The 288,358-nt window shown below is 45.3% G+C and overlaps 4 protein-coding genes and 1 pseudogene across 15 annotated transcripts in view; 3 read left to right on the top strand and 2 right to left on the bottom strand.

Annotated features, from left to right (window-relative positions):
• Window positions 1–264: 264 nt before the first annotated feature.
• SLX4 (SLX4 structure-specific endonuclease subunit) lies at window positions 265–51,306 on the top strand. Its single transcript, XM_056536039.1, has 16 exons — window positions 265–1,068; window positions 11,395–11,761; window positions 15,320–15,475; window positions 15,584–15,761; window positions 15,988–16,191; window positions 16,312–16,499; window positions 18,295–18,611; window positions 18,696–18,918; window positions 19,123–19,214; window positions 19,306–19,452; window positions 20,258–20,427; window positions 23,451–25,016; window positions 25,365–26,218; window positions 41,395–41,497; window positions 42,673–43,020; window positions 50,076–51,306. Exons 2-16 carry the CDS (start codon window positions 11,506–11,508, stop codon window positions 50,401–50,403), a joined length of 5,130 nt encoding a protein of 1,709 aa, XP_056392014.1. The 5' UTR covers window positions 265–1,068; window positions 11,395–11,505; the 3' UTR covers window positions 50,404–51,306.
• A 4,323-nt stretch (window positions 51,307–55,629) lies between these two features.
• LOC130289970 (U2 spliceosomal RNA) lies at window positions 55,630–55,720 on the bottom strand (annotated as a pseudogene).
• Window positions 55,721–70,253: 14,533 nt separating this feature from the next.
• NLRC3 (NLR family CARD domain containing 3) lies at window positions 70,254–110,097 on the top strand. Of its 3 annotated transcripts, none has more exons than XM_056536040.1 (19): window positions 70,254–71,012; window positions 78,903–79,015; window positions 81,911–82,168; window positions 82,254–83,931; window positions 84,022–84,108; window positions 86,105–86,188; window positions 86,273–86,356; window positions 86,934–87,017; window positions 89,848–89,931; window positions 90,021–90,104; window positions 92,617–92,700; window positions 92,880–92,963; window positions 96,722–96,805; window positions 97,102–97,185; window positions 99,246–99,329; window positions 103,726–103,809; window positions 105,111–105,194; window positions 107,607–107,690; window positions 109,558–110,097. In XM_056536040.1, the coding sequence occupies exons 2-19, from the start codon at window positions 79,009–79,011 to the stop codon at window positions 109,646–109,648; spliced, it is 3,213 nt and encodes a 1,070-aa protein (XP_056392015.1). In that variant the 5' UTR covers window positions 70,254–71,012; window positions 78,903–79,008; the 3' UTR covers window positions 109,649–110,097. The 3 variants fall into 3 exon arrangements, with proteins under 3 accessions (XP_056392015.1, XP_056392016.1, XP_056392017.1); XM_056536041.1 differs by lacking the exon at window positions 109,558–110,097 and adding an exon at window positions 108,584–108,912; XM_056536042.1 differs by lacking the exon at window positions 86,934–87,017.
• Window positions 107,575–210,629, bottom strand: CLUAP1 (clusterin associated protein 1). 5 transcript variants are annotated; one of them, XM_056536044.1, is made up of 14 exons: window positions 210,116–210,134; window positions 192,825–192,936; window positions 187,295–187,379; window positions 169,505–169,684; window positions 166,640–166,735; window positions 149,524–149,607; window positions 137,786–137,919; window positions 136,987–137,128; window positions 128,084–128,156; window positions 125,275–125,388; window positions 119,772–119,821; window positions 115,886–115,942; window positions 115,679–115,786; window positions 107,575–107,799 (listed from the first exon to the last, which is right to left on the bottom strand). In XM_056536044.1, exons 2-14 carry the CDS (start codon window positions 192,923–192,925, stop codon window positions 107,701–107,703), a joined length of 1,323 nt encoding a protein of 440 aa, XP_056392019.1. In that variant the 5' UTR covers window positions 192,926–192,936; window positions 210,116–210,134; the 3' UTR covers window positions 107,575–107,700. The 5 variants fall into 5 exon arrangements, with proteins under 5 accessions (XP_056392019.1, XP_056392020.1, XP_056392018.1 ...); XM_056536045.1 differs by lacking the exon at window positions 210,116–210,134 and adding an exon at window positions 210,019–210,102; XM_056536043.1 differs by lacking the exon at window positions 210,116–210,134 and adding an exon at window positions 210,439–210,629 and having other exon boundaries at window positions 107,576–107,799.
• A 27,642-nt stretch (window positions 210,630–238,271) lies between these two features.
• The window catches only part of LOC130284611 (glucagon receptor-like), a 129,858-nt gene continuing 79,771 nt past the window's right edge, over window positions 238,272–288,358 (top strand). The window contains exons 1-2 of one of the 6 annotated variants that reach the window (XM_056535108.1): window positions 264,803–264,847; window positions 266,230–266,307. Coding sequence is in view for 2 of the 6 variants with exons in the window: in XM_056535104.1 (XP_056391079.1) it covers window positions 286,963–287,027 (65 nt within the window). In the remaining 4 variants the exon portion in view is untranslated. Of the gene's footprint in view, window positions 238,297–264,802; window positions 264,848–266,229; window positions 266,308–268,886; window positions 269,729–270,890; window positions 270,993–286,947; window positions 287,028–288,358 lie in introns of those variants that run through there. The other 5 variants (XM_056535111.1, XM_056535105.1, XM_056535110.1 and 2 more) reach the window with 5 other exon arrangements.

Below are 288,358 nucleotides of genomic sequence, written 5' to 3' on the forward strand. Positions count from 1 at the left end.
GCCAGGATGAGGAAAACTGGACTATATGTTTTTTCACCATGCTTTACACTGCAACCTCACTTGACCCCCCCATATGTGAGGAAAATGGACAGACGCCACAACGAGAGCACCAGTAGCCAGAACGTGGCTCCCCACCACTGTGCCTACACTGAATCCGGACATCTTAACAGTTTCCTGGTAAATGAAAGGATCCACCAGGAAGCAAACTGGTCCGGTATTGTACTTTGCATTGTATTCTATATATTTATCATGATGTATAGACCCTAATATCTCCTTCTGCCGCTAATACTGTACTGGGGCAGTTAGTTGAAACATAACTTTGTATTTACCTATTGGGCACAATACCATTGTGGTTATATACATAACAGATAACCAGTGTATTGCATGTACCATTGCTATTCCCCTGAGGAAGCTGTGGAATGCAGCGGAAACACGTTGGGCCAAAACAGTTGGTACAATAGGTTTCATAATTTAATCTGACTTTTAATGGGTCACTTTATTGTCTGTGGTGTATTTTAACTAATAGAATTAAAGGTTATAATTTAGAGCACTTCCCCTGGGCATAATTACCCCCTTTTATTATTTGAAAATGGACAGATGTAGTCAATGGCAGGCAATGTTCGGGATGGGTGTGCCATGGTATATGTCAGTATGTGGATGTATACCACATAAGTTATCATGTGTCCCATAGCTTATTTCCTCATGTTATCTCGGGGGGGTGTACTTATTTATTTTCAGTGTGGTGTGTATATAAGTAGCGCATCACACAAGAAGCCATATAGCTATAATTTACAAATTATTTTGAATACTATAAAGTCAATGGCAAAAAAAAGAATCCAGAGCTATCTGCAAATCAGTCCCTGGCTTCCTTCCACACAGGGCGAAGACATTTACAGATCTGCATTATAACTAGCGGTGGCCATTTTGTTGAAGACTCATTAGCGGTGGCGCCAGTTTCCAGTTTGAATCCGTCGCCATGGAAACGGCCCGGCGCTCCGTGTTGGTCGCTTCGCGCGGTGACGTCATGCGGCGTAACTTCCGGGTCGCTGAACGTACGTACGGCCGGAGGTAAGCGACAGTGGGAGACAATGTTATGAACCGGGGGGAGGGCAATGGCGGATGGAGTTATGTCATGACTCTATCTGCTGTGCATGGCTTGTCATGTGACCAGGGCTGGAGGACTAGAAATCCCAGCATCCCTGATTCTGTTCAATAGAAGTGCAAGTCCAATGAATACAGCTGGGGGTTGTGCTGCATCTGATAGTCTGGTCTGCTCTGCTTCTGGGATCCATTAGTCTTCCTGGACCATTGTTTACATTTCAGTGGCTGCTTGACCATGATGGGAGTTGTAGTTTTTCAACAGCTTGGGTCTATAGAAGACCGCTCCGCCATGCTTTACACTGCAGCTCCAATACTTTGAGGGGATGATGGGAGTTGTAGTGAAGAGATACAGCTTTGGGAACGCTGAGGTCCGCTCTCCCCCATGCTTTACACTGCAGCCCCAATACTTTGAGGGGATGATGGGAGTTGTAGTGAAGAGATGCAGCTTTGGGAACGCTGAGGTCCGCTCTCCCCCATGCTTTACACTGCAGCCCCAGTATTCTAGGGGCAGTGACCCAATCCTGTGTCTCTGTAGTTTTGCAACCGCTGGAGGGCCACAGTTTGGAGACCACTGGTGTAAAAAGGGACCGCTCTCCACCATGCTTTACCCTGCAACCCGAATACTTTAGGACGACATTGTCAGACATGATGGGAGTTGTATCTCTGCATTTTTATTATTTTATTAGCATAACGTATGAGTTTTGCCCCTGCTATAGACTGGTGACAGTCATGTGACCTCTGTATTTCCAAACCATTTTCAGCATCTCTGCAGAATTGTTGGTCACATACTGTATTCCAGTGGTCTGCAAACTGGGGACCTACAGCTGTTGCAAAACTACATCTCCCAGCATGCCTTGAATTTGATTTAGGGCAATGGTCTCCAAATTGAGTCACATACTGTATTCCAATGGTCTCCAAACTGGGGACCTACAGCTAGAGATGAGCGAACTTACAGTAAATTTGATTCGTCACAAACTTCTCGGCTCGGCAGTTGATGACTTTTCCTGCATAAATTAGTTCAGCTTTCCGGTGCTCCGGTGGGCTGGAAAAGGTGGATACAGTCCCAGGAGACTCTTTCCTAGGACTGTATCCACCTTTTCCAGCCCACCGGAGCACCTGAAGGCTGAACTCATTTACGCAGGAGAAGTCATCAACTGCCGAGCCGAGAAGTTCGTGACGAATCGAATTTACTGTAAGTTCGCTCATCTCTACCTACAGCTGTTGCAAAACTACAACTCCCAGCATGCCTTGAATTTCTTGATTTAGGGCAATGGTCTCCAAATTGAGTCACATACTGTATTCCAGTGGTCTCCAAACTGGGGACCTACAGCTGTTGCAAAACTACAACTCCCAGCATGCCTTGAATTTCTTGATTTAGGGCAATGGTCTCCAAATTGAGTCACATACTGTATTCCAGTGTTCTCCAAACTGGGGACCTACAGCTGTTGCAAAACTACAACTCCCAGCATGCCTTGAATTTATTGATTTAGGGCAGTGGTCTCCAAATTGAGGCCCTCCAAATGTTGCAAAACTACAACTCCCAGCATGCCCGGACAGCCAATGGCTGTCCGGGCATGCTGGGAGTTGTAGTTTTGCAACATCTTAAGGTCGACAGTTCGGAGGTCACTGCTGTGTTCATTTCAATCATACATCCCAAGCTAAAACACATTGCGTATGGTGGAGGTCACCTGCATCCATGATCATTACCCGCTGTTATCTCCACCGGATTCTTACGTATTTCTCGGTTGTTCCTCCATTGCACTAATCCTAGTATGAAGGTATCAATATATCCTGTTCTAGAAAAAGCACATTTAGGGCTCATTAAAACTGCAACCATACAGCTGATAGCGGAATGTTCGCCTGCAGCAGGCGCCCCGAATTTATCGTCAGTAGGACCGCACGGACGTGAGCCGTCTCATAGGCGGCAATGCAGTCCGGCGGATTTCCACTCCAATGTATAGACATGTTCATTCTTTGAGCGGACGTCCATTCTGCCTGCTGAATTCCGCTGCAGCAATTCTGCAATGTGCACAGAGCAGCAGAATCTCATTGAAAACTAGGGATGTCGTGATACTGGTATTGGGACCCATACTGGACATTCGCACGAAGGTGCCCAATGCTATGCAGCGCGTGAACTATGCAGCATGCGTCATCGCCAGGACCTGTGGCTAATGCCGAACATCACCGATTGGGGTGATTTCCGGCATTAACTCTTTAGACGCCGCAATCAAAGTTCATTGTGGCGTCTAAAAGTCCTGCAATTAACTGCTGTTTAGCTCAGGGATGCTGATTGGGATCATCGCCGTGTCCCGATTAGCTGAGAGGACGTCCGGAGGTCCCTTACAGTGCTCCATGGTCATGGCATCTATGGTGTTGACAGGGGGAGTGTGCTGTTCACCAACAGAGGTGCCGCTGCCATACGATCGCGGGTCGCCATTGGTTGTTCAATACATGTACGAAGTGTAAAAATAAAAATTGCCCATTTCCCAGTAAAACCTTGTGTTGTCATAAAAAAAAGATCAAAAACACAAATCATATACATAATAGGTATTGCCACATCCGTAATGACGTGTACTATAAAACTATAATGTAAATTATCCCGCACGGTGAATGTTGTAAAAATAAATTAAAAAAAACAACAAAAAAGCGCAACATTTGCCAATTTTGGTACAAATAGCGGAATAAAAAAGATCAAAAGGTAGCACATATCCCAAAAATAATACCAATAAAAAGTACAGCTCATCCCGCAAAAAATAAGCCCTCACTTAATGGCGTCGGATGAAAAATAAAATAGTTACAGCTGTTGGAAAATGAATGGCAGAAAAAGAATTTTGCTCAGAAAAGGAAAAAAAAACAAAACATAGAAAGTTGTATAAAATGGGTATCGCCATAATCGTACCGACCTACAGAATAAATATAACATCACTTTTACCGCACAGTGTACACCATAAAAAAAATAATAATAAAAAAACTCCAGAAATGTTCCAGTTTTTCACAATATTTTGGCGTTTTTCACATAAAAACACTGCATATGTCAACAAAAAGTACAATATGTCACGAAAAAACTCTCAGAATCGCTCCGCTCAGAAAAAGTGTTTGAAAGTTATTACCATTTAAAGAGATACATGTCAAATAAAAAATAAAATAAAAAGAGCCTGGTCATTAAGGGGTTAATAAAAGTATCGATACTTATATTAATAACGCACCTCCAGTTTGTTAAAGGGGTACTCCGCTGCTCAGCGCTTGGAACAAACTGTTCCTAACGCTTTAGCCGACGCGGGTGCTCGTGAAGTTATAGCCCCACCCCCTCATGATGTCACGCCCCGCCCCCTCAATGCAAGTCTATGGGAGGGGGCGTGACAGCTGTCACGCCCCCTCCCATAGACTTGCATTGAGGTGGCGGGGCTATAACTTCACAAGCTCCCGGTGCCGGCTCCAGCGTTCCAGCACTGAGCAGCGGAGTACCCCTTTAAGGTTTTCCTTATGTCTGACTGTCTGGGATGTATAGGGAGTAATATATACCCTAAATTGCAGTCATCCAGATGTTGCAGAACTTCATCTCCCAGAATTCCCGACAGCCATTAGCTGCAGCAAATAAGCTGTCCGGGCATGCTGGGAGTTGAAGTTTTGCAACATCTGGAGGGCCGCCATTTTGAGACCCCTGACTTACACCATGGCCCAGATCTATCAGTGTGACTGATAGTGACCAATCACAGCTTACATTCAGAAACTAAAGAGGAGCTGTGATTGGTCGCTATCCGTCTGAGACAAAAATCAAACAGATTTATTAATTTTTTCCCTTAAATCTGCGCCCATGTCTTGAATTTATTGGTGTCAAAAACCTTTGAGATGTCACATTATATTTTATTATAATTAAACATATTCTTTCTTTCTTTGTCTTTTGCTTACTCATGTAGAGGTTCTGTTTTCAGGGCTCGTTCACACTGTAGACATCCCGCCGTCCCATTGTTTTCAATAGGGATGTCCCAATACCATTTTTTTTTTAACCCCTTAAGGACTCAGGACGTTTGAGTACGTCCTGTCAAATCCCGGCCCCCCACCGCTAGCTGGAGGGGAGCCGGTGCCCGATGCCTGCTGAAATCGTTCAGCAGGCATCGGGGCATATCGCCCAGGGGTGTCATTATGCCCCCCCATGTCGGCGATGGCCGCAGATCGCTGGACAATTCAGTCCAGCGATCTGCGGCAGATTCCGGGTCAATCGGGTCTCCAGTGACCCGGTGACCCGGAATTACAGGCTCTGACGGCCCCGAACAGCCAGAGCCTGCAGGGGTGAGGTGGCACTGGTGCCACCTCACGATCGCCCTGATTCGTCGGCCGGATTACCGGCCGACCAATCAGGGCGCCTGCTGCGGGTGTCACTCCCGCAACCCGCTCCGCCCCTCTTCCGGAGGACGTGAGCGGGTGCGGGACGTGCACCCCGGGTGCTGGGGACCCCGATCCCCGGCGTCAATGTTGGGATCGGGGCCCCAGGAGCGACGGCCGCGGCGGCGACGACGAGGGACGGACCTGATGCGGCGTGGATTGTTGGAGGTGAGTGACAGCCTCCTGCTGTTGCTTAGCAACAGCTCCCAGCATGCAAAAAGGGCATGCTGGGAGCTGTAGTTATGCAACAGCAGAAGGCAGACCACCACAATTCCCAGCATGCCCTTATGGGCATGCTGGGACTTGTAGTTTTGCAACAGCTGGAGGCACATTTTTTCTATGGAAAAGTTTACCTTCAGCTGTTGTGTAACTACAACTCCCAGCTTGCACCAACAGCTAAAGTGCATGCTGGGAGTTGTAGTAGTGCATCTGCTGGTTGCATAACTACAACTCCCAGCATGCCCGTTGGCTGTCGGTGACTGCTGGGAGTTGTAGTTTTGCAACAGCTGAAGGCACACTGAGTTATGTAGCAAACCAGTGTGTCTCCAGCTGTTGCATAACTACAGTCCCCAGCATCCCCAGCCAAAGTAGTATGCCTCCAGCTTTTGCATAACTACAAGACCCAGCATGCCCTTCCGCTGTCCGTACATGCTGGGGGTTGTAGCTTTTGCAACAGCTGAAGGCACACTGGTTGCAAAACACTGAGTTTGTTACCAAACTCTGTGTTTCACAACCAGTGTGCCTCCAGCTGTTGCAAAACTACAACTCCCAGCATGCACTGATAGACCATACATGCTGGGAGTTGTAGTTTTGCAACGGCTGGATGTTTCTCCCCCCCCCCCCCAATGTGAACGTACAGGGTACACTCACATGGGCGGAGGATTACAGCAAGTATCCGGCTGCAAGTTTGAGCTGCGGCAAATTTTCTGCCGCAGCTCAAACTGCCAGCGAGAAACTACTGTGAACCCCCCGCCCGTGCGACTGTACCCTAAAAACACTACACTAACACACAATAAAAAGTAAAAAACACTACATATACACATACCCCTATACAACCCCCCCTCCCCTCCCCAATAAAAATGAAAAACGTCTGGCACGCCACTGTTTCCAAAACGGAGCCTCCAGCGGTTGCAAAACTACAACTCCCAGCATGCACTGATAGACCGTACATGCTGGGAGTTGTAGTTTTGCAACAGCTGGATGTCCCCCCCAATGTGAATGTACAGGGTACACTCACATGGGCGGAGGATTACAGTAAGTATCCGGCTGCAAGTTTGAGCTGCGGCAAATTTTCTGCCGCAGCTCAAACTGCCAGCGTGAAACTACTGTGAACCCCCGTCCATGTGACTGTACCCTAAAAACACTACACTAACACACAATAAAATAAAAAGTAAAAATCACTACATATACACATACCCCTACACAGCCCCCCTCCCCAATAAAAATGAAAAACGTCTGGTACGCCACTGTTTCCAAAACGGAGCCTCCAGCTGTTGCAAAACAACTACTCCCAGTATTGCCAGATAGCCACTGACTGTCCAGGCATGCTGGGAGTATAAATATTTTTTTTACATATGCAAAAGTCGTGAAACACCTGTAGGGTATTAAGGTTCGCTTAACCCCTTGTTACGTTCCCCGAGGGGTCTAGTTTCCAAAATGGTATGCCATGTGTTTTTTTTTTGCTGTCCTGGCACCACAGGGGCTTCCTAAATGCGGCATGCCCCCAGAGCAAAATTTGCTTTCAAAAAGCCAAATGTGACTCCTTCTCTTCTGAGACCTTTAGTGCGCCAGCAGAGCACTTTTCACCCCCATATGGGGCGTTTTCTGAATCGGGAGAAATTGGGCTTCAAATTTTGGGGTGTATTTTCTGCTTTAACCCTTTGTAAAAATGAAATTTTTTTGGGAAACCAAGCATTTTAGGTAAATTTTTTTTTTTTTTACATATGCAAAAGTTGTGAAACCCCTGTGGGGTATTAAGGTTCACTTTACCCCTTGTTACGTTCCCCGAGGGGTCTAGTTTCCAAAATGGTATGCCATGTGGTGTTTTTTGCTGTCCTGGCACCATAGGGGCTTCCTAAAAGTGACATGCCCCCCAAAAACCATTTGTCGCTCCTTCCCTTCTGAGCCCTCTACTGCGCCCGCCGAACAATTAACATAGACATATGAGGTATGTGCTTACTCGAGAGAAATTGGGTTTCAAATACAAGTAAAAATTTTCTCCTTTTTACCCCTTGCAAAAATTCAAAAATTGGGTCTACAAAAACATGCGAGTGTAAAAAATGAAGATTGTGAATTTTCTCCTTCACTTTGCTGCTATTCCTGTGAAACCCGTAAAGGGTTAAAACGCTGACTGAATGTCATTTTGAATACTTTGAGGGGTGCAGTTTTTATAATGGGGTCATTTATGGGGTATTTCTAATATGAAGACCCTTCAAATCCACTTCAAACCTGAACTGGTCCCTGAAAAAAAGTGAGTTTCAAAATTTTGTGAAAAATTGGAAAATTGCTGCTGACCGTTGAAGCCCTCTGATGTCTTCCAAAAGTAAAAACTCATCAATTTTATGATGAAAATATAAAATAGACATATTGTATATGTGAACCAAAAAAAAAAAAATTATTTTGAATATCCATTTTCCTTACAAGCAGAGAGCTTCAAAGTTAGAAAAATGCAAAATTTTCAAATTTTTCATCAAATTTTGGGATTTTTCACCAAGAAAGGATGCAAGTTACCACAACATTTTACCACTATGTTAAAGTAGAATATGTGACGAAAAAACAATCTCGGAATCAGAATGATAACTAAAAGCATCCCAGAGTTATTAATGTTTAAAGTGACAGTGGTCAGATGTGCAAAAAACGTCTGAGTCCTTAAGGTGAAAAAGGGCTAAGTCCTTAAGGGGTTAAAGGGGTATTCAAGGAAAAATTTTTTTTTATATATCAACTGGCTCCAGAAAGTTAAACAGATTTGTAAATGACTTCTATAAAAAAAATCTTAATCCTTTCAGTACTTATGAGCTTCTGAAGTTGAGTTGTTCTTTTCTGTCTAAGTGCTCTCTGATGACACGTTTCTCGGGAACCGCCCAGTTTAGAAGAAAATCCCCATAGCAAACCTCTTCTAAACTGGGCGGTTCCCGGGAAACGTGTCATCAGAGAGCACTTAGACAGAAAAGAACAACTCAACTTCAGAAGCTCATAAGTACTGAAAGGATTAAGATTTTTTTATAGAAGTAATTTACAAATCTGTTTAACTTTCTGGAGCCAGTTGATATATAAACATTTTTTTTTCTGGAATACCCCTTTAAAAAAAAAAAAAAAATGGTATTGGGACATCCCTATTGAAAACAATGGGACGGCGGGATGTCTACAGTGTGAACGAGCCCTGAAAACAGAACCTCTACATGAGTAAGCAAAAGACAAAGAAAGAAAGAATATGTTTAATTATAATAAAATATAATGTGACATCTCAAAGGTTTTTGACACCAATAAATTCAAGACATGGGCGCAGATTTAAGGGAAAAAATAAATAAATCTGTTTGATTTTTGTCTCAGACGGATAGCGACCAATCACAGCTCCTCTTTCGTTTCTGAATGTAAGCTGTGATTGGTCACTATCAGTCACACTGATAGATCTGGGCCATGGTGTAAGTCAGGGGTCTCAAAATGGCGGCCCTCCAGATGTTGCAAAACTTCAACTCCCAGCATGCCCGGACAGCTTATTTGCTGCAGCTAATGGCTGTCGGGAATTCTGGGAGATGAAGATCTGCAACATCTGGATGACTGCAATTTATGGTATATATTACTCCCTATACATCCCAGACTGTCAGACATAAGGAAAACCTTAAAGGGGTACTCCGCTGCTCAGCGCTTGGAACAAACTGTTCCTAACACTTTAGCCGGCGCGGGTGCTCGTGAAGTTATAGCCCCGCCCCCTCATGATGTCACGTCCCACCCCCCTCAATGCAAGTCTATGGGAGGGGGCGTGACGGCCGTCACGCCCCCTCCCATAGACTTGTATTGAGGGGGCGGGGTTATAACTTCACGAGCACCCGCGTCGACTAAAGTGTTAGGAACCGTTTGTTCCAAGCGCTGAGCAGCGGAGTACCCCTTTAACAAACTGGAGGTGCGTTATTAATATGACGCAAGTACATGCACTATATAACACATAGCGTACTCCGCATGGTATATAGGTTTTATTGTGGTGGACCTTTGTATATAAAAACCCACCTGACTGGCAAACCGTGGTCAGCGGGATGCCGGGACACTACGAATTACTGTCATGCGCTCAGGCAGTTTTTAGTACTTGTTATATGCAGAATCAAAAATACATTTAAAGGGGTACTCCGGTGGAAAACTTTGTTTTATAAATCAACTGGTGTGAGAAAGTTAAACAGATTTGTAAATTACTTCTATTAAAAAATCTTAATCCTTCCAGTACTTATTAGCTGCTAAATAGTACAGAGGAAATGATTTTCTTTTTGGAACACAGTACTCTCTGCTGACATCACGAGCACAGTGCTCTCTGCTGACATCTCTGTCCATTTTAAGAACTGTCCAGAGTAGAAGAAAATCCTTATAGCAAACATATGCTGCTCTGGACAGAGATGCCAGCAGAGAGCACTGTGCTCGTGATGTCAGCAGAGAGCTCTGTGTTCCAAAAAGAAAAGTATTCAGCAGCTAATAAGTACTGGAAGGATTAAGATTTTTTTTTTATAGAAGTAATTTACAAATCTGTTTAACTTTCTGGCACCAGTTGATTTAAAAAAAAAAAAGTTTTCCACCGGAGTACCCCTTTAAAATAAAATGCACGTGTGTTGGGCTGGGTTCACACTAGCCATATGCGGATGCAGTTTTACAATTGTATTATGGCTGTAACTCCTGGCCGCACAACCTGATCACAAAGTATTGTTCAGGGATCATGTGTGGGAGAACCTGGCAGTAGGTGTTCAGTTTCCCTATAGCGCCCCCACCGGGGAAATGAAGCATTACACACAGGGGTCAAGTCCTGGGGGAAAAAAAGTGTGGGAACTCGCCCAAGATTTCCACCCAAGGGCTGGTCCTGCATGACTCCTGCTAATGGGAACATGCTTAGGAGAAGGGATGAGAAAATACAGGGGGCGCTGGCTGCTGCGCTCTTACCTGTATCAGATATACCAAATAGGTGTCCGATAGGTGAACAATGGGACTATGAACAGGAAAAAAAAGCGGTTTGGCGAGGCGCTGCTCAGTGTGCGGTCGATAAAAGAGGACTCGAGTGGCACAGGACAATAAAATGCTTTATTGAAGTATTGGGGACAACGCGTTTCGGCATCCACTGATGCCTTCCTCAGGTCCACTTACAGCTCCTGTGTGGTTTCTGTGCCTCTCTGGTCCGGCCAGAGAGGCACAGAAACCACACAGGACTCCGTTCCAGCTACCCAGCGTATAACACACATCATCACTGGGAGCTGTAAGTGGACCTGAGGAAGGCATCAATGAATGCCGAAACGCGTTGTCCCCAATACTGCAATAAAGCATTTTATTGTCCTGTGCCACTCGAGTCCTCTTTTATCGACCGCACACTGAGCAGCGCCTCGCCAAACCACTTTTTTTCCTGTTTATAGTCCCATTGCTTATGGGAACAGTGTTCCTGCTGTGGAAAAAGTTCAGGAACTCAGTTCCCATACATTCCTGCAGGACTTGAGCCCTGATTACACAGCTCCCATTCATGTAAATGTGTTATTGTGTAATACAGGACACATCCCGCAGAATGAGAGACGCTTTGGATCCAGAACAGAGGACCCTTCTGTATTGTCTGTATACTCCACCTACTCATATACCCTAATACGTTGTAAGAAAACGTTTTTTCTATACCGGACCACCCTTATATGGAAGTATTTTGTGACAATGACTTTTTTTCTCCCATTTTCCTAGAAGCAGGTGCGTCTTCTGTATGATGGGCAGGTGACATGAGGACCGTCCCCTTTCACGCCCCAGATTCTCTGATTTTACCGTCTCACCCCCACCCAAGGAACGACATCACTAATGGTTGAGTCAGATGATGACTTTGCTGAACTTTGCTCCAAACTGTTGAAAAGGGTTCGGAAGAACAACAACCCCCAGGAAGGTCAGAATGTCCCCAAAGTCAGCACTGCAGCACGAGGGGCGGCGAAGAAGACCAAAGCAACTGGGACCAAGAAACAGAAAAAGGACGGGGGCGGCAAGGAGGCGGAAGTGGCTGTCGTCCCAAAACCTGATGGTGACAAACCTGATGTTCACACTAATGGGCTCCTACAGAAGGGTGAGAGGAGCCGTGAGGATTTTGTTTACCACAGGAACCGAGACTGTAACCAAAGCAGATTTTAAAGTGAAACTTTGCTTTTGCCTGGGTTACACTGCAACTTTTTGTAGCGCTTCAAATTCTAACTATGGAGCTGCAGCCAAAGCAATACAGTGGTCCCTCAACATACGATGGTAATCCGTTCCAAATGAACCATCGTTTGTTTAAACCATCGCATGTTGAGGGATCCGTGCAATGTAAAGTATAGGACAGTGGTCTACAACCTGCGGACCTCCAGATGTTGCAAAACTACAACACCCAGCATGCCCGGACAGCCTTTGGCTGTCCGGGCATGCTGGGAGTTGTAGTTTTGCAACATCTGGAGGTCCGCAGGTTGAAGACCACTGTTAGAGGAAGTTGTACTCACCTGTCCCCGCCGCTCCGGACCGTCACCGCTCGTCACCGCTGCCCGGGAAGTCGCCGTCCATCGCTGTCGCCGCGTCCCCGGGGTGTCCCCGACGCTCCGGTAAGGCCTCTGCTTCCCCGGCATCCTCGCTTTCCGTCGCCGCCATCACATCACTACGCACGCTGCTCCTTTTGGATGACGGGACGGCGTGCGCAGCGACACGATGACGACGATGGAGAGCGCCGACGATGCAGGGGATCCCGAAGAGGACGCGCCGGAGCCCCGAGGACAGGTAAGTGATCGTCAGCGGACCACACGGGGCACCGTAAATGGCTATCCGATGTCAGCTGAAGCAGACTGCGCTGCCAGATAGCCGTTTATGCGATGGCCCCGACATACAAAAGCATCGTATGTTGATGCTGCCTTCTACATGCGACGGCCTCTGAGAGTGATCATATGCTGATCGTAGGTCGGGGGTCACTGTACATTGGGTTGTATGCAATCTTGTGGACTACCACTGTCAGACAATAGTTAAAGGGGTACATGTTTTTCGAAATCAACTGGTGCCAGAAAGTTAAACAGATTTGTAAATGACTTCTATTTATAAAACATAAAGAGCAACTGTCATCATATTTTGACCCCCAGACCACTATAATGGTGTCCAGATGATTATAAGGTGACTGCAGCCATTTACCTTTATTGTTGTTTGTTCTTACTACACAGTGCATCTACAGCGCATGCGCCCGTCCCGTCGGCTCTAACGTGCGCGCGCCACCGGTCCTGAGTTGACAGAGCGAGCGCTCGCTCCCAACGTCTGTGCGCTCAGTGCGCATGTGCTGTACTAGAGGCAGTGAGCGTCCAAGCATCTGCCTCTAGTACAGCACGTGCACACTAAGCGCACAGACGTCGGGAGCGAGCGCTCACTCTGTCAACTCAGGACCAGTGGCGCGCGCACGTTAGAGCCGACGGGACGGGCACATGCGCTGTTGATGCAATGTGTAGTAAGACACAGCGGTCCCAGAACTGGAAGGCAGGATAGGCATGGCGGCGTCGGCGCTTGGCGAACCCCAAGCCACGCCTATCCAACTGTGCCTGACTTTTGGATGAAAGGTTTTTATTAGAAAGAAAAGAAGGACAAACAACAATAAAGGTAAATGGCTGCAGTCACCTTATAATCATCTGGACACCATTATAGTAGTCTGGGGGGGGGGGTTAAAATATGATGACAGTTGCGGTTTAATCCTCCCAGTACTTATCAGATGCTGTATGCTCCACAGGAAGTTCTTTTCTTTTTGAATTTCCTTTCTGCCTGACCACAGTGCTCTCTGCTGACACCTCTTTCCATTTTAAGAACTGTCCAGAGTAGAAGCAAATCCCCATGGTAAACCTTTCCTGCTCTGGACAGTTCCTGACATGGACAGAGGTGTCAGCAGAGAGCACTGTGGTCAGACAGAAAGGAAATTAAAAAAGAAAAGAACTTCCTGTGGATCATACAGCAGCTGATAAGTACTGGAAGGATTAAGATTTAAAAAAAATGTTTTCTAGTGGAGTACCCCTTTAAAATTAATCTGTAGCATTACAAAAAGTTGCAAGGCCTTAAAGTAGTGTTTCCAACCACAGTGTCTCCAGCTGTTGCAAAAGAACAAATCTCTGCATGCCTGTCCGGGCTTGCTGGGAGTTGTAGTTTTGCAACAGCTGTTGGCACACTGCCTTAAAGGGATACTCCGGTGCTTAGACATCTTATCCCTATCCAAAGGATAGGGGATAAGATGCCTGATCGCGGGAGTCCTGCCGCTGGGGACCCCCGGGATCATGAACGCGGCACCCTGTTTGTAATCTGTCCCCGGAGCGTGTTCGCTCCGGGACTGATTACCGGCGACTACAGGGCGGGCGGCGTGTGATGTCACGCCCCCGACCCCGTGTGATGTCACGCTCCGCCCCTCAATGCAAGCCTACGGGAGGGGGCGTGATAGCTGTCATGCCCCCTCCCGTAGGCTTACATTGAGGGGCGGAGCATGACGTCACACGCCGGCGCAGGCCTGACGTCACACGCCGCCCGCCCTGTAGTCGCCGGTAATCAGTCCCGGAGCGAACATGCTCTGGGGACTGATTACAAACGGGGTGCCGCGTGCAAGATCACGGGGGTCCCCAGCTGCGGGACTCCCGCGACCAGGCATCTTATCCCCTATCCTTTGGATAGGGGATAAGATGTCTAAGCACAGGAGAACCCCTTTAAAGGAGTAGTGCAGTGAAAAATAACTTATCTCTTATCCAAAGGATAGGGAATAAGTTATAGATTACGGGGGGTCCGATCACTGGAACTCCCCACAATCTCCTGAACGGTGCCCCGGTCGTCTGCCAGAAGCAGTCGTTTTGACCCCCGCAGGAAGCCGCGGCCAACACACCACCTCCATGTATTTCTATGGGATACATGGAGCGGGTGTGTCGGCACGACCCCTTCCAGCACACTGCTGTGGCCTCGTTCAGGAGATCGCGGAGAGTCCCAGCGGTCAGACCCCCAGTAATCTATAACTTATCCCCTATCCACAGAATAGGGGATAAATGTCTGATCTCCCTTACGAGGCCCTGGCATTGCTGCACTGTGCGCCGGCTAATGCGCGTGTCCCTGCCTCTCCCATTGGTTGCATCCCCGCCTCTCCCATAGAGATACATGGAGGGAGAGTTTCGACCGTGGCGTCATGCTGCAGCCGGCACCCCTCCTGCACGGGAGAGCCGAGGCCCCGTGCAGATCACAGGGGGGGGTCCCAGCATTCGGACCCCCCATCATCAGACACTTATTCCTTATTCTGCGGATAGGGGATAACTTTATTTCACTGCAGATTTCCTTTAAGGGAACATTCTGGGCAAAACTGATGTAATGTGTTATGTCCGCTGCGACCCCCGGGATCTCTCAGAATGGTGCCTGAATCTCACTGTGCACAGATCGGGATCGACATGCCCCCTCTATGGAAGCTCCAAACACAGGACTCGTGTATCTCTGGTGCTCCCATAGAGAATGCATTGAGGACAGGCAGTAGGTGTCTTATCGATGAGTGTCCGACCTCTGGGACCCCTCCATGATTAGACCCCTATCTCCTGTCCTGTGGATAGGGGATATGTTTTCAAATGCTGGAGTGCCCTTTTAATAATTGTTCTGATCTCTACTGTATCAGATGGGAGCAGAGATGACGGTCAGACCCGAGATGGAGACCCCAGACCCCCCGACCACCTGAGTGTAAAAGACCTTGTCTTGGAACGGATGCAACAATACAAGAGGGCAGCCCCCAGCCGGATGAAGTTGGATTCCACAGAGACCAGTGAAGCACATGGTGGGTGAGAGCGCAGCTCTATCATGTATAGTTTTTTTTTTTTTTTTTTTGTCATCCATCTTGTCACCATATTTCTTCTTCTGTCTCTTTTAATTTTGCCTCCTGCAGTTGGATCCTCTACAACCTCTCCAAGTGTACAGAACGATGGAGCTCTGGCCCTGGCTCTGCACATGGATGTCAAGGAGAAGCCAGCGAGCTTAGAAGATGAAGGACTCTTTTTTTGCCAGCTGTGCCAAAAAGACCTGACAGCCATGGCCGGCCCCCTGAGGGAGCAACATGTGAACAGGTCAGTAAGGGGACATCCCACCTAGTAACACTACATAGACGTCTGCTGGCAAAGTCTACATCAGTGTTTCCCTACCAGGACGCCTCCAATTGTTCAAAAACTACAACTCCCAGCATGCCCGGACAGCCAAAGGCTGTCCGGGCATGCTGGGAGTTGTAGTTTTGCAACAGCTGGAGGCATCCTGGTTGCGAAACGATGGTCTACATTGTTTTCCTATTTTTCCCAGGTGCTTGGACCAAGTTGAGAATTTAGGAGGAGGCTCAGTAACTGTGGTTCCTAGTTGTCCGTTATGCGGGAAACCCTTTAGCACAGAGAAAAGCCGCGCATCTCACCTAAAACGTTGCGCCGCGAAGCTGGATGTTCCTGCTCAGACTTTGCTGCAGGCTGTCCAGAGACAGGCAGCTGAGGCGGGATCAGAGGTGCCACCAGGGTAAGATCAGACATATACCGAAATCTGTAAATAAGAGGGTACTGTGAACTTTTTTCAGTTATGGCCGACACTTCATTGTCAAGAATCCATATTTAAAGTTCCCATACGCCATCTTTACAGGATCATCAATGGGAAGAGGAAGGGGGTACCAAAACAGAAGGGACCAGCCAAGAAGAGGAAAACGGCAGAGACTGGTGCTGAGATGGAGGATTTGATGGTTGCTATGGCGTTATCTCGTTCTATGCAGGAGGACAAGAAGGCACAGAATGCAGCTGGGGGTCATCCCCCTCCGGAATTGCCTGCGCGAGGTACTGAGGCAGGCATGACACTATTGTCTCTTCAGCTCTGATAGTTTGGACGTAACAAAGCTTTTCTAGAAGGAGAAGAGGGGCTATTACTTAGAATAACCATACCTTCTTATCCAATCTTACACCTGCACTCTCAGCTTATTCGATTGTGCATGAGTTTTGAATGGGGAGAGGGGTATAAGCTGCCACCAGACTGACCTGGCAGGGCTTATCTCCCCTGAGAACAAAAGTTTGAGGTTTTGCAACAGCTGGAGGCACCCTGATTGGGAAACACTTGTATAGGGGGTATGATCTGGGATATTGTTTCCCAAACAGGGTGCCTACAGCTGTTGCGCAACTACAACTCCCAGCATGCCCAGAAAGCCTTTGGCTGTCCAGGCATGCGGCGAGTTTTAAGAGATCTAGTTTTTTAACAGCTGGAGGCACACTGGTTAGGAAACGCCTCCTGAGATGGTTAGCCAGCTGACATCAATAGGGTAGACCAACATGAATCTGATGTGTATGGTCACATTAAAGTATCATGAACAAAAACGTATCCCCTATCCGAAGGATAGGGGATAAGTTTTAGATTGCGGGGGGTCTGAGAGCTGGGGGCCCCCTCAATCTCCTGTTTGGAGCCTCGGTTCTATAGCGCAGGAGCACGTCACGACCTCCGCTATATAGTTCTATAAGAGAGCCGAAGATTGCCAAACGGCTCGCCCATAGAGCTATATGGACGGGGTGTGGCATCCCCCGCTTCGGGCGGGGGTCGTGATGCGCCGCTGTGAAGGAGAGCCAGGGCTCCATACAGGAGATTGCGGGGGCCCCAGCGCTCTGACCCTCCCGCTATCTAAAACGTATCCCGTATCCTTCAGATCGGGGATAAGTTTTTGTTCATGATACTTATCCTTCAATAGAGGTTATCCGGTGTGAGGTGCAGGACTGTGTCCTATGCAGTTCTGCGTTCGCTTCTCCCTTCAGCTGTCTGGAGATTGCTGAAGATATAGCGAGGGGAGGGGAAGGCAGGGCAGGACGCATCTCTGCACTTCCCTCAGCCCCGTACACAGCTTCCTCAGCTCCGCTCCTGTCAGCGGTCCGAGGATAGCCGAAGATATAGTGAGGGGAGGGGGGGGGGGGAAGAGCAGGTCAGGACACAACTCTGCACCTCCCTCGGCTCCGCTCCTGTTAGCGGTCCGAGGATAGCTGAAGATATAGTGAGGGGGGGGGGGGGGGGGGAATGGGAAGGAAGAGCAGTTCAGGACACAACTCTGCACCTCCCTCGGCTCCGCTCCTGTCAGCGGTCATCGTGTAGTTCATGTCTGACGAACGTGTATATGAACACTACTGTGCATAGCTACATTCCCCGTCATGAACTACACAATGACCACTGACAGGAGCGGAGCCGAGGGAGGTGCAGAGTTGCGTCCTGACCTGCTCTTCCTCCCCCCCCCCCCCTCACTATATCTTCAGCTATCCTCGGACGGCTGGGGGAGGAGCGAACGCAGAACTGCATAGGATGCAGTTCTGCACCTCACACCGGAATTAGAAACATAGCTGTTATTTTCCAAAAACAGCACCACCTTTATTCTCAGTTTGTGTGTGGTATTGCAGCTCAGTTCCATTAAAGTGAATGGTGCCAAAGTGTAATGCCACACACAGCCTGTTGACAGGGGTCGTGCTTTATTTTATTATTTTTTAATTTTATTTTTTTTATAAAGCAGCCATGTTTTTCTAATCCTGGATAACCCCTTTAATATGGCTCTACTGGCTGCTCCTCTGTTCCATTAAAATTATTATTATATTTTTTTTGCTTTAGAAAAGAAAAGTCGACGAAAGCAGAAGGATAAACCCACCCCGCTACTGCTGGTCCAGGCCCCCGAGGAGACTGGGGAGAAATTACAGAGGAATCTGTCTATGCTACTGACTGAGGAAGCTGTGGAGAACAGGGTCATGACACTGCCCCCAAGCCATTTCTGGTCAGTGGGGGAAGAAGAGCGGGAGAGCTGGAGACTGCGGGAAGGGAAAAGATGCGGGCTGTGGGATATCAGTAATATGATGGAACAGAGAGACACCCTAAGCTATTATACAGCTGAGCTGAACCCCCCAATAACCCCATGGACGTCTCCTGTGAAGGTACGAGCCATACATCCTCATGCAGACCCTATGGATGCAGTTTTAGCACTGGAAAGTATATGTAACCTTTTTGTTTTATTTTAGAAACTGCATAGTTCACAGTCACGTGCGAATACATCAATATTGCATCCAGGTAATCCGAAAATGCAGACTGCTGCAAGGAAGGATCCCCAGCGGGTGTCATGGGAGGATAAACCTCCGCTATCCGACAGTCAGAAGGTATTGCTGGACCTGGCTGAACTGGCAGGAGAGGGCATCACGCTGACTCAATGGAACGGCGGAGCTGGCAGTGTTAGTCACCGGACAGGTAAGAAGTGAAAAATGCCCTTTATTTACCAACTGCAACAGGGTTTCCCAACCAGTGTGCCTCCAGCTGTTGCAAAACTACAACTCCCTGCATGCCCGGACAGCCGTTGGCTGTCCGGGCATGCAGGGAGTTGAAGTTTTGCAACAGCTGGAGGCACACTGGTTGGGAAACATTGGTCTACAAGTATCATTTATCCTCCTGCAGGACGAGAGTCACCAGTCACTATCGCATCCAGCGGATTCATGCCGGCACGAGAGAAAAAGACCACAAATAAGAGCTGTGCACCTGATAACAAGGTACCCAAGGTATTGTATGATATCTTATAGTAACCCTATTGTTACCTATTTATCTTTGTGTTACTTATAGTGCCCAATCTTATTTTTTCAGGTCCCACTGCTTGCCCTATCAGCAGATTTCATGGAGATGGTGAATAACCCCCATCTGAGCGATGCCCAGCTGCAAACTGACTGCGGGGAGGTGTTCAGCGCACATATGTTTGTGCTGTATGCGCGCTGCCCTCTGCTGGTTGAAGCTGTAAGTATGAAAAGGAGTTCGCTTTTTATTTTACAATGATGGCTTATTATACACCTACAAACACCTTGGGCGTACCAACATATAACCTCCACACCAATAATAATACGAAGAATGAAGTTTAAAGGGTACCTTTCATCAAAAAAAACTTTTGATATATTATAGATTAATGTATGCAGAATAACTTTCCAATTGCATGTTATAAAAAAATATGCTTCTTTCTGTTTAATTTACACTTTGAAAAAATGATTACTAGAGGTCTCCCTACCAGCCCTGGCCGTAAGCCCTTTTTATAGATTTCAGGCTCATGCTGGAGTCCTAAATCTCAGACTGCAGCCGGGACACAGACAAGCTCAGCACTGCTCCCTGCCTGTGAATCAGACTGGCAGGAGCCAGCACTGTGCTCATAGCACAGCAGGGCATACTCCTAACTCTACCTTACTGCATGCCCTCATTCATTTTACTATCTGAGCTCCGATCTTTCTTCTCTTTGCACATGCAGCTGTAAACAGAGAGGAGAAGATTCAGAGCTGCCAGCTGAGCTTGTCTGTGTCCCGGCTGCAGTCTGAGATTTAGGACTCCAGCACAAGTCTGAAATCTATAAAAAGGGCTTGCGGCCAGGAGTGGTAGGGAGACCTCTAGTTGTCATTTTTTCAAAGTGGAAAATTAAATAGAAAGAAGCATATTTTTTAATAACAGGCAATTGGAAAGTTTTTTTGCATACATTAATCTCTAATATATCAAAAAAATTTTGGATGAAAGGTATCCTTTAATATAATATTATCATTATTATTTTTTTTTCCCCTAGATCCACTCTGAAGGTTTCTGGGTAGATGAATCTGGCATGGGACGGGTCCGACGTCTCTTACTGAATGATGTGTCTGCCGAGGCTGCCCTGTGTTTTCTCCGATTTTTATATTCTGCCGCGGCTGACATACCAGGTCACTGCCTGACTCATGTTAGTGAGCTGGCCCGCAGGTATGTACGCTGAGTTTATGTGTCATAAAGAAGAGCAGTGGTCTCCAACCTGCAGACCTCCAGATGTTGCAAAACTACTACTCCCAGCATGCCTGGACAGCCGTTTGCTGTCCAGGCATGCTGGGAGTTGTACGTTTTCAACATCTGGAGGTCCGCAGGTTGAAGACCACTGCTGTAGAGGATGCATTCTATTCATATCCTCTTGTGTAAATATTTTGCATCACCAGCCGGTGACATGGGCATATTTTGTAGGGTAAAGCTGGCCATACATAGATAGCTGTTGGCTGAATACTTGTTCAATGCACAACTATTCCTTCCCCCATACACCTGCATGCTTGGTTCTGAAGAGCGTTCGTATGTTCTGAATGGGGAGAGGGCAATAAGCTGCTTATATACATACATCATTTCCTGGTGGAGTCAGGAGTCCGTCATATACATTAGATTACTGTTTTCCAACCAGGACACCTCCAGCTATTGTAAAACTACAACTCCCAGCATGCCCGGACAGCCTTTGGCTGTCCGGGCATGCTGGGAGTTGTAGTTTTGCAACAGCTGGAGGCACCCTGGTTGGGAAACACTGCTTTAGACATTAGTCAAGTGTGTTGGCTGAGACACTTGCTGGATAACGGCTCATTTCAGTGGAGGCAAATAATGCGATATAAGTATTTTTAGATGTTAATGTTGAGAGAACATTGAATACAGTGCAACAAATGGAACTAAGGGTTCTGATCCAGGAACACCCAGTATCTGGCACAGCCTGTCCTCTCTGTTGTGACGGCATCACATACCAAGTCTAAAAAAAAAGACAGTTCTTTCGCCAGAGATGGATCAGCCAATCCTGTCATCTCAAGTTGCAGAATGTAAGGGTAATGAAATTGTCCAATGTTAGCCCCCTTTTATTTACTATGATTATGGGGGGAGATTTATCAAAACCTGTCCAGAGGAAAAGTTGACCAGTTGCCCGTAGCAACCAATCAGATCTCTTCTTTCCTTTCTCAGAGACCTTTTCAAAAATGAAAGAAGTGATCTGATTGGTTGTTAAAGACAACTGGTCAGCTCTTCCTCTGCCCAGGTTTTGATAAATCTTCCCCTATAACTTGATGATCTAACTAAGTACGTTATTTAGGGTTTAACCATTGGAACGTCCAAAATTGACAATCCTGAGGGGATCCAAGTCTTGTCTCAGGCAGAGAGTAAGACAAGCATTTGGTCCTTTCCATAGAGTTAAATGGGTACTCCGTCCCTAGACATCTTATCCCCAATCCAAAGGATAGGGGATAAGATGTCAGATCGCCGCGGTCCTGCTGCTGGGGAGCCCCGGGGTCGCCACTGCGGCACCGTGCCATCATTACTGCACAGAGCGAGTTCGCTCTGTGCATAATGACGGGCGATACAGGGGACGGAGCAGGGTGATGTCATGGCTCCGCCCCTCGTGACATCACGGCCCGTCCGCTTAATGCAAGTCTATGGCAGGGGGCGGGACGACCACCACGCCCCCTCCCATAGACTTGTATTGAGGGGGGGGGGGGCGCCGTGACATCACGAGAGGCGGAGCCATGACGTAACGATGCTCCGGCCGCTGTATTGTCCGTCATTACGCACAGAGCGAACTCGCTCTGTGCTGTAATGATAGTGTGGTGCCGCAGCGGCGATCCCGGGGGTGCCCAGCAGTGGGACCCCGGCAATCTGACATCTTATCCCCTATCCTTTGGATAGGGGATAAGATGTCTAGGGGCGGAGTACCCCTTTAAATGGGGCCTGGGGAACAGCTGAATTCAAGGATATAAATAAGTATTTTATTTTTGTTTTCAATTTATACTAAATGTAGTATATGCATCAATGCTCCCCCTGGTGGTGGCTGTAGGAAGCAGAACAGTATATTGCAATCTTTGTCTTCACTTTAAAAACTTTTTTTTATATATCAACTGGCTCCAGAAAGTTAAACAGATTTGTAAATTACTTATATTAAAAAATCTTAATCCATCCAATAAATATCAGCTGCTCAAGTTGAGTTGTTCTTTTCTATCTGGCAACAGTGCTCTCTGCTGACATCTCTGCTTGTCTCGGGAACTGCACAGAGTAGAAGAGGTTTGCTATGGGGATTTGCTTCTAAACTGGGCGGTTCCCGAGACACGTGTCATCAGAGAGCACTTAGACAGAAAAGAACAACTCAACTTCAGCAGCTCATAAGTACTGAAAGGATTAAGATTTTTTAATGGAAGTAATTTAAAATCTGTTTGACTTTCTGGAGCCAGTTGATATATATATAAAAAAAAAAGTTTTTTCCTAGATAACCCCTTTAATTTTTGTTTTCAATTAATACTAAATGTAGTATATGCTTCTGTGCTCCCCCTGGTGGTGGCTGTAGGAAGCAGAATGGTATATTGTAATCTTTGTCTTCACTTGATTTTCACATTACTGTTGTCTTTTCTCAGCCACATACATATATTGATATCCTGTCAGAATAGAATGCCAACATATCCGTGCACAGGAAGGCCCAATTTACTTCAGTGGGCCAAAATGTAGTAATGACCATGTTTGGGTCAGTTTCCAAAGGTATACAATCAAATTGGGCTTAAGGGACTGTGTAAAAATATACCCAAACCTAGTTACTACTAGCTGGCTCCCTTTGGAACATTGAAGTAAATGGGGCACCTGCCTGTCCGTGCATATTTATATATATATATATATATATATATATAAATTAGCATCCCATTTTGACAGACAACCAACATATCTGTGCACAGTTCTAATGTTAATGCGCCCTGAGTGTATGTTCACACTACGGAATCTCAGCACAAAATTCCGTAGAATTACACTGAAGGAATGAACAAATTAATTCTGACAGTGTATACATTTCCTCTGCTGAAACTCTGCAGTGTTGATGGGTCAGCTGAACACCTATTCACACCTATGTTTAGGTTCATGCAATTAAATCCCATAGAGTGAACGTACACTTCTGATTTTGTGTTATTTCTCTTTTTTTGAGGACGCTTGTTATATAGAGTTTGGCTTTTTTCTAGGTTTGGTGTAAAAAGTCTCATAGACACCTGTGAACTTCTAGTTTCTGGGACACACAGTGGTGAGATATCCACAGAAGAGGAGGGTGATGATGGAGGAGAACGAGCAGAGACTTTCCAGGAGTTACTGAAGTCCATGTGGGTGGATGAAGGTGAGGACATCTGTGAAGACGTACGTGTAGAGGCAGAAGATGAGGACAAGCTGGACGGTGGAGGTGTAGGAGAGGGAGAGCTGGAGGAGATCTATGAATTTGCTTTTACTCAGCGTAAGATATTCGCAGAACAAGACTGTGAAGATGAATGTGAACAGGAGGTTGGACATCAAAACAAATCTGTAGACAATTTTCTCAGATCCAGAAGTCTCAGTTTAGAAGAAAAGGAAGAAATGGATGTTATACAGACGACTCCACCTAAAGTGTCTTCTATCCCAACAGACATGGACTCTTCTCCCACAAAATCACGTGCCTGCCTTCTGTCCAACAGCCCTGAATATTCCCTGTCTCTTCCTGTAGCTTCTTCTGCCCAGCTCAGAAGTCCGCCATCATCTTCTAACTCTATCGCTCCTGTCAAGTCCCCTAAACTTAAGGTTGCAGATGGTTCTCCAGCAAAACAAGTCCTTACATCACATAATACTTCAGCTGCTGAGTCTCCCATCCCTGTTATCTCTCTGATCTCCCCGAACAGAGATGAAGACCCTGAGGCCGATCTGTTTGCTCTCCATAGTCCTCCACCCCTCAATGATAGTTATGACCGCATGTTCTCACAAACTTGTGGTGAATATGGGGAACCTTCAGGTATCAATGAAAGTAAGTCCCAAATTAATCCAGCTAGCCCTCAAGATCAGCAGCCCATACTTACCAGCTCACCCACTGCCATGCCGTGTCCTACTCTTCCTGAACTTGGGTCTACTGACATCCAGCCACAAACACATTCGCTTTTAGAGCGACCATCATACATCTCTGAACATGGAACATCTCTACGTTCCAGCTTCAAAGAATCCAATCACAGTACACCGACTCAGGACAGCAAAGATACTTCTCCCAAAGCCCCAACTCAAGATGGACACATCATTCTGATCTTGTCATCAGATGAAGAGATGGAGTCCAGTGATCAGGCTGCAGCACCAACCAGAAGTCGACACTCCGACAAGTCTGATATATCTAAGGCCATTAAAGAGTCTCCAAGTAGCTTCACTCACAAGAGGAGCAGTGAAGAGTTCTCCCATCTGGAAATAACCAGTGGCTCAGAGATGTCTTGGTTGGTGCCCGCTACACCCTTGCCCCAGTCAACAAGCTCAAAGATTTCCTTTCTACAGACATCATGTTTACCTCAGTCCCCTCAGAAAACATCCCATCCTTCTCCTCCAGACTTACAGAAGACGTTGAATGCAGCTCAGTCACCTCAAAAAGCACAAAAGACCTCCAGTACAACTCTGTCTCCTCCAGACATACAAAAGAAGTCATTCTCAGCTCTATCAACTACAAACTCACAGAAGACATCCCATGCAACTCTGTCTCCTCCAGACTCACACAAGACATGCCATGCATCTATGTCACCTCCAAAGTCACAGATATCCCATTTATATTCGTCACCTCCAAAGTCACCGAAGATGTCCCCTTTATCGCCTGCATATTCAGTGTCACCGAAGATGTCCCATTTATCTTCGTCATCTCCAAAGTCACCGAGGATGACCCCTTTATCGCCTGCATATTCAGTGTCACCGAAGATGTCACATTTATCTTCGTCATCTCCAAAGTCACCGAGGATGACCCCTTTATCGCCTGCATATTCAGTGTCACCGAAGATGTCACATTTATCTTCGTCATCTCCAAAGTCAGCGAGGATGACCCATGCATCTCCTTCACCTCCAAAGTCACCGAAGATGTCCCCTTTATCGCCTGCATATTCAGTGTCACCGAAGATGTCCCATTTATCTTCGTCATCTCCAAAGTCAGCGAGGATGACCCATGCATCTCCTTCACCTCCAAAGTCACCGAAGATGTCCCCTTTATCGCCTGCATATTCAGTGTCACCGAAGATGTCCCATTTATCTTCGTCATCTCCAAAGTCACCGAAGATGACCCATGCATCTCCTTCACTTCCAAAGTCACAGAAGATGTCACATTCATCTCAAACATCCAGAAACCTTGATGTTTCTTTCCAAAGTTTAATGTCCCAGACTCAGGCAAGCCCAGTATCCCTCCCTTCGATGTCTCCAAAGTCACCGAGAACTCCTCAGTCATTGCACCCCTCCACCCAAAAAAAGCTTGAGACAGGACGCAAGACACAGTCTAGTGTATGTAGCAAAGCTCCTTCTTCACCACCAATATCCATTGCTAGTAGCTCGGTGTTTGAGGTAAATGACAGTGAGGATGAGGCCCCTTCAGCGGAGCCCCAGGCCGACATCAGTAATGTTAGCTTTCAGTTTAACTACGACGAACCTCCTATCCCCATGGAAGACGATTTCTGGAGCAACATGGAGAAGACTCCAAAAAGGTCGTATTCCCTATCTGCTCCCAGCACTCCGGTTGGGACTCCGAGCAAATCTTTGTATCGTAAACCTTACAGTCCTTCACCAACAAAAAGCACAACACCCACGAGTATTAAGGATTCTCCGCAAGCCCGAGTCTCCCAGGGAAGTCATCAGAGTTACCTGAGCTCCAGGTTATGGGAGGACTGGGAGGATGATAACCCTGAGCTGCCTGCTGTCCTCCCTCTATCTCAGAGACTGAAGAAAGTCCCAGAGGTGCAGAAAGAGCTGAAGACTCCAGGTAAGTCACTCAATGTATCCACACGGCCGTGCACTTCAGTCATTAGTGGTAAATGGTAATATAATATCCCCTTTATTAAGACTGCACGATTTGGGGGAAAATGTGCAATTGCGATGACGGAACTAAATATTGCTACTGCGATAAAATAAACAATGGTAAAATCCCCCAATTTCATGTTCATTGATTGAACGTAAAATGGAGGGAATTGGATGTGAAATGTGGAGTAATGAGCTTAATTCCTCCTCCGCATTTCCTGTGCCTGGTATAGTATAGTCTGCACACTCTCCTGGCCTGGTATAGTATAGTCTGTACACTCTCCTGGCCTGGTATAGTATAGTCCGCACACTCTCCCGGCCTGGTATAGTATAGTCCGCACACTCTCCTGGCCTGGTATAGTATAGTCTGTACACTCTCCTGGCCTGGTATAGTATAGTCTGCACACTCTCCTGGCCTGGTATAGTATAGTCCGCACACTCTCCCGGCCTGGTATAGTATAGTCCGCACACTCTCCCAGCCTGGTATAGTATAGTCTGCACACTCTCCTGGCCTGGTATAGTATAGTCTGCACACTCTCCTGGCCTGGTATAGTATAGTCTGCACACTCTCCCGGCCTGGTATAGTATAGTCTGCACACTCTCCTGGCCTGGTATAGTATAGTCCGCACACTCTCCTGGCCTGGTATAGTATAGTCTGCACACTCTCCTGGCCTGGTATAGTATAGTCTGCACACTCTCCCGGCCTGGTATAGTATAGTCTGCACACTCTCCTGGCCTGCTATAGTATAGTCTGCACACTCTCCTGGCCTGCTATAGTATAGTCTGCACACTCTCCTGGCCTGGTATAGTATAGTCCGCACACTCTCCCAGCCTGGTATAGTATAGTCTGCACACTCTCCTGGCCTGGTATAGTATAGTCTGCACACTCTCCCGGCCTGGTATAGTATAGTCTGCACACTCTCCTGGCCTGGTATAGTATAGTCCGCACACTCTCCTGGCCTGGTATAGTATAGTCTGCACACTCTCCTGGCCTGGTATAGTATAGTCTGCACACTCTCCTGGCCTGGTATAGTGTAGTCTGCACACTCTCCTGGCCTGGTATAGTATAGTCTGCACACTCTCCTGGCCTGGTATAGTGTAGTCTGCACACTCTCCTGGCCTGGTATAGTATAGTCTGCACACTCTCCTGGCCTGGTATAGTATAGTCTGTACACTCTCCTGGCCTGGTATAGTATAGTCTGCACACTCTCCTGGCCTGGTATAGTATAGTCTGCACACTCTCCTGGCCTGGTATAGTATAGTCTGTACACTCTCCTGGCCTGGTATAGTATAGTCTGTACACTCTCCCGGCCTGGTATAGTATAGTCCGCACACTCTCCCGGCCTGGTATAGTATAGTCTGTACACTCTCCTGGCATGGTATAGTATAGTCTGTACACTCTCCTGGCATGGTATAGTATAGTCTGTACACTCTCCTGGCCTGGTATAGTATAGTCCGCACACTCTCCTGGCCTGGTATAGTATAGTCCGCACACTCTCCTGGCCTGGTATAGTATAGTCTGCACACTCTCCTGGCCTGGTATAGTATAGTCCACACACTCTCCTGGCCTGGTATAGTATAGTCCACACACTCTCCCAGCCTGGTATAGTATAGTCCACACACTCTCCCAGCCTGGTATAGTATAGTCCACACACTCTCCCAGCCTGGTATAGTATAGTCCACACACTCTCCCGGCCTGGTATAGTATAGTCCACACACTCTCCCAGCCTGGTATAGTATAGTCCACACACTCTCCCAGCCTGGTATAGTATAGTCCACACACTCTCCCGGCCTGGTATAGTATAGTCCACACACTCTCCTGGCCTGGTATAGTATAGTCTGCACACTCTCCTGGCCTGGTATAGTATAGTCTGCACACTCTCCTGGCCTGGTATAGTATAGTCTGTACACTCTCCTGGCCTGGTATAGTATAGTCTGCACACTCTCCTGGCCTGGTATAGTATAGTCCGCACACTCTCCCGGCCTGGTATAGTATAGTCCGCACACTCTCCCAGCCTGGTATAGTATAGTCCGCACACTCTCCCAGCCTGGTATAGTATAGTCTGCACACTCTCCTGGCCTGGTATAGTATAGTCCGCACACTCTCCCAGCCTGGTATAGTATAGTCTGTACACTCTCCTGGCCTGGTATAGTATAGTCTGCACACTCTCCTGGCCTGGTATAGTATAGTCTGCACACTCTCCTGGCCTGGTATAGTATAGTCTGCACACTCTCCTGGCCTGGTATAGTATAGTCCGCACACTCTCCTGGCCTGGTATAGTATAGTCTGCACACTCTCCTGGCCTGGTATAGTATAGTCCGCACACTCTCCTGGCCTGGTATAGTATAGTCTGCACACTCTCCTGGCCTGGTATAGTATAGTCTGTACACTCTCCTGGCCTGGTATAGTATAGTCTGCACACTCTCCTGGCATGGTATAGTATAGTCTGCACACTCTCCTGGCCTGGTATAGTATAGTCTGTACACTCTCCTGGCCTGGTATAGTATAGTCTGTACACTCTCCCGACCTGGTATAGTGTAGTCCGCACACTCTCCTGGCATGGTATAGTATAGTCTGCACACTCTCCTGGCCTGGTATAGTATAGTCTGTACACTCTCCCGGCCTGGTATAGTATAGTCCGCACACTCTCCCGGCCTGGTATAGTATAGTCTGTACACTCTCCTGGCATGGTATAGTATAGTCTGTACACTCTCCTGGCATGGTATAGTATAGTCTGTACACTCTCCTGGCCTGGTATAGTATAGTCCACACACTCTCCTGGCCTGGTATAGTATAGTCCACACACTCTCCTGGCCTGGTATAGTATAGTCCACACACTCTCCCGGCCTGGTATAGTATAGTCTGTACACTCTCCTGGCCTGGTATAGTATAGTCTGTACACTCTCCTGGCCTGGTATAGTATAGTCCGCACACTCTCCTGGCCTGGTATAGTATAGTCCGCACACTCTCCCAGCCTGGTATAGTATAGTCCACACACTCTCCTGGCCTGGTATAGTATAGACTGCACACTCTCCCGGCCTGGTATAGTATAGTCTGTACACTCTCCTGGCCTGGTATAGTATAGTCCGCACACTCTCCTGGCCTGGTATAGTATAGTCCGCACACTCTCCCGGCCTGGTATAGTATAGTCCACACACTCTCCTGGCCTGGTATAGTATAGTCTGTACACTCTCCTGGCCTGGTATAGTATAGTCTGCACACTCTCCTGGCCTGGTATAGTATAGTCTGTACACTCTCCTGGCCTGGTATAGTGTAGTCCGCGCACTCTCCAGGCCTGGTATAGTATAGTCCGCACACTCTCCTGGCCTGGTATAGTATAGTCTGTACACTCTCCTGGCTTGGTATAGTATAGACTGCACACTCTCCTGGCCTGGTATAGTATAGTCTGCACACTCTCCTGGCCTGGTATAGTATAGACTGCACACTCTCCCGGCCTGGTATAGTATAGTCCGCACACTCTCCCGGCCTTGTATAGTATAGTCCGTACACTCTCCTGGCCTGGTATAGTATAGTCCGCACACTCTCCTGGCCTGGTATAGTATAGTCTGTACACTCTCCTGGCCTGGTATAGTATAGTCTGCACACTCTACCGGCCTGGTATAGTATAGACTGCACACTCTCCCGGCCTGGTATAGTATAGTCCGCACACTCTCCCGGCCTGGTATAGTATAGTCTGCACACTCTCCTGGCCTGGTATAGTATAGTCTGCACACTCTCCTGGCCTGGTATAGTATAGTCTGCACACTCTCCTGGCCTGGTATAGTATAGTCTGCACACTCTCCCGGCCTGGTATAGTATAGTCCGCACACTCTCCCGGCCTGGTATAGTATAGTCTGCACACTCTCCCGGCCTGGTATAGTATAGTCTGTACACTCTCCTGGCCTGGTATAGTATAGTCTGCACACTCTCCTGGCCTGGTATAGTATAGTCTGCACACTCTCCTGGACTGGTATAGTATAGTCTGTACACTCTCCTGGCCTGGTATAGTATAGTCTGCACACTCTCCTGGCCTGGTATAGTATAGTCCGCACACTCTCCCGGCCTGGTATAGTATAGTCCGCACACTCTCCCGGCCTGGTATAGTATAGTCTGTACACTCTCCTGGCCTGGTATAGTATAGTCTGCACACTCTCCTGGCCTGGTATAGTATAGTCTGCACACTCTCCTGGCCTGGTATAGTATAGTCTGTACACTCTCCTGGCCTGGTATAGTATAGTCTGCACACTCTCCCGGCCTGGTATAGTATAGTCTGCACACTCTCATGGCCTGGTATAGTATAGTCTGCACACTCTCCTGGCCTGGTATAGTATAGTCCGCACACTCTCCTGGCCTGGTATAGTATAGACTGCACACTCTCCTGGCCTGGTATAGTATAGTCTGCACACTCTCCTGGCCTGGTATAGTATAGACTGCACACTCTCCCGGCCTGGTATAGTATAGTCCGCACACTCTCCCGGCCTGGTATAGTATAGTCTGCACACTCTCCTGGCCTGGTATAGTATAGTCTGCACACTCTCCTGGCCTGGTATAGTATAGTCCGCACACTCTCCCGGCCTTGTATAGTATAGTCTGTACACTCTCCTGGCCTGGTATAGTATAGTCCGCACACTCTCCTGGCCTGGTATAGTATAGTCTGTACACTCTCCTGGCCTGGTATAGTATAGTCTGCACACTCTACCGGCCTGGTATAGTATAGTCTGCACACTCTCCTGGCCCGGTATAGTATAGTCTGCACACTCTCCTGGCCTGGTATAGTATAGTCCGCACACTCTCCCGGCCTGGTATAGTATAGTCTGCACACTCTCCTGGCCTGGTATAGTGTAGTCCGCACACTCTCCTGGCCTGGTATAGTATAGTCCGCACACTCTCCTGGCCTGGTATAGTGTAGTCCGCACACTCTCCTGGCCTGGTATAGTATAGTCCGCACACTCTCCTGGCCTGGTATAGTATAGTCCGCACACTCTCCCGGCTTGGTATAGTATAGTCCGCACACTCTCCTGGCCTGGTATAGTATAGTCTAGTCCGCACACTCTCCTGACCTGGTATAGTGTAGTCCGCACACTCTCCTGGCCTTGTATAGTATAGTCTAGTCCGCACACTCTCCTGACCTGGTATAGTATAGTCCGCACACTCTCCTGGCCTGGTATAGTATAGTCCGCACACTCTCCTGGCCTGGTATAGTATAGTCTGCACACTCTCCTGGACTGGTATAGTATAGTCCGCACACTCTCCCAGCCTGGTATAGTATAGTCCGCACACTCTCCCAGCCTGGTATAGTATAGTCTGCACACTCTCCTGGCCTGGTATAGTATAGTCTGCACACTTTCCTGGCCTGGTATAGTATAGTCTGCACTCTCTCCTGGCCTGGTATAGTGTAGTCCGCACACTCTCCCGGCCTGGTATAGTATAGTCCGCACACTCTCCCGGCCTGGTATAGTATAGTCCGCACACTCTCCCGGCCTGGTATAGTATAGTCCGCACACTCTCCTGGCCTGGTATAGTATAGTCTGCACACTCTCCTGGCCTGGTATAGTATAGTCCGCACACTCTCCCAGCCTTGTATAGTATAGTCTGTACACTCTCCTGGCCTGGTATAGTATAGTCCGCACACTCTCCTGGCCTGGTATAGTATAGTCTGTACACTCTCCTGGCCTGGTATAGTATAGTCTGCACACTCTACCGGCCTGGTATAGTATAGTCTGCACACTCTCCTGGCCCGGTATAGTATAGTCTGCACACTCTCCTGGCCTGGTATAGTATAGTCCGCACACTCTCCCGGCCTGGTATAGTATAGTCTGTACACTCTCCCGGCCTGGTATAGTATAGTCCACACACTCTCCTGGCCTGGTATAGTATAGTCTGTACACTCTCCTGGCCTGGTATAGTATAGTCTGCACACTCTCCTGGCCTGGTATAGTATAGTCTGCACACTCTCCCGGCCTGGTATAGTATAGTCTGCACACTCTCCTGGCCTGGTATAGTATAGTCCGCACACTCTCCTGGCCTGGTATAGTATAGTCTGCACACTCTCCTGGCCTGGTCTAGTATAGTCTGCACACTCTCCAGGCCTGGTATAGTATAGTCCGCACACTCTCCTGACCTGGTATAGTATAGTCCGCACACTCTCCTGGCCTGGTATAGTATAGTCTGCACTCTCTCCTGGCCTGGTATAGTGTAGTCCGCACACTCTCCTGGCCTGGTATAGTATAGTCCGCACACTCTCCCGGCCTGGTATAGTATAGTCCGCACACTCTCCTGACCTGGTATAGTATAGTCCGCACACTCTCCTGGCCTGGTATAGTATAGTCCGCACACTCTCCTGGCCTGGTATAGTATAGTCTGTACACTCTCCTTGCCTGGTGTAGTATAGTCCGCACACTCTCCTGGCCTGGTATAGTATAGTCCGCACACTCTCCTGGCCTGGTATAGTATAGTCTGTACACTCTCCTGGCCTGGTATAGTATAGTCCGCACACTCTCCTGGCCTGGTATAGTATAGTCTGTACACTCTCCTGGCCTGGTATAGTATAGTCTGCACACTCTCCTGGCCTGGTATAGTATAGTCTGTACACTCTCCTGGCCTGGTATAGTATAGTCTGTACACTCTCCTGGCCTGGTATAGTATAGTCCGCACACTCTCCTGGCCTGGTATAGTATAGTCCGCACACTCTCCCAGCCTGGTATAGTATAGTCCACACACTCTCCTGGCCTGGTATAGTATAGACTGCACACTCTCCTGGCCTGGTATAGTATAGTCCGCACACTCTCCTGGCCTGGTATAGTATAGTCCGTACACTCTCCTGGCCTGGTATAGTATAGTCTGCACACTCTCCTGGCCTGGTATAGTATAGTCTGTACACTCTCCTGGCCTGGTATAGTATAGACTGCACACTCTCCTGGCCTGGTATAGTATAGTCTGTACACTCTCCTGGCCTGGTATAGTATAGTCTGTACACTCTCCTGGCCTGGTATAGTATAGTCCGCACACTCTCCTGGCCTGGTATAGTATAGTCCGCACACTCTCCTGGCCTGGTCTAGTATAGTCTGCACACTCTCCAGGCCTGGTATAGTATAGTCTGCACACTCTCCAGGCCTGGTATAGTATAGTCCGCACACTCTCCTGGCCTGGTATAGTATAGTCCGCACACTCTCCTGGCCTGGTATAGTATAGTCCGCACACTCTCCTGGCCTGGTATAGTATAGTCCGCACACTCTCCTGGCCTGGTATAGTATAGTCCGCACACTCTCCTGGCCTGGTATAGTATAGTCCGCACACTCTCCCAGCCTAGTGTAGTATAGTCCGCACACTCTCCTGGCCTGGTATAGTATAGTCCGCACACTCTCCTGGCCTGGTATAGTGTAGTCTGCACACTCTCCTGGCCTGGTATAGTGTAGTCCGCGCACTCTCCCGGCCTGGTATAGTATAGTCCGCACACTCTCCTGGCCTGGTATAGTATAGTCTGTACACTCTCCTGGCCTGGTATAGTATAGACTGCACACTCTCCTGGCCTGGTATAGTATAGTCTGTACACTCTCCTGGCCTGGTATAGTATAGTCCGCACACTCTCCTGGCCTGGTATAGTATAGTCCGCACACTCTCCTGGCCTGGTCTAGTATAGTCTGCACACTCTCCAGGCCTGGTATAGTATAGTCTGCACACTCTCCAGGCCTGGTATAGTATAGTCCGCACACTCTCCTGGCCTGGTATAGTATAGTCCGCACACTCTCCTGGCCTGGTATAGTATAGTCCGCACACTCTCCTGGCCTGGTATAGTATAGTCCGCACACTCTCCTGGCCTGGTATAGTATAGTCCGCACACTCTCCTGGCCTGGTATAGTATAGTCCGCACACTCTCCCAGCCTAGTGTAGTATAGTCCGCACACTCTCCTGGCCTGGTATAGTATAGTCCGCACACTCTCCTGGCCTGGTATAGTGTAGTCTGCACACTCTCCTGGCCTGGTATAGTGTAGTCCGCGCACTCTCCCGGCCTGGTATAGTATAGTCCGCACACTCTCCTGGCCTGGTATAGTATAGTCCGCACACTCTCCCGGCCTAGTGTAGTATAGTCTGCACACTCTCCTGGCCTGGTATAGTATAGTCCGCACACTCTCCCGGCCTGGTATAGTATAGTCTGCACACTCTCCTGGCCTGGTATAGTATAGTCCGCACACTCTCCCGGCCTGGTATAGTATAGTCTGCACACTCTCCTGGCCTGGTATAGTATAGTCCGCACACTCTCCCGGCCTGGTATAGTATAGTCCGCACACTCTCCCGGCCTGGTATAGTATAGTCCGCACACTCTCCTGGCCTGGTATAGTATAGTCTGCACACTCTCCTGGCCTGGTATAGTATAGACTGCACACTCTTCCAGCCTGGTATAGTATAGTCTGCACACTCTCCCGGCCTGGTATAGTATAGTCCGCACACTCTCCTGGCCTGGTATAGTATAGTCTGTATAGTCCGCACACTCTCCTGGTCTGGTATAGTATAGTCAGCACACTCTCCCAGCCTGGTATAGTATAGTCCGCACACTCTCCTGACCTGGTATAGTATAGGCTGCACACTCTACCGGCCTGGTATAGTAAAGTCTGCACACTCTACCGGCCTGGTATAGTATAGTCTGCACACTCTACCGGCCTGGTATAGTAAAGTCTGCACACTCTCCTGGCCTGGTATAGTATAGTCCGCACACTCTCCTGGCCTGGTATAGTATAGTCTGCACACTCTCCCGGTCTGGTATAGTATAGTCCGCACACTCTCCAGGCCTGGTATAGTATAGTCCGCACACTCTCCCAGCCTAGTGTAGTATAGTCTGCACACTCTCCTGGTCTGGTATAGTATAGTCCGCACACTCTCCTGGCCTGGTATAGTATAGTCCGCACACTCTCCCAGCCTAGTGTAGTATAGTCTGTACACTCTCCTGGCCTGGTATAGTATAGTCCGCACACTCTCCTGGCCTGGTATAGTATAGTCCGCACACTCTCCTGGCCTGGTATAGTATAGTCCGCACACTCTCCTGGCCTGGTATAGTATAGTCCGCACACTCTCCCGGCCTGGTATAGTATAGTCTGCACACTCTCCTGGCCTGGTATAGTATAGTCCGCACACTCTCCTGGCCTGGTATAGTATAGTCTGCACACTCTCCCGGCCTGGTATAGTATAGTCTGCACACTCTCCTGGCCTGGTATAGTATAGTCCGCACACTCTCCCGGCCTGGTATAGTATAGTCTGTACACTCTCCTGGCCTGGTATAGTATAGTCTGTACACTCTCCCGGCCTGGTATAGTATAGTCCGCATACTCTCCTGGCCTGGTATAGTGTAGTCCGCATACTCTCCTGGCCTAGTATAGTGTAGTCCGCATACTCTCCTGGCCTGGTATAGTGTAGTCCGCATACTCTCCTGGCCTGGTATAGTATAGTCTGCACACTCTCCTGGCCTGGTATAGTATAGTCTGCACACTCTCCTGGCCTGGTATAGTATAGTCCGCACACTCTCCCGGCCTGGTATAGTATAGTCTGCACACTCTCCTGGCCTGGTATAGTATAGTCCGCACACTCTCCCGGCCTGGTATAGTATAGTCTGCACACTCTCCCAGCCTGGTATAGTATAGTCCGCACACTCTCCCGGCCTGGTATAGTATAGTCTGCACACTCTCCTGGCCTGATATAGTATAGTCCGCACACTCTCCTGGCCTGGTATAGTATAGTCTGCACACTCTCCTGGCCTGGTATAGTATAGTCCGCACACTCTCCCGGCCTGGTATAGTATAGTCTGCACACTCTCCCGGCCTGGTATAGTATAGTCCGCACACTCTCCCGGCCTGGTATAGTATAGTCCGCACACTCTCCTGGCCTGGTATAGTATAGTCCGCACACTCTCCCGGCCTGGTATAGTATAGTCTGCACACTCTCCTGGCCTGGTATAGTATAGTCCGCACACTCTCCCGGCCTGGTATAGTATAGTCCGCACACTCTCCCGGCCTGGTATAGTATAGTCTGCACACTCTCCTGGCCTGGTATAGTATAGTCCGCACACTCTCCTGGCCTGGTATAGTATAGTCTGCACACTCTCCCGGCCTGGTATAGTATAGTCTGCACACTCTCCTGGCCTGGTATAGTATAGTCTGTACACTCTCCCGGCCTGGTATAGTATAGTCTGCACACTCTCCCGGCCTGGTATAGTATAGTCCGCACACTCTCCTGGCCTGGTATAGTATAGTCTGTACACTCTCCCGGCCTGGTATAGTATAGTCTGCACACTCTCCCGGCCTGGTATAGTATAGTCTGCACACTCTCCTGGCCTGGTATAGTATAGTCTGCACACTCTCCCGGCCTGGTATAGTATAGTCTGTACACTCTCCCGGCCTGGTATAGTATAGTCTGCACACTCTCCTGGCCTGGTATAGTATAGTCCGCACACTCTCCTGGCCTGGTATAGTATAGTCTGCACACTCTCCCGGCCTGGTATAGTATAGTCTGCACACTCTCCCGGCCTGGTATAGTATAGTCTGTACACTCTCCCGGCCTGGTATAGTATAGTCTGTACACTCTCCTGGCCTGGTATAGTATAGTCCGCACACTCTCCTTGCCTGGTATAGTATAGTCTGTACACTCTCCCGGCCTGGTATAGTATAGTCTGCACACTCTCCTGGCCTGGTATAGTATAGTCCGCACACTCTCCCGGCCTGGTATAGTATAGTCCGCACACTCTCCTGGCCTGGTATAGTATAGTCTGCACACTCTCCTGGCCTGGTATAGTATAGTCCGCACACTCTCCCGGCCTGGTATAGTATAGTCCGCACACTCTCCTGGCCTGGTATAGTATAGTCTGTACACTCTCCCGGCCTGGTATAGTATAGTCTGCACACTCTCCTGGCCTGGTATAGTATAGTCTGCACACTCTCCCGGCCTGGTATAGTATAGTCTGCACACTCTCCCGGCCTGGTATAGTATAGTCTGCACACTCTCCTGGCCTGGTATAGTATAGTCTGTACACTCTCCCGGCCTGGTATAGTATAGTCTGTACACTCTCCCGACCTGGTATAGTGTAGTCCGCACACTCTCCCGGCCTGGTATAGTATAGTCTGCATACTCTCCTGGCCTGGTATAGTATAGTCCGCACACTCTCCTGGCCTGGTATAGTATAGTCTGCACACTCTCCTGGCCTGGTATAGTATAGTCTGCACACTCTCCCGGCCTGGTATAGTATAGTCCGCACACTCTCCTGGCCTGGTATAGTATAGTCTGTACACTCTCCCGGCCTGGTATAGTATAGTCTGCACACTCTCCCGGCCTGGTATAGTATAGTCTGCACACTCTCCTGGCCTGGTATAGTATAGTCTGTACACTCTCCCGGCCTGGTATAGTATAGTCTGCACACTCTCCTGGCCTGGTATAGTATAGTCTGCACACTCTCCTGGCCTGGTATAGTATAGTCCGCACACTCTCCTGGCCTGGTATAGTATAGTCTGCACACTCTCCTGGCCTGGTATAGTATAGTCCGCACACTCTCCTGGCCTGGTATAGTATAGTCTGTACACTCTCCCGGCCTGGTATAGTATAGTCTGCACACTCTCCTGGCCTGGTATAGTATAGTCCGCACACTCTCCTGGCCTGGTATAGTATAGTCTGCACACTCTCCCGGCCTGGTATAGTATAGTCTGCACACTCTCCTGGCCTGGTATAGTGTAGTCCACACACTCTCCTGGCCTGGTATAGTATAGTCTGCACACTCTCCCGGCCTGGTATAGTATAGTCTGCACACTCTCCTGGCCTGGTATAGTATAGACTGCACACTCTCCTGGCCTGGTATAGTATAGTCTGCACACTCTCCCGGCCTGGTATAGTATAGTCTGTACACTCTCCCGGCCTGGTATAGTATAGTCTGTACACTCTCCCGGCCTGGTATAGTATAGTCTGTACACTCTCCCGGCCTGGTATAGTATAGTCTGCACACTCTCCTGGCCTGGTATAGTATAGTCTGCACACTCTCCCGGCCTGGTATAGTATAGTCTGTACACTCTCCCGGCCTGGTATAGTATAGTCCGCACACTCTCCTGGCCTGGTATAGTATAGTCTGTACACTCTCCTGGCCTGGTATAGTGTAGTCCGCACACTCTCCTGGCCTGGTATAGTGTAGTCTGTACACTCTCCCGGCCTGGTATAGTATAGTCTGCACACTCTCCTGGCCTGGTATAGTATAGTCCGCACACTCTCCTGGCCTGGTATAGTATAGTCCGCACACTCTCCTGGCCTGGTATAGTATAGTCTGCACACTCTCCTGGCCTGGTATAGTATAGTCTGTACACTCTCCTGGCCTGGTATAGTATAGTCTGCACACTCTCCCGGCCTGGTATAGTATAGTCCGCACACTCTCCTGGCCTGGTATAGTATAGTCCGCACACTCTCCTGGCCTGGTATAGTATAGTCTGTACACTCTCCCGGCCTGGTATAGTATAGTCTGTATACTCTCCCGGCCTGGTATAGTATAGTCCGCACACTCTCCTGGCCTGGTATAGTATAGTCCGCACACTCTCCTGGCCTGGTATAGTATAGTCTGCACACTCTCCCGGCCTGGTATAGTATAGTCTGTATACTCTCCCGGCCTGGTATAGTATAGTCTGTACACTCTCCTGGCCTGGTATAGTATAGTCTGCACACTCTCCCGGCCTGGTATAGTATAGTCTGTACACTCTCCTGGCCTGGTATAGTATAGTCTGCACACTCTCCCGGCCTGGTATAGTATAGTCCGCACACTCTCCTGGCCTGGTATAGTATAGTCTGCACACTCTCCTGGCCTGGTATAGTATAGTCTGCACACTCTCCTGGCCTGGTATAGTGTAGTCCGCACACTCTCCTGGCCTGGTATAGTATAGTCCGCACACTCTCCCGGCCTGGTATAGTATAGTCTGTACACTCTCCTGGCCTGGTATAGTATAGTCTGCACACTCTCCCGGCCTGGTATAGTATAGTCCGCACACTCTCCTGGCCTGGTATAGTATAGTCCGCACACTCTCCGGTATCGTTGTGTTGCTCTATGGTGCAGTGCAGCCATGTGGGAGAGAGCAATGGCTGGAAGTGACTTCCCTTTAAGGGGTACTCCGTTGCAAACATCTTATCCCCTGTCCAAAGCATAGGGGATTAGTCAGTGTTAGATCGCGGGGGTCCTGCCACTGGGGTCCCCTCCATCTACAAGCCAGTAACGGCAGCGTCCGGAACATGGAAGCTTGCAGCTGTGGCATTCGTGATGTCACGTCACGCCCCCTCCATTCATGTCTATGTCTAGTACATAGCCGTCCCACCTCCTCCAATAGACGTGAATGGAGGGGGCGTGTCAGCCAGTCATCCGGCATGGAGTGGAGTTCGCTCAGTGCACCGAATGGCGGGCTTCACAGCGGAGATAGCTGGGGTCCCCAGTGGCGGTAACCCTACGATCTAACATCTTATCCCCTGTCCCTTATCCTTTAGATACAGTGGAGTTCCCCTTTTAGAAGAAAAAAATAAATAAAAAGCAATTTTTGGGAGAGGGGTTTGATTCTACGCAGTGTGCTTTTCAGTAAAAATACCACGCTATCTATGTTCTGTAGGTCCATACGATTAAAATGATTCCCAATTTTAGTTTTAATTTACTAAAAATCTAAAAATGCCATTTTTTTGGCTTAAAAAACGAGTATGCTTAAAATTGTCCTTTTCTGACTCTTTTAACTTTGTTATTTTTACATATACAGCGATGTTAATGCTCATTTTTTGCGCCGTGATCGGTTTTTATCAGTACCATTTTTTGCTGGACTTTTTGATAGTTTTTTATTCATTTTTTTCTCTGGTATATGAAGTGACCAAAAATTTGCCATACTGGTATTTGGTATTTTTTTTATGTTAATGCCATCGACCATCTTTATAATGTTATATTTCAGTTGTTTGGACATTTTATATAAACTTTTCTTTTTTGACTTTTTTTTTTTTGAACAATTTTTTTGTTCCCATAAGACAGTGTTTTCCACACAGTGTGTCTCCAGTTGTTGGAATACTACAACTCCCAGCATGGCGGGAGTTGTAGTTTTGCAACAGCTGGAGGCACACTGTTAGGAAAACACTGTCTTGGAGACTATTACTTGCAATCTTTTGATTGCAGACTCACAGGCTGTGCTGGAATTTGTAGTTTTTCAACAGCTGGAGGCACCCTGGTCGGGAAACACTGCTCTAGTACAAGAATACCCAAATTGAGGGGCTCCAACTGATGCTAAACTACAGCATTCATTCAGCTGTCAGAGCATGATGGAAGTTGTAGTTCTGCTGGAGATCCGCAGACTGGAGACCACTTATGTTAAGGATCCACATTTCCATCCACTGACAGCAAGCAGAGATTTTGTACATACATAGTATATAAATCTGGCAGCATGTACCATGGACAAGTGTTTCCCAGCGGGGGTGCCGCCAGCTGTAGCAAAACTACAACTCCCAGCTTGCCCGGACAGCCGGAGGCTGTCCGGGCATGCTGGGAGTTGTAGTTTTGCAATAGCTGGAGACACACTAATAGGAAAACACTGCTTGGGGACTATTACTTGCAGGCTGTCCGGGCATGCTGGGAGTTGTAGTTTTGCAATAGCTGGAGACACACTAATAGGAAAACACTGCTTGGGGACTATTACTCGCAGGCTGTCCGGGCATGCTGGGAGTTGTAGTTTTGCAATAGCTGGAGACACACTAATAGGAAAACACTGCTTGGGGACTATTACTCGCAGGCTGTCCGGGCATGCTGGGAGTTGTAGATTTGCATAGCTGGAGGCACCCTGATTGGGAAACACTGCCTTAACGGGAATCTTTCCGCAGTTTTAAGACCTAAAAACTTCTGACCACTTTCTTTATTTAGAAGACAAGAAGAGGAGTGTAATGATGCTTCTGTCAATCAGGTGAATGTTCATTGCCCTTGTGGTTCCCCAAAACTCTCTGTACTGAGCCCTTCCCAGACCCCTCCGCCCAGCTATGATTGACAGCTCTAGCATCACTATAATAAGAGGGACTGATCAGAATACACGTGTAGAGATCCACTGTTCCCGGCCACTTGCTCTGATGAATCGGACTCCTATAGGACACTAACAATCCACCTGCTCTCTCCATAGTTTCCATTGTGCGCAGAAGAGAGCTCGCTCCCGTGGTTCCTATCACCCCCCTACCGGACTATTCTGACATGGACACCCCAATCCTGAAAAAAGAGTTGAGCAAGTAAGTGACATTTATGGAACATTTATGGAACCATTGACGGCTATGCAGTGCTCGCGGACTTCCGCGCAAAGAATGAACATGTTCTTTCTTTGCGCTGAACAATTTCCGCAGTGTGAACGGGTCTCGCGGAAGACCCATTCACACTGTTGCTAACATTCACTGTGCGGAATTCCACTCGCGGAATTCTGCAGTGTGAACATACCCTAAGACGTTTGCCCCTTAGGCTTCTTATTCATCGGGAGGGGGAGGCTGATTCTTCTATCTAGGAGTCGGAAAGGATTTGGAAATCATACAGCTTTCCAATATGGGTGAACATTTCTGAGCAATATTGTGCTCTATAGATAGTGCCAGCTCACCTTAGTCACCTAAGTATCATATTTAGGCTCTGTTCACAGCAGTGCTCTCTGCTGCCACCTCTGTCCATATCAGGAACTGTCCAGAGTAGGAGAAAATCCTCATAGAAAACCTCTCCTGCTCCGGACATTTACTGACACTGGCAGACGTTAGTGATAAATATTTAGAACAGATTTGTAAATTACTTAATTTTAATCCTTCCAGTACTTATCAGCTCCTGTATGCTCTAGAGGAAGTTCTTTCCAGTCTGACCACAGTGCTCTCTGCTGCCACCTCTGTCCATATCAGGAACTGTCCAGAGTAGGAGAAAATCCTCATAGAAAACCTCTCCTGCTCCGGACAGTTACTGACACTGGCAGACGTTAGTGATAAAAATTTAGAACAGATTTGTAAATTACTTCATCTTAATCCTTCCAGTACATATCAGCTGCTGTAGAGGAAGTTCTTTCCAGTCTGACCACAGAGAGGTTTGCTATGGGGATTTGCTCATGATCTGGACAGTTCCTGACATGGACAGAGGTGTCAGCAGAGAGCTGAAAAGAACAGACTAAAAAGAACAATTCAACTTCCTGTGGAGCATACAACAGCTGATAAGTACTGGAAGGATTAAGATTTTTATATAGAAGTAATTTACACATCTATTCAACTTTCTGGCACCAGTTAATTTGAAAATATGTATTGTTTTCTACCGGAGTACCCCTTTAAAGGGGCACTAGGACATTTTCACACAAATGTGAAAAACGCTTTTTCTCCATTTTTTTTTTTTTTTTTTTACTTCTATTGTGTTTTATCACAAACTTAAATTTTATTCTTCTGTCTAGGTTTGGTGTCCGGGCGCTCCCCAAGAAGAAGATGGTGCTAAAGCTGAAAGAGATCTTCCGCTACACCCATCAGGTCATGAGCTCCGACTCTGAGGACGATGTCGCGTCATCCCTGCCCCATCGCAGTAAAGGCAGCAGTGCAGCTCAGGGGCTGCAGAAACCTCCTCAGGATAAGCAGCGGCCTCAGAATGTTACCAAGGGGTCAAGCGGTTCTCACATAGGGAGGAAAGGGACATCGGTGTGCGCAGCACAAGAAGAGGACGCAGGAGACGATCGACCTCTGACAGCATCGCAAGAGTCTTCTACATCCTCCGTGGCTGCCAGCGACACGTCCTCCCTATCCCAAAGGTAATAAGGAGCCGCAGAGCAGGAGCACCCACACTGTTCATACTGTATTACTATTGACTGGCGTCTTGACTACTATTCCTCTTAGGTGTGAGGAAGCAGTAAAAAAGGTTGGGGCGCTCTCTCTTGGGTGATGGGGGGCGTGGTAGGATTGTCAGAAACCACTGCACTCTAAGTGGTGTGATGTCCCGCTGAGGTTATCAATGGTGACAGCACCTCACCTGGCGAGTGTGAAGTAGAAGGTAGTAGCGGCAGTTGTGCTGCTCGAGACCCCCTGTCCGTAACCGCGAGGGGGTATGGAAATAATGAAACCAGGAAAAAGAGAGGAAAAAAACGAGGGTTCTAAATGAGCGCTACCGCTGGAATAAAAGGATTCGGAACGCCAATAAAGCACAGGACAGTTTATTATGGTTTAGAGCAATAGGACAACGCGTTTCGGCACCAGCATGTGCCTTCTTCAGGTCCATAAAACAAATCATTTCGGCGTCCTGAAGCCTGTGTTGTGCTGTTATGGCGTCACAGCACAACACAGGCTTCAGGACGCCGAAATTATTTGTTTTATGGACCTGAAGAAGGCACATGCTGGTGCCGAAACACGTTGTCCTATTGCTCTAAACCATAATAAACTGTCATGTGCTTTATTGGCGTTCCGAATCCTTTTATTCCAGCAGTAGTGCTCGTTTAGAACCCCCATTTTTTCCCCCTCCTTTTCCTTATTCCTCTTAGGTGACACTGCAGTGCTTTATTTGCAGTCAAAAGCAATCCTTATACGCAATACTATCTGTATCGTGTTTTTGGACTTGTTGGAGTATGACCACCGGGTGGCGCTCACAGCCTTTGAGGATTCAGTGATTAAATGCAATGCATGGCTTCCCATGATGCATCTGTGGTCAAATTAAATTCTTATACGTGATAATAATAATTATCCGTGTGGAGTATTTGGACTCGTTGGAGTCTGACCACAGGGTGGCGCTCACAAGCTTTGATGATTCAGTGATTAAATGTAATGCATAGCATTTATTCTCGCCATCTACAGTGCAGCATATGCGGCTGCGGCAGACTAATCCTTCTCTTCACTGCTCCTGCAAGATAACTATAGTGCAAATAAAGAACCAATAGCAGATCATATGTAGCTTACAGGCTAATATTATAGGTTTGCAATTTTCAACCCATGATGCAAAAGTTTAGGGGATCTTTGGGGCACAGCAGGACCATAGTGGGACATACTACAAAAGGCTTGTTCCCTAGCCGTAGGACAGTGGTCTTCAACCTGCGGACCTCCAGATGTTGCAAAACTACAACTCCCAGCATGCCCGGACAGCCAACGGCTGTCCGGGCATGCTGGGAGTTGTAGTTTTGCAACATCTGGAGGTCCGCAGGTTGGAGACCACTGTCGTAGGGGGTTTTCATGTCTAGGCATTTGACATTACTGATCTGGATTCTTTAGTGATAACACATGTTGGGTTATCCCTCCCTATGGGTCTCTTTTAGATAATTGACTCTATTCTACCTGTAGGTGGCAGCATGATATTGTAGTTGTAATTATAAGGGTAGGGTAGCCTGTGGCAGGGCATGCTGATACTTGTAGTTATGTAGAGCCACAGGTTAGCAATCACAATACATTTTTCTCGGTTGCTCTTCATTGTGGGGAAAACCAATACTGATGGGTATATGCTCTTGCCACTAGGTGGCGCTGACACTAGGAAAAAAAAAAGTTGGCTCCTCCCTGGTAGGATGTACCCGCCCACTGGAAGTGAGGTAATCAGTTTTAGCTAGTGTCAGTAGGAGGCAAGACACATGTCTGGGAGCTCCCCAGACCTGGTCTATTATTTTCTAGTTAAGTACGTATATACGGAGTGGCAGCCTCTCTGTACTGGAGCTTCTGTCGCCGCAGTATACAGCGTACTGCAGACGCTGTCAATCAAAAAATTCCAACTCCATATAGGAGTGTTCATTATTGTTCTAGGACTGTGCTGCATTTTTTTATGCACTACATGGGACCTTTTTATAACAGTATTTTCAATAAACGTGACGTTTTAATAATAAACACTAATAAGGCATTTTTCTAAAATAGGGGTTTTATACCCCGTCACCTAGGTAACTTGGTGACTGGGGTTTGGTGTATTTAGTTGTGATATACCCCTCTCCCACCTTGGGCACTTTTGGTTATGTTACTCCTATTGTTGTGGTCTCCTCTGCTGGAACCTGCCAGGTCTGCTGCTGTCGGCCTCTATAGGCATGTCAACCCTCTGCCTTCTGTCCAGAACATCCCTGCGGGCCGTTTTGTGGCCGAGCCAGCCCCTGCCTGGGTTTCTCCCCAGTACCTGACGGTAATGCCGGCCTGGGGCGAGGAGCATGGCACTGCCTGATCTCCCACATGCGCCAACGGGGCACAGTGCATAGAGTATGGGCCGTCAACCACTTACCGCCAATGGCCAGCGCATGGTGGTTGTACCCTGGGTCCGGGTCCCCCACTGCCCCTGCTCGCCTCGCTATGGCAGCCTGGCATGATGCAGCGTGGCCTAATTCTGGCTGAAGACATCGAGGACAGTGTCCGCCTTGGAGCATGCTGCCCTCTTGTTGGCATGTCCAACTGAGTCAGTGAACTCTCCGGTTCCTGTTTCCCCGCAAGCCACACAATCCTCTGCAGGATTCCTAGAAGGAGCCATCTCCTCACTTGGGCGAGTGCGGTCCCCAGAGTGCGCTACTGCTCCCCCTTCCCTGTCCGCCCCAGGTCCCACGTTTCGCCTGCCAGGGCTTCCGGGTGGGATCCTGTTTCCCGGCCACCGGCTCTCATCTGGTTTGCCATGGGACGGGTTCCCGGTGCTTTGCTTGCTCCCCTGGGAGCTATCAGAGTCTAGCTTGACCCACGGATCTGATGTGGAGCAGTCCTCTCGTACAGTTGACATGGTGGATGGCTTGATCATGGTAATCAAGGGCTTCTCACACCTACAGGACCCTGAGACTGTGGACTCCGTTCCAGCAGCCTCCTTCCGCCGCTCTCGTCAGTCTTCTAAGACGTTCAGTCCTCATGCTGAATTGACGGGTTCTGGACGTGGCCTGGAAGCATCCGGAACTCTGTTTCCAGAAGCGTTCGGGACTACAGACACTATACCTGTCTCTTCCTGCCGGGTCTCCAAGTAGACATCTCCCCCTGGGGGATTCTCCGGTGTCCCGTCTGTATAGTCCGCCACTCTACCCCTGGCCTGAGTTGGTCCTACGACAGGGTGACCCTCTCTAATACTGCCTCTAGGCAGCTGGTTCTGCCTTTCCTTTGATTTTCGCCTTGACCTGGGTCACCAAGGCGTCCTCGGCTGAGCCTCTGAACTTCCCCATGGGAAGGTGCCTCACTCTGCAAATGCGGCAGTTTTTGTTTGAACTACATCCTGGGAGTTGTTAAGTTTTTTTGTACGGCAATTGATTTCCGTTAGGGGCACAGGGCTGACCTATCTGTGCTGTGGTCCCCTTTTCGCCGCCGGCCAGCGCCTGCGGGTGTACCCTGTCGACTGTGGTTTGTACGTTTTCCGCCTCAGCCGCTGCCCGATCACTGGCAACTGCGTATACGGCTGGCTTTTCCATCCCGGACTATTAGTGTGGGCATTCCCGAAGTGTGCCTCTTCAGGTACAAGGGACTATGGGCCAGTCAGCCGGCCGTTAGTCTCACACTGCCGGATCGATTGCCGGGTCCTAAGGAGTAAACCTGCGGGTTCAGGAGACCCTTTCCTGGGCAGCCAAACTGTGTTCTGCGCTCCTGTCACGCACTTATTGCGCCACGGCTGGTGTTAAGGTATCCCGCTGGCGGAGTGGAGTTTCACATAGGTGGCCTCTCATGTCCCATGGGCCCTATACTTTCCACCATAGTCTGCGGGGTCTCCTTCTCTGTTAGTTCGCCCATCTCCGGCCTGTCACACCCACCTCTGAGGTTTGATAACCCACTTACAGTGTGAGGGTTGGAAGGATTGGCCCTGTGTGTTCAGTGATCCCTTTAGCCAGTCTATGTCTGCTTGGTTTCTTTATTCTCCAGGTCACCTACCCATACCTGCGGCACAGGCAGCTGTTATCCGGTAATTCAGGTTCCTGAACTGTGGCTCTGTGTGTTTCCTTGACCCTAATGCGGTGTCTGCATGGTTCCCCATGCCCCTTCCATCCTGCAGCTCCTGCATCTGCTCCTGTAGTTTTGGTGCCTTGCGGCATGCCCTTGGTGGCTCCTCTAGGAGATGGGTTAGGGGAATTGTCTACAGATCCTTGTGAGCTCTGCAGCTTCTCTGTGCCCAATGTCTCCGGGTTTCCTACCGAAGTCCCTACTTTTCTATGCTGGGCCCAGTCGACTAGCCGCTGCCTTTAGGCAAGGGCCGGAATGGCTCGGTTGTCACAGCGTCTGCCTTTTATTCCAAGGACCAGGGTTTCGTCCCTTTTTGGGATGTAACTCCTCAACTGTATGTTGATGTGCATGCACCTTATTGGCATTTGTAGTCTTTTGTCTTACCTAGCACAGGTGTCCTGGTTTTATCAGAGGATGTGCACTGCTTCTCCATGCCTTGGTATCTTTTTGCAGGGGTTGCTATTCTCACCCTCTGAGGCTCGGCTACACAGTGTCTGCCTTCTCAACAACTGGCTACTGCCATTGTAGTGCCTTCTCTCTCCCCTTTCGCTGAATTCCTGTTCTGAGCAATCAGGAGGGGGTCCCGCCAGCTATGTCTGTGCTCACTGCTTTCTATTACATCCAGGCACCTCCCTCCTTTCTTAGTTGCCTGCTGTTCCGCCAGCCAAGGCATTTTCCTTTGCTGGAGGGGTGTCTGTGGTCATGGATGGCTCAGCTGCGGTGGTCTGGCCCATCTGTGTTGTGGTTCCTGCCACCACTTTCCTTCTCTCTTGGTGGAGACCTCCTGGATGGTGGGTCCATTCTTCCTTCTTATTTGGTCAGTTGCGCCGCACTTGACCCTACAGTCTGCTGGAGTAGCCTTTCGGTGCCTGGCACCTGGATGTTCCGGCTAGGCTCCCTTTCCCCTCCTCCCTCCGGTTCTGTCCTGTTGGGCCTTTGCCTCTGGGTCTTCGGGTCCGTTCGAACCATTGGGGTCCAAGGCTTGTTCTCCTTGTTCTTCCATCTTAGTTCGTGTTCTCAGGTGCCAGAGAGTTTTCTTGCATTAGGTACACTCCTGGATGCCTGGGGCATCTTTCTCCCTTGAATGGCCTTCCTGTTCTTGGGGCCGTAGTGAGGACTGGAACCTGGGGCATGCGTGGCACTCCTGCCCAGCTCCTTTCCGCCTTCCCTGGGGCGGTCTCACTGTACTACGCTACTTCTAGTCTTGTCTCAGAAGGACATTCCCCGGCCATCGGGTCTTTGGTCTCTGCACAGGATGGTTTCTTCCCTGGCGTCCTCCCTCCTCCATGGGTTGTGGGGGCTTCCAGATGCTCATTCTTGCCCCGGTTGCCTCTCTGCCCAGGGCCTCGCCCACAGGCTTTGCAGCGGTTGTGGTCCAGTCTCTGGACTGACTCCCTCTCTCTCTCTCTCTCTCTCTCTCTTTCTCTGGTGGTTGTTTTTCCCTCCCTAGGGGACTGCTTTGGTGCGTCCCATCAGTAAGGTGTCCCCCAATGAAAAGTAGATTTTTTTGTACTCACCGTAAAATCTCTTTCTCGTAGCCTTCATTGGGATACACAGCACTGGTTTTTTTTTTATCAGAGTTTCCTTTCTAGGGTCCTTCGGACATGTCTTATTGGCTTCTCCTACTGCTTTGTGACAAAACTGATTACCTGACTTCCAGTGGGCGGGTATATCCTGCCAGGGAGGAGCAGACTTTTTTTGCCTAGTGTCAGCGCCTCCTAGTGGCAAGAGCATATACCCATCAGTATAGGTGTCCCCCCAATGAAGGCTACGAGAAAGAGATTTTACGGGGAGTACAAAATTTTTTTTTTTCTGCACCATATATTCTATCCATGCAGCTGTAATTAGGCCAGTGTTTCCTAAACGGGGTGCCTCCAGCTGTTCCAAAACTACAACTCCCAGCATGGCCGGACAGCCGTTTCAACAACTGGAGGCACCCTGCTTGGGAAACACTGTCATATGGGCTCCAGACCATTCCCAGCCTAAGGCCTGAGGCTGTCCGGGCATGCTGGGAGCTAGGGATCGACCGATTATCGGTATGGCCGCCCACCGCACCGTGATCGCCCCCCGACCCGCCGCACCGCGACCGCCCCCCCCCCCCCCCGACCCTCTGCGTTGCACCCCCCACTGTAGTGCTGGGCGTTATACCGATATGGATTTTTGCCCATACCGCTATACCGGTCGGGCCCCTCCCCCACCCTCCTAGTCAATTAAAAAAAATTAATAAATAAACTTACCCGTAATGGGGGTGGTCCGGGCCATCCATCCTTCCTTCCTGTAGTGTCCGGCGCCATTCCGGGTGGAGGGTGAACCGGTCCGGGCTGTCCTTCTTCTCCGGGGGTGCTTTTCTCCACTCCGGGCAGGCTCCGGCCTAGTACGCTGCATAGACGCCGCTACGCCGTGACGTCAGGTGCGTAGCTGCGCACGGGCGTCACTGCGCAGCGTCGTCTATGCAGCGTTACTAGGCCGGAGCCTGCCTGGAGTGGAGAAAAGCACCCCCGGAGAAGAAGGACAGCCCGGACCGGTGCACCCTCCACCCGGAATGCCTCCGGACACTACAGGAAGGAAGGATGGCCCGGACCACCCTGACAGGTAGGGGGAGAGAAGCGGGTGGTGGTGGCGGCGGCGGCGGCCTATGGCCCCGCAAAAGCCACTGCAGTGCATTGATTTAAAGCGCCCGCTTTAAATCAATGATCTGCAGCGGTGTCGAGGGGGGATAAATAGCCGATAACTTATACCGGAATATCGGTATAAGTTATCGGCTATCGGCCCTAACCTCCACCGATTATCGGTATCGGCCCTAAAAAAACGATATCGGTCGATCCCTACTGGGAGCTGTAGTTTTGCAGCAGCTGGAGGCACCCTGCTTGGGAAACACTGCATTAGGCAGAACTCACACATACTTTCAGGCCGCCCCATAGAATGGCTTCATTCTCACTATTTTTTTTTCCCATAGCTCCAACACCAATGAGTTTGAAACGGCGTTCGCAGACGAAGATGACGATGAGCCGGTGGCAGCCTCCCAAGCGGCCAGCAAAGAGGCTCTGACAGCGGATGCCGTGAGGAGGTTCATCGAAGCTCGGCCCGACTTGCACAGGCAAATCTTACTATATCAGCCCCTGGACCTTTCCGCCCTTCATGCAGAGCTCAAGCTTAACGGAATCAAAATCGCCGCCGGAAAGCTGCTTGACTTTCTGGATTCGCACTGCGTCACTTTCACCACCGCCGCCGCCCGCAAGGAAAAGCAGAGCCGCCGGAGGAGGAAAGTGGGGAAGCGCCACTGAGACTATTTCAAGGGTATCTCTATAGGAAGACTGTTGCCTAGCAACTCTGGGACTTTATTTTTCTTTTGACTATTCCTTATGGTAGCCACAGAAAGTTGTCAACTGCTGCTATAATGTTTTGTGACAATGTCATCTGTGGCCCCAGGACTTAGGTCTCCAAACTGTGGCCCTCCAGATGTTGCAAAACTACAACTCTCAGCATGCCCGGACAGCCAATGGCTGTCTGGGCATGCTGGGAGTTGTAGTTTTGCAATATCTGGAGGGCCACAGTTTGGAGACCATTGCCCTAGGAGCTGTAGCTGCTGCCTCCATTAAAGGGGTACTCCGGTGGAAATTCTTTTTTTATTTTTTTTTTAATAATCAACTGGCGCCAGAAAGTTAAACAAATTTGTAAATTACTTCTATAAAAAAAAAAAAATCTTAATCCTTCCAGTACTTATTAGCTGCTGAATACTACAGAGGAAATTCTTTTCTTTTTGGAACACAGAGCTCTCTGCTGACATCATGACCACAGTGCTCTCTGCTGACATCTCTGTCCATTTTAAGAACTGTCCAAAGTAGGAGAAAAACCCCATAGCAAACATATGCTGCTCTGGACAGTTCCTAAAATGGACAGAGATGTCAGCAGAGAGCTCTGTGTTCCAAAAACAAAAGAGTTTCCTCTGTAGTATTCAGCAGCTAATAAGTAATGGAAGGATTAAGATTTTTTAATAGAAGTAATTTACAAATCTGTTTAACTGTTTAAAAAAACAAAGTTTTCCACCGGAGTACCCCCTTTAAAGTGCAGACCAGCTGACCAGGCAACTATGCAACACCAGACCCTAATGAAACCTTTACAGATTTTAGGTGGGAATTTTGTTGCCCAGGGAACTGTACCACTCCCCCCCCCCCCCCCCCCCATCATTCTCACTTTTGCTTCTTTTGCCGCCACTTTTATACTTACAGGGGGAGATTTATCAAAACCTGTCCAGAGGAAAAGTTGCTGAGTTGCCCATAGCAACCAATCAGATCGCTTCTTTCATTTTACAGAGGCCTTTTCAGAAATGAAAGAAGCGATCTGATTGGTTGCTATGGGCAAATGGACAACTTTTCCTCTGCACAGGTTTTGATAAATCTCCCCCTTGGCGTACAATAAAACTACGGATCAGTGGAGTCTGTTACATATGTAAAAATTTTAAACACGCATGAGTTGTAAATTATGTATTTTCAGTTTATTTTCATTTTATTTGTAATAAATATGAAAAAAAATAATGAAATTGTGAGTAACTGGACAAGAAGGGCGCAATGCCTTATTTTCCCCAGGTGGTGGCGATGTAGGGAAACTGAGCACTTACTGCAAGGTTTTCCCACAGATTACAGCTGATCACTGGGGAACCTAACAGCGGGATCGCCTACGATCACCTTAACCTGGGAGAGGGGGTAATCCTTTTTGTATGCAAAATAAATCTATTGTACTATTGAATATTTCAGTAATTTTTCCTGTTTCTGAAAAGTATAAATATTGCAGTTTTTTTATGTTGCAATTTCATATAATCTCAGTCTAATATGTCTGCCCAGAGGGAGTTGTTGCAAAACTACAACTCCCAGCATGCCCGGACAGCCGCTGGAGAGATCCTGTTGATAGGCCCATGTGGTCACATGTCCCCAGGTGTGTGGGTATTGCCTTCCATTGTAGGACATGCCATCGTGCAGGCCCCGCCACGTCGTATTCATACGTAGCAGTGTTGTGACAGCTCCAGACGTTGCAGTGCAGCAGCTCGGTGATCATACACTCATCTACGTCTCCTTCCTCATGTGGTTTGCTACATCCTGACTGTGACCTGTGTCAGCCGCACAGCTATTCTTCTTTCATTATATTTTTATAGATGCAAAACCTCCTACGTGTAACTATGAGTGTAAAGATCGCCATCTAACTGCAGTCTGCAAGGTGTAGATCCTAGATGGGTGTTTCCCAACCAGGGTGCCCCCAGCTGTTGCAAAACTACAGCTTCCAGCTTGCCCAGACAGCCAAAGATTATAGTTTTGCAACAGCTGGAGGCACCCTGGTTGAGAAACACTGTCCTAGATCATACCCCTATACCAGTGTATCCCAAAACTACAACTCCTTGCCTTTGGCTGTCCGGGCATGCTGGGAGTTGTAGTTTAGCAACAGCTGGAGGCACACTGGTTGGGAAAAACTCACCTATACCCTACAGCTGCTTAATGCTGGTCTGTTTTGGTAACATCACTGAATGGTTTAAATTCAGTCATGAAATGTGTACAACACTGTCAAATCTGGATAAAAGCAATGGGTACAACTGTGCAGAGTATTTAAAGGGAACAGTTTTGTTTTTTAACCCCTTAAGGACGTATATTTACGTCCTCCGCGGGGTCATATCGGGTCGGTCCCGTCGGCTATCAAGGCCGGGACCCGCAGCTAATACAGGACATCACCTATCGCGGTGATGCCCTGTATTAACCCTTCAGACGTCGAAAGTGAAAGTATCCCGGCTGTTCAGTCGGGCTGTTCGGGACCACTGCGGTGAAATCGCGGCGTCACGAACAGCTTACAGGACACCGAGAGGGACCTTACCTGCCTCCTCGGTGTCCGATCGGCGAATGACTGCTCCGTGACTGAGATCCAGGCAGGAGCATTCAAGCGCCGATAACACTGATCACAGGCGTGTTAATACACACCAGTGATCAGCATGAGAGATCAGTGTGTGCAGTGTTATAGGTCCCTATGGGATAACAATGATCAGTATAGAAGATCAGTGTGTGCAGTGTTATAGGTCCCTATGGGATAACAATGATCAGTATAAGAGATCAGTGTGTGCAGTGTTATAGGTCCCTATGGGACCTATAACACTGCAAAAAAAGTTTAAAAAAAAGTGTTAATAAAGATCATTTAACCCCTTCCCTAATTTTCCCATTAAAAAAATAAAACATTGTTAATAAAAATAAACATATATCGTATCGCCGCGTGTGGAAATGTCCGAACTATAAAAATATATCATTAATTAAACCGCACGGTCAATGGTGTACACGTAAAAAAAAGTCCAAAAAGCGTATTTTTGGTCACTTTTTATACCATTAAAAAATGAATAAAAAGTGATCAAAAAGTCAGATCAAAACAAATATGGTACCGATAAAAACATCAGATCACGGCGCAAAAAATGAGCCCTCATACCGCCCTGTACGTGGAAAAATAAAAAGTTATAGGGGTCAGAAGATGACATTTTTAAACGTATAAATTTTCCTGCATGTAGTTATTTTTCCAGAAGTGCGACAAAATTAAACCTATATAATTAGGGTATCATTTTAACCGTATGGACCTACAGAATAAAGAGAAGGTTTCATTTTTACCAAAATATGCACTGCGTAGAAACGGAAGCCCCCAAAAGTTACAAAATGGCATTTTTTTTCTTCGATTTTGTCGCATAATGATTTTTTTTCCCGTTTCGCTGTGGATTTTTGGGTAAAATGACTGACGTCATTACAAAGTAGAATTGGTGGCGCAAAAAATAAGCCATCATATGGATTTTTAGGTGGAAAATTGAAAGGGTTATGATTTTTAAAAGGTAAGGAGGAAAAAACAAAAGTGCAAAAACTGAAAAACCCTGAGGCCTTAAGGGGTTAAATCAACTGGTGGCAGAAAGTTAAACAGATTTGTAAATTACTTATATTTAAAAAATCTTAGTCCTTCCAGAACTTATTAGCTGCTGGATAATACAGAGGAAGTGTATTGTGTAGTTCTTTCCAGTCTGACCACAGTTCTCTCTGCTGACACCTCTGTCCGTGTCGGGAACTGTCCAGAGCAGGATAGGTTTTCTATGGGGATTTGCTCCTGCTCTGGATAGTTCCTGAGACAGACAGAGGTGTCAGCAGAGAGCACTGTGGTCAGACAGAAAAGAACTACACAACTTCCTGTGGAGCATACAGCAGCTGATAAGTACTGGAAGGATTAAGATTTTTTTTTATAGAAGTAATTTACAAATCTGTTTAACTTTTTGGCACCAGTTGATTTGAAAACCTTTTTTCGCCCCTGGAGTACTCCTTTAATTAAAGGGGACCTGTCAGCATGAACAGCATGCTACAACTGTCTGCAACCCAGTTTACGGCATTGCAGTGAATGGAGCCAAGTTGTAATACCACACACAACCTGAGGACGGGAGTGGTGCTGTTTTACTATTCCTGGAAAACGCATTTAATGATTCCTACATTGTGTTCATAAAGGCCGTCTAATGTGTACATCTGTAGAAAATAATCTTATATTCCGACATGCGCTGTGTGTACTGTGTACATTAGGGGTAATTAGTCACGGGGGGGGGGGGGGGGCAGGTGTCCTCAGGCATCTAGTAGCCGTCTCATGTGATAAAATGCAGCAAGTGTGAGTGACAAGCCAGACGGCATCTTCATCATCCTCTCACATGTGCCCAGATGTCCCAGAGTTTGCATCTATATTGCGCTGCCCCTTTAGCAGAAGAAGGTGGGAACCTCTGAAAGGATTGAATCAACTTGGGAGACTTATTTTATCTAAGAACCGAGGAACGTGCTCTCAAATCACCTACGGTGCAAGAAAAAGTGCAAACGTGTTACACTAAAAAAACGTGCACAGAGGATGCGATTCTATCTGCAAGGTTCCAGGTTCGATGTCCCTTTCTGCCGAAGCTACTAAGGGACCACAAATGCTCCCGGCATCCCCCTTGGCATTAGCCAAGGTATCTGCCCACAGAGCCGATAAAGGTAGGTACCCTGCCCATACAGGAGTTCCCGGGGTTTTTGCAGGGAGGATCAGAACCTAATGGCCACACACATCTCCCCTAGACCGCCAGGAGGACACACAGAAGGGCTACCACATCCTAACAATGCTGTGAACACACAACACGCAAAAAGTGACAAAAAAGAAATAAATAAGTGAATGTGTGAAGATATATTGTCTGGACATCCGGCCGGATCTATAAAAAATGTCTCAGATCCTAACCAGAAGGCCGGGAATCATGAGGTGAGTGCCACAAGGTGCAGAGATCATGGTGCCCGTGCTTCCACTCAGTGAGCCAGTACTCCCAGTTAGTTTCACCACCTCGGTGTCACCGCTCCCAGAGGCACTAAAGTACCTCGGCTCTACACCCTCTCAGCGAGACCCAGAGGAAACAGGTCACATCGGGGCAGGCGTTGAACTGATTCCTCAGAGCCAGCCCCGGAATGCCCCGTACACCTGCTCCGTACCATGCAGCACCCATCCCCTTCAGCTCCACACCGGCATCGCCTGCCACCAGCATGAAACTGATAAGAACAGATACTACACTTGATCTGAGCCAAAAGGCCGAGAAGCGATGGGAGACTTTTTTAGCATCTGGATCGTTGTTGCTTGAGATTTTGTTAGAGAAGAGGACTCCATTGGCTTGTCAGTCACGCCTGTTGAGATGTGGTCACTAGTTGCCCTTCCCAATGACTAGTTTGCCCTAATTCATGTAGTGTGGGCTGGAATAAGTGTCTCCAGACTGCGGGAGCTCTCGTTTTGCATGAATCCAGGGTTGGGAAGAGATCCCCATCCTCTGTCCTATCAGGAGCATGCCCAGACATTATGGGTGGTGCACACACCAAATGGGGACCACACAGGCCACCGAGTCACATAAAGAGGCGCAGTGAGAAAATTTTACCCATCTGTGATTTTTTTTTCCTTTGATTTTCAGCTCATAATTTGTTGATGTCTTTGGATTTCAGTTACGATTGACAAGTCATTTTGTCCTCAATAAGGTGACCTGGCCTGGCTGAGAAGGCATGCAGCTGTCTTAGGGCCCCTACCTACCTGCACTATATACCTACCTATCTGCCTGCACTATATACCTACCTATCTGCCTGCACTATCTACCTACCTATCTGCCTGCACTATATACCTACCTACCTATCTGCCTGCACTATCTACCTACCTACCTATCTGCCTGCACTATATACCTACCTGCCTGCACTTAGTACCTTCTTGTCTACACTATGTTTACCCTAGTTTTGTGGTGTACATTTGTCTCACAGTTTGTCTCAGTTGCTGTTTTATCAAAACCGAAAGACCAGGGAGTCAGGAGTTTGTCTGGCGCAGAGAGGAACCATCAGGCAGCCAAGTAAAATCAATGGATTTATTAGATGCAACGCGTTTCGCTGCGCATGCGCAGCTTCATCAGGCATGACAAGAGAAGGCTGGTAACAGATATATATACCTCCAGGAATTAACCATTAGAGTACTTTTTGAAAGGGTTGTTACATAAAATTACAAATCCACATAAAAATGTGACAATGTGTAAAAAATATATAAATAGATAAGACGGGGGCGTGGTCTGGCTGCCGAGGCGGATGGTCGCGGGCTAAAGGAGCTCCGCTTACTGCCCTGCTAAAGCGACTAATACCCAGCGTTCTGCCGTGAACTGCGATCACCCACTGAGCCCTAAAGCACCCAAGACAATGCCGGTGAGACGCCGCAAGCCTGGACGGGACGGGGCGCTGAAAAAATTCAGCTTTGTGCCGCGCGCCTCCCGTTCTCAAGATGGCGCTTGTCCGCCCTCCACACCTACCCGCTCTCCGGGATCCCTAGCCGCACTCAATCAACGGCCGCAGCTCCGCAACACACCACTACCTGCACGGAGCCGCAGGTCCTCCTCTGACCCGGAGCTCAGATCCATCCCGGCGGCTGCTGAGGACGTCGGCAACACGGGTAAGACCGCTTCTCCCCGGTCCTGGGCAGCTGAGGAAGCTGAGGGCCCGGACCACCATTGTGCTGACACATTGCTAGAAGAAACGACAAGGGGGGCGGTCCCTTCACCCAAAGCTCCTTCAGGTCGGCCATTTACAGACCCTGCTTATACACCCACTAAAGACAACAGTAAGGACAGCAGTACCCTGAATCAAGATGTCCAGGCAGATCCCCTAGCTGATCTCCTTGTCACGGGCCAGCAACTCACAGATGTGACTATGAAAGACATGCTGTTACTGTTGAGAACCACCTTCCTCCAGGATGTCCAAAGAGTGGTTAACCCTTTACAGTCTGAAATCACTGACCTGGGTAACAGAGTGGATCACCTAGAAACAAAGTTTGGGGAATTTGCAGAGTCTCACAACTCTTTAATAGATTCTCAAAACAATATGGAAGATGAAATCGCCGCTCTTAAATCCAAGGTAGCGGATCTAGAAGACAGGAGCCGCCGCAACAACATAAAGTTGCGCGGTATCCCAGAAACGGTGTCTCCTGCAGAGATCCCAGATTACGTACGATCTCTACTGAAGGCGGTTCTTCCTACATCTACCCCCAGAGATCTGGAGGTTGACAGGGCGCACCGCATTCCTCGACCCAAGCACTTTGAGGACTCTGTTCCACGGGATGTACTAGCACGTATTCATTTTTTTGGGATCAAAGAACGGCTCCTGGAGTTCACCAGGCGCAACAATGGACTTCCTGCACCATTTCATCATGTTTCTGTCTACGCGGATTTATCCGCCCCCACTCTCCAAGCACGACGAGCACTGGCACCGGTTACTACAGCTCTCCGCTCAGCTAACATTCCCTACCGCTGGGGATTCCCGGTGCGCCTCCTAATCAGACGTGACAATTCTCTCCATGTCATACGTTCCATAGAAGAGGGAACAGCTTTACTCCACTCCTGGGATCTCAATGTGGTGCACCGCACCAAACAAGCTCATGTGGACAAACCATGGTCTCCTACCTGAAAATCTCCACGGCAGATCCTTATATCCTGGACAGTTCGGGCTCCGATGCGGTGGCTATGTGCCTTTGGCTTCGGAATGGACTTTCACCCCACAAGGTTAAGGGTGACCTCACACCCTGTGTGTTTTCCTTTCTCTGTGTTTTGTGATGTATTTACCATGTTTTTCTTCTTTACGTGTTTTGTTGTTGCCAATGTAGTGACGTTGCCTTCTATTATTATATTTGATGCTTTGTCCATTTACAATAGACGGGCGCATGCTGGCTGGGAGATGCGCTCTGTCCCCTATATTCATTTCCCTATCCACCATATCATGCATAGCAATGTGTTACTTAGTAAGTCATAGTGATTAACATCTCTAGCATAAATGTGAATGGTTTAAACGCACCCCATAAACGATCATACCTTTGGAAGGAGGCCCAACAATTGGGCTGTGATGTTCTATGCGCCCAAGAGACGCATTTACTGGCTAAAGATGCATTCAGAATGAAACACACGGCTTACCAACATATTTTCCACTCTCATTATAGCTCGAAGTCCAGAGGAGTTATGATCGCAATCAAAAACACTGTCTCCTTTGCATTGAAGGATGTCACCGCTGATCCACAGGGCCGGTACGTAATCTTACGCTGCTCCATCAACGCCAAGCAACTAACAATCCTCTCTGTGTACGCGCCTAATGTGGGCCAACTCCGCTTCATTGGCCGCCTACTCAGACGGGCCCGAAAAAACATTTGGGGTTCACTACTCATATGTGGGGACTTTAACATTACAGCTGACATAGACTCTACTTCACTCTCTCGCTTACATTCTCCCTCCCTCTCTACTTTCCTATGGGAACATGAAATGTACGACATTTGGAGGATTCATCACACTACAGAGAGGGCGTACACTTTTCTCTCCGGTGTTCATAACACCTACTCTAGGATAGATATGTTTCTAGTTGACAGGACCATACTGCCCCACGCTGTGTCTTCTAGTATTGACACTATCAAGTGGTCGGACCACGCCGCTACATCACTCCAACTGACTGACACTATTTCTTCCCCCCCTTCTTACTCGTGGCGAAGCAACCCATTTATATGGTCAAACCCGACGTACGCCACTCAACTAGCAACTGACATATCGGAATACTTTACCCTCAACAAGGTTTCCACAGATGACCATGTCCTACTTTGGAACTGCCACAAGGCAGTGATCAGAGGCTGCTGTATCAAATACGGTGCCCTCCTGAAAAAACAACACTTAGAACAAGTGACAGACACATTAGCTAAACTAAAAAAGGCTGAGGAAATTAACCAAACAACCCCAACTGCCCAACATGCGGAAGAGGTGACAAAACACCGTAGAGATTTACGATGTTTGTTACTATCGGCGTATGAAAAATCTCATCGCAAACTACAAGCGACTTACTATTCTCAAAACAACAAAGCGGGCAAACTGATGGCTAATCGTTTAAAACAACGTCGGATTAAATCTAGAATCCCCTACCTACTCCACCCCATCACAAATGAGAAGCTTTACACCCCTCGAGACATAGCGAACGGATTTAAAACGTTTTACGAACACTTATACAATCTACATACCTCAATCCCTACCCCACCGGACTTATCCACCGCCACTCAAAGATATCTTAACAGGCTACAACTCCCATCGTTGACATCACAACAACTCGAACAACTTAACAGCCCTCTAACTCTCTCCGAAGTACTAGACACCATCACCACTCTCCCCTCTGATAAAGCCCCAGGTCCCGACAGGTTTGTAAACTCCTATTATAAAAAGTTTAAAGATTTACTGGCCCCTTACCTTTTGAAATTTTGTCAGATGGCCATAGATGGTAGCTCACTCCCCGCAGAGAACCTTCAAGCCACTATCATCACACTGCCAAAACCGGGAAAACCCCCCGATACGCCCAAAAACTTCCGCCCAATCTCTCTCCTTAACCAAGATGTTAAAATATTCGCCAAAATAATTGCTACCCGCCTTTCCCTGGTATTACCATCACTAATCAACTTAGATCAAGCTGGTTTTGTAACCGTGCGCCAGGCTTCGGACAACACCAGACGTCTGTTGAACCTCATGTCACACTTGGAGCGTCGTGGCCTGCCCGCTTTGCTGGTGGCACTCGATGCCGAGAAGGCCTTCGATCGCCTTCGATGGTCTTATGCATTCTCTGTCCTAGATAACATGGGTTTTACTGGACCTATAGTTGGGGCTCTTTCCGCGTTATATTCCACTCCTTCTGCCCGAGTTTTTGCTAATGATTCCTTGTCTGACTCATTTCCGGTCTCAAATGGTTCCAGACAGGGATGCCCCCTGTCCCCTCTGCTCTACATACTGTCCATGGAACCGCTAGCACAGGCGATTCGCTCAAACCCTGCTATCACCGGAATTAATACGACCGGTGGGCCACATGTTATTACGCTTTATGCGGATGACGTGATCTTGACCCTTACTGAACCTCTTGTCTCATTGCCGACGGTGATGGACAGTATCAAAGAGTTTGGCTCCCTTTCTTATTATCAGCTTAATGAAACCAAAACTCAGGCCCTCCCGGTTAACTTGCCCCCAGGTACTTTAAAACATCTGAAACGAAATTACCCGTTTGACTGGAGACCTGACCATTTGCAATACCTAGGTATTAAACTCACCTTCCCGCACAAATCATTGTATGCTGCTAACTATGAACCACTACTGGTAGAGTTGACCAAAGAGGTAGACAGGATGTCTAATTTTGACATATCGTGGGTGGGGAGGATAGCGTCCTTCAAGATGTTCTTACTTCCCAAGTTCCTATATTTATTCCGTACCCTTCCCATCTCCCTTCCTTCCACCTTTTTTTCTAAAGCTAATTCTCTTTTAACATCTTTTATATGGGCTGGAGGCCACCCTAGGCTCTCCGCATCTATACTCACAAGAACTAAACCCAAAGGAGGCCTAGGCTCACCTAACCTGCATTATTACTACATTGCCACCCTGGTTTCCATGTTAAGGCGTTGGTGGAGCAGCTCTGATGTACCCCCTTGGGTAGAAATTGAAAATTCTTCTGTGACATCCTTACAGGTTAAAGACCTCCTGTTCGTCCCATTTTGGCAGATTCCTACCCCAAATATTGTTAACCCATTGATTCAGGCCTCTTATGAAGCTTGGGTTACTTATATTACAATCACGTGTTCCTCAGGTCATGCCTTGATGGAGGACATTCCACTGTCTCTCCTGCAGATTACCATCCCTGGACTCGATGTGAGACGTTGGATTTCTCAGGGCATCACCTCACTGAGAGATATGCACACAGATCATACTCTTCAAACATTCCACCAACTATCTACCGCCTTTCATTTACCCAACACTGATTTTTACAAATACTTGCAGATACGCCACTTTATTACTAGCTTACAAATAACTATGACCCCTAGGAATTACGGAGCGATCAAACAATTGATGTCTCCTCCATGCAGGGGACTGAAACTTTGGTACCATGGTCTAATGCACTCACACCAATTTACTAAATCATACCCGATGAAACGATGGGAAAGAGACATGCGGGAAACTTTCTCCACGGAGGAATGGCAACACGCTCTTAAATCAGCACTTGCCGCCTTTCAGTGCTCCACACACTTAGAGTCGGCAATTAAAACCACTTTAAGGTGGTACTACACACCAGACAGATTGTCTCTGATGTACCCCGGGGTTTCACACCTATGTTGGAGGGGATGTGGGTTGAGAGGCTCCCTCTCACATATTTTATGGGAGTGTCACATTATTGCCCCTTTTTGGTCCTCTTGCAAAGAATTATTGAAAGAGATATTGGGAATCGCCCCCCCGTGGACGCAAGAATCTGTACTTCTCTTTTTACGCTTAAAAACACTCCCACGTCCCTTGAGAGACCTCTATTGTATTATCTGCATTCTAGCCAAAATAACTCTAGTTAGCAACTGGAAATCCACAAACGTACCTACCATTGCACAATTAATTGCCAAAATCAACACTACATACTCATATGAAAAGATCATAGCCAGAGGAGCGGGTCGATGTATACCATTTCAAAGGCGTTGGGAATGTTGGGCAGCTTCGGAACACTGCATAGACATATAAACGGAAGTAAATCACAGATAGACTGTCACCTCATTCTTCCTTACCACACATTCACCCTTTAGCTAGGAACCTAGCAAACACTTGTAATCACAGGTTATTTGCTGGATGAGGCATTACGATATATGTTACTTACTTAATCCTGAAGAAGACACAAATCTAGTTGGTCAATCCTGCCTTACGGGCGTTGTTAAAATGCTAGTCACTATTTGGCACTTGTTTTATTGTTCTTTGATGTTTGACACTGTTTGGATTCAAGTATAAGTCACGCGCGCCAGTAGCGGTCTACGTGTAAAAATTTTTTGAATATCGCCTCTTTTGAGGCTTATGTAACTGACTGACCATACTGTATTGCTCATTGAAAATTTTCAATAAAAAGTATTTACAAAAAAAAATAAAAAATAAATAAATAGATAAGACAGACAGAAATCACAACAATAATAATGAAACAATAATAGCACAATGTAATCATATAAACAAATACATATATATATATATATATATATATATATATAATATAATTATCGCATGTGGTGTGAATATACCACCACAAGCGACTCAAACAATCACACCGCCTAGTCTCCGGCGCGGCATTCAACAACGCAAGTTGGATATTATTTTAATATATATAGTATAAAGACCTATAAGGTGCTATGTATATTGGTTGAAAAAAGTTAAAAATAGATTTGTATATCAATGCATTATTAAATGAAAAATAAACGGTGCGGTAAAACAAATCGCAACTGACCACTATTTAGAGAAAAAAATGAACTAGAATAACTAGTGCGGTACTGAATACAGCACCCGGCGAAAACGCAGGGTGTGAATATTCGTAAAGATCCAAATATACAAACATTATATAAATAAAAAATGCGAAAGTTTCTGTATGCAAAAAGCAAGGAAAAGCAAAAGGCAGAACATGAATAATAAAACATAAAAAATAAAAAATGAATACACAGTGGGGCGCTCCAGGGTGAACAGCACAGAAGGAACAACGAAAAAAATATATCAAGATATAATATTTTGGTAATTAGTCCATTGAAAGAAATGGAAAGTTTTTTAGACCCTAATTTATCAGATTATTTAACTGTATCGATACATTCATTAAAACCTTTAGGGTGCAAAGTATGTAGTTTGTGGATCCAGAAGGATTCACGATTATTTAATCTTTGTATTCTGTTAGGTAAATGAATGGAAATAGTTTCTAAAATAATTAATTTCAAAGTTTCGGTATTTTTTTGATGGTGAAGAGTGAAATGTCGGGACAAACTATGTAACAAAAAACCATGTTTTATGTTCCATCTGTGTTTGTTCATCCTGGAGCGCACCGTTTGTGTGGTGCGGCCAACGTATTGGTGGTCGCAACCACAGGTTAATAGATAGATAGCAAAAGTGGTGTCGCAATTTAGTGAGTCTTTTATTTTAAATGTTTGTTGTGTGGAAAAAGAAGAGAAAGTATCAGTTTGGATGATCCATTCGCAACAGAGGCAGCGACTTTTTTTTACAAGGGAAACAATACGGTTTATTGGAACAGGTGTTCTGTGGTGTACAATGTTCAGAAAATCTACTGGGGGCTAATAAATTGCTAAGATTTTTGGAACGTCTATAGGTGACATTAGGAACTGAGGGAATTATTTGATTTAGAATTTTATCATTTTGAATGATGAGCCAGTTTTTAATTAGTATTTTTCTGATGTTAGATGCCTCAATATTGAAATTCGTAACAAAGTTATATCTAAAGGGGTTGTGAGGCTGAATGGAACTAGATTTTTTGGAAATAGATGTAACTAGATCAGATTGTTTTTTATCCTTCACCTTCATGTATGCCTTAGTTATCATATGGTTATGCAGGATTTTTCAAATTTGTGTGATAAATCTGTTATTTTTAAAGAGAATGATAATCTAACTTCTGCTGAGAGAATTGCAATTAAATCCATACAGAACAATAAATCTATTATTGTTCGCCCTGCAGATAAAGGCGGGGGGGTCGCTGTTTTGAATAGGGCTGACTATAAAAATGAAGCCCTCAGAATCCTTTCAGATCTCGAATATTATACTCCGCTTTCCTATGACCCTTCTCCTCATATTTTTTCACAATATTGTTTGCTTATAGGTGGAGCTGTAGAAAATCAATTGTTGGATAAGAGGGAGCACACATTTCTCAATATTAAAAATTATAATTTACCTATTTTTTATTATTTACCCAAATTACACAAATGTTTAACCAATCCCCCTGGTAGACCTATTATTTCTGGTATTGGTTCGATCACTGCAAACCTTTCCCACTTTATAGATTTATTTCTCCAACCTTTTGTTTTACATTTACCATCCTATTTGAGAGATTCAGCTCAGCTCATTTCTGAATTACATGCCCTATCCCTACCCCCCCATTATAGTTTCCTTACCCTGGATGTGTGTTCCCTCTATTCTAACATCTCCACTGATTTAGGTGTTCCTGCAATTAGACATTTCCTACAAGAGGACCCTTCACTAAACCCCAGTCAGTCAGAATTTTTACTGGAGTCTATTAGATTTATTCTTCTCAATAATGTTTTTGAATTTAATCATACCATTTATCGGCAGAACAGGGGCTGTGCCATGGGGACTCGTTTCGCCCCCAGTTACGCAAATTTGTTCATGGGGCGATTCGAGTCCCTAGTTATGGCACAGTCCCTGTATTTTAAATTTGTTTTTTTCTTTCGGCGTTATATAGACGACCTCTTCTTGATCTGGGTAGGTACCAAACATGAAGCTGACCTCTTTGTACATGAGCTGAATACTAATACATGGGACATAAAATTCACTATGCATTATGCAGAAAACTCCATTCAATTTTTAGACCTTGATATCCATAAAACAGTCGATGGCACTATTTCCACAAAGACTTTTTTCAAATCTGTTGATATTAACAGTTTTTTACAGTTCGATAGTGCACATTATCCAAGCTGGCTACGAGGGGTGCCATTTGGCCAGTATTTACAAATTCGCAGAAACTGTACTTCTGATTCAGATTTTATTTCTCAAGCTGAGGTTTTAAAACAACGCTTCATACAGAAGGGCTATCCTAAATCGCTCCTAACTAAGGCATACATGAAGGTGAAGGATAAAAAATAATCTGATCTAGTTACATCTATTTCCAAAAAATCTAGTTCCATTCAGCCTCACAACCCCTTTAGATATAACTTTGTTACGAATTTCAATATTGAGGCATCTAACATCAGAAAAATACTAATTAAAAACTGGCCCATCATTCAAAATGATAAAATTCTAAATCAAATAATTCCCTCAGTTCCTAATGTCACCTACAGACGTTCCAAAAATCTTAGCAATTTATTAGCCCCCAGTAGATTTTCTGAACATTGTACACCACAGAACACCTGTTCCAATAAACCGTATTGTTTCCCTTGTAAAAAAAGTCGCTGCCTTTGTTGCGAATGGATCATCCAAACTGATACTTTCTCTTCTTTTTCCACACAACAAACATTTAAAATAAAAGACTCACTAAATTGCGACACCACTTTTGCTATCTATCTATTAACCTGTGGTTGCGACCACCAATACGTTGGCCGCACCACACAAACGGTGCGCTCCAGGATGAACAAACACAGATGGAACATAAAACATGGTTTTTTGTTACATAGTTTGTCCCGACATTTCACTCTTCACCATCAAAAAAATACCGAAACTTTGAAATTAATTATTTTAGAAACTATTCCCATTCATTTACCTAACAGAATACAAAGATTAAATAATCGTGAATCCTTCTGGATCCACAAACTACATACTTTGCACCCTAAAGGTTTTAATGAATGTATCGATACAGTTAAATAATCTGATAAATTAGGGTCTAAAAAACTTTCCATTTCTTTCAATGGACTAATTACCAAAATATTATATCTTGATATATTTTTTTCGTTGTTCCTTCTGTGCTGTTCACCCTGGAGCGCCCCACTGTGTATTCATTTTTTATTTTTTATGTTTTATTATTCATGTTCTGCCTTTTGCTTTTCCTTGCTTTTTGCATACAGAAACTTTCGCATTTTTTATTTATATAATGTTTGTATATTTGGATCTTTACGAATATTCACACCCTGCGTTTTCGCCGGGTGCTGTATTCAATACCGCACTAGTTATTCTAGTTCATTTTTTTCTCTAAATAGTGGTCAGTTGCGATTTGTTTTACCGCACCGTTTATTTTTCATTTAATAATGCATTGATCTACAAATCTATTTTTAACTTTTTTCAACCAATATACATAGCACCTTATAGGTCTTTATACTATATATATTAAAATAATATCCAACTTGCGTTGTTGAATGCCGCACCGGAGACTAGGCGGTGTGATTGTTTGAGTCGCTTGTGGTGGTATATTCACACCACATGCGATAATTATATATATATATATATATATATATATATATATATATATATATATATATGTATTTGTTTATATGATTACATTGTGCTATTATTGTTTCATTATTATTGTTGTGATTTCTGTCTGTCTTATCTATTTATATATTTTTTACACATTGTCACATTTTTATGTGGATTTGTAATTTTATGTAACAACCCTTTCAAAAAGTACTCTAATGGTTAATTCCTGGAGGTATATATATCTGTTACCAGCCTTCTCTTGACATGCCTGATGAAGCTGCGCATGCGCAGCGAAACGCGTTGCATCTAATAAATCCATTGATTTTACTTGGCTGCCTGATGGTTCCTCTCTGCGCCAGACAAACTCCTGACTCCCTGGTCTTTCGGTTTTGATTTTACTCTTACCCAGGAGGGCTGCAGTGGACCTTCTTCCTTACTCCTTCTGCACTTTACCTTGTTGTGTGTGGGCGCACAACCAACTTTGGTAAGCGGCTTGGGAATTACCGTCCCCTACCCCCACCAACAAGATCTGCTGATCCCGCACATGAGGCGCCTTCCTCCCTCTCTCAGTTGCTGTTTTGAGACTTTTCATTGTGACTTTTGCTTTAGAAAGTTTTTCTAAAAACATGATTTCAGTTGATATCCTGCAGTGGTAAGGAATTTATCATATGTGTGGTGTCCCAGTACAGGACCTGGTCCTGTCCCTTTATCTAAAGTCCCCTCAGCCAGAGTCCCTCCATGTCAATACGGCTCTCCTGTAGGACTAACCCCTAGTCGCCTCATATAAATGGTATTTAATGAATTTATATATACATATATATTTGATATGTTATATAGGAATACCTCTGTATAGGACCTTAGAGGTCACGTGCCTTTAATTAAATTGTACTATGGTTTAAGGACCTTTGGGTCATGTGATACCCAGAGTTCACTGGGTCAGGACTGACAGGTTCTGCTGACCAATGAGCTTTGTCCCACCCCCTTAATATATAAGGGGCTGCTGCCACTAAATTCTCTCTCTTAGTTTCGGACTATCAAGCAGCACTAATCTCATATCTTCATCATCAATTCAAGCTAGGCCTCAAGCCTAATACCTAGCAGCCACAAAACCGTGAGTTTTCCAAGCTCAATCTACCTGTGCTCAATCCTGTGTGAGTACTAGAAAGTCAAATCTCCTAAAAATAGTAGCACAGTGGCTAGCACCAAAGCTCATTGATCCCGGAGTCCCAGCAAACCTGTGAGGAACCTGTATCCCGGTTCTCTCTCTCAAAGGCTGTTATGTTCCATGCCGTTGCATAAAATATACAGTAAAGTTACTTCAAGTTTACTTAATAAAATCTGCTGTGGACATTCCGTTATTTTTCACTGCCGTTTGTGGGGCGGTGGGCGGTAAGACCATTACATTGAGGAAACCTCACCCCGGCGTCACGACATTCAAGGGTTAACACCACCAGACCTTACACCATTACCGCAACACCCAAGACCACCACATATGCGACTTTTCAGTTTGTCGCAACTGACTTGGCTTACAAAACAGATTGTTGACAGTATTATTAAAAAGTCACACATTTTGTCGCACAGGATAAAAAGTCGCAGAGGAATCACCATACAAAGTGTTGTACTGAAGTAAGAAATGTCATCAGCGCCAGATTTATCACTTGTCCTGCACCATGTAATGAATCTGGCGCAGGTACATAGTTTCCACTACATGAATTTATGGGGTAAAAGACGTTCACCTACACCTCTCTTGATGAATTCCCCCCCTATGTACTTATCTACCTTCCTGCACTATGTACCTGTCTTCCTTCCTTCCTACCTACCTACCTACCTGTCTGCACCTGCCTGCCCATAAAAATGCACCTTCTGTGTAGACAAAAATTCTTGCACCGGCCCTAAGTGTTGGAGATCAATGTGGACCCAAAAGAGGATTACTTAATTTTCTAATACCCAGTTTTGGCCTTATACAGATAAAACTATCCCACCAATACAACCCCTTCAAGGTTGCAGTTCAGGAGGAGGGAGAACCTCTATTTTCCTGAACCCCAACTTCAGTATCTTCTTGTACAGCACAGACTCTTGGTTACAGGCATTACAGCTATTAGACTTCCTGGACTTCATTACAGTGCAGTGTCCCAGTACGGCCCCCCAGCTTTTTGGGTGTATAATTGTCGGGTGACTGAGGAGTTAATCTCTCTAAATGTCCGTATCGTGAGTTAAACATGCATAACTTGCTCTTTTCTGCATTACATTTCTACTACTGCATACAAAAAAGTATTATGGATGTGTATGGGTTAATATTTTACTCTTTGCTGTCACCACTGGTGAGTATATGTGTAAGAATGCATGGAACATTGGTCACGTCACTCAGTCAGTTAGTTTCTATGCAGAAACTGCCAGAAAGCCTGAGGGAGGAGACTCCCATGTCCACCTTCTCTGCCCAGAGGGCTGGAACCAGTTGTGTGTCTGGCACTGATAACAGTAGTTTGCAGACATGTCTGTGAGTTCTCTGCTAGGTCAAATAGAAAAAAGTTTAGGCCTAGTCTGGAAGGATCCTGTTCAAGCAAAATCCGGAAAGTAGCCAAACCCTGCCTTTACCAAAACATACAGTTCTAGTTGCTAGAATCTAACCTGTCAGATCCGGGTTAGATTACAGGGATCACGTCACTGTGTGACATTCAGGAGGTTTTATCCAAGACTGTCTAGTCCATGCTTAGAGGAAAATCATCTCCAAAATCCTGTTTCCTGCTCCAAGAAGGAGAATCATCTAGTCAGAAGAGGAAATAGCTGAGCAAAGACTCCTCTGCCAAGAATCAACTCCTTGTGGGCTTCCAGCCATTTTGTGCTGTGTGGAGATCACGTCATCAACTTTAGCTTACACCCTGCGATAGGGAATTGTGCCACACTCAGCCATGAGTAAAGTCTTTCAAGTAACTGCACCACAGTGAACTAACCTGTGTAGGCCAGATCTACAGAAGAGAATTGCCGTATTAGACTCTATCTACTTCATTAGCAACTTTACAAAAGACTCTTGTAGTCAGTATAACTGCTTGAAGAGCAACTTAAAGGGGTACTGCTGCACCCCAGACATCCGCAAACTTCGCTCCGTGCTGGATGACTGTCGATGCGGGGCGGAGGCTCGTGACGTCACGGCCATGCCCCCTGAATGCAAGTCATGCCCCCTCCCTTAGACTTGCATTGTGGGGGTGTGGCTGTCACGTCACGAGCCTCCAGCACTGCACCCGACGCTCTTAACGAAAGCCGAGTACAGCCCAGTGGCTAGTCCTTTGGATAGGGGATAAGATGTCTAATGGCGTAGTACCCCTTTAAAGGAAACTGACCAACATCTATACACATCATTCTGTAACATGCAACCCTGTGTTATGGGTACACCCCCAGACACTATATCGTGCTAGACCCCCCTCCAGATGGCCTGGACAATTCCACCCATCCTTCTCATAGACACCACAACAGAAAATTTACAGTAATACATAATAAAATTCCACTTTTCACTTTCTATTCTCACATACTGTAAACAATTCTTTCTATTCTGTTTTATTGTAAATTGTCTCCCATGAAGGACCTGATCTTTATTTTGTTTTAAACGCAGTTTCAAGATCTATGACAGGAAGTCAGGGAGGGCGAGAAACTGAGCAGGAAGAGGTGAGATCAGTGGACCAGACTGAGGAGCACAGATGCATAGCAGAGCTCAGAAGGTGCATCACCAGACTGAGGAGAACAGACGCATAGCAGAGCTCAGAAGGTGCATCACCAGACTGAGGAGAACAGACGCATAGCAGAGCTCAGAAGGTGCATCACCAGACTGAGGAGCACAGATGCATAGCAGAGCTCAGAAGGTGCATCACCAGACTGAGGAGAACAGACGCATAGCAGAGCTCAGAAGGTGCATCACCAGACTGAGGAGAACAGACGCATAGCAGAGCTCAGAAGGTGCATCACCAGACTGAGGAGAACAGACGCATAGCAGAGCTCAGAAGGTGCATCACCAGACTGAGGAGAACAGACGCATAGCAGAGCTCAGAAGGTGCATCACCAGGCTGAGGAGCACAGATGCATAGCAGAGCTCAGAAGGTGCATCACCAGGCTGAGGAGAACAGACGCACAGCAGAGCTCAGAAGGTGCATCACCAGACTGAGGAGAACAGACGCATAGCAGAGCTCAGAAGGTGCATCACCAGACTGAGGAGAACAGACGCATAGCAGAGCTCAGAAGGTGCATCACCAGACGGTGGATAGAGAGAACCTGATGCCTCGGAAGTTTTCAATGAGGAATAATTAAAATCACAACTGGCAAAGAGGTCTTGGATAGTGAAGAAATGTTGACAGTCTATGGATGATCAGCGGTGAAGATATAAGACCACCAGTCACACAACAGAGAAGACGTCGGCACATCTCAGCTCAAGACAAGTAGTCGGATCATTGCCACCTGGTGAGATTATGTAGAAATAAGAGAGTCCATAGAGGCACTGGGCCCACCATGGGACTGGCACCATCCAATGGGTAGTGTTGACCTTCTCTGCAACAAAAAGGGTTGAACCAGCCCAAGGGTCCCCATGCCGTCCATCTCAAGTGGTGGGACGTGGATATTACTATAAATCGTAGAGGGAATACACAGGAACAATGTTCCTTTTTGAGGGGAACAATCACAGTGATGGCTTCTATTTGTGGGTTCTCATTTGTCAGATCTGATGTATGACACTGCTGTGTGAATCATTATGCTCCAAGGGTGGTGGGGGGTATCTCATGGCAGGCATTGCTATGGGACCCTGGTGAATATACAGGTCACTTATCCCACCTTTTTTCCATGGATGACTGTTACAGAGTACAAAGGAATGACAGAGGGGCATCAGTAGAAGTTAAATTAAAAAAATTGTATGTAGCCTCCGGGTAGTATTAGGTCCATGTATAGCAATGGTCTCCAACCTATGGCTCTAGTAGAGAATGGTGTTCTTGGGGTAATAGTCACTAAACAGCAGGAAACCCACAGGTTGGAGACTGATTTAAAGTCTTGTTATTACATATAGTGGTTTCTCCTTCAGATAGGAACAGGTTCAGGCTGAGACTAGATGAGACTGATGTCCCCCAGATTCAGTTGGGTGTAGGGCCCACTATCATGTCAGCATCTAAATCCATCAGTTGGGTGTAGGGCCCACTATCATGTCAATGTCTGGATCCATCAGTTGGGTGTAGGGCCCGCTATCATGTCAGCGTCTGGATCCATAAGTTAGGTGTAGGGCCTGCTATCATGTCAGCGTCTGGATCCATCAGTTGGGTGTAGAGCCCCCTATCATGTCAGCGTCCTGATCCATCAGTTGGGTGTAGGGCCCGCTATCACGTCAGTGTCTGGATCCATCAGTTGGGTGTAGGGCCCGCTATCATGTCAGAGTCCTGATCCATCAGTTGGGTGTAGGGCCCGCTAGCATGTCAGCGTCTGGATCCATCAGTTGGGTGTAGGGCCCGCTATCATGTCAGCATCTGGATCCATCATTTGGGTGTAAGGCCCGCTATCATGTCAGCGTCTGGATCCATCAGTTGGGTGTAGGGCCCGCTATCATGTCAGCGTCTGGATCCATAAGTTGGGTGTAGGGCCCGCTATCATGTCAGCGTCTGGATCCATAAGTTGGGTGTAGGGCCTGCTATCATGTCAATGTCTGGATCCATCAGTTGGGTGTAGGGCCCGCTATCATGTCAATGTCTGGATCCATAAGTTGGGTGTAGGGCCCGCTATCATGTCAATGTCTGGATCCATCAGTTGGGTGTAGGGCCCGCTATCATGTCAGCGTCTGGATCCATAAGTTAGGTGTAGGGCCTGCTATCATGTCAGCGTCTGGATCCATCAGTTGGGTGTAGAGCCCCCTATCATGTCAGCGTCCTGATCCATCAGTTGGGTGTAGGGCCCGCTATCACGTCAGTGTCTGGATCCATCAGTTGGGTGTAGGGCCCGCTATCATGTCAGAGTCCTGATCCATCAGTTGGGTGTAGGGCCCGCTAGCATGTCAGCGTCTGGATCCATCAGTTGGGTGTAGGGCCCGCTATCATGTCAGCATCTGGATCCATCATTTGGGTGTAAGGCCCGCTATCATGTCAGCGTCTGGATCCATCAGTTGGGTGTAGGGCCCGCTATCATGTCAGCGTCTGGATCCATAAGTTGGGTGTAGGGCCCGCTATCATGTCAGCGTCTGGATCCATAAGTTGGGTGTAGGGCCTGCTATCATGTCAATGTCTGGATCCATCAGTTGGGTGTAGGGCCCGCTATCATGTCAATGTCTGGATCCATAAGTTGGGTGTAGGGCCCGCTATCATGTCAATGTCTGGATCCATCAGTTGGGTGTAGGGCCCACTATCATGTCAGCGTCTGGATCCATCAGTTGGGTGTAGGGCCCGCTATCATGTCAGCGTCTGGATCCAGCAGTTGGGTGTAGGGCCCGCTATCATGTCAGCGTCTGGATCCATAAGTTGGGTGTAGGGCCCGCTAGCATGTCAGCGTCTGGATCCATAAGTTGGGTGTAGGGCCCGCTATCATGTCAGGGTCTGGATCCATCAGTTGGGTGTAGGGCTCACTATCATGTCAGCGTCTGGATCCATCAGTTGGGTGTAGGGCCCGCTATCATGTCAGCGTCTGGATCCATCAGTTGGGTGTAGAGCCCCCTATCATGTCAGCGTCCTGATCCATCAGTTGGGTGTAGGGCCCGCTATCACGTCAGTGTCTGGATCCATCAGTTGGGTGTAGGGCCCGCTATCATGTCAGAGTCCTGATCCATCAGTTGGGTGTAGGGCCCGCTAGCATGTCAGCGTCTGGATCCATCAGTTGGGTGTAGGGCCCGCTATCATGTCAGCATCTGGATTCATCATTTGGGTGTAAGGCCCGCTATCATGTCAGCGTCTGGATCCATAAGTTAGGTGTAGGGCCTGCTATCATGTCAATGTCTGGATCCATCAGTTGGGTGTAGGGCCCGCTATCATGTCAATGTCTGGATCCATAAGTTGGGTGTAGGGCCCGCTATCATGTCAATGTCTGGATCCATCAGTTGGGTGTAGGGCCCGCTATCATGTCAGCGTCTGGAACCTTCAGTTGGGTGTAGGGCCCGCTATCATGTCAGCGTCTGGATCCAGCAGTTGGGTGTAGGGCCCGCTATCATGTCAGCGTCTGGATCCATAAGTTGGGTGTAGGGCCCGCTATCATGTCAGGGTCTGGATCCATCAGTTGGGTGTAGGGCTCGCTATCATGTCAGCGTCTGGATACATCAGTTGGGTGTAGGGCCCACTATCATGTCAGCGTCTGGATCCATCATTTGGGTGTAAGGCCCGCTATCATGTCAGCGTCTGGATCCATCAGTTGGGTGTAGGGCCCGTTATCATGTCAGTATCTGGATCCATAAGTTGGGTGTAGGGCCCGCTATCATGTCAGCGTCTGGATCCATAAGTTGGGTGTAGGGCCTGCTACCATGTCAATGTCTGGATCCATCAGTTGGGTGTAGGGCCCGCTATCATGTCAATGTCTGGATCCATAAGTTGGGTGTAGGGCCCGCTATCATGTCAATGTCTGGATCCATCAGTTGGGTGTAGGGCCCGCTATCATGTCAGCGTCTGGATCCATCAGTTGGGTGTAGGGCCCGCTATCATGTCAGCGTCTGGATCCAGCAGTTGGGTGTAGGGCCCGCTATCATGTCAGGGTCTGGATCCATCAGTTGGGTGTAGGGCTCACTATCATGTCAGCGTCTGGATCCATCAGTTGGGTGTAGGGCTCACTATCATGTCAGCGTCTGGATCCATCAGTTGGGTGTAGGGCCCGCTATCATGTCAGCGTCTGGATCCATCAGTTGGGTGTAGAGCCCCCTATCATGTCAGCGTCCTGATCCATCAATTGGGTGTAGGGCCCGCTATCACGTCAGTGTCTGGATCCATCAGTTGGGTGTAGGGCCCGCTATCATGTCAGCATCTGGATTCATCATTTGGGTGTAAGGCCCGCTATCATGTCAGCGTCTGGATCCATAAGTTAGGTGTAGGGCCTGCTATCATGTCAATGTCTGGATCCATCAGTTGGGTGTAGGGCCCGCTATCATGTCAATGTCTGGATCCATAAGTTGGGTGTAGGGCCCGCTATCATGTCAATGTCTGGATCCATCAGTTGGGTGTAGGGCCCGCTATCATGTCAGCGTCTGGATCCATAAGTTGGGTGTAGGGCCCGCTATCATGTCAGGGTCTGGATCCATCAGTTGGGTGTAGGGCTCACTATCATGTCAGCGTCTGGATCCATCAGTTGGGTGTAGGGCCCACTATCATGTCAGCGTCTGGATCCATCAGTTGGGTGTAGGGCCCGCTATCATGTCAGTGTCTGGATCCATCAGTTGGGTGTAGGGCCCGCTATCATGTCAGCGTCTGGATCCATCAGTTGGGTGTAGGGCCCGCTATCATGTCAGCATCTGGATCCATCAGTTGGGTGTAGGGCCCGCTATCATGTCAGCGTCTGGATCCATCAGTTGGGTGTAGGGCCCGCTATCATGTCAATGTCTGGATCCATCAGTTGGGTGTAGGGCCCGCTATCATGTCAGCGTCTGGATCCATCAGTTGGGTGTAGGGCCCGCTATCATGTCAATGTCTGGATCCATCAGTTGGGTGTAGGGCCCGCTATCATGTCAGCGTCTGGATCCATCAGTTGGGTGTAGGGCCCGCTATCATGTCAGCGTCTGGATCCATCAGTTGGGTGTAGGGCCCGCTATCATGTCAATGTCTGGATCCATCAGTTGGGTGTAGGGCCCGCTATCATGTCAGCGTCTGGATCCATCAGTTGGGTGTAGGGCCCGCTATCATGTCAGGGTCTGGATCCATCAGTTGGGTGTAGGGACCGCTATCATGTCAATGTCTGGATCCACCAATGGAACCTGTATGGGAATTTTGCACCTGGAGTGCCTGTGAGTTTCTGCTATTTTCGGTGTAGGTGTTGAAGAATTACTCTTGTGGTGCTGTTATGTTTGTTCTTTACTAGTTATGGTCAATTACTTATACTGGTACTGATTGAATCCATTATAAAATGGATCTTCTGTGTTTTTTGGATCCTTTAAAACTGGACGCCATGAAGCCTGTGTCAATATCATCATTATAATCTACATACAGGATCAAATAGATTTTTATTTGGATTTCTGCTGTATATAGAACAATAGGCTGGATCCCCCATGACAACACGTCTTACAAAGAATACTTCCTAAGGGTCTATTCACACGTACAGTATTCTGCGCAGACGATGCACAGGATTAGAAGCTGTGTTCAGTCATTCAGTTTACATTGAAATCTGCAGCAGAAAATCTTGTGCATCAAATCTGCGGAGAATACTGTACGTGTGAATAGACCAGAAAGGGTAATGGTTCACCGTAAGGAGATCGTCATAAAGATGTGTAGAGACTTATCGGCCATTTACGCTCCACTGGGAATTTTGTGAAAAAAAGATGCAAAGCCGCTCTCGCAGTACTTTAGGTGGCCATTAGGTTCCTCAGGGTGTGTAGGGTGTCTACTGTATACGGCTCTGCGGGCAGATACCCTGGCTAATGCCTAGGTTGATCCTGAGAGCACTTGTGGTCCCTTATGAGCTTTGGTGTAAAGGGACATTGAACCTTGAACCTCGCAGGTGCCTTCTGGCCCGGAGTAAGGTTTGTTGGGGGCCTCTCTCCTGTAGGAGAAGGGCTTAGCGATAGACCGCATCCTTTGTGCACATTTTTTGTAGTGTTAGACGCTTGCACTTTGGGTGATTCGAGAGCATATTCCTCGGCTCTTAGAAAAAAAAAAAAAAAACAGCTGTCTAGATCTGGAGAGATCTCTGACTTGGCATACATTCCCAGTCAGTTCCCAAGACTCCTAGGTAGAATAAAACCATTTTGGAAATATGTTGTGAGAGTTGTTTTTCCCAGAATGCTTAGTAATACAGAGAATTGTATAAATAGCATTAGGTGGTATCAGAGGGTATAGTAAGTGGTCAGATAAAATGAAAGCATACATGTTACCGGCAGCCACAGACAGCACCAGTGTCGTCCCTTTGTACTAGTTTCTCTTACGCGAGCCTCACTGAGGTTATCAGCTGCTGAGGTTCCTGCGCTCTGTCTATAAACCATCTATGTATTCTGAGCAAACACAGAACCTGTGACTATAGGCGGAAGAGACTGTCGCTGGGATAAAAGTAATTGCCCCCCCCATATAGTACTTTGTACTATTAGACAATGAAAATATAAAAAGTCAATTTCTGAATTATTAAATGCATGGATTTAACCACTTCAGGACCAGGGTATGTTGCCCCGCTAGTGACCAAGTGGTTTCAGTTTATCTTAAATAATTTTTTTTGTTGTTTTTGTTTAACCCACAAGGCTTTATCTTTGCATGAACAGCCCCAAAAAATAGTTTTGAGGTTTCTGAGAATTTCTGGTAATAATAAAGGGGTCATCCCAACATCCCAAGGTTATTGTTATATTTCCTATCCCCCTGTAGATGATCAGTGCTGGGACCCCGACCAATGGAAGAAAATTGTCCCCTGAATGAACTAAGTGCTGAGCTTGTTCAAGGTCAATGTTCCAATTCTTTAAGGGGCGTAAAAAGTTTTTCACCCTTTATAAAGTTACACTACAACTAAGGGTGCATTCACACCACATTTTGGGGATGTGGCAGCCAGACCTGTGCCGGATCCCATTCATTTGAATCAGCCAGACAGAGTCAGATAGTGGCTCTGGTTGGCTTATTTTTTTAACCGTATCCGGTTTTGTTGCCGGACTGAAAACCGTGATCTTACTTTCTACCATCCTGAACGCACATCCACCATCCGTACGCTAGCTGTTGCAAGACTACAACTCTCAAAATGCCCTTACAGCGAGGACATGCTGGGGTTTGTAGTCTTGCAACAGCTAGAAGATGGTAGATGGACAAGTGGGTAGGGGACAAGCTGGGAGATGTGCAGGGTAGCGGGGATGGAGCGAGAGGGAGTGGGAATATTGAAAACTGTGTCCCTGTAGCCAAGGGTGTGCGTGCGCCTAAGCCAATCACTGCCCGGGTCACATTCGGCTACAGAGGCACAGTTTTACACAGGCTAAATTAAAGGGGTAGTCCAGTGCTGAAAAACGTATCCCCTATCCTAAGGATAGGGGATAGGTTTCAGATCACGGGGGGGTCCGACCGCTGGGCCCCCCCGCGATCTCCTGTACGGGGTCCTGGCTCGCTGGCCAGATAGCGGGTGTCGACCACCGCACGAAGCAGCGGCTGACACACCCCCTCAATACAGCGCTATGGCAGAGCCGGAGATTTGTATTGAGGGGGCGTGTCCACCGCCGCTTTGTGCGGTAGTCAACACTCCCCCTTCCCGTGGCCCAGCGGTCGGACCCCCCGCAATCTGAAACTTATCCCCTATCCTTAGGATAGGGGATAGGTTTTTCAGCACTGGACTGCTCTTTTAAATGAATGGGGTACTGCGCATATCCTGCTGCCGTATCCCCAAAACATGGTGTGAATGTACCCTAAACTGGGAATCGGTCACTAGTGTCATAAGTTTGCCAAACCACGGGCCGCATGAAATACTGAGAATGACCCTTAACACTGTGATCTATAATGCACTCTAAGGGTACGTTCCCACACGGCGTATTTTGCTGCGTATTTGCTGCGTATTTGGTGCTGCGTATTTTCCTACCCATTGACTTCAACAGAGAAAATAAAATACGCAGCAGCAAATACGCAGCAAAATACGCCACGTGGGAATGCACCCTAAGGGTACGTTCCCACACGGCGTTTTTGCTGCTGCGTATTTTATTTTCTCTGTTGAAGTCAATGGGTAGGAAAATACGCAGCACCAAATACGCAGCAAAATACGCCGTGTGGGAACGTACCCTAAAGGGATGCGTCATTCCAGAGTAATCCAAGACTGAAAACTGGGCCGAGAGCTGGGCACAAAGCTGTTAGGGTAGTCCCCAACCCTGATTGACTGATCACTCCATATACCACTGTAAGATTGTGCCCCCATAAGAGATTTCATTTTTACATTGCTGATCTCCCATGACAGCGTTTCCCAACCAGGGTGTCTCCTGCTGTTGCAAAACTACAACTCCCAGCATGCCCGGACAGCCATCGGCTGTCCGGGCATGTTGGGAGTTGTAGTTTTGCAACAGCTGGAGGCACCCTGGTTGGGAAACGCTGTCCCATGTAAATGGTGCTGGTGTATCAGGAGGACACAACCTCATTCCCCAGACCCAGCACTTCTCTTCCCTATTGGTTTCCATGTCTTGCATTTACTATATGCTTCTCCGTTCCCGATCCTGACTGACCTAAATAAACTTTTTTTTTTTTACGACAGGGCGATGTCCCAGGTCTTCATTCATACTTCAGTACAGGTGAGGAGATGACATGGACCTGGATCACGTTTGGAATCCTGGAGCTTTGTGGTATTACGAAACAATGATATGGAAGGTGTGTAAATCATTTTCTATGGGGGGGGGGGGGGATTCATGCAAACCTGTCCAGAGGAAAAGTTGCCCAGTTGCCCATAGCAACCAATCAGATCGCTTCTTTCATTTTTGAAAAGGCCTCTGAAAAATGAAAGCACCCATCTGATTGGTTGCTATGGGCAACTGGTCAACCTTGATGAATCATCATTAGTCATTCATGTGGACAGGTCCCTTTCCCACCTCTTTTCAGTTGTAACCCATCATGGCCCTTTTCACCTACTGGTAATAGAGTTATTTAGAAGAGTTTATAGAAGTATATAGAAAGAAGTAAAACAGAGATGACGCTATGTAGTGCCGTTACCCTTGCGGGATGTATGCAAGGGGTGATAGAAATTAAGTGTGGTCTTCTTTATGTGTTGTGCTATCAGGCACAACACTGTATACAGCTCTCGTACCGTCGTACGGTGTATGAGAGCCGCTGGCCGTCGGTGGAGCGGAGTGGAGCTTGGTTAAAGAGATGTGTTTGGGGTGTTCCTGGCAGGGAACCCCATTGGCATTTGACTTAGGCTGGTAGCACAAATGAAGACAGAATCATGTGCAAAAGGTAGCGGTATTTTTTATATATATATATATATATATATATATATATATATACACACACACAAACAGATAGAAGTCCTGCATAGGGAATATGCTGTCTCCATTCTCCCTCCAGGTCAGCAGCGACTGCTCACAAGCATAGCCTTCACTGGTGGTGCTCTGTCCGTACACAAGAGTAAGTGAGATTGCAAAGTCCAGACGGAACAGAAGAGCGGCCACTCACCAGACTCCTTTTCAAAGGCTTTATTGAATGCTAGATCAGGATACAAACAGGTGCACTTAAACAACACAATGTAACTCCAAGTCAATGACACTTCTGTGAAATCCCACTGTCCACTCAGGAAGAACACTGATTGACAATCAATTTCACATGCTGTTGTGCAAATGGAACAGACAACAGGTGGAAATTATAGGCAATTAGCAAGACACACCCAATAAAGGAGTGGTTCTGCAGGTGGTGACCACAGACCACTTCTCAGTTCCTATGCTTCCTGGCTGATGTTTTGGTCACTTTTGAATGCTGGTGGTGCTTTCACTCTAGACGGAGTCTACAACCCACACAAGTGGCTCAGGTAGTGCAGCTCATCCAGGATGGCACAGCAATGCGAGCTGTGGCAAGAAGGTTTGCTGTGTCTGTCAGTGTAGTGTCCAGAGCATGGAGGCGCTACCAGGAGACAAGCCAGTACATCAGGAGATGTGGAGGAGGCCGTAGGAGGCAACAACCCAGCAGCAGGACCGCTACCTCCACCTCTGTGCAAGGAGGAGCAGGAGGAGCACTGCCAGAGCCCTGCAAAATGACCTCCAGCAGGCCACAAATGTGCATGTGTCCACTCAAACGGTCAGAAAGAGACTCCATGAGGGTGGTATGAGGGCCCGACATCCACAGGTGGGGGTTGTGCTTACAGCCCAACACCGTGCAGGACGTTTGGCATTTGCCAGAGAACACCAAGATTCGCAAATTCGCCACTGGCGCCCTGTGCTCTTCACAGATGAAAGCAGGTTCACACTGAGCACGTGACAGACGTGACAGAGTTTGGTGACGCCGAGGAGAACATTCTGCTGCCTGCAACATCCTCCAGCATGACCGGTTTGGCGGTGGGTCAGTAATGGTGTGGGATGGCATTTCTTTGGGGGGCCGCACAGCCCTCCATGTGCTTGCCAGAGGTAGCCTGACTGCCATTAGGTACCAAGATGAGATCCTCAGACCCCTTGTGAGACCATATGCTGGTGCGGTTGGCCCTGGGTTCCTCCTAATACAAGACAATGCTAGACCTCATGTGGCTGGAGTGTGTCAGCAGTTCCTGCTAGAGGAAGGCATTGATGCTATGGACTGGCCCGCCCGTTCCCCAGACCTGAATCCGATTGAGCACATCTGGGACATCATGTCTCGCTCCATCCACCACAGACTGTCCAGGAGTTGGCGGATGCTTTAGTCCAGGTCTGGGAGGACATGCCTCAGGAGACCATCCTCCACCTCATCAGGAGCATGCCCAGGCGTTGTAGGGAGGTCATACGGGCACGTGGAGGCCACACACACTACTGAGCCTCATTGTGACTTGTATTAAGGACATTACATAAAGTTGGATCAGCCTGTAGTGGGGTTTTCCACTGTGATTTTGAGTGTGACTCCATATCCAGACCTCCAGGGGTTGATACATTTGATTTCCATTGATAATTTTTGTCTGATTTTGTTGTCAGCGCATTCAACTATGTAAAGACGAAAGTATTTCATACGATTAGTTAATTCATTCAGATCTAGGATGTGTTATCTTAGTGTTCCCTTTATTTTTTTGAGCAGTATACATATAGTATACACACACAGGTTGGTATAGGACAAGGAATACTCCTTTCTTTGTTAGGTCCTTTAGAAATGTGTTGTCCCATATGAACCTGTGTATAGATATATGAATAAATACTGTTACCTTGTGCACCCTGGTGCATGGTTCAGTCTTCATTTGGTGAAGCGCTACCAGCCGGATCCCAGGAGGGTTCCCTGCCAGGAACACCCCAAACACATCTGTATAACCAAACTTAGAAGAGTTTATGTCTCTTCATGTTTCTGGGAAAGCTGTTGTCATACTGTCATGTCTTTTGTGGGTGATGTATTTCTACTTAGCTAGATAGACTTGTTATTCTGGGATAATAGAAAGCTAGGCAATAGCTTGACAAAGGAGGACATCTTGAAAAAGACAACCCCAGTCCATACACCCATAAAACATACGGGTCTATGGGTTATCTTCCATTTAATGTTTTTGACCTTTTAGGATATATGGTAACATCTTAACCAATAGGAACTATTTCTCTCTACTCTGGATAGGCCTATGGATTCTCCGGTACAGGAGACAGCTGGCATCAAGCGCCTGTCCGGAATCCCTCAAGGAGATAATGACTAAACTGCAAGAACTTCAGATGTTGACTATAGAAGAGGTGAAATGTTTTCAGGAATTACCACTGCCAAAGCGGGCAGAGGCCATTATGGACACTGTAGGTGGGAAGGGCAGGATATCTCTTCAAGCATTCCAACACTGCATCGAGAACAGTCGCACCTGCCTCTACCTGCGCATGTGTCACTACGGTCAGTGATACGGCGTGACATGAGCTCTTGGGTTTAGTTGAAGCATGGATTGCATCTACTTCAACAACTTTTGTTTTCTTTACAGATCCACTGGTTCGGAAACATTTAGACAATGTGGAATATGACGATCACCCTCCTCTGTTGGCACAGCTATGCTCCGTCCTAATGGTGGAAGGTCTCAAGGATGCCCAGCTCCAGGAGCATGATATTGTACAGCTAGAACTAGACCAGGCAGGGCAAGGAGGCTCTAAGATGTTGCCCCTCGAAAAAATGCTATTGCCGTTGTCTCGGGTCAGTCTCCCCCCACGTATCTCCGTAACTGTGGGGGTGGCAGGGGCTGGTAAGAGCACTCTTGTTAGACTGTTTGTGGAAAAGTGGGCTCGTGGTGAGTTGTGTCCAGACATTAAATCTGTATTGTCTCTAAATCTGTGGGAGCTGAATATTTATGATCGTCTCTCTGCAGAGAAGTTGTTACGTATTGCATGCCCAGGCACTACCACGCCACCACCAAGTTCTCTTCTAATTTTGGATGGCTTGGATGAATTACGAGCTCCACTCGAATTTTCAGACTCTATTGGCAGCACAGACCCCCAGAAAGAACTTCCTCCTGAATGTCTCATAACCAATATTATACGTGGGAACCTGCTGCCAGAGGTCAACGTGTGGATCACATCAAGACCAGGAGCAGCAGCAAAGATTCCTGGTGGGCTTGTGGATCGGATGACAGAAGTATCAGGTTTAGGGTCCAATGAAATCAGGGACATTCTAGATCAGCTGATACATGACACCAATGGTACCATGGAGAGGGTCTGGGATCACTTACAATGTCATCGTGCCTTGATGGCCCTATGTTCAGTGCCCACATTGTGCCATATTGTAGGACTTTCTCTAGCATATACCTTGCATGCTCAAGACTCCACATATCAACCTCTACCAGATACACTGTCTGCCATATTTTCCTGGTATTTGAAGGCCCAATTTTGCAACTCAGAAGGGATCGAGCAGACAACTAATGCCCGAAGAACGGTTGGCAATTTAGGGAAACTGGCATTCCAAGGACTTCTTAGGAAACGGACCATGTTTTATGAGTCAGATCTGAAATCTTGTGGGATTGAGATGCCTATTCTACCAGGCAGCCTATGTTCCCGACTGCTGGTTTCCCAAAATTCCCCTTCATGTTTATCTTTCTCCTTCTCCCATCTCTTGCTGCAGGAGTTCCTGGCAGCTGTCCACTACTACTCTGCTGCCAAACGTGCCATCTTTGACCTGTTTGCAGATGGGGGAGTTTCTTGGCCCAAGTTGGGCTTTCTTAATCACTATAAAGGTGCCACCCAGAGAGTTTTACAAGCTGACGGAGTACACTTGTCCATTTTCCTCCGTTTCCTATCCGGACTTCTTTCACCACAAGTCCTGCGTGTCCTAGCTGGGTGTCTTCCAAATAAAGAGGAACCAAGCAACCAACGTGGAGCAGCAATAGATCACCTGCAGAGCTTGTTGAGTGCAGGGAAGACAATTTCCAGTGGGAAGGTGAACTTGGTGTGTTGTCTCTATGAGATGGGGCACACAGAGCTGATCAGTGCCGTGGATGAGGCTCTGAAGGCTGGAACTCTTAAGGGGCACTTGAACCCATTGACATGTTCAGCTCTTGCATATTTGCTACGGGTGTCAGACAGCTGTGCCCAAGAGACCAACCTCAACCAATGCCTGAATTATGGACTAGTCCAGAACTTCCTCCCACAGCTCCAGTACTGCACCAGCCTCCGGTAATGACAATAAGTCCTGCACCCACCCATGACATGCTGTTACACGAGTCATCTGGAAAGCCTGTATCTCATATACCTTTCTTTATACAGAATGGAGAATAACAACTTTAAAGACGATGTTATGGAGCTGTTGGCCACAATTCTGCGCGCTAAAGACTGCGCCATTGAAAAAATCAGGTGACTGATGCTTGAGCAAATATCAATGTGTGTCTGATCATACAGGTAATACTAGTATTATACGTAAATGAGTATTCTGTAAAGATCATAAAAGTGTCATCAGGTCCAACTATTGTATCTCCTGCTGACTTCAATGGAGATTAACTATAGACATGTGGCTGCCTACTCAGGATATCTATCTATTTATTTATCTATCTATCTATCTCATATCTATATCTATCTATCTCATATCTACCTATCTCATATCTATCTATCTATCTATCTCATATATCTCTCTCTCATATCTATCTATCTATCTCATATCTACCTATCTCATATCTATCTATCTCATATCTATCTCTCTCATATCTATCTATCTATCTCATAACTATCTATCTCATATATCTATCTCATATCTATATATCTAGCTATCTCATATCTATCTATCTGTCAGTCTATCTATCTAATATCTATCTATCTATGTAGGAAAACAGCACCTCCAAAAAGTAATATAGACCAAGTATGGTGCCCGCAGAGTCCAGACCTTGGTCAGAGATACATGTATCAACAGAAAAAAGGATTTCCGCAGCACACAATATCCGTGAAAACCAATGTGGATTTATTCCATAAACTTGAAAAAGAGCAGGCGAGCTGGTTGAAACGTTGTTCTTGGACACTCTGTTTATAGAATAAATCCACATTGTTTTTCTTTTATATTGTGGGCTGCGTAAATCCTTTTTTTCTATCTATCCATTGAAAGAAATAGCAGCAGACAAAAAGGATAAAGTGCAAAAAAATTTGGTGTTTTTTCCATCATCTCACAGCGCACAATGCGACGTTTCCACAGCCTCTCGCTGCCTTTTTCAAGCATGACTGGTGAATCACATCAAGATACTTAAACAGTGTTCCATACAATACATCATTAAGTAATCAACAAACTAATTTTTTTGTCTCTGCTTCATAATTACGTTGTAAATTGATCCCAGAGGGTATTTGGAGAAATGAGATTGTTTGTACACTGAAATGAGATGTTTGTACACTGTATTTTTTTTACATATATTGTATATGAATTACACTTTATTGATTACCTAATTATGTATTGTATGGAACACTATTTATTTAAGTATCTTGATGTGATTCACCAGTCATGCTTGAAAAAGGCAGCGAGAGGCTGTGGAAACGTCGCATTGTGCGCTGTGAGATGATGGAAAAAACACCAAATTTTTTTGCACTTTATCCTTTTTGTCTGCTGCTATTTTTTTCGATTGATCTACTTGGGATCCCCTGACCAGGAGTCTAATAGATGGCGTCCACCTAACTACTATCTTCAATTGAGCGGTTGTGCTGTTCCACTTGGATTTCTTTGTATCTATCTCATATCTATCTCATATCTATCTATCTCATATCTATCTCATATCTATCTCATATCTATCTATAAATCTATCTATCTTATATTTATCTATCTATCTCATATCTATCTATCTCATATCTATCTATCTATCTCATATCTATCTATTTCATAGCTATCTATCTATCTCATATCTATCTATCTTATATCTATATTATCTATCTATCTCAACTCTATATTATCTATCTATCTCCTATCTATGTATCTTTCACCTATCTATGTATATCCTATCTATTTATCAATCTAATATCTATCTATCTATCTATCTCAATCTCATATCTATCTATCAATCTAATATCTATCTATCTATCTCATATCTATATTATCTATCTATCTCATATCTTTCTATCTCATATCTATCTTATCTATCTATCTCATATCTATCTATCTATCTATCTCATATCTATCTATCTATCTCATATCTATCTATCTCCTATCTATTTATCTCATATCTATATTATCTATCTATCTATCTATCTCATATCTTTCTATCTATCTCATATCTATCTATCTATCTCATATCTATCTATAACTTATAATTGCATTGTTAGAAAGCTCTGTCCCGTGTCTAAATATAACTTGTCTTATGTTAATATTCTTCATTTCCAGCCTTGCAGAGAACCATTTAGGTAACCGTGGTATTAAAGTGTTGGGAAAAGCTTTAATGGTGAACCATACTCTTTCATCTCTTGAGTAAGTCACCATAATTTGGAGATAAACATTTGTATATCATTGAGGGATGAACATACTATTAACTTCTTGTATTTTATGCCATAGCCTGCACAGCAACATCATTGGACCAAATGGTGCCCGCGCCTTGGCAGAAGCTCTGAGGAACAATCAAGTACTTTTGAGTCTAAAGTAAGTAAACTAAACCTGGTTACACCAGTAGTATTACTATTGTATGTATTGTTAGAGTGCTTTGTATGTCAGACTTTGGCCCAAGAATTGTATGCCCAGAATAAGGAGCCCTATTGCTGTTACTACTCACTAACAACACAAGGCTACTGAGGTCTATTAAAGGGGTACTCCGCGGCGGGAGTCGGGATGTCACAACCACGCCCCCTCAATGCAAGTCTATGGGAGGGGGCGTGGAACTGTCCAGAGTAGGAACAAATCCCCATAGCAAACCTATCCTTCTCTGGACAGTTCTTGACATGGACAGAGGTGTCAGCAGAGAGCACTCTGGACAGACAGAAAATAAATTCAAAAAGAAAAGAACATCCTCTGTATTATACAGCAGCTGATAAGTACCGGAAGGATTAAGAATTTTTAATAAACATAATTTACAAATCGGTTTAACTTTCTGGCACCAGTTGATTTAAAAAAATGTTTCTCACCGGAGTACCCCTTTAAGACATTTGGACTTCCATACTTGGCATGGGCCTACTTGACAGAACCTCACATAACTGGAGTCACATCTCCATTGTTCTTTCAGTCTACATAACAATCGCATCAAATCGGAGGGGGCTCAGCAACTGGCCCTGGCTCTACGGGTGAACCGCAAGCTGAAGGCCCTGAAGTAAGTGGACACTTCCTTATAACTTGAAGCTCCTGCGCCCCCTATTTACCATATGTGAGTGCAACATCTGCACTCACTATAAAAATACAGTGACCCCCCCCGACCTACGATGGCCCCGACATACGATCATTTCAACATACGATGACCTCTCAGAGTCCATCGCATGTTGAAGGCTGCATCAACATACGATGCTTTTGTATGTCGGGGCCATCGCATAAACGGCTATGCGGCAGCGCAGACTGCTTCAGCTGCCACCGGATAGCCGTTTACGGTGCCCCGTAAGCTCCGGTGATGGTCACTCACCTGTCCTCGGGGCTCCAGGACGTCATCTTCGGGATCCCCTGCATCGCTGTCGCTCTCCATCATTGTCATCACATCGCCGCGCACGCCGTCCCGATATCCAATAGGAGTGGCGTGCGTAGTGACGTAATGGCGGCAATGAGGAACGATAATCCCAGGCAACAGAGACATTCCGGAGCGGCAGGGACACCCCGGGGACTTGGCGGCAGCGATGGACGGCAACATCCAGGGCAGCGGTGATGGTCCGGAGCGGCGGGAACAGGTGAGTACAACGTCCTATATTTAACATTGCACGGATCCCTCAACATACGATGGTTTCAACAAACGATGGTCCATTTGGAACAGACTACCATCGTATGTTGTGGGACCACTGTACTCAAAGATGTAGTGGCACTATTGCTACATAGCAATCAGGTTAAAGGGGTACTCCGCCCCTAGACATCTTATCCCCTATCCAAAGGATAGGGGATAAGATGTCAGATCGCCGGGGTCCCGCTGCTGGGGACCCCTGGGATCGTTGCTGCAGCACCCCTCTATCATTACTGCGCAGAGCGAGATCGCTCTGCACGTAATGATGGGCAATACAGGGGCCGGAGCATCGTTACGTCATGGCTCTGCCCCTCGTGACATCACGGCCCGCCCCGTCAATACAAGTCTATGGGAGGGGGCGTGGCGGTCGTCACGCCCCCTGCCATAGACTTGCATCAAGGGGACGGGACGTGATGTCATGAGGGGCGGAGCCATGACGTCACGCTCCTCCGGCCCCTGTATCGCCCGTCATTACGCACAGAGCAAACTCGCTCTGTGCAGTAATGATGGCGGGGTGCCGCAGCGGCGATCCCCGGGGTCCCCAGCAGCGGGACCGCAGCGATCTAACATCTTATCCCCTATCCTTTCGATAGGGGATAAGATGCCAGGGGCGGAGTACCCCTTTTTTCCTATACAGTTTCCTATACACACGTTTTTCCTATACAGTTCCCGTATACGGTTTCAAGTTAAAAACCATATGGAACTGTATAGAAAACCGTATGCATTGACTTAACATTGTAGATTTAGTCCATTTTGCGTCTTATACGGTTTTATCAGTTTTTTTTTTATCTGTACCCAAAACCGTAGTCTACCACGTTTTTCGGTCCGGGTGAAAGAAAAACGTATTAAACCGCATACATTTTTTTTTTTACTTTTGAGTCAAAGGGAACCGTACAGAACCATATGTGCGTACTGTTCCATCCGGTTTTCCCCATACGGTTTTTGACTTTGCACAGTTTTTTTTCTAGGAATTTCAATCAAACAAGTGAAACTTTATTCATAATGGAGTGAAAAGTTAAAAACGTATCCGTTTTTTTTCTTAAAAAACGGATACAACCGGACATCATTTTATAGGGGTGGAAATTTGTACACACGTTTTGATACAGTTTAGTCCGGTTTTGAGGAATCCGTTTTTCATCAAAAACCTGATACGGGAACTGTATTGCAAAAACGTGGTGTGAATGCACCCTAACTGTGCAGCGGCACTTCTATCACTGCGGGAGACCAAGGTCCTAAGTACGCAGGTCCAGTGGTGCTGGGGACCAGAAAAATCCAAGTCACTAATATCATCTAGTATAGGAGAAACACGGTAACCAGCACTCACCGCTAGATTTTAGCCAGCCGACTCCACTTCATCTGCTTCAACGGACGTACCCGGTTCCAGACTCGATGCAGGGCGCTCTGCGCCCTGCATCGAGTCTGGAACCGGGTACGTCCGTTGAAGCAGATGAAGCAGAGTCGGCTGGCCGAAGCCTAGCGGTGAGTGCCACCCACTATACCACTATACTTACACCCCCATTAAGCATTAATTGGGGTTCCCTGTTTATAATCATGGAACTATCAATTCAAGCTAAGATGAGACTATTTTTTTTTTATCATTTTTATATTTAATTTATAATTTTATTTAAAATGTGCACTGTCAGATACAAAAACTTGTGATATGTTGTAAAGCATGTATAACCAATAGGTTTTGCAGTTGCTTCCATTAGAAAATTTTCAGTATTTCATACTGAAAAAGCCAGTCAAACAACTGCCCCCCCTGCCTGCTTGGACACATACTAGTCCTGCTGTGTCCATGCGTCATCACCTACGTCATGGACACACTTCCTTGATTGACAGCTGTGTGGGTCCAGGGCTCACAGCTGGAGGAAAAATCCTCCCACTGTCAGCTTGGGCCCCGCTACTGTCAGTGAGGACAAGCTGGGAGTTGTAGTTTTGCTAATGCTAGGGGAGATGTGAGCAGACAGCATACTGAGGGAGGGGGCGGAGACCTGCACAGTGCGGCCACGCCCCCTCCCTTTGAGCTAAATTAAAAGTGTAATAAAAAAATAAATAAAGGTGCTAGACACACAAAAATTAGATGTACATGGTCAGGATTAGGTACTGAGTGATATGTTAAAAAAAAAGTTTTTTTGTTGGATCTGACGGGTACGCTTTAATTATAATGTTTATATTTTATATAATTTTATATTTTTTTTAAATCATTTTTTTTATCCAACAGTATTAAAAAGAACTGCATAGAAGCTGAAGGAGCTGAGAGCCTGGCGTCCAGTCTAAAGGAGAACCAGGTACTCCAGGAGCTGTGGTGAGTGATCTCTGCTTCTGCTCTGCCTACCGCATGGTCCTGTACTGGGGAAGTTCTCAGGATTTCACATCCTTTTGGGTTTTCTGCAGGTTATCAAGCAACAGCCTGGGTGATCACGGTGCTGCGGCTTTGGCTGAAGCTCTCCCGGTAAACTCAAGTTTAGTCTCCCTCGAGTAAGTCGTGTGTCTACATCTGTGGGTGGTGGAAGGGGGGACAGAGAGGAAGCATGGCCGACCTTCAGACAACCCTTTTGGCGAAAACACGATGCGGTTGCATTGAGGTTTGTCACTGCATCATATCAGTTTTCAGCGGTAAGTAATGGAATAATGTCATTGAAGTCCTGGAACCTGACGTGATGAAGTTACAAACCACAAGGCAATGGAAATGCAAACCGATCGCGTGTTTTCACCTCTCGTGAATCGTCCAGTGTTGCGGTTTCGTGTCTTAGAACTTGTGAATGCAGCCGTATTACAAACCTAGGCTATAGATCCCATACTGTACCTCGGATTTTCTACAGAGGCTTACAGTTTCTGTTATTTTTCACTGACACACACGGAGTGGGAGGACTACAGTAGTCCCTACACATACAATGGCCTCAGGTTACAATATTTTCGGTCTTTTTTGGACCACTGTAACTTGTCATACATCATACAATACTACAGACAGTCCAGATCTGTGATATGTGTCAATGGCTGGAAGAACCGACCAATCCGAATGGGCATTCACTGGTAAAACCCCTGTATTACTGAAGTGCATGCACTTACTGGTGTCTGGTAGCGCCCCCTACAGTACAGGGAGGTATTACATGTTCTGTACTCTTTACCTGTATTACTGAAGTGTATGCACTGACTGGTGTCTGGTAGCGCCCCCTACAGTACAGGGAGGTATTACATGTTCTGTACTACTCTTTACCTGTATTACTGAAGTGTATGCACTGACTGGTGTCTGGTAGTGCCCCCTACAGTACAGGGAGGTATTACATGTTCTGTACTACTCTTTACCTGTATTACTGAAGTGTATGCTCTGACTGGTGTCTGGTAGTGCCCCCTACAGTACAGGGAGGTATTACATGTTCTGTACTCTTTACCTGTATTACTGAAGTGTATGCACTGACTGGTGTCTGGTAGCGCCCCCTACAGTACAGGGAGGTATTACATGTTCTGTACTACTCTTTACCTGTATTACTGAAGTGTATGCACTGACTGGTGTCTGGTAGTGCCCCCTACAGTACAGGGAGGTATTACATGTTCTGTACTACTCTTTACCTGTATTACTGAAGTGTATGCACTGACTGGTGTCTGGTAGCGCCCCCTACAGTACAGGAAGGTATTACATGTTCTGTACTCTTTACCTGTGCCAGGGTTAGGTGCTCCTTTGGACACCAGGTGAGGGCGGCTCCAAGTTACTTTTTTAGGACACTGTGTACTGTACAGGACCCTGAAGAAGCTCCTGTCCTCTACATAGACAGTGATTACAGCTTCCAGCAGATCTTTCTTACTTTTATATGTAAGGATTTGCTTTTTCTATATTAGTTATCTACTTACTTTTCTTTAATCCTCACTTCTTCCTATTTTTGGATGACATTTTGAGGCTTCAGAACCAATTACCAGGTTTCCATAGAGTTACAATGGTCCCAACATACAATGGTCGTCCTGGAACCAATTAATATTGTAACCTGATGGACCACTGTATATGCAAGTAAGAGAGGATCATTCATGGAACGTAGCGAGCAAAAATAGATATCGTCAAGTGCTGACAAAAACTGTATTAAATTACTAAGACTGATATATATATATATATATATATATATATATGGGCTTATAAAACAAAATGAATACAATCAATGCAGACGTGTTTCGAGATATAACCTCTCCCTTCATCAGGTCCTATGACTAAATTCGGGGACTTTCAGTAAGTCTTATATTAGAAATGACCTTCTCTTCTTATTCACATCCTGCATCTAAAAATAGCCATATCTCATCTAGACCGAGTATTCTGAGATACATATTTCTGGAATTGACGCTTCACCGCCTACTGAATAAACTGTACATATATAGTCATTTTTGAAATCTACATTTTTCATCTATTTAAAAAAAAAAATTCGGTGCAGAAAAAAACACTTACTGCGTCATGGAAACCATCCGCAAGCCGATATTAACAGACCTGTGCTTTGTAAAAAAAAAAAAAAAAAAACATTCAGGAAAAAATAAAAATCTGTGTGATTAAATTTTTTTAAATTAAAGCATTTTCTTTTTCATTATGATGAATTATGATTAAAGGGGGCAGCACATCCCTTTTATTGTTTACCAGGCACAGCGCCATTTTTTTTTGATAGTGGTCATATCTGGTATTACAGCTAAGATTAAAAAATCAGTTCCATTCACGTGAATGGGACTGAGATGCAATAGCAGTGTGTGGTTAAATTAATAATCCATCTCAGTGGTCTCCAAACTGTGAACCTCCAGATGTTGCAAAACTACAACTCCCAGCATGCCCGGACAGCCGTTGGCTGTCCGGGCATGCTGGGAGTTGTAGTTTTGCAACATCCGGAGGCCCACTGTTTGGAGACCACTGGCCTAGCCTTAAATATTTACTTTTATTTTACGGAATTACATTCGTGTTGATTTCCTCTTATTGGTTTCCTGTTTCTCATGGATGTTACATGTTATAATCCCCTATGTTCAGCCTGCAGAGTAATTCCATCAGTAACCACGGCCTGAAGTCCCTGACCAGCGGCTTGAGCAGGAACCACAGCCTCAAACACCTCAAGTAAGTCTTCCCATAGACCCGTGTGTCTCCAGCTGTTGCAAAACTACAACACCCAGCAAGTACGGGCAGCGAAGGGTGTTTTAATTTTGCAACAGCTGGAGAACCATGGTGACCACCGCTATAGACAGTGATATATTATTATACCATATATAATTTATGTTTTTCTTCCCGTTCCTCAGCTTGCGGGAGAACTCCATCAGCATTGAGGGCGCTCAGGCCTTGGCGCAGTCTCTCCAAATTAACACCACTCTGACGCACTTGGAGTAAGTATGGTCGACTGTTTAAAGGCATACTGGGGGAGAGTCACCAAAACTTGTGCAGGTGAAAAATCTGACCAGTTGCCCATAGCAACCAATCGGATCGCTTCTTTCATCTTTGAAAAGGCCTCTGAAAAATGAAAGGGACAGTCTGATTGGTTGCTATGGGCAACTGGTCACTTTTCCACAGCACAGGTCTTGATGAATCTCCCCCCACTAACACAGTTTTAGGAAACATTTGGTTCACATTTTTGCTTTGGCATTGAAACTGGCCATTTTATTAGGTATACCTTGCTCGTCCCCTTTTGCCTTCATTCTTGGTGGTATACTTTCTATAAGGTGCTGGACACATTCCTCAAAGATTTCCCTCCATACTGACATGATGACATCACACAGTTCCCCCATATGGACATGATGACATCACACAGTTCCCCCATATGGACATGATGACATCACACAGTTCCCCCATATGGACATGATGACATCACACAGTTCTCCCATATGGACATGATGACATCACACAGTTCCCCCATATGGACATGATGACATCACACAGTTCCCCCATATGGACATGATGACATCACACAGTTCCCCCATATGGACATGATGACATCACACAGTTCCCCCATATGGACATGATGACATCACACAGTTCCTCCATATATACATGATGACATCACACAGTTCCTCCATATAGACATGATGACATCATACAGTTCCCCATATGGACATGATGACATCACACAGTTCCTCCATATGGACATGATGACATCACACAGTCCCTCCATATGGACATGATGACATCACACAGTCCCTCCATACTAACATGATGACATCACACAGTTCCCCCATATGGACATGATGACATCACACAGTTCCCCCATATGGACATGATGACATCACACAGTTCCTCCATATATACATGATGACATCACACAGTTCCTCCATATATACATGATGACATCACACAGTTCCTCCATATAGACATGATGACATCATACAGTTCCTCCATATATACATGATGACATCACACAGTTCCTCCATATATACATGATGACATCACACAGTTCCTCCATATAGACATGATGACATCACGCAGTTCCCCCATATGGACATGATGACATCACACAGTTCCTCCATATGGACATGATGACATCACACAGTTCCTCCATATGGACATGATGACATCACACAGTCCCTCCATACTAACATGATGACATCACACAGTTCCCCCATATGGACATGATGACATCACACAGTTCCTCCATATGGACATGATGACATCACACAGTTCCTCCATATGGACATGATGACATCACACAGTTCCTCCATATAGACATGATGACATCACACAGTTCCTCCATATGGACATGATGACATCACACAGTTCCCCCATATGGACATGATGACATCACACAGTTCCCCCATATGGACATGATGACATCACACAGTTCCTCCATATATACATGATGACATCACACAGTTCCTCCATATAGACATGATGACATCATACAGTTCCCCATATGGACATGATGACATCACACAGTTCCTCCATACGGACATGATGACATCACACAGTTCCTCCATATGGACATGATGACATCACACAGTTCCCCCATATGGACATGATGACATCACACAGTTCCCCCATATGGACATGATGACATCACACAGTTCCTCCATATATACATGATGACATCACACAGTTCCTCCATATAGACATGATGACATCATACAGTTCCCCATATGGACATGATGACATCACACAGTTCCTCCATACGGACATGATGACATCACACAGTTCCTCCATACTGACATGATGACATCACACAGTTCCTCCATATGGACATGATGACATCACACAGTTCCCCCATATGGACATGATGACATCACACAGTTCCCCCATATGGACATGATGACATCACACAGTTCCTCCATATAGACATGATGACATCACACAGTTCCCCATATGGACATGATGACATCACACAGTTCCTCCATATGGACATGATGACATCACACAGTTCCTCCATATGGACATGATGACATCACACAGTTCCTCCATACTGACATGATGACATCACACAGTTCCTCCATATGGACATGATGACATCACACAGTTCCCCCATATGGACATGATGACATCACACAGTTCCTCCATATAGACATGATGACATCACACAGTTCCCCATATGGACATGATGACATCACACAGTTCCTCCATATGGACATGATGATATCACACAGTTCCTCCATATGGACATGATGACATCACACAGTTCCTCCATATGGACATGATGACATCACACAGTTCCTCCATATAGACATGATGACATCACACAGTTCCTCCATATAGACATGATGACATCACACAGTTCCTCCATATAGACATGATGACATCATACAGTTCCCCATATGGACATGATGACATCACACAGTTCCTCCATATGGACATGACGACATCACACAGATCCTCCATATGGACATGATGACATCACACAGTTCCTCCATATAGACATGATGACATCACACAGTCCCTCCATATAGACATGAAGACATCACACAGTTCCTCCATATAGACATGATGACATCACACAGTTCCTCCATATGGACATGATGACATCACACAGTTCCTCCATATAGACATGATGACATCACACAGTTCCTCAATATAGACATGATGACATCACACAGTTCCTCCATATGGACATGATGATATCACACAGTTCCTCTATATGGACACAATGACATCACACAGTTCCTCCATATGGACATGATGACATCACACAGTTCCTCCATATGGACATGATGATATCACACAGTTCCTCTATATGGACACAATGACATCACACAGTTCCTCCATATGGACATGAAGACATCACACAGTTCCTCCATATGGGCATGATGATATCACACAGTACCCCTTTAACACAGGAACAGGGACTCCTGTTTCCCGCTGAACTCCCTGCTCCTGTACAATACTTATTGGCGATCTGTACATTGAACTCACTTAACATTCTTTGGGGCACCATCCCTGAAGCCAATCCTTGACACCATGTGTGAACTGTTCTTTGGCATTCCATTTATCTCTGTACCAGTGTTAAAGGGGTACTCTGCCCCTAGACATCTTATCCCCTATTCAAAGGATGGGGATAAGATGTCAGATCACGGGGGCCCCATAGCAGGGAACCCCGCGATCTCTGTGCAGCAGCCAGCATTTGTTAAGACCACTGGGTGCGGGCGGCAGGGGTCATGACGTCACGGGCACGCCCCTTGGGACATCACGCCACGCCCTCTCAATGTAAGTCTATGGAAGGGGGCGAGGCTCGCATTGAGGGGGTGTGGTGTGACGTCATGACCCCCCTCCACCCGCTCCAAGCATAAGGAACCAAATGTTCCGAACGCTGGGGCAGTGGAGTACCCCTCTAAATGGTTCCCACCATCACTAAAAGAAGCTGCAACAAACATCACACTGTATGCATTTGCGCAATTCAATAGAGTAAGCTAATTTCTTACAGAACCCCCCCCCCCCCCCCCCCCCCCCACATCTAGTGCAGTCACCTCAAGTGTATCCTCTGGTATTGCTTTATGGTGCATTATGCACTTTTTGTTTACATCTCCAATAGGTGGCACTAGAGAGCCAGTTCTTATCTATCTGGAGGAGAGCTGATCTGTTACCCCCCTGTGCCTTATATAAATGTATGATAAAGAAGCAGAAATGATTATGCTATACAGTAAAGTGGTATATTTGTCCCTCCCTACAGTCTGACGGCAAACCTGCTGCACGATGAAGGCGTGGAGGCTCTGTCAGGAGCGATGAGGGAGAATCGGAGTCTGCAGTCTCTACAGTAAGTTGTTACAATGGAAATCAGCTGTAAACATGGAAGAATAAGAAAATAAATCTAGATACCTCAGATTCAAAATGGATTAAGGGTCAAAAACATGAAACGTGTTGTGTCTATGGCCGTTCCCTTAGGATCTTGTTGATTTGTCTTCTCCCCCTCTTGGTCACCCTGCTGTATGATAGTCTATCACCTATATAGATGGGCTCCACTATTACTCTCAAAACTGGAGGGCCGTAGTTCAGAGACCACTGCTCTTAGGAGGAGGACTTATTAACCCCTTGCATCTCTCTTCCTTTTAGTCTCCAATGGAATTTTCTGCGGGTGGGGTCGGCACGGTCACTTGCTGGAGCTCTCCGTGTAAACAAATGTCTACGCTGTTTGGAGTAAGTACGAACAGAAACCAAATGTGGCCACCTTGGGTAAATAGGGGCAAATTACCTCCAAACATATCCCAAAACAGGATGGAGTGGGGGTAATAACATTTCCTACACACTTTGTCTACCACAATTATGTCTGACATACCGGGGCAGAAAAATTTCTTAAAGAGGTACTCTGGCGTTCTGAACATTTTGTCGGAGCCGGAGGCCATGATCGTGATGTCACGGCCATGCCCCCTCCATTCATGTCTATGGGAGGGGGCGTGTCGCCACGCCTCTCCCATAGACATGAATGGAGGGGGCATGGTCGTGATGTCATGAGGGGCGTGGCCATGACGTCACGATCACGGCCTCCGGCTCCGAGCGTAGGGGATAAGATGTTGAGCAGCGGAGTACCCCTTTAATATATGTTTATAGATCTGATTTAGATCTCCCAATAGAATAATCGAATTTTGGCTGCCTGCTACCACCCCTAGCTTATGTCTAATATATAAAAGATATGGAGTTAGCTCCCCTAGTGGTGGCTGCAGGAAGCAGAATTCTTTGTTGAATACAAAATTATATTCAAATTCTTCTTTTTCATCATGCACCAAGAAGAGGAAGAGATTTTATATCGTCAGGTTAATGTCACTCTTTGCTGAATGATACATCCAATTGGGGAAATAAGTATTGGACACATCACCATTTTTCTCACTAAATATATTTCCTAAGGTGTTACTGACATGAGATGTCTTCACCAGATGTTGGTAACAAGTGATCTGTACATAGAAAGAAATCAAAAACATAAACTTAGAAATGAAAGGGGTACTCCACTGCCCCAGCGTTCGGAACTTTTTGTTCCGAACACTGGTTGCAGGCTGCGACGTCATGCCCACGCCTCCACAATGCAAGTCTATGGGAGGGGGTGTGACGTCATGAGGGGGCGTGGCCGTGACATTACAACCCCTGCAGCCTGCACCCAGTGTTCGGAACAAAATGTTCCAAATGCTGGGGCAGTGTAGTACCCCTTTAAGTAATGTGTAAAAATGTGAACACGGTTCCTGATATTTATTTAATACTTTGTACAGAAGCCTTTGTTGGTAATGACAGTTCAAGACGCCTTCTGTATGGAGAAACCAGTCATGCATTGCTCTGGGGGATTTTGTCCCATTCTTCCACACAAACAGTCTTCAAATCTTGAAGGTTCCGCAGGCCTCATCTATGATCATGATCTTCAGTTCTTTCCATAGATTTTTTTATGGAATTTAGGTCAGGTGATTGCCATTCTAGCAGCTTTATTTTCTTTCCGTGAAACCATTTGAGAGTTTCCCACCTTCGACCTTTACTGTTGCTGTTTTTAGGGTGATCGGCAATGTAATTTTTCCTTCAAACATGGAGTATATTATGGCATCCAAACAGTTCAATTTTTCTGTCATCTGACCACACTATATTCTCCCAGTATTTCAATGGTTTTTCCAAATGTTGTGCAGCAGTACCTGCAAATTCCAGGCCTTTTTGAAGCTCTCCACGTGTCCTCGGCTCTTGGACAATTCTTATGATTATTCTTCTCACTTCACTCATCAGAAATCTTGTGAGACAACAGTGCTCACTGGAACATTCAGAAGCTTCTAAATGCACCTGTAACCATTGTTGTTTTGCTACAAATAGGTTGTGAAGGTCTTGCTACAGTATTTTGCTTTTACCCATCATGAGACGCGTCTCGTGAGAAACCTTGGCAAAAAGACCTTTTTGTAGTCATCAGTTGGGACTGATCATTTGCACTGACAAGGGGCTCGTTTGCTTTACAATTACTGATTGATTTCAGCTGTTGTCTTGGCTTTCCATGCCCTTTTGCACCTCCCTTTCTTCATGTGTTCAATACTTGTTCCCTGGGTTATTTCACATTTATACACATAACTTAATTTCTGAGCTTATGTACTTTGGTTTCTTTTATGTATTGATTACTTGGGTTGTTACCAACATCTGGAGAAAAATAAAAGTAAATACCACCTTTGAAAATATATTTTATGAGAAAAATGGTGATGTGTTCAATACTATATACTGTATAACAACTCCAATTTGATTAGTTTGCAGGAAAATGCCATCGGAGATGAGGGTACGTGCGCCCTGGCTGGTGCCCTGCAGGAGAACTCTACACTGTCTGCTCTCTAGTAAGTCTTATGGATAATGTTATCTTAAAGGGGTACTCCACTGCCCCAGCATCTGGAACATTTAGTTCCGAATGCTGGGTGCGGGGGTAGTGATGTAACGACCACGCCCCTCGTGACTTCACACCACACCCTCTCAATGCAAGTCTATGTGAGGGGGCGTGGCAGCTGCCACGTCCCCTCACATAGACTTGCATTGAGGGGGCGTGGTGTGACATCACGAGGGGCATGGCCATGATGTCAAAACCCCCGCAGCCCACACCCAGCGTTCGGAACTAAATGTTCCAGATGCTGGGGCAGTGGAGTACCCCTTTAAGATAGACAGATGAAAAAATAAAAAATGCCACTAAGGATGTGGAGATGTAATGGGTGGTAGGAGATGAAGCGAAATTTACAGATATTGAGCTAGAGAAAAAAAAAAAAGTGACAGCGTGCAGTTATAGACCAGAGAAACTGGAGCTAGAATAAGCCAACAACAAGCTATATATGATTCATAGCAGTAGTAATCAATGGGTGTTAAAGAAGCATTCCGGAAATTATTAATTTTTTTGCTTATATAGTGCAGCATAGGCTATTATTATAGAACAATGTAGAGGTTCTTGCTATCGTCTTGTGCTTACCTGTTTTAGCTGATGTGGCAGGAATGGGTCAAGCTTTATGTTGAATGCATATCCATCACTGAAATAATTTCTTAACGCTGCCTACATTTCCCATAAATCCTCTGGCTGAGGGTGTGGGGTTTGATCACTGCACCTAGTGATCTTATTAAAGGGGTTCTCCGGTGCTTACACATCTTATCCCCAAAGGATAGGGGATAAGATGCCTGATCGCAGGAGTCCCTAAGCTGAGGACGCCCGTGATCATGCACGCGGAACCCCATTTGTAATCAGTCCCCGGAGCGTGTTCGCTCTGGGTCTGATTACGGGCGACTACAAGGCCGGCGGCGTGTGATGTCACGCCTGCGCCCTCGTGTGACGTCACGCTCCGCCCCTCAATGCAACCCTACGGGAGGGGGCTCTCTGACATGCCGCCGGCCCTGCGGTTGACCTTAATCAGACCCAGAGCGAACACGCTCCGGGGACTGATTACAAACGGGGTGCCGCGTGCATGATCACGGGGGTCACCAGCTGCGGGACTCCCACGATCAGGCATCTTATCCCCTATCCTTTGGGGATAAGATGTGTAAGCACCAGAGTACCCCTTTAAGCTGCTAGTGCTGAGATCACCAAAGTGAACTCAGACGTATAAGTGGGTTGAGCCCAGTTCACATTATGTGCAGTTTTGATGGGTTTGTTTTGTAGAGAAATCTTGGAATCAGGAGAAATTGATTTGACCTACAATCACAATTGAGGAGTTTTATGAAGATTTGAAGTCTTGAGGCTGTGTGTGCAGCTATTTTCTAAAATCGTGATAAAAATGACACATTTTACCATGATTTGCTCGATTGTGCTACTATAGTGGCTTATTTTTTTCCTTTTTTACACGATCTTGGAAAAACCACAGTAAAAACTGAATAAGAACGCTCCAAGAAACACAATGTGTGAATACAGCCTCTGGATAGGTATATAACTACTATGTATACTAATGCCATAGAGATAGCAGCAGCAGTATACAGAAAGAGCTGAAGGGGAGGTGTACAACTACCAAATACACTGCTCAAAAAAATAAAGGGAACACTAAGATAACACATCCTAGATCTGAATGAATGAACTAATCGTATGAAATACTTTCGTCTTTACATAGTTGAATGCGCTGATAACAAAATCACAAAAATTATCAATGGAAATCAAATTGATCAACCCATGGAGGTCTGGATATGGAGTCACACTCAAAATCACAGTGGAAAACCGCACTACAGGCTGATCCAACTTTATGTAATGTCCTTAATACAAGTCACAATGAGGCTCAGTAGTGTGTGTGGCCTCCACGTGCCCGTATGACCTCCCTACAACGCCTGGGCATGCTCCTGATGAGGTGGCTCCTGAGGGATGTCCTCCCAGACCTGGACTAAAGCATCCGCCAACTCCTGGACAGTCTGTGGTGGATGGAGCGAGACATGATGTCCCAGATGTGCTCAATCGGATTCAGGTCTGGGGAACGGGCGGCCAGTCCATAGCATCAATGCCTTCCTCTTACAGGAACTGCTGACACACTCCAGCCACATGAGGTCTAGCATTGTCTTGCATTAGGAGGAACCCAGGACCAACCGCACCAGCATATGGTCTCACAAGGGGTCTGAGGATCTCATCTCAGTACCTAATGGCAGTCAGACTACCTCTGGCAAGCACATGGAGAGCTGTGCGGCCCCCCAAAGAAATGCAACCCCACACGATTACTGACCCACCACCAAACCGGTCATGCTGGAGGATGTTGCAGGCAACAGAACGTTCTTCACGGTGTCTCCAGGCTCTGTCACGTCTGTCACATGTGCTCAGTGTGAACCTGCTTTCATCTGTGAAGAGCACAGGGCGCCAGTGGTGAATTTGCCAATCTTGGTGTTCTTTGGCAAATGCCAAACGTCCTGCATGGTTTTGGGCTGTAAGCACAACCCCCACCTGTGGACGTCGGGCCCTCATACCACCCTCATGGAGTCTGTTTCTGACCGTTTGAGTGGACACATGCACATTTGTGGCTGCTGGAGGTCATTTTGCAGGGCTCTGGCAGTTCTCCTCCTGCTTCTCCTTGCACAAAGGTGGAGGTAGCGGTCCTGCTGCTGGGTTGTTGCCCTCCTACGGCCTCCTCCACATCTCCTGATTTACTGGCCTGTCTCCTGGTAGCGCCTCTATGCTCTGGACAATACGCTGACAGACACAGCAAACCTTCTTGCCACAGCTCGCATTGATGTGCCATCCTGGATGAGCTGCACTACCTGAGCCACTTGTGTGGGTTGTAGACTCCGTCTCATGCTACCACTAGAGTGAAAGCACCACCAGCATTCAAAAGTGACCAAAACATCAGCCAGGAATCATAGGAACTGAGAAGTGGTCTGTGGTCACCACCTTCAGAATCACTCCTTTATTGTGAAATTGATTGTCAATTAGTGTTCTTCCTGAGTGGACAGTGTGATTTCACAGAAGTGTCATTGTCTTGGAGTTACATTGTGTTGTTTAAGAGTCCCCTTTATTTTTTTTGAGCAGTGTATATTCTGATCCCATAGAGATGGCAGCAGCAATATACAGATAGAGCTGTAGGGAAGGTGTAAAACTATTAAATATACTGATTCTGTAGAGATAGAAGCAGCAGTATACAGAGAGAGCTGGGAGAAGAAATGTATAACTACTACATATCCTGATCCCATAGATAAAGCAGCAGTATACAGATGGAGCTAGAGGAGAGTTGTATAACTACTATATATCCTGATCCCATAGAGATAACAGCAGTATACAGATAGAGCTGGAGGGGAGGAGTATAACTACTATATATCCTGATCCCATAGAGATAACAGCTGCAGTATATAGTTCTGGGCGGGAGGGTTCTGTAAGCTAGCAGAAGCGATCTAATAGGCATTTATATCATCCTATCATCCTATCATCTGACCCAGGACTGACATCCTCCTTTGACACATTAAGCCATGTTATTTTTTTGTGGGTCAGGCTGGTGATCACATGATCAAGTTACAGTGATGAAGCACAGATGCAGATGTGCTGGAATGGAACAAATGGCGCAGTGGGACTAATGATCAGGAGTGTGCATGATATCAGCAATCCGCCCCCCCCCCCCCCCATAAAATACAGTGTTTTTTTAAAGTCAGAAAGGTGCCCATAGACGGCTACAGTGTTGGAGTACAGCCCCTCCCCCAAATAACAGGGAGCTGCATACAGAACCTTATAGGTTTAGGTTTGCTTGCCTTCCTAATCTAGGCCTTCATCAAAAATATAGAGCTGTCATTTGTCAATAAATCCCCACCTTCTGATGAGATGACTCTGCTGACCCTGCCTCAATCTGCACAGCAAAGCTAAAAAGTAAGCTGCAGAAAAGAGATTGTTAGCCTATTATGTATTCTTCAGTGACCATTGAGAAAACATCAGTTACAAAAATAAGACAAAATATGTGCTAGTAACCGGGAATCCCACTAATCTGTAATGTCCAGTATAAGAGCATAGACGTCACATGCTTCTGCCATGAATCCACTGGTAATAATGCATTATATAATCACAGTTGTTGGTGTAGTAACATATGGCTATATTCACACACAGCAGATCTACTTCTGTAATTCTCCCAATTATTTGAATGGGGCTTGAAGCAAATCGTGCACTGGCCCCACTAAGATGAATGGAAACGGTTTTTAGTGGTAGAAATTTCCGAAAAAAACAAATCTGCATTGTGTGTATATACCCTAAACCTCAGCATGATTTATTTTCTTCTATGTTTGATTATAATTTTATTGATTACATTACAGTCTACAGGGTGCAGCTGTCGGGGCTTCTGGGGCACAGTCGCTAGCAGAGGCGCTAATGGTGAATAAGGGTCTGACCACACTCGAGTGAGTACCTCCAGGGGGCGCATGTCTTGGGAGGGGGTGGCCAATGACTATGGATTTCAATGTAAATATAGTGATTTATTTTTTATCCCTATAACTAACATCCAACCAGGGATGTGAACAGGTTGACTAGAAAGGGGATTGAGCCCCTGCCCTTTTGATGTTCCTTCTATACGTGCCCTGGGCAGTCTGGCAACATTATTTGGGCATTTATATAAATAATAATAAAAAGTGCCCTTTTTTTTTTTTTTTTTTTTTTTTTTTAAAGTTCAGTCCTGCTCCCCCAAAATGTCTGTGCACGTTCCTGCATCCAACTGCACAGATGTAGCAGAGCTGAATTTTCACATCTTCTATATAGAACTGCAGCTATATAACCTGTTTTAGTGCATGTTCACATGGGGGCTGCAGATTTTCCACATCAGATATGAATGCAGAAAATCCGCAGCATATTACCGAAGGAGCAAAATAAATGGGATTTGTACAAATAGTGGCCATAGTGCATTAAAAACTAAAAATCCTTCCATAAATTGATCTACATTATATAAAGTCCACAGCATGTCCATTTTGGCTTCAGATTTATTGACAATTTTCTCCATTGACTTTAATGGAGGTCAAAATCTACAATAAACCATCAGGATTTCAGTGTGCACACATCATTTCCCTCCTGTGTTAATGTGCCCTTATGTTGTAAAAGGGGTACTCCACCGGAAAAAAATGTTTTTTATCAACTGATGCCAGAAAGTTAAACAGATTTGTAAATTACTTCTATATAAAATGTTAATCCTTCCAGTATTTATCAGCTGCTGTATACCACAGAGGAAGTTCTTTTCTTTTAGAATTTCCTCTGTGTCTGCCCACAGTGCTCTCTGCTGACACCTCTGTCCATGTCAGGAACTGTCCAGAGCAGGATAGGTTTTCTATGGGGATTTACTCCTACTCTGGACAGTTCCTGACATGGACAGAGGTGTCAGCAGAGAGCACTGTGATCAGAGAGAAAGGAAGTTCAAAAAGGAAAGAACTTCCTCTGTAGTATACAGCAGCTGATAAGTACTGGGCTCTGATAAGCTCTGAGCGCCATACTTCCTGCGCCGTTGCTGAGATCCAGCTCCCGGTGAACCGGACCCCTACACACTACAGTCTCCGTTGAGCGGCGAGTGCACCTACATTTTGTCTTTTTGTACCTCAAAAAAAATTTAAAAAAATAATTTCCGGTGGAGTAACCCTTTAAAGGAAACAGATGAACAACACGTTTAGCTCTGCTACATCTATATTGTTTAGTAACACACCAATCTGTGTCTTCTTAGTCTACGAGGGAACAGCATTGGTCTTCGAGGGGCAAAGGCCTTGGCAGCTGCACTGAAGGTTAACAGCATCTTGCAGATACTAAAGTAAGTACCACACATGGGAAAGTCTATAGCAGTGTTCCCCAACCAGTGTGCCTCCAGCTGTTGCAAAAATCAAGGCTATCCGGGCATGCTGGGAGTTGTAGTTTTTCAACAGCTGGAGGCACACTGGCTGGGAAACAATGGTCTAGAGCAGGGGTACACCACTATTTTTAGTGAGGGTCCGCTTATTCAAGTCTGCCATCCAGTAAAGGTCCGAGCTGAACACTAAGGCCGGGTTCACACCTAGCAGCCTCCGTGACATGAAGGAAATAGTAAACGAGCGACTGAAGTGTGGAGGATGTATGACCTGAATACTGTCACACACTGCACCCTCTGAATATAATAATGCCACACACTGTGCCCCCTGAATATACTCCTGCCACACACTGTACCCCCTGAATATAATACTGCCACACACTGTACCCCTGAATATAATACTGTCACACACTGCACCCTCTGAATATAATACTGCCACACACTGTGCCCCTGGTACCTTACTGCCACACACTGTGGCCCCTGAATATAATTCTGCCACACACTGCACCTCCTGAATATAATACTGGCACACACTGTACCCCCTGAATATAATACTGCCACACACTGTACCCCCTGAATATAATTCTGCCACACACTGTGCCCCCTGAATATAATTCTGCCACACACTGTGCCCCCTGAATATAATTCTGCCACACACTGCACCTCCTGAATATAATACTGCCACACACTGTACCCCCTGAATATAATACTGCCACACAGTGCACCTCCTGAATATAATACTACCACATACTGCACCCCCTGAATATAATACTGCCACACACTGCACCTCCTGAATATAATACTGCCACACACTGCACCTCCTGAATATAATACTGCCACACACTGCACCTCCTGAATATAATACTGACACACACTGCACCCCCTGAATATAATACTGTCACACACTGGGCCCCTGGTATATTACTGCCACACAGTGTACCCCTGAAAATAATTCTTCCACACACTGTACCCCCTGAATATAATACTGCCACACACTGCACCCCCTGAATATAATACTGACACACACTGCACCTCCTGAATATAATACTGACACACACTGCACCCCCTGAATATAATACTGTGACACACTGGGCCCCTGGTATATTACTGCCACACAGTGTGCCCCCTGAATATAATTCTGCCACACACTGTGCCCCCTGAATATAATTCTGCCACACACTGTGCCCCCTGAATATAATTCTGTCACACACTGTGCCCCCTGAATATAATTCTGCCACACACTGCACCTCCTGAATATAATACTGCCACACACTGTACCCCCTGAATATAATACTGCCACACAGTGCACCTCCTGAATATAATACTACCACATACTGCACCCCCTGAACATAATACTGCCACACACTGCACCTCCTGAATATAATACTGCCACACACTGCACCTCCTGAATATAATACTGCCACACACTGCACCTCCTGAATATAATACTGCCACACACTGCACCCCCTGAATATAATACTGTCACACACTGGGCCCCTGGTATATTACTGCCACACAGTGTACCCCTGAAAATAATTCTTCCACACACTGTACCCCCTGAATATAATACTGCCACACACTGCACCCCCTGAATATAATACTGACACACACTGCACCTCCTGAATATAATACTGACACACACTGCACCCCCTGAATATAATACTGTGACACACTGGGCCCCTGGTATATTACTGCCACACAGTGTACCCCTGAAAATAATTCTTCCACACACTGTACCCCTGAATATAATACTGCCACACACTGGGCCCCTGGTATATTACTGCCACACACTATTCCTCTGCAATATTACTGCCACACACTATGCCCCCAAATAAATTTTACCGACTAATTGTACCTCTGTGTCCTTTAAAACAATGAATTATGCCACTGTGCCCCCAGAATTAATGATGCCACTGTGCTTCCACATGAACTTTGCCACCTGTGACTCTCCAGCTGTTGCAAACTACTACTACATTCATGCACAGACAAAAGGTCATGATGGGAGCTGTAGTTCTACAACAACTGGAGAGTCACAGGTGGGGGAACAAATTTTTACCTGAGAGGTTTGGCTCCCCGTCCCCATCCTCTTCTTGTCAGGCCTGGCCAGAACAGATGATGCAGGCGGCGTTAATCGCGCCGCCTGCATCACAAGAGAAGCGCCGGACAGGCACACAGTGTTCCCTCGCTCTGGGCCGTGGCTATTCATTTGTATCTGTGTCTTAAAGACACCGCTACAAAATAAGGGGAGATCCGGATGCGTGGGGGCCGCAGATCTGGACCGCGGTCCGCCAGTTGAGTACCCCTGGTCTACAGCATAACACAGGCAGATATACATAGCACCTATATACACTTTATTAGTACCTTCCTATCTTTTTCCAGCTTACAAGAAAACTCCATAGGTCTGGATGGCGCCATCTGTCTCGCCAATGCAGTCTCTGGAAACTCTTCTCTCGTCTCCCTCAGGTATGTCTTCTCATAAAGGCCCATTGACTACAACCCCCAACATCATGGGGTTCAACGCCATCACGTTCAGCATCAATGCCCCGCACTGGTTACGTTTTATTGGATGACTCTGGACAAAATGAGGGATAGGATGCTTAATCTAAAGATATACAAGCCATTCTTTCTATATAGAAACTATAACAAATAATACAATCATACCCATACAAAACTATGAAGGGAACCCCCAACACTTACAGTAGATGGGCATTGGGTACTTTTATGGGTGATGACAGTGATAACAATAAGTTACAGTCAGATGGGGCCTATCTTGCCCCTTTAGGTAGTCTTCCCCCTGTATATAGGATACCCCCCCTGAAAGTAGTTTGCCCCAACCGAAGGTAGTTTACCTCTGTAGGTCATTTGCCCCCATGCATGTAGGACGCCCCTGTAGGTAGTTTCTCCATATAGGTAGGTCCCTTGTGTAAGTAGCTTGCCCACTGTAGGTAGTTTGCCCCCATGCATGTAGGACGCCCCTGTAGGTAGTTTGCCCCCTGTATATAGGACGCCCCTGTAGGTAGTTTGCCCCCTGTATATAGGACTTCCCTGTAGGTAGCTTGCCCCCTGTATATAGGACTTCCCTGTAGGTAGCTTGCCCCCTGTATATAGGACGCCCCTGTAGGTAGTTTGCCCCCTGTATATAGGACGCCCCTGTAGGTAGTTTGCCCCCTGTATATAGGACTCCCCTGTAGGTAGTTTGCCCCCTGTATATAGGACTCCCCTGTAGGTAGCTTGCCCCCTGTACATAGGGCCTCCTTCCTGTGGCTTGGTCCCCCTGTAATTAGCTTGACCCTGAGGACCCACCCCTCTTAAAGGTGTACAAAACAAAATACATTCTCACCTTGGCCCCCCTGCAGTCCTCAACATCATCTTCTGTTTTGAGGATGGGAGCGTCTCTACCTTACAGTTTTGACAGAAGTCGTGTGCTTGTGCTGCTCTCCACAATCCCAGTGGACAAGGGTGACAAGGGTGTCCATGAATGGAGTATGTACCAGCAATGTCTTCCACAGGTGTAAGGAAAGGTTTGCATCACTGAACATCACTCTGCTGGACAGTATCTTTTAGCTGCAGCGCCACCACAGGAGAAATGAAATATTACACGGTGCGCATAAAAATCAATGGACTTTCATTCCCTTTGTCTGATATTTCGGTCCACAAGACCGTATTGTGTTAAGTATTTCCTGTATTGGTGTGCCCACCACATCTACCTTAATAAACTTTTTTGTTGAATTGTAAAAAAAAATAAAAATAAAAATCAATGGACTGTCTGTGCATTTATTCTTATGGGCAACGTGTAATATTTCATTTCTCCTGTGGTGGCGCTGCAGCTAAAAGATACTGTCCAGCAGTACACAGAAGATGGCGCTGGTAGAGAGAGAGTAACCTGTCTTTAAAAGGGGTACTCTGCGGAAAACCATCTTATCCCCTATCCAAGATGTCTGATCGCAGGGGTCCTGCTGCTGGGGACCCCCGCGATCTCCGGGCCGGCAGCAGCGGCGTCTGGAGCACAGAAAGTTGGAGCTTCTGTGTTCATGACGTCACGCCATGCCCTCTCCATTCATGTCTATGGGAGGACTACGTAGCCGTCACGCCTCCTCCAATAGACATGAATGGATGGGGCGTGGCGACTGTAGTCGCCAGTCTTCCGGTACGGAACAAAGGTGCTGCGCCGTAGATCCCCAGTGGCCACACCCCACGATCAGACATCTTTTCCCTTATCCTTTGAATAGGGGATAAGATGGTTTTTGGCGGAGTACACTCTTTAAGATAGATTCAAGACAATGTGGAGAACAGGTAAAGATTTGACATGTCTTATGATCTTATCATTCAGTTTGCAGGGAAACCACATCGGTCATTCTGGAGCCAAGGTTATTTCAGATACGCTGAAGAATGATGCTCCGCACTGCACGGTGAACATATGAGGCACCTCCAGCACTGACTGAACTGGACGGACGACTAAGACTGCACTCGTGCCGTGCCCCATTCAATTCAATGAGCCAGACTGAGTCCGTTAGTAAATCCGGTTGGGTCATTTTCCAGCCATTTCAAGCTTATGGACAGACCCAAAAAAAACACATGGTCTGCTGTGGTCACTTGCCGACACTGACCAGCTCATTGAATTCAATGGGGCACAGCACGGGTCCAGCAGAGGTGTGGCGCCAGCAGATTTTTAAATTCTCCCACCAATTCTTACCACTCTAGGCTCAAAACTTGGTGTCGATGCACCCTTGGACATTGGAGACCCCATAAAGACAATGCTATTGAGCAGCTTTCTACAAAAATCACCAATATTGTTAAAGTGGTACTCCGGTGGAAAACATTTCTTTTTAAATCAACTGGTGCCAAAAAGTTAAACAGATTTGTATATTACTTCTATAAAAAAAATCTTAATTCTTTCAGTACTTTTTAGCGGCTGTAAAGTACAGAGAAAATTCTTTTCTTTTTGGATTTATGTTCTGTCTGTCCACAGTGCTCTCTGCTGACACCTCTGTCCATTTTAGGAACTGTCCAGAGCAGCATATGTTTGCTATGGGGATTTTCTCCTGCTCTGGACAGTTCCTGACTAGAGATGAGCGAAATTACAGTAAATTTGATTCGTCACGAACTTCTCGGCTCGGCAGTGGATGACTTTTCCTGCATAAATTAGTTCAGCCTTCAGGTGCTCCGGTGGGCTGGAAAAGGTGGATCCAGTCCTAGGAAAGATTCTCCTAGGACTGTATCCACCTTTTCCAGTCCACGGGAGCACCTGAAAGCTGGACTAATTTATGCAGGATAAGTTATCAACTGCCGAGCCGAGAAGTTTGTGACGAATAGAATTTACTGTAAGTTCGCTTATCTCTATTCCTGACATGGACAGAGGTGTCAGCAGAGAGAACTGTGGACAGACAAAAAAGAAATCGTAAAAGAAAATAATTTTCTCTGTAGTATACAGCCACTAATAAGTACTGGAAGGATAAAGATTTTTTCAATAGAAGTCATTTACAAATCTGGCACCAGTTGATTTAAAAAAAATAAATAAATAAATAAATAAAAAGTTTTCCAACGGAGTACCCCTTACAATTTACACTGAATCTTCAGTTTTTTTTACTTTTCCTTTTTTTTATTATTATTATTCACAGAATTTCCTATTTAAGAAATACATTTTTTTTTTTTTTTACAGATAATTTTTATTTGTGTTATCACAATTTGTTATACAAAGGGCTGTCCTATAGGTCAGATAATGACTTAGGCTGCATTCACGCCACATTTTTACAATACAGTTCCCTTATTAGGCTTTTGATGAAAAACGGATTCCTCAAAACCTGACTGAACTGTATCAAAACGTATGTACAAATTTTAACCCGTTTACGGTTTGAAAAATGATGACCGGTTGCATCCATTTTTTTTTGTTTTGTTTTTTTTAAAGTATATGTTTTTAACTTTTCATTCCATTTGGCGTGCACTGCGCATGTGCAAACTCAAAAACCGTATTGTGCAAACCGGATTTTTTTGGGTACGGGAAAAAAAACAAAAAACTTACAAGACGCAAAAAGTGCACAACCGGATGCACCGTTTGACATGCGGTTTTCAATACAGTTCTGTATGGTTTTCAAATTGGAAACGTACATGGCACTGCAAAAAGGTGGTGTGAATGCAGCCTTAGGGTGCTTTCACACCACGTTTTGTACTTACGGTTCCCGAATACGGCTGGGAGGAGGGGGCGGGGCTTAATCGCGGCGCCCACATTCAACCGCGTTTTTGCCTACGGTCGGGAAACCGCATACGGCCGAAAACGCAGCCGACCGGAGGCTGCGGTTCACTCCGGTTGGCTCATAGACATGCTTTAAATACGGTTCCCCAATACGGCTGAGTGCGGGCGCCGCGATTAAGCCTGCCCCCCCTCCTCCCAGCCGTATTCGGGAACCATAAGTACAAAACGTGGTGTGAATGCAGCCTTACAGGGTAGCTACCTATAGGTGGCAGTAGAGACCGTCTTCATCCTTCTAAATGAGAGCTAATTTGCATTCCGTTTCCAATGAAGCATGTAAAGCACTGGTCTCAAACGGTGGCCCTCCAGATGTTGCAAAACTTCAACTCCCAGCATGCCCGGACAGCCTTTGGCTGTCCGGGCATGCTGGGAGTTGAAGTTTTGCAACATCTGGAGGGCCACAGTTTGAGACCACTGATGTAAAGTGTCCCTCCACCATCTGGATCTCCCCAATGAGAATCAGTATCCCCAGAGTAGCTGAGACTTAATATTCTGATTATTCGGAGTGCTCCCACTCAAACATGGCGGAGTCTTAGCTGCCATTCAGTTTTCCCAACCTTCAAAACCATCATATAAAACCCAAGTATTGTAAGCGATAAATGGATGCAGTAAATATAAATAAAGGATTTTTGTTGTGTTCTTTTGTATTGAAGATACTGTAAATCATTACAATATTTTTTTATTTATTTTTAATAGATTTTCTTTTTTTGTGCAAAAATTGAAAATAATAATAAACACAAAGAGGGGAATAAATACAAAGGTGTTTGGTGGTGGAAGTCAATAAGGAGCGTGATGCAAAGTAAATTCCATTTTTTCAGCTCGATTAAAGAGGAACTCTCCTGACCTGTCTGTTCTAGCAAATGCTTGGATTTCCCATGAATTAACAATTATAGAGCATCTTTTGTTATAACTCGTTGTGATGTCCCTCTGTTATTCCTCCTGAAAATGTAAGTACCGTATATACTCGAGTATAAGCCGACCCGAATATAAGCCGAGGCCCCTAATTTCACCCCAAAATCCCAGGAAAAGTTATTGACTCAACTATAAGACTAGGGTGGGAAATATATCATCCCCCCCCCCATGTAATCATCCAGACCCCCTCATCATCCAGACCCCCGTCATCATCCCCCCCCCTTCATCATCACCGCCTGTCAATCCCTTCAGCCATCGGCTGTCCGGGCACGCTGGGAGTTGTAGTTTTGAAACCTCTGGAGGTCCGCAGGTTGAAGACCACTGCGGCCTTCGTCATCATCCAGACCCCCGTCATCATCATGCACAGCCTCCCTGCGCATGAACGTCCCTGTGCGTCGTCGTCAAGGCAATGTCACTAGTCCGGGGCAGGCCCGGAGCGCAGAGAAGAGCGCCCCCCGGTGAAAATGGACAGCTCGGAATGACTAACCCTCCCCTCCGGATGGTCCCTGCAGCATAGATGGCCCGGACCAGCTCACTTCCACTGAGGTGAGGTGAGTACAAAACTAAAGGGGGGGTCTGGATGATGACGAAACCGCAGTGGTCTTCAACCTGTGGACCTCCAGAGGTTTCAAAACTACAACTCCCAGCATGCCAGGACAGCCGATGGCTGTCCGGCATGCTGGGAGTTGTAGTTTTGCAACATCTGGAGGTCCGCAGGTTGAAGACCACTGAGAAGGGATTGACAGGCGGAGAGTTCACTCGAGTATAAGCCGAGGGGGGCGTTTTCAGCACGAAAAATCATGCTGAAAAACTCGGCTTATACTTGAGTATATACGGTACTGGCTGTTACCGTTCAAAAGGATGTGGACAGTTTGATACTGTCCACACTTATTGGATATTGTCAAAGGTAATACCCAGCTGTCAATTTGGTCATAGATTTCCAGGAGGAACAACAGGAGGACTGACATAACACAGAGTTCTAAAATAAAAATTTGGTCTATAACTGGTATGTTTAGTTTTAGTACATACTTGTATTTCCCATAAAATAACTGTGGAGCATCTGTTATAACTCTGCAAATATCATCCCTCTGATATTCCTCCTGGAAATAAATGCACTGGGTGTAAATATTCAATAGGGTGTGTACAGGTTGACACTTGTAGCACTGATTGGATAGCGTCATAGGTAACACCCAGTTGATAAATAATAAATAAAACGTATTTCCTATCCACAGGAAAGGGGATGAATGTCAGATTGCAGGGGGGTCTGATGGCTGGGACCCCCCGCGATCTCCCGCTTTCTGCATGAACGCAGTGTGTCAACCAGGGCACAAAGCGGTGGCCGACACGTCCCCTCCATGCATCTCTATGGGAGAGTTGGATATACCCAAATGCTGTATCTCTGTCTCTCTCATAGAGATACATGGAGGGGGCATGGCATGTGGTGGTTGTCACGCCTCCATTCATGAGCGGGGCTCTGTACAGGAAATCGCATGGGGTCCCAGTGATCAGATGCCCCACATTCAGACACTTCTCCCCTATCCTGCACATAAGGGATACGTTTGTTTGATACCCTATTGTCCGAACCTTTTGATGCTGTTGTCTCATGAAGCTTGAATAAAGAATACGCTTTTACCGCATGCCGCTGTGCTGGACTCCCCCTTTCTTTCTTCAGTTTTTTTGATACTACATAAGGCTGGGTTCACACCACGTTTTTGCAATACAGTTTCTGTATCAGGTTTTTGATTTTTTTTTTAAACGGATCAAAACCTGACTAAACTGTATGAAAACGTGTGTACAAATTTTAATCTGTATATGGTTCAAAACTGTATACGGTTTGAAAAATGATGACTGGTTGCGTCAGTTTTTTTTAAAGAAAAACCGTATACTTTTTTAACTTTTCACTCCATTATGAATAAAGTTTCACTTGTTTGATTGAAATTCCAAGAAAAAAACTGTGCAAAGTCAAAAACCTCATGGAATCGTACGCACATACAGTTCTGTACGGTTCCCATTGACTCCCATGTTAGGCTGCATTCACACCTCGTTTTCAGCCTATGGTTGCCGGATCCGGCTGGGGGAGGGGAAAACCGGGCACTCCCGTACCCCAGCCGGATCTGGTGCTGAAATTTACTTTAATGAGCAGAGTAAAAGGGTGACTCCGTTCGGCTCATTTTTTTACCCGTATCCGGTTTTCTGACCGGACCTAAAACTGTAGTATAATAAGGTTTTAGGTCCGGTCACAAAACTGGATACGGCTCAAAAATTAGCCGACCGGAGTCACCGTTTTGACTCCGGTCGGCTCATTAAAGTAAATGGATTTCAGCGCCGGTCCGGCTTGGGTACATGGATTTCAGCGCCGGGTTTTCCCCTTCCCCAGCTGGATCCGACAACCGTAGGCTGAAAAGGAGGTGTGAATGCCGCCTTAAAAAAAAAAAAACGTATACGTTTCAATACGGTTTTTCACCCGGACCAAAAACCGTGGTAGGCTACAGTTTTGGGTACGGGGAAAAAAACTGACAAAACCGTACAGGATGCAAAACAGACACAACCTGATGCATCTTTTTTCAATGGAGAGTCAATGCATACGGTTTTCAATACGGTTCCGTACAGTTTTCAAATTGAAAACGTATACGGGAACTGTATTACAAAAACCTGGTGTGAACCCAGCCTAAGACTGCATTCACACCTAGTTTTTACATTACGGGTGCCAGATCCGGCTGGGGGAGGGGCAAACCAGGCTCTCACCCGTACCCCAGCCGGAACAGCGCTGAAATCTATTAATTTTAATGAGCCAATCAGCTCATTTTTGACCCGTACCCGGTTTTGTAAATACTACGGTTTTAGGTCCGGTCAGGAAACAGCATGCGGGTCAGAAATGAGCCGACCGGAGTCACCGTTTGACTCCGGTCGGCTCATTAAAGTAAATGGATTTCAGCGCTGGTCCGGCTGGGGTACGGGAGAGCCCGGTTTGCCCCTCCCCCAGCCGGATCCAGCACCCGTAACGTAAAAACGAGGTGTCAATGCAGCCTAACTCCTTTAATTGAGTCACAGTATTTCCAGGAGGAGCAATAGAGGAACGGCACAACACTGAATTCTAAGAAAAGATGCTACAGAATTGCTATTTCATGGGCAATCCAATAATTTACTAAAACACACAGATGAGGAGAGCCGAGCGTTCCTCTGCTGTGATCGGGATGCGGACATGTTAGAAGTCATTGTCACTCTCCACAAACGAATCATTTTGTCGCAGCTGCCTGCTGGGTTTACCCAAGTCTCTCTTGGGCCCCCTCACCCTCATGATTTCCTCATCATCATCCTCCTCCTCATCATCGTCGTCGTCGTCATCATCATCGTCCTCGTCTTCATCCTCCACGTCTATCTCGCTGTCCTCTAGTGCGTCCTGCGGGAAGGAGCGATTGTGAGATTTTAGTGCGAGTATCTCCCATAATGCAATGGTCTTAGCCCTGACAGCACTGTGAGTAAGGGGGCACATACCAACCTGCTTGTGGCTGCTCAGACCCTCAGTATTAGTTATAATGGCAGGACTGGCTCCCGCCTCCACGTAATGACAGCAAGGAAATAAAAAGAAGACATGAGAAATGAGGAGGAGAGAAAAGGACAGCAAAAAACGAACGAAAAGAAAGGAGGTACTGGAATGGGAAATGGACAGAAATAAGCAGCTACCTGGTGACATCTCACTTGGAAATCCAGACTGTACCTGTATAGTAGTCCTTACTCTATCATAGTGTTACCCAATCTGTGGCAAAACTACAACTCCCACCATACCCTGACAGCCTTCGGCTGTCAGGGCATGGTGGGAGTTGTAGTTTTGCCACAGCTCAAATACTGCTTTACTGTTTTAATGCTGTAAAACCCATTTAATCCAGCAAATAAGGAACACAGTGTATTGCCTAACATTCCAGAGTATTGGACTCTATTCTACATTATTAAGGAGATTACATGAGGAGGAGGTTTGTTACAGTGTATCACCCCAGTAGTAAGGAGATTACATGAGGACGAGGTTTGTTACAGTGTGTCACCCCAGTAGTAAGGAGATTGCATGAGGAGGAGGTTTGTTACAGTGTGTCACCCAAGTAGTAAGGAGATTGCATGAGGAGGAGGTTTGTTACAGTGTATCACCCCAGTAGTACGGAGATTGCATGAGGAGGAGGTTTGTTACAGTGTGTCACCCCAGTAGTAAGGACATTACATGAAGAGGAGGTTTGCTACAGTGTGTCACCCCAGTAGTAAGGAGATTACATGAGGAGGAGGATTGTTACATTGTGTCACCCCAGTAGTAAGGAGATTACATGAGGAGGAGGTTTGTTACAGTGTGTCACCCTATTAGTAAGGAGATTACATGAGGAGGAGGTTTGTTACAGTGTGTCACCTCAGTAGTAAGGAGATTACATGAGGAGGAGGTTTGTTACAGTGCGTCACCCCAGTAGTAAGGAGATTACATGAGGAGGAGGTTTGTTACAGTGTGTCACCCCAGTAGTAAGGTGATTACATGAGGAGGAGGTTTGTTACAGTGTGTCACCCCAGTAGTAAGGTGAGTACATGAGGAGGGGGTTTGTTACAGTGTGTCACCCCAGTAGTAAGGAGATTACATGAGGAGGAGGTTTGTTACAGTGTGTCACCCCAGTAGTGAGGAGATTACATGAGGAGGAGGTTTGTTACAGTGTGTCACCCCAGTATTAAGGAGATTACATGAGGAGGAGGTTTGTTACAGTGTGTCACCCCAGTAGTAAGGAGATTACATGAGGAGGAGGTTTGTTACAGTGTGTCACCTCAGTAGTAAGGAGATTACATGAGGAGGAGGTTTGTTACAGTGTGTCACCCCAGTAGTAAGGAGATTACATGAGGAGGAGGTTTGTTACAGTGTGTCACCCCAGTAGTAAGGAGATTACATGAGGAGGAGGTTTGTTACAGTGTGTCACCCCAGTAGTAAGGAGAATACATGAGGAGGAGGTTTGTTACAGCGTGTCACCCCAGTAGTAAGGAGATTACATGAGGAGGAGGTTTGTTACAGTGTGTCACCCCAGTAGTAAGGAGATTACATGAGGAGGGTTGTTACAGTGTGTCACCCCAGTAGTAAGGTAATTACATGAGGAGGAGGTTTGTTACAGTGTGTCACCCCAGTAGTAAGGAGATTACATGAGGAGGAGGTTTGTTACAGTGTGTCACCCCAGTAGTAAGGAGATTACATGAGGAGGAGGTTTGTTACAGTGTGTCACCCCAGTAGTAAGGAGATTACATGGGGATGTTTGTTACAGTGTGTCACCCCAGTAGTAAGGAGATTACATGAGGAGGAGGGTTGTTACAGTGTGTCACCCCAGTAGTAAGGTAATTACATGAGGAGGAGGGTTGTTACAGTGTGTCACCCCAGTAGTAAGGAGATTACATGAGGAGGAGGTTTGTTACAGTGTGTCACCCCAGTAGTGAGGAGATTACATGAGGAGGAGGTTTGTTACAGTGTGTCACCCCAGTATTAAGGAGATTACATGAGGAGGAGGTTTGTTACAGTGTGTCACCCCAGTAGTAAGGAGATTACATGAGGAGGAGGTTTGTTACAGTGTGTCACCTCAGTAGTAAGGAGATTACATGAGGAGGAGGTTTGTTACAGTGTGTCACCCCAGTAGTAAGGAGATTACATGAGGAGGAGGTTTGTTACAGTGTGTCACCCCAGTAGTAAGGAGATTACATGAGGAGGAGGTTTGTTACAGTGTGTCACCCCAGTAGTAAGGAGAATACATGAGGAGGAGGTTTGTTACAGCGTGTCACCCCAGTAGTAAGGAGATTACATGAGGAGGAGGTTTGTTACAGTGTGTCACCCCAGTAGTAAGGAGATTACATGAGGAGGGTTGTTACAGTGTGTCACCCCAGTAGTAAGGTAATTACATGAGGAGGAGGTTTGTTACAGTGTGTCACCCCAGTAGTAAGGAGATTACATGAGGAGGAGGTTTGTTACAGTGTGTCACCCCAGTAGTAAGGAGATTACATGAGGAGGAGGTTTGTTACAGTGTGTCACCCCAGTAGTAAGGAGATTACATGGGGATGTTTGTTACAGTGTGTCACCCCAGTAGTAAGGAGATTACATGAGGAGGAGGGTTGTTACAGTGTGTCACCCCAGTAGTAAGGTAATTACATGAGGAGGAGGGTTGTTACAGTGTGTCACCCCAGTAGTAAGGTAATTACATGAGGAGGAGGGTTGTTACAGTGTGGGGCGTGTCAAAGAGTGGGGCCAATGGGCGTCAAAATTAGCTTTCACCTAGGGAGGCAAAAATCCTTGCACCAGCCCTGCAGACTCTGTAGGGGACAGAGCAGTTGTTGGACGTCGTCTGATGAGACGATTACATTTTTACAATGCGTCTGTACAGCACTACAGAGGACGATGGAGCTACATAAAGTCATAATAATAAAGCCCTATTTGCAGTGGTTTTCAATATTGTAGTTTCCTAGTTTGGGCATAAGGCGGAAGTAAAGCCACAATTAAGAGTTTTGGCACATTTTCTAAATTTGAAAATGACAATAATTTTAAAATCTTATTAACAAATGGCAAACTGCCCAGTGCACGTCATATCTACCTGGTATATACATATTGGGTTTATTTCTGGATTAAATAGATATACATTTCAGAGTACAGTGGTCGCTCAAGTTACAATATGAACGGGTTCCAGACTTTATGAAGACCTGGTAATTGGCTCTGAAGCCCCAAAATGTAACCGTCCAATAGGAAAAAGTAAGAATTAAACATAAGTAGATAACTAATATAGATAAAGCAAGTCCTTACATATACTGTACTGATACTGTAAATCACTTCTCCAGGGTCCTGTACAGTACACACAGTGGGGCACATTTATCATTGGCTTTACACCACTTTATGTTCTAAATGTCCACCTGTCTACCAGACACCAGTCAGTGCATACACTTCAGTAATACAGGTAAAGAGTAGTACAGAACATGTAATACCTCCCTGTACTGTAGGGGGCACTACCAGACACCAGTCAGTGCATACACTTCAGTAATACAGGTAAAGAGTAGTACAGAACATGTAATACCTCCCTGTACTGTAGGGGGCGCTACCAAACACCAGTCGCTGCATACACTTCAGTAATACAGGGGTTTTACCAGTAATTGCCCATTCTGATTGGTCGGTTCTTCCAGGCATTGACAGGTATCACAGATCTGGACTGTCCGTACATTGTATGTTGTGTCTGGGTGCAAGTTACAATGGTCCAGAAAAGACCTTTGCATGTTGAAAATATTGTATGCTGAGGCCATTGTAAGTTGAGGGATCACTGTATATATATATATTCTGGAATGGTTTTACTGTGTAATGGGAAGCTTCTATTGAGAAACAAACCCATGATGTGGTCACTTACCTCATCGCTGTCGCCTCCCTGCATAGTCCCCACAATGCGTCCTCCCCTCCCTGTAACAACATAAAGACACATGATTGGTCACATGCCACCCGTGCCTATTAAAAAACAACCTCTAAGATGACAACAACCAAATACAGCAGAATATTCTCTCCGGTTGCCCACAGTATGGATACAATATATCGATCAGCTGTAACATTTAAGGGTTTGTCTAATGAAAGACAACGTATCCCCTAAACACCGAATAGGGTCCCCATTTCCATGGGAGAACCAAAGATGCCCGAGTGCTGTATCTGTGGTGCTCCCATAGAAATAAATGGAGCAGGTGCCTCCTGCAGCACACACTCTCTCCAAGAGCCAGGACCCTGTTCTGGATATCGCTGGGGGTCTTAGCGGTCAGACCACCCACGATCAGACACTTATCCCCTATCCTGTGTATGTATAGCGGTTAAGTTGTCTTTCACCAGACAACCCCTTTAACACCACTGACAAGTGCAGTGAATAACATACTCTGCCTTATAACAATGGCGCCTGTAAGGCTGCATTCACACCATGTCTTTACAATACAGTTCCCGTATCAGGTTTTTGATGAAAAACGGATTCCTCAAAACCTGACTTAACTGTATCAAAACGTGTGTACAAATTTTTAACTCTTATACGGTTAAAAAACGTATACGGTTTCAAAAATGATGTCCGGTTGCATAAGTTTTTTAAGAAAAAAAAAACGTATACGTTTTTAATGTTTCACTCCATTATGAATAAAGTTTTACTTGTTTGATTGAAATTCCAAGAAAAAAAATGTGCAAAGTCAAAAACCGTATGGTGAAAACCAGATGGAATCGTATGCACATACAGTTCTGTACGGTTCCCATTGACTCCTATGTTAAAAAAAAAAAAAAAACATACGGTTTAATACGGTTTTTCACCCGGACCTAAAACTGTGGTAGACTACGGTTTTGGGTAAGGGGAAAAAAAATGGACAAAACCGTACAGGATGCAAAACGGACACAAACGGACGCATCTTTTGGCATACGGTTTTCAATGGAGAGTCAATGCATACGGTTTTCTATACGGTTCCGTACGGTTTTCACATTGAAAATGTATACGGGAAGTGTATTACAAAAACGTGGTGTGAACCCAGCCTAAGGGGTCGTCTGTTGGGTCTCACAGAAGAGTTGCTCTAGAACAGTGGTCTTCAAACTGCGGACCTCCAGATGTTGCAAAACTACAACTCCCAGCATGCCCGGACAGCCGTTGGAAATGTATACGGGAACTGTATTGCAAAAACGTGGTGTGAACCCGGCCTAAGGGGTCATCTGTTGGGTCTCACAGAAGAGTTGCTCTAGAACAGTGGACTTCAAACTGCGTACCTCCAGATGTTGCAAAACTACAACTCCCAGCATGCTCCGCATGCTGGGAGTTGTAGTTTTGCAACATCTGGAGGTTCGCAGGTTGAAGACCACTGCTCTAGAGCAAATTGCTAAAAAAAAAAAAAAAGTTCCTGCTTCTTAGGTGTCCGATGGACAAGGAATTACAGTATGCTGTGTATGGGGCTGTGTAGCTGCAGACTGATCAGAGGACCCATGATGACCCCTGTCCACCAAGGTCTACAATGGACAACAAACAAAAAAAAAACGATGGCTTGGTCTGATGAGATACAGACTCCATCATGTGGTTGGCCGGGTGTTTGCAGCACTTACATGGGGATAAGATGCATTATGGGAAGAAGACAAGCTGGCAGGGGCTGTGTGATGCACAGTGTTCAATGGAAAAAGAAGAAATCCCGGCACCAGCGGCTTTGATGCAAATAAAAGGATTTATTTTTAATACAGCATGTATTATACACTTAAAGGGGTTTTCCAGGAAAAAAACTTTTTTATATATATCAACTGGCTCCAGAAAGTTAAACAGATTTGTAAATTACTTCTATTAAAAAATCTTAATCCTTTCAGTACTTATGAGCTTCTGAAGTTAAGGTTGTTCTTTTCTGTCTAAGTGCTCTCTGATGACATGTGTCTCGGGAACCGCCCAGTTTAGAAGAGGTTTGCTATGGGGATTTGCTTCTAAACTGGGCGGTTCCAGAGACACGTGTCATCAGAGAGAACTTAGCTTCTGAAGTTAAGGTTGTTCTTTTCTGTCTAAGTTCTCTCTGATGACACGTGTCTCTGGAACCGCCCAGTTTAGAAGCAAATCCCCATAGCAAACCTCTTCTAAACTGGGCGGTTCCCGAGACACATGTCATCAGAGAGCACTTAGACAGAAAAGAACAACCTTAACTTCAGAAGCTCATAAGTACTGAAAGGATTAAGATTTTTTAATAGAAGTAATTTACAAATCTGTTTAACTTTCTGGAGCCAGTTGAGATTATATAATATATATATATATATATATATATATATATATATATATATATATATATATATATAAAGTTTTTTCCTGGATAACCCCTTTAACAAGACATCAAAGCCACTGGTGCCGGGATTTCTTCTTTTTCCATTGGATTTATACGATCCACAAGCACGGGGCACTATACCCTGGTGCCGTCTTTTCCTACACAGATTCTAATGGACAATGTTCTGCTGGAAATCTTCTGTCCTGGCATCATGTGGATATTACTGTGACACGTACCACCTACCTAACATTGTACAGACAGAGTCCCCCTTCTCATGGCAGTGGGATAACCTAATGGCCTCTTTCAGCAGGATAATGCCCCTGGCCACACTACAGACATCGATTAGGAATGAGAAACATGACAGAGAGACCAAGGGGGTGACTTGGCCTTTAAATTTCGCATATATCTTAATCATCTGTGGGATGTGCTGGAGAAACAAGTCCAATCCATTAAAGGGGTACTCCGCCCTAGACATCTCATCCCCTATCCAAAGGATAGGAGATAAGATGTCTGATCACCGGGGTCCTGCAGCTGGGACTCCCAAGATCTCTGTGCAGCACCCGGCGTTCGTTTACGACACAGCCACACCCCTCGTGACGTCACACCACGCCCCCTCAAAGCGAGTCTATGGGAGGGGGCGTGGCGGCTGCCACGCCCCCTCCCATAGACTTGCATTGAGGGGACGAGGCGTGACATCATGAGGGGCATGTCAGTGACGTCACGACCCCCACCGCCCACTACAAGCATTCCGAACAAAATGTTCTGAACGCTGGGGAAGCGGAATACCCCTTTAAAGGGGTATTCCAGGCTAAACCTTTTTTTTATATATATCAACTAGCTCCGGAAAGTTAAACAGATTTGTAAATTACTTCTATTAAAAAATCTTAATCCTTCCAATAGTTATTAGCTTCTGAAGTTTTCTGTCTAACTGCTCATTGATGATGTCACGTCCCGGGAGCTGTGCATGATGGGAGAATATCCCCATAGGAACTGCACAGCTCCTGGGACGTGAGTCATCAGAGAGCAGTTAGACAGAAAACAACAACTCAACTTCAGAAGCTAATAACTATTGGAAGGATTAAGATTTTTTAATAGAAGTAATTTACAAATTTGTTTAACTTTCCAGAGCCAATTGATATATAAAAAAAAGTTTTGGCCTGGAATACCCCTTTAAGGCCGCTCCTCACAACTTACAGAATCTTCTGACATCTTAGTGCCAAACATTACATGACACTGGGTTTTTGTGGAGTCAGTGCCTCTATGATTCAGCACAAGGGGGGGCGTCACAATAATAGGCAGGTGATCTTAAAGGGGTTATCCAACATAAGGTGACTTTAGTAATTAAGTGCCATACAGGAATGGACATTCTTTCTAAGGATCTGTGCTTGTGTTGGTGGTAAATGGCCGTGTCTTGTGTTCCCCATCATGCTACTTGTTTGTGTGTGTGAACTGGCTGAACTACAATGCTCAGAATTCCTTGTTTCTAGGTGGAAAGTGACTTATTTCCCTCTCACACATCGGTCGCCCCACCCATTGCAGCACAGCCACGCTTCCTTTGATCACATGACTTGCCCGACATCATTTGACACACAAGCTGCGGACCTGCATGATAACGAATGCACGCACATGTGCGCTAGTAACGTCATCAGGGGGCTGGCTTCACACACAACCGACAAAGCAGCCAAGCCACCTTTCAGCACCTGACTTATGATGTAATGTCTCGGGCCGCCCAGCAAGCTGGGAAAGGTCCGAGACAACACTCATTTTGTAGGCTGCGAAAAAAAGGACATAAAAATTTGATTCCAGCCACCAGACACAGGTAAGTGAAGTATATTAGTAACTACACAAACTTTAAAGGGGTACTCCGGTGGAAAACCTATTTTTTTTTTATCAACTGATGCCAGAAAGTTAAACAGATTTGTAAATTACTTCTATTAAAAAATCTTGATCCTTCCAGTACTTAATTATGGCTGTATACTACAGAGGAAATTCTTTCCTTTTGGGATTTCTTTTCTGTCTGACCACAGTGGTCTCTGCTGACACCTCTGTCCATTTTAGGAACTGTCCAGAGCAGGAGATGTTTGCTATGGGGATTTTCTCCTACTCTGGGCAGTTCCTGACATGGACAGAGGTGTCAGCAGAGAGCAATGTGGTCGAGACAAAAGAAATGCCAAAAGAAAATAATTTCCTCTGTAGTATACAGCAGCTAATAAGTACTGGGAGGATTAACATTTTGCAATAGAAGTAATTTACAAATCTGTTTAACTTTCTGGCACCAGTTGATTAAAAAAAAAAAAAAGTTTTCCACCGGAGTACTCCTTTAATGCCCTTGTCTCATAGTCAAAGAACCAAAAATCCCAGAATACCCCTTTAATGGTATGGTTGATCTGTGTATACCTATAGCCTAGGTCTCCAAACTGTGGACCACCAGCTGTTGAAAAACTACAAATACCAGACATGATGGGAGTTGTAGTTTTGCAACATCTGAAGATCCACATAGACCACTATAGGATGCAATATGCCATGTAGCACAAACAGATGTCTAGCAAACACGCTAAAAAAAGAGGGTTAAAGGGGTACTCCGGGGCTAAGACATCCTTATCCCCTATCCAAAGGATAGGGGATAAGATGCCTGATCTAGGGGGTTCCCGCCGCTGGGGACCCCCGTAACCTTGCACACCGCACCCCGTTAAAATCAGTCCCCGGAGTGTGTTCGCTCCGGGTCTGATTACTGTCGATCACAGGGCAGGAGCATTGTGACAGCTGTCACGCCCCCTCCATAGGCTTGCATTGAGGGGGCGGAGCGTGACTTCACACAGGGGCGGAGCCGTGACGTCACTATGCTCTGTCCCCGTGATCGCCAATAATCAGACCCGGAGCGAGCACGCTCCGGGGGCTGATTCTAACGGGGTGCGGCATGGAAGATCAAAGGGATCCCCAGGCGGGACCCCCGCGATAAGGCATCTTATCCCCTATCCTTTGGAAAGGGGATAAGATGTCTTAACGCCGGAGTACCCCTCTAATGTTACTAGAAAACAGTAGTTGGGCCAAGAATCAGATTCCCTGTATTCGTGACGCTATCACTTGGATATCCTATATAATAGAGATCTATACCTTGAATAGGCATGCTGCGCCCCATCTGCATTTTACCAAGTCTCCTGTTCTCATCCTCCATATCATCAGAGCCATCATCATCTTGGATTTCACTGTCTGAATCTTCATTGCTGTCTAGAATGGAAATAAACCAATGAGCGGTTTTCCACATAATATGCATAATGTGTTCTGTATGTACCGGTATATATATTAATAGACTATAACAAATAAATGAGATGTCAGCATCCAGGACATGTATGTGAAGATACGAAAGGAGGTTGGTGGTACTGTAGGGAGTTATGTAGAGCAATTAGATGAACTAGAGGTAGCGGTGGTAGTACATCAGGACGGGTGTGTGAATAAATTAGAGGTAGCGGTGGTAGTAAATCAGGACGGTGTGTGAATAAATTAGAGGTAGCGGTGGTAGTACATCATGACGGGTGTGTGAATAAATTAGAGGTAGCGGTGGTAGTACATCATGACGGGTGTGTGAATAAATTAGAGGTAGCGGTGGTAGTAAATCAGGACGGTGTGTGAATAAATTAGAGGTAGCGGTGGTAGTACATCAGGACGGATGTGTGAATAAATTAGAGGTAGCGGTGGTAGTACATCATGACGGGTGTGTGAATAAATTCGAGGTAGCGGTGGTAGTACATCATGACGGGTGTATGAATAAATTAGAGGTAGCGGTGGTAGTACATCATGACGGGTGTGTGAATAAATTAGAGGTAGCGGTGGTAGTACATCATGACGGGTGTATGAATAAATTAGAGGTAGCGGTGGTAGTACATCATGACAGGTGTGTGAATAAATTAGAGGTAGCGGTGGTAGTACATGATGACGGGTGTGTGAATAAATTAGAGGTAGCGGTGGTAGTACATCATGACAGGTGTGTGAATAAATTAGAGGTAGCGGTGGTAGTACATCATGACAGATGTGTGAATAAATTAGAGGTAGCGGTGGTAGTAAATCAGGACGGGTGTGTGAATAAATTAGAGGTAGCGGTGGTAGTACATCATGACGGGTGTGTGAATAAATTAGAGGTAGCGGTGGTAGTACAGCATGACGGGTGTGTGAATATATTAGAGGTAGCGGTGGTAGTACATGATGACGGGTGTGTGAATAAATTAGAGGTAGCAGTGGTAGTACATCATGACGGGTGTGTGAATAAATTCGAGGTAGCGGTGGTAGTACATCATGACGGGTGTGTGAATAAATTAGAGGTAGCGGTGGTAGTACATCATGACGGGTGTGTGAATAAATTAGAGGTAGCGGTGGTAGTACATCATGACAGGTGTGTGAATAAATTAGAGGTAGCGGTGGTAGTACATCATGACGGGTGTGTGAATAAATTAGAGGTAGCGGTGGTAGTACATCATGACGGGTGTGTGAATAAATTAGAGGTAGTGGGGACAGTATGTGATTACAGGGATGTGACTAAAGCTGGCCATAAACCAGTGTTTCCCAACCAGGGTGCCTCCAGCTTTTGCAAACCTACAACTCCCAGCATGCCCGGACAGCCAAAGGCTGTCCAGGCATGCTGGAAGTTGTAGTTTTGCAACAACGAGGCATACACACATACTTGGCTTGGCGTGAGGGGGATAGGTAACTGTCATAGTTAGCAGAGGTATTATGTAATAACAGGGATGTGACGTACAGGTAGCAGAGGTATTATGTAATAACAGGGATGAGATTACAGATAGCAGAGGTATTATTTAATAACAGGGATGAGCTTACAGATAGCAGAGGTATTATGTAATAACAGGGATGAGATTACAGATAGCAGAGGTATTATGTAATAACAGGGATGAGATTACAGATAGCAGAGGTATTATGTAATAACAGGGATGAGATTACAGATAGCAGAGGCATTATGTAATAACAGGGATGAGATTACAGATAGCAGAGGTATTATGTAATAACAGAGATGAGATTACAGATAGCAGAGGTATTATGTAATAACAGGGATGAGATTACAGATAGCAGAGGCATTATGTAATAACAGGGATGAGACTTACAGGTAGCAGAGGTATTATGTAATAACAGGGATGAGATTACAGATAGCAGAGGTATTATGTAATAACAGGGATGAGATTACAGATAGCAGAGGTATTATGTAATAACAGGGATGAGATTACAGATAGCAGAGGTATTATGTAATAACAGGGATGAGATTACAGATAGCAGAGGTATTATGTAATAAAAGGGATGAGATTACAGGTAGCAGAGGTATTATGTAATAACAGGGATGTGACTTACAGGTAGCAGATGTATTATGTAATAACAGGGATGAGATTACAGATAGCAGAGGTATTATGTAATAAAAGGGATGAGATTACAGGTAGCAGAGGTATTATGTAATAACAGGGATGTGACTTACAGGTAGCAGATGTATTATGTAATAAAAGGGATGAGATTACAGGTAGCAGAGGTATTATGTAATAACAGGGATGAGATTACAGATAGCAGAGGTATTATGTAATAACAGGGATGAGATTACAGGTAGCAGAGGTATTATGTAATAACAGGGATGAGATTACAGATAGCAGAGGTATTATGTAATAACAGGGATGAGATTACAGGTAGCAGAGGTATTATGTAATAACAGGGATGTGAATTAGAGGCACATTGGGGGGGGAGATTAATTAAAACCTGTGCAAAGGAAAAGTTGCCCAGTTGCCCATAGCAACCAATCAGATCGCTTCTTTCATTTTTCACAGTCCTTCCTAAAAATAAAAGCAGCGATCTGATTAGTTGCTATGGCCAACTGGGCACATTTTCCTCTGCACAGGCCTTGATACATCTCCCCGTTGTCCCTGTAAGCACCTACTTGCTGACTTCTGTAGCCGGATCTCCTCTTCTCGTAGTTTGTTCTGCATCAGCCTCAGAGTATTTTCTGCCTCCTAAAAGACACATGACATGTTACTTATTCTGGGCACAATCTTACAAACATCGGGGGGGGACACGAAGGACCCCCCCCCCCCTCCTCTGTCCTTGAGCTGAATTTTTCGTTTTATCACAGAGGAACATTAAAGGGGTACTCCAGTGAAAACTTTTTTTTTTTTTTTTTTTTTAAATCAACTGGTGCCAGAAAGTTAAACAGATTTGTAAATTACTTCTAAAAAATCTTAATCCTTCCTGTACTTATTAGCTGCTGAATACTACAGCGGAAATTCTTTTCTTTTTGAAACACAGAACTGTCTGCTGACATCATGAGCACAGTGCTCTCTGCTGACACCTCTGTCCATTTTAGGAACTGTCCAGAAAAGCATATGTTTGCTATGGGGATTTCCTTTTACCCTGGACAGTTCCTAAAAATGGACAGAGATGTCAGCAGAGAGCACTGTGGTCATGATGTCAGCAGAGAGCTCTGTGTTTCAAATGGAAAAGAATTTCCACTGTAGTATTCAGCAGCTATTAAGTACAGGAAGGATTAAGATTTTTTAATAGAAGTAATTTACAAATCTGTTTAACTTTCTGGCACCAGTTGATTTATAAAAAAAAAAGTTTTTCACCGGAGTACCCCTTTAACAAATGTAGATCTACACTGGATCCAGTAGTTTGGAGCAGAGTTTTTTTATTTTATTTTATTTATTTATTTATTTTTTATCACTAAATTGTATTAATAAAGTTGATTTTGTATATTCTATTACTTTGCTGTGTATTCTGTGGTATGGTTCTCTTTTTGGTGTCATAATTACAATTACATACCTTTATCTACTATATATGTAGGGTTATATATACCTTTGGTGACAGAATTAAATCCCGTAGCGTTTCTTTTTTTTCTGAAGATTTCTGGGAATATATAAGCGACATTCCCCGGAACGCCATGTTATTTCACATTTACTTAGCAAGTCATGAGAAGATGCGTCTAGGATCAAACCCCATAGGCCTGTGACGCTGTTCTGTAGCCATAATAACATGGACAGATGTGTGCAGTATGGGAGTGGATGGTGCTCGGCGGGCCGCTGGGGGATCGGATGAGACAGGTTTATTCATCTGGAGACGATTCCCAGCACTTTACATCTGCCCTGGACAGAAAGCTCAAGCAGCTACATGACGCCTCTGGTCTCAGCGTCTTAGGGTCCCAGCGCTCCTTCCTGTAACCTATATTTAGGTACCCGCTTCTATTTCTGACTGATACAGTAGGTGACAATGTAAACCAAACCGCCCACCTACTAACCACAGGCTGGACCGCCTGATGCATATTTCCTGGACTATTTAAAGGGGTACTTCGCCCCTAGACAAAAGGATAGGGGAGAAGATGTCTGATTGTGGGGGTTCCCTGGAACCCCTGCGATCTCTGTGCAGTTTAGAACTCGTCTAGAATGTTGGGTGCGGGTGGCAGGGGTCGTGACGTCACGGCCACGCCCCTCGTCATGTCACGCCCCCTCAATGCAAGTCTACGGGAGGGGGCGTGGCAGTCGCCACGCCCCCTCCCATAGACTTGCATTGAGGGAGCGTGACTGCATGAGGGGCGTGGCCGTGACATCACGACCTCCACCGCCCGTTCCAAGTGTTCCGAACGCCGTGGCAGGGGAGTACCCCTTTAAAGTGCACGTGTGAAAGCGAGATCTCTCAAACACCAGTGTGTTTCCTTACCAGGGTGCCTCCCAGAATATCCAACAGCGATACTGTAGATAGGGGATAAGTTTAGTTACCTGGACTACCCCTTTAAAAAGATCATGATTTTAGAGATTTTACATAAACAAAAACGAAAAAAAAAATGAAAAAAAAATAAATGAAAAAAAAAAAAATGTCCGCATCCTGAAAGAGTCAGAAGTGGCGAGGACCTGTGGCGGCAAGCCAGAGGGGAGAGTGGCAATGTTCTTTGTCCACGCATGTTTTAAGAAACGAGTCTTAGGCGGGGTTCACACCACCTTTTTGCAATACAGTTCCCGTATCAGGTTTTTGATTAAAAAAAAACTGATTCCTCATAACCTGACTAAACTGTATCAAAACATGTGTAGAAATTTTAATCCGTATACGGTTTGAAATATGATGTCCGGTTGCATCCGTTTTTTTTAAGAAAAAAAAACATATATGTTTTTAACTTTTCACTCCATTATGAATAAAGTTTCACTTGTTAGATTGAAATTCCATTAAAAAAAACTGCAAAAAGTCAAAAACCGTACATACGGATCTGTACGGTTCCCATTGACTCCCATGTTAAAAAAAAAAAAAACGTACACGCTTTCAATACAGTTTTTCTCCCAGACCAAAAACCGTGGTAGGCTATGGTTAAGGGTAAAGGAAAAAAACTGACAAAACCGTACAGGATGCAAATCGGACACAACCTGATGCATCTTTTGGCGTACGGTTTTCAGTGGAGAGTCAATGCATACGGTTATCAATACGGTTCCGTGCGGTTTTCACATTGAAAACGTATACGGGAACAGTATTGCAAAAACGTGGTGTGAACCCAGCCTTAGCTAGGAAACCTTATTCCTTCCACCTGGGACTCATAGTCTCTTAATTAGTATCGGTCCTCAAAAGAACACGCTAAGCAACACTCAGGGTATGTTCACACTGCGGAATCCTTGCGGAATTCCGCGAGTAAAGGTCCGCACAGTGAACATTACCATTAGTGTGAATGGGTCTTCCGCGAGACCCGTTCACACTGTGGAATTTCCGCAACGGACAATTCTGCCGCTGAAATTGTTCCGCGCAAAGAAAGAACATGTTCATGCTTTGCGCAGAAGTCCGTGAGCACTACATAGCCGTCAATGGTGATGGCGCAGTGCCGTGCGGTCCTACCGCCGCCGGCGGCTGCCAGTCTGAATCTCCGCTCGCTGAATTCAGCGAGCGGAGATTCCGTTCACACTCTGTAGTGTGAACATACCCTTACACACTAGGGCAGATTTACTACTGCAAATGCACAAAGAAAAAGGATAAGTGCCTGATCGGGGAGGGTCGGACCTAGGTTACTACCCCCCCCCCCCCCCCCCCCCCCCCACCACCACTATCCAGAGCAGGCAGAGATCTCCAAACCACTCCTGCTCTGGACAATTCCTGATACAGTGATACAGACAGAGATGGCAGCAGATAGCACTGTAATCAGACTGGAAAGAACTACACAACTTCCTGTGGAGCATACAGCAGCTGATAAGTACTGGAAGGATTAAGATTTTTAAATCAAAATAATTTACAAATCTGTTTAACTTTCTGTCCCCAGTGGATTTGAACATTTTTTCCCCTCCAAAGTACCCGCCACACCGCCTCCCACAGACTTGCATTGAGGGAGCGTGACTCCACAAGGGGCGTGGCCATGACGTCACGACCTCCACCGCCCGCTCCAAGTGTTCAGAACAGAATCTTCCAAACGCTGGGGCAGCGTGGTCAAGAACTACAGAACTACACTGGGGCAGCGTGGGAAAGAACTACACAACTTCCTGTGGAGCATACAGGAGCTGATAAGTACTGGAAGGATTAAGATTTTTAAATCAAAATAAATTTACAAATCTGTTTAACTTTCTGTCCCCAGTGGATTTGAAATTTTTTTCCCCTCCAAAGTACCCCTTTAAAGGGGGTTATCCAGGAAAAACCTTTTTTATATATATCAACTGGCTCCAGAAAGTTAAACAGAATTGTAAATGACTTCTATTAAAAAATCTTAATCCTTTCAGTACTTATGAGCTTCTGAAGTTAAGGTTGTTCTTTTCTTTCTAAGTGCTCTCTGATGACACGTGTCTCGGGAACCGCCCAGTTTAGAAGAGGTTTGCTATGGGGATTTGCTTCTAAACTGGGTGGTTCCCGAGACAGGTGTCATCAGAGAGCACTTAGAAAGAAAAGAACAACCTTAACTTCAGAAGCTCATAAGTACTGAAAGGATTACGATTTTTTAATAGAAGTAATCTACAAATCTGTTTAACTTTCTGGAGCCAGTTGAGATTTATATATATATATATTATATATATATATATATAAAACGTTTCTTCCTGCATAACCCCTTTAAGGTCTAGCACAGGACCTGAGGATACAGGGTTTCTCCTTTCGGTGTCATGCTCCAGCCCCTCAGGCCCAGCACTTGGCATAACACAGTGTATCAGTGTTATCTAAAACGTTCCTTTAAAAGACTGTAAAACCCTGTTATAAAGGAGACGGTTGATAGTCTCTCTAGATGTGCCGGCACATAAAAGCTTCTGTCATGTTCCAGCTTTCCTATTTCCCAGAGCAGATGAATACCGGCGCACACATTGATCGGGCCTGACATAATAGGCTCTGTTAGTTATGGGTTTCTCGCAGAGCTGTTACCGCTCGTGTGAAGAGGATAGCAAGACGTGTGTTCCACTAAACTCTATCAATCCAGCAATGGAGACAAGGCTCGAAGACAGATGGACGAGGATGAGGATGGAAAGGAAAAATCTGACTCCGTTCACATGGGATCATTTTTTTCTTAGCCAATCCTCGGCATATGGAAATGCAAATCTGCAAATATAAATCTGTTGTGGGGACACAGCCAATAGAGTTGGGGGTCCCTTCTATGACTGTCCCTTATCTGCATTTATCTATCCAATACACCCACCCGGTTTCATGTACATGAAAATCTTTTAAATAACTGTTTATATATGCGGTTAGATCAGTGTTTCCCCCAACCAGGGTGCCTCCAGCTGTTGCAAACCTTCTCCCAGCATGTCCAAAATCCATAATAGCACGGAGGTGGAGACTGGTGTGGAAGAACTCGACTGGCCTCACAGAGTCCAGAGTGTAGACGGGGTTCCGATACTTTTATCCATACCAGTGTCTCCCAACCAGGGTGCCTCCAGCTGTTGCAAAACTACAACTCCCAGCATGCCCGGACAGCCGTTGGCTGTCCGGGCATGCTGGGAGTTGTAGTTTTGCAACAGCTGGAGGATACCCAGGTTTGGAAATACTGATCCATACAGAGTAGATCATATCTGTATAAGAGGGACCTTATAAAGTCCTAATGAATTAGAATGGGATTTCCTAAAAGCTCCTGTAGGTGTAATGTAATAGGGGGTCCCAATACTTTTATCCATACACTATAGATCATATCTGTATGGGAGGGACCATATTAATCCCTTTAGATTTAGAATGGGATTTCCTAAAAGCTCCTGAGGGTGCAATGTGGGGGGTCCCAATACTTTTATCCATACACTATAGATCATATCTGTATGGGAGGGATTATATTAATTAGAAATCTCGTCAGCATGGCGTAATTCTAATAAATTCCCCTGCTCTATTATTTTCTAGGCACGCAGAGACTCGGCTCTGTAAGGCAGTGTTTCCCAACCAGGGTGCCTGCAGCTGTTGCAAAACTACAACTCCCAGCATCCCCGGACAGCCAAGGTTGACCTGTTCTCCTGGTGTGAAAGGGCAGTATAATTTACCCTAGTGTTCTCTAAACAGTGGGCCTCCAGCTGTTGGCTGTCCAGGCATGCTGGGAGATGTAGTTCTGCAACAGCTGGCAGCATACTACACATTGGAACATCTGTAGCAGTGTTTCCAAACCAGCTGTTGCAAAACTACAACTCCCAGGAATGCTGGGTTGTAGTTTTGCAACAGCTGATGACACACACAGGTTGGGAAACACTGCTAGAGACCATCCCCTGTGTAGTACTGTCCGGATATGCTGGGAGTTGTAGTTTTGCAACCACTGGAGTCACCCTGGTTGGGTAACACTGCGGCAGACCTTCCCATGTGCAGTACTGACTGTCCGGATGTCCGGGCATGCTGGGAGTTGTAGTTTTGCAACAGCTGGAGGCACACTAGTTGGGAAACACTGCTACAGACCTTCCCATGTGTAGTACTCACTGTCAGGATGTCCAGGCATGCTGGGAGTTTTAGTTTTGCAACAGCTGGAGGTCCACTGTTCTCTCTACATGAAAGCAAAGGTAATTCAGCTTCTAGGACAAATATAGAAATGAGCGTTCATGCAGGTAATGACAGGGTCTGCTGCTGCAAATCAACTGTACATATATGATGGAAATTGGGGGGGGGGGGGGGTGGAGGGGGTTGTAATATTTACTAGACATGCTGTAAATAAGAAAAAAAAACGACTTCATAGTTGATCTTCGTTTTTATGTTAATATTGCCTTTTATGTTGTATGTGAATATCAATTGCCTCCCCCATATAATTATAGGGAGACGGGCGGTCTACAATAATCAGAATTCATCCCAGAAGGTGAATGTATATGGTAAATCTTGCATTTTTTTCCACGGAATTATCGGACGCATCCCCACTTCAAAGCACAGCATGAGTGAATACATCATTGCGTGACTGACAGCGCCATGCTGGCAATGTGTACTCAGGTGTCAAGATGAGATTTAGAGCTATTGAAATGTACTTGGCAGAACAACACATCGCTGCCGCACTGTAAGTGACAGACAAAGCAATGGCTGCCGGGGAGGTGGGCAGAGGAGAGGATTTTATCAGCTGTGATATGGAGAGACGGTGTATCATGGAGAAAAATACCAACGGCTGGGATTTATCTAATATCATAAGACAGGACACTTAGGTGTATGCATTCATTCCCAGGAAAGAGGTGCGGCAACTGCCAGGAAAGAGGCGCAGCCACTGTCGGGAAAGAGAAGCAGCCACTCCCGGGAAAGAGGCGCAGCCACTCCCTGGAAAGAGGCGCAGCCACTCCCGGGAAAGAGGCGCAGCCACTCCCGGGAAAGAGGCGCAGCCACTCCCGGGAAAGAGGCGCAGCCACTCCCTGGAAAGAGGCGCAGCCACTCCCGGGAAAGAGGCGCAGCCACTCCCGGGAAAGAGGCGCAGCCACTCCCGGGAAAGAGGCGCAGCCACTCCCGGGAAAGAGGCGCAGCCACTCCCGGGAAAGAGGCGCAGCCACTCCCGGGAAAGAGGCGCAGCCACTCCCGGGAAAGAGGCGCAGCCACTCCCGGGAAAGAGGCGCAGCCACTCCCGGGAAAGAGGCGCAGCCACTCCCGGGAAAGAGGCGCAGCTACTCCCGGGAAAGAGGCGCAGCCACTCCCGGGAAAGAGGCGCAGCCACTGTCGGGAGAGAGGCGCAGCCACTGCCGGGAAAGAGGCGCAGCCACTGCCGGGAAAGAGGCGCAGCCAGTGCCGGGAAAGAGGCGCAGCCACTGCCGGGAAAGAGGCGCAGCGGCTCTCGGTGAGGACAGTAGAGAACACCTCAATGGTACGGTCTGAGCTCTTATCCATAATGGACAGTCCGAATTTCGGATCACATACTGTGAACAGACTGTATAGACCAGTGTTTCCCAACCAGGGTGGCTCCAGCTGTTGCATAACTACAACTACAACACATACGGAGTCGTAGTTTTGCAACAGCTGGAGGCACCCTGGTTGGGAAACACTGGTATAGACAGTGACACATTTCGGATCACATACGGTGGGGAGACTGTATAGACCAGTGTATCCCAACCAGGGTGGCTCCAGCTGTTGCGAAACTACAACTCCCAGCATGCCCGGCCAGCTGGAGGAACCCTGGTTGGGAAACACTGGTATAGACAGTGATAGTGAAAGCCACAGAGGAGTAGTACACCATACAACTTCCTTCAATAGTAGTAGGCAAATATCCGTTCTAATTTCCCCCATACACGTGCACGCTCAGCTCAGCTGAATGTGTAGAAGAGTTTTAACAGGCAGTAAAGAGAATACCACTGCCAGACTACTTTGGCAGCTCATATTTTCTCTCTAGGAAAAACAAAAAGTATCAGGCATAGTTATTCAACTTCAGAGGCCCCCATACACATTAGACCAGAGTTTCCCAACCAAAGTACCTCCAGCTGGTGCAAAACTACAACTCCCAGCATGCCCGGACAGTTATACACATTTATAAATTACTTCTATATAAAAATCTGAATCCTTCCACTACTTATCAGCTGCTGTATACTACAGAGGAAGTTGTGTAGTTCTTTCCAGTCTGACCACAGTGCTCTCTGCCGACACCTCTGTCCATGTCAGGAACTGTCCAGAGCAGGAGCAAATCTTCATAGCAAACCTCTCCTGCTCTAGACAGTCCCTAACATGGACAGAGGTGTCAGCAGAGAGCACTGTGGTCAGACTGGAAAGAACTACACAACTTCCTGTGTAGTGTATAGCAGCTGATAAGTAATGGAAGGATTAAGATTTTTATATAGAAGTGATTTACAAATCTGTTTAACTTTCTGGCACCAGTTGATTGGAATTTTTTTTCTTTCTTTCAGAGTAACCCTTTAAGGGACCATGATATTCTGATGCAGCAGCCTCCTATTGTCTTTAATGGAATTCTGCTGCACCGTGCACACTGCAGAATTTCCGCAGCAGAATTTAAAATTCTGGATTTTGCCAAGAGAATGAACATATTTATTCTTTCAGTGGAATCCGCTTGGAAATGCATTGCCTTCAATGGAGCGCGGTCCTAGTGCCAACTGATTCAGATGGAGCCGCAATGTACACCAGGAATTTCTCTGGGGCAGTGTTTCACACCCAGGGTGGCTCCAGCTGCAACAAAACTACAACTCCCAGCATGCCCGGACAGCCAAAGGCTGTCCGGCCATGCTGGGAGTTGTAGTTTTGCAACAGCTGGAGGCACCCTGGTTGGGAAACACTACTAGAGAATATTGGATCTAAAAATGCCCTGGTGTTAGAGGGTGGCCCTTCATTTTAACATTATTTTTGTAAAATTGCAGCTGATGGACCTGGTCCTTGCAACTCTTGGTGTCAATACAAAACATTGTAAATTCTGTATGTGATGACACTAATGTAAACAAAGTCTTATTCTGCGCAACAAATTTTGGTCCTCACCTCAAAGCGCTCCTGCTCCACCCGGTGATGGTCATCTAGCTGCTGCTCCAGGAAGCAGAGGTTTCGGTACTTGTCCATGTAGATTTCATACTGCTTTTGTAGCTCTTCCTCCAACTTTTCATACTCGTCCATGAAGGCTGGCCTGTAAAAATATGGACATGGAGTTCTAAAGATGCCCAATATTACTAATACAACTGTGAGGGACGTCAGCTTGTTATACGTTTTTATATACATTTTCATGTACTCTTTTATATACTCCTTTTATATTTTATACTCCATCTTGTATATCATCAGCCATGCTGTCTATAATCCGCCATCTTGTTTGTAGTCTTTCATTAGGAACTGATCATGAACTTCATTAGTAATTATAGCCAGGAAAACTTATATTCAAGGTTACAATTGCTGAGCTTACAGGAAAGCTTCAAGGCCATTCAGTTCGAGGCCTCTCGCACACATCCACCTTCCTGCTTAAAGATAAAGCAGCTGTTCGGGATCACGTAAAATCTGAAAGTGTGCCATCCTTTCATGCATGTCTATAATAATCTGATTCCTGAAGTAAAAAGTCAGAAGAGTCTGTATACAGCTTTGGAGTCTGTGTCATTATTCTTCCACCAGGCCTGGTCATTTGTAACTACTGATTGGGAATTAAACAACATACTGAAGGAATCCATTGAATTCCGTATCACAACACTTAATCTACTGACCCATAAACGACCAAAGCAATGAGAAGGTAAGATTATGATCGAGTCGTGGTCACGAAAGGTGTAGATAAAAGTGACTGAACGCGGAAAGGCATTACCTGACGCTCTGGAGGGTCTGAAGTCTTCCTCTGTTCCTCTCCAGCTCCTTTTTGCGTTTTTCAATTTTGGACTCCAGGTTGGCCTCATCTGATGATCCATTAGTAAGAAAGTCTTTCATCTTCTGATACTGATCCTGAAATAAAGGAGATAAAGAGGCCGCACCATCTTTTAATGAAGACCCAAAAATCTTTTCACAAACACACCTATGATATTTGAAACACATTGTAGTTCTTGTCAACAGATTGTGCCCATCTCTCTGATAGCAAATGTCTGATCGCAGAGGTCCCGCTGCTGGGGATCCCCGCGATCTCTGTGCAGCCCCAGTCATTCTCAGAGATGGAGACGTCACGGCCATGCCCCTAATGACGCCACGCCCCTCCATTCAAGTCTACGGAAGGGGGTATGACAGCCGTCACTCCCCCTCCCATAGACATGAATGGAGGGGCATGGCGTGGTATCATCCCTGTCTCGGGTATGCCGGGGGCTGCACCGAGATCGCAGGGGTCCCCAGCATTCATACATCTTATCCCCTATTCTTTGGATAGAGGATAAGATGTATTAAGCTGGAATACCTCTTTAATGTCCTGATATCCATCTTTTTCTCACTGCTGGAAAAAGTATGTGAACCCTTTGGAATTATATGGATTTCTGCACAAATTGGTCCTAAAATGTGATCTGATCATCTAAGTCACAACAATAGACAATCACAGTCTGCTTAAACTAATAACACACAAAGAATTAAATGTAACCCTGTTTTTATTGAACACACCATGTAAACATTCAGAGTGCTGGTGGAAAAAGTATGTGAACCCCCTAGACTAATGACATCTCCAAGGGTTAATTGGAGTGAGGTGTCATTTAACTGGAGTCCAATTAATGAGATAAGATTGGAGGTGTTGGTTACAGCTGCCCTGCCCTATAAAAAAACACCCACCAGTTCTGGGTTTGCTTTTCACAAGAAGCATTGCCTGATGTGAGTAATGCTTCGCCCAAAAGAGCTCTCAGAAGACCTACGATTAAGAATAATACTTGCATAAAGCTGGAAAGGGTTATAAAAGTATCTCCAAAAGCCTTGCTGTTCATCAGTCCACGGTAAGACAAATTGGGGGAGATTTATCAAAGTTGTCTATTTTCCGCATCAATATAGACCAACCTACAGAGCGTTAGGCCCGTCTATTGTGGGCCTAATTTATCAAAAGTCGCACGGCTCTTGATAAATTCTGCGCACAGACTTCGGGATCTATGGTTTAGACTGTATTTAAACCTGCTCCAGCATGGTCTGACATATCGGCGTACTTTCGGTCAAGGCGACTTTTCGCCGAAAAGTCGCTATTGATAAATAAAGCACCAATGCATTTTTCTGTCTAAAATAGACTAGAATGCATCATGTTCTAAAAATCCTCTAAAGCAAGTCGCACATATTTAGACTGCGACTTTCTGTGCAACAAATTTAGATGGGAAAAACTGGTCTAAATCCTTTGATAAAACTCCCCCATTGTCAATAAATGGAGAAAAGTTCAGCACTGCTGCTGTTAGCGAACCTACGATACGTAAAACACCAAACAAAAATGGATTTCATGGGAGAATACCACAGAGGAAGCCAATGCTGTCCAAAAAAATAACATGGCTGCACGTTTACAGTTTGCACAAGAGCACCTGGATGTTCCACAGCAGCACTGGCAAAATATTCTGTGGACAGATGAAACCAAAGTTAAGTTGTTTGGAAGAAACACACAACACTATGTGTGGAGAAAAAGAGGCACAGCACACCAACTTTAAAACATCATCCCAACTGTGTAGTATGGTGGTGGGGGCATCATGGTTTGGGGCTGCTTTGCTGCGTCAAGGCCTGGACGGATTGCTATCATCAAAGTAAAAATGAATTCCCAAGTTTATCAAGACATTTTGCAGAAGAACTTAAGACCATCTGTCCGCCAGCTGAAGCTCAACAGAAGATGGGTGTTGCAACAGGACAAGGACCCAGAGCATAGAAGTAAATCAACAACAGAATGGCTTAAACAGAAGAAAATACGCCTTCTGGATTGGTCCAGTCAACCTGATTGAGATGCTGTGGCATGACCTAAAGAAAGCGATTCACACCAGACATCCCAAGAATATCCCTGTTCTGTAAAGAGGAATGGTTAAAACTTACTCTTGACCGTTGTGCACGTCTGATCTGCAACTACAGGAAACGTTTGGTTGAAGTTATTGCTGCTAAATGAGGTTCAACCAGTTATTAAATCTAAGGGTTCACTTATTTAAATCTGTTGAGTATTTCCTGAGTTCTGTCACTGTAATCTTCAGCTGCATTGCGCTCCAGTACAAAATGGAGGCACAGAGCTGGCTCACCCAGCACCCCTGCCTCCTCCATATTTTCCACCCGTCCTTGTCGTTAATATGCTAATGAATGCTGCGGGTGAGCACACAGAGCAGAATGCTTATCTGCAGCATTCATTAGCATATTAATGAAGGGGGCGTGGCAAATGAAGAATATGAAGGGGTCAGGGGAGCTGGGTGAGTGGACTCCCTGCCTCCATTGTGAGCTGGAGAGCAATGCAGTTGAAGATTACAGTGCCATAACTCAGGAAATAATCAACGGATTTTAGTGACCCCACTTTGTTAAGCTATTCACTCGCACTATAACACAGGGCTTGGTGCTGTGAACAGGGTGTCAGATTCTCTTTAAGGGATTGAGAGTCGTTTTTAATAAAAATTTATTTAACATTGTATCCTTGGAGTATTCCTGTCATTATAGAAAATTGGGTTTAGTGCTAGTAAAGAGGGTGTCAGATTCTCTTAAAGGACACAGCCTATTGTGGCCTTAGAGACACTTTAAAATTTGACTTTTTTATTTTACCATCCTCAGACTCATTGGGGAAGATTTATCAAAACCTGTCTAGAGGAAGAGTGGTGCAGTTGCCCATAGCAACCAATCAGATTGCTTCTTTCATTTTTCCCAGGCCTCTTTCCTAGGATGAAAATACATTGATATCTCTATGTGGTTATCAGATGTTGCATGTCTACTTGTATGTTGGTGAATACTAATTACTGTCCCTGGGGCACACCCACGGATTCTGTCTATATTCTTATATGACACATGTTGATTAACATTTTCCCATTGCGGTCTATATGCAATTAGGTATCATTTGGGAAGTTACTTTATGCAGCTACACTGTACCTGCGCATAAAGCCCTTACCTGTTGTATCTCTATCCTAGCCTAGGGACTCCAAGGAGGTTCCAGAGTAGGCCCAGGTCACAAGGACCGGGGACCTACTATCTATAGGCAGGACATTACAGACTAGGGCAAGAGCAGGTCCGGTCAACCACCCAGTACCACTGGGACTGCTTGGATATTTGTATTTCTGTCAATATTTCACACCCTTAATTGTTCATATATTATCCTCTTTGTATAACTAATAAATAATACAATGGATATGTTTTTTCGTGATTTCTCTGTGTCTAACTAAACATATTCCCTCCACCCTAGACTGGTACTCCTACATTTAGTACCTCTATGCTCCATACAAGAGGATTGCCAGTGCCGGCTGTGGAGCAGATAAGCAGCGCTCTGACCACTATCTTGACTCAATGGACCCCCACAATCTCGCTGTTGGTGGTCCGAAAGTAAGTATTATTTACAGCATGTAAAGGGTTAAGGGCGTACATCAGCATTATTGCTGAAGTCCTCCATTAATGGCAGGTCCCCGGCTGCTGATAGAAGTCAGGACCCGCCGTGTATGAAGCGAGCACAACTTCTGTGGTTGCTTCATGTACATGATGTAAATGTACGTCCTGGTGCGGTAAGTACCCGGGAACCAGGACGTTCATTTACTTTGAATGTGGTTAAAGGGTTTAAGAAGCATTCTGTCATCTAAAGCTGGCCATACAGGGAACATACTTTACTATCTTTCCTGATTCCTCGATACGCATGAATGCTCAGCTTTGCTGAACATTTAGGAAACCTGAATGGAGAAGGGGTAAAAGCTATTGCCAGGAGGTGGTTGCCCAGTCCCACTAATATTGTAGGTTTAACAGATTCTGCAGCACTGTACAGAGTTTAACATCGATTATATTGGTTCCTGTCCCCACAGGAGCTCACAATCTAAATTCTAAACCAACCTCATCAGTACTAATCCGTGTAGGAGGAAACCATAGAAACTGGAGGAAACCCACACAAACACAGGGAGAACATACGAACTCCATGCTGGTAGATTTATACCTAGGACCACAGTACTGCAAGACAACAGTGCCAACATGGAACTACCATACCTCACCCTAGGCCGGTGTTTCCCAACCAGTCTGTCTCCACACTGGTCTTTGTAACAGCTGAAGGCACACATACTGGGAGTTGTAGTTTGTTAACAGCTGGAGGCAGACTGGCTTAGGCTCTTCCTGACGAGGTACTATCTACCCCCAGTGTTTTCCAACCAGGGTGCCTTCAGCTGTTGCAAAACTACAACTTCCAGCATACCTGAACAGCCTAAGGCTGTCCTGGCATGCTGGGAGTTGTAGGTTTGCAACAGCTGGAGGCACCCTGGTTGGGAAACACTGACCCACATAATCACTTCCATTCTTCATGAAAAGCAGGAGTAGTTCAGATGTAGACAGGTTTGCAGGTGTAGTTCAGGCTGGCATTTGTTTTCTAAAATGGGCACTGTCAGATTCAAAAACGTTTTATATGTTGTTCATCTTGGAAAAACATTAAAGGGGTTCTCCGGTGCTTACACATCTTATCCCCTATCCAAAGGATAGGGGATAAGATGCCTGATCGCGGGAGTCCCGCCGCTGGGGACCCCCGGGATCTTGCCCGCGGCACCCCGTTTGTAATCAGTCCCTGGATCGTGTCCGTCACGCCTCCGCCCCGTGTGATGTCACGCTCCGACCCTAAATGCAAGCCTACGGGAGGGGGCGTGATAGCTATCCTTTGGATAGGGGATAAGATGTCTAAGCACCGGAGTGCCCCTTTAACCTTCCTAACATATTTCTTTAAAAAAAATATATCTCCTTTTTATAAAATTCATAGGTAATAAACAGCAGCCTGCAGTGATTGAATGAAGAGACCCAGCACAGCACAGCAGACTCAGGGAGGAAGTGAATTCATGCGTAGTGAGGGCGGGCTCAGTGCTTGCCTTGGACACGCTGCTTCCTGAGCAGTGGATGTCAGAATGAGTGAGCAGCAGAACAGAGGGATTTGTGAGCCAAATACAGAAGCTAGACACATTAAAAAGACATGTAAAGCATCTGCACAGCCTAGTGAGTAACATAGAGAAGCATTTTTTCATATTTCTGTGAGTAACAGGTACGCTTTGAGTCTAATAATTTGCACAAACCAAAGATAAATTCCTTCTATATCTTTTCTACATCTGCTAGACGGATGAAGTGTGTCATTTGTGTCCCCTGAGTTTTAACTATTACAGGCTAAGTCAGTGTTTCCCAACCAGGGGGTCTCCAGCTGTTGCAAAACTACAACACCCAGCATGCCCAGACAGCCTTTTGCTGTCCGGGCATGCAGGGAGTTGTAGTTTTGCAACAGCTGGAGTCACCCTGGTTGAGAAATACTGGGCTAAGTGTAGAAAATATGTCTACCTCTTTATCACTACACTCACATACATCTGTATTAGAACAGTATCTACTTCCAAAAATTAAGTGTAAAACAGTGAAATCCTATAATTTGGAATTTGATAACCCGCAAAAAAATCGGTTAACATTCCACCTATAAAATAATGCTAATTTTTTATTGACCAAAAGAGCAATGGGTGAGCTATATACACTGTTCTATGACTTTGTGTAATCCAGAATGTATCAGTGGCCATTGATGCTGGATTAAAGGACTAACCTGTACTCTATAAAGACCACTGAACATAATCCAATCCCTTGGGAGGTCGCAGATATATTTTGCCATCTAAGTGCATGACCACGAACATATAAATCCACTTTATAGTCACCTTGATGGCAGCCTTTATACATCCTATTGTGCAGCGGCCTGAATTTGGGGCAGCATATATCCACCTACAATCCCCTGGGTGATCACACGATGAGCAATCAATCATCTGATATCAGGACAAGTAGATGAAGAAGATCCTCTCATCCTGTACACCATGAATAATGCTGCAGATAACAAATCCTCGAAGAAATAAGAAGCTTAGAAAGCGCATTTAGAATGTTTTCAGACTCTTTAACCCTTTCAAATTTTGTTATGTTGCAGATCGGAGCCAGAAATCTTGGTTGACTGACAGGCGATCAAATACGTTTTGAATAAAATGAAAATAAATTCATAACTTATTTGAACTGTGAGGGGCAGCATCATGTCTGGAGGAAACCAGGCACTGCCCATCACCTGCCCAATACCATCCCTACAGTGATCATGGTGGGGGCAGCATCATGTCTGGGGGAAACCAGGCACTGCCCATCACCTGCCCAATACCATCCCTACAGTGATCATGGTGGGGGCAGCATCATGTCTGGAGGAAACCAGGCACTGCCCATCACCTGCCCAATACCATCTCTACAGTGATCATGGTGGGGGCAGCATCATGTCTGGAGGAAATCAAGCACTGCCCATCACCTGCCCAATACCATCCCTACAGTGATCATAGTGGGGGTAGAATCATGTCTGGGGGAAACCAGGCACTGCCCATCACCTGCCCAATACCATCCCTACAGTGATCATGGTGGGGGCAGCATCATGTCTGGAGGAAACCAGGCACTGCCCATCACCTGCCCAATACCCTCCCTACAGTGATCATGGTGGGGGCAGCATCATGTCTGGGGGAAACCAGGCACTGCCCATCACCTGCCCAATACCATCCCTACAGTGATCATGGTGGGGGCAGCATCATGTCTGGAGGAAACCAGGCACTGCCCATCACCTGCCCAATACCATCCCTACAGTGATCATGGTGGGGGCAGCATCATGTCTGGAGGAAACCAGGCACTGCCCATCACCTGCCCAATACCATCCCTACAGTGATCATGGTGGGGGCAGCATCATGTCTGGAGGAAACCAGGCACTGCCCATCACCTGCCCAATACCGTCCCTACAGTGATTATGGTGGGGGGCAGCATCATGTCTGGAGGAAACCAGGCACTGCCCATCACCTGCCCAATACCATCCCTACAGTGATCATGGTGGGGGCAGCATCATGTCTGGAGGAAACCAGGCACTGCCCATCACCTGCCCAATACCATCCCTTCAGTGGTCATGGTGGGGGCAGCATCATGTCTGGGGGAAACCAGGCACTGCCCATCCCCTGTCCAATACCATCCCTACAGTGATCATGGTGGGGGCAGCATCATGTTTGGTGGAAATCAGGCACTGCCCATCACCTGCCCAATACCATCCCTACAGTGATCATGGTGGGGGCAGCATCATGTCTGGGGGAAACCAGGTACTACCCATCACCTGCCCAATACCATCCCTACAGTGATCATGGTGGGGGCAGCATCATGTCTGGGGGAAACCAGGCACTGCCCATCACCTGCCCAATACCATCCCTACAGTGATCATGGTGGGGGCAGCATCATGTCTGGAGGAAACCAGGCACTGCCCATCACCTGCCCAATACCATCCCTACAGTGACCATGGTGGGGTCAGCATCATGTCTGGAGGAAACCAGGCACTGCCCATCACCTGCCCAATACCATCCCTACAGTGATTATGGTGGGGGCAGCATCATGTCTGGAGGAAACCAGGCACTGCCCATCATCTGCCCATTACCATCCCTACAGTGATCATGGTGGGGGCAGCATCATGTCTGGAGGAAACCAGGCACTGCCCATCACCTGCCCAATACCATCCCTACAGTGATCATGGTGGGGGCAGCATCATGTCTGGGGGAAACCAGGCACTGCCCATCACCTGCCCAATACCATCCCTACAGTGATCATGGTGGGGGCAGCATCATGTCTGGAGGAAACCAGGCACTGCCCATCACCTGCCCAATACCATCCCTACAGTGATCATGGTGGGGGCAGCATCATGTCTGGGGGAAACCAGGCACTGCCCATCACCTGCCCAATACCATCCCTACAGTGATCATGGTGGGGGCAGCATCATGTCTGGAGGAAACCAGGCACTGCCCATCACCTGCCCAATACCATCCCTACAGTGATCATGGTGGGGGCAGCATCATGTCTGGGGGAAACCAGGCACTGCCCATCACCTGCCCAATACCAACCCTACAGTGATCATGGTGGGGGCAGCATCATGTCTGGGGGAAACCAGGCACTGCCCATCACCTGCCCAATACCATTCCCTACAGTGATCATGGTGGGGGCAGCATCATGTCTGGGGGAAACCAGGCACTGCCCATCACCTGCCCAATACCAACCCTACAGTGATCATGGTGGGGGCAGCATCATGTCTGGGGGAAACCAGGCACTGCCCATCACCTGCCCAATACCATCCCTACAGTGATCATGGTGGGGGCAGCATCATGTCTGGAGGAAACCAGGCACTGCCCATCACCTGCCCAATACCATCCCTACAGTGATCATGGTGGGGGCAGCATCATGTCTGGGGGAAACCAGGCACTGCCCATCACCTGCCCAATACCAACCCTACAGTGATCATGGTGGGGGCAGCATCATGTCTGGGGGAAACCAGGCACTGCCCATCACCTGCCCAATACCATTCCCTACAGTGATCATGGTGGGGGCAGCATCATGTCTGGGGGAAACCAGGCACTGCCCATCCCCTGTCCAATACCATCCCTACAGTGATCATGGTGGGGGCAGCATCATGTCTGGGGGAAACCAGGTACTACCCATCACCTGCCCAATACCATCCCTACAGTGATCATGGTGGGGGCAGCATCATGTCTGGGGGAAACCAGGCACTGCCCATCACCTGCCCAATACCAACCCTACAGTGATCATGGTGGGGGCAGCATCATGTCTGGAGGAAACCAGGCACTGCCTATCACCTGCCCAATACCATCACTACAGTGATCATAGTGGGGGCAGCATCATGTCTGGAGGAAACCAGGCACTGCCCATCACCTGCCCAATACCATTCCTACAGTGATCATGGTGGGGGCAGCATCATGTCTGGGGGAAACCAGGCACTGCCCATCACCTGCCCAATACCATCCCTACAGTGATCATGGTGGGGGCAGCATCATGTCTGGGGGAAACCAGGCTCTGCTCATCACCTGCCCAATACCAACCCTACAGTGATCATGGTGGGGGCAGCATCATATCTGGGGGAAACCAGGCACTGCTCATCACCTGCCCAATACCATCCCTACAGTGATCATGGTGGGGGCAGCATCATGTCTGGAGGAAACCAGGCACTGCCCATCACCTGCCCAATACAATCCCTACAGTGATCATGGTGGGGGCAGCATCATGTGTAGGGGAAACCAGGCACTGCCCATCACCTGCCCAATACCATCCCTACAGTGATCATGGTGGGGGCAGCATCATGTCTGGAGGAAACCAGGCACTGCCCATCACCTGCCCAATACCATCCCTACAGTGATCATGGTGGGGGCAGCATCATGTCTGGGGGAAACCAGGCACTGCCCATCACCTGCCCAATACCAGCCCTACAGTGATCATGGTGGGGGCAGCATCATGTCTGGAGGAAACAAGGCACTGCCCATCACCTGCCCAATACCATCCCTACAGTGATCATGGTGGGGGTAGCATCATGTCTGGGGAAACCAGGCACTGCCCATCACCTGCCCAATACCATCCCCTACAGTGATCATGGTGGGGGTAGCATCATGTCTGGGGAAACCAGGCACTGCCCATCACCTGCCCAATACCATCCCCTACAGTGAAGTATAGTGGGGCAGCATCATACTGTGGGGACAGGTCAAAGTAGAGAGATATTCCTAATGAAAACCTGACTCACAGTGCTCTGGCTTCAGAGTAGGCTGAAGGTTCACCTTCCAACAAGACAATGCCCCTAAGGACACTGCCAAAACAAAACAGGAGCGGCTAAGGGACAACTCTGTAAATGTCCTGAAGTGGCCCAGCCAGAGCCCGAAACAAACAGAAAATGTCTGGAGAGACCTGAAAATGGTTTCACTGACACTCCCCATCCAACCTGACAGAGCATGAAAGGATCTGCAGAGAAGAATGGAAGAAAATCCCCAAATCCAGGTGTGTAAACCTTGTGGCCTCATCCCCAAAAAGACTGGAGGCTGGAATTACTGCCAAAGGGGCTTCAACTAAGGCCTGAGTTAAAGAAGAAGAAGTATAGTGGAAAAAAACGTATCCCCTATCCGCAGAATAGGGGATAAGTTTTAGATGGCGGAGGGGGGTGGTCTGACCATTGGGGCCCCCCGTGATCTCCTGTATGGAGCCCTTGCTCTCCACCACAGCGGTGCGTCACGACCCCCCGCCCGAAGCGGGGCCACCACACCCCCTCCATATAGTTTTATGGGGGAGTCGATCAGCTATCTTCAGCTCTTCCATAGAGCAATATGGAGGAGGCGTGACTGCCCCCACTTCTGGCGGGGGTCGTAACGCGTCGCTGTGGGGGAGAGCTGGGGCCCCATGCGGATAGGGGGATAATTATTATGTTTTAATTTTTTTTTTTTTTTTTTTACACAATACTTCTCCTTTAAGGATATGAATACTGTTTTCACTTTGTCATTATGGGGTATGAAGTACAGAATGATGCGGGAATTTTTTTTTTCCAACACAACAACACAATAAAATGTGATAAAAGTGAAAGGGTCTGAAAACTTTTCAAAAGCATTGTGCACTTTGATGAAGGTGGGTCTCATGTCATCACTTTCAGTAAAAATGGTTCTTTTCATCTGGCTTCCCAGTTTCAATGCTGGTTCAGCCACTTATATGTAAAGGAAACTGTAGCGTAGGATGTGGGTATTCATTAAAGATGCCATTAGTGAACAAAGGAAAGTGTCATGAGGGAGGACAGAGGAGGGGAACACAGGCTTTCGGGTGGATACTTGTGGGTTCGAGCATGTCTTTTAAAAACACATAATGCTTAAAGGGGTACTCCATTGGAAGTTTTTTTTTTTTTTTTAATTAACTGGTGCCAGAAAGTTAAACAGATTTGTCAATTACTTTTATTAAAAAATCTTAATCCTTCCAGTACTTATTAGCTGCTGAATACTACAGAGGAAATTCTTTTCTTTTTGGAACACAGTGCTCTCTGCTGACATCACGAGCACAGTGCTCTCTGCTGACATCTCTGTCCATTTTAGGGACTGTCCAGAGCAGCATATGTTTGCTATGGGGATTTTCTCCTACTCTGGACAGTTATGTCAGCAGACAGCACTGTGTTCCAAAAATAAAAGAATTTCCTCTGTAGTATTCAGCAGCTAATAAGTACTGGAAGGATTAAGATTTTTTAATTGAAGTCATTTACAAATCTTTTTACCTTTCTGGCACCAATTGATTTAAAAAAAAAAAAAAAGTTTTCCACCGGAGTACCTCTATAATATCAGGGTTTCCCAACCTTTTAAGACAATAACAGAAGTGGGTCCAAAACACAAGTTTTGTCTAAAAACGCTAAACAAAAATACTATGTGCGAGCCAGGCCTTATTGATCAGGCAAGGGTGACTGCTTATGTTGTGCAGGAACTCACCACAGTATATAAATCAGTGTTTCCCAACCAGGGTGTCTCCAGAGGCTGCAAAACTACAACTCCCAGCATGCCTGGACAGCCATTGGCTGTCCGGGCATGCTGGGAGTTGTAGTTTTGCAGCCGCTGGAGGCACCCTGGTTGAAAAACACTGATATAGATGAACACTTACTAGGACTTCTTTGATGGACATGCGCAGCACCTTCTCGGTCTCATTGATCTCCAGAGGTCGGGCGATGGCAGCTGATCTCAGATCCTGTGATGACACAAAGAATATGGTTAAATAGGAACTGCCATATGAACAAACTCTGCATAGATCAATAGTACAAGCAAATACAATAAACTTTCTTATTAGACAAAAATGCTTCTTTCACCTGTTGTTATCAAAAAAAATTCCGACACCCCCCCCCCCCCCCCCCTTCCTGCTGCTCAAATGTTCTCTGGAAATAAGCTCAGCTTTTTCCCGTGTCTGCAAGACAGGCAATACAAGTCTATGGAAGAGGGAGGAGGTAGCTAAAAACAAGCAATACAAATCTATGGAGGAGGGAGCTCTAGACAAGCAATACAAGTACATGGAGGAGGGAGCTCAAGACAAGCAATACAAGTCTAAGGAGGAGGGAGGAGAAAACTCAAAACAAGCAATACAAGTCTATGGAGGAGGTAACTCAAGACAAGCAATACAAGTCTATGGAGGAGGGAGCTCAAGACAAGCAATACAGTCTAAGGAGGAGGGAGGAGAAAACTCAAAACAAGCAATACAAGTCTATGGAGGAGGTAACTCAAGACAAGCAATACAAGTCTATGGAGGAGGGAGCTCAAGACAAGCAATACAAGTCTAAGGAGGAGGGAGGAGAAAACTCAAAACAAGCAATACAAGTCTATGGAGGAGGTAACTCAAGACAAGCAATACAAGTCTATGGAGGAGGGAGCTCAAGACAAGCAATACAAGTCTATGGAGGAGGGAGCTCAAGACAAGCAATACAAGTCTATGGAGGAGGGAGCTCAAGACAAGCAATACAAGTCTATGGAGGAGGGAGCTCAAGACAAGCAATACAAGTCTATGGAGGAGGGAGCTCAAGACAAGCAATACAAGTCTATGGAAGAGGGAACTCAAGACAAGCAATACAAGTCAATGGAAGAGGGAGCTCAAGACAAGCAATACAAGTCTATGGGAGAGCTGCAAATTATAGATGAAGCCTGCAGAGCAGAAATCTGCTGAAAAATACCACATGCAAGTTATATAATGGCAAGATATAGTGCTGCTTCTCATGTACACACTGGGCAGCTCATACTGAAAAGGCCAGTTTCAAAACTCAGTTATGTATATGCTGTCTGCAGTTCTCAAAAGGTGACGCGCTCTTGTTAGGAAGAAAAGAAGGCAAATGCTAAAAAGGAATCAAAAATTCTGATCCCCTAAAAAAAAACCGCTAACATCACTTTATACAATAGGTGACAGTCTCTGGCATCATACGACTCCTTCGCTAGAGGGATTGCGGAGGGTTTACAATGGAGAACCCAGGAAACTTCTTCAGCTGATAGACGCCCAGTGGGGGCATACAACAAATGAGTCATTAATACTTGAGTTTCTCTGTTTTGCTAGAAGTCTGATCAGTAATGAGGAGATCTTTACACTTGACTCCTGTCACCTATGTTGAGGAAAAGGTGGTGGTGGTGGTGGTGGGGGTGTTACAGGTCTTTATATACAGTGTAATAAAATGTAATATAATTGGGACACATTTCTGAAAGATCAAGTGATTGCTCTGTATGGGAGCAGGAGAATTGCCACTTCAGCTCTGCTATTTTCTGACGTGCGGATGACGACAATTAAGAAAATAGATGCCATGCACGTCTGTGGGTTGACATGTGTCAGACAACATATGCCCTGCTGATATCTGGATGACACAAGGAGTGTTCAGCGGGTTGTTTTCTTTCATCACAATGATATATACGAATAGCTTTCTGCAATCCATATAGGTCTTGTAAATGAAGCAGATCAACAAAACACTTGAACTGGCCTGCGTGGTCCATCGTCTAAGGTCGGGCGCGTGGTTCTTTCCCTCCACCGCGATTATTTATATGGTATAGTGGGGGGAGTTATTTTCTGTTTGACCATTCTAATAGGTTTGCTGGCAATAGCGGCCGATACATAAATGACTTGTTGTTAATCTGGGGGGTTGGAGTTGCACATTACATGAATAACAATCATTTAAAAGGATGAGGATAAGTGTCTGATCATGGAGATGGGGCGGCGGCTCTCCCCGGGAGGCAGCAGCCGACACACCCCCTCCGTGTATTCCTATGGGAGAGCTGGATATACACGGCGTTCGGCTATCTACGGCTCTCCCATAGAGATACATGGAGGGAGTGTGTTGGCTGCAGTTTCGAGCTCCATTCTAAGGATATGTTCACACCACGGATTTGTATCTGAATCAGCCTGGCAGCCAGCGGCGGCGACAGGACCGTGCGACACTGCGCCGTCACCATTGACTGCTAGAATTTCACTTGATTCTGCAAGAATTCCGCAGTGTGAACATACCCTAAGGGAGAGCCACGGTTTCATGCAGGAGATCACCGGGGGTCCCAGAGGTCGGACCCCCCCCCCCCTAATCTAAAATGTATCCCCTATCTTTTGGAATAGGGGATACATTTTTTCGCACAACAGTTTTCCTTTAATCCTATCCTTTTCTGTACACCATTAATCCAGCAGTAATGTCTTTTTGGACCCGACTTGGCATAATAGGTACTGACAAACTCTTAGGCTGGGTTCACACTGTGGAATTTCTGGGCAGAATTTCTCCCGGGGATGAAGTCGGCGGCACTTGGACCAAGCAGACTGCATTGCTGCCCCCATAGACTGCAATGCATTTCTGGGTGGATCTTTTGGGAGATCTTGTCAGAAATACATTGCCATCTATGGGGACGGCAATGTAGTCCGCACGGTCCTAGTGCCGCCGGCTTCATCTCCGGCAGAAATTCTGCCCAGAAATTCCACAGTGTGAATCTAGCCTTATCGCAAAGATACTGCAGGGAATTCTATTCTGCTTGCACACTCATCCTCCTCATGTGTTGCACAACATACCGCGGGGCGAGTTGGTCAGAGCATGTCGCAAATGTACAAAACTATTTTTTTAATTTTTTTATGAGAATAAATATTGATATTAGCAATAGGCTTATTTAACAGGGGTATTGTTGAGACTTCTTAGATGATAATTATAATTAAATATATTCTTCTTAGATGATAATTATAATTAAATATATTAAATATGAATACATTTAATAATATTAAATATATTAAATATTAAAACAGAGCAGCGTTTCCAAGCAGTGTACCCCCACCTGTTGCAAAACTACAATTCCCAGCATGCCCGGACAGCCATTGGCTGTCCGGGCATGCTGGGAGTTGTAGTTATGCAACAGCTTTGGGCACACTGACTCTTTGCATTACCCTATCCTTTGCAGATGTTTTTGTTATACTTCTTCAAAACGCATTCTTGTATCTACTTGGTTGTGATATTTCCTTATGTCAGGTTGTTCATACGTAACCAGGGTCAGTTGTAGGGGGCTGTGCGCGTGGGTTGCTTCTGCCCACTCTCCCTATTTATATTCAGTATTGGTTATAATTAGATCCAGCCATAATTGCACAAATCGCGTTAAGTTTTCCCTCCTGTATGTGGTTTTATGAACTGTAATAAATCTTTAAAGCAAGTCCAGTCTTTGCTGGACTTTCTTTGTTTACATTACCATAAAAGTTGTCATACCCAGTCCTTGCCAGTAGGTTCCTATTCATCCCCAGGTGAGCTGGGTTTTATACTTACTTTTCTAAACTGGACATCCCCTTTAAAAAAAGTGTTTTTTTAATTTATATAGAGAAGTATTTTACAAACAGTGCGTCTCCAGTTGTTGCAATACTACAACTCCCAGCATGCCCGGACAGCATGCTGGGAGTTGTAGTTTTGCAACAGCTGAAGGGCCACAGTTTGGAGACCACTGGTGTAAGAAAACCATTGCTGGTGTAGGAAAACCATTGTTGAAATGATACCTGTCATTACTAATAATAATGAATATGTTATAGATTAGCCTATTTGAACTACTTTTCTAATATACTTCTTAACACAATTTTCAGCCTTCGGCTGTCTGGCCATGCTGGGAGTTGTAGTTTTGCACACCGTTTGGTAAACACTGATATTGAGACCACGAGGGGAATGCATCATTCTCGTGTGCCGGTTTGCTGTCATACAAAAATTGCTAACTTTTGCACAAGCCCTATTTTGCGCCAAATTCAGTGACTTCATAAAATAGGCGCCACTTACAGCACTTTTGTAAATGTGAGTGGAGTTTCCACGACTAGTGGATTTTCTTTAAAGCATAACTCTACTCATTTTTTTTTTTACATTTATTTATTCATTTATTTAATAAGCGCCATCTGCTTAAATTGGGACAATAGTGATCTGTGTAATTGGGACAATTTCAAAATTTGCGCTCACAATACCTTTTTCGGAGGGGCTGTTAGACTGAGACCCAGAGCCATAGAAATGTAATGGCTCTGGATCTCACTTTAGATACGGTTTCCTACAAGACTAGCCGGAGGCTCCGACACACAGTATGTTTTCACATTTACCAGAAGCGGTGGGAAACAGGATATTATAGATTAAAGGGGTACTCCGGTGAAAACCTTTTTTCTTTTAAATCAACTGGTGCCAGAAAGTTAAACATATTTGTAAATTACTTCTATTAAAAAATCTTAATCCTTCCAGTACTTATTATCTGCTGAATGCTACAGAGGAAATTCCTTTCTTTTTGGAACACTGATGACATCACGAGCACAGTGCTCTCTGCTGACATCTCTGTCCATTTTAGCAACCGTGCATAGCAGATATATGCTAAGGGCAACATGGTGGCTCAGTGGTTAGCACTGCTGCCTTGCAGTGCTGGGGCCTTGGGTTCAAATCCCACTAAGGACAACAATAAATAAAGAGTTGTTATTATTATTATAATGACGTCAGCAAAGAGAACTGTGCTCGTGATGTCATCAGAGAGAATTCCAAAAAGAAAATAATTTCCTGTAGTATTCAGCAGCTAAGAAGTACAGGAAGGATTAAGATTTTTTAATAGAAGTAATTTACAAATCTGTTTAACTTTCTGGCACCAGTTGATTTAAAAGAAAAAAGGTTTTCACCAGAGTATCCCTTTAATGTATGCAGAATAACTTTTCAATAGCATGTTATTAAAAAATATGCTTCTTTCTATTTAATTTTCCACTTTGAAAAAATGACCACTAGGGGTCTCCCTACCAGTCCTGGCCGCAAGCCTTTTTTTTATTTTTTATTTTTTTATAGATTTCAGACTCATGCTGGAGTCCTAAATCTCAGACTGCAGCCGGGACACAGACAAGCTCAGAACTGCTTCCTGCCTGTGAATTAGACAGGCAGAAGCCAGCACTGCTCTCATAGCACAGCAGGGCATACTCCTGACTCTGCCTTACTGCATGCCCTCATTGTTTTTACTATCTGAGCTCCAATCTTTCTTTTCTCTGCACATGCAGTTGCAAACAGAGAGGAGAAGATACAGAGCTTTCAGCTGCTGTGTTCACAGCCACTATGCTGGACCACGCCCCCTTCCTCTCTCACACTAGGACAGCTGAATGAGCAGCCAACACGACAATAAATCAGGTAGAAAGAGGGGGTTTTGAATGAAAAGAAACACAGGGATAGTGTCAGTGAGTCAGGGACATTTTTTTTTGGGGGGGGGGGGGGTGGATTAGGGAGAGTTTAGATCATGATAGGTACTCTTTAACTCAGACCATTGGTAAAAATTGGTGTAAATTACAGCAGAAATCTCTGGCGGGTTATAGCTGGCATAGATTATAGTAATTGGTGCACGGACAGTGGAAGATGGACCAAAATTATTATGAGGCAAGGTTCCCCCTAATAAATATAGTGTATGGTGGGGATCAAAAGTTTGGGCACCCCAGGTAAAGATTTGTATTAATGTGTAAAAAGAAGCCAAGGAAAGGTATCTTTGCCCATTCTTCCTTACAAAAGTCTCCCAGTTCTTTGAGATTTCTGGGCTGTCTGTCACGCACTGCTCTTTTAAGGTCTATCCATAAATTTTCTATTATGTTGAGGTCAGGAGATTGTGAAGGCCATGGCAAAACCTTTAGTTTACACCTCTTGATGTAAACCCCCGTGGATTTCAAGGTGTGTTTAGGATCATTATCCATTTGTAGAAGCCATCCTCTATTTAACTTCAGCTTTTTCACAGATGGCATCAAGTTAGCATCCAAAATTTGCTGAAATTTTATTGAATCTATTTTTCCTTCTACTCGTGAGATGTTCCCTGTGCCACTGGCTGCAATACAACCCCAAAGCATGATTGATCCACCCCCCCCCCCCCTGCTTAACAGTTGGACAGAGGTTCTTTTCATTAAATTCTGTTCCCCTTCTTCTCCAAACGTCCCTTTGCTCATTCCGATCAAAAAGTTCAATTTTAACCTCATCCGTCCACAGAACTGGTTTCCAAAATGCATCAGGCTTGTCTATATGTTAATTTGCAAAGTTCAAACGCTGATTTTTGTGGTGAGGACGTAGAAGAGGTTTTCTTCTGATGACTCTTCCATGAAGACCATATTTGTACAAGTATCTCTTTATAGTGGAATAGTGTACCACAACTCCAGTGTCTGCCAGATCTTTCTGGAGGGATTGTGCAATCAAACGTGGGTTTTGAATTGTTTTTCTCATAATCCTGCAAGCTGTTCTGTGTGATATTTTTCTTGGTCTTCCACTTCCACTGTTTCTGATGACTGCCATTTAATTACATTCCGAACAGAGGATATTGACATCTGAAAACGTTTTGCTATCTTCTTATAGCCTTCTCCAGCTTTTTTCTATTTGTCTATTTCTAGACAACTGCTTAGAAGAACCCATGGTGCTGATTGTTGGGGCAAGGTCAGATGAGCCTGGGCATTTAAAACCTTTGAGATTGACATCACCTGGTCTTCCCAGATGATGATTTACAACAATCCATGACACTGGCAGGTCTCAGCTTTGCAAAGGGGGCAGTGCATGCTATAAATTCTGCAGGGTGCCCAAACTTTTGCAGACGCCATTTTTTTGTTTTCTGTTATTTTGAAAGTGTAAATGATGGAAATAAAATCTAACTTTTGTTGACATATTATAAGAATGTCTAATCTGTAATTTGATGCCTTTTGGAGATTTTTCCATCTTTCCTTGGCTTCTTTATGCACATTAATACAAATTTCTACCTGGGGTGCCCAAACATTTGATCCCCACTGTATCTTAAGCCAGCACAACCTTTTATTAAGACTTATGTACAAAAATGTGGGTCTGGAGACAGTTATACGCACTTTGCAGGGCAAGGTTACCAGTGCGGGGAGCAAATTGATAGGGGAGTTATACAGCCAGTACAGTATTTAGGTCAATGAGCATATATATATATATATATTCAGTTTGCCTTCCTGGTGGCAGTCTGTGCTATGGAAGCGTATTTATATGTACATATAGTAAAATGTAACATGTACAGAACATATATCACATGTGTACAGACCAGGCCGATGAATATAGTCTCATTACGGCACTGTCATTACTTGTTAGGTAGCACTCAGTGAATATATTCAGTTGCAGGACTGTGGGAGAAATGTCTTGAAAGCATGTCAGAGACATGATTCACACAGAGATGCGTCAGCGCTGAAATTAGGTTGTCCCCTGCTATGCACCTGATGCTGTATGTAAAAATAGAGCATATTCCCATATGTAAAGAAATGGAGGTAATGACTGGAGGGACAGTGAAAATAAAATATGACTACACTGAATATACATATAACTATACTCGGTAACCGGGTGTTTTTATGAATAAACAGAATAATGTTGGCGTGTGATAAACAGACGGGGCGCAGATGTAGAGCAAGAGACTGACAGATGGAACAGCAGCACGGGCCTCAGGGAGTGTATGCTCACCATAGGCTCATGTGGGACTCCTTTAGGCACTAGAGTTTATTTCTGTGATCTAATGGAGAACTGGCCTTAAATATAATCTACATTAAGAGTAGAGTCACTGGCCCAGTTTTATCAATCTGTCTCAGACAATAACTGGACGGATTAGCCCCTAGCAACCAGTCCAGTCATCACCTGCAACCAGACGGCCAGAGAGTTGAGCCGGAATCACATGGCCATATCTCGGGTTCAGTGAGGGTCTCAGCACCAAGACCTTGTCTGATCAAAACTTTTGACACCTCCCTGCAACACATCAAATTTTGTATAATGATAGTTCGACTTTGTAGGAGTTGTCCAGAGGAATAAGCAACCTGTGTATGGCGTCTAAAAGTATAATAAACCAACTAATATTATAGTTATAGTATGATAGTAGTTCTATTATTATAATGTATTATGTTATTAGCCATAGTGCACAGATCTCTCCACATCAGCTCTGCTCTCTCCCTTGTAGCCGTGACATGACATTATACTCAGCGCTCTGGTCCCTGCTTGGCCTTTCCTCCTGTCTGCTCAAGACCAGACCAGTGTTGTGAAGAGGGGGAAGCTCATATTACGGCTAATTAGATTTTAAGATAGCGGATAAGGCAGCAGTAAGCCCGATCTGAGAGGAAACTTCCGTAACTGAGAATGACTTCCTACTGCCTTATATAATGGGCAGTAATAGGAGCTCCCCCTCTTCACATCACTGGTCTGGACCTGAGCAGATAAAAGGGGATGGAGAGAAGGAACAGGAGCTTTCAGTGAGAGAGCAAAGCTTATATGGAGAAATATGTGCACTATGGCTAATAACATTAAATTAGTAAGTTGCCTTATTATACTTTTTGACACCATGCACAGGTTGTTTTTTTTCGCCGGATAAACCCTTTAAGCTCCTGTCTCTTGAGATGATAATTTTGGACACAGAGGTTACTGTAAAGAAAATAGTTGGGAAAAATAATAAGAATAAAAAAAGAATAATAATAATGAAATAAACCCCTTAAGGACCAAGCCTATTTTGACCTTAAAAGGGTACTACCGTGCTGACAACTTATCCCCTATCTAAAGAATAGGGGATAAGTTGCCTGATCGCATGGAGTCCCGCCGCTGGGGACCCCCGCGATCTTGCATGCAGCACCCCGCTCTCATCAGGCCCCGGAGCGACATCGCTCCGGGTCTGATGACTGCCAATCACGGGGCCGGAGTATCGTGACGTCACGGCTCCGCCCCCATGTAATGTCACACTCTGCCCCCTCAATCTAAGTCTATGGCAGGGGGCGAGACAGCCCTCGTCATCAGACCCGGAGCGGATGTTCGCTCCGGGGCCTGATGAGAGCGGGGAGCTGTGTGCAAGATCGCGGGGGTCCCTAGTGGCGGGACCCCCGCGCAATCAGGCAACTTATCCCCTATCCTTTAGATAAGATGTCAGCACTTTAGTACCCCTTTAAAGGGTTACAGGGGTACTCCGGTGAAAAAAATTTTTTTTTTTTTTAAATCAACTGGTGCCAGGACGTTCAACAGATTTGTAAATTACTTCTATATAAAAAATCTTAATCCTTCCAGTACTTAGCAGCTGCTGTATACTACAGAGGAAGTTACATACTTTTCTGTCTGACCACTGTGCTCTCTGCTGTCTCTCTGTCCATGTCCGGAACTGTCTATAGTAGAACTGTCCAAACCTCTCCTGCTCTGGACAGTTCCTGAGAGACAGAGGTGTCAGCAGAGAGCACTGTGGTAAGACAGAAAAGTAATTTAAAAAAGAACTTCCTGTGGAGCATACAGCAGCTGATAAGTACTGGAAGGATTAAGATTTTTAAATAGAAGTAATTAACAAATGTGTTTAACTTTCTGGCACCAGTTGCTTTAAAAAAATAAAAAAATTTTAAAGTTTCACCGGAGTACCCCTTTAAGCATATAAATATGGCATCTGTCAAAAGATTCTGTAGGATCATAAAAAATGATGAAAGATATATGCTTTTTATTTTTCCTTTTTAATTAAAGCATCGTCAAACTTGCTGTTACTAGCAATCCCAATGCTTTCAGCTGACCCATAATATACAATTGAGACTGTTTCTCATTCCGAATGACGTAAAGCAAGGCATTACATTTACAAGTGAAATCTCCCGGGAAGCCATCACTTCTAAAAAGTTGGCCATCAGCTAGACGACAATAAAAATGGCCTCCTTAATAATAAATCGGGCTGCAATAAATGGAAGACTCCTGTCAGGGAGAGACTCCTGGGAAGGGAAGACTCATTAGATGTGTTCCCTTTCATCCCTTCATAGGTTTCAGAAGATGTATTGAATTATAAAACAGGACCTCCTAGTAGGTCAACAGCTATTATTCCACCGTCATACAGTGCCATACATGGTGGAGGCATGTGTGTAACAGTCAGTAATCTAGGTCAGGCCTAGGACACCTGTGATCTTATGTATGTACACATACGTATGTACACAGTGACTCCCACCAGCAGAATAGTGAGTACAGCTCTGGAGTATAATACGGGATATAACTCAGGATCAGTACAGGATAAGTAATGTAATGTATGTACACAGTGACCTCACCAGCAGAATAGTGAGTACAGCTCTGGAGTATAATACAGGATATAACTCAGGATCAGTACAGGATAAGTAATGTAATGTATATACATAGTGACCTCACCAACAGAATAGTGAGTACAGCTCTGGAGTATAATACGGGATATAACTCAGGATCAGTACAGGATAAGTAATGTAATGTATGTACACAGTGACCCCACCAGCAGAATAGTGAGTACAGCTCTGGAGTATAATAAACGATATAACTCAGGATCAGTACAGGATAAGTAATGTAATGTATGTACACAGTGACCCCACCAGCAGAATAGTGAGTGCAGCTCTGGAGTATAATAAACGATATAACTCAGGATCAGTACAGGATAAGTAATGTAATGTATGTATATATGTATGTATGTGTGTATGTATGTGTGTGTATGTGTGTATATTCCAGCATCACGTCCAAACGGCTAAAGATATTAACATGAAACTTGGTCACATGTTACTTATATGTCAACAACAAACATAGGATAGGTGATTTAACCCTTACTCACCCCCATTTGCCAGGGTCGGGGTTTTTGTTTAAAGTCCCATACAAGTCTATGGGAAATATATGTTACTGCATAACTTCCAAACGACTGGAGATATTTTGATAATACTTGGTCACATGTTACTTATATGTCCACTTAAAATATAGGATAGTTAATTTAACCCTTAACTACCCCCATTTGTGAGGGTCAGGGTTTTTGTTTAAAGTCCCATGCAAATCAATGGGAAATGTATGTTCCCACATAACTTCCGTACGGCTGGAGATATTTCAATAATACCTGGTACACATATTACTTATATGTCAAATAAAAAGATATGATAGTTAAATTAACCCTTACCTACACCCTTATATAAAAAATGGTTTTTTGTTTCAAGTCCCATGCAAGTATATGGGACTTCCAGTACCTTACTCCACAAGCTCCGCTCTGCATCTCCTGGTGAATGTGTCAATCCGGCTTGTAAGCCACACCCCATCTCACAAAGACACGCCCCCATCTTAAGCCCCACTCCTTTTATTATCTACCCTTTTTGTGCATCGGTCTGGCTTGCAATTCACGCCCAATCCCACAAAGCCACGTCCCCTTCTATTTTCAGCTTACAATATCTTCATCACAAATCAGTCCCACCTGAGGACAGGATATGAGGATGAGACATAAGGACGGGATAGGAGGTCGGGATAGGAGGTCGGGATAGGAGGGCGGGATAGGAGGGCGGGATAGGAGGTCGGGATAGGAGATCGGGATAGGAGATCGAGATATGAAGACGGGATAGGAGGTCAGGATAGGAGGTCGAGATATGAAGACGGGATAGGAGGACAGGATATGAGGACGGGATATGAGGACGGGATATGAGGACGGGATATGACAACAATATATGAGGACAGGATATGAAGTCAAAAGCTTCCTCCTTCATTGATTTTCCTCCCCAACAAGGATTAGGAAGGAAAAACTGGGCAACTAATTTAGTGAGTACAGCTCTGTTTAACCTCACCCTGCTAATGACCCTTATATAATACAACTTAGAGCTGGAGTGTTGCTTTAAGGTCTCTATATTGAGGTTGGCACAATATTATAATGTGAATAATTGTGTTTTAATGTAATTACTGTGCTATAACAGGACAGGATAGCTGCAAGTTGGCACAACTATGTAGAATGCCTGTTGCCCTAGTTTATATCACTTGCTATATGCACAAGCCTAAACACAGGAGTAACTCAGAAATAGAGAAACATAACAAGGCTGCACATCCACAACTTGTTCTATGATCTTATTGTTTCTCAGCATGATTTCTTAAACTAACAGCTTGTTAGCTTTGCTTTTGATGAAAACATGCAAGCCCACTCGCCATGTCAAGGCCACTTGATGAGAGTGGGTTCCTTAACTAACACTGGCATAGAGCTGGGTGGTGACCATCACCCCCACGTTACCAAGCCCTCAGGACCCCACTGCTGCCCAACAAAGCCCTTGGCTGGGGTCTATACCACCCCAGAGACAAAGCACTGTAGCAACAATGGCTGCCGCAGAGCACCACACCAGTGTGAACACCTACCATGTGCCCCCTGCCAGAGGGCTGGGAGAATGCTAGGAGGAAACCCATATGCAGTCTCCTGCTGCTTAAAAACATCTTGGCCGAATGGGTGGAGTGGAGTGCTGGCCATGAAAGAGGGGACTGAATACATATGTAACTCACAAATAGAGAAACAGAACATGGCCGCGTATCCACAACTTCTACTATGATCTAATGGCTTCTCCATTCGGCCCAGGCACTATTAATCAGAAGATACTGCATAAGGGTTTCCTCCTAGAATTGTCCCAGCCTTCTGGCACATCGTAGGTGCTCACATTGGTGTGGTGCTCTGCGCCGGCCATTGTTGCTGTGTTGCTTTGTCTGTGGGGTGGTGTGGCCCAGAGACATGGACTTGGAAGGGCAGCAGTGGGGCTGCCAGGCCACTGGGTTGTTCCCGCTGTAGGTTCGCTTGGCGTCGGTGGTTGTCGTCAAGCACTATGTCAGTGTTAGTTTTGGGATCCGCTCATATTAGGTGGCTTTGACATGGCGAGTGGGCTTGCATGTTTTGATCAAAAGATACGCTAACAACCTGTTAAGTTTTTGAAATGATGCTGAGAAGCAATTAGATGAAGTTGTGGATGTGCGGCTATGTTCTGTTTCCCAATTTGTAGGAACCCACAGGAGTGTTATAAGGTTATAAGGGGTTACTCAGCAGGACGTGGCGGTTGTGAACTATGCCCATTGTGTAGTATTTACAAAAATAAATCTCTGCTCACCTCCAACACTCCCACGGTGTCTCCTGTGAGATCCTCTTCCTGATCTGCAGAGTGATGTAAGGGGCCCGGGAAGCCAATCAATGGCCGAGGTGATTCACTGAGCAGCAGGAAGACACATTGGGCCCATTACTTCATAGTGCAGCTCAGGAAGTAGATCCCACCGAAGATACCGGAACAGGGCATTGTGAGAGTGCTGAAGGATATACTATACCATGGGCATAGTTCACAACCACCAACCCCAGAAAACCCATTTAAAAGGGGTACTCCACCCCTAGACATCTTATCCCCTAGCCAAAGGATAGGGGATAAGATGTCTGATCGCGGGGTCCCATGGCTGAGGAACCCCAGACATCCGATGCACAAAGCGAACTTCACTCCGTGCCGAATGACTGGCGCTGTGGGGCGAAGGCTCGTGACTTCAGCGCTGGAGGCTCGTGACATCATAGCTACGCCCCCTCGATGCAAGTCTAAGGGAGACTCCCATAGACTTGCATTGAAGGGGGCGTGACCATGATGTCACGAGCCTCCAGCGCTGAACCAGACACTCTAAACGAACGTCAGGTGCCGCACGGAGATCGCAGGGGTCCCCAGCGATTGGACCCCGCGATCAGACATCTTATCCCCTATCTTTTGGATAGGGATAAGATGTCTAGGGGCAGAGTACCCCTTTAAGGCTGTCACCAGGCAATCTCTGGGTGTGCAGATATAAGTGCATGAAGTGTAAGGGAAGCTAATGATTGTAAGTTGTTGAGCAGACTGTGATAGTTGGGGAGACCGTTCAAGGAATGTAGTAGACCTGCCTGTAAAGATGTGTTTTTAGGGCTTCCTTAGAACCGTGGACGTTGTGTTCGGGATATTGCAATGCAGAAAAATGGTGCGGTACAGGCAAAGTCAATTCTAATATTTTAATAGAAGTATTGCCCCCTGCATGCTTTGCTTCACATGGTGAAGATCAGCAGCCTGAATATCTTACAGACCTCCAGTGGTTTCTTGACTCTCTTTAGGGCTGTCCAATTACATTCTAAAGAATGGGGGGGGGGGGTGGTGTCTTGATGCTCGGGACTGTGAGCAATGTAATCCATTACAGTTAGGACTGGCTCATTATCTGCACTCAGTAATGAGTTGGTGGTGGCGGCATCATGGCCGTCTGTGTGAGCATCGCGCCTCCTATTACGGGCTCAGAAATCTAATTATACCCACAATTGTCACTAAGGACCGAGGGGTAAATCTGTGTCACCTCCGCAGGTTCCATAAAAAAGGGTGATTATGATTAACCTTTCTCCTGCTGAAATGTGTTCTTTCTAACCCCCCAAAGAAATACAATTATGTTTTATGAGTAAAGGAAAACAGAAGTGTAAATGTACACAGACCTGTTACATTAAATCCATCTGCTTAATATTCTGTAGGTTGAACATAGAATGTGTCATCAGATAAGAACCATTCGGCTATATTCTGTATACTATGAATAGTCCCTGCCCCTATCTTATAGGAAAGATAACCTTATGCCTATCCCTATCTTATATGATGGATAGTCTTATACCTATCCCTATCTTATATGATGGATAGCCTTATACCTATCCCTATCTTATATGATGGATAGCCTTATACCTATCCCTATCCTATATGAAGGATAGCCTTATGCCTATCCCTATCTTATATGAAGGATAGCCTTATGCCTATCCCTATCCTATATGAAGGATAGCCTTATCCCTATCTCTATCTTATATGAAGGATAGCCTTATGCCTATCCCTATCTTATATGAAGGATAGCCTTATGCCTATCCCTATCTTATATGAAGGATAGCCTTATGCCTATTCCTATCTTATATAAAGGATAGCCTTATACCTATCCCTATCTTATATGATGGATAGCCTTATGCCTATCCCTATCCTATATGAAGGATAACCTTATCCCTATCTCTATCTTATATGAAGGATAGTCTTATGCCTCTCCCTATCTTATATGAAGGATAGCCTTATGCCTATCCCTATCCTATATGAAGGATAGCCTTATCCCTATCTCTATCTTATATGAAGGATAGCCTTATGCCTATTCCTATCTTATATAAAGGATAGCCTTATACCTATCTCTATCTTATATGATGGATAGCCTTATACCTATCCCCATCTTATATGAAGGATAGCCTTATGTCTATCCCTATCTTATATGAAGGATAGCCTTATACCTATCCCCATCTTTATATGAACGACAGGGTGGGCTTCTGGTTCAGGAATTGATCGTCGCTGACCGGGATAAGGACACCAACAGGTAGTATACCTTAAAGGAGGGATTTATTGTAGATTATGCAACGCGCTTCACCTCGCATGCGTGGCTTCCTCAGGCAGGAAGGCAAGGAAAGCCTTATGCCTACCCCTATGTTATATGAAGGATAACATTGTGCCTATCTTATTTGAAGAAGGATAGCCTTATCCCTTTCTCTATCTTATATGAAGGATAGCCTTATGCCTATCCCATACATGCTTAAATTCCTTCACTGTATTTGCAGTTATCACTTCTGCAGGAAGGCTATTCCATGCATCCACTACTCTCTCAGTAAAGTAATATTTCCTGATATTACTGCAGAAACCTTTACCCTAATATAAAACTTGTGAGAGTTTTTCTTCTATTAAATCTCCTCTCCTCCTTTACCGTGTTGATTCCCTTTATGTATATAAAAGTTTCTATCATATCCCCTCTCCCTGTCTCTCCTTTCTTCTATACATGTTAAGGTTCTTTAACCTTTCCTGGTAAGTTCTGCTAATACCTCTCCCTATAGACCATTGAGCACGCCCCTCTCTACTGCTAATACCTCTCCCTATACACCCAAGCATTCTGCTAGCATTTCCTGCTGTTCCATTACATTGTCTGCCTACATTTAAATGGGCACTGTCATTAATACTAATTTTTGTTATTGCACTCCTTATGGTAAATAAAAAATCTTTGTACCTTGTTTAAAAAAGTGAAGTTTTCTATGTTTTATTTGTGTTCAAAAAGCTGCCTCTAGATGTCTCCCTACTTGTCCAGAGCCCCCCCCCCCCCCCCATCTCTTGCACAGACTTTGGACTCCTGCTGGCCTGGCAGAAGTCCAAAATCAGGAAATGAAGTCTGGAGTGCTGAGGAGGGTGTGTGCAGCCTTAGTCAATCATAGCTCATCTCACACTGGACTGCTCTGGACTGTGTGTAGCAGAGTGACGGAGGAAGTTCTCCCCTGTATGGCTTCAGATTATGTCACGCCTGCTGGGGAACGCCCCTTCCCAGTCTGTGAATCTGACTGAGACTGAGCAGAAAATACAGAGCAATATCAAGGTAGAAAACTAAAAAAAATTATAAAAATAAAGGCAGGGGGTGGTTTATCATGATGGGGGCAGTGAACTGGGAGGATTATAACATTTAACAAGATCATGACAGGTACTCTTTAAGTAATAATGACCCCTGAATCCCTTTTCACAGATAATGAGGTAAGGACTATCACCGAATTTATATTTTGCCCTTGGGTTTTGAATCCACTCTGGTTTCACCAATATGGGGATTATGTCACCTATTCTGGGTGCTGTGACATGGGGATTCTCCTTTCTCAAGATCCACAACTCTCTGCAGGGGTAAGAGAGTGAATATCAGGGAATCCCTTATAGTTTGCATCCTGATCTACAAAAACAACAAACAGACTCATCTTTCTATGGGGGAGATTTATCAAAACCTGTCCAGGACAAAAGTTGCTGAGTTGCCCATAGCAACCAATCAGATCGCTTCTTTCATTTTTCAGAGGCTTTTCAAAAATGAAAGAAGTGATCTGATTGGTTGCTATGGGCAACTGGTCAACTTTTCCTCTTGACAGGTTTTGATAAATCTCCCCCTATGACTGTAACATAACCAGCTTTTAAATTTCTGACATGTTGATAAATCTGCCCCATGGTCTATATGAAAGGGTTCATTACTTACTCTCAGATCAGCTTCCTTCCCTAAGATATCAAACAACAAAGCTCCCTTTGAGGTGATTTCAGACGCGAGTTGTCTGGCCATCTTCAAGTCAGTAATCTGAAGAAAAAAAAGCAACATGCAGAGAGAAGTGTGACTATAAACGTCTGGAATAAACACCAACAGCGCTTAACATGTGGGCACAATAAGGAGATGGGGGTAACATTAACTGATCACTTGCCGCACAGCCATGTAATGGAGTTTTCCTGTCTTTAAAGGGGTTATCCAGGGGGAAAAAAACTTTTTTTTATATATATATCAACTGGCTCCAGAAAGTTAAACAGATTTGTAAATTTCTTCTATTAAAAAATCTTAACCCTTTCAGTACTTATGAGCTGCTGAAGTTGAGTTGTTATTTTCTGTCTAAGTCCTCTCTGATGACACGTGTCTCGGGAACCGCCCTGTTTAGAAGCAAATCCCCATAGCAAACCTCTTCTACTCTGTGCAGTTCCCGAGACAAGCAGAGATGTCAGCAGAGAGCACTGTTGCCAGACAGAAAACAACAACTCAACTTCAGCAGCTGATAATTATTGAAAGGGTTAAGATTTTTTTAATAGAAGTAATTTACAAATCTGTTTTACTTTCTGGAGCCAGTTGATATATAAAAAAATAAAAAAAATAAAAATAAAGTTTTTTTCCTGGAATACCCCTTTAAGAAATGTCAAAAGTTTTGATCAATCAGGGTCTCAATGCTGAGACCCCCCCCCCCCCCCCCCCCTGATCATTAGAACTAGTGGGAAGAAGCAGCTGGTAGCACACTTCCCCCTCACACACAGCTATGTCCCATTATGTCTATGGCAGTGTTTCCCAACCAGGGTGCCTCCAGCTGTTGCAAAACTACAACTCCCAGCGTGCCAAGTTTGCCGTTGGCTGTTCGGGCATGCTGGGAGTTGTAGTATTGCAACAGCTGGAGCCACCCTGGTTGGGAAACACTGGTCCACTAAAGCTGGATTGAGACTGCTGTGAACCAAGGAGAGAAGTGTGCTATCGGGAGCTTCTCCAAACTCGTTCTAATGATCTCGTGTCTCGGTGCAGGGACCTCAACCGATCAAAAACTTTTTTAACATCTTAACGTCTTAAGTTTTTGTTTTTAACTCAATTACTTTTTTTTATCCTTCTTGCAGAATCTACCCAACTTGGTTTGGTGTACCAGAGGAAACACTGCAGATTTTCCTCTCATAAATCCAGACAGAAAACCTGCAGCATATTTGCCTCATTGGTGAGTCGCAGAATAGGTGATGACTGTTGGATCAACAACTAGGACCGCACCAATCACAAAAACAGTTTTTTTTTTTTGTTGTTGAATGAAGCAGCTACAGCTTCATTATTGGCTATGGGCTTGGTTTTGTTTTTCAACAGCCGCTCCATTCACCAGGGAAGGGTTTCGCAACCAGTGTGTCTCCAGCCAAAGGCTGCCCGGCATGCTGACAAGCAGAGATGTCAGCAGATAGCACTGTTGCCAGACAGAAAACAACAACTCAACTTCAGCAGCTGATAATTATTGAAAGGATTAAGATTTTTTTAATAGAAGTACCGTATTTATCGGCGTATAACACGCACTTTTTAGGCTAAAATTTTTAGCCTAAAGTTTATGTGAGTGTTATACGCCGATACACCCCCAGGAAAGGCAGGGGGAGAGAGGCCGTCGCTGCCCGCTTCTCTCCCCCTGCCTTTCCTGGGGTCTAGAGCTCTGCTGCCGGCCCTTCTCTCCCCCTGGCTATTGGCGCCGCTGCCCGTTCTGTCCCCCTGACTATCGGTGCCGGCGCCCCATTGCCGGTGCCGATAGCCAAGGGGAGAGAAGCGGCACCGACAGCAAGGGGGAGAGAAAGGGCAGCGGCACCCATTGCCGGCGCCGCTGCCCCGTTGCCTCCCCCCATCCCCGGTGGCATAATTACCTGGGTCAGGTCCGCGCTGCTGCAGGCCTCCGGCGTGCGTCCCCGGCGTCGTTGCTATGCGCTGCACGGCGCGGCGCATGACGTCAGTGCCGGCACCGATAGTCAGGGGGACAGAACGGGCAGCGGCGCCGATAGCCAGGGGGAGAGAAGGGCCGGCAGCAGAGCTCTAGACCCCAGGAAAGGCAGGGGGAGAGAAGCGGGCAGCGACGGCCTCTCTCCCCCTGCCTTTCCTGGGGGTATATCGGGGTATACACGCGCACACACGCACCCTCATTTTACCATGGATATTTGGGTAAAAAACTTTTTTTACCCAAATATCCTTGGTAAAATGAGGGTGCGTGTTATAGGCCGGTGCGTGGTATACCCCGATAAATACGGTAAATTACAAATCTGTTTTACTTTCTGGAGCCAGTTGATAGATTATATATATATATATATATATATATATATATATATATATATATATATATATATAAAAGTATTTTTCCTGGAATACCCCTTTAAGAAATGTCAAAAGTTTTGATCAATCAGGGTCTCAATGCTGAGACCCCCCCCTGATCATTAGAACTAGTGGGAAGAAGCCCCTGGTAGCACACTTCCCCCTCACACACAGCTATTTCCATCTGTCCCATTATGTCTATGGCAGTGTTTCCCAACCAGGGTGCCTCCAGCTGTTGCAAAATTACAACTCCCAGCATGCCCGAACAGCCAACGGCTGTTCGGGCATGCTGGGAGTTGTAGTTTTTCAACAGCTGGAGGCACTCTAGTTGGGAAACATTGTACCAAGAGGACATGGGGCTCCTATTCTCATTCATGGTTGGGGTCCCAGTGGTCAGATCTCCACTAGTCAGACTCTCATCACTTATCCTGCTGAAATATGACAATGTTAAAAGGGGTTGTCACCCCCCAAAGTAGACATTTTTCCAATACTCACTTTAGTTCCCAAATCAAACTTAAACGTGGACGTGTCCTCATCCCCAACCTGAACGTTATCAACGCTTTTGGTTTTCATGGCATTGTACAGCACTGTGGTGATTTTCAGCAGCTCCTTTACAGAATAGCCGTCCGCCTGATACAACTTCTTGGTGTTCAGCTTGATGTGAGCTTTAGTGGCCTGGAATAAGGTGAAAAGCAAAGTCAACCTCATTGCAGATTATAGCTACTTCTCTAATTAGGGCTGATGCATGTGGCTGTATCGTGTGTTATGGCACTTACAGAATTTTGAAGGACCCTACTGCAACTCTGCAAGACTCCAATGTTATGCAGGTGACAACTTTTAAGTAGACTATAAAGTAAGCTTCCTCTAGTGGTCTCTGCAGACAGCCTGCATGTCATTTTATTTAACTGTATAGCCAAGCAGGGGATTTGGAGCTTTGTGTCAGGAAAAGAGAGCTCAGACTGCTTTAAAAATCTATTAAGAAATTAGCACATAAAGTTCAAGCTATTTTGGACACTGCACTTTGCATAAGTAGTAAATATAATAAACTTTGTAGTAATATCTCATAGTAAATATATGTTATTTGTAGAGTATCTTAAAAAAAAAAAAAAAAACTTATTTTTCCGCTAACCAGGCTCATTTCCTCCTCCTACCTCCAAAACATATCACTGACACTGCAAACCTGGCTTAAAACAGATCAACTCACTGAGGGATCAGATTACAGCTGTCCAAAGTTTATAGTGGCTGGGAAGAAGAGTCAGCTGGAATGTGAGACATAGAAAAAAAAAAAACACTTAAAGAAGCTGCTGATAAGCTTCAGTTAGTGTTATATCCTACCCCAACACAGGATTCACTGCTTAGGCCTCATTCACACCTGCATTGGAATTGGTTCACTACAGAGAGTCGAACAGTTGCACAACAGATCCCGACGGACCCCATGGACTTTAATGGGGTCCACTGGATTTCCATCTGGCATTTGTTTGTTTGCGCTCAGGGCTTAAAACGTGACTACTTACCCGTCACCACCTTACCATAACACATAAATATCATATACATAATAAGCGGCTGAAGTGCGCCATAACCGCGAACGAGGGCACCCCTATAGAGGGCATAACTTATAGTAGAAATAGAAAAGGGAGGGATGGGTGGGTGCACGAATGCAAGACACGCCCCGAGGAAGGGGATTGTGGGCATTATATAGGCCCACACCCCTCCCACAAACACAGTCCTGCGGGCTTAACCACTTGTGCTTAGGGCTTAAAATGTGACTACTTACCTGTAACCACCTTACCATAACACATAAATACCATATATACATAATAAGCGGCTGAAGTGCGCCATAACCGCGAACGAGGGTTAGTGTATCCTTGAGGAAAAATTCTTACACTACTTGATGGTAGCACTACTCAAACCCTGTGAAGCCATCTAGTCTGTATACCTGAATACTAAACTATGCTAACATGACCAAAGGAAGCCATAGACCAGACATAACTTGTAAAACCATTGTGCCCACAAATGCGACAAGTCTTACGCAACCATCATGCCTGTAGTCATGACAGGACATAGCATAATCATCTTGCCTGTAGTTGTGACAGGACATTGCACAATCATCGTGCCTGTAGTCGTGACAGGACATAGCATAACCATCATGCCTGTAGTTGTGACAGGACAATGCGTAACCATCATGCCTGTAGTCGTGACAGGACATAGCATAAACATCATGCCTGTAGTTGTGACAGGACAATGCGTAACCATCATGCCTGTAGTCGTGACAGGACATAGCATAACCATCTTGCCTGTATTTGTGACAAGACATTGCGTAACCATCATGCCTGTAGTTGTGACAAGACATTGCGTAACCATCATGCCTGTAGTCGTTACAGGACATTGCATACCAATCGTGCCTGTAGTCATGAGAGGACATTGCGTAACCATTGTGCCTGTAGTCGTCACAGGACTTTGTAAGTATCATACCCGTAGTCATGATGGTTGCCTAAATATCATGTAAAGTGCCTATTTACAGCAGTCATATAGTGACCACTCTATCCATGCCAAGCGTGTGTATTTGGAAAATAAAACAGCTAATGCGACAGCTAAAAGACATTACCTGATAATAAGCAGCAAACCGAACTGACTATGGCGACAGCTTGAAAGGCGTGACAAACCTAAAGCGTGCAAAACTTACTAGTGATGATCTTCATGTGAATCTGAAAACACAACCTGAGTACATGAAAAATAGTGGCACCGTACCATAGCAACCTGAAAAAACATGGCCGACCTTAACCCTAAGCCTAAGAAAACACGACAACATGGAATACATGAGGAAACAACTGTAGTAATGACAACAGCCTAAAACCTAGCAACCTAAACATATGAAACGTACCAATGCCACCTGCCCTGTGCTGCTATATAAAATAAATATATAACAACATCTACCCAGCATACATATGATAGGAACGCATACCTTGCACCTGTATGATGGCATGACGCAAATAAATACATACATTAGTGATGACACTGTGTACTTCGCCTGCATGTGATCCAGCAACATGTACGTAGATGGTAGAGAAGCGTATGCATTGTGTCTCTGCTATAGTGACATATGCTTAGTATATGTGCTTATAGTGACGTGTATATGGAATGAAGCTATAGTAAGGGATGCAATGGTATCTATGCCATTGTAAGTATACATCGTGTATGAGCTATGATGACTCCTATGACCAAGCGGTGTACACTCTCCACCCGTAGGCTCGGTAACCCGATTGGGCCAGCAAGAGGTTGCTCCATCAGTAATTAGCTAGCCTCCTTAGCTGTTGCCACAAAAAGAACTCCCCTTCTGCGCAAGTTCTCCACGATTTTAGCAATTGTCCACATGTGCTATGAAGAGACACTGCCTCTGTCCGAAGCCCTTGACGGAGTCTCTGAAATCGCCAAAGCCTCATCAATATCTGAAGCACGAGACATGCTGACCGACAACCTGTTACTGACTTTAGTAAATTCAAAAGCAACGTCACCAAGAGCCATGCCCTGAAAGAAATGAACTGATGATTACTAACATATAACGTATTGTAAACTTATGTATGAATTAAAGTTGCGTAAAGAAACTACCCTCATCAGAAATGAGACTAAAACAGGACCGTGACTGAAGTTGAGAGTTCCATGCTAGGATGGAGTAAAACAAGTAATTTTTGCCTGGAACGAGTGTAGAGTAGAATTTTTTTTTTTTTATTATTATTATTATTATTATTAATTAGTTAATATAATTTTTTATTCTTTATTTAATATCAATGCAAAAGCAATGAACCTGTCGAAATGTATGAGATATTGCTCTGACGATGTGACCGTAAAAATATGATGCAAGTAACTTCCACCTGAAGACGTGTCAGTCATGATGGGCAAGTCACTGATACTACGATTGCGTGAGCGATATTGCTCTGAAGATGTGTAACATAGTAACATAGTTCATAAGGCTGAAAAAAGACCAGAGTCCATCCAGTTCAACCCACATCCCCAATGAGTTGATCCAGGGGAAGGCAAAAAAAAAAAAACACCATACCAGAGGCAAAAATTCCTTCCCTACTCCAATATGGCAGTCATAATAAATCTCTGGATCAACATTCTGTTCCTAAATATCTAGAATCCATAACCATCAATGTTATTATTCTCCAAAAATGCATCCAAACCCCTTTTGAACTCTTTTACAGAGTTCCACATGACCACCTCCTCCGGGAGAGAATTCCACAGTCTCACTGCTCTTACAGTAAAGAACCCCCGTCTGTGCTGGTGTAGAAACCTTCTTTCCTCTAGACGTAGAGGATGCCCCCTTGTTATAGATACAGTCCTGGGTATAAATAGATCATGGAGAGATCTCTGTACTGTCCCCTGATATATTTATACATAGTTATTAGGTCTCCTCTAAGCCTTCTTTTTTCTAAACTAAATAACCCCAATTCTTTCTGGGTACTGTAGTCCTCCCATTCCCCGTATTACCCTGGTTGCCCGTCTTTGAATCCTCTCCAGCTCCACTATATCTTTCTTGTACACTGGTGCCCAGTACTGTATACAGTATTCTATGTGTGGTCTGACCAGTACTGTACACAGTATTCTATGTGTGGTCTGACCAGCACTGTACACAGTATTCTATGTGTGGCCTGACCAGTACTGTACACAGTATTCTATGTGTGGTCTGACTAGTGATTTGTTCAGCAGTAGAATTATTTCCTTGTCGTGGGCATCTATGCCCCCAATGATTTTATTTGCCTTGGCAGCAGCTGCCCAACACTGGTCACTACAGCTAAGTTTGCTATTAACTAAGACCCCTAAGTCCTTTTCCACATCAGTCGTCCCAAGTGTTCTACCATTTAATACATAATCCCAGCCCAGATTTTTCCTTACATTTATCAGTGTTGAACCTCATCTGCCACTTCTCAGCCCAAACCTCCAACCTATCCAGATCCATTTGTAACAGTGCATTGTCCTCTATTGTGTTTACCGCTTTACAGAGTTTAGTATCATCTTCAAAGATTGCTACTTTATTATTCAACCCCTCTACAAGGACATTAATAAATATATTAATAGAACAGGACCATAGACGGACCCCTGTGGTACCCCACTAGTAACACTCACCCAATCAGAATAAGTACCATTAATAACCACCCTCTGTTTCCTATTTCTGAGCCAGTTACTTACCCACTTACACACATTCTTCCCCAGCCCCATCCTTCTAATTTTATGCACCAACCTTTTATGTGGCACCGTATCAAATGCTTTGGAAAAATCCAGATATATATGACATCCAGCGATTGCCCCTGGTCCAGTCTGGAGTGCACCTCCTCATAAAAGCTGTTCAGGTTAGTTTGACAGGACCGATCCCTCATAAAGCCATGCTGATATGGTGTCATAGATTTATTTTTATCAAGATATTCCAAAATAGCATCTCTTAGAAAACCCTAAAACAATTTACAAACAACAGAGGTTAAACTTAACAGGCCTATAATTCCAGGGGTCACCTTTTGTCCCCTTTTTAAATATTGGTACCACATTTGCCATGCGCCAGTCCTGGGGAACAGTCCCTGTTACTATAGAGTCCCTGAATATTAAAAATAGAGGTCTGCCTATTACATTACTTAATTCCTTTAGAACACGGGGGTGAATGCCATCTGGACCTGGTGATATGTCTATTTAGATTTTTTTGTAGGCGGCACTGTACTTCTTCCTGGGTTAGGACAGGTGACCTGTACTTCTTCCCGGGTTAGACACGTGACCTGTACTGGAGAGTTTACCTTATCTCGCTGTATTTCACCTGGCATTTCATTTTCCTCGGTGAATACAGTGGAGAAAAATTTGTTTAATATATTTGCTTTTTCCTGATCCGCGTCTATAATTTCTTCCTCATCATTTTTTTAAAGGGCCTACACTTTCATTTTTGACCTTTTGGCTATTTATATAGTAAGAACATTTTGGAGTTAGTTTTACTTTCTTTGGCAATGAGTCTTTCTGTCTGTATTTTTGCGGCTTTTATCTGTTTTTTACATATTTTACATTTTTCTCTATAGCTTTTTATTGCTTCTTCACTGCCATCCTGTTTTAGTAGTTTAAATGCTTTATTTTTGTCATTTATTGCCCCCTTAGCATTTTTATTCATCCATATTGGTTTTCTTTGATTTCTGACCCTTTTATTCCCATAGGGTATATACATCTTAGTGAGAATTTAAGATATTCCTAAAAGTCTCCTATTTAGTGTCAGTATTCATATTTTTGAGGACATTATCCCATTTTATATTGTTAAAGGGGTACTCCGCCCCTAGACATCTTATCCCCTATCCAAAGGATAGGGGATAAGATGTCAGATCGCCGGGGTCTCGCTGCTGGGGACCCCGGGATCGCTGCTGCAGCACCCCGCTATCATTACTGCGCAGAGCGAGATCGCTCTGCACGTAATGACGGGCAATACAGGGGCCGGAGCATCGCGACGTCACGACTCCGCCCCTCGTGACGTCACGGCCCGCCCCCGTAAATACAGGTCTATGGGAGGGGGCGTGGCGGTCGCCACGCCCCCTGCCATAGACTTGCATTAAGGGGACGGGCCGTGATGTCATGAGGGGCAGAGCCATGACGTCACGCTGCTCCGGCCCCTGTATCGCCCGTCATTACGTGCAGAGCGAACTCGCTCTGTGCAGTAATGATGGCAGGGTGCCACAGTGGCAATCCCCGGGGTCCCCAGCAGCGGGACCCCGGCGATCTAACATCTTATCCCCTATCCTTTGGATAGGGGATAAGATGCCAGGGGCGGAGTACCCCTTTAAGGGCTTCTCTGAGTTGACTGAACTTTGCTTTCTTAAAGTTGATTGTTTTTGTGGCCCCTCGAGAGATTCCCTTATTGAAGAACAAGTTGTAATGTATTATATTATGATCACTATTTCCTAGGTGTCCTTCTACTTGCACATCAGAAAATAAATATATAAATAAAAAAAATACAGAAGCTCTCAATGCTTAGTCACAGTACTTCTTACAGTATTCCCTTAAATTTTAAATCCCTCTAACTTTTATACTTACACTCACTTGTATACTTCCCACTCTTGTATACAAACACACAATCACTAGCTCAGACAATCGCTAGATATACTTGGTTTTATAGTTACCAAATAGCGCCTCTCTCTTCACAGCCTGGAAGTGAATGCATCATATTGTTACTGCATATTGTCAGTAACAATATGATGCAATTAAGTTCCAGCTGAAGATGTGTCAGGTACTTCTACTACAACTAGGTAAACGATATTGCTCTGAAGGCGTGTCAGTAACAAAATGGTGCCAAGGACTCCCTCCTGAATGCGTGTTTGGTATGAAAGTTTGAATAACTTATAGCGTCAATAAGTATGTATTATTGCTCTGAAACTTGTCAGTAACTATGTGACGTAAAAAACAACCACATGGGTGCGTGTTTGATATGATGAGAGATATTAATGCTGCCGATGGAACGATAGATATTGATCGACTGTGGTGAACATTGATAAATGTGATGATACCTGATGACAACTACAGTGATGGACTGCATAGCAACAACACAATAATTATGTATATATATTATAATTTTTTTTTGGACTTCGTGCATAACAACAACACACTAATTGTGACATCATGTGATATGTTATGCAAGTGCAGGCTGACCTGCTATCACAGCGTACCTGTAGCCAGACCCCCACTATGTGCAGGTGCAGGACAGAGGCAGTGAAACCTCCACCTACCGCCTCCGGCCCACACCAAGCTCCAATCCGACTGCAGCTCCAGTCCCGCTGCAACCCAGATTGGAGCGGAGCTGAAAGAGGGCTGACCCGGCGCCACAGTTGAAAGTAGTGCGGCAAACAAACATAACAAGTATAAACGATTATGTAACGTTTGCCAGTGCAGTGGCTAGCCAGCGCTGAATTGCCCGTGTGAGCAGTATTAACCCCCCCCCCGATCACCGCACTTAAACATGACAGAATACAGTAAAGCCACGGCGGGCAGACAAAAGCCATGGCAGGCTAAAATAAACCAAGCAGTTACCCCGTATTATCGGGCTCCTGGCACTCACATATCCTGGCCGACTGGACAATTTTGTTGTACCAAACACAAAGACCTCCTCTCCTCTGAGCTAGTAGCAGTGCTTCTTGTAACAGAGAACAGTATGACTGCAAGAAACGCTCCAAAGAAGGGGATTGTGGGCATTATATAGGCCCACGCTCCTCCCACAGTCCTGCAGGCTTAAAGGGGTATTCCAGGCCAAAACTTTTTTTTTTATATATCAACTGGCTCTGGAAAGTTAAACAGATTTGTAAATTACTTCTATTAAAAAATCTTAATCCTTCCAATAGTTATTAGCTTCTGAAGTTGAATTGTTGTTTTCTGTCTAACTGCTCTCTGATGACTCACGTCCCGGGAGCTGTGCAGTTCCTATGAGGATATTCTCCCATCATGCACAGCTCCCGGGACGTGACATCATTGAGCAGTTAGACAGAAAACTTCAGAAGCTAATAACTATTGGAAGGATTAAGATTTTTTAATAGAAGTAATATACAAATCTGTTTAACTTTCCGGAGCCAGTTGATATATATAAAAAAAGGTTTTGCATGGAATACCCCTTTAACAACTTAGCAGGATTTTAGCAGACGACTGAGAACCCGTGCTCCCAACCACATAATAGGAGATGGAGTTTCCTTCAGAGCCATAGAACCAGACTCCAGTTTGAGACCATAGAATCACATTATGCTGAGTCTTGCGCTGGAGCCGCATGCTATGGTTATGGAGCAGGAAGCTCTGATTGCTAAGAGTTAAATGCAGTGGGAACAGGGATAATTGGCACTCAGTAAACCTATTCTGGCACCAAAATTCGAAATCATGTTCATTTAGAAAAGATTTTCAGAAAAAAAAAAAAAAAAAAAAAGAACAAGACAGTGGAGGTACACTTTAAATGGATTCTGAATGAAGCTCCAATGCAGATATGAACTTAGCATTTAAAAACTCAGTACTGCTCTCTAATGTCCTCCATGCTGCTGCTGCTTCTAAGACTATATTACAGAAGTATAATGGAGCAGGCTTCCATTGTGTGTGTGTGTGCAGTGTATAGGGGACATCACAGTAGCAATGAAAATTAGAGATGGTGAAAACCGCCATATACAAGTAAAATATAGGCCATAAATAGTACTTCTCCTCATACACACATGCACCAGTTTGTTCTGAAAAGTCAACTTGTAGTAACAACTTTCTTATAGCAACTTACAGCTTTTATTTATTATGGAACATTCTTCAGTCAATACTCTAAGCATATCTTAAGTCCAGCACGTTTATGCACACGTTTACATGAACAAGTTGTTTTAGATGTATTTTTGGACTCTGGGGATTCGTCTTGAAAGAGAAAGTATCCCCTGCTGCTAAGAGCATAATGGAGAACTCATACAAAGAGAAGCGAGCGGGGTCACCCTGACCTCCCGATAGAGTCAACCATGGAACAAGGCATCTTGCCAATTACTACAATAATGATTCACATGGCAGGCAGACCGACAGGGCGTCGGGAGACCCCAACCTTCACAACAAATTATCTTACATTTTTTCATAAGTGTACAAAGAACTCTGCTTATTAAGGTAGACATCTAATATGATGGTTGGAGGTGATGCAGGAAGCCTATGCTGAAAATATATATATCGTCTGCAATGGTTACCATAGGAATATATATATATATCCTACCAGTGACAGACTCTTCATTATTTCTCTATGATACACACGTCAATAAACTGCAAAGTTAACACGACAAAGGCCACCAAGAATCGACATCTACTTTAAAGTAATAACATCATTACCTTGCTTCATAATGCACTGCAGAGATGTATAAAAAGACAAAATCTTTAAAAAATAATCCAATTATCTTACAAATTCATATCCTGTTGCTTCACAGCTGTTGCATAACTACAGCTCCCATCATGCCCTGACAGTATAGGATGGGAGTTGTAGTTTTGCAACAACTGGAGAAACGCCGGTTGGAGAACACTGCCCCTGAACAAACTCAATACGAAGAAACGGTGAATGGAAGAAATAAAACCCGCTTCCCAACAATGCATATAGCATCTTTAAATTGATTATCCCGAGATGCAAAGTTATCCCATATTCACAGGCTAGAGCAGTGTTTCCCAACAAAGGTGCCTCCAGCTGTTGCAAAACTAAAACTTTCAGCGTGCCCAGACAGCAAAAGAAAGGCAATAATTTAATAGTTCGGAGGAGTTTATTTTTTATAGTGTTTTATTTAAAACATTAGAAAAAAAAAAGAGGGTATTTTAGTTTTTTATTAAAACTTTTTTTTGTTACATATATGGGTCTATTATAAGCTATCAGTAGATGGCTTTAATATTTGCCAAGTCATGGAAGATGCCGAGGATGAGGTAAAGCTTCAGGCTTCCCCAACAACCCATTGGCACCGATGGGACCACTAGACACAAGGGTTTGCCACCATTTAAATGTCTCGATCGCTATTGATTGTGACATTTAACCATTTAAATGATGGACATCGGAGGGGCAGCTATCTGCTGCTGATAGCAGCAGGCATCTGCACCATATTCCCCTCACCCGACCCATTATGTACCGGTACATCAAGGGTCAGGAAGGGATTAAATTCGTTTTTGTTTCTTGGTGCTATTTTGCTGCATTTGTGGCACACTTCTTAGTATAATTTTTGTGCATTTAAAGGGGTACTCCACTGGAAAACATTTTTTTCTAAATCAACTGGTGCCAAAAAGTTAAACACATTTGTAAATGACTTCTATTTAAAAATCTTAATCTTTCCAGTACTTATCAGCTGTTATATGCTCCACAGGAAGTGCTTTTCTTTTTGAATTTCCTTTCTGTCTGTCCACAGTGCTCTCTGCTGACACCTCTGTCCATTTTAGGAACTGTCCAGAGTAGAAGCAAATCCCCCAAAGCAAACCTCTCCTACTCTGGACAGTTCCTGATATGGACAGAGGTGTCAGCAGAGAGCCCTGCGGTTAGACAGGAAATGCAAAAAGATCCTGTGGATCATACAGCAGCTGATAAGTACTGGAAGGATTCAGATTTTTTAATAGAAGTAATTTACAAATCTGTTTAACTTTCTGGCACCAGTTGATTTTTAAATGTTTTCCAGTGGAGTACCCCTTTAAGCCACACTGCAGTAAATATAAAAAAAAGACCCCAAAAGACAAAGAGCTAGGCTCCCATTCTAGTGATTGCAGGGGGTCCAAACAGTCAGACCCCCGTGATCAGACACTTTTCCCCTATCCCAGTGTTTCCAAACCAAGGTGCCTCCAGCTGTTGCAAAACTACAACTCCCAGCATGCCCGGACAGCCTAAGGCTGTCTGGGCATGCTGGGGGTTGTAGTTTTGCAACAGCTGGAGGCACCCTGGTTGAGAAACAGTGCCCTATCCTGTGGATATGGGATACGTCATAAAGTGCTGGAGTACCCTTTTATTTGTACAGGCTGTATAACTGCTCTAGAATAAGAGATAGATGATGTTGCCTTATGCAAATATAATGCTAAGCTTCAAGGATTCAGAGAAGATCCCATGGTTGGATCCAAACTATCCAATCTGTTACCTCATTCATTTTACTGCCACACAAAGATAAGCAGAGGAAGCAGTGGAAAGATAAAGCAAGGCGTCTGCTGGCCATTAATCACTTCCAAATGACAGATGTGAGATCAGCAGTCAGTCTGAGAGCCTGTGCTATGGATAAGCAGCTTCTTCTTGCTGCATTAAAGGGGTACTCCGGTGGAAAAAATATATATATTTTAAATCAACCGGTGCCAGAAAGTTAAACAGATTTGTAAATTTCTTTTATTTAAAAATCTTAATTCTTCCAGTACTTATCAGCTGCTGTTTACTACAGAGAAAGTTATTTCCTTTCTGTCTGAGCACAGTGCTCTCTGCTGACACCTCTGTCCATGTCAGGAACTGTCCAGAGGAGGATAGGTTTGCTATGGGGATTTGCTCCTACTCTGGACAGTTCCTGACATGGACAGAGGTGTCAGCAGAGAGCACTGCGCTCAGACAGAACGGAAATAACTTTCTCTGTAGCATACAGCTGCTGATAAGTACTGGAAGGATTAAGATTTTTTAATAGAAGTAATTTACAAAGCTGTTTACATTTCTGCCACCAGTTGATTTAAAAAAAAAAAAAAATCCACCGGAGTACCCCTTTAACTCCTTAGGACGCAAATGTACGTCCTGGTGCGGTGGTACTTAACGCACCAGTACGTACATTTACGTCCTGTGCATAACCGCGGGCATCGGAGCGATGCTCGTGTCATGCGCGGCTGATCCCAGCTGCTGATCGCAGCCAGGGACCCGCCGGCAATTGCCGACGCCCGCGATCTCGCGTGCGTCCGCCATTAACCCCTCAGGTGCCCGGATCAATACAGATCCCGGCATCTGCGGCAGTGCGCGATTTAAATGAACGATCGGATCACCCGCAGCGCTGCTGCGGGGATCCGATCATTCAGAACGCCGCACGGAGGTCCCCTCTCCTTCCTCCGTGCGGCTCCCGGCATCTCCTGCTCTGGTCTGTGATCGAGCAGACCAGAGCAGGAGATGACCGATAATACTGATCTGTTCTATGTCCTATACATAGAACAGATCAGTATTAGCAATCATGGTATTGCTATGAATAGTCCCCTATGGGGACTATTCAAGTGTAAAAAAAAAAATGTAAAAAAATCTAAAAGTAAAAAAAAAGTGAAAAATCCCCTCCCCCAATAAAAAAGTAAAACGTCTTTTTTTCCTATTTTAGCCCCAAAAAGCGTAAAAAATAAATTTTATAGACATATTTGGTATCGCCGCGTGCGTAAATGTCCGAACTATTAAAATAAAATGTTAATGATCACGTACAGTGAACGGCGTGAACGTAAAAAAAAAGTCCAAAATTGCTACTTTTTTAATACATTTTATTAAAAAAAAAATTATAAAAAATTTATTAAAAGTTTTTTATATGCAAATGTGGTATCAAAAAAAAGTACAGATCATGGCGCAAAAAATGAGCCCTCATACCGCCACTTATACGGAAAAATAAAAAAAGTTATAGGTCATCAAAATAAAGGGATTATAAACGTACTAATTTGGTTAAAAAGTTTGTGATTTTTTTTAAGCGCAACAATAATATAAAAGTATGTAATAATGGGTATCATTTTAATCGTATTGACCCTCAGAATAAAGAACACATGTCATTTTTACCATAAATTGTACGGCATGAAAACGAAACCTTCCAAAATTAGCAAAATTGCGTTTTTCTTTTTAATTTCCCCACAAAAATAGTGTTTTTTGATTGCGCCATACATTTTATGATATAATGAGTGATGTCATTACAAAGGAAAACTGGTCGCGCAAAAAACAAGCCCTCATAATAGTCTGTGGATGAAAATATAAAAGAGTTTTAGAAGGCGAGGAGGAAAAAATGAAAACGTAAAAATTTAATTGTCTGAGTCCTTAAGGCCAAAATGGGCTGAGTCCTTAAGGGGTTAAATAAATAAAGAAAGAAAGAAAGAAAATAATGAAAGAGGCAATCACCCTCCTCGGTCAGGTGTGGAGTGATAAAAGTAATAATCACCTACACGTAATAATATACTGTTCTCACAAAATCTTATCCTGATAATCCCAGACGTTGTGTTCCCGTGATAATGGCATACATTGCACAGCTTTCTCCCCGGCGTTCTGTACTGCACTTACAAGCACAATGTAGCGTCACATATTGATCTGACATCAGGTGCTGAAGAATATTTAGGAGCACAGCAAATAAATATAGGAAAAACAATGAGGAGGGGAGGTTTATAACTACTGGGCTCAGCTATAAACAGATTTCTGGGACCTCTTCTGTACAGGAGAATGTAAAGACTAAAGTCAATGGGGGTCATATTCACAACTCTTCACATCAAAAATGTTTACACCATTTTTTGCGCGAAATGTAAAATTTTTGATGTGAACAGTTTTAAAGGGGTACTCTGGTGCTTAGACATCTTATCCCTTATCCAAAGGATAGGGGATAGGATGCCTGATCGCGGGAGTCCCACCGCTGGGGACCCCGTGATCTTGCACGCGGCACCCCGTTTATAATTAGTCCCCGGAGCGTGATAGCTGTCACGCCGCCTCCCGTAGGCTTGCATTGAGGGGCGGGGCGTGACATCACACGGGGGTGGAGGCATGACGTCACACACCACCCGCCCTGTGGTCGCCGGTAATCAGACCTGGAAGGAACACGCTCTGTTGACTGATTATAAACGGGGTGCCGCGTGCAAGATCCCGGGGGTCCCCAGCGGCGGGACTCCGACGATCAGGCATCTTATCCCCTATCCTTTGGATAGGGGATAAGATGTCTAAGCACCGGAGTACCCCTTTAAATATGACCCCCGTTGACTTTAGTCTTTAAAGTTCACATCAGGTAGTCAAAGTGTTTTTACATGAGAATTATCCAAGGTTTACACTAATCACACCAGTTTTGCAAAAGTGGGCGTGGCTATGTAAATGTCATGTTTTACATCATATTTTCAAAGGGGTGAGAGTCCATTTTGTATCAAAAATTTCACACCAGCTTTTGGCTAATGTAGAAATCACAGAAATAGTGGTAGGAAAAGGTGTTAATTATCGAACAACCTATTCAAATATAACATTATGTATCCCGTACGGTAAATGTAAAAAAATACCAAACCACAGATTTGCAATTTTTATAATATCCCAGAAAAAAAAGTTAAAAAGCGATTAAAAAGTCAGATCAATACCAAGATGGTACCGATACAAAAAACAGATTATGGCGCAAAAAATGAGCCCTCATACAGCCTGGTATGCGGAAAAAAAATAAAGCTACAGGGGTTAAAAAATGGCAATTAAAAAAATTAGAAAAAGTCCAGAATTAGTAAAACATGACGTAAACGATACAAATCTGGTATCGCTGTAATCAGGCGGCCAAAAGTATAAAATTAACATGTTACCTCAACCACAAGGTAAATGGCGCAGAAAAGAAAACCACCAAATCTGCATAATTATCTTTTACTATTTCAATTTCACTTCCCTAAATATATATATATTTTTGTTCAGAGAATATGTTCTTGAAAAATTAAAAGGTGTCATTATAGTAGGTAGTTATGGCTATTATAGGGCGAGGAGGAAAAAATCAGAGCGTAAAAGCGAAAATTGGCCGGACAAGTGGATCGTCATGAGGGACAATTAAATTTTGCTCCATTTAAGTCCCGTGGACAAGTAGTTTTTTATAAAATTTCCACACCCCTGTAAATGAGTGAAGGCAAATTGTATAGACTCTTCCAAAAAAACCATTAAGATGCCTGCGGCACTCAACAACAGGATCTTGTCAGAAAATCCCATGGTGATGGACGTGGACATTTCGGGTAGTTTCACGCTACTAGAATAGTTTCATCTTGATCCTATGACTGTGCATGCTCAGCTACTTTCCCACAAAAGTAATGAATAATACCACGTTAGCATCAGTCATAACCTTAAAATCACCTGCCTAAAATTGTGTAGGCCCCTTTTATGTTGCCAAAACAGCTATGACTGGTTAAGGCCTTAAAAGGTGTACTCCGCCCATAGACATTTTATCCCCTATCCAAAGGATAGGGGATAATATGTCTGATCACGGGGGTCCGGCTGCTGGGGACCCCTGCGATCTCTCTGCTGCACCTGTTGTTCGTTTAGAGTGGTGGGTTCAGCGCCAGAGGCTCGTGACATCACACCCCCTCCCATAGACTTGCATTGATGGGGCGTGGCCTTGATGTCACGAGCGGGATGCGACTGTAACGTCACGAGCCTCGGCCCCGCATCACCAGTCATCTGGCACGGAGCGAAGTTTGCTCCGTGCACCGGATGTCTGGGGATCCGCAGCAGAGATCGCAGGGGTCCCCAGCAGCCCAACCCCTGCGATCAGACATCTTATCCCCTATACTTTGGATAGGGGATAAGATGTCTAGGGGAGGAGTTCCCCTTTAACAACAAGATCTCTCCATCCAGCTGTGAGTAGCAGATCCTGTAAGTTCTGAGGACTTGTTTCTCAGAACAACCTACAGATGCTCGACTGGAGATCTAGGGACCTGAAAGGACGAGTCACCAACTTCATGTCTTTGTCATGTTTTTTTACACCTGAACAATGTTTGCAGTGTAGTCAGGGCATTATTCTGCTGAAAGATGCCCTTCCATTAAGGAACCCGCTGCCACGAAGGGGGAACTTAGTATGTACATTGTTTAGGCACATGGTACCTGTCACAGTAACAACTACATGATGCCAGGACACAAGGGGGGAGATTTATCAAAACCTGTCCAGAGAAAAGGTTGCCCAGTTGCCCATAGCAACCAATCAGCTTGCCTATTTCATTTTTGAAAAGGCCTCTGAAAAATTAAAGCAGCGATCTGATTGGTTGCTATGGCCAGCTCAGAAACTTTTCCTCTAGACAGGTTTTGATAAATCTCCCCCCCCCCCCCCCAAGGTTTCCAGCAGGACATTGCCCCATCACAATGATCTTGTTTTCTTCCCATAGTGCATCCTGGTGCGATCTCATCCCCAAGTGATGCACATGCATTTGACCTTCCACATGATGTAAAAGAATATGCGATTCATTAAACCAGGTCGCCTTCTTCCATTTTAGCAAATTCCAAAGAAAATCTCGGCACTCACGATTTTTTTCATGGCTTTATCCAAAATGAAGCACAGGCATGTACAAAGTCCAGTAAGTGAGGGTGGGCTAGTACTCCTCTGTGCTCTCTCCTGTCTGATAGCACTCCACTGTGCTCTCTCCTGTCTGATAGCACTCCTCTGTGCTCTCTCCTGTCTGATAGCACTCCTCTGTGCTCTTTCCTGTCTGATAGCACTCCTCTGTGCTCTCTCCTGTCTGATAGCACTCCACTGTGCTCTCTCCTGTCTGATAGCACTCCTCTGTGCTCTCTCCTGTCTGATAGCACTCCTCTGTGCTCTCTCCTGTCTGATAGCACTCCTCTGTGCTCTCTCCTGTCTGATAGCACTCCTCTGTGCCCTCTCCTGTCTGATAGCACTCCTCTGTGCCCTCTCCTGTCTGATAGCACTCCTCTGTGCCCTCTCCTGTCTGATAGCACTCCTCTGTGCCCTCTCCTGTCTGATAGCACTCCTCTGTGCTCTCTCCTGTCTGATAGCACTCCTCTGTGCTCTCTCCTGTCTGATAGCACTCCTCTGTGCTCTCTCCTGTCTGATAGCACTCCTCTGTGCCCTCTCCTGTCTGATAGCACTCCTCTGTGCCCTCTCCTGTCTGATAGCACTCCTCTGTGCCCTCTCCTGTCTGATAGCACTCCTCTGTGCTCTCTCCTGTCTGATAGCACTCCTCTGTGCTCTCTCCTGTCTGATAGCACTCCTCTGTGCTCTCTCCTGCCTGATAGCACTCCTCTGTGCTCTCTCCTGCCTGATAGCACTCCTCTGTGCTCTCTCCTGTCTGATAGCACTCCTCTGTGCTCTCTCCTGTCTGATAGCACTCCTCTGTGCTCTCTCCTGTCTGATAGCACTCCTCTGTGCTCTCTCCTGTCTGATAGCACTCCTCTGTGCTCTCTCCTGTCTGATAGCTATCAGACAGGAGAGAGCACAGAGGAGTGCTATCAGACAGGAGAGAGCACAGAGGAGTGCTATCAGACAGGGGAGAGCACAGAGAAGTGCTATTAGTACTCCTCTGTGCCCTCTCCTGTCTAATAGCACTCCTCTGTACTCTCTCCTGTCTGATTTCTATAAAAAGGAAATAACATTTTCTTATGAAGTATGTTAGAAGGGTTTGTGTTTTGCCAAGATGTACAAGATCGGAATCTGACGCATTACAGTGCATGCTTATTTTGCACACTTATTTTGTTATACGGCAGTCTAATATACATCACCAATTGACAGGTGACTCTCCACCAGCTGATGACCTTATAAGGTTATAGCTGAATAGTATGTGTTTCTATAAAAGTTATACAGTACAGATGATTCCAACTTTATAACTTACTGTCTATATTTATACTATAACTTGATAAGTTCCAGTTCCCTATAGCACCCTGGAAAACCACAGGGGTTGTGAAATATCCCAATACAAGAGTAACATCGGTCTATTTATACAATCAGTGTATGATATGACTAGATAACAGACAACTTTAAGTGACCTGAGAACATTACTTTGTAGAGTTTGTAATTTATAATATATGTGGTCCCTTACAAGAGACAATGCCTGTCTAGGAGATAGGGGCACGAATAAAAGGTCTAACAGTATGTAACCAGAAAACTAGGCCAATAATCTTACCATGAACTGGGCGACTGCCTTAATGAAAAAGACTCTGTCCTGCTCCGTGTCCACATCCACAGGTAATGTCATGCTAGGCTCATACCTAAAGAGAGCAGTGAAAATTAGCTAAAGTTATATAAACACTAATAATAGGTCTTATGGTCATATTTATTAAAGGTTGACTAACATTACAAATACATTGCATATCCTGTACTGATTCTGAGTTACATCCTGTAGAGCTTTTATTTAAAAATATAAAACATTACAATAATAAACAAACAACATAATAATACAAACAATATACACCTGTACAATATATACAAAAATGTGTTCATATAAGTACATTCTGATGTGGGATCACTGTGTACATACATAAAATTACTTATCCTGTACTGATCCTGAGTTATATCCTGTATTATACTCCAGAGCTGTACTCACTATTCTGCTGGTGAGATCACTGTGTACATACATTACATTACTTATCCTGTACTGATCCTGAGTTATATCCTGTATTATACTCCAGAGCTGTACTCACTATTCTGCTGGTGAGATCACTGTGTACAGCCATAACATTACTTATCCTGTACTGATCCTGAGTTATATCCTGTATTATACTCCAGAGCTGTACTCACATAACATTACTTATCCTGTACTGATCCTGAGTTATATCCTGTATTATACTCCAGAGCTGTACTCACATAACATTACTTATCCTGTACTGATCCTGAGTTATATCATATATTATACTCCAGAGCTGTACTCACTATTCTGCTGGTGAGGTCACTGTGTACATACATTACATTACTTATCCTGTACTGATCCTGAGTTATATCCTGTATTATACTCCAGAGCTGTACTCACTATTCTGCTGGTGGGGTCACTGTGTACATACATTACATTACTTATCCTGTACTGATCCTGAGTTATATCATATATTATACTCCAGAGCTGTACTCACTATTCTGCTGGTGAGGTCACTGTGTACATACATTACATTACTTATCCTGTACTGATCCTGAGTTATATCCTGTATTATACTCCAGAGCTGTACTCACTATTCTGCTGGTGAGGTCACTGTGTACATACATTACATTACTTACCCTGTACTGATCCTGAGTTACATCATGTATTATGCTAAAGAGCAGCACTAACTTTAACCCCTAAAAGCAAAGATGAGCTCCCATAATGCTGTGGGATTATTTTCAGACTACAAATAACCTGTACAGAGATTTCAGCTCAAATGGTTACAATTTTGAAAATGCTTTCACTTTCTGAGCATGATATACTGACTTGGTTGTCATTTCCCCTACATGACAATACATTGGAAAGAGGCCATGAAAAGGCATTTACGGTAATGTTTATTGTGGTGACTGCATTCATGTCCAACATGAACAGTAAGAACAGAAGTCTAAAGTCTCATTGTATCTAATAAACAGGGAAAGTAACAAAATAACAAGAAATGAGAAGTAAAAAAAGGGAAATAATTCAGCCTGTTCCAGTTTTCATGAAAACCTTAAGTTCAAATCCATTTATAGAAAACTTCATTACCACTGTGGCAAGAAGTGTTCCAGTTTTTCCTGTTTATTGAATACTTTGTTTAAATTGCAAAAATTATGCTTTAACCCCTTGAGGACGGGGGCCATTTTTAATTTTTGCACTTTCGTTTTCTCCTCCTCCCCATCAAAAAATAATAACGCTTTCCACCTACAGACCCATATGAGGGCTTTTTTTTTGCACTACCAATTTCACTTTGTAATGACATCAATCATTTCACCACAAAATCTACGGCAAAACCCCCCTAAAAATTATTTGTGGAGCAAAATTGAAAAAAAAACGCAATGTTTTTTTACTTTTGGGTGCTTTCAATTCAACACATGCACTTTTTGGTAAAAATTACACCTTATCTTTATGATACCCAAGCTATTTCGATTTGATATTGTTTTACAAAAAAATCATAACTTTTTGTAGGAAAATTAGCATGTTTAAAATGTCTTCTTCTGACCCCTATAACTTAGGGGTTTTTTAGGGTATACAAAGGGACCAAAAATACGCAATTCTGGACTTTGGTATTTTTTTTCCGTATACGCCATTGGCTATGCAGTTAAAGTATATTTACATTTTTATAGTTAAGACATCTACGAACACGGCGATACCACATATGTTTATTATATATATATATATATATATATATATATATATATATATATATATATATATATATATATATATATACATATACATACATACATACAACAACAGGAGAATACAGCAGCACACTGCTAGCACAAAGATATAGATGAAACATGAGTACATAGATAAAACATGAGTATATAGATAGAACATGAAAAGCTATACAGCTGTAATGCAATAAATGAAGATATGAAACTATGAAAATATGAGGTACTTAGCTTGCAAATTTGGCGCCAAATAGCGTGGACCGTCCCACCACGGTAAGGTGACCTCATTCTGGGACGGACCCTACACTGTGTATATGACTCTGTGTGAACAGTACACACTTTGGCGCCAAATTTGCAAGCTAAGTACCTCATATTTTCATAGTTTCATATCTTCATTTATTGCATTACAGCTGTATAGCTTTTCATGTTCTATCTATATACTCAATATTTATCTATATACTCATGTTTCATCTATATCTTTGTGCTAGCAGTGTGCTGCTGTATTCTCCTGTTGCTATATATTTAGCCCAGCAGCCTGCACCCGCAAGCCAGGTTTTTACAATAGTTTGGATCAATAGTGCAGGCCAATTTATCCTTTGGTTATATATTATTATTAATTTATTTTTTTAAGGGGGTGGTTCAAATTTTTTACAGGGAAGGGGTTAAATCACTTTGTTAACTTTTTTTTTTATTTTCCTTTAATACAATATTATAGTCCCCATAGGGGACTATTACATGCAATCTTCAGAGTTCATACACTGTTCAATGCTATGCCATAGCACAGCATTGATCAGAGTTATCGGTGCTCTGCTGCTCCAGCCTGATGAGGCTGACTGGAGCTTCAGACCAACGATCGGATGGCGAGTAGGCAGGTAAGGGCCCTCCCGCCGTCCTCTCAGCTGATCGGGACACCGCGGTCCCGATCAGCACTGCTGGGAAGTGGTTTTTTTTTTTTACATTTTAGATGCTGCAATCAGCTTTGAGTTAATGCCAGGCATCACCGTGATTGGTGATGTCTGTCATTAGCCATGGGTCCCAGTGACAGATAGCTGCCGGGACCACCCCGCTATGACCCATGCTCTGTTCCTGAGCGTGAATCATAGAAGGGGAGCAGGACAGGTAAGTCCTTCTCCCTCAAGAGGTTAAAAAAAATTATATATAAAACATTTTTTTAAAAACTTAAAGGAAATCTGTCATCAGAATCACCCGCACTAAACCTGTTACACAGGCTTGTAGTGCAGGTGATCCTGATTAAAACGCTTCTTACCCGGTTAAAAATGGTTCAGCGGTCCTTCAGATATCTTTATCTTTAGTTTTCTGTTATTCCCTGGCTTGGGACTCAGTGGGAGGTGTTATCATCTCGGACTCGGCTACGCGTCAATCTAGCTGGGCGGAGCGGCCCCCCGGCTCATGAATATTCATGAACTTATCCTCGTAATCTATCTCCTTTTTCTAGGTCTGGTGGGGAGGGCCGCACATGCGCCACGTTCCGTACACCCGGAAGCAGCGTTCTCCCCCCGGCTTCACTCGCGCTGCGGCCCAATACAAGTAAGAAGACGGGCTGCATAAGTGAAAACCCGGGTGGAGAACGCCGCTTCCAGGTGTACGGAACGCGGCGCATGCGCGGCCCTCCCCACCAGACCTAGAAAAAGGAGTTAGATTACGAGGATAAGTTCATGAATATTCATGAGCCGGGGGGCCGCTCCGCTCAGCTAGAATGACGTGTAGCCGAGTCCGAGATGATAAGACCTCCCACTGAGTCCCAAGCCAGGGAATAACAGAAAACTAAAGATAAAGATATCTGAAGAACCGCTGAACCATTTTTAACCAGGTAAGAAGCGTTTTAATCAGGATCACCCGCACTACAAGCCTGTGTAACAGGTTTAGTGCGGGTGATTCTGATGACAGATTTCCTTTAACACACATATGTATATATTATATAAAGAGGACCAGGTGATGAGCAGGATTATACAGTCAGGGGGTGTGTATTAGGCATACATGCCCCTCAATGTACAATATTCACACACCCGACTACATAATCCCACCCCATAAATATTAAGTTCACGCCCATTTGACAGATTCCCACATATTTTGGGAACAGGGGGGCTTATCAAGAAAACTGTCAAAAGGTGTATGATCAGGTCACCCTAAGCTATTTAATCATAGTAAAATATTTTTGGGGGTTGGCCATAGGTCCTCTTTAATTGGGCACTGTCTGAATCAAGAACTTTTTTATGTTGTACATTAACCTTTGTAATATACGTCATAAAAAAAATGTTATCTCCTTTTGATAGAAATCATGGCTTACAAAAAATGACCACTAGGGATCTCCATACCATACAGAACAAAATCCTGTCTGGCTGCAGCATCATCTTTGTCCCAGCTGAAGTACAGGCTGGGACAATGTCCAGGAAGTGAGGGCAGGACAAGCACTCCTCTGTGCTCACTCCTGTCCTATCAGACTGCAGCAATGAAGAGATCTTTGTCAATACCATAGACTATGTATGGGGCAGCAGTGTGGCCACCATTCCATGCAAACACCTTCCCTCTGTGGTCATGCAGTGTGGAGTGGTCTTGATATCCTTATAGTAGTGATCGTGTGCATACGTATGCATACGCCCGTGGGAATTCCGGTCCCCACCGCTAGCCGGTTGGGGACCGGACCGGGATGCCTGCTGAAAGCGATCTTTACTGCTGCCCTTCTAGTGGTTGCCAAACAAACTCCCAGCATACCCAGACAGCCAAAGGCAGTTTGGGCATGCTGGGAGTTGTAGTTTTGCAACATCGGAGGGTCACAGTTTGGAGACCACTATTACAGTGATGCCCAAACGGTGGCCCTCCAGATGCTGCCAAACTACATCTCTCAGCATGCCTAGACTGCCCAGGCATGCTGGGAGTTGTAATTCTGTAACATTTGGCCCTTCAGATTTTGCAATTTTCATGAAAATTTTGAAAATTGCTGCTCTACTTTGAAGCCCTCTAATTTTTTCAAAAAGTAAAAATATGTCCATTTTATGATGCCAACATAAAGTGGACATATTGTATTTGTGAATCAATATAAAAAAAATATCCATTTTCCTTACAAGCAGAGAGCTTCAAAGTTAGAAAAATGCAATTTTCATGACATTTTGGGATTTTTCACCAAGAAAGGATGCAAGTAACAATGAAAATTTACCACCAAAATAAAGTAGAATATGGCACGAAAAAACAATCTCAGAATCAGAATAATTGGTAAAAGCATCTTAGAGTTATTAATGCGTAAAGTGACAGTGGTCAGAATTGAGAAAAAGGGCTCCGTCCTTAAGGTGAAAATGAGCTGCGTCCTTAAGGGGTTAAAAACATTCCCTTTACATAGTAACAGTATACCATACCTTTTCACCAACCATATGAGAACTTCCGAGACCAGGGGAAAGTTGGGGCTGCGAAAATTCTCCATGGAGATGAGGCGGGGGTACCCGAGCGCCCGCATCATTTCCGTGAAATCTGAGGACAGAAAAGGAAAGGTTTAGATGGAAAACCCGGAAAAAAGGTGGGTGACTTATTTTAGAGAAAGCATTTGGTAACAAATGTAAATAGAATGTAACTTTAGTTACAACAAACTTGACCGTGTTCATAAATCAAATAACTTTAGAACATAGAAATCCCTTATAGTGTATATAAAAAAATAAAAATAAATAAACGTATTTCTTTTACAAACAGCACCACACCTGTTGTGTGTGTGGTACTACAATTTGGCTCCATTCACTTCAACGGAACTGAGCTTCAATACCACACACAACCTGCAGACATGTGGTGCTGTTTTTGGAAGAAACTAGCTCTGTCTTGGATAAGGATTACCCATTTAAAGAGGGGTTCTGGAGAAAATTCTACAGATTTGTAAATTACTTCTATTAAAAAATCGTAATCCTTCCAGTACTTATCAGCTGCTGTATGCTCTTCAGTGAGTTTTTTTTCTTTTTGACTGACCACAGTGCTCTCTGCTGACACCGCTGTCCATCTCAGGAACTGTCCAGAGCAGGATAGGTTTGCTTTGGGGATCTTTTCCTGCTTCGGAGAGTTCTTCACACAGACAGAGGTGGCGGCAGAGAGCACTGTGGTCAGACTGGAAAGAGCTACACAACTTCCTCTGGAGCATACAGAAGCTGATAAGTACTGGAAGGATTAAGATTTTTATATTAAAAAGTAATTTACAAATGTAAACAGTATAAAACTTTCTGGCACTAGTTGATTTGAAAACATTTAATTTTCTCCGGAGTACCCCTTTAAATCTAAATAGGGCTCCTTATTGGCAGACTCATAATTCACAACCAAGGTGCCCCAGCTGTTGCAAAACTACAACTCCCAGCATGCCCGGACAGCCGTTGGCTGTCCAGGCATGCTGGGAGTTGTAGTTTTGCAAAAGCTGCAGGCTTCGGCTGCATATTAGGTCCAATTAACCCCTTCCCGCTATTGGACGTATGCATACGTCCAGGCGAATTACATGTTCGCGCAAATGGACGTATGCATACGTCCAAGCAATCTCCTGCTCTGCCGCGGGCAGCGCAGGAGATCGCGGGTGGGACTCAGCTGTCAATCACAGCCGGAGTCCCACCGCAGCTGCCGGGGCCGCGATCGCGCCAGTCCCGGCAGCATTAACCCCATAGATGCCGTGATCAATCTGATCACGGCATCTATGGTGTTTGCAGGGGGAGCGCTCTCCCCCTGCCCATCAACGGCGGCGCCGCAATAAAATAAGGGGGATCGGGGGTGTCCAAGACACCCTCGACCCCCCTTGAAGAGATAGGAGTGAGGTGGCAGGGTTGCCACCCCTCCTATCCCTGCTATTGATCGGCGGAGCGGCCGACCAATAGCAGACTGGGGGCGGGGGGGTTAAAGTTTGGTTCCCCGCGCTATGCCCGCCCATCGGTGTCCGGGCACAGCGGGGGGAACCATCTAGTAGCGGCAGCGGCGGCGATCACTTACCCGGCGGCGGAGCTCCAGATGACGGCGGCGGCTTTGATCATCTCGGCGGTGGAGGTAAGTATGACGCCGCGTGTCCAGGAGTCTGTTGCCTAGCAACATCTGCAGGGCGACAGTTTAGAGAGTGGTCTCTAAACTGTCGCCCTCCAGATGTTGCAAAACTACAACTCCCAGCATGCCTTGACAGCTGTTTGCTGTGTTGGCATGCTGGGAGTTGTAGTTTTGCAAGATTTAGAGGGGTTCAGGCTAGAGATCACTGACAGTGGTCTCTAAACTGTAGCCCTCCAGATATTACAAAACTACAACTCCCAGCATGCTCAGACAGCAGTTTGCTGTCTTAGCATGCTGAGATTTGTAGTTTTGCAACATCTGGAGGGCCACAGTTTAGAGACCACTGTCAGTGATCTCTAGCCTGAACCCCTCTAAATCTTGCAAAACTACAACTCCCAGCATTCAGGAACAGCAAATGGCTGTCTCGGCATGCTGGGAGTTGTACTTGCGTGCCTCCAGCTGTTGCATAACTACATCTCCCAGCATTCCCTTTGGCAATCAGTACATGCTGAGAGTTGTAGTTCTGTAACAGCTGGAGGCACACTGGTTGGGAAATACCAAGTTAGGTAATAGGTTCTATTACCTAACTCAGTATTTTCCAACCAGTGTGCCTCCAGCTGTTGCAAAACTACAACTCCCAGCATGCACGTTCTGTCAGTGCATGCTGGGAGTTGTAGTTTTGCCCCCCCCCCCCCCTCCCATGTGAATGTACAGGTTACATTCACACTGGCGGCGGATTACAGTGAATTCCCTGCTTCAGGTTTGAGCTGCAGCAGCCGCAGCTCAAACTCCTAGCGGGAGACTCAGTGTAATCCGCCGTCAGTGTGAATGTAACCTAAAAACACTACATTACACTAACATAAAATAAAGAGTAAAACACTACATATACACACTTACACTGCCCCCCCCCCCCACCACCCCTTCCCCCCCAATAAAAATGAAAAACGTATCCTACAGCAGTGTTTCCAAAACGGAGCCTCCAGCTGTTGCAAAACAAAAACTCCCAGCTTTTCCGGACAGCCATTGACTGTTCAAGCATGCTGGGAGTTTAGCAACAGCTGGAGGCACCCTGTTTGAGAATCACTGGTGTAAAATACCCCTATGTCCACCCCTATGCAAATCCCTAATTTAGGCCTCAAATGCGAATGCGCTCTCACTTTGGAGCCCTGTCGTATTTCAAGGCAACAGTTTAGGGCCACATATGGGGTATCGCCGTACTCGGGAGAAATTGCCTAACAAATTTTGGGGGGCTTTTTCTCCTTTTACCCCTTATGAAAAGGTAAAGTTGGGGTCTACACCAGCATGTTAGTGTAAAAAAAAAACATTTTTGTACACTAACATACTGGTGTTGCCCCATACTTTAAAATTTCACAAGCGGTAAAAGAAAAAAAGCCTCCAAAATTTGTAACGCAATTTCTCCCAGAGATACCCCATATGTGGGCGCAAAGTGTTCTGGGGGCGCACAACAAGGCCCAGAAGGGAGAGTGCACCATGTAAATTTGAGGTCTAAATAGGTGATTTGCACAGGGGTGGCTGATTTTACAGTGGTTCTGACATAAGTGCAAAACAATAAATACCCACATGTGACCCCATTTTGGAAACTACACCCCTCACGGAATGTAATAAGGGGTACAGTGAGCATTTACGCCCCACAGGTGTCTGACAGATCTTTGAAACAGGGGTCTGTGAAAATGAAAAATAAAATTTTTAATTTGCACAGCCCACTGTTCCAAAGATCCGTCAAATGCCAGTGGGGTGTAAATTCTCCCTGCACCCCTTATTACCTTCCGTGAGGGGTGTAGTTTTAAAAATGGGGTCACATGTGGGGGGTCCACTGTTCTAGCACCACGGCGGGCTTTGGAAATGCACATGGCCAAATTCTCTCTCCAAAAGCTCAATGATGCTCCTTCTCTTCTGAGCATTGTAGTTCACCCCCAGTGCACTTCACGTCCACTTATTGGGTATTTCCATACTCAGAAGAGATGGGGTTACAAATTTTGGGGGGTATTTTCTGCTATTATCCCTTGTAAAATTGTAAAATTTGGGGGAAAACAAGCATTTTAGTGTAAAAAAAATATTTTTTTTTTTACATATGCAAAAGTCGTGAAACACCTGTGGGGTATTAAGGTTCACTTTACCCCTTGTTACGTTCCCCGAGGGGTCTAGTTTCCAAAATGGTATGCCATGTGGGGTTTTTTTTCTGTCCTGGCACCATAGGTGCTTCCTAAATGCGGCATGCCCCCAGAGCAAAATTTGCTTCCAAAAAGCCAAATGTGACTCCTTCTCTTCTGAGACCTGTAGTGCGCCAGCAGAGCACTTTTCATCCCCATATTGGGTGTCTTCTGAATCGGGAGAAATTGGGCTTCAAATGTTGGGGGGTATTTTCTGCTATTACCTTTTTTAAAAATGTAAAATTTTTGCTAAACCAAGCATTTTTGGTAAAAAAAAATCTTTTTTTTTACATATGCAAAAGTCGTGAAACACCTGTGGGGTATTGAGGTTCACTTTATCCCTTGTTACGTTCCTCAAGGAGTCTAGTTTCCAAAATGGTATGCCATGTCGTTTTTTTTTGCTGTCCTGGCACCATAGGGGCTTCCTAAATGCGACATGCCCCCCGAGCAAAATTTGCTCTCAAAAAGCCAAATATGACTCCTTCTCTTCTGAGCATTGTAGTTCGCCCGTAATGCACTTCAGGTCAACTTATGGGGTACCTCCATACTCAGAAGAGATGGGGTTACAAATTTTGGGGGGTATTTTCTGCTATTAACCCTTGCAAAAATGTGAAATTTGGGGGGAAACACACATTTTAGTGAAAAATTTTTTTTTTTTTTTTTTACATATGCAAAAGTCATGAAACACCTGTGGGGTATTAAGGCTCACTTAATTCCTTTTTACGTTCCTCAAGGGGTCTAGTTTCCAAAATGGTATGCCATGTTTTTTTTATTTGCTGTTTTGGCACCATAGGGGCTTCCTAAATGCAACATGCCCCCAAAAACCATTTCAGAAAAACGTACTCTCCAAAATCCCCTTGTCGCTCCTTCGCTTCTGAGCCCTCTACTGCGCCCGCCGAACAATTTACATAGACATATGAGGTATGTGCTTACTCGAGAGAAATTGGGCTACAAATTCAAGTATAAATTTTATCCTTTTACCCCTTGTAAAAATTCAAAAATTGGGTCTACAAGAACGTGCAAGTGTAAAAAATGAAGATTTTGAATTCTCTCCTTCACTTTGCTGCTTTTCCTGTGAAACACCTAAAGGGTTAAAACACTTACTGAATGTCATTTTGAATACTTTGGGGGGTGCAGTTTTTGTAATGGGGTCATTTATGGGGTATTTCTAATATGAAGACCCTTCAAATCCACTTCAAATCTGAACTGGTCCATGAAAAATAGCGAGTTTGAAAATTTTGTGAAAAATTGTAAAATTGCTGCTGAACTTTGAAGCCCTCTGGTGTCTTCCAAAAGTAAACACTTGTCAATTTTATGATGAAAATATAAAGTAGACATATTGTATATGTGAATCCAAAAAAAATAATATTTGGAATATCCATTTTCCTTACAAACAGAGAGCTTCAAAGTTAGAAAAATGCAAAATTTTCAATTTTTTCATCAAATTTTGGGATTTTTCACCAAGAAAGGATGCAAGTTACCACAAAAATTTACCACTATGTTAAAGTAGAATATGTCACGAAAAAACAATCTCGGAATCAGATTGATAAGTAAAAGCATTCCAGAGTTATTAATGTTTAAAGTGACAGTGGTCAGATGTGCAAAAAAGGGCTGCGTCCTAGAGGTGAAAATGGGCTGTGTCCTTAAGGGGTTAAAGGGGTACTCCGGTGAAAACCTTTTTTCTTTTAAATCAACTGGTGGCAGAAAGTTAAACATATTTGTAAATTACTTCTATTAAAAAATCTTAATCCTTCCAGTACTTATTAGCTGCTGAATGCTACAGAGGAAATTCCTTTCTTTTTGGAACACTGATGACATCACGAGCACAGTGCTCTCTGCTGACATCTGTGTCCATTTTAGCAACCGTGCATAGCAGATGTATGCTGAGGGCAGCATGTTGGCTCAGTGGTTAGCACTGCTGCCTTACAGTGCTGGGGACTTGGGTTCAAATCCCACTAAGGACAACAATAAATAAAGAGTTATTATTATTATTATAATAACTAGAGATGAGCGAAATTACAGTAAATTCAATTTGTCACGAACTTCTCGGCTCGGCAGTTGATGACTTTTCCTGCATAAATTAGTTCAGCTTTCAGGTGCTCCGGTGGGCTGGAAAAGATGGATACAGTCCTAGGAGACTCTTTCCTAGGAATGTATCCACCTTTTCCAGCCCACCGGAGCACCTGAAGGCTGAACTAATTTATGCAGGAAAAGTCATCAACTGCCGAGGCGAGAAGTTCGTGACGAATCGAATTTACTGTAAGTTCGCTCATCTCTAATAATAACGTCAACAGAGAGAACTGTGCTCGTGATGTCATCAGAGAGCATTCCAAAAAGAAAAGGATTTCCTCTGTAGTATTCAGCAGCTAATATGTACAGGAAGGATTAAGATTTTTTTAATAGAAGTAATTTACAAATATGTTTAACTTTCTGCCACCAGTTGATTTAAAAGAAAAAAGGTTTTCACCGGAGTACCCCTTTAATGGGAGTTTCAAAACAGCATTAAAATCCACACAGCAAGTCCCACAGCGCTTTTTGATGTGTTTTTGCCCATGTGAACATATCCCAAGAAACTCTGCTATGTTTTATCGGCTCTGAAGGCCAAGCTTTATGCACTCAATCTAATGAATGGAAATGTATTATTTATTGATAGTCAGCGCCGCAGAACATTCTCTCCGCGTGGAAAATGTGTTAAGAGCTTTTAGTCTACATCAGGGGACATCGATTAGATCTTCATCGGTGTGCAGGAAAATAAACTATGCATTAACCACAATGTCACGCTGCAGAATTGTGTGTACATATAACTTCCTCAGTTCAAGGACCCCAGTAAGAACCTGTAAGAGGATTATGTAATGCTGTAACACCGCCATACACTCCTACAATTCTACTAAATACACTTTAAAGGGGTCATTTTTTCTAATTGACTGGTGCCACAAAGTAAACAGATTTGTATATTAATTCTATGTAAAAAATAACCCTTCCAGTACTTATCAGCTGCTGAATACGCCAGAGGAATTTGTACTTCTTTCTGGAGTTATTTTCAGTCTGACCACAGTGCTCTCTGCTGACACCTCTGTCTGTATAAGGAACTGTCCAGACCAGGACAGGTTTGCTATGGGGGATTTGCTTCTACTCTGGAAAGTTCTTGACATGGACAGAGGTGTCAGCAGAGAGCACTGTGGTCAGACAGTGGTCAGACAGAAAAGAACTCCAGGAAGAAAGACCTATTCCAGTGGATCATACAGCAGCTGATAAGTACTGGAAGGATTAAGATTTTTTAATAGAAGTAATTTACAAATATGCTTAACTTTCTGGCACCAGTTGATTTGAAAAAAAAAAAAGGGGTACTCCGGTGGAAACCAATTTTTTTTATTTTTTTTTTCAAATCAACTGCTGCCAGAAAGTTAAACAGATTTGTAAATTACTTCTATTAAAAAATCTTAATCCTTCCAGTACTTATCAGCTGCTTAATACTCCAGAGGAAATTCTTTTCTTTTTGGAACACAGAGCTCTTTGCTGACATCATGACCACAGTGCTCTCTGCTGACATCTCTGTCCATTTTAGGAACTGTCCAGAACAGCATATGTTTGCTATGGGGATTTTCTCCTACTCTGGACAATTCCTAAAATGGACAGAGATGTCAGCAGAGAGCACTGTGCTCGTGATGTCAGCAGTGAGCTCTGTGTTCCAAAAAGAAAATAATTTCCTTTGTAATATTCAGCAACTAATAAGTACTGGAAGGATTAAGATTTTTTTTATAGAAGTAATTTACAAATCTGTTTAATTCTCTGGTACCAGTTGATTTAAAATAAATAAATAAATAAATAAATAAATAAATAAGTTTTCCACCGGAGTACCCCTTTAATAAGAATTATTGAAACAGAAATAGACATAGGCTCCCACTTCTTATAAAGGACTATGATTTACTCTGAAGTGTTGTGGCGTATATCACAGAGATAATAGCTATTGAATCAGCCAGAAGCAGAGATCCCCGTCACCAGCGATTGGAATCTCTCCATGTTTGTGTAACGGAAGAGATCTATGTAGCCGCCGGGGGCCATCCTGGTGACTGGGAGCCCTGTTCCTCAAAAACTAGGATTTTGCATAAACTTCTATGCAGAGAAAAGGTCGGATCTCCTGGTCGGCTGGGGAGCGGATCCCAATGATTGCAGCGGGTTTCAGGAGCAAGACCTGGTGTGATCCACAACGCTTGATAGGTCTGACCAACATGTCAAAAGCTTTTTTTATGATACAAACAATATAAATAACAAGTAAGGTGAAAAAATGTTTTGTATAAATAATGCCCTCCCGCAAAAAACACCAAGAATGTAGCAGGGAAAAAACTCCTGAGGAAGCCGCCATAGCAGACGGCGGAATGCGCGGAGCAAGCTGTCCCCTGTCCCACGGTGGAAACTGTCCTATGTCTGTGTACCTTTATAGTCCTTCCGTGGGTCCAAGTCCTTGAGTATATTTTTTCATTTTTTCTGTTTAGTATTGCACACTCCTTTTCCAGTTAGCAGTATAGTCTATTCATATACACAGATTTTTCGGTGCTTTTAGCACTTTGGTGTTATTTTGTTAAGTAAATAGTGGCACTTTATTTATCTCTGTTTAGGATTATTTTTCCCTGCTACATTCTTGGTGTTTTTTGCGGGAGGGCATTATTTATACAAAACATTTTTTCACCTTACTTGTTATTTATATTGTTTGTATCATCTTTAGTGGACTTGGCAGGGTTTACTTGTATTGATTTTGCGGACAGTTTCCTACCGACACGCTATTTAGCGTTGGTTAGGGGGTTGAGGTAGGGTCACGTCCCTTCTCTCTGTGTATTAATTTGTGTTTTTAAGTGTTTTTAAGATGGTCTCCCCCTTTGTGGTTTTTCTAATAAAGTAATATTTATATTTATTTGTATATGTGTTGGTGTGCATTCTTTGTGGTTGCCAGTCTTTCCCTTTTTTTCATTTGTCTCATATTTGAGCAACCTCTTTGCACCCACGTTTATTATTTCAGCGGTGCCCATCGCCCTCTTTAATATAAAAGCTTTTTTTATGACAGTGAGGGTCTATTCACATGGCAGAATTTCGTGGAATTCCGCCTCAAATGAAAGCAAGCGGAAATTCAGAAGTATGAATGGGAGTGCGGAATCCCATAGAAGTGTATTGCACTTTCATTTAAAGGGGTACTCCGGCACTAAGACATCTTAACCCTTATCCAAAGGATAGGGGATAAGATGCCTAATCGAGGGGGTCCCGCCGCTGGGTACCCCCGTGATCTTCCACGCCGCACCCCGTTAGAATCAGTCCCCGGAGCATGTTCACTCCGGGTCTGATTACTGGCAATCGTGGGGCCGGAGCATTGTGACATCACAGCTCCGCCCCCTCAATGCAAGCCTACGGGAGGGGGCGTGACAGCTGTCACGTCCCCCCCCCCAATTAGACTTGCATTGAGGGGGGTTGAGCGTGACATCACACAGGAGCGGAGCCGTGACGTCACTATGCTCTGTCCTCGTGGTCGAGTTGGACTCAGCCTGAGGACCTCCAGCAGTTCCGGAAGCCGCTAAAGGTGGGTGCTGCATGGTAGATCCCAGGGGTCCCCAGAGGCGGGACCCCAGCGATCTGACATCTTATCCCCTATCCTTTGGATAGGGGATAAGATGTCTTAGCGCCGGAGTACCCCTTTAAGGTGGAATTCCGCTTGCTGAAATTCCGCCATTTGAATAGACCCTAAAGCTTTAACAACTTCCTATATAAATTGCCCCACTTTAGACCAAACTTCTACAGGCCTGCAGGTCAACCAGATCACACTTCAGCTATCTCCCGGCTCACCAGGAGAGGAGTTCCCCTCAGCCTCAAATAAGACCTCTAACTACACTACAGTCTCCTTCTGTTTTAGCATAGTGACATTAAAGGGGTACTCCGGTGGAAAACTTTTTTTAATCAACTGGTGCCAGAAAGTTAATCTATTAAAAAAAAAATCTTTACCCTTCCAGTACATTTTAGTAGCTGTATGCTACAGAGGAAATTCTTTTCTTTTTGAATTTCATTTTTGTCTTGTCCACAGTGCTCTCTGCTGACACCTGATGTCCATATCAGGAACTGTCCAGAGCAGTAGAAACTCCTCATAGCAAACCTATGCGGCTCTGGACAGTTTAAACAGATTTGTAAATTACTTTGATTAAAAAATCTTAATCCTTGCAATAGTTATTAGCTTCTGAAGTTGAGTTGTTGTTTTCTGTGTAACTGTTTTCTGATGACTCACGTCCCGGGAGCTGTGCAGTTCCTATGGGGATATTCTCCCATCATGCACAGCTCCCGGGACGTGACATCATCATTGAGCAGTTAGACAGAAAACTTCAGAAGCTAATAACTATTGGAAGGATTAAGATTTTTTAATAGAAGTAATTTACAAATCTGTTTAACTTTCCGGAGCCAGTTAATATATAAAAAAAAAGTTTTTGCCTGGAATACCCCTTTAACTTTCTGGCACCAGTTGATTTAAAAAAAATAAATAAATAAATAACAAGTTTACCTCACCTCCACAAGTATTCAATGTAAGAGTTTGTCCCAGAGGACTATCCCATAGTCACAGGTTGACAATCCATACACTGACACTGGTTCAGCAGTGCCCCACAAAGACCACTGCAAGCCACTCTCCTCCATAGACCGAGCCACTCTATTAGCTTACCAACTGCTCCATGATAAGCAGGCCCTGGCAGACCACTCTCTTAGGCTGGGTTCACACCACATTTTTTGCAATACAGTTCCCGTATCAGGTTTTTGATTTAAAAAAAAAACTGATTCCTCAAAACCTGACTAAACTGTATCAAAATGTGTGTACAAGTTTTAATTCGTATATGGTTAAAAACCGTATACGGTTTGAAAAATGATGTCCAGTTGTATCAGTTTTTTAAGAAAAAAATGTGTACGTTTTTAACTTCTCATTCCATTATGAATAAAGTTTCACTTATTTGAAATTCCAAGAAAAAAAACTGTGCAAAGTCAAAAACCGTATGGTAAAAACTAGGGATCAACCGATTATCGGTTTGACCGATATTATCGGCCGATATTCACAATTTTGGACTGTATCGTTATCGACAATTACCTTGCCGATAATCCCCCGCACCGCACCCCCACGGCCAGAGACCACCGCCGCCACTGCCCCATTGCCTCCCCCATCCCCGGTTTTATAACTACCTGTTCCCGGGGCTACTTCTGGTTCCTGCGGCGTCCTGTGTGAGGCTGGGTTCACACTACGTTTTGTCCCATACGGGAGCGCATACGGCAGGAGGGAGCTAAAAGCTCGCGCTCCCGTATGTAACCGTATGCGCTCCCGTATGCCCTTCACTTCAATGAGCCGACCGGAGTGAAACGTTCGGTCCGGTCGGCTCATTTTTGCGCCGTATGCGCTTTTACAACCGGACCTAAAACCGTGGTCAACCACGGTTTTAGGTCCGGTTGTAAAAGCGCATACGGCGCAAAAATGAGCCGACCGGACCGAACGTTTCACTCCGGTCGGCTCATTGAAGTGAATGGCATACGGGAGCGCATACGGTCACATACGGGAGCGCGAGGTTTTAGCTCCCTCCTGCCGTATGCGCTCCCGTATGGGACAAAACGTAGTGTGAACCCACCCTTACGCTGTGCGCTGCACAATGATGAGTGATGTCCTCAATGAGACGTCACAGTCAGTGCGCACAGTGACAGCTCAGGAGGACATCGCAGGAGCCAGAAGTAGCGCAGACCGTGGACCCCGGGAACAGGTAATTATAAAACCGGGAATGGGGGAGGCAATGGGGCAGCGGCTGCAGTGGTCTCTGGCCGGGGCGGCACGGTGCGGTGTTGGGGGGGGGGGGGCGGTGGCGGTTATAGGACTCAGGAGGACCCCAGGACAGGCAGGGGGAGAGAAGCGGGCGGTGGTCTCTGCCACCGCAAAAGCCGCTGCAGCTCATTGATTTAAAGCGCCCGCTTTAAATCAATGATCTGCAGTGGTGTTGCCGGGGGGGGGGGGGGGGGGAGGGGGAGGAAACAGCCGATAACTTATACCAATATTCCGGTATAAATTATTGGCTATGGGCCCTAACCTCCACCGAGTATCGGCCCTAAAAAAAAAAATCGATATCGGTCAATCCCTAGTAAAAACCTGATGGAACCGTACGCACAAACAGTTCTGTATGGTTCTCGTTGACTCCTATGTTAAAAAAAAAAACGTATACGTTTCAATACGTTCTTGCACCCGGACCAAAAACCGTGGTAGGTACAGTTTTGGGTACGGGAAAAAAACTGAATAAAATTGTACAGGATGCAAAACGGACACAACCTGATGAATCTTTTCGCATACAGTTTTCATTGGAGAGTCAATGCATATGGTTTTCAATAGGGTTCTGTACGGTTTTCACATTGAAAATGTATACGGGAACTGTATTGCAAAAACCTGGTGTGAACCCGGCCTTATACAGCTTTCTATGGCCCCGTGCCACATCTCTGAGCCTCCAGTCCACCAGCACCTCAGCAACCTCCAGCTCCTCTAACTATCCTGCATAAGGACCAAGGCCTGGCTCACTCTTACTCAACACAGGCCGTACCGCTCTACACTAGCACCTCTTGAGGACGGTCTACACCAGTGGTCTTCAACCTGCGGACCTCCAGATGTTGCAAAACTACAACTCCCAGCATGCTGGGAGTTGTAGTTTTGCAACACCTGGAGGTCCGCAGGTTGGAGACCACTGGTCTACACACTCCATGACTTGCATAAAACCTCAGCCTTTTAACACCTCCCTATGTTCCTTCCACTTAGTTTGGTGGTACAACGCATCATCATCATCATCACCCCATCAGGTAATAATTTACATTTACAATTTACAATTGCTGCCGTGGCGCCGTGTCTGTGGGGAGGCGCGGCCCAGGGACTGGTATGGGCGGCATTGGGGCTGCTCTGCCAGTTGGGTTGTTCCCCCTGTGGGCACTGGTGTTGCGGCGGTGGTGGTCACCACATTTTATGCTAGGGACGTTAGGGACCCGCTCCATACAGGTGGCCGTGACGTGGCTAGTGGGCTTGCGCTTCATGATCATCAAGTACACGAACGACCTGTTAGTTTAATAAATTTAGCTGAGAAGCCTAGGATCACTGTGCATGTTTGAGGATGTGCGATCATGTCTGTTTTTCTCTACTTGAATTCACAAAAATATACAGTTCACCCCCTTCTCTTACAGACAGGTAAGTCAGGCTCCAGGGTGCACAAAAGGCACAGTAGGTAAACTGGGGCACGTAGGGCGGATAGGTATACGGCTTGTTTGTTTTTAAACCTCACAGCTAGAGTTGAGCGAACTTACAGTAAATCGGCTCGTAGCGAACCCTCGCAGCACGGCTGTTGATTACTTTAGTCTGCGTAAATTAGTTCAGCTTTCCAAGGGCTCTGGTTGCCTGGAAAAGTCCGGGATGACAGTCATAAGTCTCCTAGGTTTGTATTAGGGATCGACCGATTATCAGTTTGGCCGATATTCACGATTATTTACGTTATTGGTATCGGCAATTACCTTGCCGATAATCTGATAATGACCCCCCCCCCCACCGGCTAGAGACCGCCTCCGCCGCTGCCCCATTGCCTCCCCATCCCCGGTCTTATAATTACCTGTTCCCGGGGTCCGCGCTATTTCTGGCTCCTGCGCGTCCTGTGTTACGCTGTGCAGCGCAATGACGAGTGACATCCTCAACGCGACGTCACCATCAGTGCACATAGTGACAGCTCAGGACGCCGCAGGAGCCAGAAGAAGCGTGGACCCTGGGACCCGGGAACAGGTAATTATAAAACCGGGGATGGGGGAGGCAATGGGGCAGCGGCGGTGGTCTCTGGCCGGGGCGGTGCAGTGGGGGGTGCGGCGCAGTGCGGTGGGGGGGGTCTCGGTGATAGGACTCAGGACAGGCAGGGGGAGAGAGGCAGGTGGCGGCGGCGGCGGTCTCTGGCACCGCAAAAGCCGCTGCAGTTCATTGATTTAAAGCGCCCGCTTTAAATCAATGCTCTGCAGCGGTGTTGCTGGGGGGGATAAATAGCCGTTAATTTATACCGGAATATTGGTATAAGTAATCGGCTATCGGCCCTAACCTCCACAGAGTATCAGTATCGGCCCTAAAAAAACGATATTGGTTTATCCCTAGTCTGTATCCACCTTTTCCAGGCAACTGGAGCCTTTGAAAAGCTGAACTAATTTATGCAGACTAAATTAACAGCCAAGCTGCGGGGTTCGCTACGAGCCAATTTACTGTAAGTTCGCTCAACTCTACTCACAGCCAATGGGAAAATGTATGGAGAAGTAATGCCTTACGTCTTTATAATTTTAAAGAAGAATTCCACATTTTTATTTCATTTTTTCCCCTTATCATGCATCTCCACTATTCCTATAGTACCATCTGGTTTATTCCAGCACAGCTCTATCCATACTGCAGCTGCATCATGTAACCAGCACTCACAGGAAAACCACAGGAAGTGGTCAGCTGACTTCCTGTGAACTACAGGATGACATTATCACCAATCAGATCCTTCCTGGCAGCTCACAGACCCCTCCCCACCCAGCTCTATCAGTATACTGCTGCTATCTCTATGTGATCAGGATATCTCAGATAGAGCTGCAGTGGAGATGTATAACAGATAGAGCTTATCTGTATACTGCTGCTATCTCTATGTGATCAGGATATCTAGTAGTTATACATCTCCACTGCAGCTCTATCTGTATACTACTGTTTTTTTTCTATGAGATCAGGATATATAGTAGTTATATACCTCCGCCAGCTCTAGCTGTATACTGCTGCTATCTCTAAGATATCAGCATATATAGTAGTTATACACATCCCGTGAAGCAGAGTTCACATGTTGAATTTTTGCTGTGATTTTGCTGTGATTTTCCACGAATCGTGGCAAAAAGGCGCTATTTACTTTGAGAATCGCACCTGAAACAGGGCCGAATTGCTGTAAAAATTAAACGTGTGAACACAGTATAAAGACAACAGACCTTTATAGGTCAAATCACTCACCTCCAGGCAATATTTCTCTAAAAAATGCACTTAGAAATAGAAAATACATCAAAACTGCACAAGGTGTGAACTGACCTTGTCGGCCCGGGCATGCTGGGAGTTGTAGTTTTGCAACATCTGGAGATCCGCAGGTTGGAGACCACTGCTCTACACTATTCTCTAATAAAAGACTACGCTGCACTAAGTAAGCAAAAAAAATCAAACAACCTGGAGTGCTTCAATAAGTTGTCTTTTTTTTCCCAGACATAAGCAGAAACAGGATTTGAATTGCATTCTACAACTTTAATTACAGGGAAAAGATTTCATAGGAAAAAATGTATACAAACAAGCTATGCATTTAAAGGGGTACCCCACCCCAAGACATCCTATCCCCTATCCAAAAGACATAGCCTAAGGCTATGTTCACACAGCGCAGGAATGTGCAGAGTTTGCGGAAAAAAAGGAACAGGTTAATTCTTCCTCCAGACATGGAAAACGGAATTTCCGTGGCAGAAACATCTGGCGCGGAAATTCCGCAGTGTGCACAGCGCAGCAGAATCCCATTGAATACAATGGGACTCTGCTGCTCAGGAATCTCCGGCGGGATTCCGTACGTGTGAACATAACCTTAAAGCACTAAGACTGGGTTCACACTAAGATTTTCAAATACGGTAACCGTTTACGGTTTTCCGCAAAAAAACGTATGCATAGAGAATGCATTGTAAACCGTATTCCAAATGTTGTGTACAGTTGCATCCGTTTTGCCTCGGATACGGTTTTGCCGATTTTTCAACCGTAGGCAAAAACGCTGTCGACCACGTTTTTGCCTCCAGTTGGAAAACCGTATGCGGTTCTTTTAACCTTGTTGTCTATGAGAACCGTACATAGAATTTCAGAATACGGTTGCACACGGTTTTTCTAATCCGTTTTTGGAGTTGACACATGCGCAGATTGGAATTTCAATAGAACAATAGTAACTTTATTAAATTGCTTGAAAACTAGTTCCAACAAAATAGCAAAACCGTTGGCAAAAACGGATGCAATGGATAGAACCGTACGGGGAAAAACCGTATACGTTTTAATTTGGAGTCATACGGTTTTTGCCATAAGTTTTTTAGCGGAAATCCGTATACGGTAAGCGTATTTGAAAAACGTGGTGTGAACCCAGCCTAAGGGTGCATTCACATCACATTTTGCAATACAGTTCCCGTATCAGGTTTTTGATGAAAAACGGATTCCTCAAAACCAGACTAAACTGTATGAAAACGTGTGTACAAAATTCAACCCGTATACAGTTAAAAACTGTATACGGGTTGAAAAAAATGGATGTCCAGTTGCACCTGTTTTGTAAGAAAAAAACGTATATGTTTAAAACTTTTCACTCCATTTTGAATAAAGTTTCACTTTCCCTTTGATTGAAATTCCAAGAAAAAAAACTGTGCAAAGACAAAAACAGTACGTTGAAAACCGGATGGAACCGTATGCACATGCGGTTCTGTACGGTTCCCATTGACTCCCATGTTTAAAAAAAAACCGTATACGGTTTAATACAGTTTTTCACCCGGACAAAAAACGTGGTAGACTACGGTTTTGAGTACGGGAAAAAAAAAACTGACAAAACCGTACAGGATGCAAAACGGACACAACCTGATGCATCTTTTGGCGTACGGTTTTCAGTGGAGAGTCAATGCATACGGTTTTCAATACGGTTCTGTGCGGTTTTCACATTGAAAATGTATACGGGAACTGTATTGCAAAAACGTGGTGTGAACCCGGCTTAACACACACCAGTAAGGCTGGGTTCACACTGCTTCCCCTCCAGTCTTTTTAATTCTGCTGTAAATAAAAATGTAGTCAACTACGCTATTGTGTATATGGGAATACGTTACAACAGATTAAGCTGTATGGCACAGAGCAGCATCCATTTTTAGCTTCTGTAAACGCTTGTTCCTATAAAACGTATATGTGAAACGGACAGCAATTAGAGGGTAACAGTGTTGGTCCCACGCGTTTTACGGACCATCTCGCTGTGTCCCGCGGACTGCATTGCAAGCTAATTAAACGAATTTGGTCACACTACAACCCACAGGTTGTCGCAAATGACGAGCTGACGTAAATCCGTCCGACATAATGTCACAGAACAACCACATTTACCTCACAGGCAGGTGGACCTTGTGATATTAGGCCGCAAAAGCCGGCGTGCGGCCAAAATCGCCATGTAGCCTTTCGCTTCTGGCTTGGTTCGCACTGCGGCAGATTTTGGCTCGTAATTACGTTTTTGAAAATACGCACCAAAAACACAAATTTTCTTTCCAAAGGGAACTAGCAACGTAGTTGACGGTGTAAACCGAGGAATACATTTTTAAGCCTATTTACGTGATAAATCTCGCAGTCCTTGCGGAAATACAGGATGCAGAATATCGCCAGAAAGTACCCTAGAATTTCTGCCCCATAATTCCCTGCTCAGCTGTACCTTACAACACATCATGATCATAATAATAATAGTAGATATGGCTCAATAGCATTAGGATACAACGTCATTACACTATGACGTCACAATCAGCTAATATTTACAACAGTGACGTAAAACAAGCCCTCACAACACTTAACCAGTACAGCCGGTATCAACCAATCAGATTACAGCTTTTATCGACGCAGGTTAAAAAGCATGGATGCGATTGGTCGCTCCAGTGCATCAATGATTCCCCCAGAACGACGTCATAAAGTAATCAGCGGTGACGTCACAGACACTCAGCGCTATACATAAATATAAGAGAGGTAAAGTAGGGCTCTTACTCCTTAGATCCCGGTAAGACATGGTGCCCGCGTCCCGCTCCGCGAATGATGACTGAAGCGGCTACTAGGCCGTTACTAGGTGGAGGCGTTTCGCTACCATGACAACCGCTGCTCGTACGGTGGCTCGCTCAGACCAGAAAAGAGCGGCGCGAAGCTTGGAGCATGCGCATTAAACAAATGTGTCAACCGCTTACAAAAATAAATAAATACATTAATTAATTAATTAATTAATTAATTAATTAAAATAAAAACTGGAGCTTGCCTTGTCTTTTAGGAAAATAAAAATAAAAACTGGAGCTTGCCCTGTCTTTTAGGAAAATAAAAACTGGAGCGTGCTTTGTCTTTTAGGAATCATGTTAGGACAGACAGTTACAGTCAGATTTGGGGAACATTGGTTCATGCCCCCATAACAGTGTCATCTCCAGAGTCCAGCATCAGTCTCTAAACTGTCGACCACCAGCTGCTGCAAAACTACAACTCCCAGCATGCCCGGACAGCAGTTGGCTGTCCGGGCATGCTGGGAGTTGTAGTTTTGCAACAGCTGGAGGTCCGCAGTTTGGAGACCACTGCATTAAAGAGTTTCTGGTGTGTTAACAGTAAGAATTGCGCAGTCAGATGTGCTATTGTTGCAGTAAAAAATTACGGAATACCAAATAAAAGTCACTGGCTCCCCTTGGAACTCGAAAACAGGCTTAAATGTTATGACAGAAGTCCTTAGGTGTTGTTCACACTGCACTGAGCAGTATTGGTTTACCATACGTTTCAGGAAGGTTCCCGCCATGTGTGATGTCCCAGTACGGGATATAGTCCCGTACAGTACTTAGGCCCTGTCAGGTTGAGTCCCTCTGTGTCCTAGGGGCCCTCCTGCAGTGTCTCCCCCATAGTAATATATATTAAGTATAGTGTTATGTGTGTTATGTATAAAGGACCTTTAAGGACCTTTGAGTTAGTCACATGATAATGTGTTCACATGATGTGTTTGTTACCCAGAGAGCACCAGCTAACCAGGTGACTTGTAGCTTGACCTATGGGCTTCCGGCTCAGCCCCCCTTTATAAAAAGGGGGAGTTATTACAATCTCTCTCTTAGATCCTGAGGCACAGTAAAGACCAGACGTCTCAGTGCTAGTGTCCAGCACATCTGGAGGCCTCAAGCCACCTACAGCCACATTCCAGTAGGTCAAGTCATCTATTTCTGCTGTCACTACCTACAGTCATTTCAGGTCTATTAAAGTCAGCGTGGCTGTCCCAAAGTCACTACAAGTCCCAGCAAGCTGTGAGTTCCTTCTGTGTTACTGACCACCTCTCTGGGACCCTGGCCTAGCTGTAAAGATTGTTACCATCTGTCTACCTCAGTAAAGCTACCGTTAACCCTAACCTGGTCTTGGACTATATACTACATACTAGGGCTGCACGATATGGGAAAAATGTGCGATTGCGATTTTGGGCCTAAATATTGCGATTGCGATATGCAATGCGATATAATAAAAACAATTGTGAAATCCCCCCCATTTCATGTCCAATATCCTCCATTTCAAATCTACCTAACCATTTTAGGCCCACCGCCTATTTCACATTCTCCCCCCTTGTCACATTCTCCCCCCGCCACATTCTCCTCCCCCTTCACATTCTCCTCCTGTCACATTCCCTCCTTGTCACACGCCCCCTTTGTCATATTCTCCTCCCCCTTGTCACACACCCCTTGTCACATTCTCCCCCCCTTGTCACACCCCCCTTGTCACATTCTCCCCCCCTTGTCACATTCTCCTCCCCTTGTCACATTCCCCCCCCCCCTTGTCACATTCCCCCCCCCCTTGTCGCATCCCCCCTTGTCACATTCCCCCCTTGTCACATTCCCCCCCTTCTGTCACATCCCCCCCTTCTGTCACATTCCCCCCCCCCTTGTCGCATCCCCCCTTGTCACAATCCCCCCCTTGTCACATTCATTCCCCCACATTCTGTCACATTCCCCCCTTCTGTCACATCCCCCCCTCTGTCACATTCCCCCTTGTCACATTTCCCCCCTTGTCGCATCCCCCCCCCTTCTCACATTCCCCCCCTTGTCACATTCCCCCACCTTCTGTCACATCCCCCCCCTTCTGTCACATCCCCCCCTTCTGTCACATTCCCCCCTTGTCACATTCCCCCACATTCTGTCACATTCCCCCCTTCTGTCACATCCCCCTTGTCACATTTCCCCCTTGTCACATTTCCCCCCTTGTCACATTCCCCCCCTTCTCAACCCCCCCCCCTTGTCACATACCCACCCCCCCTTGTCACATCCTCCCCCCCTTCTGTCACATTCCCCCCCCCCCCCTGTCACATCCTCCCCCCTTCTGTCACATTCCCCCCCCCCTTGTCACATCCTCCCCCTTCTGTCACATTCCCCCAAATCCCCCCCCCCCCCCCCTCCTGTCACTTTCTTGTGCTGCAGCAATACCCTGGGTTTCCCGGGCGGATTTCAAATCTTCCGCGGGACCCAGGAAACCTAGTGTATTACTGCAGTACAAGACCTTTCCCCATCAGCTAATCACTGGCTTGACATGTGACACCACTGCGGCCAGTGATTGGCTGAAAAGGGAAAGGTCCTACTGTACTAAGAAGAGAGGTGACTCCGGAGCACACAGAGACGAATCTGCAGGGCCCGGACATGTGAGCAGAAGTTTTTTTTTTACATTTTTCTCCCTGCGCCCTTAGCTCAGTGTTTTTCTAGCAGGGTGCCTCCAGCTGTTGTGAAACTACTACTCCCAGCATGCCCGAACAGCCTTTGCCGGTCCGGGCATGCTAAGAGTTGTAGTTTTGCAACAACTGGAGGCCCCCTGGTTGGGAAATACAGACTTTTAGTATTTAAATTAGTTTTTACCTGCTCTGGCCGGCCCCCACCATGGGAGCCAGCCCGAGCAGATAATTGCATGTTTCCCGGGGGGCCGTATCGCCATATCGCAAAAATCGCGATTCGATTGCTTTTGCGATATATCGTGCAGCCCTACTACATACTATATTTAAATATATATATACTATATTACACCATATCAGACCCAGCCACAATGCCACCATATCTATTAGACCAACCCAGAATTCTGCTATATTAGACCCAACTACAATTCCGTCATATCAGACCAGCCACAATGCCGCCATAACAAACCCAGCTAAAGTGCCACCATATCAGACCCAGCCACAATGCCACCATATCAGACCAGCCACAATGCCGCCATAACAAACCCAGCTAAAGTGCCACCATATCAGACCCAGCCACAATGCCACCATATCAGACGCAGCCACATTGCCTCTATATTAGACCCAGCCACAATGCTGTGATGCCATATCAGACCAGACCCAGCCACATTGCCACCATATCAGATCCAACTACAATGCCGTCATATCAGACCCAACCACAATGCCACCTTATCATACCGAGCCACTATGCCACCAAATCAGCAACAGCCCCAAAGCCACCTTATCATACCGAGCCACTGTGCCACCAAATCAGATCCAGACCCAATGCCACCTTATCATACTGAGCCACTATGCCACCAAATCAGACCCAGCCCCAATGCCACCATATCAGACCTAGCCACAATGCCATAATATCAGACCTAGCCCCAATGCCACAATATCAGACCTATCCCAAATGGCAGCATATCAGACCTACCCCAATGCTGTCATATCAGACCCAGCCACAATGCCACCATATCAGACCTACCCCAATGCCACCATATCAGACCCAGCCACAATGCCACCATATCAGACCTACCCCCAATGATGCCATATCAGACCTAGCACCAATGCCACCATATCAGACATAGCCACAATGCTGCCATAACAAACCCAGCGAAAGTGCCACCATATCAGACCCAGCCACAATGCCACCATATCAGACCTAGTCACAATACCACCATATCAGACCTAGTCACAATACCACCATATCAGACCTAGTCACAATACCACCATATCAGACCTAGTCACAATACCACCATATCAGACCTAGTCACAATACCACCATATCAGACCTAGTCACAATACCACCATATCAGACCTAGTCACAATACCACCATATCAGACCTAGTCACAATACCACCATATCAGACCTAGTCACAATACCACCATATCAGACCTAGTCACAATACCACCATATCAGACCTAGTCACAATACCACCATATCAGACCTAGTCACAATACCACCATATCAGACCTAGTCACAATACCACCATATCAGACCTAGTCACAATACCTCCATATCAGACCTAGTCACAATACCTCCATATCAGACCTACCCCAATGACGATATATTAGACCTAGCCACAATGCCACCATATTAGACCTGCCCCAATGACGATATATTAGACCTAGCCACAATGCCACCATATTAGACCTGCCCCAATGACGATATATTAGACCTAGCCACAATGCCACCATATTAGACCTGCCCCAATGACGATATATTAGACCTAGCCACAATGCCACCATATCAGACCTAGTCACAATACCACCATATCAGACCTAGTCACAATACCTCCATATCAGACCTAGTCACAATACCTCCATATCAGACCTACCCCAATGACGATATATTAGACCTAGCCACAATGCCACCATATTAGACCTGCCCCAATGACGATATATTAGACCTAGCCACAATGCCACCATATTAGACCTGCCCCAATGACGATATATTAGACCTAGCCACAATGCCACCATATCAGACCTGGCCCCAATGACGATATATCAGACCCAGCCACAATGCCACCATATCAGACCTGCCCCAATGACGATATATTAGACCCAGCCACATTTACGCTATATCCACCCCCAACCGAGACACAGGCAAATTACGTCACCGTGTAGTAACGTTGAGAAGAACAAAACTCCAGCCAAGGCTGTCAGGTATAACAGACTAAATCACTAGGAATGACTGACAGGAGATCCTCCGTATGTTAAACATGCATGATCTCAGCAAACCATTCCTCCACAGAAGGAGGATCAGAAGAACGCCATTGTCTCGGAATAACAGATCTTGCCACTTGAAGAATATATTTGGTCAGGGACTTTTTATATTTGGATTGGGCCATGGGAAACCCTGAGACATCAGCTACACTTTTGAGAACAGATTCCCAAAATGGAATGAAACTAGGGCAGTCCCACCAAATATGCATTTTTGTACCCTTGGCAGATCCTCAACAAACAAGTGCTGTGCACAGAAGGATACCAGCGATGATCAGTCACTCGTACACGGTACCAAAGATACAGGATCTTGGAGCTGGTTTCTTGGACTTTCTTAGTGATTTCGCCTTGTGAGTTAAGCAGAATGGGGTGAATGAGCGCTCTAAGCTGCGCAATAGCTACAGTACTATGAACATCCACAACTCAGCGAATACTCAGGGAATGTGAGTAAACCTTTTTTTTAAAGCTCTTCGCCCGCACTATAACCCAGTATACTAGATGGCAGTTTGAGCACCACCAGCAAGGACATTTTAGAAATGTAAAGGGCGGGAAAGAAAAGATCCAAACACCCCCCGTAGAGGACAAGCCGGCAGATCCATAATTGGCAGGTGAGAACCCCTACGGTCAACCCCCAACGGAAGTATATAAAGAGGCCAAAGTATATATCATGTGGAGAAGGAAAGTGAAAGGATATCACTGACAGAAGGGAACCAGGTCCAGGGGAGAGTAGACAAGGATCCAGAGCAAAGGTCCTGTGCCAGACGAATCCATAATTTAGATTTAGGGTTATAAAACAAGTAGAGTACATGGGCATAGGCCGCAAAATACAATCTGCCATCTGGGAACCCAGCCCCTCCCAAGAGAGTTTGTGTCTGGACAGGGTGTTCTTTATAATTCTAGGACGAGCAGAATACCAAACAAATGTGGTCATAGTCAGGAGCGTCTACAGTGATTACGGCATCAGCGTCATTTTGAGTATATTGATTCTGCTGAACCACAAGACCTCCTATAAGTCCCTGGAGGCCAGGTCGTGCAGAAACAAGCTTATATGGGCTTAAAAGACCCTTGCTGTGAGATCGCAGGAGTCTGTTAAGTGCAGATGGTTGCCGGAGGTCTCATCTCTCTCAAGCGTCAGGATGACCAAGCTGTACAAGAAGAACGCCAATAGTACTGATCAATACTATGTTAACCCCTTAAGGATGCCACCTGTTTTTACCTTAAATGATCACTGTCGTTAAAACAGATTTTTGATATTGCACTCCTTATGGTAAATAAAAAATCTTTCTAATGTACTTTGTTTAAAAAAAAACAATGAAGTTTTCTATGTTTTATTTGTGTTTAGAAAAGCTGCCACTAGGTGTCTCCCTACTTGTCCAGAGCACATTTCCCCCATCTTTTGCACAGACTTTGGACTCCTGCTGGCCTGGCAGAAGTCCAAAATCAGGAAATGCAGTCTGGAGTGCTGAGTGGGTGTGTGTAGCCTTATCCAATCATAGCTCATCTCACACTGAACTGCCCTGGGCTGTGTGGCAGAGTGAGGGAGGAAGTTCTCCCCTGTATGGTTTCAGATGATGTCACGCCTGCTGGGGAACGCCCTTCCCAGTCTGTGAATCTGACTGAGACTGAGCAGAAAATAAGAGCAATATAAAGGTAGAAAACTAAAATATAATAAAAAATAAAGGCAGGGGGTGGTTTATCATGATGGGAGCAGGGAACTTAGAGGATTATAACATTTAACAAGATCATGACAGGTACTCCTTAAAGGGGTTCTCCCTTGTTTATACTGTTTTTTGTTATTATGTTTGTGTGTTATGTGTGTATAAGTATGTGTTTTTTTTATGTGTGTTGTGATTATGTATATATGTATTTTCTTACCTTTTGTGAAGATTCGGAAGCTGGCCCCTTTTTCTTCCAGTTGCTTGCTGTGTACCTCGGCCTCCGCCATGTTGTGTTCGGTAAGTGGGATGTCGGGTGGTGTGTTCTTTCTTCTGTCCTTCCTATCTTCTGACGTCCGAGGCAAATCTTTTCTTCCTGTTTCTTCCGTGGCTCAGCAACGAATCTGCGGCCTCTTCCGGCGCATGCGCAGGTAGTTGTTTTTTTTTTTCCAATAAAGTTTTTTTTGTCTAATTGACAAACTGTCTGCGCTTGCGCGAAGCTACGCTATAAACGTAGACCTAACGTACGCTGTTAGCGTAGCAGTTGCGTACTCGCGCATGCGCAAACAGTTTGTCAATTAGACAAAAAAAACTTTATTGGTGAAAGCTTCTGGATCTTCACAAAAGTTAAGAAAATACATATATACATAATCACAACACACATAAAAAAACACATACTTATACACACATAACACACAAACATAATAACAAAAAACAGTATAAACAAGGGAGAACCCCTTTAATGACCAAGCCCAATTTAAAAAAAAGTTGTAATACCTCTGACATGCTTTTACTTAGTAACGCAATTCTGAGATTGTTTTTTTTTTATGACATATTGTACTTTATATTAGTGGTAAATCTTTGTTGATTCATACAGCATTTTATTTGAAAAACTGCAAAATACTGTAAAAAATTGGAAAATCTTTGGAATAAAAAAAAAATGTATGTTATTTTTATTCTGTGGGTCGGTACAACTATGGCGATACCTAATTTATATAGTTTTTTAATGTTCTTTTTCCCTTTTCTCAATAAAAACCCTTTTTCCCGTTTTTTGTGTTGTCATCTTCTGACAGCCATAACGTTTTTAATTTTTCGTCCAACGCCATTGTGTGGGACAAGCTGTACTACTTATTGGTACCATTTTTGTGATTCATGTTACCTTTTGATTTTTTTTTTATTCCAAGTTTTGGACCAAAATTACGGATGTGGCAATACCCATTAAGTATAGATTTGGGAGTATTTTTTTTTTTTTGGGATGACAATCTATGGTTTTCTTAGGAAAGGAGTATTTATTATTATTTTTTTACACTTTATTAATTAATTTAAAACCTTTTTATTTTTTAACTGTTATACTATACTGTACTGTAGATTTGTACTGCAGCACAGTATAACTGTCAGTGTACACTGACATTCAGCCTGTGTGTTCCAGCCTATAGCTGGACCTCACAGGCTGCCGTACTAGGCAAACCGAAGGTCATCAGCTGGCCTCCTGCTGCCATGGCAACCAACGGGATCCTACGATTGCATCGCGGGATCACTGTTGGTGGACAGGAGGAGCCCCTTCCCCATCAACCCCATAGATACCGTGATCAGGACTGATCATGGCATCTACGGGGTTAATGCTGCCGAGACCGGCACGATCCCGGTCTCGGCAGCTGTGGAGGGACCCCGACTGTGATTGACAGCCAGGTCCCGTCGGTGACCTCCTGCAGCGCATTGCGCAGAGCAGGAGATCGCTAGTAGTGTTGCTCGCGAATATTAGCAATGCGGATTCAATTTGCGAATATCGCATATTCACGAATTCACGAATATTCGCGAATATAGCACTATATATTCGCAATTACGAATATTCATTTTTTTTTCCGTATTTTTTTTTCACAGTACACATCACAGTGATCACCCCTCTCTGCTTCCAGCTTGTGTGGTGTAAAGAAGGCTCTAATACTACTGTGTGAGACTGGAGTGCGAATTTTCGCATATGCAAATTTTTGTATATGCTAATTTTCGCATATGCAAATGTTCACATATGCAAATTTTCGCATATGCAAAAATAAAACGCAAATATTAAGAATATGCAAATGTTGCGAATATATGACGAATATTCACCTATATATTGGCAAAATATCGCGAATTTGAATATGGCCTATGCCGCTCAACACTAATCGCTAGTACGTATGCATATGTCCAGTTGCGCTAACAAGCTAGCAACTTGGAAGTATGTATACGTCCTGGGGCGGGAAGGGGTAACAGAGTACTGAACAGTACATAGCAATTAATTGATTAAAACCCATTTCATATTTCATATTACATAAATGTCAAAACTATTAAAATATAATGTTTATTCTCTCTCATGGTGAACGGCATAAACAAAAAAAATACCAATCACCAAAATTGCTGATTTTTGATCACATCATATGTCAGAAAAAAATATATAAAAAGGGAACAAAAAGTTCCCTTTTTTCTACCCTTGCCCATATAGTGGGATGTTCTGGTTTTTGCCGTCCTATATCTTTATTAAATGTGGATCTTAAGATCTACTACAAATTATTGGCCAGACGTTTAACCCCTTAAAAGGGGTACTCCGGTGGAAAACTTTTTTTTTTTCAAAGGGGTACTCCGCCCCTAGACATCTTATCCCCTATCCAAAGGATAGTGGATAAGATGTCAGATCGCTGGGGTCCCGCCGCTGGGGACCCCCTGGATGTCGGCTGCAGCACCCGCCTGTTGCAGCTTCCGGAAACGCTGGAGGCTTCGGCTCCCGACCATGGTGACGTGAGATTGTGACGTCACGACTCCGCCCCCGTGTGATGTCATGCCCCGCCCCTGCCCTCAATGCACGCCCCGCCCCTCAATGCAAGTCAAATAAAACATAGAAAACTTCATTTTTTTAAACAAAGTGCGTTAGAAATAGTTTTTTATTTACTATAAGGAGTGCAATAACAAAAATTGGTTTCAATGAGAGTGCCCATTTAAGGAATGAGCAAGCTCATTCTTTTGGCAGTGGAGTTTCAGTGGCAGGAACAATGGCCCTCCATTTAGCCTCCACCGGTATAGGTTTCCCCTTTATTTTAGTTCCCAAAAGGTGTGTATATAATGCTTAAATAAAACCCCTTGGCACCTGTGATTTGTAGATCCCCCCCCCCCCCCCCCCAAAAAAAAGGTGGAAACTTAGCCTAAGGCTAATTAGCGAACCCTTATGGAATTCTGCATAAATATTCCACATGGACATTCCGCAGCAGCAGAGGCCCATTGATTTCAATGGGATTCTGCTGCACTGTTCACACGGCAGAATTTCCACATGGAAATTTAGATTCCAGGATCCACAGAATGAATAGTCAGTCCTATTATTTCTGGGGAGTCTGCAAGGAAATGCATTGCCGTCTATGAGACAACGCATTTCCAAGCAGTCCTAATGCTTGTTTTCCGTTCGGATATTCCGCAAATTTTTGACCAGTATGAACCCGGCCTTACTTTTTGCATACACCCATGTTGTGTCCAGAACTGTGGATTTAGGTTGGAAAAAAAATGGAGTAGGGAAGGGTCAAGCCACATAGCCCTATAAAGCATAAAATACCTGAGATGAGACGGCCGTCACTCCCCCTCCCATAGACTTGCATTGAGGGGGCATGGCCGGGATGGCAAGGCCGACCCCGGCAACGTGAAAATAGCATTCGAAACATTTACTTCCGAATGCTGGCCAGTGGAGTACCCCTTTAAATTTAAAGGAATACATTGATTTGTCTGGAATCTTGTGGACTGCTGCTGCTCAATAATTAACCCCTTAAGGACTCAGGGTTTTTCAGTTTATGCACTTTCGTTTTTTCCTCCTTACCTTTTTAAAATCATAACCCTTTCAATTTTCCACCTAAAAATCCATATTATGGCTTATTTTTTGCATCGCCAATTCTACTTTGCAGTGACATTAGTCATTGTACCCAAAAATGCACGGCGAGACGGAAAAAAAAATCATTATGCGACAAAATCGAAAAAAAAACGCCATTTTGTAACTTTTGGGGGCTTCCGTTTCTACGCAGTGCATATTTCGGTAAAAATTACACCTTATCATTATTCTGTAGGTCCATACAGTTAAAATGATCCCCTACTTATATAGGTTTGATTTTGTCGCACTTCTGGAAAAAATAATAACTACATGCAGGAAAATTTATACGTTTAAAAATGTCATCTTCTGACCCCTATAACTTTTTTATTTTTTCACGTACGGGGCGGTATGAGGACTCATTTTTTGCACCGTGATCTGAAGTTGTTATCGGTATGATTTTTGTTTTGATCGGACTTTTTGATCACTTTTTATTCATTTTTTAATGTTATAAAAAGTTATCAAAATACGCTTTTTTGGACTTTGGAATTTTTTTGCGCGTACGCCATTGACCGTACGGCTTAATTAATGATATATTTTTATAGTTCGGACATTTACGCACGCGGCGATACCACATATGTTTATTTATTTTTTTTTTTACACTGTTTTATTTTTTTTATGGGAAAAGGGGGGTGATTCAAACTTTTATTAGGGAAGGGGTTAAATGACCTTTATTAACACTTTTTTTTTACTTTTTTTTTTGCAGTGTTATAGGTCCCATAGGGACCTATAACACTGCACACACTGATCTCTTCCATAGGGACCTATAACACTGCACACACTGATCTCTCATCCTGATCACAGACGTGTATTAACACGCCTGTGATCAGCATTATCGGCGCTTGACTGCTCCTGCCTGGATCTCAGGCACGGAGCAGTCATTCGTCGATCGGACACCGAGGAGGCAGGTAAGGGCCCTCCCGGTGTCCGATCAGCTGTTCGGGACGCCGCGATTTCACCGCGGCGGTCCCGAACAGCCCAACTGAGCAGCCGGGATACTTTCAGTTTCACTTTAGAAGCGGCGGTCAGCTTTGACCGCCGCTTCTAAAGGGCTAATACCGCACATCGCCGCGATCGACGATGTGTGGTATTAGCCGCGGGTCCCGGCCGTTGATTAGCGCCGGGACCGACGCGATATGATGCGGGATCGCGGCGCGATCCCGCTTCATATCGCGGGAGCCAGCGCAGGACGTAAATATACGTCCTGCGTCGTTAAGGGGTTAAAGGGGTTATCCAGGAAAAAAATATGTTTTATATATCAACTGGCTCCAGAAAGTTAAACAGATTTGTAAATTACTTCTATTAAAAAATCTTATTCCTTTCAGTATTTATGAGCTTCTGAAGTTGAGTTGTTCTTTTCTGTCTAAGTGCTCTCTGAAGACATGTGTCTCGGGAACTGTCCAGAGTAGAAGCAAATCCCCATAGCAAACCTCTTTTTCTCTGTGCAGTTTCCGAGACAAGCAGAGATGTCAGCAGAGAGCACTGTTGCCAGACAGAAAAGAACAACTCAACTTCAGCAGCTGTTAATTATTGAAAGGATAAAGATTTTTTAATAGAAGTAATTTACAAATCTGTTTAACTTTCTGGAGCCAGTTGATGGCTACCTGGAATACCCCTTTAGGGTGCATTCACACGGGCGTATTTGTCAGCGGGTCCACTGACAAAGGCCCCTAAAGTGCTGCCCTTCTTTGTGTCTCCTAATAGTGATGTGCGAGTCGCAGTGTATCCGCACATCCCGCACATCGCGGCCGCTCCCCCGGCTCCCTGAGCTACACAGAGAGCGGCCGCGATGTGTGCGAATACACTGCAGGGTAACTCGCACATCGCAGTGTGTCTGCTGGTAGCGGCGGATTGCCCCTATTAGCAGGCACAAAGAGGGCAGCACTTTAGGGGCCTTTGTCAGTGGATCCGCTGACAAATACGCCCGTGTGAATGCACCCTTAAAATCAAACAAAAGCTTCACAGAGAGTCACAGTGTAGCCCATTCCGGGCCTTATTCTGGGGCTGTGAGACTTCAAACTACTCTTTGGAGGTAAGCCCCTGATTTGTAGTCCCCTCAGTAGGTGCAGTAGTGCCCACTATTTAGGAAACATAATACATCTAAAAGCTTTATCTGGAGACACATTTCAATGCAGTTGCCGGTCAATAAGCTCTGTTTACATTGGAATTAGAACGTCACGTTTACTCTAAGTGAAGCGATTAATCTTCATCTGCTCTGGGAAACTAATGAGCATTGATTAGCGGCAATGAAAAACAACCTGCCCCTCCAGAGCAGCGTGCGAGCAGCAGGGGAAGAGCAGATGCAGATGGCTGAAACTCAGCGTTCATGGCGCTCACCATCAAGTACATGACTTTATATGACTTTACCCAGCAGAGTCTGATGTTAATTCCCAGGAGATAAATATCATTTACATCTTTGGAGCTTGTCTTGTAGACTTTTAGGTGGAGATTAAAGGGGTACTCCGCCCCTGGCATCTTATCCCCTTTCCAAAGGATAGGGGATAAGATGTTAGATCGCTGCGGTCCCGCTGCTGGGGACCCCGGGGATTGTCGCTGCGGCACCCCGCTATCATTACTGCACAGAGCGAGTTCGCTCTGTGCGTAATGACGGGCGATACAGGGGCCGGAGCAGCGTGACGTCATGGCTCCGCCCCTCATGACATCACGGCCCTTCCCTTAATGCAAGTCTTTGGCAGGGGGCGTAACGACCGCCACGCCCCCTCCCATAGACTTGTATTGACGGGGGCGGGCCGTGACATCACGAAGGGCGGAGCAGTGACGTTACGATGTTCCGGCCCCTGTATTGCCCGTCATTACGTGCAGAGCGAACTCGCTCTGTGCTGTAATGATAGCGCGTGCTGCAGCAGCGATCCCCGGGGTCCCCAGCAGCGGGACCCTCGCGATCTGACATCTTATCCCCTATCCTTTGGATAGGGGATAAGATGTCTAGGGGCGGAGTACCCCTTTAAGAAGTATCCCAGTACACTTGGGGGTTATGTACTACGTTGGGTGTGTGGTGTCCCGGTACCGCATCTTATACGGTACCTATGTATGTGTGGGTCCCCATAGCCAGAGTCCCTAGGACGTAGGGATCCCTGTTGTGTAGCCTACCCCTTGTCGCCTCTATTCCAACTAATAGCCTAGTAATTTATGTTAGGGTGATGTAAATATAGTAATATATGTAAATAAATGGTTAATTACCGATTCCATAGTGTTGCAGGACCTGCGGGTCACGTGACTAGGTAAACTCTATGATATTCTGCTTAAGGACCTTTGAAGGCCCTGTGACATATGCAATCCCATTACTCTGTGTAATAGTGAAAGACAGATGTTCAGACCAATCAGATTCATCCCGCCCCCTGCCCATATAAGGGAGCGGCGGCCATCTTTTCTCTCTCTTGTTCCTGGGCTGTCAAACGAGAAGGATCTGCACAGCAACTATCGCAGTGAGTTAGGCCCGAGCCTTGCGGCAACGGCTGAGTAATTCAGAATAGAGAGTGTATTAATCCCCAGACACTCTGCAGCATCACCGGACCTAATATAACCCCTAAATCCGGACGGATCTGCAAATATCTACCCTAAATTCAGAGACTTTCCAAATATCTCAAGGTCCGCAACAACTGTAAGTCACTGAGCAATATAAGGACTGTTTGTTTGAGACTGTTACTGTGCCTTGGATGCCTTGCACTTTAAGTAAAGTTGTTCAAGTTCAATCTCCTTGTGGACCTTCAGTCATTTCATGCACCTATCGTTACTGGGAAGGGCGGCGATAGGCCGGAGCATTACCTCAGCATAACAGCCCTCAGCCTGGCATCACGAACTATAGGGTTAACATTAACCCCTCATATACCGATACCATACCACCACTACCATACACCCCCCAAGGGCTACCACAGGTGTCTCACCTGACGGTCATAAAGTGTACCTCTAATCATGGTTCCGGCACCAGGGTATGTGCTTATATTTTGCATCCGCTTCTGATCTTGTGAGTTACTCTAAGGGTACGTTCACACTGACAAATATGTGCGAGGAATTTGCGCTGAACAAATCCGCTCAGAAATGACAGTTTTTTACCGCACGGAATTCAGCACAGAAATCAGTGCGGAGTTCAGCGTGGCATAGGAGACATTGTAAAAAAAAAAATTTTCGCGAATTCCGGGCGGAAGTGTTGCGACATGATAAAAAAATTTACATTGAGTTCTATGGAGTTATGACGCGAATTCCGCATGAAGAAAGAACATGTTCATTCTTCATGAGGAACGGAATTCAGTGACAGAATGGAGTGCGGCCAGCGCGGACTGAATCAGTCGGCGCTAGGACCGTGCGGACACTGCAGTCTCCAATAGACTGCAATGTGTTCCGCGTGGCTTTCCGCCTGAAGAAAGAGCAACCCCATTCTTCAGGCGGAAATTTCCAAGCGGATTTTCTGTTCACAAATTCCGCTTCACAAATTCTGAAGTGTGAATTTGTGAACGGAAACCCATTCGCTATAGAATACATTTTAGCAAGCGGAATTTCCGCCTGCAATTCTGCTTTGAAATTGCAGGCGGAAATTCCATAGTCTGAACCTAGCCTTAAGGTTGATTTAACTCTACTATATTTTAAAGGAAAACCATCATGTAAAAAAGCTTATCCCCTAGCCAAAGGAGTTTTAGATCGTGGGTGGAGGGGGACGAGACCCCGTCTCTCCCTGGGAACGGAGTGTGTCGATCCCCGCAAAAAGCGGCAGCCAGCACACCCCTCCATGTATCTCTATGGGAGAGCCGGAGATAGATGGCTCTGGAATAAAGATAAAGAGTCATGGCTATTAAAAGGCAAGATGCAAAAAACTAAAAATGGCCCAGTCCTTAAGGGGTTAAAGATGATTTTATTTGTTAAGATTGACACCAAAGTATTTATCTTTACCTAAATGCATTTCCTATTCAGAGTTCAGTTATGTGATTATAACATAAATGGTTCTTTTTGAATCAGGGTCAAGAAAGCGAGTTCAGACACAATAAAGGCACGATTTTACATTTAAAGTGATAATGTGGTAGTCACAGGGTGTTAGTAGAAATACCTGATCACTTCGTGACGCCAGGACACCGTTATCCTATACACAGTCCGAGGTTGGAGACAGCTTCTCCTGGGGCAGACACGGGGAGTAAAGGAACACACTGACATCAGGTTACAGATCGACCTGTTGCCCATAGCAACCAGATTGCCTCTTTTATTTTATTTTTTTAAAAGCCTTTGAAAAATAAATGAAGCAATCTGATTGGTTACTATGGGCAACTGGTAAACTTTTTCTCAGCACAGGTCTTCATGAATCTCCCCCACTGTCTTTACTGAGCTGGTGCAGATGGTAATACACGTGCAGCTGGCCTTGGTGTGAGAGAGTGCAGTGTAACCCCTTGGGAGCCCTGCTGCCTTGCTGGGACTTGTGGCGATTTCACCAAACAAATTTATACTGACTTGTAGTGTTGAGCGCGAATATTGGAAATGCAAATTTTTACCGCGAAAATCGGCACCTTGCGATTTTGCAAGAATATAGTGATATATATTCGTAATGACAAATATTTGTGTTTTTTATGCAAATTTTTACGCAAATTTTTACACACATTTTTACGCGAATATCGGCACTTCCAGACTGGACACTGATCCCTCCCTTCTTTTAGGTGAGATATATTTGCGCATGCTCACTATGCGAATTTCATTACGAATTTTGCATGGAAAAGAACAAAGAGCGAATATGCGAATTTCGCGAACATAGGAGGAATATTCGTCCATATATTTACAAAATGTCACAAATTCGACTATGGCCCCTGCCGCTCATCACTACTGACTGGTAAGACGGGTAGATGACTCCTAGTAGGTAGGGTCCTGTCAGGGTACTGAAGCCTTCTCCACAGGGGCATGGACTTGGAGAATCCTTGCAGAATGACCAGTTGAGATTAGATTTGATCCGCGGTGTGAACTTTAACATTAGTGTGAACGGGTTTCCGCGAGACCCGTTCACACTTCGGAATTTGAAAGTGTTCCGCGCAAAGAAAGAACATGTTCATTCTTTGCGCGGATTCCGCGAGCTCTGCATAACCGTCAATGGTGACGGCTCAGTGCCCCGCGGCCCTAGCACAAAAGTACTTTCGGCGGCGGCCGCCAGGTGGAAGCTCCGCTCGTAGAATTCATCCGCGAGAATTCCGAGGTGTGAACTCACCCTTAGGCTTCTCCACACAGCACACCTGAACCACACTCACAAGCCACTCTTGGGTGAACTGGGGTAACTCCTCCCCCACTACACTATATAGGGGAGACTTTAGAGATTCCCATTGGTAGGCAGGGTCACATGGGGTTCACTGCTCACTCTTAAGGGTACAGTAACACATTAATAACATATATACATATGTGGTGGCCCAGTACAGAAGTGGCCCTTCTGTACAATCTATGGTCCTTTTCAGGTGGACTCAGTCCTAGTCCCCTGGCCCCACACTCCTCAGGACTCTAGTTATCTTATTGTACGTACAAATGGTTAATGTATTTGCTTTAGATGTATATGCCTTTAAGTCCTGTTGTTAAGACATATAACCAGGGAAGGTGTCAGTGACCAGGTAACTTGTGTGGTCACCTCTAGGACCCCTCCAAATTGCTCCCATAAATACAAGGGAGGAGCTAGCTTAGTCAGTTCTGAGTCTAGAGTTTGCTGGGGTTCAGTCAAGACCTGAGAGTGTCTGGTGTCCTGAGATAGACCCAAGGCCTAACCACACAGCCACGCTTCCACCACCAAGTGCCCCTTCAGGTGAACGTCAAAGTCTGGTAAGTAGTCACAGGGGTAAAGCCTAGTCAGTCATAGTCAAGTCAGTCAAATCTGCTTAAGTCAGCGTGGGTCTGCATAATTCAGTCAAGTCCACTACAAGTCCCAGCAAGCTTGCAAGTCTCCTTAAGTCATTGGTCATCTCCTTGGGCCTAACTGAGCTGTAAAGACTATTCCATCTGTCTGCCTCAGTAAAGCTGCCGTTGTTCCATAACCTTGCATCAGAGTTATTATTTGCCCCGCGCCTAGACCAGGAACCAGCGGCCATACCTCGGGTGGTGTATAGGATAACCATGCCCTGGCGTCACGAATACAAGGGGCTAATGCCATCTGCTCCTAGGGTAATAACATCTGCCCTTCATCACACCCTCACCACACACATATAACAGTAATATAAATAATTTAGAAAAAATATATTATCTTACATAATTAATATAACAATTAGTCTCTAGTGGGCCCAACACCGTGTACCACCAAGTGGCCCTAAACAGTCCAAAGCCACAGGACAGTTATTGGTGCTGGGACACAACAATAACTTACATTAAGTTTATACCAGCCTGTCTATAACATTATTTACTTAAAGGGGTAAGGACTAAACTTTTTTTTTTTTTATGAACTGATGGCAGAAAGTTAAACAGATTTTTAAATTACTTCTATCCAAAAATCTTTACCCTTTCAGTACTTTTTAGCAGCTGTATGCTACAGAGGAAATTATTTTCTTTTAAAAATTTCTGCTTTGTCTTGTCCACAGTGCTCTCTGCTGACACCTCTGTCCGTATCAGGAACTGTCCAGAGCAGCATAGGTTTGCTATGGGGATTTTCTCCTGCTCTGGACAGTTCCTGATACGGGCATCAGGTGTCAACAGAGAGCACTGTGGTCAACACAAAAAAGAAATTAAAAAAGAAAAGATTTTCCTCTGTAGCATACAGCTGCTAAAAAGTACTGGAAGGGTAAAGATTTTTTTTAATAGAAGTAATTTACAAATCTGTTTAACTTTCTGGCACCAGTTGATTAAAAAAATAAAAAAATAAAATGTTTTCCACCGGAGTACCCCTTTAAAGTTATTCACCTTGAAGGACTGAGTCATGAACAGAAATGCATTAACAATTGTGAAGCCTTCAGAACTGACATCTTCCACCATTCCGTGCTGCTTCAGTGTCTGCGCACAGTTTGCTCTGGTGGTGCATTCTGCGAATGTATTTATTTATTTATTTATTTTATTATTTTACATCAGACTCTATACCAGTGGTCTCCAAACTATGGACCTCCAGCTGTTTTAAAACTACAACTCCCAGCATGCCCGGTGAGCCAATTTTTTCCCACAGGATAAGTGATCAGTGTCTGATAAGTAAAGATTAGAGATGAGCGAACTTACAGTAAATTCGATTCGTCACGAACTTCTCGGCTCGGCAGTTGATGGCTTTTCCTGCATAAATTAGTTAAGCTTTCAGGTGCTCCGGTGGGCTGGAAAAGGTGGATACAGTCCTAGGAGACTCTTTCCTAGGAATGTATCCACCTTTTCCAGCCCACCGGAGCACCGGAAAGCTGAACTAATTTACGCAGGAAAAGTCATCAACTGCCGAGCCGAGAAGTTCGTGACGAATCGAATTTACTGTAAGTTCGCTCATCTCTAGTAAAGATCTGACCACTGGGACCCTACCGTGGATGGTAATAGGGGCCCCGTGTCCCCCCCAGATGCAGTGTTTCCCAAGTAGCGTGCCTCCAGCTGTTGCGAAACTACAACTCCCACCATGCCCGGACAGCCGTTGGCTGTCCGGGCATGGTGGGAGTTGTAGTTTCGCAACAGCTGGAGCCACCATGGTTGGAAAACACAGCCCTATGATCATGGTTCCTTCCAGCATTTGCACCCCCTCCCCATATCAGAATGATCTAATAGGGGGATGTTCAGACCAGACTACTTTTGTATTGCTCTCGTTGACATATAAGCGCTGCTTAAGGAGACATTAGGATTTATGTTAACAATAAGATTCCAGCTTTGTGACGGCTTTGCCTAAGAGATATAGATGAAGCCACAAAGCTTTGCCCCCCGGCATGAAAGCATCAGTCTATTAACATTATACGGAGAATTCTCTATGTAATAGCGATGATCAGTGACATAGCCAGGGGGGGGCGCTGTGCAGTCAGGAGACCCAGTGTGCGCCACTTATCTCGTAGGAACAATAACAAAACTGACAAGAGGCATGGATGAGCTCTAGGGTGTTGTCTTGGCTGCTGTATGAGATTTGCTGTAAAGAACAATAAGCGCTCCATTGACCCCCCCCCTAGCTTTCTGGGGTTTATATTTACGGTGTTTATAGTGCAGTATAAATGTTAGCTTTATTCTACAGGCAAGTACAATTACAGCAACCTCAAACCAATCACAGCAAATCAACCAATCACATGGCAGCAATTCAATGCATTTAGGCATGCAGACGTGGTCAAGACAATTTACTGAAGTTCAATGGGGAAGAAAAGGGATTTAAAAGGGTACTCCGAAGGAATTTTTTTATTTTTTTTTATAAATCAACTGGTGTCAGAAAGTTAAACAGATTTGTAAATTACTTCTATATAAAAATCTTAATCCTTCCAGTACTTATCAGCTACTGTATGCTCCAGAGGAAGTTGTGTAGTTCTTTTCTGTCTGACCACAGTGCTCTCTGCTGACACCTCTGTCAATGTCTGGAACTGTCCGGAGCAGTAGAGGTTTACTTTGGGGATTAATTCCTGCTTTGACTTCCATTAAAAAATCGGATCCATTACACACATCCGATTTGATCCGCATCCGATTTTACACGATTTTTATTCAGGTCTGAAATTGTGGTCAAACCCGATTTCAGAGCCAAACAAAAATCATGTGAAGTCGGATGCGGATCAAATCTGATGTGTGTACTGGATTCAATTTTTTTATGGAAGTCAAAGGATCCGACTTTATATACGATTTCATACAATTTTAAGTTATAAAATCGTGTACTCAAGTCGGATGGAGAAATGGTGATGTTAACGCAGCCTAAGAACATCACTGTATGTGCAGGGAGGGAGAAGGAGGTACAGCTGTTAGGTCTAAGTATATGTGTGAACATGTGTATGCAGCAGGGCTTAAAGTGTGATTGTGTAAATGCAGCAGAGCTGAGTGTGTGATTGTGTAAATGCAGCAGAGATGAGTGTGTGACTGTATATGCAGCAGAGCTGAGTGTGTGACTGTGTGTATATGCAGCAGAGCTGAGTGTGTGAGCATGTGTATGCAGCAGAGCTGAGTGAGTGATCATGTTTATGCAGCGGAGCTGAGTGTGTGATTGTGTAAATGCAGCAGAGCTGAGTGTGTGATTGTGTAAATGTAGCAGAGCTGAGTGTGTGATTGTGTATATGCAGCATAGCTGAGTGTGTGATTGTGTATATGCAGCATAGCTGAGTGTGTGATTGTGTAAATGCAGCAGAGCTGACTGTGTGATTGTGTAAATGCAGCAGAGCTGAGTGTGTGATTGCGTAAAGGCAGCAGAGCTGAGTGTGTGATTGTGTATATGCAGCATAGCTGAGTATGTGATTGTGTAGATGCAGCAGAGCTAAGTGTGTGATTGTGTGTATGCAGTAGAGATTAGTGTGTGATCATGTGTATGCAGAAGAGCTGAGTGTGTGATTGTGTAAATGCAGAAGAGCTGAGTGTGTGATTGTGTAAATGCAGCAGAGCTGAGTGTGTGATTGTGTGTATGCAGTGGAGATGAGTGTGTGATCATGTGTATGCAGCAGAGCTGAGTGTGTGGTTCTGTGTATGTAGCAGAGCTGAGTGAGTGATCATGTGTATGCTGCAGGGCTGAGTGTGTGATTGTGTTTATGTAGCAGAGCTGAGTGTGTGCGTGGTCATACACACAATCATGCATTCAGCACTGCTCCATACACATGACGCACACTAATGTCTGCTACATGTCCATGATCACGCACTCAGCTCTGGTACATTTACACAGTGTTTAACAACCAGGGTGCCTCCAGCTGTTGCAAAACTGCAACTCCCAGCGTGCCAAGTTTTGCAACACTGAGGCACTGAGCTAGAGGTAAGGGGACAGATTGTCTATCAAAATTACATATTTTTGAAACCAGACATTCTGTGTACTAAATTTGCACAAAATGTATCAAAGGATGTGCGCAACTTTTGAGTAAGAGTGTAAATTAGACAGCAGTGTAAAGGGGTAGATCTGTGTCTACAATAGACACCTAATGATAAATGGCCCCACTGAGGGCCATTCCTGTCAGGTCAGAACTGGAAACTGAGGCTACAATTCACACAGGAACCAAAACTGATGGAAGATGAAAGACGATGGAAGAACGTTGTCTGGTCTGATGAGTCTCTATTCCAGGGTCAGAATTTGGCGTAAACAATATGAGAGCCTGGATCCATCCTGCCTTGTATCAACGGTGTATAGTCACTTAAATCCCCTTCCTTCTACATTATAATGCTCGGTTTAAACCTCAAAAAGTTGTCTTGAACATGTGTTATTAATGTGTTATTAAGGCTACTGAGGAATACCACAATAGTGGTGAAACGCGTTTAGCCTCGATTGACTACTATTTGCCATAACCATCTATTGCTAATATCAGCCACCTAATCAGCCGATACCGCCTTGCAAGCGCTGCACTACCCAAATCTGCAGCCCACCAGTGAATAGCGCGCTATTCACACCATGAGGACGCCGGCCTCCAGCTGCTCGCTGTTCTTGAGACCGACGGGCGAACAGTGCCAAGCGCAAGAACATTCACTTACCCTCTGATATCGGATGCCGGCTCTCTATGTTACAGAGATGAACTCCGCATGATCTTGAGCCAGTGTACCAACCTCAGCATTTCTCTGGAGGAACCCCTAAACCCATACAAGGTTGGTGGTTGCCCTTGCTTGAGTCCGTGCAGGCGCTGATCTATCACAGTCACCGGAGTTTGCCGCTCCGGAGCCAGTCAGCTGCCGAGAAACACGGCGAAGACTTCTAATAAGGTACCGCTCTGAATATTGTCACCATCTACATTCATAGTAACCGACTCTCTTCTATCTAAGTGAATGTTACAATTCAAATGATTGTTACAACTGTCACGACTGTATCGCTCATCTGCTACATCTAATAGACATTTTACTTTCCCTTTGCTGCTATTACAGCTCACTAGCTGTACGTGATGAACAGTTCTAATCCTTGTGGCTATTAAATCAGATTTCAATCATCATACTGATTTTGGACATTGGCTGACATTAAAACTATTCATTTACTATTTTTTATGAACAATTTTTTATATAGGTTGGCAATTATTTTTACCTATTTTTTTTTATAAAGCATAAGCATTTAATACCTGGGTAAGGGCCCTGCCCAGGTGTTTCAGTATTTTTCTTATTCAATTAATAAATGTATATCATTGTTTAAGCGATTTATTTTGCAGGTATTTTTCATCTATATTATAATTATTTTAGTAATTATTTTAGACATTATATTTATTGTATTATTATTTTTTATCTGTCAACTACTATTCTCTATTCTTTTTATCTCTAATCTTTTAGATTGCTATTTCTCCTTTTTTTCGTTTCACTATCCTTGAGGACTGGTTATATAATTCCTTTATTATATAATTTTCTATAGATTTCGTGGTCTTGGGGTAATCAGACCATACCAGTTAACCTCAGGCTAGTTATTGATTGAGCTGCACTACCCTTTATTCAATATATTTTTATAGTTCGGACATTTCCGCACGGGGCGATACCACATATGTTTATTTTTATTTGCACTGTTTTTTTTTTATGGGAAAAGGGGGGTGATTCAAACTTTTATTAGGGAAGGGGTTAAATGACCTTTGTTAACTTTTTTTTTTCCACTTTTTTTTTGCAGTGTTCTAGCTCCCATAGGGACCTATAACACTGCACACACTGATCTCTTAGGCTAGGTTCAGACTACGGAATTTCCGCCTGCAATTCCTCTCTGAAATTGCAGGCGGAAATTCCGCTTGCTAAAATGTATAGTGTAGTGAATGGGTTTTCGTTCAAAAATTCACACTTTGGAATTTGTGAACTGAAAATCCGCTTGGAAATTTCCGCCTGAAGAAAAAGGTTGCTCTTTCTTCAGGCGGAAATCCGCGCGGAACACATTGCAGTGTATTGGAGACTGCAGTGTCCGCGCGGTCCTAGCGCCAACTGATTCAGTCAGCGCTGGCCGCACTCGGAATCTCCGGGTGGAAATTTCTGCCCGGAGATTCCGTAGTCTGAACCTAGCCTTATGCTGATCCCTGCAAAGCCATAGCTTTGCCCGGATCAGTGAGATAGGGGCTCGATTGCTCAAGCCTGTAGCTCAGGCTTGGCGCAATCAAACCCCGATCGGACGCCGCGGAGACAGGTAAGGAGACCTCCGCCTGCGTCCCAGCTGATCGGAACATCGTGATTTTATCGCGATGTCCCGATCAGCCCGACTGAGCTGCCAGGAAGCGTTTACTTTCACTTTCAGACGCGGCAGTCAACTTTATACCGCCGCATCTGAAGGGTTAATAGCACGCGGCACAACGATCGGTGCTGGCTGCGCGCTGTTAGCCCAGGGTCCCGGCTATGAATAGCAGCCGAGACCGACCCGGTGTGATGCGGGGTCACTAAGTGACCCCGTTTTAAACACCGGGACCGGGCTCAGGTACGCCCTGATTCCTTAAGGATCGGGGATGCAGGGTGTATGCGTCCCCAAGAGGTTAAAAAATAAATAAATAATATGTTTTCCACTGGAGTACCCCTTTAATATACTGTTTTGCTGCCATGTGATTGGCTGATTAGCTTATTTGTGTAACAAGCAATTGCACAGATGAACCTAATAAAGTGCATAGAATACAATGTATCCACATGACCAGTAACCATTATACTTTTATATGGAAAACTAATTAGGATTTATGCAAATTCTGCAGCTTTTCTATTCCCGCTCCAGCGCATTTCTTTAATTCCTTGGTACTGAGTGAGTTTATTTAGCATTGTTTCACTGGTAAGTATAAACTAAATACACAGTATGTGACGTCCTCAGGTGGAATCTACCATTATCATTGCATTAGTGACCTCCACTGCGGCGTCCCTGGGTTTTATTAAATGCTTATCATCAGAGCTCTCCGTTGCCTGGATACTCTGGCACCTACCTGTGTCTCCTGCACAGTTCACAATGGGTTAAATCAAGCCAGATGAGACGGTGAAATGCCTAGAGAGCCTGATGTTCTTTGAAGACATCATTTAAAGAGGATGTAGAGATTCTGTTAGTAACTATAAATGATTATATACAATGCCCCCATTCTTATTTGGTGTGACAACCACTTACCTCTTAAATAGGTACTCCGACAGCAGGTAAAAAAATGAAATAAAAAAAATGCTGCAGAAGTCTATAGCGTTGCTAATCCATTTGTTTTCTGGGTCTTAACTGTGTACTTCCTGGTCGTATTTCCTGGTTGAGCAGTTGCTCAGTACTACAATTCCCAGAATGCATTGCTTTCCTTAAAGGGGTACTCTGCCCCTAGACATCTTATTCCCTATCCAAAGGGTAGGGGATAAGATGTCTGTTAGCAGGGTCCTGCCACTGGGGACCCCCACGATCTCGGCTGCGGCACCCCAGACATCTGGTGCACAGAACGAACTTCGATGAGTGGCGATGCGGAGGCTCGTGACGTCACGACCACGTCCCTCAATGTAAGTCTATGGGAGGGGGTGTTGCATAGACTTCCATTGAGGGGGGGTGGCCGTGATGTCACAAGCCTCCGGCGCTGCACCCGACGCTCTAAATGAACGCTGAGTGCAGAGAGATTGCAGGGGTCCCCGCAATCAGACATCTTATCTCCTATCCTTTGGATAGGGGATAAGATATCTAGGGGCGGACTACCCCTTTAAGGTCTTTATAATAGTCCTCCCACCTTGCCTACCCCCCTGTCACAGCACTCAGAAAATAGCCTGCAGTACAATATCTTATTTTACATTAGACAATAAGTGAGGTTGCTACACCTGTTGTATTCATTGCCTGTCTGCTCCCCTGCCTGTAACATCATTCATCACAAGGAAGCATGCTAATGTGGTGTCCCGGTACTGTATTTCATACTGTACCTTGTGTGCTGGGTCCCCAAAGTCAGAGTTCCTTAGTACCATTGGGGTCCTCTTGCTGAGATAATCCCTAGTCACCTCTTCATTCCTTAATTTTATGTGTTACATGTATATAATTAGTGTAATGTATTGATTTATATAGTGTCTGCAGGACCTTAGGTCACATGACTAATGTTTCTACTGTGATGGTATGCTAAAGGACCTTTCAGGTCACGTGAGTAGTCACATGTTCTACCATAATCCTTTGTGTAAAGGACTGACAGTGGGGATGAACCAATCAGCTCAAGGCCAGCCCCTGCCCATATAAGAGAGCTGCCAGCCAATCCTTGCGCTCTTGCTACTGATCATCTCTAGAGAAAGCATCACTCTGTACAATTCTGCAAGTCTGCGTGACTGCTGGACCTAAAACCAATCCCCTAAATCCAGCGGAACAGCGAAAATCAATCTCCAGATCTTATACTCACAAGGTCCCAACCAACTGTCAAGATCCTCATAGACTGTACATATGTAAAGACTGTTCATGTTTTACCTCTGCATAAAATCTGCAGTAAAGTCTGCGTGACTGCTGGACCTAAAACCAATCCCCTAAATCCAGCGGAACAGCAAAAATCAATCTCCAGAGCTTATACTCACAAGGTCCCAACCAACTGTCAGGATCCTCATAGACTGTACATATGTAAAGACTGTTCCTGTTTTACCTCTGCATAAAATCTGCAGTAAAGTTTCCTACAGTTTTCTGAATCTCCGGTTGTGGACGATCATTTATTCCTCCCTATCGTTCGTGTGACGGGTGGCGATAGGACAAGTATATATTGAGGAGCCCTCACCCTGGCGTCACGACAGTTAAGGGTTAAACCAGCACCCTTTCATCACTGTACAGCTACACCCCATATACCCTATACCCCCACAAGCTTACCACACTAAATTCCCACCTAATAGTTTTTGGTCCATTATTATTTAACCCTTTTAAAAATTAGTTTCATATTTCTACCGAGAGTGTGGGTGTTTCGACCCCAGCAGAAGAAGATTCCCCTGCATTCCTACACAGCTCCTGGAAGATTCTGGAGGAGGCACTGCACCATAGTCAGGTGAGAAGTACAAGACCACTTGCTTACGGGGATTTGCATTACATAGAAGAAAAAAAAAGACAGTGCTCTCTGCTGACACCTCTGTCTCCGGAACTGTCCAGAATAGGAGAAAATACCCATAGCAACCCTTTCCAGCCCTTGACAGATCCTGAGACAGACAAAGGAGTCAGCAGAGAGCACTGTGGTCAGACATAAAAGACATTTAAAAAGAAAATAACTTCCTGTGAAGCATACAGCAGCTGATAAGTACTGGAAGGATTAAGATTTTTTTTTATAGAAGTCATTTACAAATTTGCTTAACTTTTTGGCACCAGTTGATATAAAAAAAAAATAATAATAATAATAGTTTTTCACCGGAGTACCCCTTCAAGCAGGTTGTTTTATGCATTTCACATAAGTTCCGTTGTTGTGAATGGGAGCAGTGAATAGTGTAGTTTACAGCTACATGTTAAAATAGTGTTTCCCAACCAGTGCGCCTCCAGCTGTTGCAAAACTTTTGCAACAGAGAATAGTGAATAGTGTAGAGAATAGTGAATAGTGTAGCTTATGGTGCTACATGTTAAAACTGTTTTTCCCAACCAGGGTGCCTCCAGCTGTTGCAAAACTACAACTCCCAGTATGTCCGGACAGCCAAAGGCTGTCCGGACATGCTGGGAGTCGTAGTTTTCCAACAGAGAATAGTGTAGAGAATAGTGAATAGTGTAGCTTACCGAGCTACATGTTAAAACAGTGATTCCCAACCAGTGCGCCTCCAGCTGTTGCAAAACTAGAACTCCCAGCATGCCTGGACAGCCCTCGGCTGTTCGGGAATGCTGAGAGTTGTAGTTTTGCAACAGAGAATAGTGAATGGTGTACAGAATAGTAAAAAGTGTAGCTTATGGTGCTACATGTTAAAACAGTTTTTCCCAACCAGGGTGCCTCCAGCTGTTGCAAAACTACAACTCCCAGTATGCTCGGACAGCCAAAGGCTGTCCGGACATGCTGGGAGTCATAGTTTTCCAACAGAGAATAGTGTAGAGAATAGTGAATAGTGTAGCTTACCGTGCTACATGTTAAAACAGTGATTCCCAACCAGTGCGCCTCCAGCTGTTGCAAAACTACAACTACCAGCATGCCAGAACGGGCAATCCAAGCATGCCCGGGCATGCTGGGAGTTGTAGATTTGCAACAGCTGGAGGCGCACTGGTTGGGAAACACTGTGTTGAAAAAAGGAATGGATAAAAAACGTCTACTGCAATAGCACACTTTTTCTACTTTTTTTTTGGCTCATCGGCCTTTATAAAGTTCTTAAGAAATTCATTATTTTTCGAAAAACCACTTGCCTGCTAATTATCACTATTCTTTCCTTTTTTTTTTGGCCGGTATAGCGGACTTTGTAATATTTTTGCCAGCAACATGAAAATAGAAGAAACAAAAAGGTCCCTCTTCCAGAAGGTCAGCATGTTATTCCAATAGCTCTTGGCTCAGCAGGACGCTACATGAAATAAAGTTCTTACAAAATGTATTTAAAAAAAAAAAAAAAAGTTCATACGGTTGCTTGGCGCATTTTGATAAAACAAGATCGGCTCATTAGGTTTGGCAATAAACAGGTTTAGTTCTTTTAGTACAGTTTGTGGCTTTCTAGTTCTGCTTTGTATAAAAACCTATTCTATTCATAGTCAATGGAAATGTCATTTAATTGAACCAAGTTTCCTATTGCCAGGAATGAATCTTCAAAACAAATCGTTCCGAAATTCATGATGACTGTCTAAGAATATAGGGGGAGATTTATCAAAACCTGTCAAGAGGAAAAGTTGCCCAGTTGCCCATAGCAACCAATCAGATCGCTGCTTTCATTTTGCAGAGGCCTTGTTAAAAATGAAAGAAGCGATCTGATTGGTTGCTATGGGCAACTGGCCAACTTGTCCTCTAGACAGGATTTGCAGTGTTAGACACTTATGCCCTATACATAGGATAGGGGATAAGTGTTTGATCATGGGGGGGGGGTCTAACCACTGGAACCCCCCGCGACCTCCTGTACGGGGACCCGGCATTGCGGCGGCCTTGTGCGGCTAATGCGTGTGTCTTCGACCTCACTCGACTACACGCCCCCTCTGTAAACGCCTCTCCCATAGAGATACATGGAGGGGGGGTGTCGGCCACGGCGTCATGCTGCGGCTGACACGCCTCCTGCATGTGAGGGCCGCAGCAGAGCTGGGGCCCCATACAGGAGATCGCAGGGGTCCCAGCGTTCAGACCCCCCTGAGCAGACACTTATCTTCTATCCTGTGGATAGGGGATAAGTGTCTAACACTGCTAATCTCCTTTAAGGACGCAGGCATTCTTTATTTTTACTTTTTCATTTTTTTCCTCCTCGCCTTTAAAAAAAGCTTTATTCAATTTTTCACCAAATTTTTTTCAATGCAGGACCAATTGTTGTTTGTTATAACATCACTTATCAATCATCATAAAATCTATGGTAAAGCAAAAAAATAAAAAAACAATTGTGGGGCAAAATGGGAAAAAAATGGAAAAAAAATAATTTTGGCAATTTTGTAGGGTGCACTTTATGGTTAAATAAGCACTGTCATATCAAAAACTTTTTATATGTTGTACATCTTAACATTAATCTTTCTAATATACTTAATAAAAAATTAGAGATGAGCGAAGTTACATTGATTCGATTCGTCACAAACTTCTCGGCTCGGCAGTTGCTGACTTTATCCTGCATACATTAGTTCAGCTTTCAGGTGCTCCGGTGGGCTGGAGACTATCTCCCATCTCCACCGGAGCACCTGAAAGCTGAACTAATTTATGCAGGATAAAGTCAGCAACTGCCGAGCCGAGAAGTTCATGACAAATCGAATTACTGTAAGTTCGCTCATCTCTATAAAAAATGTGTCTCCTTTTTATAAAAAATTATGGCTTAAAAAAAAAAAATCCCACTAGGGGTCCCCATGCCATCCAGATCATAATCCTGTCCGGCTTAAGCATTATCTTCATCCCAACTGAGGCACAGGCTGGTACAAAGTCTAGGAAGTGGGGACGGGACTAGCATAGCACTCCTCTGTGCTCACTCCTGTCCTATCAGACTGCAGCATGAAAACAGAGTGGAGAGCAATTTGGTTTATTGTCCTACTATCATTTAAATAGTGCCAAGACCCAGGCTTTATCTATAAATCTGTTGCCTGAAGAGGCGCACATCCTTCAGACTACTTATAATTTTGATTGGAGAAAATCTAATATCCAATATTTAGGAGTTCACCTTACATACCCCATATCTGCATTATACAATGCTAACTATATCCCTCTCTTGTCTTCCCTGGCTACTGAGGCTGATGTTATCTCCAAGCACTTAATATCGTGGGTAGGCAGAGTGGCGGCATTCAAGATGCTACTCCTGCCTAAGCTTTTATATGTTTTCCGTACATTACCGATACCAGTACCACATTCTTTTTTTGTTGCTGCACAACGACTTCTATCTAAATTGATTTGGGGAGGAGGGAAACCAAGGTTGTCTCCAGCTCTACTTATTAAAAATAAATTAGCAGGGGGTCTGGGTTCTCCGGACATCAGGGGATATTATATCTCTACCTTGGTGTCTGCCCTCAGGCAGTGGTGGAAAGATGATAGTACCTTCCCCTGGGCGCAAATAGAGAGACAGTCTGTTTACCCTTACTCCCTACATGACGTACTGCACATTCCTATATGGAATCTATCACCTCCGCCAACACATAATCCTGTTGTGAAAGCTTCCTATCAAGCCTGGGAATTCTATTTGAAACACGTAGGTTCACAATCAAGGGGAAGGATCGATGACCTTTCCTTATCATTGTTACAGGCCACCATCCCTGATCTGGATTTGAAACATTGGAGAGAATTAGGAGTGGGTAGCTTGAAACACATATGTAGAGAAGGTAGTCTAATGTCATTTGGGGATATTCGCAGGAAATTTACCATCTCTACTAGGGATTTCTTCAAATACCTGCAAATTCGACACCTGGTTAATTCATTGAGTAAACCTTCTGTAGGCATAGATCCCCTGACTAAAATATACTTATCTGGCACTCAGAAAGGCTTGAAACCAATTTATAGACTATTAATAGGTTCCGATAAATGCACTAGGCAATACCCTCTTAGGCTTTGGGAAAGGGACCTGGGATGTGGGATAGAGGTTTGTACCTGGGAAAAGGCATTTAAAACTATCCATAGGGCCTTCCAGTGCTCATCCCATGTGGAAAGCGCTTTCAAAACTATTTTAAGATGGTATTTCACGCCAGAAAAAATTTCTAAAGCATATCCCACAGCATCTGATAAATGTTGGCGAGGGTGTGGACACAAGGGGACCATTTTTAATATTTTGTGGAACTGCCCTTTAATACAAACCTTCTGAGTTTCCTGAAAACTATTAATACAATCCCTTTTCCCGTGTCAGGTGCCTTGGTCCCCCCAACAAGTATTATTTTTAAATTTAGAAGATGTCCCTCCCCCCCCCTTTTAGAGACCTGTATTGCATAATATGCATAGTAGCCAAAACTGTGCTCTTGAGTGGTTGGAAAACCTTGCATGTCCCAAACATTTCCCATGTAACTAGCAAATTGAATACCACTTACTCGTTTGAGAAAGTAATAGCATTGGGATCGGGCAGGTATCATTCTTTTGCAGATAGATGGTGGAGTTGGTCCTCCTCTCCTCAATGTGTTGATATTTAAACGCTCTAGCGCTCCCTCTTGTCCCTGGTAATTGTTTTGAAAGAGGTGTGGAAAACTTTTCTCCCCACATAAGTTTTCATAGTGGTGATGTATCTGAGGTATGTTACCGCATATAACTTACCCAATATATGGAGCACTTCAGACCAGAGCATACACTGGATAAAAAAGGATAATGTACTCTTTTGCTTAACACCTGACAAGGTAGGCAATGAAATGCAGACCAACAGTGTTGAATCTCCGGGCTTTAATTGTGAACTTTATTGAGATGTCTAGAGATCAAACAATCTTTATTGTTTTTATTTTTCTTTTTGTTTGTTTTTGTTATCTGGCGCTATGTTCAGCGCTAATTGTTCTGTACTGTATTGGTGTTATAAGATAAAACTTCAATAAAAACATTGAACGAGAAAACAGAGAGGAGAGGGTTACAGAGCAGCCTGCAGTGATTGGATGAAGAGACACAGCACAGCACAGCAGACTCAGGGAGGAAGTGAATGCTTGGTGAGTGAGGGCGGGCTCAGTGCTTGCCTCGGACACGCCCCTTCCTGAGCAGTGGATGTCAGAATGAGTGAGCAGCAGAACAAAGGGATTTGGAGCCAAATACAGAAACTAGACACAATAAAAAAAACACTTAAAGGAGTAGTCCAGTGGTGACCCGTGGTGAACAACTTATCCCCTATCCTAAGGATAGGGGATAAGTTGCAGATCGCAGGGGGTCCGACCGCTGGGGTCCCCTGCGATCTCCTGTACGGAGCCCCGGTAGCCCGTGGGAAGGGGGCGTGTTGACCTCCGCACGAAGCGGCGGCCGACACGCCCCCTCAATACAACTGTATGGCAGAGCTGGAGCGCTGCCTTCGGCAATCTGCCATAGAGATGTATTGAGGGGGCGTGTCGGCCGCCGCTTCGTGCGGCGGTCGACACCCGCTATCTGGCTAGTAAAATAAAGAAAAAACAATCTAAACTGGGTATTGTTGTCATTTTAAAGCGTACCTGTCATATCACAGGAAAAAATAATGCTTCTATATGTTACTCACTAGGTCTTGCATATGCTTTAAACGGGTAGTCCAGTGGTGAAAAACTTATCCCCTATCCTAAGGATAGGGGATAAGTTCGCGATTGCGGGGGGTCCGACCGCTGGGGCCCCCCTGCGATCTCTCTGTACGGGGGGTACAGAGAGATCGCAGGGGGCCCCAGCGGTCGGACCCCCCGCGATCTCAAACTTATCCCCTATCTGGGGGTGTTACGCTGAGCGCTCCGGGTCCCTGCTCCTCCCCGGAGCGCTCGCGGCGTTCACCTCTCTGCAGCGCCCCGGTCAGACCCGCTGACCGGGAGTGCTGCACTGACACTGCTGGCGGGGATGCGATTCGCATAGCGGGACGCGCCCGCTCGTGGATCGCATCCCAATCTACTTACCTGTCCCGGTCCCCGGCTGTCACGTCCTGGCGCGCGCGGCTCTGCTCTCTAGGGAGCGCGTGCGCCAGCTCTCTAAGATTTAAAGGTCCAGTGCACCGCTAATTGGTGCCTGGCCCAAGCAGTGTAATTAGCTCCTACCTGCTCCAGGCCTATATTACCTCACTTTCCCTTCCCTGCATTGCCAGATCTTGTTGCCTTGTGCCAGTGAAAGCGTTTCTGTGATTGCCTTACCTGTGTTCCAGACCTTCTGCCGTTACCCTTGACTACGAACCTTGCCGCCTGCCCCGACCTTCTGCTACGTCTGACCTCGCCTCTGCCTAGTCCTTCTGTCCCACGCCTTCTCAGCAGTCAGCGAGGTTGAGCCGTTACCGGTGGATACGACCTGGTTGCTACCGCCGCAGCAAGACCATCCTGCTTTGTGGCGGGCTCTGGTCAATACCAGTAGCAATTTAGAATCGGTCCTCCGGTACGGTCCACGCCAATCCCTCGCTGACACAGAGGATCCACCTCCAGCCTGCCGAATCGTAACAGGGGGATAATTAGAAATTTTATTAGGGGAGAGGCTTATTCCCGTTCATAAACACTTTTTTTGTTCTTTTATCCACAATTTTTAGTCCCCATAGGGGACTATTACAAGCAATGACTCGATTGCTTACACTGAACAATGTTGTGCTATAGTATAGCATCGATCAGTGTAATCAGAGATCTGCTTAAACAGCCTGGTGGAAAACAATTTTTTTCATATCAACTGGTGCCAAAATTCCTTCTATTTAAAAAGTTTAATCCTTTCCAGTGCTTATCAGCTACTGTATGCTCCACAGGAAGTTGTGTAGTTCTTTTCTGCCTGACCACAGTGCTCTCTGCTGACACCTCTGTCCATTTCAGGAACTGTCTGCAGCAGGAAAGGTTTGCTAGGGGATTTGAATTTACTCTGGACAGTTCTTGACATGGACAGAGGTGTCAGCAAAGAGCACTGTGGTCAGACAGAAAAGAACTACACAACTTCCTGTGGAGCATACAATAGCTGATAAGTACTGGAAGGATTAAGATTTTTAATTAGAAGGAATTTACAAATCTGTTTAACTTTTTGGCACAAGTTGATTTAAAAAATAATAATAATAATAATAATGTTTTCCACTGGAGTACCCCTATAAGGTTGATTGTTGATCTTTTAGGTTTTATATGCTGCAACATATAAAGCGTTAATTCCAGACAACAGCATGATCACTGATGATGGGATTACTGGTGAGTCTCGGCTGCTGATAGCGACCGTTACTCAACGTGTATGATGGGCGCTCAGCTTGTAAGCTTCATACACCCGGACCGTGACGTATGTTTATGCCTTGTGTCGATAAGTGGTTAAGTAGAAATGTTTTTTTCCCCCCAAAACCTGTTGAGAAAAGCATTGCAGCTGCTCTCGCCTCTTACCTTGTATCACCGCTGATAGCAAAGAGGAAGAAACCTTTTGAAGATGATTAAGGAGGTAAAAATAAATCTGGAATATTATGCGCATTCAATTCCCTTCGGCTTTCTGCAGTAACAAGATTTGTTAAAGAATTCTGTTTGAAGGCTACGGACGCCTTTACGCTGATATTTTCTTATTGTTCATTTACTTAAAGGGGTTGTGTGCTGCCCTGCAGTTCGGAGCTCTGCTCACAGCGTCTGGAAGTTCATTACTCCGAACGCAGTGTGCGGGCTTCCGTGTTCGCAGCCGCTGGGCATGACATCATGCCCGCCCCCTTGTGACGTCACCCCCGCCCCCCTCTACCAAAGTCTATGGGAAGGGGGCGTGACAGCGGTCGTGCCCCCTTCCCATAGACTTTCGTTGAGGGGGCGGGTGAGACCTCACGAAGGGGCCGGGCGTGACGTCACGCCTAGCGGCTGCGAACACGGAAGCCCGCACACAGCGTTCGGAGTAATGAACTTCCGCACGCTGAGAGCGGAGCTCCGAACTGCAGGGCAGCGCACAACCCCTTTAATTAATTAGTGTTTCTCAAACAGTGTGCCTCCGGGTGTTGCAAACTACAACTTCCAGCATGTCGGCTGTCCAGGCATGCTGAGAGTTGTAATTTTGCTACACCCGGAGGCACACCGATTGGGAAACACTGGTCTAAATAGTCTTCCTTAAAAATTTTCTTTCATTTTGCTTTTGTGCTTTTTTATGTTCACAGATTTTGTCCCAGGATTTTTGGGTCTTAAAATGAATGTTTATTCACTATGGGGGGAGATTTATCAAAACCTGTGGAGAGGCAACGTTGACCAGTTGCCCATAGCAACCAATCAGATCGCTTGTTTCATTCTTAACAAGGCCTGTGAAAAATGAAAGAAGAAATCTGATTGGTTGCTATGGGCAACTGGTCAACGTTGCCTCTCCACAGGTTTTGATAAATCTCCCCCTATGTTCTTTCACTATTCTTGATGTGGTTTCCTTATTGTAAAATATATATATATATATATATATATATATATATATATACATGTATACTGTATATATGTATGTTGTAAGCAAGCAGCTGGTAATCCGGTGGATGGGTGGTATGTATCACAGTGACATAAGACTGGAGTTTTGGGTCCAGGTTTTGGGAATGTAAGGTTCTAAAGACTAGGTCAGGAGAAAGGAATTGCTCTGGAGAAACCAGCGTGTCCATGGAATATTAGTTGCTGATACACTTCACCCAAAAAACTGATCTTTGGGATTGAATTGGCCAATTTTTGGGTGAGTATGCAAGTTATTTTGTTTTAATGTCTCCAAACTGCCAAGTGGTAAAAGCAGCTGTAGCACTGAAAAAGGACACTGCTGTAATGAAGAAACTGTTAAAGGGGTACTCCGGTGGAACACGAATGCTTTTAAACCAACTGGTGCCAGAAAGTTAAACAGATTTGTAAATTACTTCTATTTGAAAATCTTAATCCTTCCAGTACTTATCAGCTGTTGTGTGCTCCAGAGGAAGTTGTGTCATTCTTTCCAGTCTGACCACAGTGCTCTCTTCTGACACCTCTGTCCATGTCAGGAACTGTCCAGAGCAGGAGAGGTTTGCTATGGGGATTTGCTCCTACTCTGGACAGTTCCTGACATGGACAGAGGTGTCAGCAGAGAGCACTGTGGTCAGACAGAAAATAAATTCAAAAAAGAACTTCCTGTGGAGCATACAGCAGCTGATAAGTACTGGAAGGATTACGTTTTTTTAATAGAAGTGAGGTGTCGGAGGAGGTCATGTGTGTATTAACCTCTTCGCGATGCCAGGGCATGGTTATCCTATACAGCACCCAGGTAAACCAGCTTCACCTGTGCCATGCACGGGGCAAATAATCACTCCGACGCAAGGTTACGGTTAACTGGTATGCTTTACTGAGGTAGGCAAGGTGTTACAGTCTTCACAGCTCAGTTCAGCAATGGGGAGATGCAGGGTGAACTTCAGGAAGCTTATCGGCTTGCTGGGACTTATAGTTGCTATTGACTTGACTGATGCAGCCACGCTTGTTAACAGACTTGACTTGAGTGACTTGCTTAGACTGGACTGGACTAGAATCCCCACTGGTGTAGGTGCAGGGGTTTTCTTGCAGTATAAGCTTGCTGGCTGGATTAGGCCTCAGGCCTCCTTCAGGATCACACAGACTCCTCAGCTCCTCACTTCACTGTACCTCAGCTAGATCTGCCTAGGCTAGTTCCTAACAGCTCTATATGAGAGAAATTTAGAGACGTCCCATTGGTCACCAACAAGTCACCTGGTTCACCTTGCGTACCTCCCCTTCACAACAGGGTTACTAAGAACATAATTTAAAGTGACAAAGGCCTCAAGAGATTAACCAACACATGACATGAGATTTGATAGTACTTTGTAGTCCTTAGGAGGGATGTGGACCCAGGGACACTGAAACAGAAGCCACCACACAGGACGGTTGTACAGAATGACAGATTCTGTACTGGATCACCACAGAAGTAATTCACAAATCTGTTTAACTTCCTGGAGCCAGCTGATATGAATGAAATAGTTTTCCACCGGAGTACCCCTTTAAGTTTCTGTTTTACTGTATGCTGCAAATCAAACCTATTGCTGTATGTGAACTTCTACTATTGAACTGTGAACCTGCCTGTTTGGTTCTGCATTGTGGAACGACTGTTTGAAGGGTCGTGTTTTACAAGATATATAGTATGATTTCCATACACTTTATTTCACACAGTTTATATTACGGTATCACACACACATTTTTCTCATATTCTTGTAATTAGACACATATATTCTATCCTCATACATTTGCATTTTATATCTTACTCATCTTACTTTTCTTTTCACAGCATCATACGGGTCACTTTCCCCTTACACACACTTTTCACATACTTGTTTGTATTTAAGCGATCCTTCATTACTTGTTCACACCAGTACATCCAGTCCCAATGGGGATGTTGCGCCTTCATGCGATCTGCTAACATCACTCAAGACTTTTATTTTTTATTTTTTTTTAGCACGATGCACTTTAACTAATTCATTTTTTATTGTGGGTATTTAACTAACACCACATCACTAGCTATATAATTTTATGAACTGTATGTTTATGATTTCTATACAGTGACCCCCTCGACCTACGATGGCCCCGACATACGATCATTTCAACATGCGATGGCCTCTCAGAGGCAGCATCAACATACGATGCTTTTGTATGTCGGGGCCATCGCATAAACGGCTATCCGGCAGCGCAGACCGCTTCAGCTGCCACCGGATAGCCGTTTACGGTGCACCGTGTGGTCCGCTGACGATCACTTACCTGTCCTCGGGGCTCCGGCGCGTCCTCTTTGGGATCCCCTGCATCGTCGGCGCTCTCCATCATCGTCATCACGTCGCTGCGCACGCCATTCTGTCATCCAATAGGAGCGGCGTGCGGAGCGGCGTGCGTAGCGACGTGATGGCGGCGACGGAGAGCGAGGATGCCGGGGAAGCAGAGGCCTTGCCGGAGCGTCGGGGACACCTCGGGGACGCGGCAACAGCGATGGACGGCAACATCCAGGGCAGCGGTGACGGTCAGGAGCGGCGGGGACAGGTGAGTACAACTTCCTCTAACAGTGGTCTTCAACCTGCGGACCTCCAGATGTTGCAAAACTACAACACCCAGCATGCCCGGACAGCCAATGGCTCATAGTATTAGCTCATAGTTATAATGAGATAGCAGTGTATTTATGAATTCGTTAATGTGTGGAATCTCTTTTGATTTCCATTTGGAGGCTAGTAACATTTTATATGACAAACATATGTGTACAATCGGAGTTTGTATGTTTTTTGGGAGATCTTCCAGACCCAGAAGTAATAGAAGTCATTCATCTTTAGGTTGTGAGCAATGAGGGATCAATTTCCAAATCCTACTTTTTACTTCTGAAACAAAGGTAAGTATGGCCGGGCAAGTGAGGAAGATATGTTTTAGGGAGCCTTGTTCCCCACAATCCCTCCAACATAGTGGCGACAGGTGAGGAAAAATCAAAGATAATTTTTTAGGTGTGTAGTACCATCTATTGACAAACTTGCAATGATGTTCCCATAAATTAGCACATACTGTTGCTTTTTTTTTTTTTTATCTTTAAGGATGTATTCAGCCATTTAGATTCAGAGAATGATTGTCCCAAGTCGGATTCCCATCGTACCATCCCCGAATTTTGGTTTAACCATTTGTCTTCATTAAAATAGGAATAAAAGTTTTTAAGTCCTTTTTCTTTTTCCTTTACAGGATCAAGGAACCAAGTATGGAGGCTTTTTGGGAGCGTAGAATAGGATTCAGGGAATTTTTGCAAGTGCTTCTGTAGAATGTTGTAATATTTTTTATCGGATTCGGGTATTTTGTAGTTTGACTGTAATTCATCAAATGATAGCATTTTGTTATTCCTAAGTACATCGTATGTCGAGGGACCACTGTACTTGCTGGGTGTCTTTTCTGTTAGCATTCACATTTTATTTTAAGTATTTGTTCCTCCTGAAATAATTTGTATCATGTACGATGACAGTATATCGAACGTCATCACAGATAACTGCACATTTCAGCTGCAGAGTATTGATTATCTTATTGACCGCCATGTAGGAGTAACACAAGGAATGCTCCTCACCTACACTGTAATAGAAACAAAGAATGATATAACATATAAGTAACTCAGCACGGGCAGAACATGCGTGGAGATGTAAGTCTCCTATGGGAAGTCTTTCTATGTTCTGATGAATCATTTCTGACTTGTCTTGGTCTCTTACATGGGCAACAAATGCTGCGAGACAAATGCCTGCAGCAATCCAGAGGGAGTACAGCAGGGAACAGAGCATGTGGGATGGCTGGGCACAGTAGTGCCACAACTTGACACAGTTATGTATGTGGTGTCCCGGTACCGTATTACATACCGTACCTTGGTAGGGGTCCCCAAAGTCAGAGTTCCTAGGAACTCTGGGGACCTCAGGTCTAGTCCTCCCCTAGTCACACCTTAAATAGTTAATATATTATTCAGATAAATGTATATTAAAAGTGTACTTACCTTGCGCTAGCGTCGCAGGACCTGCGGGTCACGTGACGGTGCTCTAGTCTCTATGGTAGTTAAAAAGGACCTTTGGAGGTTCATGGGACATGTGATACCCACAATGCCTTGTAAAGCTGATTGACAGATGGCGTGGACCAATCCTAAAACGGCCAGCCCCTGCCCATATAAGGGAGCTGCGGCCATTAGTCTCTCTCTTTGGTTGCTGTCACTGAATGAGGTAGGACCTCCGCAACTTTCAACAACAATTACTAGGCCAAAGCCTTGCGGCCTCGGCTGAATCAGTTAGTGAGTTCTTCTAAATTTCCCCGCAAATATCGTCAAGGACCCTAGACCTAAACATAACCCTAAATCCAGCGGATCTGCACATACTAAATCCCTACAAGCTGAGGAACTTACTCAACTTACCAATTGTCAATCTAAGCTGAGCGGTTCATAGACTCTGTTACAAAGACTGTTGCTTATGTTCGCATGTTACAGAAAATCCTCAGTAACGTTTACGCAAGTTTTCAGCAAAGCTCTGGTTTTGGACAATACTTTATTCTGCATCTACCTATCGCTCATGGGAAGGGTGGTGATAGGCCAAGCCATACAGCATTTAACCCTCACCCTGGCATCACGACTGACAAGAGTTAATTATAACCGTAATACACCCCAACTGCCATACATACACCCCCACAAGGCACCACATGTGTTACGCTGAGCGCTCCGGGTCCCCGCTCCTCCCCGGAGCGCTCGCAGCGTTCTCTCATTCGCAGCGCCCCGGTCAGACCTGCTGACCGGGTGCGCTGCGATATTACTCCCAGCCGGGATGCGATTCGCGATGCGGGACGCGCCCGCTCGCGATGCGCATCTCGGCTCCCGTACCTGACCTGTTCCCCGTCTGTGTTGTCCCGGCGCGCGCGGCCCCGCTCCTTAGGGCGCGCGCGCGCCGAGTCTCTGCCATTTAAAGGGCCGCTGCGCCACTGATTGGCGCAGCAGGCCTAATCAGTATTCTCACCTGTGCACTCCCTACTTATACCTCACTTCCCCTGCACTCCCTCGCCGGATCTTGTTGCCATTGTGCCAGTGAAAGCGTTTCCTTGTGTGTTCCTAGCCTGTGTTCCAGACCTCCTGCCGTTGCCCCTGACTACGATCCTTGCTGCCTGCCCTGACCTTCTGCTACGTCCGACCTTGCTCTTGTCTACTCCCTTGTACCGTGCCTATCTTCAGCAGTCAGAGAGGTTGAGCCGTTGCTGGTGGATACGACCTGGTTGCTACCGCCGCTGCAAGACCATCCCGCTTTGCGGCGGGCTCTGGTGAATACCAGTAGCAACTTAGAACCGGTCCACCAGCACGGTCCACGCCAATCCCTCTCTGGCACAGAGGATCCACCTCCTGCCAGCCGAATCGTGACAGTAGATCCGGCCATGGATCCCGCTGAAGTCCCACTGCCAGTTGTCGCCGACCTCACCACGGTGGTCGCCCAGCAGTCGCAACAGATAGCGCAACAAGGTCACCAGCTGTCTCAACTGACCGTGATGCTACAGCAGCTATTACCACAGCTCCAGCAACAATCTCCTCCGCCAGCTCCTGCACCTCCTCCGCAGCGAGTGGCCAATTCCGGCTTACGATTATCCTTGCCGGATAAATTTGATGGGGACTCTAAGTTTTGCCGTGGCTTTCTTTCGCAATGTTCCCTGCACTTGGAGATGATGTCGGACCAGTTTCCAACTGAAAGGTCTAAGGTGGCTTTTGTAGTCAGCCTTCTGTCTGGGAAAGCTCTGTCATGGGCCACACCGCTCTGGGACCGCAATGACCCTGTCACTGCCTCTGTACACTCCTTCTTCACGGAGATCCGAAGTGTCTTTGAGGAACCTGTCCGAGCCTCTTCTGCTGAGACTGCCCTACTGAACCTGGTCCAGGGTAATTCTTCTGTTGGCGAGTACGCCATCCAATTCCGTACTCTTGCCTCCGAATTATCCTGGAATAATGAGGCCCTCTGCGCGACCTTTAAAAAAGGCCTATCCAGCAACATTAAAGATGTGCTGGCCGCACGAGAAATTCCTGCTAACCTGCATGAACTTATTCATCTGGCCACCCGCATTGACATGCGTTTTTCCGAAAGGCGTCAGGAGCTCCGCCAGGATATGGACTTTGTTCGCACGAGGCGGTTTCTCTCCCCGGCTCCTCTCTCCTCTGGTCCTCTGCAATCCGTTCCTGTGCCTCCCGCCGTGGAGGCTATGCAAGTTGACCGGTCTCGCTTGACACCTCAAGAGAGGACACAACGCCGCATGGAGAACCTATGCCTGTACTGTGCCGGTACCGAACACTTCTTGAAAGATTGTCCTATCCGTCCTCCCCGCCTGGAAAGACGTATGCTGACTCCGCACAAAGATGAGACAGTTCTTGATGTCTACTCTGCTTCTCCACGCCTTACTGTGCCTGTGCGGATATCTTCCTCTACCTTCTCCATCTCTGCTATGGCCTTCTTGGATTCCGGATCTGCAGGAAATTTTATTTTGGCCTCCCTCATCAACAGGTTCAACATCCCGGTGACCAGTCTCGCCAGACCCCTCTACATCAATTCTGTTAACAATGAAAGATTGGACTGTACCGTGCGTTACCGCACAGAACCTCTCCTAATGTGCATCGGACCTCATCACGAAAACATTTTTGGTCCTCTCCAACTGCACTTCTGAAATTCTTCTTGGATTACCGTGGCTTCAACGCCATTCCCCAACCCTTGATTGGTCCACAGGAGAAATCAAGAACTGGGGTACTTCTTGTCACAAGGACTGTCTTCAATCGGTTCCCAGTACTCCTTGCCGTGACCCTGTGGTTCCCCCTGTATCCAGTGTTCCTAAGGCTTATATGGACTATTCTGACGTTTTTTGCAAAAAGCAAGCTGAGACTTTGCCTCCTCACAGGCCTTATGACTGTCCTATTGACCTCCTCCCGGGTACTACCCCACCCCGGGGCAGAATCTATCCTCTGTCTGCTCCTGAGACTCTTGCCATGTCGGAGTACATCCAGGAGAATTTAAAAAAGGGGTTTATCCGCAAGTCCTCCTCTCCTGCCGGAGCTGGATTTTTTTTTGTGTCCAAAAAAGATGGCTCCCTACGTCCTTGTATTGATTACCGCGGACTTAATAAAATCACGGTAAAAAACCGCTACCCCTTACCTCTTATCTCGGAACTCTTTGATCGCTTACAAGGTGCCCACATCTTTACCAAACTGGACTTAAGAGGTGCTTATAATCTCATCCACATCAGGGAGGGGGACGAATGGAAGACTGCATTTAACACCAGAGATGGACACTTTGAGTATCTGGTCATGCCCTTTGGCCTGTGCAACGCCCCTGCCGTCTTCCAAGACTTTGTTAATGACATTTTTCGTGATCTCCTATATTCCTGTGTTGTGGTTTATCTGGGCGATATTCTGATTTTTTCTGCCAACTTAGAAGAACACCGCCAGCATGTCAACTTTATGCCAAAATGGAGAAATGTCTCTTTGAATGTCAATCTCTTCCTTTCCTAGGATACTTGGTCTCTGGCCAGGGACTACAAATGGACCCAGATAAACTCTCTGCCGTCTTAGATTGGCCACGCCCCTCCGGACTCCGTGCTATCCAACGTTTTTTGGGGTTCGCCAATTATTACAGACAGTTTATTCCACACTTTTCCACTATTGTGGCTCCTATCGTGGCTTTAACCAAGAAAAATGCCAATCCCAAGTCCTGGTTCCCCCAAGCGGAAGACGCATTTAAACATCTCAAGTCTGCCTTTTCTTCTGCTCCCGTGCTCTCCAGACCTGACCCATCTAAACCCTTCCTATTGGAGGTAGATGCCTCCTCAGTGGGAGCTGGAGCTGTCCTTCTACAAAAAAATTCTTCCGGGCATGCTGTTACTTGTGGTTTTTTTTCTAGGACCTTCTCCCCGGCAGAGAGAAACTATTCCATCGGGGATCGAGAACTACTGGCCATTAAATTGGCGCTTGAGGAATGGAGGCACCTGCTGGAGGGATCAAAATTTCCAGTTATCATATACACTGATCACAAGAATCTCTCCTATCTCCAGTCTGCCCAACGACTGAACCCTCGCCAGGCTAGGTGGTCGTTGTTCTTTGCCCGTTTTAACTTTGAAATCCATTTTCGCCCTGCTGACAAGAACATTAGGGCCGATGCCCTCTCTCGTTCTTCTGATGCCTCTGAAGTAGAGGTCTCTCCGCAACACATCATTCCTCCGGACTGTCTGATCTCCACTTCTCCAGCTTCCATCAGGCAAACTCCTCCAGGGAAGACCTTCGTTTCTCCACGCCAGCGTCTCGGGATTCTCAAATGGGGACACTCCTCCCACCTTGCAGGCCATGTGGGCATCAAAAAATCCTTGCAACTCATCTCTCGATTTTATTGGTGGCCGACTCTGGAGACTGATGTTATTGATTTCGTGCGGGCCTGTACGGTCTGTGCCCGGGATAAGACTCCTCGCCAGAAGCCTGCTGGTCTCCTTCATCCTCTGCCTGTTCCTGAACAGCCTTGGTCACAGATTGGTATGGACTTTATTACGGACTTGCCCTCATCCCGTGGCAACACAGTTGTTTGGGTGGTCGTTGATCGATTTTCCAAGATGGCACATTTTATTCCTCTTCCTGGTCTTCCTTCAGCGCCTCAGTTGGCAAAGCAATTTTTTGTACACAGTTTTCGCCTTCACGGTTTGCCCACACATATCGTCTCAGATAGAGGCGTCCAATTCGTGTCTAAATTCTGGAGGGCCCTCTGTAAACAGCTCAAGATCAAATTAAACTTCTCTTCTTCTTATCATCCCCAATCCAATGGGCAAGTAGAAAGAGTTAATCAGGTCCTGGGTGACTATTTACGGCATTTTGTTTCCTCCCGCCAGGATGACTGGGCAGATCTTCTACCATGGGCCGAATTCTCATACAACTTCAGAATCTCCGAATCTTCTGCTAAGTCCCCATTTTTCGTGGTGTACGGCCGTCACCCTCTTCCCCCCCTCCCTACTCCCTTGCCCTCTGGTTTGCCCGCTGTGGATGAAGTGACTCGTGATCTTTCCACCATATGGAAAGAGACCCAAAATTCTCTTTTACAGGCTTCATCCCGGATGAAAAGATTTGCTGATAAAAAAAGAAGAACTCCCCCCATTTTTGCTCCCGGAGACAAGGTATGGCTCTCCGCTAAATATGTCCGCTTTCGTGTCCCCAGTTATAAACTGGGACCACGCTATCTTGGTCCTTTCAAAATCAAGTGCCAGATCAACCCTGTCTCTTACAAACTCCTTCTTCCTCCTTCTCTCCGTATTCCCAATGCCTTCCATGTCTCTCTCCTTAAACCACTCATCCTTAACCGCTTCTCTCCCAAAGTTGATTCTCCCACTCCAGTTTCCGGATCTTCTGACGTCTTTTCAGTGAAGGAGATTCTAGCATCCAAGACGGTCAGAGGTAAAAGATTCTTCTTGGTCGACTGGGAGAATTGCGGCCCTGAGGAGAGATCCTGGGAACCTGAGGACAACATCCTGGACAAAAGTCTTATCCTCAGGTTCTCAGGCTCCAAAAAGAGGGGGAGACCCAAGGGGGGGGGTACTGTTACGCCGAGCGCTCCGGGTCCCCGCTCCTCCCCGGAGCGCTCGCAGCGTTCTCTCATTCGCAGCGCCCCGGTCAGACCTGCTGACCGGGTGCGCTGCGATATTACTCCCAGCCGGGATGCGATTCGCGATGCGGGCGCGCGCACGCCGGGTCTCTGCCATTTAAAGGGCCGCTGCGCCACTGATTGGCGCAGGAGGCCTGATCAGTATTCTCACCTGTGCACTCCCTACTTATACCTCACTTCCCCTGCACTCCCTCGCCGGATCTTGTTGCCATTGTGCCAGTGAAAGCGTTCCCTTGTGTGTTCCTAGCCTGTGTTCCAGACCTCCTGCCGTTGCCCCTGACTACGATCCTTGCTGCCTGCCCTGACCTTCTGCTACGTCCGACCTTGCTCTTGTCTACTCCCTTGTACCGCGCCTATCTTCAGCAGTCAGAGAGGTTGAGCCGTTGCTGGTGGATACGACCTGGTTGCTACCGCCGCTGCAAGACCATCCCGCTTTGCGGCGGGCTCTGGTGAATACCAGTAGCAACTTAGAACCGGTCCACCAGCACGGTCCACGCCAATCCCTCTCTGGCACAGAGGATCCACCTCCTGCCAGCCGAATCGTGACAACATGTATTTCATACACTGCCGATTTTGCGGTTTTCCTACTTACAAAGCATGTAGAGGTCTGTAATTTTTATCATAGGAACTCTTCAACTGCGAGAGACAAACTCTATAAAAAAAATCCAGAAAATCACATGTATGATTTAACAAAAAAATAATTTGCATTTTATTGCATGACCTAAGTATCTGATTCATTAGAAAAGCATAACTTAATATTTGCTACAGAAACATTTGTTTGCAATTACAGAGTGTCACGATGCCGGCTGGCAGGAGGTGGATCCTCTGTGCCAGAGAGGGATTGGCGTGGACCGTGCTAGTGGACCGGTTCTAAGTCACTACTGGTTTTCACCAGAGCCCGCCGCAAAGCGGGATGGTCTTGCTGCGGCGGTAGTGACCAGGTCGTATCCACTAGCAACGGCTCAACCTCTCTGGCTGCTGAAGATAGGCGCGGTACAAGGGAGTAGACAGAAGCAAGGTCGGACGTAGCAGAAGGTCGGGGCAGGCAGCAAGGTTCGTAGTCAGGGTGGATAGCAGAAGTTCTGGTACACAGGCTTTGGACACACAAAACGCTTTCACTAGGCACAAGGGCAACAAGATCCGGCAAGGGAGTGCATGGGAGGAGGTCAGATATAGTCAGGGACCAGGTGGAAGCCAATTAAGCTAATTGGGCCAGGCACCAATCATTGGTGCACTGGCCCTTTAAGTCTCAGGGAGCTGGCGCGCGCGCGCCCTAGAGAGCGGAGCCGCGCGCGCCAGCACATGACAGCAGGGGACGGGAACGGGTAAGTGACCTGGGATGCGATTCGCGAGCGGGCGCGTCCCGCTGTGCGAATCGCATCCCCGACGGCCATGACAGTGCAGCGCTCCCGGTCAGCGGGACCGACCGGGGCGCTGCGGAGAGAGAGACGCCGTACGCGCTCCGGGGAGGAGCGGGGACCCGGAGCGCTAGGCATAACACAGAGATTACATGTTTCATGTAGTTCTTGACCAGGTTTGCACACACTGCAGCAGGGATTTTGGCGCACTCCTCCATACAGTCCTTCTCCAGATCCTTCAGGTTTTGGGGCTGTCGCTGGGCAATATGGACTTTCAGCTCCCACCAAAGATTTTCTATTGGGTTCAGGTCTGGAGACTGGCTAGGCCACTCCAAGACCTTGAGATGCTTCTTACGGAGCCACTCCTTAGTTGCCCTGGCTGTGTGTTTATGGTCGTTGTCATGCTGGAAGACCCATCCACGACCCAAAGGAGGTTGTTGGACAAGTTCTCGCGATACATGGCCCCATCCATCCTCCCCTCAATATGGTGCAGTCGTCCTGTCCTCTTTGCAGAAAAGCAGCCCTAAAGAATGATGTTTCCACCTCCATGCTTTACAGATGGGATGGTGTTCTTCGGGTTGTGCTTTATCTTCCTCCCAACATGGTGAATGGAGTTTAGACCAAAAAGCTCTATTTTTGTCTCATCGGACCACATGACCTTCTCCCATTCCTCTTCTTGATCATCCAGATGGTCATTGGCAAACTTCAGACGGGCCTGGACATGCGCTGGCTTCAGCAGAGGACCTTGCATGTGCTGTAGGATTTTAATCCTTGATGGCGTAGTGTGTTACTAATGGTTTTCTTGGAGACTGTGATCCCAGCACTCTTCTGGTCATTCACCTGTAATTCTGGGCTAATCCCTTACCTTTCTCATTTTCATTCATGCCCTACGAGGTGAAATCTTGCATGTAGCCCCAGATGGAGGGAGATTGACCGTGATCTTGAACTACTTCCATTTTCTAATAATTGCGCTAACAGTCTTCTCACCAAGCTGCTTGCCTATTGTCCTGTAGCCCATCCCAGCCTTGTACAGGTCAACTATTTTATCCCGGATGCCCTTACACATCTCTCTGGTCTTGGCCATTGTGAAGAGGTTGGAGTCTGTTCGATTAAGTGTGTGGACAGGTGTCTTTCATACAGGTAGCAAGTTCAAACAGGTGCAGGTAATGAGTGGAGAACAGGGGGGCTTCTTAAAGAAAAAAATAACAGGTCTGTGGGAGCTGGAATTCTTACTGGTTGGTAGGTGATCAAATACTTATGTCATGCAATAAAATGCAAATTAATTTAGTGAAAAGCATGCAATGTGATCTTCTGGTTTTTTGTTGTAGATTCTGTCTGTCACGGTTGAGGAGTACCTATTATAAAAATTACAGACCTTTACATGCTTTGTAAGTAGCAAAATCTGCAGTGTATCAAATACTTGTTCTCTCAACTGTATTAATAAATCATTCAGTGTACGGTGGCACAGTTATAGTAGATGTAACAATGACTGGAGCAGGAAAATGACTAAGAGACACTAGCAGGGGCGTAGCTATAGAGGTAGCAGTCGCACCGGGGCCCTGGTGCCTAAGAGGGCCCCAAAGCACATCTGCCCCATAAAAGAGCAGTACAATAATTGGCTTATGGGGCCCTGTTGCAGATTTTGCATCGGGGCCCCGAAGCTACAGTGATCCCTCAACTTACAATGGCCTCAACATACAATAGTTTCAACATACAATGGTCTTATCTGGACCATCATAAGTTGAAACCAGACTCAACATACAATGCTACAGACAGTCCAGATCTGTGATACATGTCAATGGCCGGAAGAACCGACCAATCAGAATGGGCATTCACTGGTAAAACACCTGTATTACTGAAGTGTATGCACTGACTGGTGTCTGGTAGCGCCCCCTACAGTACAGGGAGGTATTACATGTTCTGTACACTTTACCTGTATTACTGAAGTGTATGCATTGGTGTCTGGTAGTGCCCCCTACAGTACAAGGAGGTATTACATGTTCTGTACTCTTTACCTATATTACTGAAGTGCATGCACTGACTGGTGTCTGGTAGCGCCCCCTACAGTACAGGGAGGTATTACATGTTCTGTACTCTGTACCTGTACCAGGGTTAGCTGCTCCTTTGGACACCAGGTGAGGGCGACTCCATGTTACTTTTTTAGGACATTGCCTGTACTGTACAGGACCCTGAAGAAGCTTCTGTCCTCTACATAGACCAGTGTTTCCCAAGCAGGGTGCCCCCAGCTGTTGCAACACTACAACTCCCAGCATGCCCTGAAAGGCTGTCCGGGCATGCTGGGAGTTGTAGTGTTGCAACAGCTGGAGGCTCCCTGCTTGGGAAACACTGACATAGACAGTGATTACAGCTTCCAGCAGATCTTTCTTACTTTTATATGTAAGAATTTGCTTTATCTATATTAGTTATCTACTTATTTTTCTCTAATCATCACATTTTCCTATTTTTGAATGACCTTTTGGTGCCTTTAGAACCAATTACCAGGTTTCCATAGAGTTCTGGTCTCAACATACAATGGTTTCAACATACAATGGTCGTCCCAGAACCAATTAATATTGTAACTTGAGGGACCACTGTACATGCTACGCCTCTGGACACAAGGTAGTGTCTGGGGTCCCAGATCGGTCTATGCTCCAGCCCTTTGGAAGTTGGATGGCTAGAGCAAGCACCGCCCATTAACAGGCATTTTCTGTAATATAATGTAAGGTTCTATTAGTAAATGGGCTCCCTCTCTCACAGCCAGCACAATGGTAGACAACAAAATAACATAGTGCAATTACATAAAAACTGAAAAAAGCAAGATTGTTATGCACAAACAACATATAATAGTGCTGCACCATCAAATTGGAGCGGTAATTCAGAAAATGTATGACAACCAACATTCCCATCTCACATAAACAAACAGTGGGACACTGCATATCAACAGCATCCTTGCCTATTCTTCTGGTCTGTCTGAGAGTACTGAAAAAGGGGGAATTTGTTGAACTTCTGGTAGAACAGCATTGCAGCTGGCACTAGGGGGAGCTTTTTAAACATATTTTTACCGTCAACATGCGTGCAGTGTGCTTCCCCTTGTGGTGGTTCCAAGCAGTCAAAATATGCAACCATATAACTGTGTAAAGGAAAGGAATTGAAGTAGTAGTCTCATGGGGAAAAAAACGTATCCCTTATCTGCAGGATAGGGGATACGTTTTAGATCATGGGGGGTCTGAGTGCTGGGGCCCCAGCGATCTCCTCCATTCAGCTACCTTCGTCTCTCCCATAGAGATATATGGAGGGGGCGTGATGGGGTACAGGAGATCGCAGGGTGTCCCAGCACTCGGACCCCCCGCAATCTAAAACTTATTCCCTATCCTGTGGCTAGGAGAAGTTTTTTTTTCATGAAATATTTTCTTTAAGTCAATTTTCTTACATGCATTTACTTTTACTTACATTCACACACAGCTCTCTACTGCCATCTGGGACATTATTAATTTAGTTAAAGGGCTACTCCACCCCTAGACATCTTATCCCCATCCAATGGATAGGAGATAAATGTCTGATCATGAATGTTCAGAACACTGGTTTTGGGCGGCCAAGGTTGTGACTAGAGATGAGCGAATTTTTTAAAAATTTGATTCGGCCGATTCGCGGAATTTTCGCCCCAAAATGTTTTCAGTCCGAATTTATTTGTGGCGAATTGCTATTAAAAACATCTATTTCTGGCTTACAAAGAGCCACAATAGGGGTGTAGAACACTTTGCCTTGTTGTAACACGCATAGGGAGTGTGCTGGGTTAGTGAAATAATACTGTCATTCAGTATGACATGCAGATTACAGGCATCGCTATTAGAATCACTGACACAGAGCGTCTGGATGTGGCAGTAGGGTCGGGAGACCATATGATGTCACAATTGCAGAGATTAAAGAAATATTTTAATGTAATTTTAATTTAATTTAATTTGAATTTATTTACATTTTTAAAAATAATTTTTTAAGGACCCATTCTGGTAAGCATCGAGCTGGCGGTCCGTCGTGAGGCGAGCTAACACCCGTTCCAGCCCCTGTCTTTCAGCGGAACTGCGAATGTGTCATTTAATCAGTTATGGGTCATTGTTATCGCTCCAACCTGTTTCATTGGATTTTTGTGGTAATTCCACAGGTAATATATGAGTCGATGACCATAGGGCCTCAGTCTTAAAAAGATTACATTGTTTTTTTTTTATTTAAATTTAAGATTTTGATTAGATTCACAAGTTTAATGTCCCGGGTGCTCGAAGCATTTACTTTGAACTAATACTGTATGGCCACAAAACCCAATCTAACAAGGAGTCGCAGGGTGGCACAATAACAGAGCCTAGAGGTGGCAGCAGCCCAACGAGACCATAGGGCCTCACAGTAGAAAAGATTAAAGATATTTTGTAAAATTTTAATTGAAGATTTTAGATAGATTAAAATTTTAAAAGTTTAATTTAAGGTGCCAACAGCATGAGGAGACCATATGGTGGCACAATGACACAGCCTGGAGGTGGCAGCAGCATGAGGAGACCATGATGTGGCTGAATGACACAGCCTGGAATTGGCAGCAGCAAGAGGAGACCATAAAGTGGCAGAACAACCCAGCTTGGAGGTGGCAACAGCCTGACAAGACCATAGGGCCTCATAATCGAATTAAATTTAAATTGAAGATTTCTAATAGATTAACATAATTTTTTTTTATTAATGTGCCAGCAGCATGAGGAGACCAAATGGCCACGGTGTGTCTGTGTCCTCTGTCTCGTCTTCCTCATCACCCTCTTGCTCATCACCCTGTAGCTCCACAGCCTGCTCCTTGTTCTCCTCTTCTGTCAGATAAATGCACAGAAGGCAGGGCTGCCGGCTCGAAGATCGCGGGGATTCCAGTGGCTTGTTGCCCATAGCAACCAATCACAGCACAGCTTTCGTTTTTCAACAGCAGAATTGGAAATGAAAGCTGTGCAGTGATTGGTTGCTATAGGCAACAAAGACGTTTTCATTTAGACCAATGGTCTCAAACTGTGGCCCGCCAGATTTTACAAAACTTCAGCTCCCAGCATGCCCAGACAGCCAACGGAGTTGAAGTTTTGCAACATCTGGAGGGCCACAGTTTGGGAACACTGTTTTAGGTGGTTTAATCAATCTCCCCATTTATGTTTATCATGGAAATGGAAGGAACTGTTCCCTATTTCTCTGCTATTTTGTACAAAGCCGTCACCTTAATGTAACATAGGGACAATAATACTCGAACTGTCACCTGACTGATTGAATTATTATCGTGAACATTGCGTTTTCCCGCTCCAGTGATCCCACACTGGTAACTCAGCGGGCCGGCTCTGCCCTAAGAGATATACTCCACATCCTGACACCTAATGACATCTGTCACAATATACGCGCCCACCTAGCCATCTGACATGGCTGCCTTATTATAAATGACATTATTGTATTCAGCTCTGAGTGCTGTACAGAACGTATCTCAATCTCATCTGACAGGTCACCGATACCTCGACGTCACCCATTCTATTTCCATATGTGTCCCCCGTATGTCTAGTCCTGTCGGATCTCTTGTCCCTCATCTTAGAACACGTCCCTGCTATTCGTATTATTTATAATATCACAAGGCTCCTGTTTTATTTTGGCTCCTAGGACTGACGGCTTCTGTTACAGTGAGAAAAATAATCATGATATCAGGACGAGGAAGTGTATGACCTTTTTAGGGCATCTCTAACCCTCATCCTCAATTCCTTAAAGTGTACCTGTTATTAGGAAAACTTTTGACACATTCTACCGACATGTCAAAAGTTTTGATCGGCGGTGGTCTGAGTGTTCAGATCTCCACCATTTAGGAGAATGAGTTAGGAGAAGTCTGCGCTGCTGCGCACTCCTCTGCCTGGTCATGATCACATGATCGAGACATGCTCCGTAGACTTAAAGGGGTACTCCAGCAAAAAAACATCTTATCAAAGGATAGGGGATAAGATGTCTGATCGTGGGGGTCCCGCCACTGGGGACCCCCGCGATCTCCGGGCCGGCAGCGTTGGAGCTTCCATGTTAGTGACATCACGCCACGCCCCCTCCATTCATGTCTATGGGAAGGGGTGTGATGGCTAGTACATAGGTGACGCACCACACATAGACATGGCTGGAGGGGTTGTGTTGGCTGTAGTTGCCAGTCATCCGGCATGGAGCAACATTTGCGAGTGGTCGCAGTAGTACCCCTTTAAGTGCTTCTCAATCATGTGACACAGAGTAAGGAGAGAACGTGCTGAACCCAAACGTCTCCTGGATTGTTCTCCTAATCGGACCCCATGTCCAAAGTTTTTCAAATGACAGGTCATTTTAAAGAAAAGGAGTAAACAGTAGGTAATACCGGAGTCCTCTCGTAAGCTTTAGGGTGCGTTCCCTCAGGGCGTATACGCAGCGTATTCGACGCTGCGCAAAATTGACGGCAGCAGTGGGAAATACGCTGCGTATCCCTTGCTCACTATACACACAGGGCTTTCCGGCAGCAGTCCTATGTGTGTAGTGAGTTTTGGAGGCGGGACCGTGTGCCGATGTGTCTGTGATGCGCGGCTCCGCCTCCAAAACTCACTACACACATAAGGCTGCCACCGGAAAGCCCTGTGTGTATAGTGAGCAAGGAATACGCAGCGTATTTCCCGCTGCTGCCGTAAATTTTGCGCAGCGTCAAATACGCTGCGTATACGCCCTGTGGGAACGCACCCTTAAAAAAAATTATCCCCTATCTGAAGGATAGGGGATAAGTTTTAGATCGCAGGGGGTCCAAGTGCTGGGGCCCTCCACGATCTCCTGTTTGGAGCCCCGATTCTCTAGCACAGGAGCGCGTCACAACCCCTTCCCAAAGCAGAGGTCGCCATGCTCCCTCCATATAGTTCTATGGGAGAGCCGAAGATTGCCGTGGGGGCCCAGGGGTCACTGTACGGAGGCTGCCTGACAGGGCTGCAAGGGTGCAGGGGTGCCACTCCTGTACTGGGCTATCACAATGTCAGGTCTCGGCCGCATTGCAACCTGGAAAAAATCTGAGACAACAGTCATTTTGTATGCTGTTAAAAATAAATATTGAGGTGAAAATCACATAAGAATTGTGAGAAAACCGTCACACACAGGTACAGACACTATATTATGTACAACACTAACTTTACAGCCCCTGTAGCACAGTCAAATAAAAGAAAATCATGGAATACCCCCTTAATATATTAAAAATGAGCCTATTTGAGTTACTATATAAAATATACTTCTTAATAACATTTTGTAACTTTGTGTGTTAAATTAACCCCTAAAAGTTTAGCCACCAGGGGCCCTCCTAGTCCTGTCTGCAGTCCTGCTTGCAGATTGTGACAGAGACAAAAGTCAGGAAATGCCGGTGGGACCTCAGCTCAGAGTATAGAGTGTATACAGCTGAATATTACAGCTTCTTTGTGCTGAGCTAGACTGTAGAGCAGATTTTACCAACAAGGGTGCTTTCAGCAGGTGCAAAACTACAACTCCAAGCAAGCCTTGATTGGGAAACACTGCTGTCGTGATTCCTTCAGTGCTTAGTGCTAAATATTGTGCTAAACATTGTGCTGGATATTCCTGCTCCCCTTTGCAGCTGCTGGGCAGATCTGAACACACTGTAGAGTTCAGCGCTAAAGGGGTGTGTGTGTGTGTGTGGTCTCAGCCAATCACAGCTCATCACACATTGAACTGCTCTAGGCTGTATGTTCAAAGCAGCATACCGGTAGGAGAGAGAGGGCGGAAGTTCTCCCCTGCAGGGCTTCAGATGACATCATGCCTGCTGGGGAACTGCATTCAGTACTTAAAAGTAAGCCATTCTAGGTGTCAACATATCCTGAGAAATACAGTCCTGGGTTAAAGTCCCCTATAAAATTCTAATAATACAAAGATAATGTAATGATATACTGTATGTTTGAGGGAAACCTAAGCCTTGACGTATATTTATCTACAGTCCCAGTTAAATACAGCTACTTGGGGACTATCTGTTGCAGTCAATAGGACTGCGCATTTTCTACAAGCTAAAAGGCTTTTAGATAAGAGTCATTTTCTCCGGGGCTGAAAGCTATAGTACAAATTTGTATCTTTTGTGTTCACCTAAATAGGCTATAAATCATATGGTTACAGTTCACTGTAAATGGGAACATGACGTCCTCCATACTATAGATTTTGCTTCACATGGACCCAAAGAAAGGGTTTGTCGGGAGACACTAGATTTACATACAGCGATCAATGGCGGTCAAGCTGTTGCTTAGCAACTGGATTTGCAGGAAGCGGGTGACACACCTGACACTGCACACACTTCTGTGAGGATTTTGCAGCATCACCCGCTATATTCGAAGCAAGGCAGGTAGGTAGTATTGTCACTTTTTGGTCCACAGGAGATGGCAAAGTCTCCTTTGCCGAAGACAATATATAGATCGGTGTCCGAACTCTGGACCTCCAGCTGTTGCAAAACTACAACTTCTAGCATGCCTGTCCATGCATGCTGGGAGTTGTAGTTTTGCAACAGCTGGAGGTCCCCTGTTTGCTTAAAGGAGTACTCCAGAGGAAAAATGGAAAAACATTTTTTTAAATCATTTAATTTTAAATCAACTGGTGCCAGAGAGTTAAACAGATTTGTAAATAACTTATATAACTTATAAAAATATTAATCCTTCCAGTACTTATCAGCTCCAGAGGAAGTTGTCTACTTCTTTTCAGTCTGACCAAAGTGCTTTCTGCTGCCACCTCTGTCCATGACAGGAACTCTCCGGAGCAGGAGAGGTTTGTTATAGGGATTTGTTCCTACTCTGGACAGTGCCTGACACGGACAGAGGTGTCAGCAGAGAGCACTGTGGTCAGACAGAAAATAACAACTCGACTTCCTGTGGAGCATACAGCAGCTGATAAGTACTGGGAGGATTAAGATTTTTTTAATAGAAGTAATTTACAAATCTGTTGAACTTTCTGGAAACAGTTGATTTGAAAAAAAATAAATAATAATAATAATGTTTTCCACTGGATTACTCCTTTAATACCTCCTCATTTATTTATTTCTTTTATTTTCATCTTCTTTTTATCGTTCTTGTCTCCCTGCCTCCATTTTTTTCCCCATCAAGATGAGGGCTTGTTTTTTGTTTTCTTTTGTTTTGTTTTTTTGTAATTTTATGTGTTACTACAACTTTCTCTTAATTTGTGTAAATCTGCCAAGAAAGGCTGCCTCAATGAATTTAGGTAGTAAAGGTCCATCATGTTGCTTTATTCCATATTATACAGTAAATGGATGGAGGCCAATAGGTATATTCTGTTGTAAGATTGTTAATAAGTTTCACAAACATCTTTTCTTAAAGAGTACCTGTCATGAGCTTGATACATTTTTTAATCCTCCAAGGTCACTGCCCCCATCATGATAAACTACTGCTGCCTTTATTTTTGTTATTTTTTAGTTTTCTACCTTGATATTATTCTCTGTGTTCAGCTCAGTTTCACTGAGCTCCACAGACTGGGAAGGGGAGTTACTCAGCAAGCATGAGATCATCTGAAGCCATACAAGGGAGAACTTCCTCCCCCACTCTGCTACACACAGCCCAGAGCAGTTCAGTGTGAGATAAGGTGTGATTGGCTGAGGCTGCGCACACACCTTCAGCTCTGCACTGAACTCTACAGTGTGTCAGCTCTGCCCAGCAGACATATTTAGCACAATATTTAATGCAATATTTAGCACAATACTCATTTCCTGACTTTTGTCAGGTTGCTACAGGCGACAGTCTTCTAGCAGGACTGCAGGCAGGACTAGAAGGGGGACCCCTGGTGGCAACACTTTTAGAGGTAAATTTAACACATAAAGTTACAAAATTTTATAAAGAATTATATTATAAAGGAAATTCTAATTACTTAGGCTAATCTATAAAATATCATTTGAACAATGGTTCTCATACACCAGTGATCTCCAAACTGTGGACCTTCAGCTGTTGCAAAACTACAACTCCCAGCATGCCCGGACAGCCGATGGCTGTCCGGGCATGCTGGGAGTTGTAGTTTTGCCACAGCTGGAGGTCCACAATTTGGAGACCACTGTCCTATACAGAGAGGAACCAATCAGTGTTACACAGGCCAACCAGATCCCAGGCTCTGACACAATAATGGACCCCATAGATCCAGCAGGAGACAACCCCATTTGGAGATGACTTTGGATTACTTGTCACTATACCTTGGGATGATTATTAGATCTTATTGATGATATGTCCGTTGTGTGCAATGATGACAAGAAATGCAATTAAAGGCGGGCATGTAGATCACCACAGCTTTACATTTCTTACAGCACCGCAGATATAAATAGTGAGTCTATTATGGCTCAGTCACTATGTTTTACACCGTACTATAATGTATCAACAGCACATACCTATTATTTATTGTTGACTTGAGTAGATATCGTGGAGCACAAAGCAGACAATAGCTCCATTTAACACCTCTCTGCACCTGCCCATTAAGTCAAGTAATTACGGTACCTATGTGGCTCATGATTGCACATATAAATATGCCACCCCCACACTAAATCTGAGCACCCCAGAATGCGTGGGGGTCCCATTGTGGCTCCATAGACCTGACACCACATACTTATGGAATACTTCTGGGTGATGCATTTTCTCTGCTTGTCTCCCAGTACTTTCCATTTTTTATGGTACCTTTAAAGGGGTACTCCCGTGGATAATTATTATTATTATTATTATTTTTTTTTTTAAATCAACTGGTGCCAGAAAGTTAAACAGATTTGTATTTCTATTAAAAATATCTTAATCCTTCAAGTACGTTTTAGGGGCTGTATACTACAGAGGAAATGCTTTCCTTTTTGGATTTATTGTCTGTCATGACCACAGTGCTCTCTGCTGACATCTCTGTCCATTTTAGGAACTGTCCAGAGCAGCATATGTTTGCTATGGGGATTATCCCCTGCTCTGGACAGTTCCTAAAATGGACAGCAGAGGTCAGCAGAGAGCACTGTGGTCATGACAGAAGTGAAATCCAAAAAGAAAAAAAGAAAAAGAACTGGAAGGATTAAGATTTTTTTAATAGTAATTTTCTAATCTGTTTAACTTTCTGGCACCAGTTGATTTAAAGAAAAAAAAAAAACAGTTTTCCATGGGAGTACCCCTTTAAAGAGTACCTCTCATGATCTTGTTTATTTTTTATAGTCCCCCGAGTTCACTGACCCCCATCATGATAAACCACCCCCTGCCTTTATTTTTATTACTTGTTAGTTTTCTACCTTGATTTTGCTCTGTATTTTCTGCTCAGTCTCCGTCTGAAGCCATACAGGGGAGAACTTCGTCCCTCACTCTGCTACACACAGCCCAAAGCAGTTCAGTGTGAGATGAGCTATGATTGGATAAGGCTGCACACACACCCCTCAGCACCCCAGAGTGCATTTCCTGATTTTGGACTTCTGCCAGGCCAGCAGGAGTCCAAAGTCTGTGCAAGAGATGGGGGGAAATGTGCTCTGGACAAGTAGGGAGACACCTAGTGGCAGCTTTTTTAAACACAAATAAAACATAGAAAACTTAATTTTTTTTTAAACAAAGTACATTAGAAAGATTTTTTATTTACCATAAGGAGTGCAATAGCAAAAATTTGTTTTAATGATTTAATGAGTCTCCATTTAAGTGAATCTGTCAGTCAGGGGCATTGTTAGGTCTTCAAAAGATTCAGGGCTAGAGCCCATAGCCCCAGCCTTGCCCCTATTCGTGCTCCAACCACACCCTCAGCCATGCCTCTTAACTACATCTTCAGTCACTACGGCTGGTGTCTTCTAGCAGACATGCCTGAGCACAGCACGTCTGCTACCAGGGGTTACTGCTGTCTTAAAGTGCTGGCAGTCCTGGTGGCAGTATCCTGGATTTGTTAGGCGGCCAGTCAGACTCGTGGTTGTGTGTGACAGATCCAGGGATTTAGCTCCACAACCACCACCAGCTACACCCCTGCTTTTAGCTCTATATAATGCTGAGATGATACATGTCTTTTAGCAGGTGCCTTTTTGCAGAGTTATAAAATGATAAGCTCAAGGGTTATACATACAATGTGCTCTAATAATAAAGTGCTGATCTGCAGCATGCATGCCTCCTCCCTTTCCCACCCCTCCCTGCGTGACTTCCAACAGGGAGGGGTGGGTCAGTAAGGAGGCATGCATGCTGCAACTAAGTACCTCCTTTAAGACTTTTGAGCTTACAAAAAATACATGATTTTATAACTTTGCAAACAGCTATTATTTAATGATCTAAGTATCATTTGTTTTATCATCCTATGAGGTCTCTGCCCATGTCTGCAGCTCTGAGCTTTTATAGAGCTGACAGATCCCCATAATAACAATGAGGTTACACTTTTCCCTTATGCTGCATATATGATCTTTATTATTAGAGCACATTGTATACAAATTATTCTTGGCATCTAGGTTGCTAGCGTTGAGTCATTTCATTCCAGGGACAGGCTTTTCGATACAACAGTGATAACTATGTGTATTTTTTTTAATTGAATCCAATTACTCTTGTCAGCTATGTTGTGGGTTATTTAACGCTGCCAAAAAGATATACATTTAACTGCTATATATTGTGGTTAAGTGCGCTCTTTTTTTTACATACCCTCTTTCGGTTTCGTTTTTTTTGTGTGTATATCTATTTTCTGCCATCATCTTTCCATTTTCTGCCATACATGATTTATACATGAGTCCCTCTGCTTTATCCTTATATAATTGATGTTTTGTATTACACTTAAAAGCATTTTGCTGTTAAACTTTGCAACCTCTACATCTCAAGATGGAGTATAACTACAACTCCCAGCATGAGCACCGTTTTGTAACCTGCAAAGAGACCAAAGTTGAAGACTGACAGTTTCTACCTCTCACTGTAAAATGGAACTACAACTCCCATCAGGTGTTTAACCTAGGTGTAGGTATTTATACCTGAGAAAACCTAAAAAAAAGGTAAAAATCTTGTGGTGACTCTAATCCATAGACAAGGAGATGAGAGGCTGGGAGGAGTGGGCAGAGGAGGGGTTACATGGAGGGATCCATAGAACAGATGGGAATCCTTGCCGGAGGCATCACTAAGAAGGAGTTTGAGAGCAGGGGAGTAAATATATCTGTGTAGAAGGAACATATAGAGGTCTGTATGTGGAACTAGCGGCACATCAGTGGGCACCAGCCGGGGATGACCTGGGCACAGATTTGGCTACATTTGCACATTCCTCTCTATAGCAGGTAAGTCACTTACTTATTCTGAGGTAATAGCATGACATTGTACTAATATTAAGCTCTACGTCTCCATGACAAACATCTATTTTGAACCTAACCCTCTCCAAAAATGTGAAAATTCAGGTGTAAATTCACACATCCTATGTCAGATTTCATGAAGCTGTTTGTAGATCTTTTCCTGTAGATCAACTGTGAGTTGAGGGGTTAATAGTGGACACCTTTTTCTTCATTGTTAAAACTCCATCAAACAGCTCCCCATGTCTCAGCTTCCTAGACTGTGTGAATGTAGAATGCACGAGTAAGGGTTAACTGCTGGAGTAAAGGTGCGTTCACACGGAGTAATTCCTCTTGAATTCTCCGCTCCAAATTCATGCACATCTCCTCTGCCCATTGACTTTAATGTTATTTCTGCTGTCCTGTTCACACTGCGGAAATTCTGCTAGCGGAAGTCCTTTCCACTTGAAGAAAGAACATGTTCATTCTACAAGCAGAATCCAATAGAAGTCAATGGTGAAAAAAAAATTCTGCCCGACATCGTTTTCAAGCGGAATTCAGAAAAGTAGATTAAATAGCCTCCTCCTTCATTCCTCTTCATTTCCACATGGAAATTCCGCTTGAATTCCGCTTGATGGAGAAGACAACAATTTCCTGACCGAAATTATTCCTTGTGAATTCCTCTTGAATTCCTCAGTGTGAACGCACCCCTAAGGGTTAACTGCTGGAGTAAGGGTTAACTGCTGGTGTAAGGGTTACTTGCTGGTGTAAGGGTTAACTGCTGGTGTAAGGGTTACTTGCTGGTGTAAGGGTTAACTACTGGTGTAAGGGTTACTTGCTGGTGTAATGGTTAACTGCTGGTGTAAAGGTTACTTGCTGGTGTAAGGGTTAACTGCTGGTGTAAGGGTTAACTGCTGGAGTAAGGGTTAACTGCTGGTGGAAGGGTTAACTGCTGGAGTAAGGGTTAACTGCTGGTGTAAGGGTTACTTGCTGGTGTAAGGGTTAACTGCTGGTGTAAGGGTTACTTGCTGGTGTAAGGGTTAACTACTGGTGTAAGGGTTACTTGCTGGTGTAATGGTTAACTGCTGGTGTAAAGGTTACTTGCTGGTGTAAGGGTTAACTGCTGGTGTAAGGGTTAACTGCTGGAGTAAGGGTTAACTGCTGGTGGAAGGGTTAACTGCTGGAGTAAGGGTTAACTGCTGGTGGAAGGGTTAACTGCTGGTGTAAGTTTTGATAAATCTCCCCCTATTTGTTCTGTATTTTGATCAGTATTTCGGTAAGTATTTGGTCAGTATTGTGGGCAGTATTTTGCTCAGTATCTAAGCAGGATTTGGTCAGTATATTGGTCGGTATCGGGAAGATTTATCAAATCCTGTGCAGAGGAAAAGTTGTGCAGTTGCCCATAGCAACCAATCAGATCGCTTCTTTCATTTTTAAAAGGGCCTGTTCAAAATTAAAACAGCGATCTGATTAGTTGCTATGGGTAACTTTTCCTCTGGAGAGATTTTGATACATCTCCCCCTATATGGTCAGGGCTGTGTGTAAAATTAAGGTTATGGTTCCTTGGAGAAACCTGTCAGTGCTAGATCTCCCTGTGACTGATGGGGGTCCCTGTGACCAGATCCCCATGGATCACACTTCTCTGACAGGACTGACTGATGGGGGTCCCTGTGACCAGATCCCCATGGATCACACTTCTCTGACAGGACTGACTGATGGGGGTCCCTGTGACCGGATCCCCATGGATCACACTTCTCTGACAGGACTGACTGATGGGGGTCCCTTTGACCGGATCCCCATGGATCACACTTCTCTGACAGGACTGACTAATGGGGGTCCCTTTGACCGGATCCCCATGGATCACACTTCTCTGACAGGACTGACTGATGGGGGTCCCTTTGACCGGATCCCCATGGATCACACTTCTCTGACAGGACTGACTGATGTTGGTCCATGTGACCAGATCTCCATGGATCATACTTCTCTGAGAGGACTGACTGATGGGGGTCCCTTTGACCGGATCCCCATGGATCACACTTCTCTGACAGGACTGACTAATGGGGGTCCCTTTGACCGGATCCCCATGGATCACACTTCTCTGACAGGACTGACTGATGGGGGTCCATGTGACCAGATCCCCATGGATCACACTTCTCTGACAGGACTGACTGATGGGGGTCCCTGTGACCGGATCCCCATGGATCACACTTCTCTGACAGGACTGACTGATGGGGGTCCCTGTGACCGGACCCCCATGGATCACACTTCTCTGACAGGACTGACTGATGGGGGTCCCTGTGACCGGACCCCCATGGATCACACTTCTCTGACAGGACTGACTGATGGGGGTCCCTGTGACCGGATCCCCATGGATCACACTTCTCTGACAGGACTGATTGATGGGGGTCCCTGTGACCAGATCCCCATGGATCACACTTCTCTGACAGGACTGACTGATGGGGGTCCCTGTGACCAGATCCCCATGGATCACACTTCTCTGACAGGACTGACTGATGGGGGTCCCTGTGACCAGATCCCCATGGATCACACTTCTCTGACAGGACTGACTGATGGGGGTCCCTTTGACCGGATCCCCATGGATCACACTTCTCTGACAGGACTGACTAATGGGGGTCCCTTTGACCGGATCCCCATGGATCACACTTCTCTTACAGGACTGACTGATGGGGGTCCCTTTGACCGGATCCCCATGGATCACACTTCTCTGACAGGACTGACTGATGTTGGTCCATGTGACCAGATCTCCATGGATCATACTTCTCTGACAGGACTGACTGATGGGGGTCCCTTTGACCGGATCCCCATGGATCACACTTCTCTGACAGGACTGACTAATGGGGGTCCCTTTGACCGGATCCCCATGGATCACACTTCTCTGACAGGACTGACTGATGGGGGTCCATGTGACCAGATCCCCATGGATCACACTTCTCTGACAGGACTGACTGATGGGGGTCCCTGTGACCGGATCCCCATGGATCACACTTCTCTGACAGGACTGACTGATGGGGGTCCCTGTGACCGGACCCCATGGATCACACTTCTCTGACAGGACTGACTGATGGGGGTCCCTGTGACCGGACCCCCATGGATCACACTTCTCTGACAGGACTGACTGATGGGGGTCCCTGTGACCGGATCCCCATGGATCACACTTCTCTGACAGGACTGACTGATGGGGGTCCCTGTGACCGGACCCCCATGGATCACACTTCTCTGACAGGACTGACTGATGGGGGTCCCTGTGACCGGATCCCCATGGATCACACTTCTCTGACAGGACTGACTGATGGGGGTCCCTGTGACCGGATCCCCATGGATCACACTTCTCTGACAGGACTGACTGATGGGGGTCCCTGTGACCGGACCCCCATGGATCACACTTCTCTGACAGGACTGACTGATGGGGGTCCCTGTGACCGGATCCCCATGGATCACACTTCTCTGACAGGACTGACTGATGGGGGTCCCTGTGACCGGATCCCCATGGATCACACTTCTCTGACAGGACTGACTGATGGGGGTCCCTGTGACCGGACCCCCATGGATCACACTTCTCTGACAGGACTGACTGATGGGGGTCCCTGTAACCGGATCCCCATGGATCACACTTCTCTGACAGGACTGACTGATGGGGGTCCCTGTGACCGGACCCCCATGGATCACACTTCTCTGACAGGACTGACTGATGGGGGTCCCTGTGACCGGATCCCCATGGATCACACTTCTCTGACAGGACTGACTGATGGAGGTCCATGTGACCAGATCCCCATGGATCACACTTCTCTGACAGGACTGACTGATGGGGGTCCTTGTGACCGGATCCCCATGGATCACACTTCTCTGACAGGACTGATTGATGGGGGTCCCTGTGACCAGATCCCCATGGATCACACTTCTCTGACAGGACTGATTGATGGGGGTCCCTGTGACCAGATCCCCATGGATCACACTTCTCTGACAGGACATACTGATGGGGGTCCCTGTGACCGGATCCCCATGGATCACACTTCTCTGACAGGACTGACTGATGGGGGTCCCTGTGACCAGATCCCCATGGATCACACTTCTCTGACAGGAATGACTGATGGGGTCCCTTTGACCGGATCCCCATGGATCACACTTCTCTGACAGGACTGACTGATGGGGGTCCCTGTGACCGGATCCCCATGGATCACACTTCTCTGACAGGACTGACTGATGGGGGTCCCTGTGACCGGATCCCCATGGATCACACTTCTCTGAGAGGACTGACTGATGGGGGTCCCTGTGACCGGATCCCCAAGGATCACACTTCTCTGAGAGGACTGACTGATGGGGGTCCCTGTGACCGGACCCCCATGGATCACACTTCTCTGACAGGACTGACTGATGGGGGTCCCTGTGACCGGATCCCCATGGATCACACTTCTCTGACAGGACTGACTGATGGGGGTCCCTGTGACCAGATCCCCATGGATCACACTTCTCTGACAGGACTGACTGATGGGGGGTCCCTGTGACCAGATCCCCATGGATCACACTTCTCTGACAGGACATACTGATGGGGGTCCCTGTGACCGGATCCCCATGGATCACACTTCTCTGACAGGACTGACTGATGGGGGTCCCTGTGACCAGATCCCCATGGATCACACTTCTCTGACAGAAATGACTGATGGGGTCCCTTTGACCGGATCCCCATGGATCACACTTCTCTGACAGGACTGACTGATGGGGGTCCCTGTGACCGGATCCCCATGGATCACACTTCTCTGACAGGACTGACTGATGGGGGTCCCTGTGACCGGATCCCCATGGATCACACTTCTCTGACAGGACTGACTGATGGGGGTCCCTGTGACCGGATCCCCATGGATCACACTTCTCTGACAGGACTGACTGATGGGGGTCCCTGTGACCGGACCCCCATGGATCACACTTCTCTGACAGGACATACTGATGGGGGTCCCTGTGACCAGATCCCCATGGATCACACTTCTCTGACAGGACTGACTGATGGGGGTCCCTGTGACCGGATCCCCATGGATCACACTTCTCTGACAGGACTGACCGATGCAGTAAACGAAATGCATTTACACTGCACGGCACACTTACCTCTGCTATTACCTCATATTGTCTGGTATTCCAGCATACGATGCATATGACAGATTCGCACTGACGCTCGCCTCTGCAGGAGGTCATTCCTTATTGACTGTGTTCGGATGGTTGCGCAGTAAAGCTTCATTCACGAGGCAACGATACATTGGGAAACTGTCAGAATGGCATGCCGATGTATTTGTGCTCGGACGCGAACCATTCATTTCATTTTAGCTAGTGACTACGTTCGGGTCATTTTCCGAGCCTATACAAATTTTGGCTCACACCTGCAGCACTTTTCAGTCTGAGACAAAGCTTGGATATGTTTAGAACATGTAGTCACTAGATGACTAGTGAGCCACTGAAATGAATAGGGCCTGTCGGAGCACAGACACATCTGCATGTCATTCTGACGTATCCGTGCCTTGGAAGCACAAATCATGGTGTGAACCTAGTCTAACAGTGAATCAGGGAGATTTACCCTTGGTGTCATAGGGATGCATCAATTTAAAAGATGGCAAAAATGGCACAAATTGGTGCAACTCCCCATGAACCATGACATCATGGTTGCTGCACATAGTATTAAACAGCAAAGCATTTAGAGCAAATTATGAATTTCATTGGTCGCGCCACTTTTCTTAATAGTTTTCAACTTTTTAGAAGTAGGCACCAAAATTACCTCTGGAAAAGCTGAGTGACAACCAATATAACTACCTTTAAAGGGTTACTCCGCTACCCAGCGTCCGGAACATTGAGTTCCCAACGCTGGGTGCGGGCTTCCGCGTTCACGCCCGCCCCCTTGTGATATGACACCCCGTCATGTCATGTCACGCCCTGCCCCTCAATGCAAGTCTATGGGAGGGGGCGTGACTGCCGTCACGCCCCCTCCCATAGACTTGCATTGAGGGGGCGGGACGTGACATCAGATGACGGGGCGTCACGTCACGAGGGGGGCGGGCGTGAACAAGGAAGCCCGCCCACAGTGTTTGGAACTCAATGTTCCGGATGCTGGGTAGCAGAGTAACCCTTTAAAGGGGTTATGTTACACTGTTTGTTTGTTTTTTTAACCCCTTCATGACCCGGGTTTTTTCCATTTTTGCAATTTTGTTTTTTCCTCCTCACTTTAAAAAACCATAACTCTTTACATTTTGCACCTAAAAATCCATATGATGGCTTATTTTTTGCGCCACCAATTCTACTTTGTAATGACATCAGTCCTTTTACCCATATATCTACAGCGAAACGGGGAAAAAAAATAATTGTGCAACAAAATTGAAGAAAAAACACAATTTTGTAACTTTTGGGGGCTTCTGTTTCTACGTAGTACATTTTTAGGGTAACAATGACACCTTATCATTATTCTGTAGGTCCATACGATTAAAATGATCCCCTACTTATATAGGTTTGATTTTGTCGCACTTCTGGAAAAAAAAAATCATAACTACATGCAGGAAAATTTATATGTTTAAAATTGTCATCTTCTGACCCCTATAACTTTTTTTATTTTTCCGTGTATGGGGCGGTATGAGGGCTTATTTTTTGCGCCGTGATCTGAAGTTTTTAGCGGTACCATTTTTGTATTGATCAGACTTTTTGATCGCTTTTTATTCATTTTTTCATTATATAAAAAGTGACCAAAAATACGCTATTTTGGACTTCAGAATTTTTTTTTTGCGCGTACGCCATTGATCGTGTGGTTTAATATATATTTTTATAAATAGGAAAAGGGGGGTGATTCTAAATTTTATTAGGGAAGGGGTTAAATGATCTTTATTGACTTTTTTTTTTCCACTTTTTTTTGCGATGTTACAGCTCCCATAGGAGGCTATAACACTGCACACACTGATCTTTTACATTGAGCATTGTTATCCCATAGGATAACATTGCTCAATGATTCTGGATCTCAGGCACTGAGCAGTCATTTGGTGATCGGACACCAGGACGTGGGTAAGGGGACCCTTCTGCTGTCCTAAAGCTGTTCGGGATGCGGTGTTTTCACCGCGGCGATCCCGAACAGCCCCCTGAGCTAACCGGCACTTATTAACTTTCACTTTAGACGCGGCGAGCAACTTTGAACGCCGTTTCTAAAGGGTTAATTGATCGCTGTGCCGCGCGCTATTAGCCACGGGTCCTGGCCATGGCTAGGTGCTGGGCCCGACCCGCTATGGCCCCGTGTTATAGAATGGGAGCCGACCCATAACGTACATGTATGTCATGGGTCAGGAAGAGGTTAAAGAAATCTGCTCTGTTTTTCTAATTCTAGATACGTAATAGACTTTAATAGACTGTGGTGATATGAATGTACAGGATATATAAATCCAGATGTTAGTCCGTGTTCACATCACAGCTGTGCTCCGCTAAAGGGAGCTCCATTACAAAATGACAGGAATTGGGCAATAAAAAAATGCTGCATGTCTGACATTATTCTCTGCTAAATACTTTTAAAATAACGGACACCCGACCGATCTTATTCAAAGTCAATGGAATCCGTCGGGACCTGAAGGTGCCCATTGTGCTGTTAGGTGCAAAAAAAAAAAATAGCCTAACGGAACCAGAACACTATGGATAATCCACTTGGAATTAAATCTTAGCCGAATCCAAGCGATCTCAATGGGATTCTGCTGCTCAGTGCACACTACAGAAGCTCCGTAGCAGACGTCTGGCGTGGATCCGGAACCTGACAAACATGGTCCCTCTTTTGGGAGAATCCACTCGGAAAAGCTGATAAGCCAATGGTACTTTGATTTCTGATACTAATTTCCATGGTAATATTTCATGTTAAATGGGCACTGTCACCAACTTTATTTTTTGAAATGTTGTAGTACTTATGTACTACAACATATCTCTAATATACTTTTATTATTTTTTTTTTTTAATTAAAATTGTTTAATTTACATTTGAAAACCGGCCACTAGGGGTCTCCCTCCTAGTGGCCGGCTGCAGCCTGGCGTGACGTCACGCCTGAAAAGGACTGATGCGGCCGGTCCTTTTTCATTCGCATTGGCTCCCCGGCCACTGGTTGGGAGGCCACTCCTCCCACACATCGCTGCCGCTGCTGTCCCTGCACGCCCGCTGCCGGACTCTGCAGTAAGTGTAATGGGGGGGGGGGGGGGGGGGGTTGTGAAGGAGGGAACGGGGTATGGCGCGGGGGGGGGGGGAGGGAGACGGAGGGGACGGGCTAGCGCCGCATGTAACTAACTAATAGTTTTATGTATATAGACAGCAGGCGGGCTCAGCATCATACACAAAGGGGTGCTATTAAGCGTACCAAATAACAATAACTACACAAAAAAGAGAAAGAGATACGCAATATAATGCACACCCACAGTAACTGTAATCCAAAAAGTATATCTTTATTACATATAAATAGTACAAAAAGCAGACAATACAGTTAAAACCAATTAAAAAAGGCCCAATTGGCCATTGCACAAACGAGGGGGGGGGGGGGGGGGGAAACCCCTACCAAAAAGAAGGGGAGAAACCCCACCCAGGGCACCTGCCTCCACAAATACACAGGTTATCAACCTATCATACAACAAGAATGTTTAATCAATACAGTCCTGTCCCCACAACACCAATAATATATATACAACCTGAGTGTCCTTAATATATAGCACAGGGGACTGGTAGTAGAGGACAATAGATGGAGGAGTAGTACGGCAGGTGCCCCCCTAAAGACCCCACGCGTTCCGTTGCCCGTCAGCAACTTCCTCAGGGGTGTTGTGCCTCCATGATTTAGTCTCTGCCATATATACCAAACATAATTACCCTAATTATGGTGAAAGAGTTACCTGTTTGCTCATTGTATCCCGTCTCCGGTCATTGACCCGCTTGTACTTCCGGGTACAGAGAAGGTTACATCCGCTCCATGATCTACATCCGCTCCGTCACTCTCTTACAGCTGTGTCCCACACACACGTCACTCGCGCATGCGCAGAGTATATTCCATATCAACAGCTAAAGATCTCTCATATGCGATCACTGCGCCTGCGCGTCTCCATTCGCTCTCACCCATCACAACTCATCAGTCACACAGCACAGCCCTCACATCACATTCCCGCGCATGCGCACCACTACTCACATCCCCACAATCTGCTCGCACCATTCTACCACACAGCGGAGTTCCCTTTTACCACGCATGCGCATCTCAGCTATCATCCCTATAGTTCACACAGATATATTCATCTCTGCACAAGGCATCCTTTTCAGAAATCACATCTTATTGCTGTTTTATACCCATATGGGGATGTCGATTGACATAACTGAAACCCTGTTTTGGCTCCGTATAACAAGACATAGTTATCATCCCCATAGTTCACACGTATTGATCTCTATATAAGGCATCCTTTTTAGACATTGCATCTTATTGAATATATAATAATATACTTTTACAGAGTTCAAGTGCTACTTTAACTCCATACAGAAAAATACATGTAATAACATACTCAAGGATCCCTGCATCCAATCATGACCATATCTTCCTATATTTATATAATACAGATGGGTATCAAATCATAACAGTCATCTTAATGCTCTAATACTTTGTTTAACCCTTTAGTAGGCTGTCATCTTAATACTCCAATATCTTATTGGGCCCCTTAGTACATCAATATCATATTTATCATATGAACAAGGTATTAGAGCATTAAGATGACTGTTATGATTTGATACCCATCTGTATTATATAAATATAGGAAGATATGGTCATGATTGGATGCAGGGATCCTTGAGTATGTTATTACATGTATTTTTCTGTATGGAGTTAAAGTAGCACTTGAACTCTGTAAAAGTATATTATTATATATTCAATAAGATGCAATTTCTAAAAAGGATGCCTTATATAGAGATCAATACGTGTGAACTATGGGGATGATAACTATGTCTTGTTATACGGAGCCAAAACAGGGTTTCAGTTATGTTAATCGACATCCCCATATGGGTATAAAACAGCAATAAGATGTGATTTCTAAAAAGGATGCCTTGTGCAGAGATGAATATATCTGTGTGAACTATAGGGATGATAGCTGAGATGCGCATGCGTGGTAAAAGGGAACTCCGTTGTGTGGTAGAATGGTGCGAGCAGATTGTGGGGATGTGAGTAGTGGTGCGCATGCGTGTGAATGTGATGTGAGGGCTGTGCTGTGTGACTGATGAGTTGTGATGGGTGAGAGCGAATGGAGACGCGCAGGCGCAGTGATCGCATATGAGAGATCTTTAGCTGTTGATATGGAATATACTCTGCGCACGCGCGAGTGACGTGTGTGTGGGACACAGCTGTAAGAGAGTGACGGAGCGGATGTAGATCATGGAGCGGATGCAACCTTCTCTGTACCCGGAAGTACAAGCGGGTCAATGACCGGAGACGGGATACAATGAGCAAACAGGTAACTCTTTCACCATAATTAGGGTAATTATGTTTGGTATATATGGCAGAGACTAAATCATGGAGGCACAACACCCCTGAGGAAGTTGCTGACGGGCAACGGAACGCGTGGGGTCTTTAGGGGGGCACCTGCCGTACTACTCCTCCATCTATTGTCCTCTACTACCAGTCCCCTGTGCTATATATTAAGGACACTCAGGTTGTATATATATTGTTGGTGTTGTGGGGACAGGACTGTATTGATTAAACATTCTTGATTAATAACCTGTGTATTTGTGGAGGCAGGTGCCCTGGGTGGGGTTTCTCCCCTTCTTTTTGGTAGGGGGTTCCCCCCCCCCCCCCCCCTTCGTTTGTGCAGTGGCCAATTGGGCCTTTTTTAATTGGTTTTAACTGTATTGTCTGCTTTTTGTACTATTTATATGTAATAAAGATATACTTTTTTGATTACAGTTACTGTGGGTGTGCATTATATTGCGTATCTCTTTCTCTTTTTTTGTGTACTAACTAATAGTTTATCTACACAGGGTGCCTCCAGCTGTTTCAATACTACAACTCCCAGCATGCCCTGACAGCCAATAGATGTTGTAGTGATGAAACAGCTGGAGGCAACCTGTGTAGATGAACTAAGGGCGGAAGTCGCCCCCCCGCCACCCAGAAGTCATCAGTGACGTGGTGCCTGCTGGGGAAGTCTGTCTGGTAGTGAGCACGCTGCCAGACAGACAAAAGGCATTTTTAATATAGTAGAAATAAAAATTAAAAGCAGGGAGGGGGTTAGGGATAGATGGGCAATAGGCAGGGACAGAAAAAAAAAGGATGGTGGGAGCTACCCTTTAAATAAGCAGTGATTCTGGGCAGTGAAGGGATCCACTGAACTTCCATAGTGTCCAAGTTTTGAAGAATCCAATAAAAATCCTGAGATTACAGGGGATGTCACTGCTGATTGTTGTAGTTATCCTCCCACACTTCTTACTGCTGGATTGTTCCCGGCTTAGAAAGGCGCCATGAATTATTGATTGCATGTTCAAATGTGATGCACAGGACTAGTGCGGTGTTATGTAGTGAAAGCCTTAAAATGTGAAATATAAATGCTGGATTAAAAGATAGTTCTATCAATAACATTATTTTATTTAAGGGTTAATCCAATTTATAATACATACTCCCCAGGGCTGCCATGAGGGGGTACAGCTGGTGTCCCATTAAGGGACCTGGGCGGACCGATGCCAGACTCTTCACCTGCTGGCCCCATCGCACCCTCTGCGACCAGGCCTGCAGGGGAAGGGGGGCCTGCCAGCGGATCCGGGACAAAATGTGTTAACCCCTTGGGGACCAAGTCCATTTTGACCCTAAGGACCAGAGCATTTTTTTTGCAATTCTGACCACTGTCACTTTAAGCATTAATAACTCTGGGATGCTTGTACTTATGAATTTGATTCAGAGAATGTTTTTCCGTGACATATTCCACTTTATGTTAGTGGTAAATTTTCGTCGAAACTTGCATCATTTCTTGGTGAAAAATTCCAAAATTTCATGAAAAATTTGAAAATTTTCCATTTTTATAACTTTGAAGCTCTCTGCTTGTGAGGAAAATAGGCAAGACAAATAAATTATATATTGATTCACATATACAAGATGTCTGCTTTATATTGGCATCATAAAGTTGACATGTTTTTACTTTTGGAAGACACCAGAGGGCTTCAAAGTTCAGCAGCAATTTTCAAATTTTTCAAGTAATTTTCAAAATCTGAATTTTTCAGGAACCAGTTCAGTTTTGAAATAAATTTTAGGGTCTTTATGTAAGAAATACCCCATAATGGACCCCATTATAAAAACTGCACCCCTCAATATGACATTCATAAAGTTTGTTAACCCTTTAGGTGTTTCACAGGAATAGCAGCAAAGTGAAGCCGAAAATTCGATATCTTCATTTTTTATACTAACATGTTCTTGTAGACCCATATTTTTAATTTTTACAAGGGGTAAAAGGAGAAAAAGCCTCCAAAATATGTAACCCAATTTCTCTTGAGTAAGGAAATACCTCATATGTGGATGTAAAGTCATCTACGGGTGCCCTAGAGGGCTCAGAAGGGAAGGAGCAACAATGGGATTTTGGAGAGCGAATTTTGCTGAAATGGTTTTTGGGGGGCATGTCGCATTTAGGAAGCCCCCATGGTGCTAGAACAGCGAAAAACAGTGCACATGGTATACTATTTGGGAAACTACACCCCTCAAGGAATGTAACAAGGGGTCCAGTGAGCCTTAACACCCCACAGGTGATTGACAATTCTGCGATGAAGTTGGACGTGAAAATAAAATTTTTATTTTTTTAACTAAAATGCTGATGTTACCCCAAATTTTTCATTTTCACAAGGGGTAATAGGTGAAAATTTCCCCCAAAATTTTCAACCCCATTTCTCTCAAGTAAGGAAATACCCCATATCACGATGTAAAGTGATCTGCGGGTGCACTAGAGGGCTCAGAAGGTAAGTAGCAACATTGGGCTTTTGGAAAGCAAATTTTGCTGAAATGGTTTTTGGGGGGCATGTCACATTTAGGCCCCGATTGTGCCAGAACAACAAAAACCAAGGGTGTAAGGTATATATAGTGTTTTACTCTTTATTATGTGTTAGTGTAGTGTAGTGTTTTTAGGCTGCATTCACACAGGCGGGGGTTTACAGTGTGTTTCCCGCTGCAGCGGAAAATTAGCTGCGTCTCGAACTTGAAGTGGGAAGCTTGCTGTAAACCCCCGCCCATGTGAATGTACCCTGTACATTCAAATGGGGGGGGGGCAAAACTACAACTCCCATCATGCACTGACAGACCGTGCATGCTGGGAGTTGTAGTTATGCAAAGGCTGGTGGCACACTGGTTTGGATTGGGAAACACTGACTTAGGTAACAGACTACCGCAGTGTTTCTGCACCACAGTCTGTTTCCTAACTCAGTGTTTCCCAACCCATGTGCCTCCAGCTGTTGCAAAACTACAACTCCCAGCATGCATGGTCTGTCAGTGCATGCTGGGAGTTATAGTTTTACATCAGCTGGAGAAACACGGGTTGGGAAACACTGAGTTAGGAAAAATACAATGTTTCCCAGCCAGTGTGCCTCCAGTTGTGGCAATACTACAACTCCCAGCATGCCCAGACAGCCGAAGGACATGTTAGGAGTTGTAGTAATGCAACAACTGGAGGAGAACAGTTTGGAGACCACTGTATAGTGGTCTCCAAACTGTGCCCTTCCAAATGTGGCAAAACTACAACTCCCAGCATGCTGAGACTGTCCAGGCATACTGGGAGTCGTAGTTCTGCAACATCTGAAGGGCCAGATGTTACAGAACTACAACTCTCAGCATGCCTGGACTGTCTGGGCATGCTGGGAGTTGTAGTTTTGAAACTCCTAGAAGCTGCAGTGAAGATCACTTTAAGGCGATCTTCACTGCAGCATCTGACACCACCGCCGCACCACTTGCCTGCCACCGGTCCCGGTCCCCGCGTGACAGGAGGTAACTGCCGCCGGTCCGTGCCGCATCCTTGGCCCCTGCACCTCGCTGCCATCTTCCCCCTCTCTGACCCGACATCCATCCTTTGCCCCTGCCCAGCGATTTGCCGATTTCAGTCCTGATCAGCCAATCGCAGGGGATACGAGAAGGTGGCCTTCAGGATGGTCGGAGCTGTCTTGGGGGGGGGCAAAACTACAACTCCCAGCATGCACTGACAGACTGTTGTAGTTATGCAACAGCTGGAGGTACACTTTTTTCCCACATGGAGCTGTGTGAGGGGCATGAAATTCTATGGGGTCAATGTTTAGAGCCTACAATTCTATGGGGTCAATGTTTGGAGCCTGCTACTCTATGGAGGTGTGGTGGCCTAGTATAGGAGTTGCTGTACCCTAGCTGCCCTGTCCAGCAGACTCCATCCAGTGAACCCTGGACCCCCTCCCCCCTGCTCCTGTGCCTCGTGTATTTACTACTATGCCTGTTATATAGTGTATTGTACATAAAATGTGTAATGCCTTTAAGTAATGTTGTCATGTGATTGTGACCAGGGAAGGTACCAGTGACCATGTGACCTACAGGGTGAACTATGGGACCCCTCCTAGTCTCACCCATATAAGCCCTGGGAGGGACTAGTTCGCTCTTCTCTAGTTCCTGCTAAGCTGAGTGCAGCAAGGTCAAGTCCTAGGTGTGTGTCTGGAGTCCAGTGGAGGCCAAAGTCTACTACACAGCCACAGGTTCTCAAGTCCATTGACCCACAGGTCAAGTCAAAGCCTGGTAAGCTACAGAAAGGGGTGAGGTCAGTCACAGTCTGTCATAGTCAAGTCAGTCCAAGTCAATTATACCAAGTCAGCGTGGCTCTGCACCAAATTGCCCAAGTCCACCATAAGTCCCAGCACGCCCTGTGGTCACAGAAGTCACTGGTCACCTCCGTGGACCTAGCCAAGCTGTACAGACTGTTACATCTGTCTGACTCAGTAAGGCTGCTTTTGTTCCATAACTTGGCGTCGGAGTCATTATTTACCCCTGTGCCTAGCCCAGGATCCAGCGGCCTAACTTTGGGTGGTGAAGAGGTTAAACCATGCCCTGGCAGAAGAAACTCAAGGGGTTAATGCCATCTGCCCCCAGGGTAATTCCATCTGCCCTGCATCACACCCTCACCACATGGGCAATGTTTGGAGCCTAATACCCTATGGGGCAAGGTCTGGAGCCTAATACTCTATGGGGGCAATGTCTGGAGCCTAATACTCTATAGGGAAATGTTTGGAGCCTAATAGCCTATGGGGCAAGGTATGGAGCCTAATACTCTATAGGGAAATGTTTGGAGCCTAATACTCTATAGGGAAATGTTTGGAGCCTAATAGCCTATGGGGCAAGGTCTGGAGCCTAATAGCCTATGGGGCAAGGTCTGGAGCCTTATACTCTATAGGGAAATGTTTGGAGCCTAATAGCCTATGGGGCAAGGTCTGGAGCCTAATACTCTATAGGGAAATGTTTGGAGCCTAATACTCTATGGGGACAAGGTTTGGAGCCTGCTACTCTATATGGGAAATGTTTGGAGCCTCATACTCTATAGGGCCAGTGTTTGGAGCCTAACACTCTATAGGGCAATGTTTCTGGCATAATACTCTAGGTGGGCAATGTTGGGGTATAATACTATATGGGGTAATGTTTGGGCAGAAAACGATATGGGGACAAAGTTTAGGGCATTATACTGTATGGGGGCAATGATTGGGGTCTGCTATTCTATGGGGGCAATGTTTCTGGTATAATACTCTTTGGGGGCAATGTTAGGACCATAGTACTATTTGGGGCATTGTGAGGGGACCTACTACTATATGGGGGCAATATGAGAGGGCCTAACACTATACAATGGCACGAAGGGGACTAATACTATATGGGGCAGTTTCATACACATAGGGGGTTTGTATAGAGGTGAGGATTGTGCTGCAACAAGGAGCCTAAAATGTTTGTCTTGAAAAGAGGAAGAGTCCTCATTGTGTGCCGCAATCCACCAGGGGAAGACTGATTTATGGTTCACATGAAGTCTTTTATTGTAAAACACAACGCATTTCAGGGCTTAGGAGTCCCTTCATCAGGTGACCTGGTGTGTATTGTTATGACATGATATATAAAGACATAAATACATTTAAAGATGGTGCCAAAAAGCAGATCCAGCCTTGTTCTTGGTGGGATTACAGTCCATATGAATTAAACATACATAATCTACAAAACAAAGTGACAATTCTATAAAATGTATCATATATAAATGTGAAACCTCCTGGATACCTGGGCAGTAAGATCAGATCTTGTGTCTTGTTGCATGGTCCTGCCTATTTATTGTAGTTTCCATTTACATTCAGTAAAGGGTAGATTACATTGGAACAATCTTTTCTGGTTTTAATTTGAAATGGGGGCAAGTTTTAACTTAGATGCTTTGCGACTAGGGGCTCATACACTATTAAGTCTTTTCAGCGTTAATTGAGGATGGTGTTATGAGAAGTATAACTTATGATAAAATTCTGTTTAAAGGCTTCTTGATGAAGGTGTTCTTGATCATGACATTTATTGCTGTTATTGGTTTATTTTTAATATTTTTTATTAACATGTGTGTCATTGACTAACTTCTTACTCATATTCTTCTTATTCCTAGGTCCTTTCAAAACTCTTTTGTAAGCTGTTTTTATACTATTAAGAGCGGAGCCTTTCTCTATAAGCCTTTTTGTAATACACTGCTGAAAAACAAAAAGGGAACACTTAAACAACACAATGTAACTCCAAGTCAATGACACTTCTGTGAAATCCCACTGTCCACTCAGGAAGAACACTGATTGACAATCAATTTCACATGCTGTTGTGCAAATGGAACAGACAACAGGTGGAAATTATAGGCAATTAGCAAGACACCCCCAATAAAGGAGTGGTTCTGCAGGTGGTAACCACAGACCACTTCTCAGTTCCTATGCTTCCTGGCTGATGTTTTGGTCACTTTTGAATGCTGGCGGTGCTTTCACTCTAGTGGTAGCATGAGATGGAGTCTACAACCCACACAAGTGGCTCAGGTAGTGCAGCTCATCCAGCATGGCACATCAATGCGAGCTGTGGCAAGAAGGTTTGCTGTGTCTGTCACGTAGTGTCCAGAGCATGGAGGCGCTACCAGGAGACAGACCAGTACATCAGGGGACATGGAGGAGTCCATAGGAGGGCAACAACCCAGCAGCAGGACCACTACCGCCGCCTTTGTGCAAGGAGGATCACTGCCAGAGCCCGCAAAATGACCTCCTGCAGGGCACAAATGTGCATGTGTCCACTCAAATGGTCAGAAACAGACTCCATGAGGTTGGTATGAGGGCCCAACGTCCACAGGTGGGGGTTGTGCTTACAGCCAAACACCGTGCAAAACATTTGGCATTTGCCAGGGAACACCAAGATTGGCAAATTCGTCACTGTCACCCTGTGTTCTTTACAGATGAAAGCAGGTTCACATTGACCAATTTGGCGGTGGGTCAGTAATGGTGTGGGGTGACATTTCTTTGGGGGGGCCGCACAGCCCTCCATGTGCTTGCCAGAGGTAGTCTGACTGCCATTAGGTACCGAGATGAGATCCTCAGACCCCTTGTGAGACCATATGCTGGTGCGGTTGGCTCTGGGTTCCTCCTAATGCAAGACAATATTAGACCTCATGTGGCTGGAGAGTGTCAGCAGTTCCTGCTAGAGGAAGGTATTGATGCTATGGACTGGCCGCCCGTTCCCCAGAGCTGAATCCGATTGAGCACATCTGAGACATCATGTCTCGCTCCATCCACCAACGCCACGTTGTACCACAGACTGTCCAGGAGTTGGCGGATGCTTTAGTCCAGGTCTGGGAGGACATCCCTCAGGAGACCATCCTCCACCTCATCAGGAGCATGCCCAGGCGTTGTAGGGAGGTCATACGGGCACGTGGAGGCCACACACACTACTGAGCCTCATTGGGACTTGTATTAAGGACATTACATAAAGTTGGATCAGCCTGTAGTGAGGTTTTCCACTGTGATTTTGAGTGTCACTCCATATCCAGACCTCCATGGGTTGATACATTTGATTTCCATTGATAATTTTTGTGTGATTTTGTTGTCACATTCAGCTATGTAAAGACGAAAGTATTTCATACGATTAGTTCATTCATTCAGATCTAGGATGTGTTATCTTAGTGTTCCCTTTATTTTTTTGAGCAGTGTATATAGTTGCAAGTTTTGGTGCAATGCCTGAATAGTCTATAGTATTGGCCATAAGAGATGTTGTTCTTCCACTGTCCTTAGTGGCAACTGTCATATGAGAGAAGACTACTGCAGTTGACTTTCTTAAAAGAGGTTTTCTTGATCATTTTATCCGCTTCATTGAATAACTCTAAGTCCAAATATTCAGTAGAGCTTTTTGAGAATTTTCTGGACAGTGTAATATAAATTATTTTGATTTGAATGTTCTAGAAATATGATGAATTCTTCTTCCGATCCATCCTTACGATCACCATCTAAAAATAAGGAAATTGTAATCCAGAGTGCAGATAAGGGAGAAAGAATTCATGACCAACAGACCTATATTAACCTGTTCAGGACATAGGGCGTATGCATACGCCCTGCATTCCGAGTCCTTAAGGACGTAGGGCATATGGATACGCCCGTGGGAAT

This window comes from Hyla sarda, chromosome 8 (genome assembly GCF_029499605.1).
Source record: "Hyla sarda isolate aHylSar1 chromosome 8, aHylSar1.hap1, whole genome shotgun sequence".
Taxonomy (NCBI): domain Eukaryota; kingdom Metazoa; phylum Chordata; class Amphibia; order Anura; family Hylidae; genus Hyla; species Hyla sarda.

Bases quoted from the DNA above. Each gene is read 5' to 3' on its own strand.
- SLX4 (XM_056536039.1), top strand. From the start codon at position 11,506: ATGGTTGAGTCAGATGATGACTTTGCTGAACTTTGCTCCAAACTGTTG. The intron at 15,762-15,987 runs GTCAGTAAGGGG...TATTTTTCCCAG, and splicing joins AGGGAGCAACATGTGAACAG to GTGCTTGGACCAAGTTGAGA. The intron at 41,498-42,672 runs GTAAGTGACATT...TCTTCTGTCTAG, and splicing joins CTGAAAAAAGAGTTGAGCAA to GTTTGGTGTCCGGGCGCTCC.
- NLRC3 (XM_056536040.1), top strand. The intron at 84,109-86,104 runs GTGACTGATGCT...CTTCATTTCCAG, and splicing joins TGCGCCATTGAAAAAATCAG to CCTTGCAGAGAACCATTTAG. The intron at 86,189-86,272 runs GTAAGTCACCAT...TTTATGCCATAG, and splicing joins CATACTCTTTCATCTCTTGA to CCTGCACAGCAACATCATTG.
- CLUAP1 (XM_056536043.1), bottom strand. From the start codon at position 210,460: ATGTCTTACCGGGATCTAAGGA. The intron at 166,736-169,504 runs GTGAGTATTGGA...TTTTTTCTTCAG, and splicing joins AGTTTGATTTGGGAACTAAA to ATTACTGACTTGAAGATGGC. The intron at 119,822-125,274 runs GTATAGATCTCT...ATGTTGTTACAG, and splicing joins GCGCAGCATGCCTATTCAAG to GGAGGGGAGGACGCATTGTG.